Source organism: Argopecten irradians, chromosome 16 (assembly GCF_041381155.1).
Source record: "Argopecten irradians isolate NY chromosome 16, Ai_NY, whole genome shotgun sequence".
In the NCBI taxonomy this organism is placed as follows: Eukaryota; Metazoa; Mollusca; class Bivalvia; order Pectinida; family Pectinidae; genus Argopecten; species Argopecten irradians.
In genome coordinates this window covers 3,521,220-3,798,719 of record NC_091149.1, presented here as the reverse complement: position 1 = coordinate 3,798,719, position 277,500 = coordinate 3,521,220, and the positions used below count along the sequence as shown (strand labels likewise).

The 277,500-nt window shown below is 36.7% G+C and overlaps 14 protein-coding genes, 1 long non-coding RNA gene, 1 other non-coding gene and 2 pseudogenes across 25 annotated transcripts; 13 read left to right on the top strand and 5 right to left on the bottom strand.

The window, feature by feature from the left end:
• The first annotated feature begins 3,373 nt into the window (after positions 1–3,373).
• LOC138310412 (uncharacterized) lies at positions 3,374–7,500 on the top strand. 2 transcript variants are annotated; one of them, XR_011206422.1, is made up of 3 exons: positions 3,374–3,598; positions 5,374–5,483; positions 7,196–7,500. It is a non-coding gene; the product is annotated as an uncharacterized lncRNA (long non-coding RNA). The 2 variants fall into 2 exon arrangements; XR_011206423.1 differs by having other exon boundaries at positions 5,374–5,504.
• A 32,844-nt stretch (positions 7,501–40,344) lies between these two features.
• Positions 40,345–48,824, top strand: LOC138311132 (protein PALS2-like). Its single transcript, XM_069252592.1, has 4 exons — positions 40,345–40,574; positions 40,911–41,037; positions 46,969–47,001; positions 47,461–48,824. The coding sequence occupies exons 1-2, from the start codon at positions 40,386–40,388 to the stop codon at positions 41,031–41,033; spliced, it is 312 nt and encodes a 103-aa protein (XP_069108693.1). The 5' UTR covers positions 40,345–40,385; the 3' UTR covers positions 41,034–41,037; positions 46,969–47,001; positions 47,461–48,824.
• Positions 48,825–57,147: 8,323 nt separating this feature from the next.
• Positions 57,148–159,546, bottom strand: LOC138310411 (low-density lipoprotein receptor-related protein 8-like). 4 transcript variants are annotated; one of them, XR_011206419.1, is made up of 6 exons: positions 145,360–146,404; positions 142,559–142,684; positions 141,999–142,145; positions 61,608–62,691; positions 59,778–59,899; positions 57,148–58,622 (listed from the first exon to the last, which is right to left on the bottom strand). XR_011206419.1 is itself a non-coding variant. In XM_069251624.1 (6 exons), the coding sequence occupies exons 1-6, from the start codon at positions 159,516–159,518 to the stop codon at positions 62,486–62,488; spliced, it is 651 nt and encodes a 216-aa protein (XP_069107725.1). In that variant the 5' UTR covers positions 159,519–159,546; the 3' UTR covers positions 60,720–62,485. The 4 variants fall into 4 exon arrangements, 1 of the variants encoding a protein (XP_069107725.1); XM_069251624.1 differs by lacking the exons at positions 57,148–58,622; positions 59,778–59,899; positions 145,360–146,404 and adding exons at positions 151,568–151,633; positions 158,108–158,162; positions 159,468–159,546 and having other exon boundaries at positions 60,720–62,691; XR_011206421.1 differs by lacking the exons at positions 57,148–58,622; positions 59,778–59,899; positions 61,608–62,691 and having other exon boundaries at positions 142,005–142,242; positions 145,360–146,392.
• LOC138310408 (uncharacterized) lies at positions 63,164–65,669 on the top strand. Its single transcript, XM_069251617.1, has 2 exons — positions 63,164–63,428; positions 63,585–65,669. Exon 2 carries the CDS (start codon positions 63,615–63,617, stop codon positions 65,016–65,018), a length of 1,404 nt encoding a protein of 467 aa, XP_069107718.1. The 5' UTR covers positions 63,164–63,428; positions 63,585–63,614; the 3' UTR covers positions 65,019–65,669.
• Positions 72,243–141,591, bottom strand: LOC138310410 (low-density lipoprotein receptor-related protein 2-like). Of its 3 annotated transcripts, XM_069251621.1 has the most exons (11): positions 141,559–141,591; positions 139,581–139,714; positions 138,952–139,228; positions 138,430–138,558; positions 136,366–136,589; positions 135,656–135,835; positions 135,141–135,272; positions 133,150–133,253; positions 116,124–116,258; positions 77,240–77,470; positions 76,858–76,959 (listed from the first exon to the last, which is right to left on the bottom strand). In XM_069251621.1, exons 3-8 carry the CDS (start codon positions 139,128–139,130, stop codon positions 133,210–133,212), a joined length of 888 nt encoding a protein of 295 aa, XP_069107722.1. In that variant the 5' UTR covers positions 139,131–139,228; positions 139,581–139,714; positions 141,559–141,591; the 3' UTR covers positions 76,858–76,959; positions 77,240–77,470; positions 116,124–116,258; positions 133,150–133,209. The 3 variants fall into 3 exon arrangements, with proteins under 3 accessions (XP_069107724.1, XP_069107722.1, XP_069107723.1); XM_069251622.1 differs by lacking the exons at positions 76,858–76,959; positions 77,240–77,470; positions 116,124–116,258 and adding an exon at positions 118,858–118,991; XM_069251623.1 differs by lacking the exons at positions 76,858–76,959; positions 77,240–77,470; positions 116,124–116,258; positions 133,150–133,253; positions 135,141–135,272 and adding an exon at positions 72,243–72,721.
• Positions 79,199–79,271, top strand: Trnat-agu (transfer RNA threonine (anticodon AGU)). The gene has a single exon. It is a non-coding gene; the product is annotated as a tRNA-Thr (tRNA).
• On the top strand, positions 119,825–123,815 carry LOC138310403 (tripartite motif-containing protein 2-like). Its single transcript, XM_069251615.1, has 2 exons — positions 119,825–121,110; positions 121,368–123,815. The coding sequence occupies exon 2, from the start codon at positions 121,398–121,400 to the stop codon at positions 122,976–122,978; it is 1,581 nt and encodes a 526-aa protein (XP_069107716.1). The 5' UTR covers positions 119,825–121,110; positions 121,368–121,397; the 3' UTR covers positions 122,979–123,815.
• On the top strand, positions 152,262–154,408 carry LOC138310405 (tripartite motif-containing protein 2-like; annotated as a pseudogene).
• Positions 159,547–161,105: 1,559 nt separating the features above from the next.
• LOC138310575 (uncharacterized) lies at positions 161,106–162,264 on the top strand (annotated as a pseudogene).
• A 10,972-nt stretch (positions 162,265–173,236) lies between these two features.
• On the bottom strand, positions 173,237–193,006 carry LOC138310409 (trypsin beta-like). 2 transcript variants are annotated; one of them, XM_069251618.1, is made up of 7 exons: positions 192,891–193,006; positions 178,125–178,261; positions 177,526–177,686; positions 176,715–176,790; positions 175,197–175,380; positions 173,933–174,066; positions 173,237–173,472 (listed from the first exon to the last, which is right to left on the bottom strand). In XM_069251618.1, the coding sequence occupies exons 1-7, from the start codon at positions 192,994–192,996 to the stop codon at positions 173,311–173,313; spliced, it is 960 nt and encodes a 319-aa protein (XP_069107719.1). In that variant the 5' UTR covers positions 192,997–193,006; the 3' UTR covers positions 173,237–173,310. The 2 variants fall into 2 exon arrangements, with proteins under 2 accessions (XP_069107719.1, XP_069107720.1); XM_069251619.1 differs by lacking the exon at positions 192,891–193,006 and adding an exon at positions 179,305–179,488 and having other exon boundaries at positions 173,238–173,472.
• LOC138310404 (tripartite motif-containing protein 2-like) lies at positions 188,912–192,848 on the top strand. Of its 2 annotated transcripts, XR_011206418.1 has the most exons (3): positions 188,912–189,226; positions 189,400–191,355; positions 191,414–192,848. XR_011206418.1 is itself a non-coding variant. In XM_069251616.1 (2 exons), exon 2 carries the CDS (start codon positions 189,429–189,431, stop codon positions 191,004–191,006), a length of 1,578 nt encoding a protein of 525 aa, XP_069107717.1. In that variant the 5' UTR covers positions 188,912–189,226; positions 189,400–189,428; the 3' UTR covers positions 191,007–191,406. The 2 variants fall into 2 exon arrangements, 1 of the variants encoding a protein (XP_069107717.1); XM_069251616.1 differs by lacking the exon at positions 191,414–192,848 and having other exon boundaries at positions 189,400–191,406.
• Positions 193,007–200,249: 7,243 nt separating the features above from the next.
• On the bottom strand, positions 200,250–212,211 carry LOC138310844 (zinc finger protein 585A-like). The gene is made up of 2 exons (XM_069252168.1): positions 209,400–212,211; positions 200,250–202,089 (listed from the first exon to the last, which is right to left on the bottom strand). The coding sequence occupies exons 1-2, from the start codon at positions 211,262–211,264 to the stop codon at positions 200,325–200,327; spliced, it is 3,630 nt and encodes a 1,209-aa protein (XP_069108269.1). The 5' UTR covers positions 211,265–212,211; the 3' UTR covers positions 200,250–200,324.
• A 311-nt stretch (positions 212,212–212,522) lies between these two features.
• LOC138311191 (zinc finger protein 234-like) lies at positions 212,523–214,588 on the top strand. Its single transcript, XM_069252670.1, has one exon. It carries the CDS (start codon positions 212,752–212,754, stop codon positions 214,381–214,383), a length of 1,632 nt encoding a protein of 543 aa, XP_069108771.1. The 5' UTR covers positions 212,523–212,751; the 3' UTR covers positions 214,384–214,588.
• Positions 214,589–233,932: 19,344 nt separating this feature from the next.
• On the top strand, positions 233,933–239,145 carry LOC138310843 (monocarboxylate transporter 12-like). The gene is made up of 6 exons (XM_069252167.1): positions 233,933–234,170; positions 235,078–235,194; positions 236,661–236,804; positions 237,316–237,568; positions 238,028–238,671; positions 238,935–239,145. Exons 1-6 carry the CDS (start codon positions 233,933–233,935, stop codon positions 239,051–239,053), a joined length of 1,515 nt encoding a protein of 504 aa, XP_069108268.1. The 3' UTR covers positions 239,054–239,145.
• Positions 239,146–257,505: 18,360 nt separating this feature from the next.
• Positions 257,506–259,761, top strand: LOC138310625 (zinc finger protein 624-like). The gene has a single exon (XM_069251905.1). The coding sequence runs from the start codon at positions 257,539–257,541 to the stop codon at positions 259,759–259,761; it is 2,223 nt and encodes a 740-aa protein (XP_069108006.1). The 5' UTR covers positions 257,506–257,538.
• A 373-nt stretch (positions 259,762–260,134) lies between these two features.
• LOC138310842 (uncharacterized) lies at positions 260,135–261,503 on the top strand. The gene has a single exon (XM_069252166.1). It carries the CDS (start codon positions 260,136–260,138, stop codon positions 261,501–261,503), a length of 1,368 nt encoding a protein of 455 aa, XP_069108267.1. The 5' UTR covers position 260,135.
• Positions 261,269–267,032, top strand: LOC138311193 (zinc finger protein 665-like). The gene is made up of 2 exons (XM_069252673.1): positions 261,269–262,396; positions 262,504–267,032. The coding sequence occupies exons 1-2, from the start codon at positions 261,563–261,565 to the stop codon at positions 264,268–264,270; spliced, it is 2,601 nt and encodes an 866-aa protein (XP_069108774.1). The 5' UTR covers positions 261,269–261,562; the 3' UTR covers positions 264,271–267,032.
• A 737-nt stretch (positions 267,033–267,769) lies between these two features.
• LOC138311192 (zinc finger protein 234-like) lies at positions 267,770–274,399 on the bottom strand. 2 transcript variants are annotated; one of them, XM_069252672.1, is made up of 2 exons: positions 274,271–274,399; positions 267,770–271,424 (listed from the first exon to the last, which is right to left on the bottom strand). In XM_069252672.1, the coding sequence occupies exon 2, from the start codon at positions 270,974–270,976 to the stop codon at positions 269,408–269,410; it is 1,569 nt and encodes a 522-aa protein (XP_069108773.1). In that variant the 5' UTR covers positions 270,977–271,424; positions 274,271–274,399; the 3' UTR covers positions 267,770–269,407. The 2 variants fall into 2 exon arrangements, with proteins under 2 accessions (XP_069108773.1, XP_069108772.1); XM_069252671.1 differs by having other exon boundaries at positions 274,041–274,337.
• Positions 274,400–277,500: the final 3,101 nt, after the last annotated feature.

Sequence of the window (277,500 nt, the reverse complement as noted above, 5' to 3'; positions counted from 1 at the left end):
CCCCCCTGAATTTCCCCCCCCCCCCCCCCCCCCCCCCCCCCCCCAAATACAATGTTTTGATTGAATTTCCCCCCCCCCCCCATTCAATGAATACCCCCCCCCCCCCCCCCCCCCCCCCCCCCCCCCCCCCCCCCCCCCCCCCCCCCCCCCCCCCCCCCCCAGTTCCCCCCATATAAAAAAGATTTTAAAAATATCCCCCCCCAATGTTTTTTAAAGTACCCCCCCCCCCCCCCCCCCCCCACAGACACACACCCCCCCCCTGGGATTAAATCAAGTTGGTCCCCCCCCCAAATCTAAGATAATAGTCAATGTTGTTCCCCCCCCCTTTTCCCCCCCCCCCCCCACCCCCCCCATGAATTTACTTCCCCTTCCCCCCCCAGATCAGTCACCCCCCCCCAGTTTCTGATGAAAATATCCCCCCCCCCCCCAATCCCCCCCCCCCCCCACCCCCCCCCCCCCCCCCCCCCCCCCCCCCCCCCCCCCCCCACACAGAATAAGACCATCCTTGTCATTGGTTACTAATGTTAACAAATGTTTAGCGACCAAAATGTCTGTTCTATTTGAGCCTGGTGATATCTGATATTATTACTTCCTTGTCTGGTTTGGCAGACGCCACAGTTGTAAAGTAGACATAGAATTGTGTAAGTAGGTCAATTTGAGTCACGTTTGCAAACCCTGATATTTAGATACCCACAGTTTCACCTGGGGTGAAATTGTCTGTTGGGTATGTGTATTGGGTAATAAGTATTGTCTGTTATACCTGTACTGTACGTGGAAAAATACATGATATTTTGATTCTTTGTATATCTACGTATAAATGGAGTCTTTTAAAATCCATGTAGTGTAATATTTTTGTCTGGATACATGTAACATGTATTAAATGTTGTAAATATCAAAGACAAAAAAACATCCCCCCCCCCCCCCCCCAAATAATTCTGGTCCCCCCCCCCCCCCCCCCCCCCCCCCCCCCCCAGGTGTAGAGTTACCCCCCCCCCCCCCCCCCCCCCCCTAACCCCCCAAACCCCCCCCCCTTTTTGATTGAATATCCCCCCCCCCCCCCCCCCCCCCCCCCGTGACCCCCCCCCCCCCCTCCCCCCCAATCCCCTGTGAGTACCCCCAAGGTACCCCCCCCCCCTGACCCCCCCCCCCCCCCCCCCCCCCCCCCCCCCCCCCCCCCCCCCCCCCCCCCCCCCCCCCCCCCCCCCCCCCCCCCCAAATCCCCCCCCCCCCCCCCCCCCCCCCCTTGGCCCCCCCCTCCCCCGAATAAATGATGCCCCCCCCCATTCTGAGGATTTCATGAACACCCCCCCCCCCCCCCCCCCCCCCCCCCCCCCCCCCCCCCCCCCCCCCATATTTTTTTATATTTTTGAAGTTTTGATTTAATTTTTTTTTACTTACCCCCCCCCCAAAATCTAAATATTTATATGGACCCCCCCCCCCCCCCCCCCCCCCCCCGGGGGTCCCCCCCCCGCCCCCCCCCCCCCCCCCTCCCCCCCCCCCCCCCCCCCCCCCCCCCCCCCCCCATGTAAAAATGTTCGTTTATAATTTTTTGACCCCCCCCATATTTTGAATATAAAGTTACAGAATTACACCCCTAAAATCCCCCCCCCCCCCCCCCCCCCACCCCCCCCCCCCCCCCCCCCCCCCCCCCCCCCCCCCCCCCCCCCCCCCCCCCCCCCCCCCCCCCCCCCCCCCCCCCCCGGGTACGAATTGGTCCCTATGTATCCCCCCCCCCCCCCCCCCCGAAAAAAAATCACTCGGGCACCCCCCATACCCCCCCCCGATTATTTTATGCCCCCCCCCCCCCCCCCCCCCCCCCCCCCCCCCCCCCCCCCCCCCCCCCCCCCCCCCCCCCCCGTTCCTTCCTTCCACCCACCCCCTCCCCCTTTTCTTTTATTGCTAAGGATATCGAGATATAACCTGTCAATATTGGAAATAATGAATGACAATAAATTATATCTAATATATTGGGATTTTATCGGGTTTTTTTTTGGAAAAAGTAAATACTTGAAGGGATTTACATTGTACCTTTTAAGCGATGGAGATAAAACCTTAACTTACACGAAAATAAAATTATTCCATTGCGCCTGGATACAAGTATGTTCATGCATGTATGTACCACAAAGTCGAATACATTTAGATTTAAAATGATAACATCAAAAGGTAAAGGTAGGAAATGGAGCTTTCTGTCTAATTCTCACTCTTTATCTAATTCCTTATTTTTTTCTCTTTTCCTTTCTCCCTCTTTTTTTTCTTTCTTCCTTCTTTTCCTTCCTTCCCCTCTTTTTTTCTTTCTTCCTTCTTTTCCTTCCTTCCCCTCTTTCTTTTTCCCTTCTTTTTCCTTTTTCTTTTTTTTCTCTCCGATTTTAGGGGGGGCGTACGCCGGGTCCGCCCCCCCTTGGATCCGCGCCTGACCTTGGTATACTATCGGCAAATGTTATCGACCTTGTTGAATTTGCCAAGGACTGATCGAGTTGAGAGGCATACAATCACAATGTATCGATACTCTGATGTATTGTTACACCCCTATGGTGTTGGGATGAAATCATGGTGGGATCAGATGATTTTAGGGTAAAATCATGGTGGGATCGGATGATTTTAGGGTAAAATCATGGTGGAATCGGATGATTTTAGGGTGAAATCGGATGGTGTAAGGGTGAAATCATGGTGAGACCGGATGATGTTTGGGGTAAAATCGTGGTGGGATCAGATGGTGTTAATGTGAAATTGTGGTGGGATTGAAAGGAATTGGAATGAAATCATGGTGGGATCGGATGATGTTTGGGTGAAATTGTGGTGGGATCAGATGATGTTAGGGTGAAATCATGGTGGGATCGGATGGTGTTAGGGTGAAATCAGTGTGGGATCGGATGGTGTTTAGGGTGAAATTGTGGTGGGATCAGGTGATGTTAGGGTGAAATCATGGTGGGATCGGATGGTGTTTGGGTGAAATTGTGGTGGGATCAGGTGATGTTAGGGTGAAATCATGGTGGGATCGGATGGTGTTTGGGTGAAATTGAGGTGGGATCAGACGGTGTTAGGGTGAAATCAGTGTGGGATCGGATGGTGTTTAGGGTGAAATCGTGGTGAGATCGGATGATGATATGGTAAAATTGTGGTGGGATCAGATGGTGTTAGGATGAAATCATGGTGAGATCGGATGATGATATGGTAAAATCGTGGTGGCATTGAATGATGCTAAGGTGAAATCGTGGTGGTATATAGACGGTGTTTAGGGTTGGATCAATGGTGTTTGGGTAAAAAACCATGATGGGATCTTAGTGGAATCCTACACTTTTTCTCCCTTTTGTATATAAAATTTATTGTTTCTGTAATGCAGCCTTTGAATATCATTTTCTCTATTTTTATTTTTAAGGAAAATTGAAGAAGACTTGAAGGAGGAGGACACTAAAATAGAAGTCCTTGCCAAAAAGACCAAGCTCAACGAGAATGTTTGTATCCGATGCTGCCAGACGTTTGGACTCATCTTCAACCGGAAACAAACGTGTACTCAATGTCACCTAAACATCTGTAAATCGTGCTGCTCCCGTGACCTGGAGAAGGGAGGATTCGTCTGTAACGTGTGTGTTAAAGAACAGTAATTCTGAAACTTGATTTTTTCTTTTACGTCAAGTGCAAAATAAATGACCGGTTTATAACTTATACAAATCACTCTCGATGGAAAACATGAGGGGTCTAAGAGTCAGAGGAAGTCGGAGCACCCGGGGAAAAATTCTACCATGATCTGCCAAATGACCCTTGACCTTTACATGCTCATGCTAGAGATCAATACCCCGATGAAAAGAGAGTGGCTTAACCACGTCACATGACCATCAGTAAGTCTTCTAGCTGTTCTACAAGAACTCTCAGAGGGACCTTGAAGCCTTCCATATTGTCTGATCCATATCAGTCTTCATAAAAAGTCTTTTCTCTACTTATTCTTGCCTTCCTTCTGACTTGGAATATTTGATTAATTTTAGAAAAGTACAATTTTAGCTAGTCTGCATAGCAGAAACAAACTTTAAATGTCAAAATCACGTTTTACCAACTGTCAGCCATATTGTTTCCCAATTGATCCAGAAATACAATGTGCATGTACACAGACTGGGACCAAGGAAAACCTATAGATTTAGTTTAAAGAAGAACTCTCCAGTAGTTTCTGATAAGCAGTGATAACAAACTTGTTTAGGTCACCTGAGAAGAAGTCTCAAGTGACCTATTCTAATCGCCTTTTGTCCGTCGTGTGTCGTCCGTCGTTCGTCGTATGTCCGTAAACAATTTACATTTTCGACTTCTTCTCCAAAACTGCTGAAGCAATTTCAATGAAATTTTGTACAAACGTCCTAAGGCATAAGGACAATCAAACTTGTGATTTATATGGTCCCCAACCCCCAAATTTTCCATGACCGATCCCCAGGGGCCTTAGGGGCGGGGCTAAAACGGGTCAAATAGGCTAAAACTTCAAAAATCTTCTTCTGAAATTCTGGAACTGGTAGAATCAAATACTCTGCATAGATGGAAAGGTCTTAAAGTCCTTTACAAAAATTGTGAATAATATGACCCTGGGGTCTCATGTTTCCCCTTGGCCTGGGGAGGGGGTCAAGTTTACTTTAGTTTATATAGGAAAAACACATTTATGAGCATTATTTGCCTATTTTTCAACGGAAATTAGTCAAACTGGGTTAGAATTATTAGCCTGAGATAGCATTTTAACATCATATCCATATTGGTCATGGCCGACCCCCAGGGGCCAGGGGCCAAAGGGGTCAAAATGGTAATTTCAAAAATCTTCTTTTTGAATTCACAGATTTGATGGAACCAGATACACTTGATAGATTGGAAGGTCTTAAGGCCCTTTACAAAAATTTGTGAATTTCATGGCCCTGGGATCTCAGATTTTCCCCTGGGGAGCGGGTCAAATTTACTATAGTTTATATAGGAAAAACACATTTAGGAACATTATTTGCTTAGTTTTCATAGGAAATTAGTCAATCTGGGTTAGAATTATTAGCCTGAGATAGCATTTAACATCATATCCATATTGGTCCTGGCTGACCCCCAGGGGCCAGAGGGGTGGGGCCAAAAGGGGTCAAAATGGATAACATTTCAAAAATCTTTCTTCTGAATTCACAGATTTGATGGAACCAAATAATCTTCATAGATTAAAAAGTCAAATTTATAAAATCACTGACTGACTTCAAGGGCCTGATGGGCCAATATATATTTATAGTGTTTATATGCATGACTTTGTTTCATTCTGTGTCTGAACTCAGGTGACCGCTAAGGTCCATGGGCCTCTTGTTTAAAATCCAAGATGGCTGTCTGTCAGCCATGTTGTTTTCATTATTGTTAATTTGTTTGTTTCTGTTTCAGTGAGCTGAAGTTGAAGTCCTGTGACTGGTTCTATAACAATGTCAGCCGACGGTTCAAGCGTTTTGGGAGTGTCAAAGTGGTTCGGACGTTATACAAACAGCGAGGAGATTGTAAGTCACGACGATTTCACTGTAAGTCGATTTATAATTTCAGGTTCTGGCATGTGTCATGTGTATACTGCTGGCATCGTGTGTATAGCCATGACATCATGTATATAGCACTGACATGGTGTATATAGCCCTGGCATGGTGTATATAGCCCTGTCATCGTGTATATAGCCCTGGCATGGTGTATATAGCCCTGGCATGGTGTGTATAGCCCTGACATGGTGTATATAGCCCTGGCATCATGTGTCGTCCTGCATGGAAGATGACCTTGACCTTTAACCTTGGCCTATTGTAGTGTCCATTAAAGCTATCCATATATTGACTGTCAACCAATTTATTTTCATGGCCTTAACTTTTATTTTAGGTTTCATACCAATCGCCTAGCCAAACATAGCTGCGCCTTCTACCACTGCGCCACATCCACATCGTTTCATACCTGTCATCCTCTTTTCCATAGGAATTTTTAAATTTTGAAATTTTCATTTAGAAACATTCTACCAAAAATTACATAATTCTCATAATAATTATTGCATAAATACCCATATATAAAAAATATTTAATATTATATAACAAAAAGATCTGTAGAGACCACTTTTTATACCAAAATTTATAAAAAGAAACCTGTCTATAGAGACCACCTGTATATAACAAACATTTTTCTATAGTATAACAATCATTTGTCTATCCAGCTAAAGAGATATTCTGACTAGTATTAACCAGGGTTATACTTCAATAATTCAAATATAATAATTCACTTATTAATTTGAGATAATTCTTGTTGATAAAATAACTTTCACTTTCTTCTGTAAAATAATCTTATAAGTTATAAACCATAAAAAAACAACTTTTAAGTTATGATTTATGAAACCGACTCCCAAAGCGCCTACCACTTAAAGAAACAAGTTGGTGTATTTTATCACAGAAACATTATGGTTTAGATTTTTTAGAAAGCATATGTTAGTCCGTCAATATTTTTTTTATTTCAGCTTCAAATGAAAAGTAATAGTACAATGATTATGACAATTGTTCAGTTTTGCATTTTGCTAAATAAAGTGATGTTGGGGTTGTCTCCCTTTAGTTAAGTACTATTATTATTTTCTTGGTGTTGTATACTCATATTGTTTTATTTGTTTTATTGTTTACTAAGAAGTTTGTATACTCATGCATATCATGTAATGATCAAAACGCAGAATGTTTTAATACTGGTATTACATAAATTTGAATTAAAAAAAAAATTAATTAAATCACAGTGAAGCAATTATTGGCATATCCAAAAATCCTTTTAATGTGATTATGATACGGATAAAGTGGTGTTTTTGAAATTAATAAAAAGTACAAAGTGAATGAAAGTAAAAAGTAGAGCAATTGTGATCCACGTTGAAACTTAAATCTATTTTGATGACTTATTGATGAACATTTTATGAAATATCCATATTGTTGTTTGTAGTTCAGTGGAATTCTGTAAGACACTTGATAATTATAAATGTCCATTTTGTCGTTTAGCAGAAGATTCTAAATCATTATAAATGTCTATGTTGTTGTTTGTTGTTTAACAGAAAGAAGACTCTAAATTATTGTAAATGTCTATATTGTTGTTTGTTGTTTAACAGAAAGAAGACTCTAAATTATTGTAAATGTCTATATTGTTGTTTGTTGTTTAACAGAAAGAAGACTCTAAATTATTGTAAATGTCTATATCGTTGTTTATTATACAGCGGACAATGAGAGCGACAGTGGATATGATCCCTCCCTGTACTCGTCCTTTAAGAGTGCCTCTCTCCAATCTGTGGTCCGACAGCGTCCCGCCCTGGCCGGTCTGTTTCCTGACAAAACAAAAGAGAACAACAACGGTGAGTGTTTTTTTTTATTTCTGTATTTTTTCGCGAACGATACATTGAATCAGTGTCACCTCAAATGATAACGAGGAATCAGTGTCACTTGGATGTTTATTCTATCGCCATGGTTACACCTCATAATATAGTTATTTAATGAAAAGTAATGGAAGCAAGCTGAAAGCTACCCAGACAATAATAATAATTAAAAAAAGAAAACGAAAAAAAAATTAAAGTTTTTTTCCATCTATGATAATCAAAGTTGTCAGATATAAATTTTGACATTGGGGAATTTTTTTCCGAAAAGTACACATGTCTGGGGTAATCAATATAGATATAAGTGATCAACTCTTTGTTTGCTAATGGATATAGTACTATATTAATCAAATAAAATCAAACTCCATTGATATTACCATTACAAGATGTGTAATCCAGGGGAGATAACCCTTGTTTATATTTGTGAAATTTAAAACATAGTCTAGCTGTGTTGGTAATATCTGAAGTTAAATATGGCCAAGTTGATGAGAAAACTTAAATACAGAAATATTCTTGCATGTCACTTTTGCGAAAAATGGAATTAAAAGGTGAAGTATTATCTATATTTATTTTGAACTTTTCAGAAAGTTGATATCAATCTTTTAAACCTGATTTATGATTTTGTAAATTATAGAGGTACTAAAATACCTTGAATTTGAAGATTCATGTTAATTAAGATGTATGTTAATTAAGATGCATGTTAATTAAGATGCATGTTAATTAAGATGTATGTTAATTAAGATGCATGTTAATTAAGATGTATGTTAATTAAGATGCATGTTAATTAAGATGCATGTTAATTAAGATGCATGTTAATTAAGATGCATGTGTTAAATAGATTACTGAAGTGGTAGCTCTAATGACTATGGAATTGATTTAAACCTTGACAGGATAACATAACTTTACAGTGAAACCTGTCTATAAAGGCCACCCAAGGCACCAAGAAAAATGGTCTTTATAGCCAGGTGGTCTTTATTGACAGGGGGAATTATGTATTGAAATTGGTGACCCAAAGAAAGTGGTCTTATTAAGAAGGTGATCTTTATACAGAGGTGGTCACTAAGGCAGGTTTTACTGTATATATGTTATATTTTGATTTACTGTTAGTTGTTCATCTGTGATATATCTTGTATTGATACCTTTGTGTGTATCTGTAGTAAATTAATAGTATATATATATTCTCAATATGAAAATTTGCGGTTGAAAAAAAATCTATTTTTCCTAATTTGAATGGACAGAAAATTATACAAAATGCCTCGATAATGCACTAGCCTGGAGGCCCTACCCATAATTCCTAGCGGTGGGTTAGGGCCTGGTACACGTCCGATAATGGCGGCCCACATCACCGTAAACAACATGGCGGACAGCAGTAGACATGCAGGTATAGGGATACGATAAAGAAACGTGTTTTCCATGTGTTATATTGGTGACATAGGGAAACTGGCGTGCACATGTTTTCTCCATCATCTATTCTAACAGTACAATGTGTTATTTTAGCATGTCATGTGTGATAATGGTAATTTATGATGGATTTGTAACGCTCTGAAGCATGCTGTCGTTTTATACATTTGACAGTTACCAGTAGGCCAATGGCATGTTCGTAAAGTTAACTTATATGGACGACATAGTGAAACTGGTGGACATATATTTTCTTCATCACCTATTTCACCAGTGCAGTGCGTTAATTTAGCATGTCATGTCGGATACATATGTGCAATATATACATTATTTATATCGCTCTATGTGTTTTGTTTACTTTTGACAGTTACCAGTATGGCATGTTCGGAACGTTACCAATTATGACAGAGTCAAGAAAATAACAACCTTTATCTGTGTATATAAGCAAATCGTTTCCTATAAGTGTATAATGATACTATTAGAGGTTCTGGTGGTTCTATCCATGAGGGTACTTGGTTCAATTCCAAGGGAACCTAGCTGCTGTCATTATACACATTACAATTACATTAATGTATCACCCTTTCCCTTATGACTATATAGAATTCAGATCTATAATATGCCATGCTGGTAACCATTTCATTTTTGTGTCGCCTGCAACGCAAGGGCGACACTTAGGTATCACTATGTGGGCGTCGGTGTCGTCGGTGTCGGCGTCCGGGAAACGGTTTCCGTGCGATAACTGAAGTATTTATTGTCCGATTTCAACCAAAGTTGGTATATAGCTTTATGACAATGAGATCTGGGATGAGTTTGATAATGGTCAAAATCCGTCAATATTTGCAAGAGTTACGGGACTTTAAAATTGTCAAAACAGAAAAATCCATGGTTTCCGCTCGATAACTTAAATATTTATTGTCCAATTTCAACCAAATTTCATAAATTGTTTTATATCAATGAGATCTTGAATGAGTTCAATAATGGTCAAAATCCGTCAATATTTTCAAGAGTTACGGGACTTTAAAATCATCAAAACAGAAAAATCCATGGATTCCGCTCAATAACTTAAATATTTATTGTCCGATTCCAACCAGATTTGGTATGTTGGTTTATATTAATGAAATCTTAGATGGGTTCTTTACTAGTCAAAATCTGCCAATATTTGCAAGAGTTACGGGACCTTAAAATAGTCGAAACATGGCTTCCGCTTGGAAACTTTAGTATTTTTTGTCCAATTTCAACCAAATTTGGTATATTGCTTTTTATCAATGAGATCTTAGATGGGTTCGATACTTTTCAAAATCCATCAATATTTGCAAGAGATATGGAACTTGATTACTTCACCTAAATTATTAACAATATTTTCAACTGTAAATAACTATTTTTTGTGATGCTGTGGAGGCGACACATCCACTTCCGTGGAATTCTTGTCTTGTATGTACTACTGATTGTGTACGTAGTGCTCAAGCAAAAGACAACACATTGATTTTGGAAAAATGTCATAGGTAATTTATTATCAACATCTACTGGTACATGTATGTACGTACATGCAGGAGATCAACGCATACATGGTAGCTAAGTCAAATCCACAAGTTACCTATCAAAACATATTCTGGGCTTATTTATCTGATCTATTCTGTTACATCTGATACACATGAGTGAAGAGTATTAATCATAACATTTCTATTCTTTATCTTCAAAATAACAATACAATGATAATAAAATACTTTGTCAATTTTCCTTGCAGCTTGAAGATGCCTTGAATGTATATAACGATACTTTCAACACTGACATTAAAATGTTGAAAACTCTTCAAATAGAAACTATCCTAAATATTGAATCAAGAGACGTAATTGCGACTTTACCGACTGGTTATGGAAAATCTCTAACATATGAAATACTGCCTTTATTATGGAAGCATCAGTATCAGTATATGTTTTCTCATCCTCCTGAACAATGCAAACTTAAATAAATTATTGATAGAAAACAACCAAAGGAAAGTTATTGTTGTTGACGAGGTTCACTGCATGCTTGACTGGGGACACGATTTTAGACCTGATTTTAAACGTATTGTAAATTTAAGGTCTGTGCTTCCCTCTGCACATGTTTTGGCCCTGAGTGCTACATTATCAACGAAAGTTCAACAGGATGTGGCAAAGTTATTACTAATGAAGAGCTTACATATTGTGCAATGCTCTCCAGCAAGAGATAACATATCACTAATTGTATGTATTGGGTTGCAAGTTAGAATCCCATGTGGAGCAGTACTGACCATTGGTCGGTGTGTTTTCTCTGGGTACACCGGCTTTCCTCCACAATCTAAACCTGACATGTCCTTAAATGAACTTAGCAAGCCAAACAAAAATTGAGGTACCATTGTTACCAGTGCTTCTTTTCATAATTATTTCAGCTTTACATGTTTTTACGAAAGCAAAAATGAAGTATGATAATGTACATACCGTATTCATGTATTGTTTTATCTTTTTTTTCAGCATATGTACAACAGATTGGACGAGCAGAAAGGGATGGTGAACCTTCAGCAGCTATCTTGTATTACAATGGCAGTGATTTAGCACATGTCACTAACACTATGAAAGAATACTGCAAGGGTGAAGAGTGTCGACGAAAGACAATCATACAGTACTTCATGCCTAATTCCCAAGAGAGTCTGGTCTTCCCTCCATATACTGTGACAAATGTAATGATATTGGTTCTGCATATGTCTATACTGACCCTAGCCTAAAACAACAAAAATGCTGTTCATTGTGCACTAGAACAATACCGCAGTGTAGAGACCTGCACAGAAGTTCATCTGAAATTATCAGATGATGTGATTGACATATTATCTGAAAACTTTAAAAAAAATTCTTGAACTGTGATACCCTTGTGAATAATTTTCCATTTAGTACAGAACAAGCAATAATAATTTCTGGCATATTGAATTCAGTGTCTAGCATTAAAATATAAAATGTAATCAATGACTGTTTGAGCCATAGATTAACTTGATAAATAGTATCTGTTGCTATTTTCCCCAATAGTTATTCTTATAAGAAAAATTGCTGTACAAATCATTAATGGACATACATTTGTGATGTTATTAACATGTTGATTGGAAAATTGTCATTAATTACCTTTTAAACAACAGGACCCTGGAGTAACAATACACAATGAGTTTTGCATAATGCTGAAGTTTTATGTTCAACCTAATTCATGACTTGCTGTTTTTTATGACTTTCAATCCATGAAAAAAGATGTCCCATGTCAAGTTTGGTGATAGGACTTTTTGATACCTTCATACAAAACATACTCCTTCCAGGTTTTACATGAAATGGTTTCAAGTCCAGCAGGTCTTTGCAGATAAGATGTTCATCTTTGGCAGAACTTGGAACATTGTGTCTGTTATACCTGACAATGACATCCAGGGTGGAGGACAGGTATGTGAAATTTCCCTGCAATCCTGCAAATGCTGAACTTCTAACAGACATACTTTTTGTAAGACTTGTTAGCACACATAGCTCTCAGCTGATCTTTAGTATGGCGTACTTGGTACTCCATTTCCAGGTCTGCAGTTTGAGTCTATTTTGCCCTGTGTATTCACAAACAGACCACACAGACTTTAATGGGCTACTTTCTCAGAAAGTATTGCTGTTTGATGAAAAAAAATCTGAGAAATTCCAACGCATACTTAGACCTGTTATTGTGACCTTTGAAAACCAGCATTAAGTACTTTAAACAGGGCAACAATCTGTTCCGGCTTGGTACATGAATTATATCATGGAACTCTTTTATCAGCAATCCTAGTTCAAGAACATTTTTTGCATACAAGTTAACACTGTCAGGTTCTTCACTTGGTAGAACTTGTTGTGTAGGGGTAACTGGAACAGTTTAGAGTGTACAGAGTACCATCAGAAAGTAGAACAAAGATCTGTGTATAATGGGGTTGGTTCTGTGTACGCTGGATGTGTTCAATTGATTGTTTCCAAATTATTTCATCAACAACAAAGAATGAATCATCCATGTGTAAATTTCCTTTTTGGAAGCCTTAGTGTCGACAGGTGTTGTGTTCACTGTGGGTGAGCTCTGTGTGTCTTCAAAACCAAAATAGGAGCGAACACATTCAATGATATATGCATCTATTACAGATGATGCAAGTTCCTTGCAACTGTCATAATGGTTTTTTACATCTTTGCCATCTGCGTGTCGTCTGTTGAGTCTGATTTTCTGAGAGTGAAGAGATCCAATATCGGTGGAGTTTTCACTATATAGAACGTGGTAAAATAATGTTAACAGTGCCATTTCAGTGTGGAAAAGCTCAAAGGTGACTGGGTTGAGAATAGATCACTTTTCATCTTCTGTAAGAGATGCAGATCTTAAACGTTTAGCACCAGAAAAGCGTTCACGAGTTAGCTGATCCCCTCCAACATGTACGCTATTTGGAAACTCCACTCCTGCCTGTGTATAGATATCTTTAATAACAGACACATAGCTGTCTAGAATGTCCACTACATCTGTATACTTCTGCTCATTCTTTCGTAGGACAGGCAATGGAACAACACAATTCTTTTCCTTTAAGCCAGTGACATTTTCTTCCTTTATGTGTTTGGGTAAAACAGCTTTCAAGAATCCGAAGTGTGGAAAGACTGGCACAACGACCCTAGCTATTAAAATTGCAAAATCACTGCGTAACTGACATAGATCTTCTTGGTCAGGAATGAATGTGCTGCAAGGAAGTGATAAGTCTGTCTGTGGACTTTCATTTGAAAGGTGGTCAAAGTTTGTGTTTTGCACGATGGCAGCTGATCCAAACCAATGTTCCATGTGGCTGTTTGTGGTTGATTTTCTTTCATGGCTAGCATTGGTACGAAAATTGATGTTGTCTCCAACAAGTCTGAATCTCTTTCCTTCCACCACTGCTTCAATAAGTTTTGAATTGAAATGACCACCCACAATTTCCAGTACCTTTAGGGTTCCAGTATAGCTTAGGCATGTCCCTAATCTTTGAAGCAGGCCATAAATCGGTAAAAAAGAAAACAACTATTCATTTTTCTTTGCAACATGTAACTCATTAACATACTTTATTTAATGACAATTTTAAAGAGATCAACAGAATTTATTGAAACAAGGTTATACCATTAAGCTAGTAGGTAATGCTCTGTTTTTAATTGGAGAACTTATCATTAAATATGTATTTTGGGAGGGTAGATACATATGGAGGTTTTGTTATATTAAGACAAGAGCATGCTTGTGAACAACACACCATGTTTGATGACCTGCAGAGCTTATTAACTTGGAAGTACATTTATATCATCATTATTGGTCTCTAGAAATTCTCAAACTTCTGTGCCCCATCCCCCTCTCTTATTTGATGATTGTCAATATAGCTATCACCAATTATATGGTTCTGTATTTTAATATAGAAATCAATGATAGGTCACACTCTATAGTCTCGCCTCTATTTGAGAGGCGCGCTAATAAAGGTTTTTTTCATTAAAGACAAATTTTAATCAAAGTTACCTTTTGGTGCACTTTTTCTTCAGCAAGGAACAAAGATATCATTCTCTGCATGACTGATAACTTCATATTTCTGCATTGCAGCGCACAAGCATAAATGAAGGGTATACGTAGAGCAGCTTTATTCATTTCCTGTGAGTTGTTTAACTTGGTCTTTGGCACACACAATGCTAGCAGGATGGTGATCAGTTGTGAAAAATTTTCAATAAGTTCCTTAACCAGATTTTTAAAAGTTTTCATTTCGTTGAAAGATTCGTTAGACAAAACACTTCTGTTTTTTTAGAACTTCTGTTTTTTTTTATCCCCCGCCCAACGAAGTTGGCGGGGGATATACAAATGGGTTCCGTCTGTCCGTCTGTCTGTCCATCCGTCCGTCCGTCCGTACGAATGGTTTCCGGAGCATAACTCTAAAACCAGTAGAGATATTTCCACGAAACTTCATACACACATTGGTCTTATGGTCTAGTAGTGCCTTTTGCTATTTTTAGGTTTTCATTTTTTGCATTTGTTCCGTAACCATGGAAACATTGCTGAAAATATCATATTTTTGTACCAGGTTCGTTTCCGGTAATAACTCTAAAACCAGAAGAGATATTTCCATGAAACTTCATAGACACGTTGTTCTTATGGTCTAGTAGTGCCTTTTGCTATTTTTAGGTTTTCATTTTTTGCACTTTTTCCGTAACCATGGAAACATTGCTGAAAATATCATATTTTTGTACCAGGTTCGTTTCCGCAGCATAACTGGAAAACTGGTTGAGATATATGCACGGAACTCCATAGGCACATTAGTCTTATGGTCTAGTAGTGCCTTTTGCTATTTTAAGGTTTTCACTTTTTGTACTTTTTTCTGTAACCATGGAAACATTGCTGAAAATGGCAGATTTTTGTGTAAGAATCATTTCCGGAGCACAACTCTAAAACCAGCAGAGATATTTCCACGAAACTTCATAGACACATTCTTTTTATGGTCTAGTAGTACCTTTTGCTATTTTTAGGTTTTCATTTTTTGCACTTTTTCCGTTACCATGGAAACATTGCTGAAAATATCATGGTAAATGGTAAATGTTACTTTGCAAAACTCCACCCATCTTTGTGTATATAGTCTAATATAAATGTCAAGGCTGTATACCTGATTCAACAATTGCAGCCCCGCTCTACTTGAATTATACTCCATCTTTCTTTAGCTCAACTTCGTTTTTCCTGGTTTTTTCATACACATAAGTCTCCACAATCAAACTTACTTCAGCTTTGATATTTCCATTGGCGGGGGATCTTATGACTATGTCCTTGTTGTATTTTGGAATATAAATGTTGAAGCTCCATTTTCTGATCTGGCATACTTCTCAAAAAACACAGCATAGCTTTTGCGGGTTCAGACCATTGTTGTGGCTCCTCATTTGGAAGGAAACTGTCCAAGTTTACAGGTCTGTAAAATATTATGGATATTTTCTTTATCATTTTAATTACCATTTAATAACTATTGAAAAATGATTAACATCATTCATGATTCATATTCATTAATTGTGAACCTCCAATCATTAATTTGTAAATAATTTAAATGATACACTTGTATGCAAAGCATAGCTGGAGTCTTGTCTATAATTGTTTCACCAATGACCCCAAAATAACATCAGTAAACTTGTCTGTATTAATTAATTTAGAGTTGGTTGTAAAACAGTGTGTATGATACATTGAAGGCCAGCTTTGATACTGAGATAATTTAATCATAAATTTCTGATAACACAAATGGTAATATTATCCATAATTTGTGTTCCATAGAATAATTATCACATTTATAAGAATAATTTTTTATTTTATTTTCTGCTCAAAACTTAACACTTAAATGGTATAAGGTCGAGCTGGAGTTTTTATTACGTGTCGTAAAGCTACTGTTATGTGATATTTCAGTTGTGTATGACTATCAGATTATGTTTAATATTACATGGCATGACTGGATTAAAAATGTAATCACACATGTCTTTTGGAAATGAAATAGCTGTCTGTGTATAGACATTTGTGGTCCTTTCTTCCATAAGTATGTCCATCCCATCATCAGGTTCATCCTCTGTCACGTTTAGTTCAGACCTTATCCTGTTGTACATGAGCCTACATGATGCAGTTATGAGTTTTGTAAAGAAGACAAAAAAATCAATAATTTTGTATTACATAGTACAAGTTAAACAGTAACTACTTTCCGGATTAAAAATTAGAAAATAAAAACTCAATTTGCTTATAAATTTGTTTCTCTATGACTATGCCCTTGTCATTCTCAATATTCCAGGGTTACCATCACTGTTGTTATATACATGCACCTATGAACTATGATACAGCAAACCTGAAGACTCTGTGTGCAACAACAGATGTGAAAGTGGTCTTTTAATGTACAGTAAAACATGCTTTAGTGGATATATTTTTATAAAGGCCACCTGCTTAATAAAATAACTTTTCTGGGGTCCCCAAAGACCAATTTCAACACAATTCAACCTGTGTATAAAGACCATCTGCTAAATAAGACCACTTTTCTTGTCCTTTGTTGTGATCTTTATAGACAGGTTTAACCGTGCATCAAAAGAACTGAATAATAATACACTGTATGGTATCGAAGTTGAGTACCGTTCTGTGATTTTCAAATGAGGTATCTGTTAGCCTGTGATGAAGTGTCACCAGTTTTACTGACATGGGTTGATATTTTGACATTGATAGTAACTCCTAAAATATTGAGAATGATGTATATGTCACTAGTATAATATAACCTTTCGAGAACGTCATGACAAAATGGTAGTCTCCATTGGTCTATGATGATTTCATATGAGATTTTATGAAAAGGGTCTAAATAGTTTTACTTTTTGCTTGTCAATGCTCGGGAAAAGAAATCGATTTTTCTTTCATAAAAACTCGTATCAAATGTATATGTTTTACCCAAGACTAGTCTAACCTGATCTTATAAATCCAGGAATTTTTTTTATTTCAGGTGTTCCACACAAGCTTTCCAATCCATGTCACTTTCCTGCCTTCCATACTCCAGCAAAAGTTTTTTTCTTCTTCTGTCCATGTTGATTTTGTGTGCTGTATGAAGAATTAAAAAATCCAACTTTAGCTTAATTTGTAGTCTATCATGCCTTATGCTGAATCAAACTATTGGTTATATAACAGATCATGGAGAACTTAACTCCAAAATTGACTGTATGGAAATTCTATAGACTGACAGAGGAATAATATGAATACATATATTTTAAGGAGCAATACAAAACACCTGTGTAATGCACCTTTATTGCCTAACTACATTATACTGAACATGCCTAGCCTGGGGAATATGCTATACAGGCTACAGCATATCATGTTATAATTGAAAAAAAAATATGAATATTACACTCACTCTTTTTTCTTTTTTAAATTTGAAACACTATTTGGAAAAGAGTCTCTAAAACCTGTCTCTCAAAGTATCAATAAATCAATACCCTTAACACTTTTGAATTTGGTGTATATCCAGTGGGGCTCGTTATCGGCCTTGGACGCTGCTTCAGTTTCTTTGGAGTACATTTCTTTGCATTAACAGCATAGGTATGCAGTTCCAGATGTTGAAAACTTGCACATCTTTCAGTAGCTTTGCAATAGCTATGGTCAAATGCCTGCAACAAAAATATAGGTTCTATAATGTCATAATACTTTTTGGGTATGGAAGATTGTGTATAACTTGTCAAAACAGGCCACCATTCATAATTATATGGTATTGATTCACTTGAATAATCCTGGCTATTCCAGCTTTATACATTTGTATGCTGATCACAGTGACATTCGGTTTAGATAAATTACTCTGTATACTGTATGTGTAACTTCACTCATTATCATGGTCAGCTGACTCGTGATAACATTGTATGTCAACATGTATTTCAAAATAATCTTGAATTAAATGTAATTCACAACTTTCTAATAGTAAATCTTTAGCATAAATATGTAAAAGGAGAGGAGAAAATGTAGCGGCCACACCGGGATTCGAACCCGGGACCCTCCGAACACTAGCCAAGTAGGCCATGGGCTAGGAGGGTCCCACATGCACACACACACACCCCCAAACATCCGAACCAATATTTTTCTGAATCGTTATGACCCACTGATCACAAATCAAAACGTTAACATTGCATAAGTTTGGATGAACTTCCGGTTATGACGTATCAAGATGGCCGCCATCTAAAATTTCACTGAAAAATGAAAAAAATAGTCATAATATTGATATTTTTCAACCGAAGTAGACAAATGATGTATCAAAATGACCACAATAGAACACTAAAAACATATCAGGACCAAATAACCAAATATATGTAGTGAATTTTACACAGGAAGTGAAAAAATAGGATTTTAAGCTCAAAAATGGTAATTTTTTTAGTAAATTTTTCATATTTTGCTTGACGCAGCAAAAACGTTTTCCAACCGCAAACTATTATTTCTAATTAGTTTTTTGTCCACTTATAAATCAGTTTAAACAAAAACAAGGAAAAAAAACAATGTTAACATTGTATAAGTTCCGGTTATGACGTCATCAAAATGGCCGCCATCACGAATTTCACTAAAAATGAAAAATATTCATAACATTGACATTTTTCAACTGAAGTAGACAAATGAGGTATCAAAATGACCACAATAGAACAACAAGTACATATCAGGACCAAAACATCCAATATATGTAGCAATTTGTACGTAGGAAATGAAAAAATAAGATTTTAAACTCAAAAATGGTAATTTTTCAGCAAATTTTTCATATTTGTCTTCATGCAGCAAAAATGTTTCCCAACAACAAATCATTATTCGTAATCAGTTATTTGATCTCTTATCAATCAATAAATCAATGAAAACACCAACAAAAATTAAAATATTTAGAAATGCAAAAGATAATTATTGTTTTACCCTCATTAGGTTTACAAAACATCACCAGGTGCGTATAATGGGCATATGCTATTTTTCGAACTCGAAACCGCTGACGCTGACCAGCGTCTCAAAAATAATTATTACAGCACAACACCTACTGATAGAGTAACAAATGTAACCTAAGCCTGTGTTTCTGTTTATATCATTTTCCAGATCGTTTGTGGCTTTGAAAATGAGAACATTCATTGTTTATTTCCTATGCATAGCATACGCAAAATGTTAGATGGTTACAAAAGTGTCACATATTTCTTTCACTGGTTCTTAATGATAACCATTATCATTGTACGTGCTTTCTCGCCTCACTGCTCCATCCACTGAAGAGACTCGGCATGTCTGGTAGCTGGTAGTCCAAATTATCAGAATAATCGAGATATCAGTATCAAATTCGTCGAAAGCCATAGCGTTGTCTTCAATGTCGATGAGCAGATGTGACAGTACATTACCAGTGTTGTTCTAGCCTGTCATCTTTCATAACCCATCCTTGGCCAGAGTTCATATCAGGAACAATAGGTTCAGAGATGTGGGATCTCCCTCAGATTCTAACATATCGTATATACTGTTCCGGACTTCTTCGACATAATGGAAACTACACCAGATCCACATTATTCGAATGGTGGAATTGGTTCTCCTTAGCACATAGCTCCATAATTTGTATGAAGTACCATTCATCAATCTAGAGGACCCTCGTGCGCCCATAAATGGCACAGGTGATATCATCGAGGTCATTAATGAGGCCATTAATGTTAAATGTTTTTCATTAGATATAGATATAGATAATTTCCAGTACAGGAACTATTGTTCCTCTTCACCGGACTCGAAAATGTCATGTTTTAACATATACTGTTCATTTTCCGGTTATGGTAGCCCTGTAGTTGAAAATTACGTCTTCGTTTTTCCAATTAGTATCAAGTCTATTTTTGAAGCAGTTAATGTTTGGTGCTGAAACAACATCTTCTGGTAAACTGTTCCACATCTTTACTGTTCTGATGGTGAAGCTGTTACTCCGTAACAATGTTCTGGAATGCTGCGGGAATATTATTTTTGTGTTTCCTCTGCTGCTGTGCCGGGGTGCCACATCCTTCCATAGATTTAAAAATGAACTCGCCTCTTCATCGTAGATGTTATTTGTTAACTTGTAAAGTTCAATCATATCTCCTCTGATTCTTCGATATGATAGGGTTGGGAGATTTAGAATTTTCAGTCTTTCTGGATATGATAGGTTGTTCATTCCTGGAAGACTTTTAGTAGCTCTGCGCTGCACCGCTTCGAGTCTATCGATGTCCTTGATTTTGTATGGAGCCCACACCGCGCTTGCGTAGTCAAGTTGTGTCCTAACTAGACTTTTGTATAACAGCATGAATGATTTCTTGTCCATAAAATGGAAGGTTCTTCTCAAAAGACCGAATATCTGGTTCGCCTTCTTGATCTTTTCGCTTATGTGATATTCAAATGTTAGTTCTGGGTCGATTATTACTCCAATATCTTTCTCCTTATCCGTACGTGCAAGGTCGTTTTTAAGAAGTTTATATGTTGCTGGTGTTTCCACTGTACGCCTTTGTTGTTTTCCTATGTGCATATGTTTGCACTTTTCAGGGTGCATTCTTAATAGCCAAGTATCACTCCAGGTTCCCATCGTAATCAGATCTTTTTGTAGAATTTCTTCGTCCTCGCTATTTTTAATTACCTTGAAAATTTTGGTGTCATCTGCAAACAGGTACATGTCCGAATTAACTGTTTCAGGGAGATCATTCACAAAAATCACAAACAGTAGAGGGCCAAGAACTGAACCTTGTGGAATTCCTGACGATACGTTTGTCCATTCAGAGTTTATATTATTTATTGAGACGTGCTGTATTCTTCCTTCTAAAAAGTTTGTAATCCATTTTATTACTTGGTTGGAGAATTTATAGGCTCGTAGCTTGTTGGCTAAGCGCCTGTGTGGCACTGTGTCAAAAGCCTTCTGGTAATCCATGTACACACAGTCAACGCTGAATCCTTGATCTATAGCCTCAGTCCATTTATCCAAGACTTCCAAAAGTTGCAATGAGGTGGACCTTCTCGATATGAAGCCGTATTGTCGCGGTGAAAATTTATCATTGGTCTGACTTTTCCCACTCCCTTGAAGGTGCTGGTTGTGTCACATCTGGTGTATGCGTAAAGAGACCATTGAAGACTCTCCAGAAATAAAATTTTCTACAGTGCTTTTCAGACTTGGCAAATAGTGGAACTTCACTGCAGACCTCATTTATGACCTCAAAGAATCCACCTGTGCCATCTATGGTCACTGAAGGTTCACAAGAATGAGGAATTGTGCTTCATACGAAATAAGGAGAACCAGCTCAAACCTTCGCAGAATGTGGATCTGATAGTCTGGAACATCATATACGATATTTGAATCACTAGGTTGGAAACAGGAAGAGCTCCTACATCCCTGACACTGATGTTTCTTATGTTAACTCTGGCCATGGACGGTTGACAAGCTACAACCACGATGGCAACCCGGTAATGTAATGTCACATCAGCTCATCGCTATCGAAGACAAAGAACTAGTGAAAGAAATATGTGACACTGTTAAGTAACCATCTGACATTTCCTGACGTTATACACAGGAAATAACACTGGATGTGCTCATTCTAAAAGGCACAAAACGTTTCGGAAAGTGTCATGGTATTTACGGTATGACAGAATTACCTCAGTTTTAATTTGATACCATATAGCTATTAGTTGGCATTTTGCTGTAATAATTCAGTTTGAGACGCTACTAGTGTACAACATTTCGAACATGAAAGTGAATTATTTTGAAGTCCCACTTAGATATTCAGCCAACCTAAAATTCTTTGTTAAGATTTAAATTTTCAATAGCCACTATTATATTCAGGAAATTCTAAGACACCAGGAAACTGTAGTCTCGGCGGTTTGGGAAAAATACACTATCATATGACCTGTAAACCAAATGATGGTATAACAATAATTCTCTTTTGCATTTCTATATATTTTGTTGTTGTTTTTACTGATTGACAAGAGATCAAATAACTGATTACGATCAATAATAATTGTTGGGAAACATTTTTGCTGCATGAAGACAAATATGAAAAATTTGCTGAAAAATTACCATTTTTGAGCTTAAAATCTTATTTTTTCATTTCCTACGTACAAATCGCTACATATATTGGATGATTTGGTCCTGATATGTATTTGTTGTTCTATTGTGGTCATTTTGATACCTCATTTGTCTACTTCGGTTGAAAAATGTCAATGTTATGACTATTTTTTCATTTTTTAGTGAAATTTGAGATGGCGGCCATCTTGATGACGTCATAACCGGAAGTTCATCCCAACTTATGCAATGTTGTGCTGAATGCATAAGTTGTTCTTGTTTTATTGTTATTGTGTTATCTTTGTAATTTGCTATCGATCCTTGTTTGTGGATGTAAAAAATGCAAATAAATGAATTGAATTGAATTGTGATCAGTGGGTCATAAGGGTTGAGAAAAATATTGGTTCGGAGGTTTGGGGGTTGGGGGGGGGGGTTCCATGTGGGACCCTCCTAGCCCATGGCCTAAAGTGCTCTACGGACTGATCATGAGCTACTGATACATGTTTCTACATGTACGTACATACATATACCCGTAGATGTTGATAATAAATTACCTATGACATTTTTCCAAAATCAATGTGTTGTCTTTTGCTTGAGCACTACGACACGTACACAATCAGTAGTACATACAAGAAAATGAAATGGTTACCAGCATGGCATATTATAGATCTGAATTCTATATAGTCATAAGGGAAAGGGTGATACATTAATGTAATTGTAATGTGTATAATGACAGCAGCTAGGTTCCCTTGGAATTGAACCAAGTACCCTCATGGATAGAACCACCAGAACCTCTAATAGTATCATTATACACTTATAGGAAACGATTTGCTTATATACACAGATAAAGGTTGTTATTTTCTTGACTCTGTCATAATTGGTAACGTTCCGAACATGTCATACTGGTAACTGTCAAAAGTAAACAAAACACATAGAGCGATATTAATAATGTATATATTGCACATATGTATCCGACATGACATGCTAAATTAACGCACTGCACTGGTGAAATAGGTGATGAAGAAAATATATGTCCACCAGTTTCACTATGGGGGTGTTGAGGACCTTTGCCCCCCATTACACAGGGGCCTGGCACGATTTTTTTAAACTAACAGTATACATATATCTATATTATAGTATAATATATATATATATATATATACTATTAGTTAAAAATTTTCGTGCCAGGTCCCTGTGCCCCATTACGTTTGTTTCATCTTCCTACGCCACTGAAATACGAATTTATTCAATAACTTTTCTTTGAATCGGAAGGCAATTTCTGGAGTGTCCGGAAATCGATCCGCAAAGCTCTAGATCTTATCTGATCACAAAATGAGAAATGGAATTAAATGTTCAATATTGGTGCAATGGATGACACCCGACATGTATAACTCTATTATGGCTTGTCAGTACTAGGAAATCAGCTCATCTTTTGTCTGAGTCGTAAGTGTCATAGTACTAGTAAAACCAGTTTGGATAATTAACTTCAAAGGGTAGATGAGTTGTAAAGACAAAATGAATCAATTACAATAACCATATGTGATATGTAGAGTAATTAACTGAAACAGATGTGATTAGATACAAGTACAAAATGTAGCTTTAAATTATATCGTGTCACAAGACGAAAATAAAGTTACGAAAGTTTGTGGAAATCAAATTAAATAATTACTGAATTAAAATAGTAACCAATGTTCACAAAATACAAACATGCCAATACTCTTCCCAAATGTCCTGAAGTTTTTTAAAATCCTTAATCATTCCAATAGAGAATGTCCTTACAAAATTTTGTAAAAATCCCAAAATGTCTTAAAGATTTTGAAATCAGTCTGAAACACTGAGAGTATACATATATTGCACAAGGAGTTAAACCTTACTTTTGATTACAAAATATATTAACGTTACGATTTGTTAAGGAATTTATTTAATACCATCTATTTTTTATGGAGTTATGTAATAATTAATTATACCTATGGGTAGGTGTATGGCAAGGAGACCCCTTGTTTCTATACCTTTTGAACAGATTTTTTTTATTACTGTTAATGAACGAGGTTTCATTCCTTATCATAAATCCAATTATTGTAGTAAAGTTTTGGCAATTAAATCGACAAAGAATTGAAGTCCCAAGCACGAAAAAAAAATTGAACGGATAAAACGGAAACATGTTTTTGGACAATCTGATTAAAATACAGATCCTCATGCTCATTACGTTTCTAAGGATCTGTATTTCAATTAGACTGGTTTCTGGATTCAGTTAATTTAGTTTTGTGTTTGCACGAAGTATTTGGCATCTTAGCAATATAAGTGTGGACAGTTTTAAACCAGTTTAAAAACATACCATAGGTGTCACATTTTAGGAGATTATTTGAAAAAAAATCCGAGAAAACACTTTTTTTCAGAGGCTGAGATGTGGTCAATAGGATTTTTCGCAAAACCTCCGTAAGTGCCTATACAATTTCAATCATAGCTATGGGTATCTTGGAATCTTGTTAAAGGCCAACTACCTTTCCGAAACGGCTTTTAATTTTTAATATGGGAATGTAAAACGAAATAGCTGTCTGGTTCAGTGAAATTCAACTACCGGCGGTATTTAGGACGACGGCGGGAAACATAAGACGACCCGTGTTATGAAAATTAACATTTTATTTATTTTGATCAAATTGTTCAGAAGGTGATGATACGTGTAGTAATAACGGTAAGCTTGTAACTTTTGTGACTCTACAAAATTAACTATCTAGTTTTACATTCCCAGTTTCATAATTAAAAGCCGTTTCGGACAGGTAGTGGGCCTAACTACAATGTAACGTATTTTTGATAGTTGAATCATCTCGTTTATTTTACCATTTTGAGCGATCAATGTATATATTGGTGTGATATAACCTACCAGATGCCATACAAAATGTAATTTGCATTTGATGGTCAAACAAATATGTATCTTTAAAAAGTCAAATCCGAACCGCTCAGCATGCATGTATTTTAGGAAGACACGGCCCTATAGACAAGATTTTGAGGTTTTTTTTTCTATTTACTTATTTTTAATTCCCACCCGTCGGAATTATAATAATGTTCATTCTTGATGTTCAACGATTCGCAAATAACCCTTATAATCTACTAGACATACATGTATATATATACACAAGTAAAGATTATAAGATGAATATGGATAGCAGTGAAAACAAAGTTTAAAACACTTTCGCTAATAAAACTTTATGTAAACAAAGAATCAAAATGTTAAAAAGCATGTCAGCTAGAAAATGTATGACGGTCATTGCGCGCAGATCTCAGAGCGCAGCATTCATTTTCGCGCGCTCTTGTCACGCACAGGTATGCTAACCATGCTTCTGCAGCCCAGCTTTCTATTTTATTGCGCTGACATGCCTATATTAGAAGTCATTCATGCGTGGTGGCTGTTTCGTTATACACACATACAAGTGTATTGTAGCTGTACCCCGCTCGGGTGTCTGATACACATGAGCTATTGACTTTCATTTTTAGCCTCAGTCCAAATTTCGACTGTCCAGCATGATTGTGTTAAACTTGTTCCACGCTTGAGTGACAGTAATCATTTAATTACCGACTTTTGATGTGTTCGCCTCGATGTTGTGGAGTTTAAAAGTGCATCAACAGCTATTTGGAGAAAATGCCCGTGATCTGAGATTTTGTGTTTTGGGACTGTCGTCACTGCGAACCGGTATTCCTGTGGAAATTAGTTGTGGGTGTTTACAATCTTTGGATATATAACTTTTCTGAAGGTATGTACTTGTACAGCTTTTTCAAAACTTCATTGTCCTGATCATGAATAGAACGCTGTGCAGTGGGCCTATGAGGAATTGTTTACTATATTGGTTAATGTCAATGGCGCTCTAGAGCTCTACTTTTCGGGCCCTAATTTTCCTCTGTACAGTATAACAGCTGTATAATACACGTGTTGGATTTTGATTTGTATACTAAAGTCTTATGTTCTGATGTTCTTCTAATGTCTTCCCTATACATTGTACATTGCTATCTCTAGATCTCATCCGTGTTTTGTAAAGATATAGATAGCTACATGTACATGTCTCTGATATAACCTGTCTATAACGACCACCCAAGAGTCATTATAAAACCTGTCTATAACGACCACTCAGGAGTCGTGATAAAACCTATCTATAGAGACTACACAGGAGACATTATAAAACCTGTCTATAACGAACACACATGAGTCATTATAAAAACTGTCTATACGAACACACAGGAATCATTATAAAACCTGTCTATAAATACCACACAGGAGACATTCTAAAACCTGTCTATAACGAACACACAGGAGCCATAGAGAAACTGCAAATCAAGTTATCAATATGGACATTGGGAACTACAATTCAGGGGGGTTATTTTGAGCAGGTGCTCTTTATACAAAGATTGTCAATAAGGCAGGTTTAATTCTGTATTCCAAATCTTGAAGTACAACCTTTATTATGTTCAATGTCTTTCTACATGAAAAAAATTATGTATTGTGCCTATGCATTGTATCCCACTGTAATCTTATATTCTATTATTCTATACTTGTATATTCTGTATGCTATGCTTGTGCATTCTATCTTTTCTATACCCTGCCTTCTATGTATTTTATATCTGTGTATCTATGCATTCTATCATTTCTGTATTCTGTATCCTGTATTCAATGTTTTATAAGTCTGTATTTGCTTGCGTATCTTCTCTTTTCCTTTATGTATATTATTTCTGAATTCTGTTTTCGTTCCTGTATATTCTATATTTATTCATGTGAATAATTTATTGTATTTATGAATATCCTTCTGTATTCTTTGTTTTCTCCATCAAGAAACCTATCCTATATTTTATGTATCTGTTCTTAGTTATGTATATGTGTATATAATATATTCCATATATTTAGAAAGTGTTATATTTACTCTTTAGCTTCAAATTATATTGCACATTTTTTTAATTTTGTCACTTAAGATGTATATAGTTCTACTGTGTTTACCTGTATTTATAGGCCTATAAGCCTTTTAACATTTTAAACTCGTAGTAAATGTATATGATACTGATCTCGAGTTGTGTACGTTACATTCCGAATCGATGTATATATTACAGGATAAAACCTGTTACCTGTAAATGAAAACACAGATGGTGAAGTCATGTGACACTTTAGTGCCAAGTCATGTGACACATTATATATAATTAGGGCCGCTAATTGTCAGTGTTAAATCGAGATGTGCAACTAAACCTATTACGTTTGTTTGACGCAATGGTAAATCTTGACTAAATGAGATAAAAAAACCAGTGGATCTGGATAATTACCGTATTCGACCCAATAAGCGCCCAGAGCATTTAAAAATTAAAAAAAAAGAAAAAATGCTGATGGGACAAAATGGTTACAAATCTATACAGTTTTGTGTAGTTTTGGTCGTTATTTATGCCTTGGCAATTGAAATCAAGGCCTCAAAAAGGAGGAGGGGCACTTATAGGGACATGGGTGCTTACTGGGTCAAATACGGTAATATAAGAAACTAGAAATATTTTCAAGGTTCGTTTATGGATCTTGATTATAATGAGATGAAAAGCTAGACTGTTTAAATTTGTTTGAAACTTTGAATTAGCGATAGATCTCGATAATTGAGATAAGAAACTATATATATTAATTAGTTTTGTTTATGGATCTTGGCTATAATGAAATGAAAAGCTAGACAGTTTTTAATTTGTTTGAATTATTGAGATGAGAAACTGGACATATTAGGTTCGTTTATGGATCTTGGCTGTAATGAAATGAGAACTAGACAGTTTCAATTTGTTTGAATTATTGAGATGAGAAACTGGACATATTAGGTTCGTTTGTGGATCTTGACTAAAGTGAAATGAAAGCTAGACCGTTTTAATTTGTTTGAATTATTGAGATGAGAAACTGGACATATTAGGTTCGTTTGTGGATCTTGACTAAAGTGAAATGAAAGCTAGACCGTTTTAATTTGTTTGAATTATTGAGATGAGAAACTGGACATATAAGTTCGTTATGGATCTTGGCTAATGAAATGAAAGCTAGACCGTTTTAATTTGTTTGAATTATTGAGATGAAACTGGACATGGTTCGTTTGTGGATCTGGCTATAATGAAATATTTACAGTTTGCACTGTCATGGACTCAATAACCATGCTTTCTAGTATTATCATTATCAGTGTATAATGTTAGCACAACACGCGCGGCGATTCTATTGTTTCGTGAATAGTCAATGGTGTAGCAACATGGGGTCATGACCCCACTTTTGGCGGGAACAATATTATGAATGACTCGATTCCAATCAGCTGTTCAATCGAATTCGTTGACGATGACGGGAGAGAAAAAAATATTGGTATTTTAATAAAAAATATGCAACTGCCGCGGGAAAAATAATATTCATTTACTTGAAAAACTGTAAATATAAGGAATAGATGTTGAATTTTGTTGAGGTTATGAGGGTATATATATAATGATAATGGAGCCCGTGTAAATTTTATGTAACCCGGCTTGTTTGAATTATTGAGATGAGAAACTGGACATATTAGGTTCGTTTGTGGATCTTGGTTAAAATGAGATGAATTTGAGCTAGACTGTTTAAATTTATTTGTTTTAACTGTCGATCTCGATGATTGAGATTAGAAACTAGACTTAAACTACCTATTTTAGCAGTAATTTATTTTTGATCCAGCAATGCTGTTTTAAAACTGGAGATTCACATATTGTATGTTCTGTATACCGGGTATCTGTGAATTCATCATTGCGTATGCTAATTACCTGTTTAAGATCATGCTATCGCTTAAACTAGATAACACCAAAATTAGTAAAGTTTATAATATTGGTTCTGATGTGATGGTGGATCTCATTTCTGTGTTAGGGGCTATACATATATTATATAGTATACTAAATTATTATGTTTTTCAAAGTATATAGTATATACATGTATATATGACTGCTGGAATTTAATATACATGTTTATTGTCGATTTAAACATACCGCATGTTGACAGCTGATAAAATATTTGATATCAATACAACAACCTGGGGAGTCGGCCATAATTACCAAACAGGCAACCGTAGGATATATTTATCTGATTGCCGCTACTTTTTAGGTCGTCTGACCCGAAAGATCAAGATGACCTCTAGCCATCATAATTTGTCCATCGTCATGCGCTGTGTGTAAAAATAAATTTTCACTTTTCATGTGCCACTATATATAAGTGGGGTTGGGCTAAAACTTTTCTTGAATGGTCCTGAAATTGGCCAGACTTCATATTTTGCAGGCCATTCAAAATCCAATATGGCCACCTCAGCAACCATATTGAAAATCATTTTATATTATAGTTTCAATATCTCCAGTTCCACTGGTGTGATAGGTTAATATTTGTTAGGAATATTAGGAAGGGCAGCCAATAAATTGTTTTTGACCTTTACTTTTCTGGCCGCAAAAATGTTTCCTTCGCAGCACTGCATATCTGGTAACATGATTGTGCAGTCACAGTTTGGGACTGTATTTAAGGTTCCATCGGTGGGTTTGAGCTGATTCTTGCGTGGAATAATCTGAGTGTTATACATATATTTTTTGGGTCTGTCCAAAAATCAAGATGATTTTCACAGCTGCCTTCTTGAAAAATACACTTTAGAATTCTTGTCCAGTTCCACTGGTGAGATGGGTTGAACTGAGAATTGGTAGGGATGTAAAACAAATATAAATATTGCTCTGGGTTATCCAATATCCAAGATGGTCACCATATTAAAAAAAAAATCTTTTCCTATTCAACTGGTACCAATCCTTGAGCCCAGTTTGGTGATCCTTCCTGTGTACTGTTCCAGCCCCTTTGATTAATTCCTGAGCTTCGCTCTAGTCCTTTTGCCCCCTCAGTGGTACCGGTCCTTCCTGTATGCTTTGGCCCTGCTCTTCAATCCCAAATACCCTTTCTGTATGTCCTGATCCTACTTCCATAGACTGTTGTCATGGTAACTGATTACAATATAGCCCATTATGTTTTAAAGTGTGATAGATACTGTACTGTACAATATGGCTGAATTAGACTACTACTATAAAAGTTAATGTTAAAATGTTACCAGACAGACAGAGACGTGGTCCAGCAGGTTTAAAACAAGGGTTCAGTGTAAGATGGTTGGTAACTCATTTCACACAAAAAGACACATTTGAAATCTCCCAAAACTAAAGCTGGAACAGTTCATTATAAACTTTTGGGATGAATAAGTTAGTTCTGTACCACAAAAAATCCAAATGGGATCTCTGATTTGTTACAAAAACCTGTGATTACATCTTCTCTAAAAAGGCAAAAAGGTAAAGAATGAAACATTTCAGAATGGTATTAGCTAGCTGTTTTAGCAAAAAATTTTTTTATCTTGATTTGAGGATACATGCACAGTCAATTTCTTCTCTGAGTTTTATGTCCAGAGTATTAACAGCCAGGGTCATTTAATGATTTGTCAGGTTTGATTGTGGAGGGTAACCAGAGTACTTGAAGAAAAACCACCAACCAGCGGTCAGTATCTGGCTTAACTGCCATACTTGGAATTCAAACTTGTGACCCAGGGGTGAAGGGTTTGTGGTAATATGTCTGGACATCTTAACCACTCAGCCACCGCGGCCCCATGTACATTCAAATCTGTCTATAAAGACCACGTAAATGACAGAGAAAACCGGTCTTTATTGCCACACAATCTTTGTACATTGGTTGATTTAGCAGGTGTTGTCATTTGTGTTAACAAGTGGTCTCATTAAGCAGGTGGTCTTTATACAGAGGTGGTAACTTAGATATACTTTACTGTGGTTATTAAACTGTAATTGGCCAAATATTTCATGATGAGTTTGACCCTTACCTACATTTTACACGTCTGATCCGAAAGTGCGTAAAATTTATGTAAAACTTAAGTAAAATAAAAAACTTATGCAGGTTTTACGCAAATGTGGAAAAATCATTGCGTAAAATCTATGAAATAGTTAACGTCATCAAGAAATCAGACTTTTAAAAATGCTGGATCATGTATTTTAGAGCCATGCAATTAAGTGCACATGGTTGTTTTGTAACTTATATGACTATATATTGAAAGGAAAATTACTTAAAGTTAATTTTGTAATGCATAATAGTTAAAATTTATTTTGTATTCCTGTTTTTGTAACTTTAAGTAGGTAATCAGCTTTGTGATCGATTGTTTTTTCTTTTGATTACAACACTATGTGTGTCTAAATCCCTGATACACATTGTGTATTGTTAACTGTTCCTAATTCCATTGTATAATTCCGGATATATAATTGGATTACAAATGATCAGGACTTAAGGTGAAGGCTATAATGGGATAGTTCAGGGTAAAATAAAGCTTTACTTAGACTCTATCTAATATAGGGTATGGAGAGATAGTGTTGGTCTTTAACCAGCCTGCCAAGCAATGTCAGGACGACTTCTGCAAGAGAGAGAGACAATTAGAGGAACGGTCTCCCATTATCGAGAGAAGTCTGGTCCCCCAGAACTGTTCTTTGGATAATTTCAAGTTAATGAATTTCTTAAAATTATAAGAAATATTAATGAATCTGGGTCATTTAATGTCTATCAGGACAGGTTATATATATATATATAGAGAGAGAAGTTTGGCCCCTGGGAGACAGGTTATATATATAGAGAGAAAGAAATTTTGGCCCCTGGGAGACAGGTTATATATATAGAGAGAAATTTGGCCCCTGGGAGACAGGTTATACATATATAGAGAGAAGTTTGTTTGGGAGACAGGTTATAGTATATATATTTAGAGAGAGAAGTTTGGCCCCTGTGGGAGACAGGTTATATATATCGAGTAGAGAGAAGTTTGGAGAGACAGGTTACATTATACTTATAGAGAGAGAAGTTTGGTCCTGGGAGACAGGTTATAAAAAATTATATATATAGAAGAACATGTTTATAGATATTATAGAGAGAAGTTTTGTCAGGTTATAGATATTATATATAGAGAGAGAGAGAGAAGTTTGGCCCCAGTGGAGACAGGTTATATAGAGAGAATATGGTATATAGAGAGAAGTTTGGCCCCAGTGGGAGACAGGTTATATATATATATAGAGAGAAAGTTTGGCCCCAGTGGGAGACAGGTTATATATATATATAGAGAGAGAAGTTTGGTCCCTTGGAGACAGGTTATAGATATTATATATATAGAGAAGTTTGGCCCCAGGTGGGAGACAGAAGTATTAGATATATATTTGGCCCATTTTATTAATATATAGAGAAGTTTGCCTCCTGGGAGACAGGTTATAGATATATATAGAGAGAAGTTTGGTGGGAGACCCCAGTGGGAGACAGGTTATATATATATAGAGAGAGAAAGTTTGGTCCCAGTGGGATACAGGTTATATATATATATAGAGAGAAGTTTGGCCCCTGGGAGACAGGTTATATATATATAGAGAGAGAAGTTTGGCCCCATGGGAGACAGGTTATATATATATAGAGAGAAGTTTGGTCCATGGGAGACAGGTTATATATATATATATATAGAGAGAGAAGTTTGGTCCCCATGGGAGACAGGTTATATATATATATAGAGAGAAGTTTGGCCCAGTGGGAGACAGCTAGTTATATATATTAAAGAGAGAAGTTTGGTCACTGGGAGACAGGTTATATTATATATAGAGAGAAGTTTGGTCATGGGAGACAGGTTGTATTTATATAGAAAGAGAGAAGTTTGGTCCATGGGAGACAGGTTATTTATATAGAAAGAAGTTTGGTCTCCCGAAACAAATGTTGGGTAGAATTCGGGCTATAGTAATAACTGTTGAAAACAAACTGTTCATTGCCACCTCACGCTGATATCTTGCATTCCTTTGTAAAAAGAACATAATTACCCTGACAATTAAGGAAATTAACAGCATTCCATTGTACATTATAACAATAGGGATATATTATTGAGTTATTACCAGGCAAGCTTTGTTATGTGTAATAATAGAATGTCATTAACATGTAAATATATAACAAGCAGTGATTACTATACCAGCTTACAGAATTGTCACTTCCTAATAAACTGTTACTGGCTAGCTACATATAAAATAACAAGTCTTTTGTTAAGTGTGCTAAGTTTGTTTAAAAAAGTCGACTTTCTCTTTGTTAAATCAACTTTTGACGAGAGGAGGGGTACTTATTGAATCACTCTGATATTGTTGTAAGTGAGCTCAGTCACTGTGGGAATTGTTCTAGGTGTTAAGCTCGAGATTTGATGCAAATTGTGCAAATAACCTTAATTGTGTGCACAACTAGCTGACATTGATTTCTGAATTAGTAAAGGTTTATCTATATATATATAAGCATTGTGTGCTGTGCAAAGGGCAATAATTTCAAGGGAGGAAACTCTGGATATTTAGAATTTCAAGAGACCTAATATATGGGCCATTAAATGTACTACTCATGTGGATCACGTTTTGGTGCAAAAGCATTTATCCATAACGACTGACATTGATTATTAAATTATAGAATTAAAAGTGTTGTGTAATGTGTTGCATAGAGTCAATCATTTTAAGAATTAGGGCAAATCCCAGATTTTGTATTTTCAAGAGGCCCACAGTGTAATTAGCTGGCGATAAGGCATATCCTTATTGAGTTATCAATATCTTTAAATGTTTTAAATGCTTCAACCACTTTATTCATTTTTTAAACATCTTTAAAAGCTTTTAAAATCCAATGTAATACATGGGCAAGCTTCCTATAGAGTGAACCAGACTTTTTTGTTGCTTTCCTGTAAATTGTTGGACATATTCAATGACAGTCCTTTTTTAGTCGTGGTGATCACACCTGAGTCTCGTACCCTTTGCTAGGTCTATAACGAGCCTTTTTACCTTGTGGGAAACATTGTAGTGTCTATATATGTGTGGTATATATACAGATGTTGTGAATAGGAGTCCGAAAATGTGATAACCTTATTTATCAACAGCTTGATTCAAATTCAGTAGTCTTTTCTCAAATTGTACACCTAGTTTTTTCCTCACTTTCTACCTAAGTATGTGTTCACTAGATGGAAAGACACATCTTCTATTCAAGTTTTATTCATGATATTATACAAGTAGATGTTAATGTTATGATGGTGTTATTCCTCATTCACCCCTGAAGAATCATTTAAACCCTTCTAATTCAAAGACTGGCAGAGTTTCATTATGAATTTCCAGGGGTCAATAATTGATGTCAATTATCTATATGATAAAAGTTATGTGAATGTTCAATTACATTGAAATTTCTTCTTAAGAATTTTGAGTTGTTCTGATAATATATATAGGTGTTTTATTTCATATCTCCGATTAGAAAAGTGGATTAATAAAACCACTTGAATTAGCAATTGTATATCCCTTTCATAGGCAATCCAGATTATATAAAATAATTTTAACTTGAAATTTTCTGTACAATGTAGATTAGAAATATTGTTTTTGTCAGCTCATTTTCTATTTTGGGAAAAGGGACCATTAATAAAGCAAGAAAATGGTCTCTTTACAAAAAATTGGGAAAATAAGCATCAGCATCATTTTTCAATGAAATTTTCCTCACAATTTTAATTAAAATAACATCAAAGTGGGTTTAAATGTAAAATAACCAAGAAGGCTACTGTGACTGAGAAAATACTGACTGAATTGGGAAAATACAGTGCTATTTTTCAATTGGGAATGGATCTTTCTACCGGACCCTATAAAGGACCTGGCCTAAAACCCTGATAAAACAAAACAGGACTTAGGACAATGCCTTGAGGTACTCCACTGGTGTCACATTTATTAGACCAAGACTTTTCACTGTAAATGATATTTACCCTTTGTTTTAAATAAGAGAGTAAATCTTCACTCCATTTCAATACATATGATTAGCGAATTGGTATTGATCACTGATAGACCAGATAATTTACCTATTTTAATTAATGCAACAGGTGAGAATTTCTTTTTATTGATGTGTATATATACAATGTCAGGCATTTTGTTAATTCAAATTCAAGTGCGACATCTTTGATCTTGACATTACCATTGCATATCTATCAAAACATAAATGTGACATATGTCCACACATACACATGTGTACTTTCTATTTTGTGTGGTACACATGTACACCTGCATGCATATATAGTAGGTAAACAGTCTAAATTGATGGAGAATGTATTGAACTGAAACAATAGTTCATATTAAAGATTTATGACCAACTCCAGAATTTTAAGCACACAGATATTTTTTCTTATTACAGTTTATATTTATTCCCTTACCAATTTGCAGCATGCACAATAAAGAGACTGCATTTTCAGCATATGCTGAAACCATGCTGCTGTGTATGCTGGCATCATGCTGCAGGCTTTAAAGCATGAGTGCAGCATGTTGTCAATTACCCTGCTTCATTGATTTTTATTTATAAATTACCATACCGGGTAGGTGAAATGGAGGGAGACATTTTAGCATGTTTCTTCTCATTCTGGGTTTGATATTCCTGTTGTTGATTTTTCAGAGAAATGATATTGATATATTCTAGGATAAAATGATGAAAACTAATTATCTGAAGCTGTCACAGACTATAACAATCAAGACTGGTGGTTGAGTGGTTTTAAAAGATGTTCCCCAACATATTTCCGCAGGGACCTAGCTATAGCTGCATCTCTAGGTCATTATAGTGATTGAATCCTATGTAGGGGTAGTTACCAGGTACATGGTCTATGGTTTTCTTCTGGGGATCTCTGCCTTTCATCTCCTCCTGAACCTGGCAGATCCTTTAAATGACACTAAATCACATTTAACTTACCAAACCAGACTCCATAATATATGATAATTAAAAGTTTTATATGGTCATTGTTGAACCTGAAACATCATGATCATTGTCCAAGGCATTTGTAGTAGTTATGATAATTAAAAAATACACAGACAGAACAGGGTTCAAACCTGGGACCCTCAGAACACTAGCCAAACTCTCTGCTGCTTGAGCTAGCTATAATACGTGTTGTTTGTTAGTTAACATTGACCTGATCTAGAACTGTTACACACATTCGAAAGTATAAAGAATTACAGTTAGTGGATCTATGTTGTAAACGATGACTACCAGCTGTTACATGGACAGATACCACCATCACTAACACCAGTACAATGGCACGTAATTTTTATCACATTCATACACACACTCACGTACATCATCATCAGGTGTTGCCTACTTTCACTTTCTATAGAAAATTGAATTACACTTTCCAAACTATCTAGGTGGTCCATATGTCTCTATTTAACTTAAATTGGATAAAGATATTTTACTAAGTTTTTTCCTCATTTGTTTCAGAGAAGAACAAACAATTCATTTTTTAAAAATCTGTTATATGGGATATTGGTAGGAAGGAATTTTGGTTACTAGATACAGGAATTATCTCCCGTGGTGCTATAATTTCTGGTAATTAAGTCAATAATGCAGGGGACATAGAACACCAATGAGCGCTTAGGGATGCAGAAAATATTATTGGGGAAGGGCGGAAAATGGAAGGAGGTTGACTGAAAAATATAGGGCAATGATAGATAGTAAGATAAGTTGAATGGGTGGGAGCTAGGGAAATGAGGGGGTGAGAGGTTGGTAAAAAGGAGTGAATGGAGTGGTGAGAAATATGGTGAAAGGTTACGACGGGCATGGGAGGTGAGGGATCTTTTTCAAATTTCATATGTAGGTTCTCCGAGGACATATTGCATATTGGGGAACCAAATGGTCTACAAGATGGCCGATAGGCTGCCATCAAGGATTTTGGATAGTTGAAGTTTGTTAGCGCTATTTCTCAAAAAAATACTGAAGGGATCTGTCTCAAATTTTCTATGTAGGTTTCAGAGGAGATAAGGATGCAGGACTATCTCTCAGCAGATGAGAAACAGCTAGGGGAAGGTAAATAAAATGGCCTTCAATCGGCATGAACCAGAAAGCGTGAGAAAACGAGGCCTTAAGGGCATGAATCAGATTTAGTTTGGTACATAAGCTTAAAGCCTAAATCAAGACCAAAGTTTCATGAACATTCCTTAGAATTTAAGGAATCCCTTAACATAAAATTCTCCATAGGAAAGCAATACAGATTTTAAGGAAGGCTCCTTAACTTAAGATTTTTCCCTAACTTCTGTAGCGCCTTCTTATGGAGAATTTTTTAGTTAAGGAATTCCTTAAAGTTTAAAGGAATGATCATGAAGCTGGGCCCAGGAAGGATGAGAATATTAAGTACAGAGAGCCTGAATCAGGAATGGAAAATGAACAAAAGGTCCTGAAAAAAAAAAAAAAAATAATATTTGTGTGTATAAACAACAAAATTTGCATACAGTTTGGCATAATCAAGGGATTCCCTAATATACCAGTGAAGGATTTCCTCTTCTTCTACTGCCTTGTTAACTTTGTATAATGTATATCTACTAAACTTTGGTTAAGTATGCTTTCACGGCTATCGCATTTTACGCGATTTTCGTTTCCGAAAAACAACAATTTCCCCGCAGGCGGTTGAATAAGCTTTCCGATCGCAGTGTTTTACCTATATATCAAAAATATCAGCTAAAATTCAAAACGCAACATGAAAGAAAAGATTTGTTTAACGAAAGTTATAAAGAAATTTAATTTGATGAAAAACTATCTAATGTCATAAATTCTGATACTTGATACAATTCAAAATATTGAAAAAGTCGAAAAGCCTAACTAAGAGGCTTGTATGTACAATCGGAACCATCAGATGCATCCTTAATCAATTGGGCAAATGTTAAAATTCGCAAAACAATACCCTGTAATGACTTCTTCAAAAAATGGAAATTAAAATTAAATCCCAGAAAATGTTAGGAGTGGATAACCTTACAAAATTGTGCAAGCTGTTTTATTTTTATGCAAGTAGCCGTATGATAATGTGATCGCTATATTTATCTTTTTATTTCTTTTCTTTCAAGGGAGGGGGAGGAAAACAGGTTTGTTTTTGGTGAATATCGCTAAATAGAACTTATCCAACAACATTAAAAAAATGTAAACCTCAGCCTAAATCTATTATTTCGGATTGGATTACACCTATGAAATAATTTTGTGCATTAAGTCACAAGGTGTTAATATAAACCTGCACTTATGTAGTGTCCAGAGGAGGGAGGCTTTTTTCATATTACTTACATGTGCAGAAGCTAGAAATTCATATAAACTTCCCATAACCAGGAATCAGAATAAAGTTGACGGTCAAGTTTTCAAGGGGACGGCTTGGAAAAAAAGTCTGCCTGTCGTCTAGGTGTTTTTTTTCTGAGTCAACTAACATTTGTTGGCATTGAATGTTTCTACGAAATGTTATGTATTATTTTGGTAAGATAGGGATAGAAATGTTATCTTATATTTGTGTTGCTCCAATTTCATATGAAGTATTAATAAAAAGGCGACATGTCAAAGTGTTAAAAATCTGTTAGATCCGACCATGGCACGGATGAGGTGCAACACGAAAAAAAACCTATCATAGACTCATATCACATAAATCCCATAAGAAATGAACAATCATTTAAGATATAGTGTTACATTATCATCCAGCCCATATCATACAACTGTTGACATACGATATATTGTAAAAACATGTAATTTTTATAACACTAATTGTTGATGTCACAGGTATAATTATGACAACTATGAAGCAAACAATGATAACGAAATAGGAGAACGCAATTTGATATTCATATCTTGAGCTAGAATGACCAGATATAGTCATGAAGGAGTTATAAAATCAAATAGTCTGTTGATTGTCAACCTTCTGAAGACCACGAATACCCAACACTCTCTATTAAAAAGTATTCTCACAAAGCAGACTATCAGAAACTTGTACCCCCATCTGTCTATGATTAGAAACGCCGAGTTTTTAACTTTTTATTTTTTTTTTCCTCCGGTGCTTTACTTAGATTGCTAATGTGTATTAACAAACTTATTACCATGTACAACCCTAGATAATGGTGTCTCGAGCCGCTTAAAGAATTGAATCAAAAACATTGTTGCAAATAAAAAAATCAACCCCAAAACCCTGGTGTGACCTTGCCAATTTCAACAAACAATGGTTTCTACCTGCACAGTAAGCCAAAAAATTCAAATATAATCAAAAGCGAAAAAAATAGAAAAACCAACCACCATTCCTGTATATTTTCAGTTCTTCATTTAATTCAAAGTCATTAAAGTGATGAAGCCCAAAAACTGAAGCGGGGCCAAGGGGACCTCTATTTTATTGTAGGGAATGGTGGGGTTGGGTTTAGGTGGGTTTTTTTATTTTTTTTAGAAATAACTTGGTTTATTGAAAACAGAGTAAACAGTATATTATACTAAAAATTTAAATCCAATGCCAAGCAATAATCTCTGGATATTATTAGATCAAGCTGTGACATTTATTATTTCTTTCTCTTTATTTTACAACAACTGTCTCATTTATTATAATCATCTTCAGTTTTTTCAGAGTCATTCACAATGTAGCTATTATGTATATCAAAAAGTTATTTGATAGGCTGGAAAATAAAAGGTACGTGTCAAAGCAACACAATTTTACGGTATGATGTAATACAACTACGATCAATTTAGGAGTAAATGTGGTGTAATGATTTCTTATTAGTTTCTCTCTGCGTTTGACCAATCTGTGCACAGTGATATTTATTACATATTATTTTAGCTCCTTTAGAAATCAATATATTTGGAGTTATGTCCCTTCATTAATGTCTCAATCTTTTGTTCCATATTTGCTGGAATTATGTCCCCTGCTTCGTGGCCTACATGACCAATGTATATACTGATAAACATGCTAATGTTTATACTGATTGCAGGTAATTACACCTGCAATCTACCTTCATGACTTACCTGTAATTACATTTGATGCCTACCTATATTATTTACCTGTAATTACTTTGATGTCTACCTGTATTAATTTACCTGTAATTACATTACATGCCTACCTGTTTTATTTACCTGTAATTACTTTGATGTCTACCTGTATTAATTTACCTGTAATTACATTTGATGCCTACCTGTTTTATTTACCTGTAATTACTTTGATGTCTACCTGTATTAATTTACCTGTAATTACATTACATGCCTACCTGAATTATTTACCTGTAATTACACCTGATTATCTATCTACAGATACTTGTCGAGAAATGAGGGAAGGTGAGGTAAATGGTAAAGGGTATTTTTTTACGGATCGCGAGACGATGGAGGACGACATCAAAGCAGGCCTCTATCTGGAGTACGGAGAATATAACGGCAATCTGTATGGAACAAAAATAGACTCAATAAACCATGTGACAAATGCGGGGAAAATGTGTGTGCTTGATGTCAACCCCACGGTAAGATTTTAGACTCATTTGTTTCCACTCATGTTCTGTTTGTTGTGTTAGCTTTCTGAAAAGTATCATACAGTTTGAGATATTTGACAAACAGTTCTGTTTATAATGTTCAAATATATTTGAATTAAAAACGTATTTAATTTTGATATTTTTGTCTATATCAGATAAATTCTGTTAATAAAATTACATTTTTCATATTTTTTTTAATCAGCTAAATGAAGTTGTGTCATGTGATTCTCGATAATTTTACTTGGTCAATGTTTTTTCTCAGGTTAATAAAACCATATGTTGACCTTATCAAAATGCTACGATAATTGTATTATTATTTTACTACAGTCGCTGAAAATCCTGAAGACGGCCGAGTTTATGCCATTTTGTGTGTTCATAGCAGCGCCCAGTGCTGAAGCTCTGAAACGCATGTACGACCTGGGACGACAGAAAGGCCATTGTGGTCCGTAGAGGGGTTAGTAACATTAACGATATTTATACATCATTTCTCAACAAAAATGTGTCGGGGCCCAGTTTCATGAACATTCCTTAAATTTAAGGAATTCCTTAACTTAACATTTCCATAGGAAATCATTACAGATTTTAAGGAAGAGCTCCTTAAGATTTTTTCCCTTAACTTTTGTGATACTTTTCTATGGGGAAATTTAAGTTAAGGATCCCTCAAAGTTCGGGAATGTTCATGAAACTGGACCCTGTTTGGCCTCTTCATCTCTACCTGTGGTAATTAGCTAGGAGCTCGCTACAGACAAATCTAGTGTTTGGATTTTGTCATGAGCCCCAGAGATTTTAAACCTGATGTCATGCGACCAAATCAGTCTAGCATCCTAGTAGAGCAATAGTATCTGGTAGCATCCTCTGTTCTGGTTGAGTGATGGTCTGGACACTTAAGATGTAGATTGCTTTGTAATCCCGGTCTGAAATCAGCTTGGTAGTACCACATACAGTTTCACCTGTCTCTAGAGATAACCCATGTTGGTTTTAGCTGTGAGATATTTTTCTGTCAAACCTTTGAGGTATGACAGGTTGTTCATGTTTTTTTTTTTATAATTTTTTTATTTTTGAAATCATTTTCATTTTTACAGACAATACAGACAAAGACAATTAATTTAACATCATAAACACAAAAACAAAAGTATTTCATTTGTATCAATTTTACATGACATTCACATTTATACTTTTACACATACAAACACACACCCTCACACATATACCAAAGAGTTTACTTAAATTATTATATACATTCAAAGGTTTCCATACACCCACATTCGTTCAGACATACATGACATTTATAAGAGGTTAAGAAAGATAGGTTAGAGAGGAAAAAGTTGTATAGGAGGATAGAGTTGAGATGTGGAAATATGTATTTTTTATTTAATGGTATCATGTGAATGACTGAAACAATGGAACACCATGTGCAACACTGGTATGTCAGTTCTAATGTTCGTTTTTTAATGTAAATGTTTTCATTGTTACTCTCTATATATGTTCTAATCACGTCTGTCTATATTTTTTTTCATGATCTGTCATCTAGAATCTTTCTGTCTCTTTTTCTCTTCCTCAACTTCTTACCTTTACCCTTGAGATGTGGAATACATTTTCAGATTTTTGATAACGGATGAGTAATATCACTATATTATCTGTAAACTGTCAGGGCCTAGGTGACTTTACGAAAAGAAAAGACATATTTTCATACCTTAAAAGTAAAAATCACAATATCTTTTGTATCCAAGACACACATTTTACTGTAGATTTAGAAAATCAGATAAGGTCTGAATGGGGTTATGAATGTTTTTTCAATTCTTACAAATCCAATGCCAGAGGTGTCGCCCATTCTATTTTAACAACAATTTTGAATTTAAGTTTAAGAAAATTAAGAAGGATCATACTGGAAACTTTTTAGCGTTAGAGATAGAAATTGACTCTGTAAGTATGACTCTGATAACATTATATGGACCAAATAAAGATGAACCAAATTTCTATAACACTATATCAGAAACACTTGATGAATTTGGAAATATAATGTCTATTATTTGTGGAGATTTTAATCTGGTTCTCAATCCTCACCTTGATTACGATAAGACAAATAAAACTGTGAACAATCCACAAGCTCGAGATAAGGTATTAAATATAATTGATGAATACAATCTGATAGATATTTTCAGGGAATACCATCCAAACCAAAAAAGATATACATGGAGAAAATTAAACCCTCTGAAACAATCAAGATTAGATTTATTTTTTGGTAAGTGAAGGTTTGTTATCTTTTGTCACCTCCTCTTCTGTAGAACCTAGTTACAGATCAGATCACTCTATTGTAAAGTTAGTATTGAAATTAAATGAATTTAAAAGAGGAAGGGGTCTTTGGAAGTTCAATAACTCTCTTCTTTATGATACAGAATATGTTCAATTGATTAATAAGGTTATTACAGACACTAAAAAAGATTATTGTCTTCCTGTTTACAATCAAAATGCTATTGATGACATAGATGATTCAATTTTACAGTTTAATATAGATGAACAATTATTCTTGGAAACTCTGTTAATGAACATTAGAGGTAAAACTATCTCCTTCTCTTCCCATAAAAAAACCCAAAGAAATTTAAAAGAAAATAAACTGATACAGACCATACAAGATTTAGAAAACAGTGAAGATACTGATATTTTAGAAATAGAAGACAAAAAGAAAGAATTAGAAGCTATTCGGTCATATAAATTAAAAGGTAGTGTGATAAGATCTAAAGTTAAGTGGGAGGAAGAGGGAGAAAAACCTACCAGATACTTTTTAAACTTAGAAAATAGAAACTTTGTTTCTAAAATAATTCCCAAAATACAAAAAGAAGATGGAACAGTAATAGATAAACAAGTAGACATCTTGGAAAATACCAAACAGTTTTTATGAAAATCTCTATAAAGAGAACAAACATATAAATAATGTTGATCTGGATAATTACCTAAATTTCCCTGATCTACCAAAACTTACAGAGTCAGAGTCACAGTCTCTAGAAGGGGAGATCACTCTCACAGAAGCAAGCTATTTTTTAAAAAACATGAAGAATAACAAAAGTCCAGGATCAGATGGTTTCACAGTAGAGTTTTTTTAAATTTTTTTGGAACAAAATTGGTAAATTTGTAGTTCGATCTTTAAATTTTGGTTTTTCAAAGGAAGAATTATCAGTAACCCAGCGGCAAGGAATTATTACATGCATACCAAAAGGTGATAAACCAAGACATTTTTTGAAAAATTGGCGTCCAATCTCTTTGCTGAATATCACATATAAAATTGCCTCTGGGGTGATCTCTTACAGAATGAGAAGTGTTTTAGATAAACTTATAAGTCACGATCAAACTGGGTTTTTTATCAGGGAGATATATTGGTGAAAAATACACGTCTACTGTATGATATTATGAAATTCACTGAAGATAATGATATTCCTGGTATGATTCTAATGATCGATTTTGAAAAAGCATTCGACTCCGTGTCTTGGAATTACATTCGGAAAGTTCTAAGTTTTTTTGGCTTTGGTAGTGATATTTTAAGATGGTTTAATACTCTACATAACAATGTTACATCTGCAATTAATCAAGGTGGAAATCTTTCTCAATTTTTCGATATAAAACGATCTTGTCGTCAAGGTGACCCAATAGCTCCCTATATTTTTATTCTTTGCGCAGAAGTATTAGCAATTCGACTAAAAAAAAAAAATTGAATATAAATGGAATCATAACAGAGAACTTTGATATTCTCACATCACAATATGCTGATGATACCTTTCTCACATTAGATGGGTCTGAGAAATCACTTCGTGAGACTCTAACAGAACTAACTTCTTTCCAAAAAATATCTGGTCTAAAAATGAATGTAGACAAAACTGAAATAATTTGGATTGGTAGTATGAAATACAGTAACGAAAGGATGCTTCCGGAATTCAACTTTAATTGGGGAAAAAACTAAATTTACGCTACTTGGGATTGACTTTGATATAAATCTGGATAATATACCAAAACTAAATTTTGACAAAAAAATTGTTAAACTAAAAAGTCTGATCAGCTCCTGGAAAAAAAGGAAACTGACTCCTATTGGTAAAATTCATATCATAAAATCACTAATGATTTCTCAATTTAACCACTTATTCATATCTCTTCCCAACCCAAGTGAAAAGGTTATAAAAGAAATAAATACAATTTTATTTGAATTTTTATGGGATGGTAAAACAGACAAAGTTAAAAGAGCCAATATCGTTCAAGAATATTTTAATGGTGGCTTGAAAAATGGTAAATTTAAATGCTTTTATTAATTCCCTTAAATTAGGTTGGATCAGGAGATTATACACCTGCGAAGGGAAATGGAAATCTATTTTTAAAGGAACACATTGATTTTGATTTACTATTAAATGTTGGTGGTGAATATATTTTAAGATGTATTAACCTTTGTACAAATGAATTTTGGAAAGATACTTTTAAAGCCTGGTATAAAGTGAACAGTTCCAAAGAAGTTAAAGATTTACAAAATAAATCCTTTTTAACAGAAAGTATCTGGCATAACAAAAACATAACTGTTGGTGGTAAACCCGTTTTCTACAGGGCTTGGTATAGATTAGGAGTTCACACAATTGCTGATCTTCTGAAAGATCAAATAAACATAAATTTTTACTCTTTTGAAGAATTTTTACAAAAATATGATAATTTACACACCAACTTCCTTCAATTTCAAGGACTAATATCTGCTGTTCGTAAACGTCTGCCTAACCCTCAGCCACAAAATCTATTACCACTTATACGTCCATATGTTCCCCTAAATATACAGATTTTCTTTTCAAATATAAAAAAAATTCAAAATTTCTATATGCTATTCTTAATAAGTCAGAAACTGAACCTACAGGTAAGCAGAAATGGCAAGAAGAATTTTTATTAGATGAAGAAGAGTGGAAGCATATTTATAACATTCCTTTTAAAGTAACAAAAAACACTAAACTTCAATGGCTTCAGTTTCGTATTTCTCATTATATTCTGACCACCAATTCAAAATTATTTAAGTATAGTTATAGTAGCTAGCCCTATGTGTACTTTCTGTAATTCAGAGAGAGAAACAATAATTCATTTAATGTGGGAATGTCGAGAAGTACAAAATCTATTGCAAAACTTTGAAACTATTTTAGATGCTCTTTATATTCCTTTTTCAATTAACAAACAATCCTTTCTTCTTGGTCTTACAACTAACAACCTTAATGCACCAGTTGATAATGTTATACTTTTAATCATTAAACAATACATTTACAGAACAAGATGTTTTCATAAAACCTTAAATATAAACACATTGGCAAAAAATATAAAAGAATATTATAATATTCACAGACACATATCAAATGGTCAAAATGATTTTTTGAAAGCAAAATTTATAAAAAGTTGGAGTAAGTGGACACCGTTTTATACAATTTGATATATGAACTCTTTTTACGAAAATAAATTAAGAACCAAGGATAATTAATTTTAAATCCTCATTTTGTTGTTCATGTTAACGTTCAAGACAGCAAGTACAGGAAAAATACAACATTTTTCGATGCATTCAATACCGTTACATTCTGCGTCATGAATTAACGTCGTGTAATAGTGCCATGCATTGTTGATGACGTCATCAAAATTGACGTATTGTCATCAGACTAACGAGTTCATGCTGCAGTGAGAATGCCATTTTGATTCCCACCTCATCCTTTTCTGTAACAGTATTTCTCTCATACCTACGTGTCTAATACTGGCTGGTCCAGGGCAATACACTCACGTCTCCTGAGGCTGTATTGCATGGCTACCCATGCAATAAAGCCTCGTGACGTCACGGCGTCAACAAAATCTCTATTTCCCCGGTAAAATTTTGAACATTTTTTTTCACAAATATGACTGGTTTTACTATAAAGGATGCAGACAACAGAATTTGTTATGAAAATATCACATAATTTTTCATGTATGGAAAATTGACTTCCAGTCGTCGATTTCTTCGAATTTATTTCAAAATGACAGGATAATATAGATGTAAAATTGCAATAAAACATCAAGGTATGAAAGAAAAATACTTATTAAAAAATTATATTATTTGGGAGAAATATCAATTGCCATTCAGTCATGGACTTATAACAATGTGTGTCAAAAACAACAAAATTTCACCCTTGCGGGAATTCATGAATGTCCAACCTTTATCAAGAATTCATGAATTACCCCTCGCTTTGTGATCATGATCTTGTTGTCATACCCCCAAAGCAAGGAAATATTCTATTATTCAGCTCATAGAAAATTAAACAAGAGATATCTACATATGTTAGCCGAATTGAATGGTTCTCACCAAAACCATCCTGATATCTAAACATATTACTCATGATTTGTTTTCTTTTACCAGAAATCTGGAGCTGGAAAGGTGGACTTAAAAACAGTAAGTATCGATATATTACTGTGAAGAGTTCGGTCATTAATTAATGTGATGGACCATGTGGTTTATAGTTGTGAAAGTTCAGTTCAAAGTCATGGGGTTAAAATAAGGAGTCATTGAAATTTCACATAATGTAACCCAATTTATTTTGACGGCAACTTAATTTTGCATTTTTATAACTATGACTTTTTAATTACAATTTAATTTCGCGATCTAGATTTCCATTTCACCTGTATTTGATTTATATTTCAAATCAGTAAAATTTTATCACATGCGAAAAATAAGTTTTTGTATTTGATACATTTATATTTTCACTATTTTGGATCACTCACAAAATACCTGAAATTTAATTGGGCGAGAAAAATATGTTGGATTGCAGTTCTACGTCCAGTTTTGTCCTAGCAAAAACACAGAACACAAATGTATTTCTTTGTTTTTACTGAATGTATTGTTTTAATCTAGGATGACGACTATCGCAAGGCTGTGGAGGAGAGCGCCCAGATCGAACGAGTTTACAAAGGTCTGTTTGACATGACGATAGTCAATGACAGTTTCGAGGATGCTTACAAACAACTGAGAATGGCACTCAATGACCTCGGCACGGAGTCGCAGTGGGTTCCCATCAACTGGGTATACTGAAGGGTTAAAGGTCACAGAGGGTCAGGGAAAATTCTGCTTAAGCAATGCTTGGTGAACATTAAATGTGGATTGGAGCGAGCCATGCAGCAAGTTTGACCAGTATTCCCAGCAATATGTCGCCAGAAAAAGGTTTCCCTTGAATGACCTTGACCTATCCATGGTCACCACACGACACGAGCCAATTATCACATGTTTGCCTTATTCACCCAGGACAGAACGGCCAGATTTGTACTACATCTAATTCTGTTGAGAGAGAGAAAAAATCTTTTCATCAAATTATGCATTAAATTATTGTTTTAACTCTTTGACCCCTGAAACTTTATAAGGAAGTTCCTATGTGTCTTCAGGGGTCGCAGGAGTTGGTTTTATCTGATTGTATAACAGATTGGAAATTTTCATTTTTGGTTGTTCAATGACATTCAATTCTTAACTTAAATTTTACACTTTGGGAATCTTATTACTGTGTAAATTGTATGTATCGGCTTCCTGTTGAGGTATAACTACTTACGCCCCTGAATAACAGTCAACTGCTGTAAACAAATTTATTTCATATTGCAATCAAATTTGCGTCATTCATAGGCAATTACAATTAACAAATTTAAAGTATATCGCCATGAAGATGTTTCACCTACAAGAACTACCATTTAAACTGTAATTTAATAGTGATAATTAATTGGTAAGAAAATGAAAATTTGTTAGGCCGCCGTCACAATAAGTTGGTTTTCAGTTTTTTTAGAAATTGCTTATTTATTATAAAATTACAATCATGTAAAATTGAATGTGAAATGTTCAAAGTAAAAGTTGTGTATAGGAATTGTTAAGCAGTTTGTGATATTCTGTGTTTTCAGAGTTATCTGCCCTTGTAGGTTAGGTATTGATTATAATGTCATGCGTTTGAGCATAAAGTCATAGTATTAAGATAAAACGATGTGAGTTTCTCTCACAAAATAATGACATCATAATGAATACCTACCCACAAGGGAGCTAACTCTTAATATTCAAAGACAAAATACGGTTTTGATTGAACTCTTTCGCAGTAATAATTTTTGCGAAACCCCTTGCACCGTAAAATTAATTAGTATGCGCAAATAAGTTTGTTCACAGTATTTTTTCAATTAGTAGTTGTAAGATCATATAACCTTGTTGACATTCAATATTCTTAAATTAAAATTGAATGATTAATTGTGATAAAATTGAATGATTAATTGTGATAATTAATATGAGTATTGTTTTGAAATTAATTTCTGATAAAGGAAAAATCATTTGTGATGAATTGTAAATCTGCATGTTTGATTAACATGGCGCAAATTTAAAGTTCTAGTGCGCAGTATGGAAGATAGTTTAATGCTTAAAGTGAATAGTCGGGCAAAGAAAACCAGTCTAAATGCGTTCATTGGCCTTCCAAAAGTTCTCACATATTAATAGGATGGTCAAGTTCTGCTTAGTTTCGCAGTTCTGACCATTAAAGTAAAGAAAAGTTGAAAGCATTGAAATCGAGGCTGCATGGAAATGTAACCACAGACGTTAGTGAGCCGGGAGGACGTTTTAGAATTCCCATACTTTAAATTAATTTTTCGTACGCAGACAGATTTTGACGAGAGATTTTATTTTTCTATTTCATAAGAAATAATACTGGATACATTCACACCATTTCACCAACTTTAGCCATCCTTGCCCGACTGTTCACTTTAAATCACTCACTTTCAATTTATCTAGCAAAATATCTAATAATTATTTATTAAGAAAACTAAAACGAAGAAAATAATATAGATAGCTATGAATAATTAAGAAAAACAAGAAACAAGAAATTATATCTTTATTACATTGTATTTATTAAACTTCAATGAAGAAAAGACATAATCAAGAAACGATTCATAGTTGTATGAATGCATTAAAACAGATGCGATAGTCAGTTTTTCATCAACCATGGCAAATTTTGCATTCAATGTTGATAAAGAGCTTGGTACTATAACCCTATAAAATTGAAAAAAAATATAACTAAATATTAGCTAGTAGACGAGAAATGGATGAGAAGATCAAGGAAATATATGCACCATTATTTCATTGAATTCGGAGACTGTTTATTTGTAATTTATAAGTGTTTATATTTTAAAAAATCAAACTTTCATAAACATATAGAGTTAGAGGCAAGCATGTGGTTAGAAAATGTTTTGATTTTTGGGGTAAAAAATATACACCAAATATTAACTAGGACGTTCAGTATTCCGAACAAGAGGCCCATGGGCCTTAACGGTCACCTGAGTTAGAATACATAATGAAACAAATAATGAAACAAATTAAAGACATATAAACACTATATGCTGGGCCTTGAGGTTGGTCAGTGATTTATAAATTTGACCTTTTTAGACTATGAAGAGTATTTGCTTCCATCAAACCTGTGAACTTAGAGGTATTTTTTGAAATTTTAATCAATTTGACCCTGTTTGGTCCTGCCCCTCTGGTCCCCCAGGGGGTCATCAAGGACGGATATGGATGTTAAAATGCTATATCTTAGGCTAATAATTCTAATCAAGTTTGACTAATTTCCTACGAAAATTGGGCAAATAATGTTCACAAAAAGGTTTTTACTATATAAACTAAAGTAAACTTGACCCCTCCCCAGGGGGGTAACGTGAGACCCCAAGATCATATAATTCACAGTTTTTATAAAACACCTGAAGACCTTTCCATCTATAATTATTTGATTCTACTATATCCAGAATTTTAGAAGATTTTTGAAGTTTTAGCCTATTTGACCCTTTTTAGCCCCCCCCCCCTGCCCCCAAGGGGTCAGCCAGGACCAATGTGGATATGATATTAAAATGCTATCTCAGGCTAATAATTCTAACCAAGTTTGACTCATTTCCTATGAAAATTGAGCAAAAAATGCTCATTAATGTGTTTTTCCTATATAAACTATAGTAAACTTTACCCCCCTCCCCAAGAGGAAACAGGAGACCCCAGGGTCATATAATTTACAATTTTTATAAACAAACTTTAAGACCTTTTCATATCTATAAAGTGTATTTGACCATTTCCAGAATTTTAAAAGAATATTTTTGAAGTTTTTAGCCTATTTGACCTTTTTTTGGCCCCGCCCCTCTGTTCCCAGGGGGTCGGCCAGAACCAATGTGGAAATGATATTAAAATGCTATATCAGGCTAATAATTCTAACCAAGTTTGACTCCTTTCCAATGAAAATTGAGCAAAAAATGCTCATAAATGTGTTTTCCCTATATAAACTATAGTAAACTTGACCCCCTCCCCAGGGGGAAACGTGAGACCCCCAGGGTCATATAATTCACAATTTTTGTAAGGACCTTAAGACCTTTCTATTTATGAAAAGTATTTGATTCTACCATATCCAGAATTTCAGAAGAAGATTTTTGAAGTTTTAGCCTATTTGACCCCTTTTGACCCCCCCCTAAGGGCCCTGGGGGTCAGTTATAGAAAATTTGTTAATAGGATTAAATGGCCATCTCATACTGATAATTCTGACAACATTTGACTCATTTCCTATTACAAATGACCAAATAATGCGCAAAAATGTGTTTTCTCAATATAAAGTATTGTAAATTTAACCCCCTCCCCAGGGGGAAACTAGAGACCCCAGGGTCATATAATTCACAATTTTTGTAAAGGACCTTAAGACCTTTCTATCTATGAAAAGTATTTGATTCTACCACATCTGTGAGTAGAGAGAAGAAGATTTTTGAAATTTTACTCAATTTTACCCCTTTTGGCCCCTCCCACAGCCCCCTGGGGGGTGGGGACCATATAATTCACAATTTTGATTGGCCTTATGCCTTAGAAGGTTTGTGCGAAATTTCATTGAAATTGCTTCAGCAGTTTTGGAGAAGAAGTCGAAAATGTAAATTGTTTACGGACATACGACGGACGACGCACGACGGACGACGGACGACGGACGACGCACGACGCACGACGACGGACAAAAGGCGATTAGAATAGGTCACTTGAGACTTCGTCTCAGGTGACCTAATAAAGTTTAAACTGATAGTGAAGATTTGTCTGTGCTTTTGCTTTCTTAATTGTTTTTTTATTATAAAAAGTGCTTTGGTCTGATTGGAAGTTACATAGAAACTGTCTTAATGGGGTTTTATTTAAATCAGAGGACATTGTACCTGGTAGATATTTATACTCCAATTAACTCATTCACCCCTGAAAACACATTTAGACTCGTCTAAATCAAACGCTAGACCAGTCCATTATGAAATCTCAGGGTTGAATGAGTTAATCAATAACATTTTACTGCAGAAATTCATATTAAAAGGCAAGTGCTGACTGTCTGGTCATATTATAATATGGTCGACTCAATTAATTTATAGACTAGTGACCCAATTTTCATTCTTCTGGTTGACCTAATTTAATTTTGTTGACCTAATTTTATCAGGTTGTACTAATCTCATTCCATTGACGTTTTTTTCTGTCCTGTTGATTTGAATGTTATTTTGTTTTTCTGTTGAGATTCCGATGTTATGAAATAACCTTACACGATGATATACTGTACTGTCAGCCATTTTATTTTTGCGATTTACAAATTTTTGCGCAATTTCGTACGATCATAGAGCTTGAATGTTAATTCAAATGTTTCATGACTAATTGTACAGATGGTAGACATGATCGTCTGATAATCAGTAAGAGAACCAAGTCTGCTCATGAAGTTTTGCTTTTGCGATTTTGTTAAAAATGAAGAAGAAACTCTATTTTGTGTACACAAATATAAAAATGGTTTCCGGTATAGTTAAACGTTATATATACTTGTTAACTTGGGAAGAGTCCTCAGTCCTGTTCAATGCTTAATCCTATCCATACTTAGTATTTTACAACAAATAATGCCTTGGTCAGCGCTTAAATTGAAACCAATATGAAAGCTATTTCATATTGTTTGGAATTTTCTTTCAAAACATTCTGAACAGTTACCACTCAGGTTTATTTACATTCGTTTCCATTTCTTCATGGATATTTTTTCCTGATAATGAATTGTATATTTGGCATTTAATATAAGGATAATATATATAATAACTTACATAAATTGTCTATGGTTTTGTTGATATGTCCAGCTTTGCCAAATATCTTGTTGATATATTGTTAACCAGCTTCTTTTTGATGTGTCTTAATTTTGAGATTTTATGCGTAGTGACTCCTTCACGTCAATTTAATTCGTGATTTCTTGACTCACCTTAAAATGCATGAAACGTACATTTTCGTGACATTTATTTTCAAAATTTTCAAATTCCAGTGAATTACGCCAAATTTAATAGCACACAAAAATTAGTTGATTTAAAGTACGTAATTATCAAAATAATTTTGTGATAATTAGCATTGAAATCTCAATATCACAAGACACAAATATTAAGAAACAAAATATGCAACAATCTATGGGTGAAAATACTTTTTGCGAAACTATGATGAAAACACTAATTAATGAATTGTCAACATCTCACTTCTAAGCCATGCTAGTTAAATAATTTCTTGTATACACCAGCAAAATAATGTATGAGCTTTCTTGTTTGTCGAAAGTGTCAATGGTTGGATCGGATTTGTTTATGAAATATCAGACCATGTGGTTTTTTTGTTAAGAAATGCACATGACCATATATAACTACACTGTAAAGTGCTTTGAGTTTGCAGCATCAATATTTCGTGGTTTCACATTTCCGTCTTTGCATATTACAGAGTTACTTCCCTTGGTAGGTATTCATTCTTATTGTTTTGTGAGCGAAACTCGCTCGTTTTCTCTAATGTAATATGATATATGACTGGAGCCCAACTTTCAGTGTTTGTTTCAACATCTTCTGTCTAAAGATTTGTAGTTCGAATACTTCTTTTTCCCATCCAGGATCAGATTTCATCATCAATGTATTATTGGCCCCAAGACAAATCTGTGTTTGTCACGAGTTTCTGTTATATATTACCGTAAACCAACTTATATTCGTGCTGAATTTTCTGACATTTCTCAGGCAATATAAAATCTTGAAAATAAATGGCCTTGAATTTGCTCGCAACATATGCAAAATAAAAACGATATTTGACCGAATAATCGTGGCCGTGAAATTAAGTTGGTTCTTTCAATCTTTCCCGTCCAATCAGACATTCTATATGATAGGCTGAGTACAGAATAAATATATACATGAACTTTAACCTTTGTTTGGGGTCAAGGATTAGAGGTCACATTGTTTTGTTGGTATATAGAGTGTATATTTTATTAATAAACCTGTAGATTAAATATATATATTTTTGTGATCACTTTCACTTTCCATCATAGGATGGAATATTCATCATCATGGTGCATATATACTTAATGTATAACATGTATCACATTGTGGTTAGAAATTTACCTGTATACATGTATATATATACCTAATGTATAACACATATCACATTTTTGTTAGAAATTTACTTGCATACATGTATATAGTGGAGAAGACAATGCGCTGTAAATAAATAATTTTACTAGATTTTTTTCATTGTGTATTTTTATACCTTTATACCATCATCCGAGGGATCTTATGATGTCCACCATTGATAAATATTTATCAGTAAAATTAAAATAAGAAATGGAAGATGGTTATTTTCTCTGCTTCTCTCATCTTTTTATTAATAAAATTAAACTTAAATATGCAATATTTATGGGAATTATCCTTCATTTCTTTCTCAGTGGTAACAATTAAACATCAATTGTCAAAATCAAAGATGGCTGCAATTTGGCTATGTTTTCCTTATTCCTCCCAAAATACCATATAAACAACTAAGAAACAAGATATAAATCAGCGACCAGGTCTTGCCATACCGTGTCTTTATGGTTACCACATTACAGGTCTGCGACCCAGTCTCGCCATACCGTATCTTTATGGTTACCACATTACAGGTCTGCGACCCGGTCTGGCCATACCGTATCTTTATGGTTACCACATTACAGGTCAGCGACCTGGTCTCGCCATACCATATCTTTATGGTTACCATATTACAGGTCAGCGACCAGGTCTCTCCATACCATATCTTTATGGTTACCACATTACAGGTCAGCGACCCGGTCTCGCCATACCGTATCTTTATGGTTACCACATTACAGGTCAGCAACCGGTCTCTCCATACCGTGTCTTTATGGTTACCACATTACAGGTCAGCGACCTTAGCTCGCCATACCGTATCTTTATGGTTACCACATTACAGGTCAGAGACTAGGACTTGCCATACCGTGTCTTTATGGTTACCACTCTACAGGTCAGCGACCCGGTCTCGCCATACCGTATCTTTATGGTTACCACATTACAGGTCAGCGACCAGGTCTCACCATACCGTATATTTATGGTTACCACATTACAGGTCAGCAACCGGTCTCGCCATACCGTATCTTTATGGTTACCACATTACAGGTCAGAGACCAGGTCTCACCATACCATATCTTTTGATATGGTTACCACATTACAGGTCAGCGACCAGGACTCGCCATACCGTAATCTTTATGGTTACCACATTACAGGTCAGCGACCAGGACTCGCCATACCGTGTCTTTATGGTTACCACACAACTGACCAATTGCCAGGCAGTATGAAGCCACGCTTCTTGCTCGCATATGCTACAATGTTTCCATTCAATATCGGAGCAAACACCGTAGCATATCTGTACATACCACACAATAAATTCATCTTCTGATAGAGACACTGCCATGCCGATTTCTACAGAAAATTCAAGTGTGCTCATACAAGTAAGCAATGGCGACAATGAGTCCTCGGTGAGAACTGGTCACCTGCCAGTATATAGAATTTGAGAAGGCTCCATTTATGTAATTCTTTCAGAGGAATACAATGTAACAGTGACAAACCTTAACTATCAAAATCCAAGATGACTGCCTGTCAATCATCTTGTTGACGGATCAGTCCCATCATTTATTATGGATAATACTATAACCAAAGGGAAGTGTACATGTGATATTTCAGACATATCTCCTCTGTACTTTCTAAGAAAATAGTGGTAACAAGACTAATTCAAAGAAGAATAGCCAAATGGATGACAGATAATTTGAATAGATAAAAATACCATTGTATGAAGTTTCAACAAAATCTACCAATTTGTTCTGAAGTTATCATCAGTAAACCAACATCCAGACAGACAGATGGACAAACAGACAAATGGAGAGACAGATGGAGAGATATCCAGACAGATGGATAGATGTACAGACAGACAGATGGAGGGATAGACATACAGACAGATGTATAGACAGATGGAGAGATATCCAGACAGATGGACAGACAGAGGGACGGACAGATGGACAAAAGTACACAGACAGATGGATATATCATGACCATACAGTATGTACAGACAGACAGATGTACATATGTACAGACAAGCAGATGTACATATGTACAGACAGACAGTTAGATGTACACAGAATTACAGATGCACAGACATACAGATGGACTGACAGAGATGGACAGACAGATGTACACAGATCAACAGATGGACAGATATCCAAGCAGACAGATGTATACAGACAAATGTAAAGACAGATGGACAGACAAACAGACAGTTGGGTCAGAGAAAGTTTTAAATGACAGCTTCAGGGTCCCTTATCAATATTCTATCAATTTCAGACTAATTTACTTGGAGATTGAAAGTTGTGGTAGGGGGGTACTTTTATGCAGAATAAAAAGTACCCCCTATTGCCCTGGGATGGGAATGAGCTCGGTTGGGTCAAAGAAAGTTTTAAATGGACAGCTTTAGGGTCACTTATCAATATTCTATCAATTTCAGACTAATTTACTTGAAGATTGAACTTTTTTGATAGGGGGGGGGGGTACTTTTTATGCAGAAGAAAAAGTAACACCCCCCCCCCACCAGGACAGAACAGTGCTTGTGTTTTAGTGACCTCATAGTCATTGTATGTGTATATGATTGTCTCTGATCAAAATTTGTTGAAATAGACCAAACAAAAGTAAAAAAAAAAAAAAAAAAATCCCTGGGGGTGGGGATTTCTCAGTTTGGAATAACTGCCACCCTCAGTTCTGCTCTAACTAAATTCAAATATTTTGAGACAAAATATATTAAATATGAACAATTTCAGTAGGGGGTACATTTTATGCAAGAGGGGTATGTTTTGGTAGGGGTATAAAAAGTATCCGGATACTTTTTATGCAGGAGGTACATTTTTATGCATGACACCGGTAACAATTACTGATATATCTTATTTATTTGATTTAATTACATAAATTTCCAAAGGTGAATTGATGATAATTATATAAAGTTGTGTTTTTTTATTCAAAGTATCAGTTGATTCAATTATTAATGACGTGCCCGGAATCAAAAGAAATAAGCAAATTCGTAAAATTTCCATCCCCCGCTTTCAGGACATATTGTAGGTAAACATTATTGAGGTTAGGTTTAACCTTGGTTGAAACATAAAAAAATAAACTGAAGTCTTATTCGGAAGTAAGACATTTAACTTTGTTTACCAAGTTTGAAAAAAATCAGTAATATTTATTGCAGTTATTGTACAGAAGTGACAGAAAATGATTTTTTTTATCAAATCAAAGGGCCATAACTCTGCTAATTAAAATGACATTTGTAGTAAATTAAAGGGCCATAACTCTGGAAAATAACATCCACTGAAAGAGTTAAACGAACCTGGCCAGGCACTTAAGGCATTCAACCTTGTTACCAAGTTTGAAGAAAATTGGTTAATATTTATTACAGTTATATTACGGAAATGGCAGAAACTGACTTCTTTATAATTTAAGCAAAGGGCCATAACTCCGCTAAATAACGTCCGTTGAAAGTCGCGATTGAACTTGGCTGAGTCCTTGTTACTAAGTTTGAAGAAAATTGGTGTACATTTGTTACACTTATTGCACGGAAATGGCAGAAAATGAAATGTTTTGGAGATAGCGGGGGATAATAATTGAACATGTAACACATGCTTTTCGGATAGTAAATACATAGTAAAGGTGACCATATGTGACCACTTTTCATTTAGTTGATTAAACAAATTACGCAATGCATTATGGATACCAGGTAAGTAGATGGTGTCTAATGTTTGTTCATTTCCTTACATAATGATTGACTCGACATGCACAAGTGTCCCGATAACTTGAACACGCTTTTTCATTAGTGGGCAGTTTTATGAAGACTTATTAGAATCACGGCAAATGCGGCCCATGGTCCCAGGGGTTAGTAAGGGACAGTGAGAATAATACCTGGGACCGAAGATGGACGGACCCAGGACCAGACAGACAGACCCCTGAGGACCAGACAGACCCAAGAACAGACAGACCCTGGACCAGGACGAAAGGGACCCAGGACAAGATCTTCCCAAGACCAATTGAACCCAGGACCAGACAAACTCAGGTCCAGACGAACTCAGGACCAGACAGGCTACATGGACCAGACTGACCCAAGATCAGACTGACCATTGAGACAAGACCAGACAGACATAGAACCAGACAGACCCAGAATCAGAACTAAACACACCCAAGACAAGATCATCCCAAGACCTGACTAACCTGAGACCACAACCAGACTGACCAAGGAACAGATGTACCCAGGACTAGACAGACTCGGGACCAGAAAGATCCAGGACCAGATAGACCCAGAAACAGACGGACACAGGACCAGACTATACAAAACAAGACAAACCCAGGGCCAGATGGACCCAGGAACAGATGGATCCAGGATCAGACATATCCAGGACCAGACGGACCCAGGACCAGACAGATTCAGGACCAGATGTATTCAGGACCAGATGGACTCGGGACCAGATAGACCCAGAACAAGACAGACCCAGGACAAGACAGACCCATGACCAAGACTTAACGGACCCTTGACAAGATCTCCCAAGACCAAACATTTAAATATTTGAACATTTCTATGGTGTACTAACCTTTGGGTTTACGGTGTGTTCCTTTGCCCTTTCACATTCTTACACTGCTGTGCACAGTATGTTCCCCGTCGATCACACTCGTCAACGTCTGTGAAATAATTAAGATACACAATTATTACAAATCTTTGGGGACCAATATAATGAAATCACTTCATTATAAACATAGTTTGTTATATACATATTATAGGAATCCTGACACTCATCAACGTCTGTGAAATAACAACGGTTCATACATGTATTAAACTCTGCTTCAATATTTATAACCACTGTTACTCAACAGAAATTATTTATGTATATAAAGCAGATGGTGATCTTGTAGCATAGACAATTTAAGAAATATACGTTGGAGTATGGGGTATACTTTGATTACCAAAATCTCAGAATTTTCTGTCAAAACTCACTTTTACAAACTTTGCATCAATATTTCTAACTAATGTTCTGTAGTTTGATCAAAACAGGATTTGTGATCATTGACTATATATCTCACCTTCACAGGATTTGGTATCATTGAATATATAACTCACCTACACAGGATTTAGTATCATTGACTGTATAACTCACCTTCACAGGATTTAGTATCATTGACTGTATAACTCACCTTCACAGGATTTAGTATTATTGACTGTATAACTCAACTTCACAGGATTTGTGATCGTTGACTGTATAACTCACCTACACAGGATTTGTGATCGTTGACTGTATGACTCACCTTCACAGGATTTAGTATTGTTGACTGTATAACTCACCTACACAGGATTTGTGATCGTTGACTGTATAACTCACCTTCACAGGATTTAGTATTGTTGACTGTATAACTCACCTACACAGGATTTGTGATCGTTGACTGTATAACTCACCTACACAGGATTTGGTATCATGACTGTATAACTCACCTTCACAGGATTTGGTATCGTTGACTGTATAACTCACATTCAGAGGATTTGGTATTGTTGACTGTATAACTCACCTTCACAGGATTTGGTATCCTTGACTGTATAACTCACCTTCACAGGATTTGGTATCAATGACCATATGACTCACCTTCACAGGAATTGGGAAACGATGACTGTATAACTCACCTTCACAGGATTTGGTATCGTTGACCATGTACTCACCTTCACAGGATTTGGGATCGATGCAGGATTCGGTTTCATTGACTGTATAACTCACCTACACAGGATTCGGTTTCATTGACTGTATAACTCACCTACACAGGATTTGGTATCATTGACCATGCACTCACCTTCATAGCGATCTTGAACCCCTCCTGACAGGAACAGTAGTATCCACTGTCACTGAGATCTGTACAGGTCTGGGAACATCCGCCATTGTTTACTGAACAGTTCATATTTCCTGACAGTTTATCTACAACAAATGAATTTCAGAATACCACAGTTCACAAATACATTGAAATGTTTACACAATAGTTCACATTTACCATTCATCTTTAATTGACATATGTAAGCACCTTGCTAGAAATGCCTGTTTTATGCAACTGTACCCGCATCCATATGAAAATTTTGCCGACATCTTAACTAAAACAAATTAAACAGATGCATGCAGTTCAATCCTAAGACTGCCTCTCTCGTCAGACGCATCCTCACAGTCCATGATGGCGTTACACACTTTTGTAGCATCAGTAAATTGAGGATTGGCACATTGCTACTGATCTGTGGAGCACTTGGCTGGTCTAGGGGTACCTGTTTAGAGATGTCAAGGGGTCAGGCAAACCTGTCTATAAACACCAACTATATACAGAGGTCAGTCCAACCTGTTTATAGAGATCAACTGTATACAGAGGTCAGTCAAACCTGTCTTTAAATACTAACTGTTGTAGGTCAAAGGGTCAGTCCAACCTGTCTATAAAGACTAACTGTATACAGAGGTCAGTCAAACCTGTCATTAAAGACTAACTGTTACAGGTCAAGGGGTCAGTCCAACCGGTCTATAAAGACTAACTGTGAAGAGAGGTCAAGAGGTCAATTAAACCTGTATATAAAGACCAATTGTGTGGAGAGGTCAAGAGGTCAATTAAACATTTCTATAAAGATCAACTGTGTGGAGAGGTTAGTTAAACCTGTATGTAAAGACCATTGACTGTGTAGAGGTAAAGAGGTGAATTAAACCTGTCTATAAAGACCAACTGTGTTGAGGTCAAGTGGTCAGTTATACCTGTCTATAATACCATCTAAGAAACCACACAATAGCCAGTAAAACTTGATCCTCTGGTAAAATTGTGTTTAAATTAGACATTTGGGAACAAAAGTTTTATTTGTCCTGTTAATAAGTGGTCCATATGTCAGTTTTTACAGTGTAATTGCTTATTTCAGAGAAACCATCTTAATAAAAAACAAAAAAATGGTCAATCCAATATGTTTAGCAGTAAGAGTATGAATGCATCAAAATATCTGTACAAAGCTGTCATTTTTATTATAGAGAAGATTTGTAAACTGATAAATACTGTAAAACATTAACTCATCTTCATGTACGATTAAGTTTTGTGTATTATGGGAGCTTTTAAGGTCACTTACATATTTTCTATCAATTTCGGTCACTTGCATATTCTTTATCAATTTCAGACTAATTCACTTGAAGATTGAATAAAAAGTAACCCCTCCCCCTGCCTCTGGGGTAGGACAGTGATATATTACGTGATCTAATGGCCAGTGTATGTGTCAAATAATTTTAAAGTACATGTTATGTATGACACCGGTCCGATGATCAGTCTGTACTTTGGTCCAGAGATTACAGTGTTATTTCACAATCTTCACCACTACAGGTGATTTATCATCTTCCCCTAATTTTAAACAGTATACAAGTTCTTGTTTGTTTTGAATTACAATCTTCTATTGCATTTTTTCAAATATTAAAATAACAAATTCTATAATCTTAATTTTTACCAAACACCAAATAATTACAAAATACTTCCAAAAGTCATTGAAACAGTGCATGACCATGTATTGACACAACCCTGGCCCAGAAAAATAATCGGTCATGATAACTTCAATTATGTACCACACATGTTCGGGTTTTCGTCTTACCCATCTTTACAATCCTCGTCCAAGTCACACACCCAGCAATGAATGAGCTAGCGGCCATTCACACACACAAAGTTCTCGGTGCCACAGGTGTGGTTAAGTGGCACACACGACTTGCCGTCCTCTCCTAGCTGGTCGGGGTTTGATCCCCGGTATGGGCATGAAAAGGTCACAGGTCACCTGCCCGTCCACGTGGGTTTTCTCAAGGCAATCCGGTTTCCTCCCACTCTAAGACCCCTCGCACGCTTACATCCGGGCCATCGAAAGTGATTTGTATAAGTTGTTTCGCAATCAATGTAAAATAAATAAAGTTTATATTAAACCTGTCTTTAAAGACCATTGACTGTGTAGAGAGGTAAAGAGGTAAATTTAACCTGTCAATAAAGACCAACTGTGAAGAGAGGTCAAAGGGTTAGTCCAACCTGTATATAAAGACCAATTGTGTAGAGAGGTCAAGGGGTCAGTCCTACCTGTTTATAAAGACCAGCTGTGAAGAGAGGTCAAGAGATAAATAAAACCTGTCTATAAAGACCAACTGTGTAGAGAGGTCAAGAGGTCAATTAAACATGTCTATAAAGACCAACTGTGTGGAGAGGTCAGTTAAACCTGTATGTAAAGACCAATTGTATAGAGAGGTCAAGTGGTCAGTTAGACCTGTCTATAAGACCACCTAAGAAACCACACAATAGCCAGTAAAACTTGATACTCTGGTAAAATTGTGTTTAAATTAGACATTTGGGAACAAACGTTTTATTTGTCTTGTTAATAAGTGGTCCATATGTCAGTTTTTACAGTGTAATTGCTTATTTCAGAGAAACCATCTTAATAAAAAAAATGGTCAATCCAATATGTTTAGCAGTAAGAGTATGAATGCATCAAAATATCTGTACAAAGCTGTCAATCCTCGTCCGAGTCACACTACCAGCAATGACTGAGATAGCGGCAATTCACACACACAAAGTTCTCGGTGCCACAGGTGGTTGAGTGGCACACACGACTTGCCGTCCTCTCCTAACGTCAGACCGATGGCATTACACTGACACTCCGCCTTACCGTCGGGAGCTGGGTGACAGCTGTGGACACAGCCTCCATTGTAGATCTGACAGGGGCTGGCGGTACCTGAGGATCATCAAAATAATAAATAATTATATGAGATCACAGAGGGATCTTGATGTCCATCATGTATTGATAAATTGTTATCAGTCAAAGAGATGCAATATTAATGAGAAAGTTCCCTTCAGTATTTGTCGGGGAAACAAAGGTAGCTAACTTCAATTGTCAAAAGTGGCTGCCAATCGGCCATGCTTTCCCCTATTCCTCAAAAAGTACAATATGCACAACAAGTAACCAAGGAAAAACTGACATATGAAAGTTCTTTTTAAGAAATAGTGGTAAAAAACTTAAGTATCAACATCCAAGATGGATGAAGGCCAAATATCAGTTCCCTGGATCTTTTGGTAATCGAGAAGAAGTTGTTTAAATGAACATTTTATAAATGACAAACACAATTATTTTTAGTAATATAAATATCACGGCTTGCAAACATGATCAAAATTGACCTACTACACAATCTATGTTTGTTTTACAACTGTCGGACCAGATAAGGGAGTAACATCCGATATCATCTGGCCTCATTAGAGGCAGACATTTTATCTGGGTAGACGTGGACACAAGGATTGTGTTATTCTGTGTGGACACATATAATTAGGAGACAGTAGTAAATTTCAGATTGGCTGTGAATTTCAGAGGAAGAGAAATTTGAACAACATTGAATATCATTTAGACTCTGGGGAAGACCAACTTGATTTAATCCCAGGTAGCCTGTGTGTGTCATCCGTGAATGCAGTGATTATCAGGTAATTATTTTCTTGTACTTTAAAACTAACTTGCTTGAGGTCAATATTTTAGGACTTTTTTCACATGTAGAACTGAACAGGACATCAAATTAATGAAACTCCTATTTAATTGACTATGCAAAAAAATTGTATTGATTCAATATAATCAATTTTCAGAAATTCAACAAACATTCAATCTTCATCAGAATGGCAACAGCAAACATACCAGTTCGTACGGAAGGACAGACAACCTGTAACCATCACAAGGGGAGACAACTAGATATGTATTGTGAAAAATGTCAAGAACTAATTTGTTTGAAATGCATTTCCACCATTCATAAAACTCATCCTATTTGTGAGCTTAGTGAAGTCACTCCTCAGAAGAAACAAGACATCAGAAACTTTATTGAAAGAACCGAACAAAATGATCTGGTGCAGATCGGGAAACACATCACCTCTACTGATACACTCCTCAAAGACAACGACAGCATATTTGAGAAATTATCCCAACAATTAAAGATGCAAACAGAAAAATTAAAACAAGACCTTGACAAGCTTAGGGAAGAGACACTCTCACTTTATCAAAAACTTAAAGACGACAACATCAAACTCATACAAAAATACAAACAAGAACTAGAATCATTGAACAAACAACTTAAACACCAAATACAGAAATGTAAGAAAACACTTCAGCAAGGCTCACACATAGAAATATACGACACAAAATGCGAAATAGATTCCCGAATACATATCCCAGTCAAACCTACTTTAGATACAGTCAGCTTCAACCCAAACAATACTCCTAAAGGTCACCTGGTACAAGCCTTAGGAAAAGTCACCACCTCAGGCCAACGTCATACATCCACTGACCAGAAACGGTCAGTATCATTATCAGACGGTCAGCAACAACCCTCATCACAACAACAGTCAGAAGATAAAGGTAAGAAAGCAGTGGCCAGGAAAACACTACTGACAGAGACCAAGGTGGTGGAGGAGTGGAAGTCTCCATGTGACATTACTTCTATATGTCCTACCACTGATGACCAGGCCTGGACCAGTGTCTACTACAGTGACACATTAACTCTCCTGGACAGGAAGGGCACAGTGATACAGGAGGTCACACACAAGACTTGGGTCAATGACATCAGTCTATCACCAACAACACACAGATTGTGGGCCTGTGATGGTCAAAACAACATCCTGGAGCTGGTATCAGGACAGTTAACTCAACAATTCACAACTAAAACATATCCTTACAGCATATGTATTACAGCAAAGAACCATGTCATTGTGGGCATGTCAGGAAACGTCTCCAAATATACCACACAAGGTCAGATGGTGCTCACTACAAAGACTAGATGGAGATGGAAACCATTAGTGTGTACACCATACAGGATCACAGAGTGTCCTATCACTAACAATGTCGCAGTGATTGATCACTGTAATGAACGTGATGGTGGTGATGTGGAAACAGTCATGTTGTTGTCATGGATACTGACTTCCAGGAACTGTTTGTATACAGAGGTGACATCCCCAGTACATGTAAACAATCACCACAAACAGGACCCCCGGTGTATAGTGTATGAGATAGTCAGGGGAGCCTCATCATAGGGGAGAGACACAATAAAAATATTGTTCTACTGAGTAAAGATGGAAAAGGACTCAGGATCCTACACACAGACAGAGACTGGGTATGGGCTGTAGGTGTGGGTAGAGATGATTTACTGTGGGTAAAGATTGGGTATAATGTAAAGATGTTACAGTACTACAAAATGTGATTCAACTTTTAATTACAGTACAGCAGGGTGTGATAGCTGTGATAAAACTACTACAGTACAGCAGGGTGTGATAGCTGTGATAAAACTACTACAGTACAGCAGGGTGTGATAGCTGTGATAAAACTACTACAGTACAGCAGGGTGTGATAGCTGTGATAAAACTACTACAGTACAGCAGGGTGTGATAGCTGTAATAAAACTACTACAGTACAGCAGGGTGTGATAGCTGTAATAAAACTACTACAGTACAGCAGGGTGTGATAGCTGTAATAAAACTACTACAGTACAGCAGGGTGTGATAGCTGTGATAAAACTACTACAGTACAGCAGGGTGTGATAGCTGTGATAAAACTACTACAGTACAGCAGGGTGTGATAGCTGTAATAAAACTACTACAGTACAGCAGGGTGTGATAGCCGTGATAAAACTGGAACTACTACAGTACAGCAGGGTGTGATAGCTGTGATAAAACTACCATAGTACAGCAGGATGTGATAGCTGTGATAAAACTAAAACAGCAGGGTGATAGCTACAGTACAGCAGGGTGATAGCTGTGATAAAACTACTACAGTACAGCAGGGTGTGATAGCTGTGATAAAACTACTACAGTACAGCAGGGTGTGACAGCTGTGATAAAACTTCTACTGTAAAGTGATTTCTACATGTATATTTCCATCTAAACATACATAACACATAACAGCTAGATTTTACAGTGGATAAATTCAGTGGTGTAACTAATGTTTACAAAGCACGGTACATGTTTGTTTGTCTATTCAAATGATTTTCACAGCTTTATTCATGAAATCTGGTTTTCTATTACAGATTACTGAAGAAAAAAATAACATGCCATAAGTATCGCCCCATTTATAACTTGAATACATTGTTCATACAAAGGTATTAATGATTTTATTACCCTGGAATATGTGTTATGCATTCTGTAATACCAGTGAATCAAAACATTGAGATTTAAGGCTTTAGTAACTTGTGATTACTGTTTCTAAGATATAAAACACAGGGAGTACCAGTTCACTACCTTTTCCCATTATTTACCATAATTTATCCTATTTTACTTAGTAATCCACATTGTACATTTCTATGTAACCGAATTGAGCATCTCCCCCGCCATATTTTTTAGTTTACATTAGGATCTCTCGGATATTTAAGCATTAAACTATCTTTTTATGAAATCTATGGTCTATATAGTTGCCAGAGCTTTACAGGAATAATGCAAACAAGACAGTTTAATACTTACAGTGTATCTTTACATTATTTATTTATTTAGACAATGATTTAATCCATTGGATCACTATAATGTAAACAAACCTTATAACAAACCTTTATTTTGCAAATTTTAACAATTTGGGACAGCTTGTCAATTATCACCAACATTGTCCATGATACAGAGACAGGATTCTTTTTATATACAATGTAGATGTCTTTTTATATATATGTCTACTACCTTTGTGAAATTGTGTACTACATAATAAAAATTTTAATCAGAATATATATATTGACTGATCTTTGCTTTTCTTTTGAGTAATTACAAATTATGAAGCAAAGTATTCAAAAAGCAAGGACCAGACGGACCAAGAACCAGATAGACCCAGGATAAGACGTACCAAGGGCCAGACAGACCCTGGACCATGGATCGAGGACCAGACAGACCAAGGAACAGACAGACCAAGGAACAGATGGACCAAGGAACAGACGGACCCAGGATCAGACAGACCAAGGAAAATATGGACCAATGACCAGATAAACCAAGAAACAGACGGACCCAGGACCAGACGGACCCAGAAACAGATGGACCAAGGACCAGACAGACCCAGGACCAGACCGACCAAAGAATAGACGACCAAGGACCAGATGGTCCAAGGAACAGATGGACCAAGGACCAGATGGACCAAGGATCATATGGACCAAGGACCAGATGGACCCAGGACCGAACGGATCAAGGAACAGACGGACCAAGGAATAGACAAACCAAGGACCAGACGGACCATGGAACAGACGGACTAAGAAACAGATGGACCCATGACCAGATGGACCCAGGACCAGACAGACATTGGACAGGACTAGCCAAGGATCAGACACATCAGGACAAGATGGACCTAGGACCAGATAGACCTTGGACCAGACAGACACTGAACAAGACAAACATTGGATCAGATGCACTAGGACAAGATGGAACCAGGACCAGATATACCAGGACAACATCGAACCAGGACTACATGGATCCAGGACCACATATACCAGGACTACATGGACCAAAGACCAGACATACCAATACATACCACGACCAGATGGGCCCAGGACCAGACGACCCAGGACCTGAGATAACCCAAGGACCAGACGGACTAAGGAACCGACGGACTAAGAATCAGATGAACCCAGGACCAGACGGACCAAGGAATAGACGAACCTGCAAAGACCGGACACACCAAGGTATATACCGACCAAAGACCAGATGGACCAAGGACCATACAGACCAAGAAACAGACGGACCCATGACCAGATGGACCCAGGACCAGACGGATCAAGGAACAGACGGACCAAGAAACAGACGGACCCAAAACCAGACGGATTCAGGATCAGACGATTACACATCATTTACAGAGCACAGTGTAGAAAATCATTCCATTTGCCTACCTGAAGATGCAAGGAATCTGCCATCAGGTGAGAAACACAACACTTGTACAGCTCCCTGTCAACCAGAAAAATAACAATAAGTAGGTGTCATCATAATTCAATCATACACAACTTAATTCACTTTTAACTTACTGCTTTTACAACAATTTTAAACATTATTTATGCCAACCAAGTCTACATGTGCATCCATTTATTGCATTTTTCTGTTTGAAAAAGTGTCAGAAATTCTATCTTTGTTAATGAAATGAATTTGAAATGTGAACCTAATGAACAGACAGACAGTAGGATGAACACACAAGCCAGAAATGGACAGACAGGGCTCCAGTATCAGAGATGAACAGACAGACAGTAGGATGGACACACAAGCTAGAAATGGACAGACAGGGCTCCAGTATCAGAGATGAACAGACAGACAGTAGGATGGACACACAAGCTAGAAACGGACAGACAACTCAGGGCTCCAGTATCAGAGATAAAAAATTCATGGTCCTATTCCTTTCATAAACATATTACAAGAAAATGATAGGGAAAATAAAGCAAAACATACCTCACACTCAAACATAATGTAAATTAGTAAATTATATGATCTGGCTGTGATAGCATTACATAATTCATCTCTAAATCTAAATCATCTGACTGATAAATGAACGATTTACCAGAGATCTACAGACAGTGTAAGGGAGACAACTCGAACATCCATTTTGAAGCAGTATTAAACCATTGATTATTGAAACAAAGATGCACCAAAGAATAAAATATAGAGAAAACAGACAAATGAAACTCACCACTTAATGCTTGGGTCATTTATGAAGGGCAAACATGTCTGATATTTTCACGAAAGGAGTTAACTCCCCTTTGTGATGTCTTCATGTTGGAAACAATGCTGTAAAACTTGTTGGTCCAAAAGGTAATATATATAATTATGAAAGCCTGGCTGAAACACAACAAGTGAATGAATAAATAAATAAAGGACTAAAAATAGGAATAAAAGTAGCTGATTTAATGCACACAAGGACACAATCACTCACCTGCTATCTCAGGTAACCATTATTATTACATAATCTCACTGTGTCTGGTGAGCTAATACTAACAGGACACAGAGTCACTTCATGGTTACAGTTTTAGTGGAGGCAGTTACCAAGTAAATACTCATTACTATATGGGGCCTGTCTAAGTATTTGTACAATGTGGGGTCACACTATACAGATGATATCAGTCAAATTCGGTCAGATTTCAATGAGTAGTTATGGAGAAGTTCATTGTTGACCGATGAACAAACAGACTGATGGCAATAATTGGCAGGATATCGGGCTAAAAACTCAACTCAGGAATTGAATGATTTCAAAATTTTAATCCAATGTCTGTAAGATACTTCTGAACACAATGGTAAAATCTGAAATATGAGATACTGACACCAAATGATACAAAAGTGTGATTTATCAAACAGCGTTCATTGGCTGATGATTGACATTTTATTTGTATTAGACGCCTCAGTAACAGATAATAACACTAATCCATCAAAATGACATCTTCATACAGTATCATAGAGCCAAAACAGATCTTCTAAACTCTAAATTTCAGTCACAGAAAATACTGTCAGTCCTGATAAATAAGTCATTTTCCTCTTGTCAAACTTCTCTATCACCTCTGGACCAGTGCAGAGTAGCCATTTATATCTCGGAACAAATGACTGTCCAGCAAGTAAAATTTACAACAACCTTTGAAGAGTACCTAGCTGTTGAACTCAAGTTGAGTAATGGTGACAAGCTACTTATTGTGAATATCTACCGTAGCCCCAACAGCACAGCTGAGAATTTCAGCTACCTAACAAACTTAATGAGAGAAATGTCAACTAGAAACGCAAAACACATTCTGATCACTGGAGATTTCAACTTTCCTGAAATAAATTGGACTGACTGGACAACATGTACGTCAGAAAACCATATATCTACTCGTTTCTTGGAGTGTGTTCGAGACACTTTTTTATACCAACATATCCATAAGCCTACCAGATATAGGGAAGATCAAAATCCATCTATACTGGATCTAGTTTTTAGCAACGATGAACAGATTGTCAACGATGTTAACTATCTTCCAAGTATCGGAAGGAGTGACCATATTTTATTGTCTTTTAAACTGAGTGTATCACATAGTGATAATCATACTAAACAGGAGAGGAGGAATTATCACAAAGGGCATTACGACGCTATACGCGAAGAACTAACCTCTGTCAACTGGCTAAACATCATTCAAGTTGAGGACATGTCAACGACCCAAGCATGGAATGTTCTTGTTGAAACCATAACTAAACTAATTGAAGATAAAATACCCGTGAACAAGACATCCCCAGTTAGGAAGCGTTGGAAGCCCCATCTTGACAACGAAGCCAAGCAGTCCATCCGACAAAAAAGGCGGAAGTGGGTCCGATACCTTCATTGTAAAACAGAAAGTAACTTTAAAGTGTATCAGAGAGCCAGGAACACTGCAACACGACAGATCCGACGTTCACACTATCATTATGAAAAGAAACTAGTGCAAGACATCAAAGATAACAGCAAGCTCTTTTGGAAATATGTCGGAGAAAAAAACACGAACAGGAATGTCTATAACCAACGTGGTAAAAGCGGATGGTACACACACCACTAACCACTATGAAACCGCCAATGAGCTGAATAACTACTTTGGATCAGTCTTTAACCCACCAGAAAGTGAAGATCCACCACACTTCCAAATGAGACCATATCAAACAGAACTTCATGATATCGAATTCGACAGGAGTTTAATTGAAAAAACTATAAAGAAATTAAACCCTAATAAATCTCCAGGGCCTGACGTCTTTCATCCTAAACTTCTTGTTGAAACTTCAAATGAAATATCACAACCCTTGGAAATCATATTCAGGAAATCTTTAGACGAAGGGAAAATTCCAGACGAATGGCGAATTGCAAATGTGACTCCTTTATACAAGAGTGGAAACCACAACAAAGTGGAGAACTACCGTCCAATAAGTCTGACTTCAATCCCAGGCAAAATTCTCCAAAGAATCATAAGGGACAAACTCGTAATTCATATGGACGAGAACCATCTCTTCACAGAACATCAACATGGCTTTAGATCTGGTAAATCGTGTACTACCAACCTATTGGAGGTCCTTGAACATTGGGCAGAAGCCATAGATAAAGGGAGTAATGTCGACGCTATTTATATTGACTTCAGTAAAGCTTTTGATAAAGTCCCTCACAAACATCTACTTAAAAAACTAAAGGGTTACGGTATCACTGGAAAAGTACTGAAGTGGATAGAAGACTTCTTATCCAATCTACAGCAACGAGTTGTTATTTCATGGTGAAACTTCTGGACTAGTAGATGTGACCAGTGGTGTACCACAAGGTAGTGTCTTAGGTCCTGTTCTATTTCTGATATATATCAATGACCTGCCCGAAGTTGTCCAACATAGCACCATAAAATTATTTGCTGACGACTCTAAAATTTTTAGAAACAATAACAACCCCACCGAGTCTCAAGAACTTCAAGCAGACATAGACAGTGTAGTCATTTGGACTAGAGACTGGAAAATGGCCTTGAACACTAAAAAATGCAAACACCTCAATATAGGCAATCTAGAACAAGACACGCATTATTCCTTCCCACAAAGTGAACAAATAGAGAAGGTACAGTTTTGAGAAAGATTTAGGTGTACTTTTCGACAACAAACTTAAATTTAGTCAGCATGTTAGTCAAGCAGTTAATAAAGGAAATCGCATACTGGGTCTAATATTCAGGACATTTTGTCTATATAGATATAACTATGTTCTTAACCCTGTACAAAAGCCTAATTAGACCTAATTTAGAATATGCAACCCAGGTTTGGTCTCCACTGCTAAAAAAAGATCAGATCGCTCTCGAAAACGTCCAACGTAGAGCCACTAAAAGAGTTCACTCTATTGAAAATTTACCATACCATTCAAGACTTAAAAAGTTGGGACTTCCCACCTTAGAATATAGACGTAAAAGGAACGATGTGATCGAAGTCTATAAAATTCTGAATGGTATAGATAAACTAGATAAAGATAAGCTATTTACAATGTCTTCAGCTAATACTAGAGGTAATAGTTTAAAACTCTTTAAGAAACAGAGCAGGACTAAAGTCACACAAAATATATTTAGTCGGCGAGTGGTAGATTCATGGAACTCCCTTCCCAACTTCGTAGTAGAAGCCCCCTACTCTGAACTCGTTTAAAAACCGACTGAACACTCACTGGAATTCAGTACCATGCAAGTTTTACCCCAGTTTTTATATGGCACAACCGGGACAACTATTTAGTAAATGAACAAAACGCGCCACAACTAGCTGGAACCAGCTAACTACGGTGTCTAAGAAGAGGTAACAGGTAACAGGTAACAGCTTATTGTCAACATTAAACTTCATACCAGAGTAGTTTTACATCGGCCTTGACCTCTATACTAGTGCAGCCTGATGACAACCTTGACAGTTCTTTTCAGTTCTGAAATTGAACTTTGCACCACTACTGTCCTTGTACTCCATATCCATATAGTTTGAGGACGACCTTGACCTTTGGGATGTTTTTCACTTGACCTTGACCTTCATAGTGGTGTTGACTTTGACCTTTACACATGACAGACTTGTACGACCATTACACGAGGTCCGTCATAATTTGTAACAAAGTCTCGTGACTCAGACAGACTCGTAGTCTTCATCCTAGTGGTGACCTTGACCTTTGTATATAACGACCTTGAACTTCTTGGTTCTCTCAAGTCTGATGGGATCCGCTGGCCAGTAATAAATTCTTCCGAGTGAAATGTACCGCGAGGACTGGAGTGGACTTGGTAGGGAACGAGTCAAACAGCAGATTTGGGTTCTCATTCCTGAGGAGGAAAATCAATCTTTTTTAATACTTTACTTTTCATCAAAACTAACGAGTATTAATACAGTGTAACCTGTCAAAACCGACAGTCAGACATAATTGAAATGAAACAGGGAAGTAACTCTTATTCACTTGCACACTTCTTGCTCACACAAAAACACATACAGATACAATGTAAGTATCTTTACATAATTCCAATGAAATATTATAGTATACATGTATAAGTAATATACACCTATATACATTGTAATTGCTTTGTTAGTAAAGGGAAGTAACTCAAAACACACATATAGATAAAATGTAAGTATCTATACATACCTGTACATTGAAATGAAATTTTATGATATTGACATTGATTTTGTACAGTTGTAAATCTAGCCTTATAGTAATTTACCTGATAAATTGAGACGTTTTTGGTGTGCGTGATTCTGACACTAGAGGGCAGTAGGAGTCCTGTTTGTAGGGTGACGTTAACACCATATCCAAATTTATCCATATTCATCAGACGGCGCCCATCTGTTGGGAAGCCCAGTATAGTGAGTCTCCAAATACATCCAAACTGACGGGATTGTCTAGGCCTGAAGGATTTTAAAGAGATACTTATACTATAGTGGAGGGCATTTTAAAATGAAATTTTTTACAATCAAAAATAAGATTGATCAAAAGACATGGATATGGAATAAACCTGAGTAGTAAGGATCATAGAACATCTTGTTTAAGTTGAATATTTTTTTTTCTCAATTGAAAAATTGATATGAAATATTGTACTAGGACCTAAACATTAATCTATTTTATGGATTATGAATCACTATTTTTGCATTAGAAATTAGGAGTGCCTCTTATATGTGGACAAAAACTACAATCAGGTGATGTTTTGGAAAAAAAAAATGTGATCCACCTTGTGTGAAAATTGTATTTTTAAAAATTTTCTCAATATTACAATCAAATTAATATGACCCTGGGTCAGTAACTGAGAAAAGTGGATCAAAGTGATTGACCTTACCTCTGACCTTGACCTACTAGTTTACACAGGACCATACCAACAACAGAATGACCTTTGACCTCACCTTTCCCGACGACGATGACCCTGTCTGACCCGTCCAGCTTGATGGACTCAATCAGGTTTTCCTTGGAGTCGCACCAGTAAAGTCTGTCGTCCATGTGGTCATCAAGGGTCAGTCCTCAGTTGGCTGGCCGAGCCGTGTGAAGACCCATGACTGACCCTTCCTCATCGGTCATCCAAGCATATTCTATTTTTGGACTGGTGCTGCCCGTATCTGTCCAGTACAGTAATCTGTCGAGTAAACCAAATTCAAGATTTCACATATTTTGAATCTTTATTCTTATAAAATCTGACTATAAAACAATTATGAGTATAGAAAAAGGGGAGATAACTTTTTGTTGGTGGTATTAAGTAATAATAAAAGTTAATGTTTGGGTTTGGGTTTCATTATTAGTTTAATGTCCAATTAACAGCCAGCCCGTCATGTTAGGACATTCCAGGTTTGTTGGTGGAGGAAAGCTGGAGTACCCGGAAGTAAAACACCGACCAGCTGTCAGGTGCCTAGGAACCAGAGGTGGAGGGCTTGTGGTAATATGTTGAGACATCTTAACCACTGCGCCACCATGGCCTCAAGTTAATGCTGATAAGGTAGAGGATGTAAAAAGGGGAGATAACTCATTTGTGTTAAGTAATATTGAAGTTAAAGGAAAGCAGGTAAAGAACAAAAAGGGAGTTAAGAAGACATTGTGTACCTGTGGACAATAGATGTAAACAAACATGTAGACGAACACATTGTGTTAGTGTTATTTTGGACTGAAGAAGACCCTATAGTGGCTGAATATATATTCCATAGAAATGATTTTTTATTTTACTTTGAATCTATTTTGGCCTTTTATTTCAGATTATTAATATACTAACTTTATACCGTTTTTATCTCATTATGGGAGTTAAGTTATTTGTGTTAATTTAGTAATACTGACAAGACTACAAGGGGAGATAACTTCTTTCTGTAAAGTAATAATGTACTGAAGTTAAGGGTTGACAAGCAGAGTAGGTAAATACCAAAAGGGGAGATAACTTCTTTGTGTAAAGTAATAATGTACTGAAGTTAAGGGTTGACAAGCAGATCAGGTAAATACGAAAAGGGGAGATAACTTCTTTGTGTTAAGTAATATTGAAGTTAAAAGTTGACAAGGTAAGGGAGATAACTTCTTTGCATTAAATCTGTACTTACTAAAGTAAAGGTTTGACAAAGGTTAAGAGAGGAAAATGTACAAATAATATATGAAAGGGAGGTTACTCCTGAAACATTAACCCTAATTAACCCAATTTAGGGTTGACAATGAAGGTTAATAGAGGAAAATGTACAAATAATGTATGAAGGGGAGGTAACTCCTGAATGATCAATGCTAACTTACCCCAGTTTTGGGTTGACAATGAAGGTTAAGGGAGGAAATGTACAAATAATGTATGAAGGGAAGGTAACTCCTGAAGGATCAATCCTAACTTACCCCAGTTTAGGGTTGACAATGAAGGTTAAGGAGGAAATGAAGGAAGGGAGGTTAAGGATCAATCCTAACTTACCCCAGTTAGAAATGAGGTTAAGGAGGAAATGTACAAATAATGTATGAAGGGGAGGTAACTCCTGAAGGATCAATCCTAACTTACCCCAGTTTAGGGTTGACAATGAAGGTTAAGGGAGGAAATGTACAAATAATGTATGAAGGGGAGGTAACTCCTGAAGGATCAATCCTAACTTACCCCAGTTTAGGGTTGACAATGAAGGTTAAGGGAGGAAATGTACAAATAATGTATGAAGGGGAGGTAACTCCTGAAGGATCAATCCTAACTTACCCCAGTTTAGGGTTGACAATGAAGGTTAAGGGAGGAAATGTACAAATAATGTATGAAGGGGAGGTAACTCCTGAAGGATCAATCCTAACTTACCCCAGTTTAGGGTTGACAATGAAGGTTAAGGGAGGAAATGTACAAATAATGTATGAAGGGGAGGTAACTCCTGAAGGATCAATCCTAACTTACCCCAGTTTAGGGTTGACAATGAAGGTTAAGGGAGGAAATGTACAAATAATGTATGAAGGGGAGGTAACTCCTGAAGGATAAATCCTAACTTACCCCAGTTTAGGGTTGACAATTATAGCCAGAGGATGAACCAAGTCATCCCTTATCAAGGTCTTTGGTATCGACCGTCGTCTAGGGCAACAGAGATCGTCCGCCGACTCGAATCTGTCCAATAAATATTTCTGGAAGGAACATATCAAAACACTAATAATTTCAGACAGTCAAAAATTATATAAGATTAGAAAGAGTTCACTATCTGTCCTTTACATAACACACACATTACAAACCTTGATGGAACTAAAACTTGGAGTTTAGTATAAGTTCTTTGAGTTTCAGATATTTATGAATCGAGCAAAGCCAAAACACTTTAATAAATAGAAAGCATTAAACTGTTATTAGACAACTGTATTCATTATAACGCATTGAAAATATTTAATGTTTTGCTGATTTTTATTCCATGATAAAATGTTGATCAACAGAAAACATTTCAAAAACTCATCAATAGCTAATTCTTGTCTGTCATTCTGCATCTATTAATAAGTTTTTTCTTAATTTTAATTTGACTCTTGACCTACTTTGTTACCCAATCAATGGCGATCCCCTCCACCTGGGTCACATCTGCGTTTAAATCCTGGGGACGCGGCGGGCCACCATTCTTTATATCGTCAGGAATTCCAGCTCTTTCAATCTTCATCAATGATAGATCAGAAAAGTAAAGAAGGCGACGATCCACATCAACGTCTAGTGCCCCCATGTGGCGCCCCCAACTTAACGTTCCTGAGTACGCCTTTTTGTCGGGGATGACCTGTCGTACCTCGTGGCCACTGGTGAAGAAGATCAACAGTTGTACCTGAAATGATAATAGTATCAGAGTTTGTGCACATTCTGCCTAATTGTAATGAAATCTTGACTAAGAATCCAAATTCAGAATTAATTAAACAATCAAAAACGTTTCAGCAAAACTTTTGAATGTATATACAACTTAATCACAGGAGTGAGTTATGTTTATAAAAAAGTTTAAGTGCTATCATCAAATTTATATTGAAACATAAACTCACACATTGCCCTTATTGAATCTATTAAATCCTTCATGAGTTTTACACTTTCAGCATCCTCTTTGGTCAAATCTCTTTTAAGAGGAAACTTCCCATATTTTACTGAAAAAGACAACAATCTCAATATAGTCTTTAGGATGTTGTAATTAAATGGATGCAATATTCACATTGTACCATGTTTCTTTGTTTGGAAATCTAAACTACCACTTGTAATTCAGCTGATCTAATCTCCTCTCACAAAGGGTAATCTTACCCCTCTCTTTTGCCCATTTTGTGGTTTTATCAAGTAAAATACAGTATACATGTGACAATGTATTACGATCTGATGACTCTATAGATTGACAACATTATTTTTGATATACATCTGTATTACATGTATTACCTAATCTGTGCAGCAGTACAAAAGAAAGTCTTAAAGTGGAGTCCACATTCAGGCTTTGAGGGGCCAGTTTTGATAGTTCCACCAACACCTCGTCCTGTTCCTCAGTTGGACAACACTCGTCTAAGACTACACATGCTACCCTATGAGTCATGTCTCTGTCACTGCTCGGAGTTGATTTGGCTTCTTCCACCATACCTTCCCAGTCTTCCTCTGTGCTGCTTTTTACCATATCTTTAAAAAAAAAAAACAAAAATTTAAACCTGGTCTGGTCAATGATATGTTTTTATTCTACCCCATTCCTATTATTCAGTCTATCAATATCAACAGTTTGTTACAGTGTACTAGTTAGCCCATCATCATTGTCCGTCCACTGATAATTCTTGCTGTCAGAAAGTTCAGAGGGATTTTTTCTCAGATTTCATGTGAAGGTTTCCTAGTTGTACATATTGGGATTGATCAGGCAACCATCTTACATTTAGTAGAATTTTAGTACCGCTATTTCTCAGAAAGTTCTAAAAACAGGCCACCATTTAATCGGGATCCCTCTCTATTCCAACATAATTGTATGGTATTGATTCACTCGAATAATCCTGGCTATTCCAGCTTTATACATTTGTATGCTGATCACAGTGACATTCGGTTTAGATAAATTACTCTGTATACTGTATGTGTAACTTCACTCATTATCATGGTCAGCTGACTCGTGATAACATTGTATGTCAACATGTATTTAAAAATAATCCTGAATTAAATGTAATTCACAACTTTCTAATAGTAAATCTTTAGCATAAATTTGTAACAGGAGAGGAGAAAATGTAGCGGCCACACCGGGATTCGAACCCGGGACCCTCCGAACACTAGCCAAGTGCTCTACGGACTGATCATGAGCTACCTGGTCACTGATGATCGACTCAGTCCAATCCCGCTACAAATTATTAGCCTGTGCAATGTATCTCTTGACCGTTATGTTACACAAAAATGATCAAAATTACCAAGTAGTCTCATGGATAGAACCAAAATAACCCCTGGTGATACATGTTTCTACATGTACGTACATACATGTACCCGTAGATGTTGATAATAAATTACCTATGACATTTTTCCAAAATCAATGTGTTGTCTTTTGCTTGAGCACTACGTACACAATCAGTAGTACATACAAGAAAATGAAATGGTTACCAGCATGGCATATTATAGATCTGAATTCTATATAGTCATAAGGGAAAGGGTGATACATTAATGTAATTGTAATGTGTATATAAATGACAGCAGCTAGGTTCCCTTGGAATTGAACCAAGTACCCTCATGGATAGAACCACCAGAACCTCCAATAGTATCATTATACACTTATAGGAAACGATTTGCTTATATACACAGATAAAGGTTGTTATTTTCTTGACTCTGTCATAATCGGTAACGTTCCGAACATGCCATACTGGTAACTGTCAAAAGTAAACAAAACACATAGAGCGATATAAATAATGTATATATTGCACATATGTATCCGACATGACATGCTAAATTAACGCACTGCACTGGTGAAATAGGTGATGAAGAAAATATATGTCCACCAGTTTCACTATGTCGTCCATATAAGTTAACTTTACGAGACATGCCATTGGCCTACTGGTAACTGTCAAATGTATATAAAACAACAGCATGCATCAGAGCGTTACAAATCAATCATAAATTACCATTGTAGCGGGATTGGACTGGGTCGATCATCTGTGACCAGGTAGCTCATTCGGTAGAGCACTCGGCACTCGGCTAGTATTCTGAGGGTCCCGGGTTCGAATCCCGGTCTGGCCGCTACATTTTCTCCTCTCCTGTTACAAAATTGGCGCCCAACTAAATAACCCATGGTGGTGGTGTTTGGAAGGGTCTTGTGTGTCTTCGAGGGCGAAGACTTCGAGAAAGGAGTGAGGAGTGTATCGGGATTGGACTGGGTCGATCATCGGTGACCAGGTAGCTCAGTTGGTAGAGCACTCGGCTAGTATTCTGAGGGTCCCGGGTTCGAATCCCGGTCTGGCCACTACATTTTCTCCTCTCCTGTTACAACCCATTATCACACATGACATGCTAAAATAACACATTGTACTGTTAGAATAGTGGAAACATGATGGAGGTAAAAACATTGCACGCCAGTTTCCCTATATATGTCACCAATATAACACATGGAAAACACGTTTCTTTATCGTATCCCTATACCTGTCTACTGCCATCCGCCATGTTGTTAATTACGGTGATGTGGGCTGCCATTATCGGACGTGTACCAGGCCCTAACCCACCGCTAGGAATTATGGGTTAGGGCCTCCAGGCTTTGCAGTGTAACGTCATACTTTTCGGAGAAATGGCGTGAATAGCGCTCATAAAATAATGAGCAAGGGTAGCAACTCTGTAATATGGGGAATAGTGAGTGTTAAATGGTAAAGGGAGGTCCCTATCAACAAGGTATCTGTTCTAATATAGAGTATACCCACTGAAATTTATAATCACACTATACATGATACAAAATAGTCATCACATGATCAAATCCAATCAAGATAAAATGTTTTCCACAAACAAGATAATGATTTTAATTTGGTTTGAATTGATATAATTGTTTTATTGATTACAAATACCATATTTGACGCAATAAGTGTCATGTCTCTATACACTTCTATCACACCTCTATAAGTACCCACATATATATGTCCCCCTGCCTCAATAAGCCTATGCATCAATAAGTCTCTGCCTCTACAAGCCCTTGTCTCTATAACGCCCTCTCATCATCTATAAGTCTTTGTCTTTATAAGCCCCTTTCAAAGCTCTATAAGCCCCTCTCAAAACTCTATAAGCCCTTGGCCCTAAAAGTCCCTCCCCAAATCTATAAGCCCTTGACTCTATAAGCCCCTATCACACCTCTATAAGCCCTTGTCTCTATAAGCTCTTCTCAAACCTCTATAAGCCCTTGGCTATATAAGCCCCTCTCAAACCTCCATAAACCCTTGTCTCTATAACGCCCTCTCAAACCTCTATAAGTCTTTGTCTTGATAAGCCCCTCTCAAACCTCTATAAGCCCCTCTCAAACCTCCATAAACCCTTGGCTCTATAAGCCCCTATCACACCTCCATAAACCCTTGGCTCTATAAGCCCCTATCGCACCTCCATAAACCCTTGGCTCTATAAGCCCCTTTTAAACCTCATTAAGCCCTTGTCTCTGTAAGCCCCTCTCAAACCTCAATAAGCCCTTGGCTCTGTAAGCCCATTTCAAGCCTCTTTAAGCCCCTCTTAAACCTCTATAAGCCATTGGCTCTATGAGCCCCTCTCAAACCTCTATAAGCCCTTGACTGACTATAAGCCCCTATTAAACTTCTGTAAGCCCTTGGCCCTAAAGGTCCCTCCCCCACATCTATAAGCCCAACCTCTATATGTCCCCTGCCTTAATAAGCCCTTGCATATAAAAGTCCCTCTCCCAGCTCAAAAAGCATTAAAATCTATATGCCTCCTGTCTCATTAAACCATTCTATAAGCCCTTACATCTATAAGCTCCATTTGTCACCTGTATGTGCTCCCTCTACACCTTCCTTAAGTCCCCTGCAACCTTTATAAGCCCCCTCATATCGCTTTAAGTCCTTTACAACTGTGTAATCCCCCTATCCACTAGTAAGAGCCCCCAGCCTTAAGAGCTTACTCCTGTCTTTATAAGCTCCCTAATACACATCTATATGCCTCTCTGAGCCCCACCTTGTCCTTGTATTCCCCTCAGATTTGTGAGCCCCCCCCCCCCCCCCCCCCCCTTCCTTACTTTATAAGCTCCTTCATCCACACCTTTAAGCCCCCCTCCACCACCTTGTCCTGCCTCTTTATAATAAAAAGATCAACTCGATCCTGAACTGCTTAACAATTAGCAAGTCATGTGTAGCCTTCCCATTTAACTATTTTAACAAGTTCATCAATCTATAGTCTTGTCCAAAGGGCCCTGTCTAATCTGCCTGTCTATTCTGATATAGCCTTCCCATTTAGCTATTTTTAACAAGTTCATCATTCTATAGTAAACTTGTCCAAACGGGCCCTTGTCTAATCTGGATTCCTGTCTATTCTGATATAGCCTTCCCATTTAGCTATTTTTAACAAGTTCATCATTCTATAGTATAACTTGTCCAAACGGGCCCTTGTCTAATCTGGATTCCTGTCTATTCTGATATAGCCTTCCCATTTAACTATTTTTAACAAGTTCATCATTCTATAGTATAACTTGTCCAAACGGGCCCTTGTCTAATCTGGATTCCTGTCTATTCTGATATAGCCTTCCCATTTAGCTATTTTTAACAAGTTCATCATTCTATAGTATAACTTGTCCAAACGGGCCCTTGTCTAATCTGGATTCCTGTCTATTCTGATATAGCCTTCCCATTTAGCTATTTTTAACAAGTTCATCATTCTATAGTATAACTTGTCCAAACGGGCCCTTGTCTAATCTGGATTCCTGTCTATTCTGATATAGCCTTCCCATTTAACTATTTTTAACAAGTTCATCATTCTATAGTAACTTGTCCAAACGGGCCCTTGTCTAATCTGGATTCCTGTCTATTCTGATATAGCCTTCCCATTTAGATATTTTTAACAAGTTCATCATTCTATAGTAACTTGTCCAAACGGGCCCTTGTCTAATCTGGATTCCTGTCTATTCTGATATAGCCTTCCCATTTAGCTATTTTTAACAAGTTCATCATTCTATAGTATAACTTGTCCAAACGGGCCCTTGTCTAATCTGGATTCCTGTCTATTCTGATATAGCCTTCCCATTTAGCTATTTTTAACAAGTTCATCATTCTATAGTATAACTTGTCCAAACGGGCCCTTGTCTAATCTGGATTCCTGTCTATTCTGATATAGCCTTCCCATTTAACTATTTTTAACAAGTTCATCATTCTATAGTATAACTTGTCCAAACGGGCCCTTGTCTAATCTGGATTCCTGTCTATTCTGATATAGCCTTCCCATTTAACTATTTTTAACAAGTTCATCATTCTATAGTAACTTGTCCAAACGGGCCCTTGTCTAATCTGGATTCCTGTCTATTCTGATATAGCCTTCCCATTTAACTATTTTTAACAAGTTCATCATTCTATAGTAACTTGTCCAAACGGGCCCTTGTCTAATCTGGATTCCTGTCTATTCTGATATAGCCTTCCCATTTAACTATTTTTAACAAGTTCATCATTCTATAGTAACTTGTCCAAACGGGCCCTTGTCTAATCTGGATTCCTGTCTATTCTGATATAGCCTTCCCATTTAGCTATTTTTAACAAGTTCATCATTCTATAGTAACTTGTCCAAACGGGCCCTTGTCTAATCTGGATTCCTGTCTATTCTGATATAGCCTTCCCATTTAGCTATTTTTAACAAGTTCATCATTCTATAGTATAACTTGTCCAAACGGGCCCTTGTCTAATCTGGATTCCTGTCTATTCTGATATAGCCTTCCCATTTAGCTATTTTTAACAAGTTCATCATTCTATAGTATAACTTGTCCAAACGGGCCCTTGTCTAATCTGGATTCCTGTCTATTCTGATATAGCCTTCCCATTTAACTATTTTTAACAAGTTCATCATTCTATAGTATAACTTGTCCAAACGGGCCCTTGTCTAATCTGGATTCCTGTCTATTCTGATATAGCCTTCCCATTTAACTATTTTTAACAAGTTCATCATTCTATAGTATAACTTGTCCAAACGGGCCCTTGTCTAATCTGGATTCCTGTCTATTCTGATATAGCCTTCCCATTTAACTATTTTTAACAAGTTCATCATTCTATAGTATAACTTGTCCAAACGGGCCCTTGTCTAATCTGGATTCCTGTCTATTCTGATATAGCCTTCCCATTTAGCTATTTTTAACAAGTTCATCATTCTATAGTATAACTTGTCCAAACGGGCCCTTGTCTAATCTGGATTCCTGTCTATTCTGATATAGCCTTCCCATTTAACTATTTTTAACAAGTTCATCATTCTATAGTAACTTGTCCAAACGGGCCCTTGTCTAATCTGGATTCCTGTCTATTCTGATATAGCCTTCCCATTTAGCTATTTTTAACAAGTTCATCATTCTATAGTATAACTTGTCCAAACGGGCCCTTGTCTAATCTGGATTCCTGTCTATTCTGATATAGCCTTCCCATTTAACTATTTTTAACAAGTTCATCATTCTATAGTAACTTGTCCAAACGGGCCCTTGTCTAATCTGGATTCCTGTCTATTCTGATATAGCCTTCCCATTTAGCTATTTTTAACAAGTTCATCATTCTATAGTATAACTTGTCCAAACGGGCCCTTGTCTAATCTGGATTCCTGTCTATTCTGATATAGCCTTCCCATTTAACTATTTTTAACAAGTTCATCATTCTATAGTATAACTTGTCCAAACGGGCCCTTGTCTAATCTGGATTCCTGTCTATTCTGATATAGCCTTCCCATTTAGCTATTTTTAACAAGTTCATCATTCTATAGTATAACTTGTCCAAACGGGCCCTTGTCTAATCTGGATTCCTGTCTATTCTGATATAGCCTTCCCATTTAGCTATTTTTAACAAGTTCATCATTCTATAGTATAACTTGTCCAAACGGGCCCTTGTCTAATCTGGATTCCTGTCTATTCTGATATAGCCTTCCCATTTAACTATTTTTAACAAGTTCATCATTCTATAGTAAACTTGTCCAAACGGGCCCTTGTCTAATCTGGATTCCTGTCTATTCTGATATAGCCTTCCCATTTAACTATTTTTAACAAGTTCATCATTCTATAGTAACTTGTCCAAACGGGCCCTTGTCTAATCTGGATTCCTGTCTATTCTGATATAGCCTTCCCATTTAGCTATTTTTAACAAGTTCATCATTCTATAGTATAACTTGTCCAAACGGGCCCTTGTCTAATCTGGATTCCTGTCTATTCTGATATAGCCTTCCCATTTAACTATTTTTAACAAGTTCATCATTCTATAGTATAACTTGTCCAAATGGGCCCTTGTCTAATCTGGATTCCTGTCTATTCTGATATAGCCTTCCCATTTAGCTATTTTTAACAAGTTCATCATTCTATAGTATAACTTGTCCAAACGGGCCCTTGTCTAATCTGGATTCCTGTCTATTCTGATATAGCCTTCCCATTTAACTATTTTTAACAAGTTCATCATTCTATAGTAAACTTGTCCAAACGGGCCCTTGTCTAATCTGGATTCCTGTCTATTCTGATATAGCCTTCCCATTTAAAATCTATTTTTACAAGTTCATCAATTCTATAGTAAACTTGTCCAAACGGGCCCTTGTCTAATCTGGATTCCTGTCTATTCTGATATAGCCTTCCCATTTAACTATTTTTAACAAGTTCATCATTCTATAGTAAACTTGTCCAAACGGGCCCTTGTCTAATCTGGATTCCTGTCTATTCTGATATAGCCTTCCCATTTAACTATTTTTAACAAGTTCATCATTCTATAGTAAACTTGTCCAAACGGGCCCTTGTCTAATCTGGATTCCTGTCTATTCTGATATAGCCTTCCCATTTAACTATTTTTAACAAGTTCATCATTCTATAGTATAACTTGTCCAAACGGGCCCTTGTCTAATCTGGATTCCTGTCTATTCTGATATAGCCTTCCCATTTAACTATTTTTAACAAGTTCATCATTCTATAGTAACTTGTCCAAACGGGCCCTTGTCTAATCTGGATTCCTGTCTATTCTGATATAGCCTTCCCATTTAACTATTTTTAACAAGTTCATCATTCTATAGTATAACTTGTCCAAACGGGCCCTTGTCTAATCTGGATTCCTGTCTATTCTGATATACCTTCCCATTTAACTATTTTTAACAAGTTCATCATTCTATAGTATAACTTGTCCAAACGGGCCCTTGTCTAATCTGGATTCCTGTCTATTCTGATATAGCCTTCCCATTTAACTATTTTTAACAAGTTCATCATTCTATAGTATAACTTGTCCAAACGGGCCCTTGTCTAATCTGGATTCCTGTCTATTCTGATATAGCCTTCCCATTTAACTATTTTTAACAAGTTCATCATTCTATAGTATAACTTGTCCAAACGGGCCCTTGTCTAATCTGGATTCCTGTCTATTCTGATATAGCCTTCCCATTTAACTATTTTTAACAAGTTCATCATTCTATAGTATAACTTGTCCAAACGGGCCCTTGTCTAATCTGGATTCCTGTCTATTCTGATATAGCCTTCCCATTTAACTATTTTTAACAAGTTCATCATTCTATAGTATAACTTGTCCAAACGGGCCCTTGTCTAATCTGGATTCCTGTCTATTCTGATATAGCCTTCCCATTTAACTATTTTTAACAAGTTCATCATTCTATAGTATAACTTGTCCAAACGGGCCCTTGTCTAATCTGGATTCCTGTCTATTCTGATATAGCCTTCCCATTTAACTATTTTTAACAAGTTCATCATTCTATAGTAACTTGTCCAAACGGGCCCTTGTCTAATCTGGATTCCTGTCTATTCTGATATAGCCTTCCCATTTAACTATTTTTAACAAGTTCATCATTCTATAGTATAACTTGTCCAAACGGGCCCTTGTCTAATCTGGATTCCTGTCTATTCTGATATAGCCTTCCCATTTAACTATTTTCAACAAGTTCATCATTCTATAGTAAACTTGTCCAAACGGGCCCTTGTCTAATCTGGATTCCTGTCTATTCTGATATAGCCTTCCCATTTAACTATTTTTAACAAGTTCATCATTCTATAGTATAACTTGTCCAAACGGGCCCTTGTCTAATCTGGATTCCTGTCTATTCTGATATAGCCTTCCCATTTAACTATTTTTAACAAGTTCATCATTCTATAGTATAACTTGTCCAAACGGGCCCTTGTCTAATCTGGATTCCTGTCTATTCTGATATAGCCTTCCCATTTAGCTATTTTTAACAAGTTCATCATTCTATAGTATAACTTGTCCAAACGGGCCCTTGTCTAATCTGGATTCCTGTCTATTCTGATATAGCCTTCCCATTTAGCTATTTTTAACAAGTTCATCATTCTATAGTATAACTTGTCCAAACGGGCCCTTGTCTAATCTGGATTCCTGTCTATTCTGATATAGCCTTCCCATTTAACTATTTTTAACAAGTTCATCATTCTATAGTATAACTTGTCCAAACGGGCCCTTGTCTAATCTGGATTCCTGTCTATTCTGATATAGCCTTCCCATTTAACTATTTTTAACAAGTTCATCATTCTATAGTATAACTTGTCCAAACGGGCCCTTGTCTAATCTGGATTCCTGTCTATTCTGATATAGCCTTCCCATTTAACTATTTTTAACAAGTTCATCATTCTATAGTATAACTTGTCCAAACGGGCCCTTGTCTAATCTGGATTCCTGTCTATTCTGATATAGCCTTCCCATTTAACTATTTTTAACAAGTTCATCATTCTATAGTATAACTTGTCCAAACGGGCCCTTGTCTAATCTGGATTCCTGTCTATTCTGATATAGCCTTCCCATTTAACTATTTTTAACAAGTTCATCATTCTATAGTATAACTTGTCCAAACGGGCCCTTGTCTAATCTGGATTCCTGTCTATTCTGATATAGCCTTCCCATTTAACTATTTTCAACAAGTTCATCATTCTATAGTAAACTTGTCCAAATGGGCCCTTGTCTAATCTGGATTCCTGTCTATTCTGATATAGCCTTCCCATTTAGCTATTTTTAACAAGTTCATCATTCTATAGTATAACTTGTCCAAATGGGCCCTTGTCTAATCTGGATTCCTGTCTATTCTGATATAGCCTTCCCATTTAACTATTTTTAACAAGTTCATCATTCTATAGTATAACTTGTCCAAACGGGCCCTTGTCTAATCTGGATTCCTGTCTATTCTGATATAGCCTTCCCATTTAACTATTTTTAACAAGTTCATCATTCTATAGTAAACTTGTCCAAACGGGCCCTTGTCTAATCTGGATTCCTGTCTATTCTGATATAGCCTTCCCATTTAACTATTTTTAACAAGTTCATCATTCTATAGTAAACTTGTCCAAACGGGCCCTTGTCTAATCTGGATTCCTGTCTATTCTGATATAGCCTTCCCATTTAACTATTTTAACAAGTTCATCATTCTATAGTATAACTTGTCCAAACGGGCCCTTGTCTAATCTGGATTCCTGTCTATTCTGATATAGCCTTCCCATTTAGCTATTTTTAACAAGTTCATCATTCTATAGTATAACTTGTCCAAACGGGCCCTTGTCTAATCTGGATTCCTGTCTATTCTGATATAGCCTTCCCATTTAGCTATTTTTAACAAGTTCATCATTCTATAGTATAACTTGTCCAAACGGGCCCTTGTCTAATCTGGATTCCTGTCTATTCTGATATAGCCTTCCCATTTAGCTATTTTTAACAAGTTCATCATTCTATAGTATAACTTGTCCAAACGGGCCCTTGTCTAATCTGGATTCTGATATAGCCTTTAACTATTTTAACAAGTTCATCATTATAACTTCTTGTCTAATCTGGATTCCTGTCTATTCTGATATAGCCTTCCCATTTAAATATTTTTTAACAAGTTCATCATTCTATAGTATAACTTGTCCAAAACGGGGCCCTTGTCTAATCTGGATTCCTGTCTATTCTGATATAGCCTTCCCATTTAGCTATTTTTAACAAGTTCATCATTCTATAGTATAACTTGTCCAAACGGGCCCTTGTCTAATCTGGATTCCTGTCTATTCTGATATAGCCTTCCCATTTAACTATTTTTAAACATGATATATAGTAAGGTGTCCAAACTGGGCCCTTGTAAATCTGGATGTTATTTCTTAACTCAATATAGCCTTGTATCATTTAACTATATTTTAACAAGTTCTGCTATTTTAGACTTTTGTGTCTATGTAACATCTTGTCTGGGTATATTATAATCTGGAATTCCTGTAAACATCTATTCTGAATGTGTTTGGGGGAACAGCCCTTAACATTTAATCAAGTTGTATTATATATATATATTGTCCAAAGGCCCTTGTGTCTACATCTATATATCAATGGGTATATCTGATATATATGGAACAGCCCTGTATTTATCAATGTTATTAGGTGGGGAACAGCCCTGTTAACATCTATATATCAATGTGTACAGGTATATATATAATTGTCCAAACAGCCCTGTATACATCCATATCTAATGTGTACAGGTATATATTCTATATGGTGGGTAACAGCCCTATTCTATTTAGCAATTTACAGTTCCAGGGTATATACCATTATATATATTGTGGGGTAAAAAAGAACCCTTAACATCATTCAATGTGTACTGGTATCAAATAGGTGTACAGTGTATTACATATATATATTGTAGGTGGGGAAACGGGCCCTGTAACATCTATATATCAATGGATTACTGTATATATATATATATATACAGCCCTGTAACATCAGCTATATATATCAATGTGTACAGGTATATATATATATATATAGGTGGGGAACAGCCCTGTAAAATCTATATATCAATGTGTACATGTATATTATATTGTCCAAACGGCCCTGTAAACATATATTGTCTAATATCAATGTGTACAGGAACATCATATATCCTAATATATATCTGATATGGGGAACATCCCTGTTCTATAACAATTTGTAACCTTCTATATATAGTATTGTGTACTATAGTATCACATTATATATATATATATAGGTAGGGGGAACAGCCCTGATCTATACAGCCCTGTAATATACTAATATCAATGTAATACAGTGTATATATATATATATATAGGTGGGGAACAGCCCTTAAAACATCAATAAATAAACAGGTTATATAACTTGTACAGGTATATATTATTATAGGTTGGGGAACAGCCCTGTAAATCTATATATCTACAGGTATATATATATATATATAATGGGGAAACAGCCCTGTAACACCATGTACAGGTATATATATCTTCACCCTGTAACATCTATAACATTTTACAGGATAATATTAGAACAATTCTCCTGTCAGGTGCTAAAAACTATATATATAAAAAAGTTTATATAACAGCCCTGTACAGCCTGTAACTTTTCTATATACAATGTGTACAGGATATATCTCAACAACCAGCAAAATGTAAATTAAAAATATATAGGTTAACTTGTTCTATACAACAACCTAAACATAATATATCAATGGCTTATATAAAATACAGCATCCTTACAATGTATTGGGGAACAACATGTAGGTATTTCAATAAAAAAGCCTGTCTATACCATGTATAATTCAGGGATTTAGACCTTGGTGTACATATAATTCACCATAGGTTGGGGATCATCCTGTAACATCTATAAATCTGTGTACTATAAATATATTCTATAAGAATTACAGAACAGCCCTGTAACATCTATATTCAATTTACAGGTCATTTATAAATAATAGTAACCCTGTAACATCTATTCTACTGTATGGGAACAGCCCTGTAACATCTGATATAATCCAATACATGACATTTAAAACAGGAGCAATATGTGGCTATAGTCTAATAGTATTCAACAATATACAGGTTTAAAAATTTGAATTTGAAACATATATTTTGCACCATTCAGGGCTAATTTTTGCACAAATCCATTCACCTATCAACAACATATTTAATTCTTTACATTGATTTAATGCCAGGGCTAAGATATTGTCTGGTACTTGGCCAATGCCTGACCAAACTTTCATGCGAAAATGATCCTATATGTCTATATATGTACAACTTCTCTAGATACATTCATATAACGGACTTGTCTACAATCATGATATATATACAAAGTGGATGACACAACCATCTATTATAACAGGAAATATCAAATCAGGAATTTATAATCAATGTTCAAACAGCCCTAAAAATCCATATCTGATATAGAAATTTCCAGAATTTTTAATTGCTATCAGGGAACAGCCCTGTAACATTTATATACACAGGGATTCATGCATCAACACTATAGTTAACGTATTTTAACTTCAGTGTAACAATGACATCATGGATACAACGGGCCTTTCACAACCGAAATGGTAAGTCTTTCATGGATGTACAGCAATCTGACCAGGACATATCTGACACATATTTCAGGACCAATTCTGTTAAAGCAAAAAACATCACATTTAATCTACAAATAGTCTTATATAAGTCATTGACACAAATTCCAGGGCTTAATTAAAATGGTTATATAAATACTTTTTGGAAACAGCATCTCGGGTACCAAGCTCTAGGATACACAATTGCAGGACCTTTATATAATAATTCTTCTATAACAAACTTCAGTCTTTTAATCTGGTACAACATCATGCTATATATAAAAAAGTAAAACATTTACAGCAAATCTTGAAAATTCAAACTATACTTGGATATTAGCATTTTTACAATCCCATTTTAACATCAATATACAATTGAAAAAATTTAATGTCCAGGGCTATATCAACATTAGGTCTGTTAAAAAATGCAGTAGACATTATAATAATGTTAGAGAATATCATATTCAAATTGTTAAACCATAGAACAGACCTATATATACATTACAATGTGGATATTTATAATGTTCTGTATAAAACCAAATTCAATATAGACCATTTAATTATTGCCATTTATGCGATTTCAAAATCTATAACAACAGATAAACAAATTTATAAACAATAAGGGCTTGAGTACACATCAGGGTTATATATATACCCATATAAATTCAACACCATTTCAAATACATGCCAAGTTAACTAATTTTCAGACTTCTATTAAACACTTGTAACAATCTATAAGGATACATAATATTATGATACAGGGCTACCTTCCAGGGCTTAAACATTAATCAAATGACATTTACAATTTTAGACAATGATATTTTTTCTGTTCATTGAACATTCACTTATAGACAGGATTTAACCTATAATTTAAACAGCCCTTTTCTAATTTAGATCCATGATTTTCTATAAACCATATAGGGAGAATTACCCTTGCCCCATTTATTATTGCAAATTAAACAGACATTTATAGCACTGAATCCATCATAAATATTGCTGTCAACACACTGGATATAGACATTTATAACTAATTTATCAATGTCCAGGGATAACTGTTATCACTCCATCCAACTAATGTACTAAAACAATTTGATATATATAATCAGTGATCTTCTGAACTTCTGTTAAACCATTCAGGGTATATAGATCCATCATATAAAAATCGTATTATGGACTGTCCAACTATCACATTTATATAACAATTATGCAATATTCACCATCATTTTACAGATGATTCCTGTCCTGTTTGACAATCCAATAAAGATTGACTAATTATAATTTTCTTCTTTGTTAAACAACAAAAAAAAATATTTTTAAATATCAAGGAGTCTTTTTGCTTTAAACAACAAACATAGCCAATTCTATAATTTACACCATAATAGAGTCTTATTTCTGTTAAACAACAAATAATACAACTATTACAATATGTATATTCTTTTAGTATAAATTTCACCAACAATATTAATATAGACAACAAGACATATCCAAACATAGAGGCTTTTTTAAACAGACAGATAACAAATTAGGACATCCTATATATTTCAATTATATTACCTTTATGCTACTTTAAAATATAACAAAAATAATTTCAAATATTTATCATGATATGTTTGTCAGGGTGATAAACCCATCAAGAGCTATAGATCTTTTGGTATAATTCTAATTTAATTGCTTAATCAACATTAACATTTTAAAATTACTTTTTTTGTCAACCAAATCAACATTTTGGGAACGATAAAATATGAATTTTAATAATTACTCCTTTTTTTTATTTAAAAACAACAATTACATTATGACATAATAGCAATTCAGCAGATCTAAAAAACACTAAATTTTCAGGGTATAATAACCCATTTGGCATTAATCACTTTCATAATATAAACATTCATAAATATAGACATTTATAATAATTTAGAAAAACATTCTGTTAAACAACAAACATGATATAGACCTTACAATAATTTAGAAATCTTGTTAAAATTATCCATTTCAATAAACATTTAAAAATGACAATTTATGTTAAACAACAAATAACATTTATACATTTTCAATAATTTAGAGTCTTCTTTCTGTTAAACATGAATACAAATAACAATTATCCAAGACATTTACTATAATTTAGCCTATATCTTCTTTCTGTTAAACAACAAAAACAATATAGACTGGATATCATAACAATAATTTAGATCTCATTGATACACAAAACAACTTTACAAATTTGGTTTCATCTGTTAAACAATAAACAATTAATATACAATAATTTAGAGTCTTTCTTTTGTTACAACAAATAACATCATAAGACATTTACAATAATTTAGATCTTTCAGTTAAACAACAAACAATATAGACTTTAATTTTGCAGTCTTCTTGATTAAAACAAAAAACAATATCACATTTACTTATTATTAATCAGTTTTAATATAAGTTTAATACATTCAAGGGCATACACATTCATTTCATTAAATTTAAGTCAGGGTTAACCTCTATAAACCCATTAATCAGGGACTATATACAATTGACATTTATGTAATAATTTACCCCAGGGTTTCTTTTGTACATGTTTAACAAACCATTGACATTTACAGATAAAAATCATACAAATTTAAAAAGTTATTCAACAATATAGACATTTATATAACTTTATCTTTTAAATAAAAACATTTTTCACAATATAGACTTAATAATTTATAGAGAAATTCTTTGTCTTGTAACAACAAAGCATTTTAATCAATATAGACCATTTACAGCTAATATAAGAGTCTTTTTTCTGTTAAAACAACATCTTAGAATTTACAATAATTTAGCTTTCATCTTTAAAATTTATTAAAAAATATATACATAAAAAACTATAGTTAAACAATCATAAAAACAATAATTAATAGTACCATTTATTTAAAATGTCCAGGGACACTAAATACTGAAGTCTTCTTTTAACAACATATAGACATCTTACAATAATTTAATATCTTCTATAAACACAAATAAAAATATACACCTTTTAATACAATAATATCCTTTCTGTCAAATAACAATTTGGATTTACATATAATTAGAATCTATAGTTGGCACCACTTTAAACAACTAACAATATAGACATTTACAATAATTTAGAGTCTTCTTTCTGTTAAACAACAAAAATACAAAATAGACATTTACAATAATTTAGAGTCTTCATTTCTTGTTAAACAACAACATATATAGACATTTACAATAATTTAGTATCTTAGATTTCTTTACAACAAACATCAAATAAACATTAAGTCTCTTTCTGTTAAACAACTAACAATATAACATTTACAATGAATTAGAGAATCTTCTTTCTGTTAAACAACAAATAACACAATTCTATAATTTTTAACATTTACAATAATTTAGAGTCTTAATTTCTCATTAAACAACAAAAACAATATAGACATTTACAATAATTTAGAGTCTTCTTTCTGTTAAACAACAAATAACAATATAGACATTTACACAATAATTTCGAGGTTACTCTTTCTGTTAAACAACATTAACAATAATATACATTACACCATGTCTAATTTAGAATCCTCTCCAGATTTAGCTATTTTTTAACAATAATTTTTTATGCTATAGATATAACTTGTCCAAAATTAAGAAAATCTCCTGCTATATTAAATTAGCCAGGATATTACACAATATTGCCACTTTTACTAATTTTGCTATGATACAATCTCTTCTGATTAAACAAGTAAATAACAATATAGACATTTATCAATAATTTAGAGGTCTTCTTTCTGTTAAACAACAAATAACTAAAACATTTACAACTGGCACACAATTTGTATAGACTACCTTTCTGTTAAACCCTATAAGACCATTTAGGGCTAAATAATTTAGACAAATCTTCTGTTAAACCTCTCCAGTAAAAAAACATTTGAAGCCTCATTTTTTTCAGGCTATTTATAAACCATCTGCACATGTTTATAGGACTGATTAGACATTTGGCTATATAATTAAAAGTCTTCTTCAGGGCTTAAACACCAAATTAAAACATGGACCAGGGGCTAATACATCTTTCCATTCCTATTGCTTTCACCATTTAGGACATTTAACTGCAATAACCGATCATTCTAGTCACATTTACAAACAAATATAAAAATGGGACATTTATATAAAATGGATTTAGGTCTTCACTCTGTATTCTTACTTAACAATTAATATATTTATAAGTTTATCATTCAATTAAGTCACAAACTTTATTATAAAGACTTTCTGATATAATCACTATTTACACCGGCCAGGGCTTTACTTTCATCACTTTGTAAAATTTCACACGACTTTATCAGATATCATAATCACATTAAAAGGATTTTTGGATATGCCAATAATTGCTTCACTGTGATTAATTTTTTTTTTTTTTAAATTTAAATTTATGTAATACGAGTATTAAAACATTCTGCGTTTTGATCATTATATGATATGCATGAGTATACAAAATTCTTAGTAAACAATAAAATAATATGAGTATACAACACCAAGAAAATAATAATATTACTTAACTAAAGGGAGACAACCCCAACATTATTATATTTAACAAGATGCAAAACTATACAATTGTCATAATCATTGTATAATTACTTTTCATTTGAAGCTGAAATAAAAAATTATTGAGAGACTAACATATGCTTTCTAAAAAATCTAAACCATAATGTTTCTGTGACAAAATACACCAACTTGTTTCTTTAAGTGGTAGGCGCTTTGGGAGTCGGTTTCATAAATTATAACTTAAAAGTTGTTTTTTTATGGTTTATAACTTATAAGATTATTTTACAGAAGAAAGTGAATGTTATTTTATCAACAAGAATTATCTCAAATTAATAAGTGAATTATTATATTTGAATTATTGAAGTATAACCCTGGTTAATACTAGTCAGAATATCTCTTTAGCTGGATAGGCAAATGATTGTTATACTATAGAAAAATGTTTGTTATATACAGGTGGTCTCTATAGACAGGTTTCTTTTTATAAATTTTGGTATAAAAAGTGGTCTCTACAGATCTTTTTGTTATATAATATTAAATATTTTTTATATATGGGTATTTATGCAATAATTATTATGAGAATTATGTAATTTTTGGTAGAATGTTTCTAAATGAAAATTTCGAAATTTAAAAATTCCTGTGAAAAAGAGAATGACAATATGAAACGATGTGGATAGGCCAGTGGTAAACACCAGCTAGGTTACAGGCACCATTTGATTGGTATGAAAAAAAAAAGGGTTAAGGCCATTATGAAAATAAATTGGTTGACAGTCATATATGGATAGCTTAAATGGACACCACAATAGGCCAGGTTATAGGTCAAGGTCATCTTCCATGCAGGACGACACATGCCAGGGCTTATATACAACGATGTCAATGATGCCAGGGCTATATACACCATGTCAGGGCTATATACACCATGCCAGGGCTATATACACGATGTCAGGGGACTATTACACACAATGCCTGGGTCTATTACAACCCGTCAGGGCTATATACACTTGCCAGGGGCTAATATACACATGCAGGGGCTATATAACGGATGCCAGGGTTTATACCGATGCCAGCAGTATAACATGACACATGGCCAGTACCTGAAATTATAAATCGACTTTCAGTGAAATCTTCGTCAACGTTACAATATCCTCGACTGTTTGTATAATCGTCCGAACCGCTTTGGCAGCTCCAAAACGCTTCTCTCGGAACCGTCAGGCTGACATTGTTATAGAACGAGTCACAGGATTCAACTTGCTTCCCATTTAACTATTTTTAACAAAGTTATCATTCTATAGTAAACTTTGTCCATAACGGGCCATTGTCTATCTGGATTCCTGTATATTCTGATTTAGGCCTTCCCAATTAAGCTATTTCTAAAACACAAGTTCATCAATCTATAGTCTAACTTGTCCAAACGGGCCCTTGTCCCTATTATGGAATTCCTGTCTATTCAGATATAGCCTTCCCATTTTAGCTATTTTTAACAATTTCATCATGTATAGAGTATCACCTTGTCCACAACGGACCCTTGCCTTAATCTGAATTCCTGTCAATCACTGAAATAGCCTACCTATTTATTTTAATATTTAAACAATTATAAAACAAGTTTCATATTCTTATAGTAACTTGGTCCAAAACGGGACCTTGTCTAATCTTGGATACCTGTCTAAATTCTGATGATAGCCTTCCCATTCTAACTAATTTTAAAACAAGTCTTTCATCATTCTATAGGATAAACTTGTCCAAACAGCCGGCCCTTAGTCTAAATCTGGAATTGCCCTTCTATTCTGATTTAGCCTTCACAATTTAACCTAATTTTTTAATAAAGGTCATCATCTATTAGTAACATGTATTAACATTGTCCAACACGGGCCCCTTGACCTATCTGGATTACTGTCTAATTCTGATATAAGCCTTACCCCATTTAACTATTTTTAACAGAGTTCATCATTCTATAGTATAACTTGTCCAAACGTGGCCCTTGTCTAATCTGGATTCCTGTCTTTTCTGATATAGCCATCCCAATTTAACTATTTTTTATCAGGATCATCATTTCTATAGTATAGTTGTCCAAACGGGCCCTTGTCTAATCTGGGATTCCTGTCTATTTCTGATATAGCCTTTCCCCATTTTAGCTATTTTTTAACAAGTTCATCATTCTATAGTAGTAACTTGTCCAAACGGCCCTTGTCTAATCTGGATTCCTGTCTATTCTGATATAAGCCTTTCCCATTTAGCTATTTTTAACAAGTTCATCATTCTATAGTAATAACTTGTCGCAAACGGGCCCTTTGTCTAATCTGGATTCCTGTCTATTCTGATATAGCCTTTCATTTAACCATTTATTCTATTTTTGTCCAAACAAGTTCCTGTCAATTCATTCTATAGTATTTAAACTTGTTGTCCAAACCGGACGGGCCCTTGTCTAATCTGGATTCCTGTCTATTCTGATAACTTATTTTAACGCCAATTCCCATTGTCTAATCTATTTTTAACAAGTTCATTAACATTCTATGTAACTTGTCCAAACGGGCCCTTGTCTAATCTGGATTCCTGTCTATCTGATATAGAGCCTTCCCATTTAACTATTTTTAAACAAGTTCATCATTCTATAGTATAAACTTGTCCAAACGGCGGGCCCTTGTCTAATCTGGATTCCTGTCTATTCTGATATAGCCATCCCATTTAAACTATTTTTAATCAAGTTCATCATTCTATATTATAACTTGTCCCAAACGGGCCCCTTGTCTAATCTGGATTCCCTGTCTATTTCTGATATAGGCCTTCCCATTTAACTATTTTTACAAGTTTTAGTTTCATCATTCTATAGTAACTTGTCCAAACTTGTCCCAATCTGGACGGGCCTTCGATATGCCCTTGTCTAATCTGGATTCCTGTCTATTCTGATATAGCCTTCCCATTTAGCAATTTTAACAAGTTCATCATTCTATAGTAACTTGTCCAAACGGGCCCTTGTCTAATCTGGATTCCTGTCTATTCTGATTATAGCCTTCCCATTTAGCTATTTCTAACAAGTTCATCATTCTATAGTAAACTTGTCCAAACGGGCCCTTGTCTAATCTGGATTCCTGTCTATTCTGATATAGCCTTCCCATTTAGCTATTTTTAACAAGTTCATCATTCTATAGTAACTTGTCCAAACGGGCCCTTGTCTAATCTGGATTCCTGTCTATTCTGATATAGCCTTCCCATTTAACTATTTTTAACAAGTTCATCATTCTATAGTAACTTGTCCAAACGGGCCCTTGTCTAATCTGGATTCCTGTCTATTCTGATATAGCCTTCCCATTTAACTATTTTTAACAAGTTCATCATTCTATAGTATAACTTGTCCAAACAGGGCCCTTGTCTAATCTGGATTCCTGTCTATTCTGATATAGCCTTCCCATTTAACTATTTTTAACAAGTTCATCATTCTATAGTATAACTTGTCCAAACAGGCCCTTGTCTAATCTGGATTCCTGTCTATTCTGATATAGCCTTCCCATTTAACTATTTTTAACAAGTTCATCATTCTATAGTATAACTTGTCCAAACGGGCCCTTGTCTAATCTGGATTCCTGTCTATTCTGATATAGCCTTCCCATTTAACTATTTTTAACAAGTTCATCATTCTATAGTATAACTTGTCCAAACGGGCCCTTGTCTAATCTGGATTCCTGTCTATTCTGATATAGCTTTCCCATTTAACTATTTTTTAACAAGTTCATCATTCTATAGTATAACTTGTCCAAACGGGCCCTTGTCTAATCTGGATTCCTGTCTATTCTGATATAGCCTTCCCATTTAGCTATTTTTAACAAGTTCATCATTCTATAGTATAACTTGTCCAAACGGGCCCTTGTCTAATCTGGATTCCTGTCTATTCTGATATAGCCTTCCCATTTAACTATTTTTAACAAGTTCATCATTCTATAGTAACTTGTCCAAACGGGCCCTTGTCTAATCTGGATTCCTGTCTATTCTGATATAGCCTTCCCATTTAACTATTTTTAACAAGTTCATCATTCTATAGTAACTTGTCCAAACGGGCCCTTGTCTAATCTGGATTCCTGTCTATTCTGATATAGCCTTCCCATTTAGCTATTTTTAACAAGTTCATCATTCTATAGTATAACTTGTCCAAACGGGCCCTTGTCTAATCTGGATTCCTGTCTATTCTGATATAGCCTTCCCCATTTAACTATTTTTAACAAGTTCATCATTCTATAGTATAACTTGTCCAAACGGGCCCTTGTCTAATCTGGATTCCTGTCTATTCTGATATAGCCTTCCCATTTAGCTATTTTTAACAAGTTCATCATTCTATAGTATAACTTGTCCAAACGGGCCCTTGTCTAATCTGGATTCCTGTCTATTCTGATATAGCCTTCCCATTTAACTATTTTAAACAAGTTCATCATTCTATAGTATAACTTGTCCAAACGGGCCCTTGTCTAATCTGGATTCCTGTCTATTCTGATATAGCCTTCCCATTTAGCTATTTTTAAACAAGTTCATCATTCTATAGTATAACTTGTCCAAACGGGCCCTTGTCTAATCTGGATTCCTGTCTATTCTGATATAGCCTTCCCATTTAACTATTTTTAACAAGTTCATCATTCTATAGTATAACTTGTCCAAACGGGCCCTTGTCTAATCTGGATTCCTGTCTATTCTGATATAGCCTTCCCATTTAGCTATTTTAACAAGTTCATCATTCTATAGTAAACTTGTCCAAACGGGCCTTGTCTAATCTGGATTCCTGTCTATTCTGATATAGCCTTCCCATTTAACTATTTTTAACAAGTTCATCATTCTATAGTATAACTTGTCCAAACGGGCCCTTGTCTAATCTGGATTCCTGTCTATTCTGATATAGCCTTCCCATTTAACTATTTTTAACAAGTTCATCATTCTATAGTAACTTGTCCAAACGGGCCCTTGTCTAATCTGGATTCCTGTCTATTCTGATATAGCCTTCCCATTTAACTATTTTTAACAAGTTCATCATTCTATAGTATAACTTGTCCAAACGGGCCCTTGTCTAATCTGGATTCCTGTCTATTCTGATATAGCCTTCCCATTTAACTATTTTTAACAAGTTCATCATTCTATAGTATAACTTGTCCAAACGGGCCTTTGTCTAATCTGGATTCCTGTCTATTCTGATATAGCCTTCCCATTTAACTATTTTTAACAAGTTCATCATTCTATAGTATAACTTGTCCAAACGGGCCCTTGTCTAATCTGGATTCCTGTCTATTCTGATATAGCCTTCCCATTTAACTATTTTTAACAAGTTCATCATTCTATAGTATAACTTGTCCAAACGGGCCCTTGTCTAATCTGGATTCCTGTCTATTCTGATATAGCCTTCCCATTTAACTATTTTTAACAAGTTCATCATTCTATAGTATAACTTGTCCAAACGGGCCTTTGTCTAATCTGGATTCCTGTCTATTCTGATATAGCCTTCCCATTTAACTATTTTTAACAAGTTCATCATTCTATAGTAAAACTTGTCCAAACGGGCCCTTGTCTAATCTGGATTCCTGTCTATTCTGATATAGCCTTACCATTTAACTATTTTTGTCCAAAGCGCTAACAAGTTTATCTCATTCTATAGTAACTTGTCCAAACGGGCCTTTGTCTAATCTGGATTCCTGTCTATTCTGATATAGCCTTCCCATTTAACTATTTTTAACAAGTTCATCATTCTATAGTAACTTGTCCAAACGGGCCCTTGTCTAATCTGGATTCCTGTCTATTCTGATATAGCCTTCCCATTTAACTATTTTTAACAAGTTCATCATTCTATAGTAAACTTGTCCAAACGGGCCCTTGTCTAATCTGGATTCCTGTCTATTCTGATATAGCCTTCCCATTTAACTATTTTTAACAAGTTCATCATTCTATAGTATAACTTGTCCAAACGGGCCCTTGTCTAATCTGGATTCCTGTCTATTCTGATATAGCCTTCCCATTTAACTATTTTTAACAAGTTCATCATTCTATAGTATAACTTGTCCAAACGGGCCCTTGTCTAATCTGGATTCCTGTCTATTCTGATATAGCCTTCCCATTTAACTATTTTTAACAAGTTCATCATTCTATAGTATAACTTGTCCAAACGGGCCCTTGTCTAATCTGGATTCCTGTCTATTCTGATATAGCCTTCCCATTTAACTATTTTTAACAAGTTCATCATTCTATAGTATAACTTGTCCAAACGGGCCCTTGTCTAATCTGGATTCCTGTCTATTCTGATATAGCCTTCCCATTTAGCTATTTTAACAAGTTCATCATTCTATAGTATAACATTGCTAATTCTATATATAGTTCCATTTACTATTTAACAAGTAACTTGTCCAAACGGGCCCTTGTCTAATCTGGATTCCTGTCTATTCTGATATAGCCTTCCCATTTAGCTATTTTAACAAGTTCATCATTCTATAGTAACTTGTCCAAATGGGCCCTTGTCTAATCTGGATTCCTGTCTATTCTGATATAGCCTTCCCATTTAAACTATTTTTAACAAGTTCATCAATCTATAGTAACTTGTCCAAACGGGCCCTTGTCTAATCTGGATTCCTGTCTATTCTGATATAGCCTTCCCATTTAACTATTTTTAACAAGTTCATCATTCTATAGTATAACTTGTCCAAATGGGCCCTTGTCTAATCTGGATTCCTGTCTATTCTGATATAGCCTTCCCATTTAACTATTTTTAACAAGTTCATCATTCTATAGTATAACTTGTCCAAACGGGCCCTTGTCTAATCTGGATTCCTGTCTATTCTGATATAGCCTTCCCATTTAGCTATTTTTAACAAGTTCATCATTCTATAGTATAACTTGTCCAAACGGGCCCTTGTCTAATCTGGATTCCTGTCTATTCTGATATAGCCTTCCCATTTAACTATTTTTAACAAGTTCATCATTCTATAGTATAACTTGTCCAAACGGGCCCTTGTCTAATCTGGATTCCTGTCTATTCTGACTATATGGCATTTCTTTTATATATAGAGTAGTTAATACCTGTGTAATCTAGAAAAACCTGAGTATACTGACCAAATATCAATGTCACGGTGACATCTGTTACACTGTTTCAACAGCCAGTGTTATTTATGGACATTCCAGGTAAAGAAGGCAGAGAAAATCTAGAGTACCCAGAGAAAAACCACTGACCTATGGTCAGTTACAGCAACTATCCCATGTGGGTTTCAAACTAGCTACCATTTCATAGTGGGCTACAGTTATTAACATAGCTACAAAAAACACATAAATATAGGACATTTACACACCTACAGAGCTACGATGCGATATCCAAAAAGTTCTATAAATACACTTTTTATCTACCAGTTTTAGGTAGGACACAGATATAATATATCTATATATCCTTGAACGTGTATTGACAAATATACATTAATAAATGAACATACCTCTTTGTCAACACAAAAGCTGCAATAAATGATATTTAACTTGCTCTTCTCTCGAACTAATATTTCCTGTTCCACGACTTTGTGTCTATGTACATCTTCTCTGAGTAAGACGGGCTTCGGCCGAGGAAAACATGAATATTTTTGTAAAACATGTAGGAAAGTTGTACTTGTGTGTGCTATTTACCTGTCGATATAGGTGGGGAACAGCCCTGTAACATCTATATATCAATGTGTACAGGTATATATATATATATAGGTGGGGAACAGTCCTGTAACATCTATATATCAATGTGTACAGGTATATATATATATAGGTGGGGAACAGCCCTGTAACATCTATATATCAATGTGTACAGGTATATATATATATAGGTGGGGAACAGCCCTGTAACATCTATATATCAATGTGTACAGGTATATATATATATATATATAGGTGGGGAACAGCCCTGTAACATCTATATATCAATGTGTACAGGTATATATATATATATAGGTGGGGAAACAGCCCTGTAACATCTATATATCAATGTGTACAGGTATATATATATATTAGGTGGGGAACAGCCCTGTAACATCTATATATCAATGTGTACTGGTATATATATATATATAGGTGGGGAACAGCCCTGTAACATCTATATATCAATGTGTACAGGTATATATATATATATAGGTGGGGAACAGCCCTGTAACATCTATATATCAATGTGTACAGGTATATATATATATATAGGTGGGGAACAGCCCTGTAACATCTATATATCAATGTGTACAGGTATATATATATATATATAGGTGGGGAACAGCCCTGTAACATCTATATATCAATGTGTACAGGTATATATATATATATAGGTGGGGAACAGCCCTGTAACATCTATATATCAATGTGTACTGGTATATATATATATAGGTGGGGAACAGCCCTGTAACATCTATATATCAATGTGTACAGGTATATATATATATAGGTGGGGAACAGCCCTGTAACATCTATATATCAATGTGTACTGGTATATATATATATATAGGTGGGGAACAGCCCTGTAACATCTATATATCAATGTGTACAGGTATATATATATATAGGTGGGGAACAGCCCTGTAACATCTATATATCAATGTGTACAGGTATATATATATATATAGGTGGGGAACAGCCCTGTAACATCTATATATCAATGTGTACAGGTATATATATATATAGGTGGGGAACAGCCCTGTAACATCTATATATCAATGTGTACAGGTATATATATATATAGGTGGGGAACAGCCCTGTAACATCTATATATCAATGTGTACTGGTATATATATATATAGGTGGGGAACAGCCCTGTAACATCTATATATCAATGTGTACTGGTATATATATATATAGGTGGGGAACAGCCCTGTAACATCTATATATCAATGTGTACAGGTATATATATATATATAGGTGGGGAACAGCCCTGTAACATCTATATATCAATGTGTACTGGTATATATATATATATATAGGTGGGGAACAGCCCTGTAACATCTATATATCAATGTGTACAGGTATATATATATATATATATAGGTGGGGAACAGCCCTGTAACATCTATATATCAATGTGTACAGGTATATATATATATTATAGGTGGGGAACAGCCCTGTAACATCTATATATCAATGTGTACAGGTATATATATATATATATAGGTGGGGAACAGCCCTGTAACATCTATATATCAATGTGTACAGGTATATATATATATATAGGTGGGGAACAGCCCTGTAACATCTATATATCAATGTGTACAGGTATATATATATATATAGGTGGGGAACAGCCCTCTGTAACATCTATATATCAATGTGTACGGTATATATATATATAAGGTGGGGAACAGCCCTGTAACATCTATATATCAATGTGTACTGGTATATATATATATAGGGTGGGGAACAGCCCTGTAACATCTATATATCAATGTGTACTGGTATATATATATATATATAGGTGGGGAACAGCCCTGTAACATCTATATATCAATGTGTACAGGTATATATATATATATAGGTGGGGAACAGCCCTGTAACATCTATATATCAATGTGTACTGGTATATATTATATATATAGGTGGGGAACAGCCCTGTAACATCTATATATCAATGTGTACAGGTATATATATATATATATAGGTGGGGAACAGCCCTGTAACATCTATATATCAATGTGTACAGGTATATATATATATATATAGGTGGGGAACAGCCCTGTAACATCTATATATCAATGTGTACAGGTATATATATATATATATAGGTGGGGAACAGCCCTGTAACATCTATATATCAATGTGTACATATATATATAATAGTATGTAACATCTATATATCAATGTGTACAGGTATATATATATATATAGGGGGGAACAGCCCTGTAACTGTATATATATAATATAGGTGGGGAACAGCCCTGTAACATCTATATATCAATGTGTACAGGTATATATATATAGGTGGGGAACAGCCCTGTAACATCTATATATCAATGTGTACAGTATATATATATATAGGTGGGGAACAGCCCTGTAACATCTATATATCAATGTGTACTGGTATATACAGGTATATATATATATAGGTGGGGAACAGCCCTGTAACATTCTATATATCAATGTGTACAGGTATTATATATATATATATAGGTGGGGAACAGCCCTGTAACATCTATATATCACATGTGTACAGGTTTATATATATATAGGTGGGGAACAGCCCTGTAACATCTATATATCAATGTGTACAGGTATATATATATATAGGTGCGGGAACTTATATATAGGTGGGGAACAGCCCTGTAATGTGTACTGGTATATATATATTATCCTGTAACATCTATATATCAATGTGTACAGGTATATAGTATATATATAGGTGGGGAACAGCCCTGTAAATCTATATATCAATGTGTACAGGTATTATATATATATATTAGGTAGGGATCAAGCCCATGTAAATTATCTATAACATCAATGTGTACAGGTATATATATTTATAGGTGGGGAACAGCCCTGTAAACATCTATATTCAATCAATGTGTACTCGTATATATTATATATAGGTGGGGAACAGCCCTGTAACATCTATATATCAATGTGTACAGGTTTATATATATATATAGATATATTGTGGGGAACAGCCCTGTAAACATCTATATATCAATGTGTACAGGTATATATATATATATATAGGTGGGGAACAGCCCTGTAACATTATTTTCCATCTATATATCAATGTGTACAGGTATCTATATAACAATGTGTTATATATATATATATAGGTGGGGAACAGCCCTGTAAATCATCTATATATATCAATGTGTAAGGTATATATATTATATAGGTGGGGAACAGCCCTGTAACATCTATATTATATCAATGTGTACAGGTAGTTGTATATTATATATAGGGTGGGGAACAGCCCTGTAACATCTATATATCAATGTGTACAGGTATATATATATATAGGTGGGGAACAGCCCTGTAACATCTAATATATCCAATGTGTACTGGGTATATATATATATAGGTGAGGGAACAGCCCTGTAAACATTCTATATATCAATGTGTACAGGTATATATATATATAGGTGTGGGAACAGCCCTGTTAACATCTATATAACAATGGTGTACTGGTATTAGTATATATAGGTGGGGATCAAGCCCTGTAATCGCGTATTATATTTAAATTGTGTTACAGGTACTATATATCATTATTGGCGGGGGGTCCCCCTCCCCCCCCCCGTGGGAAAAGCAGCCCCCTGAACATATATATATTCAATCGTGACTGGTTATATATATTATATATATAGGTGGTGAAACAGGTAACAATCTATATTTCAATGTGTTCAGGTCTTATATATATTATATATAGGTGGGGAACAGCCCTGTAACATCTATATTTCAATGTTGTACAGGTAGCTATCTTATATATATACTATCATAGGTATAGGTGGAACAGCCCCTGTAACATCTATATATCAAATGTGTACAGGTTATATATATATATAGGTGGGGAACAGGCCCTTGTTAACATCTATATATACAATGTGTTACTAGGTATATATATATATAGGTGGGGAACAGCCTGTACATCTATATATCATAGTGTGTACAGGTATATATATATATAGGTGGGGAACAGCCCTGTAACATCTATATATCAATGTGTTCTGGTATATATATATATAGGTGGGGAAAACAGCCCCTGTAACTTCTTTATATCAATGTGTACAGGTATATAATATATATAGGTGGGGAACAGCCTGTAACATCTATATATCAATGTGTACAGGTATATATATATATATAGGTGGGGAACAGCCCATGTAACATCTATATATCAATGTGTCAGGGTGATATATATATATATATATGGTGTGGGAACAGCCCTGGTAACATCTATATATCAATGTGTACAGGTATATATATATATAGGTGGGGAACAGCCCTTTAACAATCTATATATCAATGTGTACAGGTATATTTATATTATAGGTGGGGAACAGCCCCTGTAACATCTATATATCAATGCTGTACTGGTATTTATATATTATAGGTGGGGAACAGCCTGTAACATCTATATATTCAATGTGTACAGGTATATTATAGTTATAGTTGGGGAACAGCCCACCAGGGCATGCACATGGGGCATTCATATATCAAGAGTGAGCAGGTATATGCATTATTATAGATCAGGGTTCTAGCCCAAGACCTTCATACACTATATAATTGGTGTTTCTGGTATTTATATCAAGAGTTCACCACCAGCCCATGCAGCATGGGCTATCATTTCCAATGTGTAGCAGAAACTATCACCGCCAGATCAGGTGGGTTCAAACCCGCAAGAATCTGTCTCTCATATCACTGTGTACAGGTATATAATATATATTAGGAGGGGTGGGGACACAGCCCATGCATACAGGGTATTTCATGTATTAAGTAAGAGAAGAGAGAAAAAAATGTACTTATAGGTGGGGAACCGCCAAGACTGTAAACATCAACACTAAGCCATTGGTACAGGCTATATATATATCATAGGTGGGGACACTAGGGCACTGTAATGGGCCTTTCTATATATCAATCGTGTAGCAGGGTATATATATATATAGGTGGGGAACAGCCCTGTAAAATCATCTAATATATCAATGTGTACAGGTATATATATATATAGGTGGGGAATACAGCCCTGTAACATCTATATATCAATTTTGTACAGGTATATATATATATATAGGTGATAGGGAAACAGCCCTGTAACATCTATATATCAATGTGTACTTTGGTATATATATATATATAGGTGGGGAACCAGCCCTGTAACATCTATATTTCAAATGTGTAATGGTATATATATATATATAGGTGGGCGAACAGCACCTGTAACATCTACTATATCAATGTGTACTGGTATATATATATATATAGGTGGGGAAACAGCCCTGTAACATCTATATATCAATGTGGACAGGTATATATATTTATATATGGAGGGAGAACAGCCCTGTATACATCTATATATCAAATGTGTACAGGTATATATATATATATAGGTGGGGAACAGCCCTGTAACATTTATATATCAATGTGTACTGGTAATATATATATATAGGTGGGGAACAGCCCTGTAACATCTATATATCAATGTGTACAGGTATATTATATATTATTATAGGTGGGGAACAGCCCTGTAACATCTATATATGATCAATGTGTACAGGTATTTATATATATATATAGGTGGGGAACAGCCCTGTAACATCTATATATCAATGTGTACAGGTATATATATATTTAGGTGGGGAACAGCCCTGTAACATCTATTATCAATGGTGTGTAACTGGTATATAATATATATAGGTGGGGAACAGCCCTGTAACATCTTTATATCAATGTGTACCCAGGTTTATATATAGGTGGGGTTAGACATATATATATATCAATGTGTACAGGATATATTATTATAGGTGGGGAACAGCAGAAAAATCCTTGTAACATCTATATTCAATGTGTAATGGTTTATATATATATATATAGCCATGGGGGGAAACAGCCCTGTAACATCTATATATCAAGTGTATGGTATATATATATAGGTGGGGAACAGCCCTGTAAATGTGTACAGGCATCTATCTATATATTGGTGGGGAACAATGTAGTTCTACAATGTGAGCATACAGGGTATTATCATATAGGTGGGGAAAACAGCCTGTTACACATCTATATATCAATGTGCTACTAGGTATATATATATTAGGTGGGGAAAGCCCTGTAACATCTATATATCAATGTGTTACTATATATACTATAGGTGTTAAACTAAACTCACAGGAGTTCACACCAGGGCATGCACACAGGCTTTTCATTATGTCATTATAAGACAGACATTGCATTTCATAACCCACAAGAGCGCTCGTCATCAATACGCACATTGGTGTTGTTAACATAAGAGGAGCACACCAGGCATGCACATGGGCTTTCATTTAAGAGGAGCAGAAAAGCACCGCCAGATCAGGGTTCAAACCCAAGACCTCTCTTAACACTAGCCATTGGTGTTAACTTAAACTCAGAGTTCACACCAGGGCATGCACACAGGCTTTCATTATAAGAGGAACAGAAAAATGTACTTCCAGGGTTCAAACCAAAGACCTCTCAACAATAGACAGATTCTCAATCGAATCATGCGACTTTAAATATCTTGCTAAAACAGCATTTGCTTAAGAATTTTTTTTACTAAACTCTGGTCAAGCACTGAACTCCATCATAAAAGTGGTGATTGCTGAAATGAGCTGTGGTTACTAGTCGCTAGTGATCAACAAGGTCCAGAACTCTTCCCTCCTCTTTCTGACTTTGCCTCAATTTAGTGCACAATCCAGTTAACAGGTATCCCCTTGTAGTCTTTATTTAAAACCAGGACCTCTGAGTACTGGCCAGGTGCCTGATCAAATGAGCGATGTGGTTGCTGGTGATTAACTTGATCAAGAACCATTAAACTTTCCCCTCTCTTTGTAAGTCTTGGCCTCAAGGTTTTAAACAGCCCAGCTTCAGCCTCAGGTAGCCACTTGCTGTCAGTATTCCCCTCTCTTGAAATAAGGTTTGGTCACAATGGCACCACATATAGCAGGGGCAGATAATTGTACAGCAAGACCAGGACTCGAACTCACGACTTCCAAACACAAGCCGGATGCTCTACAGATTGAGTTTCGATCATGAGAGGTTGTGTCGGTGATCAACCCAATCAAGAGCTGCTAGTCTTAGAATGGTTACATCTCTAATTCTAATTGCTGAACAGTGCTAGCACATCAAATGAAGATTTTTGTCAGCAAATCATCGAGATTGGGCACAAAAATGGGAATATTTCATGCGTAAAAATGTTTTATTTAAAACAATGCATTGATGATTATGATAATAGCAATTCAGCAGAAAAGTAACGAACAGGAGTAGTTCATGTACATAAAATAAATATTTGGCATTGAATCACTTTATAGTAAGAGACATTAAGGATAATGTTAAATTCAGAAACCACAGACATCGTTAACAGGAAAACTTGGTGATCCTTGAATAGGAAATCTATTCAAATTATCCAGAGTTCAATAAACCAAGGAGAAAGACAATGGATATGTTTGAACAGGGATTATAATTCATTTCAAATTAAGCAGTATTTCAATATAAACGATTTCAAATTAAGTGGGTTCCAATGAATATCTAAGCTATAGCTCATTGTACAAGGTACTGATTTCGTGTTGCTATGGAAATCCATGGGCCATGTATTGTTAAGCACTAGATACAATCGGAACACCTCGCCCACTTCTTCGAACATAGGCTCGGACCTAACTGTATGAATACACATGAAAATGATGTATTTTGTGATCCGCCGGACAATGACCAAATTACCACTACCTGTAGGACTATATCATAGAGGGTTACCTCCCTTGTGAAACATACAGCGTTATTTTTGTCTGCTTCAAAGCTCTATATGTACCACAAAGAAGAACTTAAAACAAACTCCCTGATTTATACTATCTATTTGTGTTTTACAAGACGTATGAGATATATTTATTGGAATGAACATGAATGCTCGAACAAGAAACTATGAAATGTTTTAGAAAATTTATCCAACGGTAACCTTTTATGAATGGAATATATGACTTAATACATTATACTTCTTTGAAGAATGTTCATAAATTGTACCTCAGTTCGTGCGTTATTTAAACCATTAAAACCGCCGTCCAATGGTATTTTTTTCTATAGTATAAAAAACAGGAGCGGACGAATCAAGTTTTTTTTCAGTTTCAAAAGTTACTTACTTTACACCATTACCGTCATTGAACATTTTGAGCTTCTTATTTTACTTCAAAATAAAAAATGTCAAAAATAATTAATTGCTTTCCAAAAAAGTCCATAGCACTATGTCCTATATGGAATAAAGTACTGATCACGCATGGACCATTTAGTAAAATATACTATTTTACATATTTTTGTGTTAGTAAGACATACATTTACATGAGTAAACACCATTTTTTTTTCAAATGATGAGTATTGCTTATTCTCTGTCGGCGATGGAGCATCTTAAAACACATTTGTACCGAAATATCCATTTATTTGTGTGGTGACTGTTCCAACTGGAAGACCAGATAAGATACATTTTTTTCATATGAAAGCGATATAGACAATAATCTAATTTGTTTACATGCTTCATCCGTGATTCCGGTCGCGTGGCATTATCAGTTCAATTAATATATCATTAAAAATTTAATTCTCTATAGTTAAAACTTTTATTCCTCGAATAAGAGATACAGAAAATGAGATATAAATACAATGTATATATATATATATATACACGTGAACATATATACAATCAAGGAAACATTATCGTAATTTAATTACAAACTCCTCTTCTGATTTTACTTATCAGCCATTATAATCATACATGTACAAACAAATTTACTTATACTGCAGCTATTAATATACCGCTAATTTCATTAGTTTGTAATCATGGTTTTAAAGAAGTTCATAGAATATTCAAAACCTTTTGAATGATATCCTTAATCATCATTTTAATAATACGTAAAGATAAAACAATTACATGTTTCAAGACATTCACTTTTAACAAAATTGGTGATGTCCATTAAAAAACACATTTTGAGTCCAATATCGCTGTTTGAAGTAGCCATATGTACCGCATTCCTAGCATAAAGACGCTAATTGATTACCACTTCGTGTTTGGTTTTAGCTTTGTGTGACTAAGTCATATTAAATCTAGAAATATACCTGTCTCTCATATCCCTACGACCCAATAGTCCAAAGGCCAGTTAGTCCTAAGGCCCGTTAGTCCGAAGGTCCGATAATCCGAGAACAGATAATGTTCAATTGGATAAACCATGTTAAACATTGTCTTTTTTCTATTGGTTTTGGTAATGTATGGAATCATCACTATCTGTATAACCATAAACATATATTATGTTTCATAAAGCAACGACTATTTGACCAAAGTCAGCAACATTTGAGAGGCTTATTGGATTCCTCATCAAAATGTATATTATATAAGCATATTGTGAATCATTTTACTATACAATACTATTTGACCAAATATATACCTCCGAAATACCGAATTGTTTTATCTAAATTTCGTCTATCTGCTCATAATTTGGCCATCGAAACAGGCAGATATACCGATGCTGCTAGAGAACAAAGATTGTGCCCTGGTTGCAATTTAGATGTGGAAGACGAATATCATTTTATTTTAATATGTATTAATTATCATGATTTAAGAAAGAAATATGTAAAACCTTTTTATTGGCATAAACCATCTATGTACAAGTTGATACAATTAATATGTTGCGAAAATATAAGTGATCTACGTAAATTAGCAAAATTTATATTTGAGGCCATGAAAATACGATCCCGCGTCCAATAATTACTTAATCTGTAAGTTATGTAGCCTTTATATAATACACATTTTGATTTCAATGTATAGTACATTTGTAACTTGTCTATGATATTGTACTAATTACTATGTGATTGTATATATATGTATATGTGCGTATTTTGCACAATTCCAATAAGTTGTAAACTTAAGGAAAATAAAGAATTGAATCTGGAATTTATGCGAACACGGTACTCAAAATAAGACAAAATACTTTGTAGTTAACTTGCTGAGATATGAAGACACACGGAAAATGATATTGAAAAACGAAATGTAGCGAATTTTAAAAATTGCGAAAAAGATCATAATCTTGAAATACATAAACGTTTATGATGTTAAAGAGTATATACATGTACATTGCAATCACGTTTAACATTTTCCGAGAAAGTAACATTATGGAACCATTTTCATCATTTAAATAAATCAAAGAAAGGGGGGAATGAGATGAAAATAAAAGTCGTTAGTCGTTAAATTGAACAATATAGCGACGTACAGTAACTTTCAAGAGCGGGACGCGTGGCAGAACGGACTTGTGTAAAAAAAAAAAAAAAAAAAAAACACACAAAAAGAAAACCCCAAACATACCGGCCCCTCCTTAAATCAAAAAGGTTATCTATATATGTTGCAATTGATGGTTCACAAGATCAATTGCACTTATGATTTAACTTTTTTTTTCTTATTTTACAATAACTCACCTTCGTTACCACAAGAAATTTGAAGACATTACAACTATCGGACACTATATTCAAAGTAGGGATACGTAATGGAAAAAACGTTTTATAGCATATTTCCTCTACCATTACTCCTAGGGTAGATTTTTTAAAGAGACTGTGCAAAAATTTGATTAATTTGTTCACAGGATCCCCTCCAATATGCTAAATTATCATACTACCGCTAGATAAAATTCAATTCTAGACATTTACATATGTAGATACATATTTACAGAAGTATATACTTTTAGATAGTATAAGTTTGAAATATTGAATATAAACGGTTGAAAAATGAATAAACAACAAAGTCGTAATATGTTTTTGAATTTTAATAGAAACAGTACCATTGTGTGTAATTAGTTTACATTGATGACTCTAAATAGCGGAACTGTTTTCACTGGGACTTTTGAATCAAGGCCTGCTGTTTGACCGTACACCGCCCAAAAGAGAGAGCGACTGAATCATTATCAAAAATGAGGCAATTAATCAAATTTCTAGTTGTAATTTATATACAAAATCAAAGATACCATCATCTATAACTCATGTACAGTAGATATAGATGCAGTCGAGGAATAAATACCTCTTATAGCCAACTGATTACGTTGAAGCGTGCTACCATGGGCGCCGCCATTTTTTACCGAAAGTAGTTCAAAATGGTTACTACTTAGGTCCGAGTCTAGTTTCGGAGAAAATGACGAGGTGATCCGATTGCACTAGATACTGATACAGATTCCAACTCATCCGTGATCTCATTGATATAAACAATATACCAAATTTGGTTGAAATCGGACAATAAATACTTAAGTTATCGCACGGAAACCTTTCTCCGGCTCAGACACCTACAAATAACACCAACACCGATACCTATGTGTCACCCTTGCGTTGCAGGCGACACAAAAAAAAAAAAACTACAATTATCACATTTGTATTACGAACTTAAGAATACTGCATGGATCCCAGGGTGTGACTAATATTAGGATCAGTCAGGCAGAAACATCATTGAATAGGACGATACCTTGATAAACATCTCGATACACTTCAGGGGGGGCTTTAATTTTAAATACAAGAACCCCATTGATTATAAAATTTATTCATTCCAAATTCAATTCAAATTTATCTATCTATATAGATACTATATATAATGTTAAACAGTTGTATTAATTTTAAATTTTATAAGTGTATTCCACTTGAAATGAAAAAAAAAATTACAAACATTTTCTTTGTCCTTGAGCATTATCGAGGCATTTGGTATAATTTTCTCGCCATTCAAATTAATAAAAATATACTTTTTTTCAACCGCAAATTTTCATACTGAGTATATATATATATTATGAATTTACTACAAATACATACATGTACAAAGGTGTCAATACAAGATATATCACAGATGAACAACTAACAGTAAATCAAAATATAACATATATACAGTAAAACCTGCCTTAGTGACCACCTCTGTATAAAGATCACCTTCTAATAAGACCACTTTCTTTGGGTCCCAAATCACCAATTTCAATACATAATTCCCGCTGTCAATAAAGACCACCTGGCTATAAAGACCATTTTTCTTGGTGCCTTGGGTGGCCTTTATAGACAAGTTTCACTGTAAAGATATGTGTTATCCTGTCAAGGTTTAAATCAAATCCATAGCCATTAGAGCTACCATTTCAGTAATCATTTAGCTTATGCATCTTAACTAACATGCATCTTCAAACTCAAGGTATTTAAGTACCTCTATAATTTACAAAATCATAAATCAGGTTTAAAAAGATTGATATCAACTTTCTGAAAAATTTAAAATAAATAAAGATAATACTTCACCTTCTAATTCCATTTTTCGCAAAAGTGGCATGCAAGAATATTTCCGTATTTAAGTTTTCTCATTAACTTGGCCATATTTAACTTCAGATATTACCAACACAGCTAGAACATGTTTTAAATTTCACAAATATAAACAAGGGTTATCTCCCCTGGATTACACATTATATTCTGTCTTCTTGTAATAAAGCAGTGATCTTGTAATGGTAATATCAATGGAGTTTGATTTAATATGATTAATATAGTACTATATCCATTAGCAAACAAAGAATTGATCACTTATATCTATATTAATAACCCTAGACAATTATATGACATGTGAGTACTTTTGGGGAAATTTCTAAATTGACAATTTTAAAATTTGATAACTTTGATTATTATAGATATTTAATGTAAAAATAACTTTGGTTTGTTTGTTTTATGATATGGACCTATTGCTATTTCGGCCTGCCTAATTATTTTCTTTTAGATAACTATCATAACCATGGCAATCGAATTAAGCATCTAAGTGACACTGATTCCACGTATCGTTTGAGGTGACACAGATTCCACGTATCGTTTGAGGTGACACAGATTCCACGTATCGTTTGAGGTGACACAGATTCCACGTATCGTTTGAGGTGACACAGATTCCATGTATCGTTTGAGGTGACACAGATTCCATGTATCATTTGAGGTGACACAGATTCCACGTATTGTTTGAGGTGACACAGATTCCACATATCGTTTGAGGTGACACAGATTCCACATATCGTTTGAGGTGACACAGATTCCACGTATCGTTTGAGGTGACACAGATTCCATGTATCGTTTGAGGTGACACAGATTCCACGTATCGTTTGAGGTGACACAGATTCCACGTATCGTTTGAGGTGACACAGATTCCACGTATCGTTTGAGGTGACACAGATTCCATGTATCGTTTGAGGTGACACAGATTCCATGTATCGTTTGAGGTGACACAGATTCCACTTATCATTTGAGGTGACACAGATTCCATGTATCGTTTGAGGTGACACATATTCCATGTATCATTTGAGGTGACACAGATTCCACGTATTGTTTGAGGTGACACAGATTCCGCGTATTGTTTGAGGTGACACAGATTCCGCATATCGTTTGAGGTGACACAGATTCCATGTATCGTTTGAGGTGACACAGATTCCATGTATCGTTTGAGGTGACACAGATTCCACGTATCATTTGAGGTGACACTGATTCCACGTATCGTTTGAGGTGACACAGATTCCACGTATCGTTTGAGGTGACACAGATTCCACGTATCGTTTGAGGTGACACAGATTCCACGTATCATTTGAGGTGACACTGATTCCACGTATCATTTGAGGTGACACAGATTCCACGTATCGTTTGATACAGAAACAAAAACACTCACCGTTGTTGTTCTCTTTCGTTTTGTCAGGAAACAGACCGGCCAGGGCGGGACGCTGTCGGACCACAGATTGGAGAGAGGCACTCTTAAAGGACAAGTACAGGGAGGGATCATATCCACTGTCGCTCTCATTGTCCGCTGTATGATAAACAACGATATAGACATTTACAATAATTTAGAGTCTTCTGTTAAACAACAAATAACAAGAGGCCCAAGAGGCCTTGACGGTCACCTGTGTGCTGCTACAAAAAAGCATTGCAAAGTTGGTTCAAATCTGTAAAAAGTATTTACGAATTAGAATAAACTTTAAAGTTGAACCTTTTAGAATTTTGATTTTTTTTTTTTTTTTCATTTTGATAGTGTATTATTTTATCAAACCTTATGCTTAAAATTCCAATTTGCTTTGGCAATGTTAAACAACAAAACCAAACAAGAAGTCAGTCATTAATGTCAGTGATTTTATAAATTTCACTTTTTAATCTATGAAGATTATTTGGTTCCATCAAATCTGTGAATTCACAATAAGAATTTTGAAGTTTTAGCCTATTTGACCCCTTTTGGCCCCACCCCTCTGGCCCCTGGGGGTCGGCCAGGCCAGGACAAATATGGATTTGGTGTTAAAATGCTATTTCAGGCTAATAATTCTAACCCAGTTTGACTAATTTCCTATGAAAACAAAGCAAATAATGTTCATAAATGTGCTTTTCCTATATACCCAAAAAATAAAAAAATAAACTATAGTAAACTTGACGCCCTACCCAGGGGAAAATCTGAGATCCCAGGGCCATGAAATTCACAATTTTTGTAAAGGGCCTTAGACCTTCCAATCTATGAAGAGTATCAGGTTCCATCAAATCTGTGAATTCAGAAGAAGATTTTTGAAGTTTTAGCCTATTTGACCCTTTTTGGCCCCGCCCCTAAGGTCCCTGGGGGTCGGCCAGGACCAATATGGATATGACGATAAAATGCTATCTCAGGCTAAACATTCTAACCCAGTTTGACTAACTTCCTATGAAAAATAAGCAAAAAATATTCATAAATGTGTTTTTCCTATATAAACCATAGTAAACTTGACGCCCTACCCAGGGGAAAATCTGAGATCCCAGGGCCATGAAATTCACAAATTTTGTAAAGGGCCTTAAGACCTTCCAATCTATGAAGAGTATCAGGTTTCATCAAATCTGTGAATTCAGAAGAAGATTTTTGAAGTTTTAGCCTATTTGACCCTTTTTTGGCCCCACCCCTAAGGCCCCTGGGGGTCAGCCAGGACCAATATGGATATGACGATAAAATGCTATCTCAGACTAAACATTCTAACCCAGTTTGACTAAATTCCTATGAAAAATAAGCAAAAAATATTCATATATGTGTTTTTCCTATATAAACTATAGTAAACTTGACCCCCTCCCCAGGCCTAGGGGGAAACATGAGACCCCAGGGTCATATTATTCACATTTTTTGTAAAGGACTTTAAGACCTTTCCATCTATGCAGAGTATTTGATTCTACCAGTTCCAGAATTTCAGAAGAAGATTTTTGAAGTTTTAGCCTATTTGACCTGTTTTGGCCCCGCCCCTAAGGCCCCTGGGGATCAGTCATGGAAAATTTGGTAATAAGATCCAATGGCCATAACATAGGGATAATTCTGACTACCATCGACTAATTTCCTATTATAATGACTAAACAATGCTCAAAAATGTGTTTTCCCTATATAAACTTTAGTAAACTTAACCCCTCCCCAGGGGGAAACCTGAGACCCCAGGGTCATATAATTCACAATTTTTGTAAAGGACCTTAGGACCTTTCTATCTATGAAGAGTATTTAATTCCATCACATCTGTGAGTGGAGAAGAAGATTTTTGAAATTTTAGTCAATTTTACTCCTTTTGGCCCCTCCCATAGCTCCCTGGGGGTTGGGGACCATATAATTCACAAGTTTGATTGTCCTTATGCCTTAGGAGGTTTGTACAAAATTTCATTGAAATTGCTTCAGCAGTTTTGGAGAAGAAGTCGAAAATGTAAATTGTTTACGGACATACGACGGACGACGGACGACGCACGACGGACAAAAGGCGATTAGAATAGGTCACTTGAGACTTCTTCTCAGGTGACCTAAACAAGTTTGTTATCACTACTTATCAGAAACTACTGGAGGGTTCTTCTTTAAACTAAATCTATAGGTTCTTCTTGGTCCCAGTCTGTGTACATGCACTTTGTATTTTCAGATCAATTGGGAAACAATATGGCTGACAGTTAGTAAAACGTGATTTTGACATTTAAAGTTTGTTTCTGCTATGCAGATTAGCTAAAATTGTATTTTTCTAAAAATTAATCAAATATTCCAAGTCAGAAGGAAGGCAAGAATAAGTAGAGAAAAGACTTTTTATGAAGACTGATATGGATCAGACAATATGGAAGACTTCAAGGTCCCTCTGAGAGTTCTTGTAGAACAGCTAGAAGACTTACTGATGGTCATGTGACATGGTTAAGCCACTCTCTTTTCATCGGGTATTTGATCTCTAGCATGAGCATGTAAAGGTCAAGGGTCATTTGCCAGGTCATGGTAGAATTTTTCCCCGGGTGCTCCGACTTCCTCTGACCCTTAGACCCCTCATGTTTTCCATTGAGAGTGATTTGTATAAGTTATAAACCGGTCATTTATTTTGCAATTGACGTAAAAGAAAAACTAAAGTTTCAGACTTACTGTTCTTTAACACACCACGTTACAGACAATTGAGTACACGTTTGTTTCCGGTTGAAGATGAGTCCAAACGTCTGGCAGCATCGGATACAAACATTCTCGTTGAGCTTGGTCTTTTTGGCAAGGACTTCTATTTTAGTGTCCTCCTCCTTCAAGTCTTCTTCAATTTTCCTAAGAAAATAAAAATAGGGGAAATGATATTCAAAGGCTGCATTACAGAAACAATAAATTATATATACAAAAGGGAGAAAAAGTGTAGGATTCCACTAATCTCCCATCATGTTTATTTTACCCAAACACCATTGATCCAACCCTAAACACCATCTAATACCACAACAATTTCACCTTAACTTCATTCAATGCCACCACAATTTTACCATAGCATCATCCGATCTCACCATGATTTCATCCTAACATCATCCGATCTCACCACAATTTCACCCTAACATCATCTGATCTCACCACAATTTCACCCTAACACCATCTGATCCCACCACAATTTCACCCTAACACCATCTGATCTCACCACAATTTCACCCTAACACCATCTGATCTCACCATGATTTCACCCTAACACCATCTGATCTCACCACAATTTCACCCTAACACCATCTGATCTCACCACAATTTCACCCTAACACCATCTGATCCCACCACAATTTCACCCTAACACCATCTGATCTCACCACAATTTCACCCAAACACCATCTGATCCCACCATGATTTCACTCTAACACCATCTGATCCCACCATGATTTCACCATAACACCATCTGATCCCACCACAATTTCACCCTAACACCATCCGATCCCACCACAATTCCACCGTAACACCATCTGATCCCACCACAATTTCACCCTAACACCATCCGATCCCACGACAATTCCACCGTAACACCATCTGATCCCACCACAGTTTCACCCTAACACCATCCGATCTCACCAGGATTTCACCCAAACACCATCTGACCCCACCATGATTTCACTCTAACACCATCTGATCTCATCATGATTTCACCCTAACACCATCTGATTCCATCACGATTTCACCCTAACACCATCCGATCTCACCACAATTGGGTGTAACAATACATTAGACTTTCGATATATTGCGATTGTATGCATCTCAATTTGATCAGTCCATGGCAAATTCAACAAGGTCGATAACATTCGCCGATAGTATACCAAGCTATCAATAGTTTCATTAGTCAGATATTTTTCTGTACCTTGGGTGTACTCACAGAGGATTGATAGAGTAACAGACTAACAGTCACAATAAAATATCACTTTTCCCATGATATTCGATCAAAAAGCGAACACAGACATTGTTCTCGATCATCATTGTCTTTGTGTTTGGGATGTTAGTGACACTTGCAGGTAAAGGGAAGTAACTCTACACCTGACACTGCACTACATTTACGAAATGACCTGCCAATTCATTGACCAGAATTTAATAGACTTCAGAATACTATTGCAATTGTAGTCTGTCAATAGAATTACACATCTATAGGGATTTCTCTAACATTTTGACCTGGTTCTAAAATGTTTTCACTATTTCTAAAATATTTGGTAAAAACTATTTTCGTTTAGTATAAATGTTTCCATCTTGAAAGAAAGACTTTTTTGTCTTTGATATTTACGACATCAATACATGTACATGTACCAGACAAAAATATTACACTACATGGATTTTAAAAGACTTCATTTATACATAGATATACAAAGAATCAAAATATCATGTATTTTTCCACGTACAGTACAGGTATAACAGACAATACTTATTACCCAATACACATACCCAACAGACAATTCACCCCAGGTGAACTGTGGGTATTTAAATATCAGGGTTTGCAAACGTGACTCAAATTGACCTACTACACAATCTATGTCTGCTTTACAACTGTGTGTGTGTCAAACCAGACAAGGAAGTAATAATATCAGATATCGCCAGGCCTCAATAGACAGACATTTTGGTCGCTAAACGTTTGTTTACATTAGTAACCAATGACAAGGATGGTCTTATTCTGTGTGGACACATATTATTTCATTTAATGTACAATTTTGTGTATAAACGGGATTGATTTTGATCTAAAATGGATAGTTTCATCAGAAACTGAGAATGAGACAGATCTGCCAGCATGAGAAGATGAAAGTAAATTTCTGGTTGGTTGTGAATTTCCGAGGAAGAGAAATTTGAACAACATTGAATATCATTTATATTCTGGGGATGAACCAATTGATTTAATCCCAGGTACCCTGTGTGTGTCATCAGTGAATGCAGTGATTATCAGGTAATTATTTTCTTGTACTTTAAAACTTTGTTTGAGGTCAATATTTAAAAACTTTATTCATACATAGACCTGAACAGGACATAGAGCAATTAACAACATCAAACGGAATTCTTATTCAATTGAATATGCAAAACATTGTATTGATTCAATATATTCAATTTTCAGAAATTCAATCAAAACATTGTATTGATTCAATATATTCAATTTTCAGAAATTCAATTAAAACATTGTATCAATTCAATATATTCAATTTTCAGAAATTCAACAAACATTCAATCTTCATCATAATGGCAACAGCAAGCATACCAGTTCGTACGGAAGGACAGACAACCTGTAACCATCACAAGGGGAGACAACTAGATATGTATTGTGAAAAGTGTCAAGAACTAATTTGTTTAAAATGCATTGCAACTATTCATAAAACGCATCCAATGTGTGAGCTTAGTGAAGTCACTTCTCAGAAGAAACAAGACATAAGAAATTTTATTGACAGAATCGAACAAAATGATCTGGTACAGATTGGGAAATACATCACATCTACAGATACACTCCTCAAAGACAACGACAGCATATTTGATAAATTAGCACATCAAGTGAAGATTCAAACAGATAAATTAAAACAAGACCTTGACCAGCTTGGAGAAGAGACACTCTCACTTTATCAAAAACTTAAAGACGACAACATCAAACTCATACAAAAATACAAACAAGAACTAGAATCATTGAACAAACAACTTAAACACCAAATACAGAAATGTAAGACAACACTTCAGCAGGGTTCTCACATACAAATATATGACACAAAATGCGAAATAGATTCCCGAATACATATCCCTGTCAAACCTACTTTAGATACAGTCAGCTTCAACCCAAACAATACTCCTAAAGGTCACCTGGTACAAGCCTTAGGAAAAGTCACCACCTCAGGCCAAGGTCATACATCCACTGACCAGAAACGGTCAGTATCATTAGCAGACGGTCAGCAACAACCCTCATCACAACAACAGTCAGAGGATAAAGGTAAGAAAGCAGTGGCCAGGAAAACACTACTGACAGAGACCAAGGTGGTGGAGGAGTGGAAGTCTCCATGTTACATTACTTCTATATGTCCTACCACTGATGACCAGGCCTGGACCAGTAACTACTACAGTGACACATTAACTCTCCTGGACAGGAAGGGCACAGTGATACAGAAGGTCACACACAAGGCTTACATCAGTGACATCAGTCTATCACCAACAACACACAGATTGTGGGCCTGTGATGAACAAAACAACATCCTGGAGCTGGTATCAGGACAGTTAACTCAACAATTCACAACTAAAACATGTCCTTACAGCATATGTATTACAGCAAAGAACCATGTCATTGTGGGCATGTCAGGAAACGTCTCCAAATATACCACACAAGGTCAGATGGTACTCACTACAATGGCAGCAGGGACTGGGAAACCATTAGTGTGTACACCATGGAGGATCACAGAGTGTCCTGTCACTAACAATGTCGCAGTGATTGATCACAGTGATAAACATGATGGTGGTGATGGAAACAGACATGTTGTTGTCATGGATACTGACTTCCAGCAACTGTTTGTATACAGAGGTGACATCCCCAGTACATGTAAACAATCACCACAAACAGGAGGTAGACCATTTTACCCCTGTGGTATAGTGTATGATAGTCAGGGGAGCCTCATCATAGGGGATTTAAACAATAAAAATGTTGTCCTATTGAGTAAAGATGGTAAAGGACTCAGGATCCTACACACAGACAGAGACTGGGTAGGGGCTGTAGGTGTGGGTAGAGATGATTTACTGTGGGTAAAGATTGGGGGTCGTGTAAAGATGTTACAGTACTACAAGATGTGATAAAACTACTACAGTACAGCAGGGTGTGATAGCTGTGATAAAACTACTACAGTACAACAGGGTGTGATAGCTGTGATAAAACTACTACAGTACAGCAGGGTGTGATAGCTGTGATAAAACTACTACAGTACAGCAGGGTGTGATAGCTGTGATAAAACTACTACAGTACAGCAGGGTGTGATAGCTGTGATAAAACTACTACAGTACAGCAGGGTGTGATAGCTGTGATAAAACTACTACAGTACAGCAGGGTGTGATAGCTGTGATAAAACTACTACAGTACAGCAGGGTGTGATAGCTGTGATAAAACTACTACAGTACAGCAGGGTGTGATAGCTGTGATAAAACTACTACAGTACAGCAGGGTGTGATAGCTGTGATAAAACTACTACAGTACAGCAGGGTGTGATAGCTGTGATAAAAACTACTACAGTACAGCAGGGTGTGATAGCTGTGATAAAACTACTACAGTACAGCAGGGTGTGATAGCTGTGATAAAACTACTACAGTACAGCAGGGTGTGATAGCTGTGATAAAACTACTACAGTACAGCAGGGTGTGATAGCTGTGATAAAACTACTACAGTACAGCAGGGTGTGATAGCTGTGATAAAACTACTACAGTACAGCAGGGTGTGATAGCTGTGATAAAACTGCTACAGTACAGAAGGGTGTGATAGCTGTGATAAAACTGCTACAGTACAGCAGGGTGTGATAGCTGTGATAAAACTACTACAGTACAGCAGGGTGTGATAGCTGTGATAAAACTACTACAGTACAGCAGGGTGTGATAGCTGTGATAAAACTACTACAGTACAGCAGGGTGTGATAGCTGTGTATAAAACTACTACAGTACAGCAGGGGTGTATAGCTGTGATAAAACTACTACAGTACAGCAGGGTGTGATAGCTGTGATAAAACTACTACAGTACAGCAGGGTGTGATAGCTGTGATAAAACTACTACAGTACAGCAGGGTGTGATAGCTGTGATAAAACTACTACAGTACAGCAGGGTGAACTGTGATAAACTACCAGTACAGCAGGGTGTGATAGCTGTGATAAAACTACTACAGTACAGCAGGGTGTGATAGCTGTGATAAAACTACTACAGTACAGCAGGGTGTGATAGCTGTGATAAAACTACTACAGTACAGCAGGGTGTGATAGCTGTGATAAAACTACTACAGTACAGCAGGGTGTGATAGCTGTGATAAAACTACTACAGTACAGCAGGGTGTGATAGCTGTGATAAAACTACTACAGTACAGCATGCGCAGGGTGTGATAGCTGTGATAAAACTACTACAGTACAGCAGGGTGTGATAATTGTGATAAAACTACTACAGTACAGCAGGGTGTGATAATTGTGATAAAACTACTACAGTACAGCAGGATGTGATAGCTGTGATAAAACTACTACAGTACAGCAGGGTGTGATAGCTGTGATAAAACTACTACAGTACAGCAGGGTGTGATAGCTGTGATAAAACTACTACAGTACAGCAGGGTGTGATAGCTGTGATAAAACTACTACAGTACAGCAGGGTGTGATAGCTGTGATAAAACTACTACAGTACAGCAGGGTGTGATAGCTGTGATAAAACTTCTACCATAAAGCGATTTCTACAGGTTTATTTCCATCTAAACATACATAAGACATAATAGCTAGATTTTACAGTGGATAAATTCAGTGGTGTAACTAAAGTTTACAAAGCATCATACATGTTTCTCTGTCAATTCAAATGATTTTCTCAGCTTAATTCATGAAATCTAGTTTTCTATAATAGATTACTGAAGAAAAAATTACATGTCAAAAGTGCCGTCCCATTTATAACTTCAATACATTGTTCATACAAAGGTATTAATGATTTTATTACCCTGGAATATGTGTTATTCATTCTGTAAAACCAGTGAATCAAAACATTGAGCTTTAAGGCTTTAGTAACTTGTGATTATTGCTTCCAAGATATAAACACAGGGAGTACCAGTTCACTACCTTTTCCCATTATTTACCATAATTTATCCTATTTTACTTAGTAATCCACATTGTACATTTCTATGTAACCAAATTGAGCATCTCCTCCGCCATATTTTTTAGTTTGCATTTGGATCTCTCGGATATTTAAGCGTTAAACTATTTTTTTTATGAAATCTATGGTCCATATAGATGCCAAAGTTTTACAGGAATAATGCACACAAGACAGTTTAATACTTACAGTGTATCTTTACATTATTTATTCATTTAGACAATGATCTAATCCATTGGATCACTATAATGTAAACAAACCTTCAGACATATTCGCAATTTTTATTTTCCAATTTTTTAGTGTTTACTTCTAAAATATCGGAATGAATTTTCAATTATAAATGTAAATAGTTGCCAATAGTAACAGTTCATGATACAAAGACAGGATACATTGTATATAAATGTCTATAGCTATTATCTTTGAGAAATTGTGTAATACATAATAAAAATTATAATCAGAATATAAATTCTGACTGATCTTTGGTTATCTTTTGATTACTTACAAATAATGAAGCAAAGTACCATATTCGACCCAATAAGCGCCAAGGGCGGTTAAAAAAATTCTGTATTTAAGACTGGACAATTGAAATTGAGGCCTGAAAAAGGATGAGGGGTGCTTATAGGGACATGGGCGCTTATTGGGTCCAATACGGTATTCCTAAAGACAGGACCAGATGGAACAAGGACCAGATGGAACCAGGACCAGATGGAACCAGGACCAGATGGATCCAGAATCAAACGACCAAGGACCAGGAAACCCAGGACCTGTTACCTGTTACCTGTTACCTCTTCTTAGACACCGTAGTTAGCTGGTTCCAGCTAGTTGTGGCGCGTTTTGTTCATTTACTAAATAGTTGTCCGGTTGTGCCATATAAAAACTGGGGTAAAACTTGCATGGTACTGAATTCCAGTGAGTGTTCAGTCGGTTTTTAAACGAGTTCAGAGTAGGGGCTTCTACTACGAAGTTGGGAAGGGAGTTCCATGAATCTACCACTCGCCGACTAAATATACTTTGTGTGACTTTAGTCCTGCTCTGTTTCTTAAAGAGTTTTAAACTATTACCTCTAGTATTAGCTGAAGACATTGTAAATAGCTTATCTTTATCTAGTTTATCTATACCATTCAGAATTTTATAGACTTCGATCACATCGTTCCTTTTACGTCTATATTCTAAGGTGGGAAGTCCCAACTTTTTAAGTCTTGAATGGTATGGTAAATTTTCAATAGAGTGAACTCTTTTAGTGGCTCTACGTTGGACGTTTTCGAGAGCGATCTGATCTTTTTTTAGCAGTGGAGACCAAACCTGGGTTGCATATTCTAAGTTAGGTCTAATTAGGCTTTTGTACAGGGTTAAGAACATAGTTATATCTATATAGACAAATGTCCTGAATATTAGACCCAGTATGCGATTTCCTTTATTAACTGCTTGACTAACATGCTGACTAAATTTAAGTTTGTTGTCGAAAAGTACACCTAAATCTTTCTCACACTGTACCTTCTCTATTTGTTCACTTTGTGGGAAGGAATAATGCGTGTCTTGTTCTAGATTGCCTATATTGAGGTGTTTGCATTTTTTAGTGTTCAAGGCCATTTTCCAGTCTCTAGTCCAAATGACTACACTGTCTATGTCTGCTTGAAGTTCTTGAGACTTGGTGGGGTTGTTATTGTTTCTAAAAATTTTAGAGTCGTCAGCAAATAATTTTATGGTGCTATGTTGGACAACTTCGGGCAGGTCATTGATATATATCAGAAATAGACAGGACCTAAGACACTACCTTGTGGTACACCACTGGTCACATCTACTAGTCCAGAAGTTTCACCATGAATAACAACTCGTTGCTGTAGATTGGATAGGAAGTCTTCTATCCACTTCAGTACTTTTCCAGTGATACCGTAACCCTTTAGTTTTTTAAGTAGATGTTTGTGAGGGACTTTATCAAAAGCTTTACTGAAGTCAATATAAATAGCGTCGACATTACTCCCTTTATCTATGGCTTCTGCCCAATGTTCAAGGACCTCCAATAGGTTGGTAGTACACGATTTACCAGATCTAAAGCCATGTTGATGTTCTGTGAAGAGATGGTTCTCGTCCATATGAATTACGAGTTTGTCCCTAATGATTCTTTGGAGAATTTTGCCTGGGATTGAAGTCAGACTTATTGGACGGTAGTTCTCCACTTTGTTGTGGTTTCCACTCTTGTATAAAGGAGTCACATTTGCAATTCGCCATTCGTCTGGAATTTTCCCTTCGTCTAAAGATTTCCTGAATATGATTTCCAAGGGTTGTGATATTTCATTTGAAGTTTCAACAAGAAGTTTAGGATGAAAGACGTCAGGCCCTGGAGATTTATTAGGGTTCAATTTCTTTATAGTTTTTTCAATTAAACTCCTGTCGAATTCGATATCATGAAGTTCTGTTTGATATGGTCTCATTTGGAAGTGTGGTGGATCTTCACTTTCTGGTGGGTTAAAGACTGATCCAAAGTAGTTATTCAGCTCATTGGCGGTTTCATAGTGGTTAGTGGTGTGTGTACCATCCGCTTTTACCACGTTGGTTATAGACATTCCTGTTCGTGTTTTTTCTCCGACATATTTCCAAAAGAGCTTGCTGTTATCTTTGATGTCTTGCACTAGTTTCTTTTCATAATGATAGTGTGAACGTCGGATCTGTCGTGTTGCAGTGTTCCTGGCTCTCTGATACACTTTAAAGTTACTTTCTGTTTTACAATGAAGGTATCGGACCCACTTCCGCCTTTTTTGTCGGATGGACTGCTTGGCTTCGTTGTCAAGATGGGGCTTCCAACGCTTCCTAACTGGGGATGTCTTGTTCACGGGTATTTTATCTTCAATTAGTTTAGTTATGGTTTCAACAAGAACATTCCATGCTTGGGTCGTTGACATGTCCTCAACTTGAATGATGTTTAGCCAGTTGACAGAGGTTAGTTCTTCGCGTATAGCGTCGTAATGCCCTTTGTGATAATTCCTCCTCTCCTGTTTAGTATGATTATCACTATGTGATACACTCAGTTTAAAAGACAATAAAATATGGTCACTCCTTCCGATACTTGGAAGATAGTTAACATCGTTGACAATCTGTTCATCGTTGCTAAAAACTAGATCCAGTATAGATGGATTTTGACCTTCCCTATATCTGGTAGGCTTATGGATATGTTGGTATAAAAAAGTGTCTCGAACACACTCCAAGAAACGAGTAGATATATGGTTTTCTGACGTACATGTTGTCCAGTCAGTCCAATTTATTTCAGGAAAGTTGAAATCTCCAGTGATCAGAATGTGTTTTGCGTTTCTAGTTGACATTTCTCTCATTAAGTTTGTTAGGTAGCTGAAATTCTCAGCTGTGCTGTTGGGGCTACGGTAGATATTCACAATAAGTAGCTTGTCACCATTACTCAACTTGAGTTCAACAGCTAGGTACTCTTCAAAGGTTGTTGTAAATTTTACTTGCTGGACAGTCATTTGTTCCGAGATATAAATGGCTACTCCACGTCCTTCACTGTTGTTGGTGAAGCATCTAAATCCAGGTATTTTATAAAAACTGTTGTCCAGAGGTAATATCTTATTTTTTTGGTGGATTTCAGTGAGTAGGATTATACTGGGTAATGATTTTTCTACAAGTTCCTGAAGTTCATCCATCTTGCTAGTAGATAAAATGTCTACATTTGAATAAAATATGAGAAGGTCGTTAAAAGAATCACTATGTACAGTGGTAAAACTATTCTCCTATTCTGCACTGCTAGGTTGCCCTGATGTAGCGAACAATTGCATGTTTGGAGCATTCCCAAGGATAGTCTGATCAGGGTCGATGTCATGACAGGTGTCAAGATTATAATAGTGAGACTCGGAATATAGATTGTTATCCTGAAGATGGTGATTTATCCCGATAGGACTGAAAATCGGGAGACTGTGCCTTGTTGAGGACAAGTCTGTTGTGCTTTCTGTGTCCAATTCTAAGTGGGTGTGATGAAGCACCTTTGGTATTGTTTGACTAGTGTTAGGAAGTGGAGTCTTCTTAGTCTTTTTTTCTTTGAATTCCTCTCGTTGTTGCCTAGTTTGGTCTCGTTTAATAGCAGCTTTTTTAAGGTGTGATGGACAGTTCTTAGAGATGTTCATAACGTTTTCTAGTATCTTTTTCCTCTGTTGCTTGTTCCCTAGAATTACTTTCAGTGGTCTGGTTTTAGTTTCATCATATTTACCGAGTCGAAAGTGTGTAATTAACTCTAAATCTGCTATACCTATTTTCGAAGTCAGAAGTCGGATGTCATCTTCATCTTCTTTTTTCTTCTGTTGACCATCTCCTCTGGTTTTCTCAGGGATGTTGAATATGATTATATTTGTATTCCTTCTCCTTCTGTCATCTAATTCTCTCACTCTGCCATCAATGACTTTTTTAATATCTGATGATATTTCATTAACAGCTGTTAGGCGTACCTGTTCTATATCCTTAGATAGCTGTGATATTTTGTCGTCATGCTCCATTTTTAGAGTGTGTACTTTGGTATTGAGCAAAGCGGTTTTGTTCTCTAAATTTGACAAGCGTCTGTTGTTTGTATCCTTGACTTCTGACAAAGTTCTGCTGATGTTGTTCAGAGTTGGTAGTGTGTTGGTGCATGCAAAGCATGACCATCTAAATCCTGGCATTTCTCCATCCGCGACTAAGTTCACAACGCTTTCTTTAACGTTAGCGCATATAGGACAGAAGTTCAAGTTGCAACCACTACAGACTATAAACATTCTGGTTAAAAGTTTCCCATCGCATCTTGCACACTCATCTCCTCCAGGAGAAGGGCAGGGTCTCTTCCTAGATTGGTCCATTGTTAGGTATAGAGTTAACAGTAGGTTGTATATGTGTTCACTCAACTAGCACGTTTCCATGCCGGTCAAGATAACGAACTTCTATAGACATACAACACAAACTGATGAATTAATGTTCCAGACTAAAAAGTATGTATTTTTAACTGGTTAGATGGCACGGATACCTTGGTGGTCCATGTGATGATGTAATGGTTGATAGTTTATACCACAGCACAGATTCGGTGAATATCAATCCGAGACCGGAAATCTTAAATCGACTAGCACGGTTCCATGCCGGTCAAATTGTAAGTAGTCGCGAAACAGTCCTATGCATGTAATTATCTGGACTATAGGTGTGACCAGTTGACTAAGACTAGCACGGATACCATGCCGGTCTGTATACCATAGATAGTAGATAGGTTTCACGTTAACTATGTATTATAGATGCAAGATTGATCTGATTCAACAAGTTAAAGTATGTTTCCCAACTAGCAAGATTCCGTGACTGTCAGTTAATGAGTAGTAACAAGTTATCATATATACAATATGAGCTGTTAGCTAGACTAGCACGGATATCATGTAGGCAGAATGTAATAACACAAGTCTACACCTTGACATATACATAGTAAATGTGATATCAAACAGATAGGTCTGTTGTCTATTTACATACTCGGTGAACAGAGCAGGACACAAGACATCATATTAAGTATTAAAATAGATTATGGGTAGCACAGTTACTATGCCGACCATTAAGCTTAAACCTAATAATATAAGTAAGGTCTTAATTAGACTACAAAATGTTCATACTCTAGTAACGGCTTTGTTTGCAATTTTGTGTATAATGAACACAGTTAATGTACCAATACAAAATACAAGATTAGCCAGGTGATATACCAGACGAATATATTAGTTAGATGTTCTCACTGTCATCATCTGTATCAAGTTGGAGAATATCCTGTTCTGGTACCTGACAGCTCTTGTTGATGTTTAGGCGAATAAGTTGTTTCCAGGATTCGGCTAACTTAGGGCCGGGGTGTACACCGTCTCTGTACAGAGAGAAATTGATCCTATAGAATGTTTTCTTTACACGTTTACCGCCTTTACTTTTCTTAGTAAGATTGTTGACTTTGACTGACGACTCTGCAAGTTTATCATTAAGTTCATTAATATGGTTATTCAGAAGGTCCACTTGTCGCCGAAGCTCAGCATCTTCTGTTTCATCGCTTTCTTTAGGTACTCCTTTACAGTCGTTCCATCTTTGGACGGAAATGTAAGGACAGTCGACGAATTTGATAAATGCCTTGGGTTGTTTATTAACAAAGTCTAAAGCGATATTGTACTGTCGCAAAATATCTTCTACTGTAGAATCATCTTTACTGCGTACAGATAGTTGTTTGCCGTACTTAGTTGTAAGGTCACATGTACCGCCCCAAAAATAGACTAACACACTGCCATCCTTCTCCACAGCTGGTCTCAGTTTCCTTTTTAGGATGTCTACTAATCTGGCAGAGTTCGCTCCCGCCTCACACCAATTTGTCAAGGGGAAATTGTTGACACCACAATTAGATAGACTATACCCTTTGCTATCCGTCAGAAGGATCGGAGCGCGCACTGTTCTAGGTGGTGGTGATTCCTCATCCTGGCGTGCCTTCTGAAGGAATTTGTCTAGTTTCTTATCGCTCATGTATGTCGATATATCACCAAGCTAGTCTATTGGTTTAAATCAATTTGTTTATTAATGAATTATTTCATGATATAGCCGTATGTTACTGAAGCATGATGATGTTTACTAATTACTAATATTCGGTAGGCCTATATCAAAAACTGTTTAACCCAAGCTATCTCAGACTAGCATGTTTACTAAATCTCCACATACACTAAATTTTATATTGTTCAACAATGGGGTCAAGTTACAGGTTACAGGCGAGTGGTGGGGCTCATACAGTACAGATATAACTCTTAGTTGACAGGCTCCACATAATTAATTACGTGGTATAAAACATGTATATCTATCCACTATATATGACTTGTAATATTGTATCACACGGCTTACTCAAACTAGCCTGTTTACTACATCTCCGTGTACACTAAACACTGTTTAACAATGGGGTCAAGTTACAACGGCGAGTGGTAGTCAGTACAAGGACAAGTATAAAATCTTAATTGACCGACTCAACATAGTTAGTTACACATTATACAACCTACATGTTTATCCACTATTTATGGCTTACGTATAATATTACAAGGTGAGGGAATTTACCACATGGCATTAGGCCGACTCGCAGCCGCAATGTAAACAATACGAAGTATCAAGATACAGAGTATGTGGTACTGGAGAAAGTCAATAAATCACCATTGGTACATTAGCCATGAGATGGGAATTAACGTATTTGTTGATTGATGAAGGGTATTAAATTGGTACTTATCTATTTCTGTGAAGGTCGAATCAACATGTTGGCTCGTTCAGTAGTACAGGCGTTACGATGACCGGCTATAGGAATCCATTATATTGAAACTGATAGCCAAAAATCCCGAGTAGTTGTGGTAAATTATACCATACACGTTATTCACGAGATAAATTATGATATTTAACTACATCATGATGACCAAAGTAGAGGAGGAAAGGTATTAACAACTACCTAATTTTACCAGCCGGACAAAGGAACCAAGATGGCGGCTTACGTAGTCACATTTTGTTTTACGGGAAGGCAAAAAATAATGGGTTTAGAAGCTAAAAATGAAAAAAATAAGATGATGAACTGTACAATCTAAACTTAATTCACATTTTGATGGGTTTTTGGAGGTTGGATGGGCAATACTTAGTTATTTATCGAATAGATTGACGAGAGCTCTCTGGAACACGTCTGATCTTCTAGATGGCACAACCGGAAGTCACTACAGATGGACCAAGGACCACACTGACTCAGAACTAGGACAAGGACCAGACAGACCCTGGACTGGACGTACCAAGGACCAGACGACCCAGGAACAGATGGACCAAGGATCAGACAACCTAGGACCAGATGGACCAGCATCAGATGGACCAGGACCAGCAACTCATGACCACATGGACCAGGATCAGATGGACCATGACCAGGCAGACCCAGGACTAAACAGATCAGGAGCAGGCGGACCCCATTACTAGGAAAAAAAGAGGGGAAAAACTTATCTGATACTCAAATGTTTATGCAGTTATATGATCTGGCTGCGATAGCATTACTTTATCTCTAAATCTAAATCATCTGACTGATAAATGAGCCCTTCACCAGAGACCTACAGACAGTGTAAGGGAGACAACTCAAATAAAATATAGAGAAAACCGACTTATACTCACCAATTAATACTCAGGTCATTTATGAAGAGGCAACTGTGTCGGATATTTTCATGAAAGGAGTTAACTCCCCTTTGTGGCCCAAAAAGTACAATTATGAAAGCCAGCTGAAACAGAACAAATGTATGAATCAATAAAAGACTAAAGACTAAATATATTAAGTAGCTGATAAGTGAATTTAAAAACAAAAAGAAGGAGTTATGTAATTAATTAGGTTTAAATAATCAAGGTCATTCAAGGACATGTCATGACAATTCTTCCTACATTATTGAACACAGACAGAACTCTAACTCGAAACTGTCTCCAGACTCTAATATAAATATATACATGTGTTACCTAGTGTAAACATATGGGTCCAGCCATATTGTGACGTCAGTCCGCGGCAAACTTCAAACAGCTAGCCTACTGTCTCCAGACTCTAATATAAATATATACATGTGTTACCTAGTGTAAACATATGGGTCCAGCCATATCGTGACGTCAGTCCGTGGCAAACTTAAAACAGCTAGCCTACTGTCTCCAGACTCTAATATAAATATATACATGTGTTACCTAGTGTAAACATATGGGTCCAGCCATATTGTGGCGTCAGTCTGCAGCAAACTTCAAACAGCTAGCCTACTGTCTCCAAACTCTAATATACAGTGTAATTTGTCTAAACCGGACCCTGTATAAAACGGAAACTTGTCTATACCGATTAATTTGTTTGGTCCCAGCAAATTTCTTCATAAACTATAGTACCCAAAACCTGCATAATCCGTAACCTATCTACTCTGAAAACCGGAGCTGTCTAGGTAATGTTACTATACCTTTCTTTGTAAAATTAACTTTAAAATTGACTGGCAGCAATGTTTTCACAACATGGGACTGATCATGAGGCGCCTAAGGGGATTTTACTGTACCAGTATACGAAGGGTTAGATAGTGAAACTTTTCACTTTTCATTCAAAGGTTTTGTTACATGTACATTGTATTTGTGAATACTTTTCACGGTCAATTCTAACAATAAAGATACACATAACTTCCGAGAGTTCATTCAGATGTATCACATCGAGTGAAATGGATCGTACATGTACACCTCAGAAACCAAGAAAATGTAGGATGGAATTCTGCGTTCTACCATGTACATAAGTGAGAATTAAAGTTTGTGCTGAAATAAAAAAAAATCTTCTGATGATTTCCATGTGAACATATTGTGATAAGGTTCTATCCTCTATAAACCGGACACCTGTATAAACCGAACAAATAGATTGGTCCCGTTCACATCCGGTTTAGACAAGTTATACTGTATACATGTGTTACCTAGTGTAAACATATGGGTCCAGTCATATTGTGATGTCAGTCCGCGACAAACTTCAAACAGCTAGCCAACGTACTGTCTCCAGACTCTAATATAAATATAAACACATGTTAATTTTCTTTACAGTTATACATAATTGAAATGATCGAAATGTAATCGATTTATTAAGTAAAGGGAACTCTTATTCACTTGCACACTTCTTAAGATACAATGTAAGTAATACTTTGAATGGAAATTTTATATGTGTATAGCAAATATACATATAATTTGTAAGTAAAGGGAAGTAACTCTTATACACTTGCACACTTCTTACACAAATTCAGACAGGAACATTTAGATGGGGACGGTTTGGATGATTCCCACGCTGTAAGATAAAAGTCTTAATATAAAATATTCAGACAGGAACATTTAGATGGGGACGGTTTGGATGATTCCCACGCTATAAGATAAATGTCTTAATATGGAATATCCAGCCTAACATTTAGATGGGGACGGTTTGGATGATTCCCACGCTGTAAGATAAATGTCTTAATATGGAATATTCAGACAGGAACATTTAGATGGGGACAGTTTGGATGATTCCCATGCTGTAAGATAAATGTCTTAATATGAAATATTCAGACAGGAACATTTAGATGGGGGACGGTTTGGATGATTCTCACGCTGTTAGATAAAAGTCTTAACATGTTTCTCACCTGCATCACATTGTGTCGTAGAGTCGTCAATAAACTGTGAGCGGTCAGGACAAGCACAAGCAGCTCCGTCAGGTTTCAGCAAACAAAGATGGCTACTCTTCTCACTGTCATCGTCAGAACATCGGTTTTTCACTGAGGCAAATTAAATATATCACAGTATATAGAATTGATTTTACGCTGAGGCAATCAAAACATATCACAGTTTATAGCTTGTTCTATCAGACTGGTTTTTATTGAGACACAACATAGCAAGCCTCAAATTACTTCTATGTACAAAATATCATTTACCTACATAAAGATATTTGTCAGATATATATATTTGGTTTGTAAAGAATTGAAGCATTTCATACAGAAATACTGGAATGGATAAACTAACTTAATGGGGCATTGCAAAGAACAAGTCTTACAATACACGTCAACCATTTTATTTGTTTCTCTTCACATTTTCATGAACCATTATCGTCCTCAATGCTTTTTGCATGTACAGTTGTAAATCTAGCCTAATAGTAATTTACCTGATAAATTGTGACGTTTCGGGTGCATTATTCTGACACTAGAGGGCAGCAGGAGTCCTGTTTGTAGTGTGACGTTGACACCGCGCCCATATTTATCCATCTTCATGACGGCCCCCATCTGTTGGGAAGCCCAGTATAATGAGTCTCCAAATACATCCAAACTGACGGGATTGTCTAGACCTGAAAGATATCAAAAGTACTTCTGATAGAGTTGGGCATTTTAAAATGAAAACTTTCGCAATCAAAAACAAAGTTTGATAAAAAGACCTTAAATAAACCTGAGCAGTAAGAAAATATTACTTCCTTTAGATGATTTTTTTCCTCTGTTGAAAATTAAGATGAATGAGTGCACTAGGATCTTTCCCTGGAGTGTGGCTTATATGAGGACAAAAACCGAGATCAGGCGATGTTTAAAAAAAAATTTGTGATCCGCATGTAAAAGTTGTAAATATTTCTCATTGGTTAGCATTATGAGTCTTACATCTTGAATTTGCAAATATCTAAGAAAAGCTAGTGAATCTATATCTAGTTATATAAGTAAAAAAGAACCATGTCCATGTGATAGTTTTCATATACATCAAAAGAAAACACAACTATAAAACTGTTTTATAGTTGTGTTTTCTAGTGGATCAAAGTAAATGACATCACCTCTGACCTTGACCCACTAGTTCACACAGCAGGACTACCAACAGAATGACCTTTGACCTCACCTTTCCCGACGACGATGACCCTGTCTGACCCATCCAGCTTGATGGACTTGATTAGGTTTTCCTTGGAGTCGCACCAGTAAAGTCTGTCGTCCATGTGGTTATCAAGGGTTAGTCCTGTTGGTCGGCCGAGCCGTGTGAAGACCAAGACTGACCGTTCCTCACCAGTCATCCAAGCCTGTTCTATTTTTGGACTGGTGCTGCCTGCGTCTGTCCAGTACAGCAATCTGTCGAGTAACCAAATTCAAGATTTTCACCCTTTTCAAATCTTTATACTATCAAATCTGACAAAAAAAAACAATATGAAAATAGAACAAAGGGGAGATAACTCCTTTGTTGGTGGTTTTGAGTACCGTAATAATTAAGTTTAATTTGATAAGGTAAAGGAGGTAAAGAGGGGAGATAACTCCTTGTTGGTGGTTTTGAGTACCGTAATAATTAAGTTTAATTTGATAAGGTAAAGGAGGTAAAGAGGGGAGATAACTCCTTTATTGGTGGTAATGAGTACTGTTATAATTAAGTTTAATTTGATAAGGTAAAGGAGGTAAAGAGGGGAGATAACTCCTTTGTTGGTGGTAATGAGTACCGTTATAATTAAGTTTAATTTGATAAGGTAAAGGAGGTAAAGAGGGGAGATAACTCCTTGGTTGGTGGTAATGAGTACCGTTATAATTAAGTTTAATTTGATAAGGTAAAGGAGGTAAAGAGGGGAGATAACTCCTTGGTTGGTGGTAATGAGTACTGTTATAATTAAGTTTAATTTGATAAGGTAAAGGAGGTAAAGAGGGGAGATAACTCCTTTGTTGGTGGTAATGAGTACCGTAATAATTAAGTTTAATTTGATAAGGTAAAGGAGGTAAAGAGGGGAGATAACTCCTTGGTTGGTGGTCTTGAGTACCAGTAATATAAAGTTTAAAGTTGATAAGTTAGAGGGGGTAAAGAGGGGAGATAACTCCTTTGTGTTAAGTAATACTGAAGTTAAAGGTTAACAAGTTAGCTAGAGCAAGTAAAGACTAAAAGGGGAGATAACTTCTCTTGTGGTTGTAGATCAAAAGGTTGTAAGTAAAGAATGGAAAGGGAGATAACTCCATAGTAAAAAAATTGTCTATTTATTCAAGTTCAGAGTTGAAAATGATAGTTAAGGGAAACAAGAGCTGTTGGCAAAGCTCGCCTATTCAGAAGAAGTTGATGTTCAAGTATTTACTATTTAAACATGGAAATATGACAAATTAACAGACTCAAAAACCCCCTAAAGGGCCCCAAATTGGTTGTATTATCACGTTCATCATCCATACACATTAGGAAAATAAAATCATAAACATTTATGATGGCTTAAGCTTAACAATAGACAAAATAGAAACTTGCTCAAAAACTATAACATGGAAATATGACAAATTAACAGACTCAAAAAACCCCTAAAGGGCCCCAAATTTAAATTGGTTGTATTATCACGTTCAGCAACCATACACATTAGGAAAATAAAATCATAAACATTTATGATGACTTGAGCTTAAACAATTGACGAAACAGAAACTTGCTCATAAACGTTAACGTGAAATGGGACGCCAACGCTGATGCCGACGCAGACGCCGGGATGACAACATTAGCTCCCCCTATTCTTTGAATAGGCGAGCTAAAAATGTACAAATAATGTATAACAGGGAGGTAACTCATGAAGGATCAATCCTAACTTACCCCAGTTTAGGGTTGACAATGAAGGTTAAGGGAGGAAATGTACAAATAATGTATGAAGGGGAGGTAACTCCTGAAGGATCAATCCTAACTTACCCCAGTTTAGGGTTGACAATGAAGGTTAAGGGAGGAAATGTACAAATAATGTATGAAGGGGAGGTAACTCCTGAAGGATCAATCCTAACTTACCCCAGTTTAGGGTTGACAATGAAGGTTAAGGGAGGAAATGTACAAATAATGTATGAAGGGGAGGTAACTCCTGAAGGATCAATCCTAACTTACCCCAGTTTAGGGTTGACAATGAAGGTTAAGGGAGGAAATGTACAAATAATGTATGAAGGGGAGGTAACTCCTGAAGGATCAATCCTAACTTACCCCAGTTTAGGGTTGACAATTATAGCCAGAGGATGAACCAAGTCATCCCTTATCAAGGTCTTCTGGTATCGACCGTCGTCTAGGGCAACAGAGATCGTCCGCCGACTCGAATCTGTCCAATAAATATTTCTGGAAGGAACATATCAAAACACTAATAATTTCAGACAGTCAAAAATTATATAAGATTAGAAAGAGTTCACTATCTGTCCTTTACATAACACACACATTACAAACCTTGATGGAACTAAAACTTGGAGTTTAGTATAAGTTCTTTGAGTTTCAGATATTTATGAATCGAGCAAAGCCAAAACACTTTAATAAATAGAAAGCATTAAACTGTTATTAGACAACTGTATTCATTATAACGCATTGAAAATATTTAATGTTTTGCATATTTTTATTCCATGATAAAATGTTGATCAACAGAAAACATTTCAAAAACTCATCAATAGCTAATTCTTGTCTGTCATTCTGCATCTATTAATAAGTTTTTTCTTAATTTTAATTTGACTCTTGACCTACTTTGTTACCCAATCAATGGCGATCCCCTCCACCTGGGTCACATCTGCGTTTAAATCCTGGGGACGCGGCGGGCCACCATTCTTTATATCGTCAGGAATTCCAGCTCTTTCAATCTTCATCAATGATAGATCAGAAAAGTAAAGAAGGCGACGATCCACATCAACGTCTAGTGCCCCCATGTGGCGCCCCCAACTTAACGTTCCGGAGTACGCCTTTTTGTCGGGGATGACCTGTCGTACCTCATGGCCACTGGTGAAGAAGATCAACAGTTGTCCACCTGAAATGATAATAGTATCAGAGTTTGTGCACAATCTGCCACATTGTAATGAAATCTTGACTGAGAATCCAAATTCAGAATTAATTAAACAATCAAAACGTTTCAGCAAAAACTTTTGAATGTATATATAACCTAATCAGGGAGTGAGACCTGCAGGGCCCAGTTTTGTTTATAAAATTCCTTATTTATAAGGGCATTTTTTCAATTTAATAGGCCAAATGTGGTTACAAACTATGCAGAACTCTATGACAAGAAGCAATTTTTATAAAACGATGAATGGGCGCTCGATGGACTATCCCACCAAATTGTTAATTTTTGGATTTAGATTTGATCATTTTTATCGTGTACTAACCTTTGGGTTTACAGTGCGTTCCTTTGCCCTTGACGTCGTGGAATCCGTCAGTACACAGACATTTGTATGATCCCTTCACATTCTTACACACTGCTGTGTACAGTATGTTCCCCACCGAGCACACTCGTCAACGTCTGTGAAATAACAACAGTTTATACTGTACAGTAACACACAGTTACAACAAAATTGATAACCACAGTTTGTTCATAACAAAGATTCATTATACAGTAAAACAAAGTTGTTTGTTTGTTTTTTGTTTGATTAATTAATATCGTATTAACAGCCAAAGTAAAACCTGTGGGGATCAACAAAATCACTTCATAATAAGTATTAGATTGTTACATATTTATTATATATTTATTGCACTCATCAACGTCTGTGAAATAACAACGCTTCATACATGTATCAAACTCTGCTTCAATATTTCTAACCAATGTTACTGAATAGATTTTTTTATTCATGTATATAAAGCAAATGATGATCTTGAACCATAGACACAAGTTAAAAAATATATGTTAGAATAAGGGGTATACTTTGATTACCAAATCTCAGAATTTTCAGTTGTAACTCACCTTTACAAATTTTGCATCATTATTTCTAACCAATGTTTTGTAATTTGACCAATAGAAATTATTGCTTTTTATCTATAAGTATATTATATGAAGTTTATTTTAAAAACACCGAAATTCTAGTCATCAACTAAAACTTGATCACCTACACAGGATTTTCAATCTCAACTTCACAGGATTTGGTATCGTTGACCATATAACTCACCTACACAGGATTTGGTATCGTTGACCATGAACTCACCTTCACAGGATTTGGTATCATTGACTGTATAACTCACCTACACAGGATTTAGTATCGTTGACCATGAACTCACCTTCACAGGATTTGGTATCGTTGACTGTATAACTCACCTTCACAGGATTTGTGATCATTGACTGTATAACTCACCTTCACAGGATTTGGTATCATTGACTGTATAACTCACCTTCACAGGATTTGGTATCATTGACTGTATAACTCACCTTCACAGGATTTGGTATCGTTGACTGTATAACTCACCTTCACAGGATTTGGTATCATTGACTGTATAACTCACCTTCACAGGATTTGGTATCATTGACTGTATAACTCACCTTCACAGGATTTGGTATCATTGACTGTATAACTCACCTTCACAGGATTTGGTATCGTTGACTGTATAACTCACCTATCATTGACTGTATAACTCACCTTCACAGGATTTGGTATCATTGACTGTATAACTCACCTTCACAGGATTTGGTATCATTGACTGTATAACTCACCTTCACAGGATTTAGTATCATTGACTGTATAACTCACCTTCACAGGATTTAGTATCATTGACTGTATAACTCACCTTCACAGGATTTGGTATCATTGACTGTATAACTCACCTTCACAGGATTTGGTATCATTGACTGTATAACTCACCTTCACAGGATTTGGTATCGTTGACTGTATAACTCACCTTCACAGGATTTGGTATCATTGACTGTATAACTCACCTTCACAGGATTTGGTATCATTGACTGTATAACTCACCTACACATGATTTGGTATCGTTGACTGTATAACTCACCTTCACAGGATTTGGTATCATTGACTGTATAACTCACCTTCACAGGATTTGGTATCATTGACTGTATAACTCACCTTCACAGGATTTGGTATCGTTGACTGTATAACTCACCTTCACAGGATTTGGTATCATTGACTGTATAACTCACCTTCACAGGATTTGGTATCATTGACTGTATAACTCACCTTCACAGGATTTGGTATCGTTGACTGTATAACTCACCTTCACAGGATTTGGTATCGTTGACTGTATAACTCACCTTCACAGGATTTGGTATCGTTGACCATGTACTCACCTTCACAGGATTTGGTATCATTGACTGTATAACTCACCTTCACAGGATTTGGTATCGTTGACTGTATAACTCACCATCACAGGATTTAGTATCATTGACCATGAACTCACCTTCACAGGATTTAGTATCATTGACCATGAACTCACCTTCACAGGATTTGGTATCATTGACTGTATAACTCACCTTCACAGGATTTGGTATCGTTGACTGTATAACTCACCTTCACAGGATTTGGTATCGTTGACTGTATAACTCACCACCACATGATTTAGTATCGTTGACCATGAACTCACTTTCACAGGATTTGGTATTGTTGACTGTATAACTCACCTTCACAGGATTTGGTATCGTTGACTGTATAACTCACCATCACAGGATTAAGTATCATTGACCATGAACTCACCTTCACAGGATTTGGTATCATTGACTGTATAACTCACCATCACAGGATTTAGTATTATTGACTGTATAACTCACCATCACAGGATTTAGTATCATTGACTGTATAACTCACCATCACAGGATTTAGTATCATTGACCATGAACTCCCCTTCACAGGACTTGCGATCGTTGACAGCAATCTTGTACCCTTCCTGACAGGAACAGTAGTATCCACTGTCACTGAGATCTGTACAGGTCTGGGAACACCTGCCATTGTTTACTGAACAGTTCACATTTCGTGATAGTTTATCTACAACAAATTAATACCAGGTACATTAAAATGTTTACTGAACAGTTCACATTTCCTGATAGTTTATCTACAACAAATTAATACCAGGTACAATAACATGTTTACTGAACAGTTCACATTTCCTGACAGTTTATCTACAACAAATGAATTTCAGAATACCACAAACAGTTTCACAAATACATTAAAATGTTTTCACAATAGTTCACATTTACCATTCATCTTTAATTGACATATCTCAGCAAAGGGAGATAATTCATTATATATTATATATCTCAGCATCTTGTTAGAAATACTTGTTATATGCAACTGTACCTACTTCATGAACATTTTGCCAACAACTTAACAAAAAACAAATTAAACAGATGTATGCCGTTTAAACTTACGACAGTCTCGCTCGTCAGACGCATCCTCACAGTCCATGATGGCATTACACACTTTTGTAGCATCAATACATTGACGATTGACACATCGGTACTGATCTGTGGAGCACTTGGCCGGTTTAGGGGTACCTGTGTAGAGAGGTCAATGGGTCAGGCAAACCTGTCTATAAAGACCAACCATGTACAGAGGTCAGTCCAACCTGTCTGTAAAGATCAACTGTATACAGAGGTCAAGAGGTCAGTCCAACTTGTCTATAAAGACCAGCTGTGTAGAGTTGTCAGTCCAACCTGTCTATCAAGACCAACCATGTTCAGAGGTCAAGAGGTCAGGCAAACTTCTCTATAAAGACCAACTGTGTAAGCGGTCAATCCAACCTGTCTCTATTGACTAACTGTGTAGACAGGTCAAGAGGTAAGTCCAACCTGTCTATAGATACCAAATGTGTAGACAGGTCAAGAGGTAAGTCCAACCTGTCTATAGATACCAAATGTGTAGACAGGTCAAGGGTCAATCCAACCTGTCTATAAAGACTAACTGTGTAGAGAGGTCAAGAGGTCAGACAAACATGTCTGAGGTAGTTGGGTGGTGTAGCGGTTAAGTAACTAGCCTTTCACCTAGCCGGCCGGACTTCAATCCTCGGTACAGTCGTGAAAAGGTCAGGGGTCACCTGCCCGTCCACATGATTTTCCCTATCCAGTTTCCTCCAACTCCAAGACTCATCGCACGCTTAAATACAGGCCATCGAAAGTGATTTGTATAAGTTGTATAATTTGTTTCGCAATCAATGTAAAATGAATTTAAATTTTAAATTACACCTGTCTATAAAGATCAACTGTGTAGAAAGGTCAAGATGTCAATTACACCTGCCTATAAAGACCAACTTTGTGGAGAGGTCAAGAGGTCAATTAAACCTGTTTATAAAGATAAACCGTGTGGAGTGGTCAAGAGGTCAATTACACCTGTCTATAAAGACAAACTGTATGGAGAGGTTAAGAGGTCAATTAAACCTGCCTATAAAGATCAACTGTATAGAGTGGTCAAGAGGTCAGTTAAACTTGTCTATAAAGATCAAAAGTGTTGAGAGGTCAAGAGGTCAGTTAAACCTGTCTATAAAGACCAACTGTGTAGAGAGGTCAAGGAGTCAATTAAACCTGTCTATAAAGATCAACTGTGTGGAGAGGTCAAGAGGTCAATTAAACCTGTCTATAAAGACCAACTGTGTAGAGAGGTCAAGAGGTCAATTAAACCTGTCTATAAAGATCAACTGTATAGTGAGGTCAAGAGGTCAATTAAACTTGTCTATAAAGATCACATGTTGAAGAAGTCAAGAGGTCAATTAAACATGTCTATAAAGATCAACTGTGTAGAGAGGCCAAGAGGTCAATTTAACCTGTCTATAAAGATCAACTGTGGCAAGAGGTCAAGAGGTCAATTAAACCTGTCTATAAATATCAACTGTGTAGAGAGGTCAAGAGGTCAATTAAACCTGTCTATAAAGACAAACTGTGTAGAGAGGTCAGTCCCACTTGTCTATAAAGCCCAACTGTGCAGAAAGGTCAAAAGGTCAGTTAAACCTGTCTGTAAAGACCAACTGTGTAGAGATGTCAGTCAAACCTGTCTATAAAGACCAACTGAATAGATAAGTCAGTCAAACCTGTATATAATGCCCAACTGTGTAGAGAGGTCAAGAGGTCAATTAAACCTGCCTATAGAGATCAAATGTGTAGATATGTCAGTTCAACCTGTCTATAAAGACCAACTGTGTAGAGAGGTCAGTCCAACCTGTCTATAAAGACCAACTGTGTAGAGAGGTCAGTCCAACCTGTCTATAAAGACCAACTGTGCAGAGAGGTCAAGAGGTCAGTCCAACCTGTCTATAAAGACCAACTGTGCAGAGAGGTCAAGAGGTCAGTTAAACCTGTCTATAAAGATAAACTGTGTAGTGAGGTCAAGCTAACCTATCTATAAAGACCAAGTGTGTAGAGAGGTCAAGAAGTCAGTTAAACCTGTCTATAAGACCACACAATAGCCAGTAGAACTTGATCCTCTGGTAAAAATGTGTTGAAATTAGGCATTTGGGAACAAAAGTTTTATTTGTCTTGTTAAAAAGTGGTCAATATGACAGTTTTTACAGTGTAATTTCTTATTTCAGAGTAGCCATCTTATTAAAAAAATCTTTACAACAGCTGTCATTTTTATTATACAGATTTGTAAACTGATAAATACTGTAAAACATTGACTCATCTTCATGTACGATTAAGTTTTGTGTATTATGGGAGCTTTTAAGGTCACTTACATATTTTCAATCAATTTCGGTCACTTGCATATTCTTTATCAATTTCAGACTAATTCACTTGAAGATTGAATAAAAAGTAACCCCCCCCTGCCTCTGGGGTAGGACAGTGATATATTACGTGATCTAATGGCCAGTGTATGTGTTAATAAATTTAAAGTACATGTTATGTATGACACCGGTCCGATGATCAGTCTGTACTTTGGTCCAGAGATTACAGTGTTATTTCACAATCTTCACCACTACAGGTGATTTATCATCTTCCCCTAATTTTAAACGGTATACAAGTTCTTGTTTGTTTTGAATTACAATCTATTATTGCATTTTTTCAAATATTAAAATAACAAATTCTATAATCTTAATTTTTACCAAACACCAAACAATTACAAAATACTTCCACAAGTCATTGAAACAGTGCATGACCCTGTATTGACACAACCCTGGCCCAGAAAAATAATCGGTCATGATAACTTCAATTACGTACCACACATGTTCAGATTTTCGTCTGACCCATCTTTACAATCCTTGTCCGAGTCACACACCCAGCAATGACTGAGATAGCGGCCATTCACACACACAAAGTGCTCGGTGCCACAGGTGTGGTTAAGTGGCACACACGACTTGCCGTCCTCTCCTAGCTGGTCGGGGTTTGATCCCCGGTATGGGCATGAAAAGGTCACAGGTCACCTGCCCGTCCACGTGGGTTTTCTCCAGGCAATCCGGTTTCCTCCCACTCTAAGACCCCTCGCACGATTACATCCGGGCCATCGAAAGTGATTTGTATAAGTTGTATAACTTGTTTCGCAATCAATGTCAAATAAATAAAGTTTATATTAAACCTGTCTTTAAAGACCATTGACTGTGTAGAGAGGTAAAGAGGTGAATTAAACCTGTCTATAAAGACCAACTGTGTAGAGGGGTGAAGAGGTCAATTAAACCTGTCAATAAAGACCAACTGTGTAGAGAGGTCAAGAGATCAATTATACCTGTTTTAAAGACCAAGTGTGTAAAGAGGTCAAAGGGTCAATTAAACCTGTCTATAAAGACCAACTCTGTAGAGAGGTCAAGGGGTCAGTCCTACCTGTTTATAAAGACAAGCTGTGAAGAGAGGTCAAGAGATAAACAAGAGGCCCATGGGCCTTAACGGTCATCTGACTATTAGTGCAATACAACATAGTCGTTTAAAGATTTTAGCCTATTTGACCTCTGTGACCTTGATTGAAGGTCAAGGTAATTCATTTGAACAAATTCGGTAGCCCTTCATCCCAGCATTCTACATGCTCAAAATCAGTACTCTGGGCCTTCTGGTTCTTGAGAAGAAGTCATTTAAAGATTTTAGTCTATTTGCCGCACGTGACCTTAAATGAAGATCAAGGTCATTCATTTGAATAAACATGATAGCCCTTCATCCAAGCATGCTACATGCCCAATATCAGTACCCTTGGCCTTCTGGTTCTTGAGAAGAAGTCATTTAAATATTTTAGCCTATTTGACCCCCGTGACCTTGAATGAAGGTCAAGGTCATTCATTTGAACAAACTTGGTAGCCCTCATCATCCCAGCATGCTACAGGCCCAATATCAGTACCATGTGCCTTCTGGGTCTTGAAAAGAAGTTGTTTAAAGATTTTAGCCTTTTTGACCCCCATGACCTTGAATGAAGATCAAGGTCATTCATTTGAACAAACTTGGTAGCCCTTCATCCCAGCATGCTGCCTGCCCAATATCAGTACCCTGGGCCTTCTGGTTCCTGAGAAGAAGTCATTTAAAGATTTTAGCCTATTTGACCCCTGTGACCTTGAATGAAGATCAAGGTCATTCTTTGGCACAAACTTGGTAGCCCTTCATCCTAGCATGCCACAGGCCTAATATCAGGTCTCTAAACCTCTTCATTATTCACAAGATGTTGTTTAAAAGGTTATAGCCTATTTGACCCCTGTGACCTTGAATGAAGGTTAAGGTCATTTATTTGAACAAATTTGGTAGCCTTTCATCCCAGCATGTCATAGGCCTAATATCAGGTCTCTAGGCCTCTTAGTTATTCACAAGAAGTTGTTTAAAAGGATTTCAGCGTTTTTGACCCCTGTGACCTTGAATGAAGGTCAAGGTCATTCATTTGAACAAACTTGGTAGCCCTTCATCCCAGTATGTCACAGGCCAAATATGAGTACCCTGGGCCTTCCGGTTATTGAGAAGAAGTCGTTTGAATGAAAGGTTTACGCACGGCGCACGGCGGACAACGCACGGCGCACGGCGGACGGCGCAAGACGACGGACGGTGCATGATGACAATAGGTCATCCTGACCCTTTGGGTCAGATGACCTAATTAAACCTGTCTATAAAGACCAACTGTGTAGAGAGGTCAAGAGGTCAATTAAACCTGTCTATAAAGACCAACTGTGTGGAGAGGTCAAGAGGTCAATTAAACACGTCTATAAAGACCAACTGTGAAGAGAGGTCAAAGGATTAGTTCAACCTGTCTAAAAAGGCCAACTGTGTAGAGAGGTCAAGGGGTCAGTCCTACCTGTTTATAAAGACCAGCTTTGAAGAGAGGTCAAGAGATAAATAAAACTTGTCTATAAAGACCAACTGTGTAGAGAGGTCAAAAGGTCAATTAAACCTGTCTATAAAGACCAACTGTGTAGAGAGGTCAAGAGGTCAATTAAACCTGTCTATAAAGACCAACTGTGTAGAGAGGTCAAGAGGTCAATTAAACATGTCTATAAAGACCAACTGTGTGGAGAGGTCAGTTAAACCTGTATGTAAAGACCAATTGTATAGAGAGGTCAAGTGGTCAGTTAGACCTGTCTATAAGACCACCTAAGAAACCACACAATAGCCAGTAAAACTTGATACTCTGGTAAAATTGTGTTTAAATTAGACAGCATTTGGGAACAAAAGTTTTATTTGTCCTGTTAAGAAGTGGTCCATATGTCAGTTTTTACAGTGTAATTGTTTATTTCAGAAAAACCATCTTAATAAAAAAAATGGTCAATCAAATATGTTTAGCAGTAAGAGTATGAATGCATCAAAAGATCTTTACAAAGCTGTCATTTTTATTATTAGAAAAGAGTTGTAAACCCCCTTGCCTCTGGGGTAGGACAGTGATATATTACGTGATCTAATGGCCAGTGTATGTGTCAAATAATTTTCTCTAATCCAAACTTGTTGAAATTGATAAAAGTAATAAACAAGAGGCCCATGGGCCTTAACGGTCATCTGACTAATAGTACAATACAACATAGTCGTTTAAAGATCTTAGCCTATTTGACCCCTATGACCTTGAATGAAGATCAAGGTCATTCATTTGAACAAAATTGGTAGCCCTTCATCCCAGCATGCGACAGGCCTAATATCAGGTCTCTAGGCCTCTTAGTTATTCACAAGAACTTGTTTAAAGGATTTTAGCCTATTTGACCCCTTTGACCTTGAATGAAGGTCAAGGTCATTCATTTGAACAAACTTGGTAGCCCTTCATCCCAGCATGTCACAGGCCCAATATCAGTACCCTGGGCCTTCTGGTTCTTGAGAAGAAGTCGTTTAAAGATTTTAGCCTTTTTGACCCCTTTGACCCTGAATGAACGTCAAGGTCATTTATTTGAACAAACTCGGTAGCCCTTCATCCATGCATCCTACAGGCCCAATATCAGTACCCTGGGCCTTCTGGTTCTTGAGAAGAAGTCGTTTAAAGATTTTAGCCTTTTTGACCCCTTTGACCTTGAATGAAGGTCAAGGTCATTCATTTGAACAAACTTGGTAGCCCTTCATCCCAGCATGTCACAGGCCAAATATCAGTACCCTGGGCCTTCTGGTTCTCGAGAAGAAGTCGTTTAAAGATTTTAGCCTATTTGACCCCTTTGACCTTGAATGAAGGTCAAGGTCATTCATTTGAACAAACTTGGTAGCCCTTCATCCCAGCATACCACAGGCCTAATATCAGGTCTCTAGGCCTCTTAGTTATTCACAAGAAGTTGTTTAAAGGATTTTAGCCTATTTGACCCCTTTGACCTTGAATGAAGGTCAAGGTCATTCATTTGAACAAACTTGGTAGCCCTTCATCCCAGCATGTCACAGGCCCAATATCAGTACCCTGGGCCTTGTGGTTCTTGAGAAGAAGTCGTTTAAAGATTTTAGCCTTTTTGACCCCTTTGACCCTGAATGAACGTCAAGGTCATTTATTTGAACAAACTCGGTAGCCCTTCATCCATGCATCCTACAGGCCCAATATCAGTACCCTGGGCCTTCTGGTTCTTGAGAAGAAGTCGTTTAAAGATTTTAGCCTTTTTGACCCCTTTGACCTTGAATGAAGGTCAAGGTCATTCATTTGAACAAACTTGGTAGCCCTTCATCCCAGCATGTCACAGGCCCAATATCAGTACCCTGGGCCTTCTGGTTCTCGAGAAGAAGTTGTTTAAAGATTTTAGCCTATTTGACCCCTTTGACCTTGAATGAAGGTCAAGGTCATTCATTTGAACAAACTTGGTAGCCCTTCATCCCAGCATGCCACAGGCCTAATATCAGGTCTCTAGGCCTCTTAGTTATTCACAAGAAGTTGTTTAAAGGATTTTAGCCTATTTGACCCCTGTGACCTTGAATGAAGGTCAAGGTCATTTATTTGAACAAACTTGGTAGCCCTTCATCCCAGCATCCTACAGACCCAATATCAGTACCCTAGGCCTTTTGGTTCTTGAGAAGAAATCGTTTAAAGATTTTAGCCTATTTGACCCCTATGACCTTGAAAGAAGGTCAAGGTTTTTCATTTGAACAAACTTGGTAGCCCTTCATCCCAGCATTCTACAGGCCCAATATCAGGTCTCTAGGCCTCTTAGTTATTCACAAGAAGTTGTTTAAAGGATTTTAGCCTATTTGACCCCTTTGACCTTGAATGAAGGTCAAGGTCATTCATTTGAACAAACTTGGTAGCCCTTCATCCCAGCATGTCACAGGCCCAATATCAGTACCCTGGGCCTTCTGGTTCTTGAGAAGAAGTCGTTTAAAGATTTTAGCCTATTTGACCCCTTTGACCCTGAATGAACGTCAAGGTCATTTATTTGAACAAACTTGGTAGCCCTTCATCCATGCATCCTACAGGCCCAATATCAGTACCCTGGGCCTTCTGGTTCTTGAGAAGAAGTCGTTTAAAGATTTTAGCCTTTTTGACCCCTTTGACCTTGAACTTGAATGAAGGTCAAGGTCATCCATTTGAACAAACTTGGTAGCCCTTCATCCCAGCATGTCACAGGCCCAATATCAGTACCCTGGGCCTTCTGGTTCTCGAGAAGAAGTCGTTTAAAGATTTTAGCCTATTTGACCCCTTTGACCTTGAATGAAGGTCAAGGTCATTCATTTGAACAAACTTGGTAGCCCTTCATTCCAGCATGCCACAGGCCTAATATCAGGTCTCTAGGCCTCTTAGTTATTCACAAGAAGTTGTTTAAAGGATTTTAGCCTATTTGACCCCTGTGACATTGAATGAAGGTCAAGGTCATTTATTTGAACAAACTTGGTAGCCCTTCATCCCAGCATCCTACAGGCCCAAAATCAGTACCCTAGGCCTTCTGGTTCTTGAGAAGAAGTTGTTTAAAGGATTTTAGCCTATTTGACCCTGTGACCTTAAATGAAGGTCAAGGTCATTTATTTGAACAAACTTGGTAGCCCTTCATCCCAGCATCCTACAGGCCAAATATCAGTACCCTGGGCCTTCTGGTTTTTGAGAAGAAGTCGTTTAAAGATTTTAGCCTATTTGACCCCTGTGACCTTGAATGAAGGTCAAGGTCATTCATTTGAACAAACTTGGTAGCCCTTCATCCCAGCAACCTACAGGCCAAATATGAGTACCCTGGGCCTTCCGGTTATTGAGAAGAAGTCGTTTGAATGAAAAGTTTACGGACGGCGGACGGCGGACGACGGACGGCGGACGGCGCACGACGACGGACGGTGCATGATGACAATAGGTCATCACTGAACCCTTTGGGTCAGATGACCTAAAAAAAGCCTCGGGGGGTGGGGATTTCTCTGTTTGGGTCACACAGACAACTAATAAACTACCACCCTCAGTTTGCTCTAACTACATTTAACCATTTTGAGACAAAATATATTGAATATTCCATCATAGGTGACATTTTCATTTGTAGGGCGAGGGGTTACATTTTATGCAAGGGGGGTATATGTTTATAGGGGTATAAAAAGTATCCGGATACTATTTATACAGAAGTACATTTTATGTATGACACCGGTCCGATGATCAGTCTGTACTTTGGTCCAGAGATTACAGTGTTATTTCACAACCTTCACCACTACAGGTGATTTATCATCTTCCCCTACTTTTAAACGGTATACAAGTTCTTGTTTGTTTTGACTTACAATCTTCCATTGCATTTTTTCAAGTATTAGAATAAAAAAAAAATACAATCTTGATTTTTACCAAACACAAAACAATTACAAAATACTTCCACAAGTCATTGAAACAGTGCATGACCATGTATTGACACAACCCTGGCCCAGAAAAATAATCGGTCAAGATAACTTCAATTACATATGTACCACACACATGTTCAGGTTTTCGTCTGACCCATTTTTACAATCCTCATCTGAGTCACACAACCAGTGATGACTGAGACAGCGGCCGTTCCCACACACAAAGTTCTCGGTGCCACAGGTGTGGTTGTGTGGCCTCTGCTAACATCAGACCGATGTCACTACACTGACACTCCGCCTTACCGTCGGGAGCTGGGTGACAGCTGTGGACACAGCCTCCATTGTAGATCTGACAGGGGCTGGCGGTACCTGAGGATCATCAAAATAATAAATAATTACATGAGATCACAGAGGGATCTTGATGTCCATCATGTACTGATAAATCTTTATCAGTCAAAGAGATGTAATATCAATGAGAAAGTTCCCTTCAGTATTTGCCGGGGAAACAAAGGTAGCAAACTTCAATTGTCAAAAATGACTGCCAATCGGCCATGTTTTCCCCCTATTTCTCACAAAATATAATATGCACAACAAGTAACCAAGGAAAAACTGACATATGAATTAAAAGCTCTTTCTGAGAAATAGTGGTAAAACACTTTAAGTATTAACAGCCAAGATGGATGAAGGCCAAATATATGTACCCTTGACCTTTCGGTTATCGAGAAGAAGTCGTTGAATGAAAAGTTTATAAAATGATGGACTTTATAGTAATATAAATATCACGGCTTGCAAACATGATCAAAATTGACCTACTACACAATCTATGTTTGTTTTACAACTGTAGGACCAGATAAGGGAGTAACATCCGATATCATCTGGCCTCATTAGAGACAGACATTTTATCTGGTAGACGTGGACACAAGGATTGTTTATTCTGTGTGACACATATAATTAGGAGGAGAAGTAAATTTCAGATTGGCTGTGAATTTCAGAGGAAGAGAAATTTGAACAACATTGCATGAATATCATTTAGATTCTGGGGAAGACAAACTTGATTTAATCCCAGGTACCCTGTGTGTGTCATCAGTGAATGCAGTGATTATCAGGTAGTTATTTTCTTGTACTTTGAAACATTGTTTGAGGTCAATATTTAAAATCTTTATTCATACATAGAACTGAACAGGACATAGAGCAATTAACAACATCAAACGGAAATCTTTCAATTATTAATTGAATATGCAAAACATTGCACTGATTCATGTATATAATTTTCAGAAATTCAATCAAAACATTATACTGTTTCAATATATTCAATTTTCAGAAATTCAACAGACATTCAATCTTAATCACAATGGCAACAGCAAACATACCAGTTCGTACGGAAGGACAGACAACCTGTAACCATCACAAGGGGAGACAACTAGATTTGTACTGTGAAAAATGTCAAGAACCAATTTGTCCTAAATGCATTTCCACCATTCACAAACTTCATCCAATGTGTGAGCTTAGTGAAGTCACTCCTCAGAAGAAACAAGACATCAGAAACTTTATTGACAGAACAGAACAAAATGATTTGGTACAGATTGGGAAAATACATCACATCTACTGATACACTCCTCAAAGACAACGACAGCATATTTGAAAATTTGTCGCATCAAGTGAAGATACAAACAGATAAATTAAAACAAGACCTTGACAACCTTAGAGAAGAGACACTCTCACTTTATCAAAACTTAAAAGACGACAACATCAAACTCATACAGAAATACAAACAAGAACTTGAAATGTTGAACAAACAACTTAAACACCAAATGCAGAAATGTAAGACAGTACTTCAGCAAGGCTCACACATAGAAATATATGACTACAAATGTGCAATAGATTCCCGAATACATATCCCTGTCAAACCTACTTTAGATACAGTCAGCTTCAACCCAAACAATACACCTAAAGGTCACCTGGTACAAGCCTTAGGAAAAGTCACCACCTCAGGCCTAGGTCATACATCCACTGACCAGAAACGGTCAGTATCATTATCAGACGGTCAGCAACAACCCTCATCACAACAACAGTCAGAGGATAAAGGTAAGAAAGCAGTGACCAGGAAAACACTACTGACAGAGACCAAGGTGGTGGAGGAGTGGGAGTCTCCATGTTACATTAGTTCTATATGTCCTACCACTGATGACCAGGCCTGGACCAGGCAACATACAGTAAAACATTAACTCTCCTGGACAGGAAGGGCACAGTGATACAGAAGGTCACACACAAGGCTTACATCAATGACATCAGTCTATCACCAACAACACACAGATTGTGGGCCTGTGATACACAAAACAACATCCTGGAGCTGGTATCAGGACAGTTAACTCAACAATTCACAACTAAAACACGTCCTAAATGTATATATATTACAGCAAAGAACCATGTCATTGTGGGCATGTCAGGAAACGTCTCCAAATATACCACACAAGGTCAGATGGTACTCACTACAATGGCAGCAGGGACTGGGAAACCATTAGTGTGTACACCATGGAGGATCACAGAGTGTCCTGTCACTAACAATGTCGCAGTGATTGATCACAGTGATAAACGTGATGGTGGTGATGGAAACAGACATGTTGTTGTCATGGATACTGACTTCCAACAACTGTTTGTATACAGAGGTGACATCCCCAGTACATGTAAACAATCACCACAAACAGGAGGTGAACCATTTGACCCCTGTGGTATAGTGTATGATAGTCAGGGGAGCCTCATCATAGGGGATGGTAACAATAAAAATGTCGTCCTAGTGAATAAAGATGGTAAAGGACTCAGGATCCTACACACAGACAGCGACTGGGTAGTGGCTGTAGGTGTGGGTAGAGATGATTTACTGTGGACATACAATTGGGGATCGTAATAAAGATGTTACAGTACTACAAGATGTGATAAAACTACTACAGTACAGCAGGGTGTGATAGCTGTGATAAAACTACTACAGTACAGCAGGGTGTGATAGCTGTGATAAAACTACTACAGTACAGCAGGGTGTGATAGCTGTGATAAAACTACTACAGTACAGCAGGGTGTGATAGCTGTGATAAAATTACTACAGTACAGCAGGGTGTGATAGCTGTGATAAAACTACACTACAGTACAGCAGGGTGTGATAGCTGTGATAAAAACTACTACAGTACAGCAGGGTGTGATAGCTGTGATAAAACTACTACAGTACAGCAGGGTGTGATAGCTGTGATAAAAACTACTACAGTACAGCAGGGATGTGATAGCTGTGATAAAACTACTACAGTACAGCAGGGTGTGATAGCTGTGATACAGCACAGTACAGCAGGGTGTGATAGCTGTGATAAAACTACTACAGTACAGCAGGGTGTGATAGCTGTGATAAAACTACTACAGTACAGCAGGGTGTGATAGCTGTGATAAAACTACTACAGTACAGCAGGGTGTGATAGCTGTGATAAAACTACTACAGTACAACAGGGTGTGATAGCTGCGATAAAACTACTACAGTAGAGCAGAGTGTGATAGTTGTGATAAAACTACTACAGTACAGCAGGGTGTGATAGCTGTGATAAAACTACTACAGTACAGCAGGGTGTGATAGCTGTGATAAAAACTACTACAGTAGAGCAGAGTGTGTGATAGTTGTGATAAAACTATTACAGTACAGCAGGGTGTGATAGCTGTGATAAAACTACTACAGTACAGCAGGGTGTGATAGCTGTGATAAAACTACTACAGTACAGCAGGGTGTGATAGCTGTGATAAACTACTACAGTACAGCAGGGTGTGATAGCTGTGATAAAACTTTTACCGTAAAGAGATTTCTACATGTATATTTCCATCTAAACATACATAAGACATAACAGCTAGATTTTACAGTGGATAAATTCAGTGGTGTAACTAATGTTAATGATTTTCATAGCTTTATCTATGAAATCTGGTTTTCTATTACAGATCACTGAAGTAAAAATAACATGCCATAAGTTTCGCCCCATTTATAACTTGAATACATTGTTCATACAAAGGTATTAATGATTTTATTACCCTGGAATATGTGTTATTCATTCTGTAATATCAGTGAATCAAAACATTGAGCCTAAATAAGGCTTTAGTAACTTGTGATTATTGTTTCCAAGATATAAGACACAGGGAGTACCAGTTCACTACCTTTTCCCATTATTTACCATAATTTATCCTATTTTACTAAGTAATCCACATTGTACATTTCTATGTAACCGAATTCAGCATTTCCTCACCATATTTTTTAGTTTATATTTTGGATCTCTCGGACATGAAGCGTTAAACTATCTTTTTTATGAAATCTATGGTCTATATAGATACCAAAGCTTTACAGGAATAATGCACACAAGACAGTTTAATACTTACAGTGTATCTTTACATTATTTATTTATTTAGACAATGATTTAATCCATTGGATCACTATAATGTAAACAAACCTTTACACATCATCACCGTTTTTGTTTTGCAAATTTTTAGCTTACTTTTGTTAAACTTATATTTCCTAATGAAATTCAATTATAAATTTAAATATGGTACTCATAGGCAGTAATTATATATACATGTAAATACATAGAAATTAATAATTTGGGACAGCTGATCAATTATCATCAACATTGTCCATGATATAGAGACAGGATTCTTTTTATATAGATGTTTACTGCCTTTGTGAAATTGTGTAATACCTAATAAAAATTATAATCAGAATATAAATTCTGACTGATCTTGGGTTATCTTTTGAGTAATTACAAATTATGAAGCAAAGTATTCAAAAAGCAAGGACCAGACGGACCAAGAACCAGATATAACCAGGATCAGACGGACCAAGGAACAGATGGACCAAGGGCCAGATAGACCCCAGACCAGACAGACCAAGACAACAGACCAAGGAACAGACAGACCAAGGAACAGACGGACCCAGGACCAGATAAAATACCAGACCAGAGGACCAGACAGACCAAGACAGACAGACCAAGGACAGACAGACCAAGACAACGACAGGACCATGACCAAATGGACCCAGGACCAAGGACCAAGGACAGACAGACCAAGGACCAGACAGACCAAGGAACAGAGGACCAAGGACCAGACAGACCAAGGAACAGACGGACCAAGGACCAGATAAACAGGACCAGACGGACCAAGGAACAGATGGACCAAGGCCAGATAGACCAAGACCAAGGACAGACCAAGGACCAGACAGACCAAGGAACAGACAGACCAAGGAACAGACGGACCAGGACCAGATAAAGGACCAGACACAGATGGGACCAAGGACCAGACAGACCAAGGACCAGACAGACCAAGGAACAGACAGACCAAGGACCAGACAGACCAAGGAACAGACGGACCAAGGACCAGACAGACCAAGGAACAGACGGACCAAGGACCAGACAGACCAAGGAACAGACGGACCAAGGAACAGATGGACCAAGGACCAGACAGAACAAGGAAGAGATGGACCCAGCACCAGACGGACCCAGGACCAGACGGACCAAGGAATACAGACGGGCACCAAGGTACAGACGGACCCAGAAACCAGATGGACCAAGGACCAGACGGACCAAAGAATACAGACGGACCAAAGAATACACGGACCAAGGACCAGATGGACCAAGGACAGAAACACGACCCAAGGACCAGATGGACCAAGGATCAGATGAACCCAGGACCAGACGGACCAAGGAATAGACGAACCTGCAAAGACGGGATGCACCAAAGTATATAAAGACAAAAGACCAGATGGACCCAGGACCATACAGACCAAAGAATAGACGGACCAAAGAATACACGGACCAAGGACCAGATGGACCAAGGATCAGATGGACCAAGGACCAGATGAACCCAGGACCGAACGGATCAAGGAACAGACGGACCAAGGAATAGACAAACCAAGGACCAGACGGACTAAGAAACAGATGGACCCATGACCAGATGGACCCAGGACCAGACAGTCATTGGACAGGACTAGTCAAGGATCAGACATATCAGGACAAGATGGACCTAGGACCAGATAGACCTTGGACCAGACAGACACTGAACAAGACAAACATTGGATCAGATGCACTAGGACCAGATGGAACCAGGACCAGATAGACACAGAACAAGACAAACATCAATGCACCAGGACAAGATGGAACCAGGACCACATATACCAGGACTACATAACATGGACTACATGGACCAGGACCACATATACCAGGACTACATGGACCAAAGACCAGACATACCAATACATACCACGACCAGATGGGCCCAGGACCAGACGACCCAGGACCTGAGATAACCCAAGGACCAGACGGACTAAGGAACCGACGGACTAAGAATCAGATGGACCCAGGACCAGACGGTCCAAGGAATAGACGAACCTGCAAAGACCGGACGCACCAAGGTATATACCGACCAAAGACCAGATGGACCCAGGAATAGACGAACCCATGACCAGATGGACCCAGAAACAGATGAACCAAGGACCAGACAGACCAAGGACCAGACAGACCAAAGTCCAGATGGACCAAGGAATAGACGAACCTGCAAAGACCGGACGCACCAAGGTATACACCGACTAAAGACCAGATGGACCAAGGAATAGACGAAGGACGTACCAAGGTATATACCGACCAAAGACCAGATGGACCCAGGACCAGACAGATCAAGGAACAGACGGACCCATGACCAGATGGACCCAGGACCAGATGGATCAAGGAACAGACGGACCAAGAAACAGACAGACCCAAAACCAGACGGATTCAGGATCAGACGATTACACATCATTTACAGAGCACAGTGTAGAAAATCATTCCATTTGCCTACCTGAAGATGCAAGGAATCTGCCATCAGGTGAGAAACACAACACTTGTACAGCTCCCTGTCAACCAGAAAAATAACAATAAGTATCATCATATTTCAATAATAGACAACTTGATTTAATTTTAACTTATGTTTTTACAACAATTTTTAAACAATTTAATGCCAACAAAGTCTACATGTGCATCAATTCATTGCATTTTTCTGTTTGAAAGAATTATCAGAAATTCTATTTTTGTTAATAATCAAAAGATTTGAAATGTGAACCTAATGAACAGACAGACAGTAGGATGAACACACAAGCTAGAAACGGACAGACAGGGCTCCAGTATCAGAGATGAACAGACCGACAGTAGGATGGACACACAAGCCAGAAATGGACAGACAGGGCTCCAGTATCAGAGATGAACAGACCGACAGTAGGATGAACACACAAGCTAGAAATGGACAGACAACTCAGGGCTCCAGTATCAGAGATGAACAGACCGACAGTAGGATGAACACACAAGCTAGAAATGGACAGACAACTCAGGGCTCCAGTATCAGAGATGAACAGACCGACAGTAGGAAGGACAGACAAGCTAGAAACGGACAGACAGGGCTCCAGTATCAGACAGGCAGTATAGAAACAGACAGACAGGCTCCAGTATCAGAGAGACAGCATAGGAAGACAAACAAGCTAGAAATGGACAGACAACTCAGGGCTCCAGTATCAGAGATGAACAGACCGACAGTAGGAAGGACAGACAAGCTAGAAACGGACAGACAGGGCTCCAGTATCAGAGATAAACAGACAGGCAGTAGGAAGGACAGACAAGCTAGAAACAGACAGACAGGGCTCCAGTATCAGAGATAAACAGACAGGCAGTAGGAAGGACAGACAAGCTAGAAACAGACAGACAGGGCTCCAGTATCAGAGATAAACAGACAGACAGTAGGAAGGACAGACAAGCTAGAAACGGACAGACAGGGCTCCAGTATCAGAGATAAACAGACAGACAGTAGGAAGGACAGACAAGCTAGAAACGGACAGACAGGGCTCCAGTATCAGAGATAAACAGACAGGCAGTAGGAAGGACAGACAAGCTAGAAACAATACGGACAGACAGGGCTCCAGTATCAGAGATAAACAGACAGGCAGTAGGAAGGACAGACAAGCTAGAAACAGACAGACAGGGCTCCAGTATCAGAGACGAACAGACAGACAGTAGGGAGGATAGACAAGCTACAAACGGACAGACAGGGCTCCAGTATCAGAGATAAACAGACAGGCAGTAGGAAGGACAGACAAGCTAGAAACAGACAGACAGGGCTCCTGGAAGAGTATCAGAGATAAAAAGTCCTGGTCACTGACAGGTCAATTTACCTTATGTCCTGTGAGAATTCGGACACAGTTGCCGGTCAAGTTGTCCCACATTCTGACAACTCGGTCACTCGAACCTGTGGTGATGCACACTGTCAAAGAAAGGAGATAAATATCGCACAGAGCATTGAGTGGGTTTTTGTAGGGTCAGAGGTCAAAGTTTATTATTTCTGTAAGTGTAGGTCAAGGTCATACTTTCATCGACATCTGTGAGATGTCCAGCAAATATCCGCAGTGGTTGGGAGTGATCTGGTGACCAGACTCGAGCCGTTTTATCGTGTCCACACGACACAAAATAGTGACCATGGAGACTGAAGTGGACAATGGTAAAATGTTATTCAACACATAGAAAATACAGTCCAACCCAAACTTGGATAGTACAATATCCTGTTTTATACAAATATACATGTAATTGACATTTCCAGCAAATTGCATTCAATATCCTAGTTTTTATAACCTTTTAGTACGAATCGCTCAATGTATGATTTATATATGTAACAATTTATTACTCAATTCTTTTTATTTTCTAGATGAATATCGTCAATAAAACACAGGGCTTTTTTCCTCTCTTTTTGTCTATGTCATTAAGTCTCATATTAAGTTAATTAAGAGAAAAATTATCTTATTGGAAAAATGTTGTGCAAAAACCCTTTATAGCAATGAGAGTGAAGTTGAAAATGTAAATTTGCATGATTTATTAAAAGATTATGATATTTGTAAAATAGATATACAAGACGCTGATAAATTAGAAGGTCCTATTACATTAGAAGAACAGGCAAAACTTTAAATAGCATGAAAAATAATGAAAGTCCTGGTATTAATGGCTTTTTTTAAATTTTTTAAATGCTTTTGGAAATTATTAGGAATTTTTGTGGTAAGATGTATTAATTTTGGCTTTGAAAAAGGTGAACTGTCAGTTTCTCAACGTCGTGGGATTGTAACTTGTATACCTAAGGGAGATAAACCAAAGCATTTCATAAAAAATTGGAGACCAATCACTCTTCTTACTGTTATATATAAAATTGCTTCAGGAACTATTACTCGGAGAATAAGAGCTGTCTTAGACAAAATTATTGATAGGGATCAAACAGGTTTTCTTGCAGGTCGTTATATCGGGGAAAATACACGTTTAATTTATGATTTAATGAAGTATACAGAAGAAAATGATATACCGGGTATGCTATTAATGATAGATTTTCAAAAAGCCTTTGATTCAGTTTCTTGGAATTTCATCGAAAATGTTTTAAAATTCTTTGGATTTGGATTTGATATTCGAAAATGGATAAGTGTGTTTCATAAAAATGCCAGTGCTGCAATCATTCAGGGTGGGAACCTATCATCATTCTTCAATGTAGAACGAGGCTGCCGTCAGGGCGACCCTATCGCCCCATATATTTTTATCCTCTGCGCTGAAATTTTGGCTATTAAACTGCGAAACAATAAAAATGTATTGGCAGAATTCATATTATCAAATCTCTTCTTATTTCACAATTCAATTATCTCTTCATTGCACTTCCGAATCCTGATGAACATTTTCTTTCAAAAGTAAATTATATTCTTTTTGAATTCCTTTGGAACAGTAAAACAGATAAAGTTAAAAGAGAAGTTATCATCCAAGACTATTTAAATGGTGGCTTAAAAATGATCAATTTAAAAGCATTTATAGACTCATTAAAGTTGTCATGGATTCGAAGGCTTCTTCAGACCACATCTAAATGGCAACTTATTTTGAAAAATTATGTGAATATTGATTTACTTGTTAATTGCGGCAATGATTATGTGCAGAAATGTCTTAAAAATTGTAGTAACCCTTTCTGGGTAGATGTTTTTAAAGCCTGGTTCCATTTGAATTCTTTAATTGAAAAGAATAGTCTTATTATTAATGTGTTGAAATCTCCACTGTGGTTCAACGAAAATATACTCATTGGTCACAAAACAGTCTTTCTAAAGAATTTTTTTTGATAAAAAAATCTTGATTATAAACGACTTAATACCAGACCATAATACTGGAAGTTTTTACAATTTCCAGGAAATCATTCGTATATATAAGGTAAAATCTAATTTCCTTCAGTATCACAGCATTGTGTCAGCAGTTAAAAAGTTCCTATCATCCAATGAAATCCCTAATATTAAACTACCTTATCCATACATACCGATAAACATTGAATTATTCTTGAGAAATCAAAAAGGTGCTAAAGATTTTTATGATATTTTCATCAAGAGTAATACCGAGCCAACTGGTAAAAAGAAGTGGAATGAACTTTTTGATTTAGATGACACAGCATGGGCTATGATATACAAAACTCCTTTCACTGTTACAAAAAATACCAAGCTGCAGTGGCTTCAATACAGAATTAATCATCATATCCTAACTACTAACACCTTTCTCTTCAAATCACATACAGTTATGTCGCCTTTATGTTCTCTGTGCAACTCTGAGAATGAAACTATTCCACATGTACTGTGGGAATGTGGTGAAGTACAAAATTTACTAGAAAGCCTTAAAATTTTATTAGACGCCCTTTTTATCCCATTCACTTTCAATAGGCAATCGTTTATTTTTGGTCTGATATCTGAAAACCTTGATAACTGTAAAGCTGAAAATGAAATTCTCCTCATAATAAAAGAATATATCTATAAAATGCGGTGCTTTCACAAGTCACTTAACATAAATGGGCTGATTTGTGCTTTGAAACAATTTTATGATTTGCAAAAATATATTGCAAATAGTAAAGGTGAATTGGAAAAGGAAAAATTTGAAAAAGAATGGGAAACATGGGGAAAACTTTCTAAACTATAGTAGGTATTCCTCTCTTCTATAACCTCTCTCCATTGCTTCCTCAGTGTTGCTGATCCATCTTTTATAAATAAGCAGATGTAGTATTCATATATCATTAAGTTAAAGGTGTATATATTATTATTGATAGTACCATCCCTCTTTCTTCCTTCCTACTCATCCCAGATTTACCCTTTAAGCTCCCCTTTCTCAATTTCCTATCTTTTTTTTCTCTCTTTCCTCTCTATACTCTAATTTTCACGAAAAGAAATGTAATTAAAGGAGTAAGAAATGATAATTTTACTTTATAAATTATACATAATTCTCACTACAAATTTAGTGTACAAACAAACATATTCAGTGCTTCTTGAAACAGGGTTCAAGCAGACAAGAAAAGGCAATTAAATTGAGGACATTTCATAATTATACAAACCCTTTAGTTAGTTCCAAATTAGTTCAAAAATTTACATTTGTGTTGGCTTAACTCTATCTCAGACCATCTGAAAACTTAACAGCTCACAATGCCTCAATTAAAAAAAGGCCTGTCATATTAAATATAGTATTATGACGTTTCAAGTCCTTCTTGTTTTTAATTATTTTTCCTCTGTGTGAACCCTGCAATATACAACAATGTGCCTTTTACATTTAAAATATGAAAGTATGAAAGTTGATATGACGAATGGATCCCCTCCTGTGTGAGGGCAACTTAATGTATCATTTCCCTCCGATATGAAATTAAAAAAAAATTTCCAAAGAAAAAAAAAATTATATAAAGGACATCTGTCTATAAAGGACAAACTATAATTATATAAAGGACTTTGTAACTGAAGAAAACACTTTATTTGTCTGCTCCTGTTTTTGATAGAGACAAAATACAATTTGTCAGCGGTGAAGCATCTTTAAAGATGCTCCACTGCTGACAAATGGTATTTTTTCACTATCAAAAACAGGAGTAGACGATTTAGTATTTTTATTCAGTTACATAAGTTACTTACTTTACACCATTACCACCATTGAAAAGTTTAAGCTTCTAATTTTACTTCAAGTTAAAAATATGAAAAATAATTAATTGCATCCCGAAAAAAATCCGTGGCACTATATCCTATATAGAATAGAGTAATGATTGCGCATGCACCAAAGGCGAAATAAATTATTTTATGTTATTTTTTGTGTTAATTAGGCATATATATACACGATTAAACACCAATTATTGTTCAAATGATGAATATCATTTATGCTCTGTCGGCGGTGGAGCATCTTTATACATTAGCATGTAAAGTATACTTATTTTTAAAATATTGGTAACATTTGGTGAGGAAAAACATGTAAGGCTTTCCATGATTCTCCATTATCAATATTAAGGCACATACAACTTCAACAATGTGTTCACTAATTTGTTTCCAGGTAAGGCGATAACCGAATGACTACGATGTCTTGTACCACAACTTACCACAAGCTGTCTATCTATACATGCAAGTTCGAATCCCATCTGGTGCAGTTGCCTGGTACTCACAACTGATCGGTGGTTTTATCCCGGTACTCTTGTTTTTCTCCGCCAACAAACCTGACTCTTCCTTAAATGACCTTGGCTCTTATATCGCGCTAAACTAATAAAACTAGCCCATTCAAAGCACACAGAGAGACTATTGTTTGTGTATCTGCCATAAATATTGAATTTTCTTTCTTGCTTGTAGAAATTATTTAAAATTTTCAATAATAGAATTTAGTTTGTCGATTGTATTTACCTTATACACGCATGTTCAATAATTTCAATTGTCCAAGAGAGAAAAATTAATACCGGAAATTGAAATTCTTTAATTACTCAAATCTTTCATCTTTGCGCTTTCGTAGCCGACACAGCAATTAAACTAAAGTAAACAACGATAGTAAATACAATTATATTTTTCTATTGATAAGTATCAAATATTAATTCTAATAAGCCGTTGATTAGCCAATAATTCTTATCCGTCGATACACTTTAATTAGCCTCTTCCTAAAATCATAGAAAGGTTTCCCATGTAAAATATACATTTACATATTTGGCCTGCACATCAACGGTGTGTACATATATAACTTATTTACAATCTTTTATTTTGCCGTCAATTTAAGAAGGAAACAATCTGATTAAAATAAGAAGAACAGATCCGGAGAAGGCACATATTCCAACGTCTCAGAGGGTACTGGTCTTTTGGTAGGTGACTATATTACATTTCAGATTTCATATTCGTCATTTCCCTTGTCATGTAAAGAATATCTTCTTCTTAAAGCTGACAATGCAAGTTAAAAATTATTAAAATGATTTTTTTTAAAACAAGTATACTCGTTGTCCAAGAATCGTTTATGAGACATTCCCCAGTTGAGGTCATCCATTTTTGTTTTACATTCCGACGACTCACCGACCCCTATATAAAGCGCGTGAATCGACACACGTGCGCTCATTCGTGTACCCATACGTCTAGCAGTCCACAGTATATATCACCTACAAATAGGTAAACAAATCCCTCACCTGTAAAACTATATGGGACTTTTGTTAGCAAGAAAACATGTCAACTCCTCTAAGCTGTCATTTAGATGTTTCTCAAAATAAAATTCCAACGCAAGTGAATAGAAATCCAAACAATAATCCGTCCACATATCTCCACGTATATCATTGTACTCGATGCACTCAACTGACCATGTACACGTGACTACGTACCTGACCCGAGCGAGCGACAACTATCAAGGACACACACGTGTCGACGTACATGTACGTGTAAAACTTGGTGTATATTGAAGTGTTTTATTAGTTCGTATTGGACATATGTTGGGATATAGCTGACAACACATTCATCTATTACATCAATGAAATATTGTCAGGTGAGTGCAGTGTTTATTTTCAATTTGACATTGTTATTTGCAATATCGGGGCATGTGTATCTGAGACAAGACATGTTTAGAATGACACACGTGTGTCAAGTGTCCCCGTGCTTTATATAGGGGGTTGGCCAGTGAAGGTTACTAAGAAGAGCAAAAGAAAAATGGCTGCCACTTCCTTAGATACCACACTGTCATAACTAGGGGATGTCTCAGAAACAATTTTTGAAAAAAATATTTCGCTAATATATTTTTTTTTTAATTTCAAATGCATGTTTTTAACCTGCATTGTCAGCTTTAAAATTGGACTTACAGTATTAACGATGTGGGTTTTTTTATTTTTTTTTTAATCATTTGTATTTCGACGTTAATTTTGGAAGGACACAGACTGAATGATATATCGAAGACCATAGAGGTTTGTGTTCTATACATGTATGTGTATTATGGACAAAAAACAACGAAAGTCACAGGCAGCCTTATTTTCCATACAATATGGTCGATCTCTTATAAAATACAGTACAATGTACGTAGTTTCTAATCCAGGCGAACGCAACACAGAAGATAGTAGCATTGGTCAATAAAAGACAATACAGCGTCAATGCCAAGGTCATAATACTGCGGTCGCCATTTTTGTGTACCCAATAGTCCTTTGCCTACTTTATTTAAATCGAACAGAATTGGTCTAGCTTTAATTTCGTTGTACCATGCTGGTAAATAAAATAAGGTTTTGTTTGAAAATATGTATGTAGAATAATCTTTTGTTGATAACAGGACCTTATAGATCTAGAAGTTGGAGTTATACTTTAAAGTCAAAATCTTCAATTGTTATGATATTGAATGTATTGTGAGCTATGTCAACCATGTATATTTTAGATAATTCAACTTTCAAACTTCGTGGTGTGGTGGTTTTCTTTATAATTCCGCTTTCAAACTTCGTGCTGTGGTGGTTTTCTTTATAATTCAACCTTCAAACTTCGTGCTGGTAGTTTTTTTTTATAATTCAGCTTTCAAACTTTGTGCTGTGGTGGTTTTCTTTATAATTCAACCTTCAAACTTCGTGCTGTGGTAGTTTTCTTTATAATTCAGCTTTCAAACTTTGTGTTATGGTGGTTTTCTTTATAATTCAGCTTTCAAACTTTGTGGTATGGTGGTTTTCTTTATAATTCAGCTTTCAAACTTTGTGTTATGGTGGTTTTCATTATAATTCAACCTTCAAACTTCGTGCTGTGGTAGTTTTCTTTATAATTCCGCTTTCAAACTTCGTGCTGTGGTGGTTTTCTTTATAATTCAGCTTTCAAACTTTGTGGTATGGTAGTTTTCTTTATAATTCAGCTTTCAAACTTTGTGGTATGGTGGTGTTCTTTATAATTCAACTTTCAAACTTTGTGCTATGGTAGTTTTCTTTATAATTCAACTTTCAAACTTTGTGCTATGGTAGTTTTCTTTATAATTCAACCTTCAAACTTCGTGCTTTGGTAGTTTTCTTTATACTTCAGCTTTCAAACTTTGTGGTATGGTAGTTTTCTTTATAATTCCGCTTACAAACTTTGTGGTATGGTAGTTTTCTTTATAATTCCGCTTTCAAACTTGGTGGTATGGTATTTTCTTTATAATTCCGCTTATAAACTTCGCGATGCGGGGGTTTTCGCGCTGTCCGTACTTTCGCTTATACAACTTTCAAACTGTACATGGGGTGATGGTTTCCGCGCTATGCATATTTTTTATAATTCCACTTTCAAACTTCGCGGTGTGATGGTTTTCGCGCTGTCCATATTTTTTATAATTCCAATTTCAAACTACGCGGTGTGACGATTATCGCGGTGTGCATATTTTTTATAATTCCAATTTCAAACTTCGCGGTGTGATGATTATCGCGGTGTGCATATTTTTTTATAATTCCACTTTCAGACTTCGCGGTGTGGTGGTTTTCGCGCTGTCCATATTTTCGCTAATTCAACTATTAAAATGTTCATGGTGTGATGTTTGTCGCAGTGTGTATCTATATTATTCTTAAGTTAGCAAAGAGATCTAATGGACAGAAATAAGGCGGGGAAAACAATTTTACAAAAATACTTAAAATCGCCGATCAGCAGGCTCACAATTAATTAAAAACTCTAATTCAAAGCTCGTGTAGTACCAATAGAATTGACATAGAATTTTGAAGATGTCAGTATGGGTATCAAGCTTGGATGTCCGGCTCTTACTTGAACAATTTGAAGAGAATAATTTTAGGAAAGCTGATTCTACAATCATGTTAAAATAGCAGGTATAAATCCTTTGCAGTGTTTTCAAAGCTGAAAAATAACACTGTTGGAGCCTCTCTTAATTAACACCTTACATTATTTCCCTCTTCACATTCCCATCATTGTTTTTTTTAAGTTAGTTTTTACATTGTAAAGATGGCAACTTTGCCGACTATGTTGGATATGTATTGATCTAAAATAATAATAATACCTGGCCACGAATATCAAATTGATCAAACTCACTAGCGGTATATCCAATTATTGAACTCGTTTAATAAATTTCTTATTCCATAACCACTCATGTGAGATCCTCTATAGGCCTAAACGTGATTTGTAACACAGGGGGCCAACTCACATTAATATGGATGTTGTCATACATTTTTTTGTATTTAGTGGATGGACTGATGAGTATATATGACAGTCATGTGATTTTTTTTTGAAATACGAGATTTGAAAAACTATTTTAAAAAATCGGGATCTGATTTACTATAAAACAGAGAAAGGGACGATAGTCGCATTATTGGAATTTTTACCCCCACCTTTATTACAGTTAATTTTTTTAACAATAGTATATTTTTTTCCTAGAATCATAGTCACGCATCAGTCCTCCGATAATCCATAATCACACACATACATATATACCATGCAAAAGCATATAAGCGATATGTCTATATAGTCGAACGCAATATTTTAATCCAAAATTACCGGCGCTGTCTGACTTGTGACATCGAAAGCAACGTCCTAGAGAAGAGCGATTAGAGTGACTTCCCCTACAGGATAATTCAATCGTTTTAGTCAAAGATATCCCGATACGTTTGTTTTCACGGAAAATTTGTATATTAAAACGTATCGGAATACCACTGACTAAACCCCTTGAATGACATTGCAGGGGAAGTCACTCTTGATCAAAGTCACAAAGTGCGTATTCATATTTAAAGATGCTCCACCGCTGACAAAAGGTATTTTTTTTAACTATCAAAAACAGGAGCAGACGATTAAGTATTTTTCTTCGGTTACAAAAGTTACTTTCTTTACATCATTACCACCATTGAAAAGTTTGAGCTTCTAATTTTACTTCAAGTTAAAAATATGAAAATTAATTAATTGCATCCTGTAAAATTTCCGTATCACTATGTCCTATATGGAATGAAGTACTGATTTAGCATGCACCAAAGGCAAAATAAATGATTTTATATTATTTTTGTGTTAATTAGACATATATATACACGATTAAACACCAATTATTATTCAAATGTTGAATAATAATTATGCTCTAATTTGTATGCTCTGTCGGCGGTGGAGCATCTTTAAAGCAACATTGGAAAGGTAGGCTCTGTAATCATTACTGCCGTTGAACCCTATCAGTACTATACTGGAATGAAGTGACGCAACAAGATAGTCGCGTCCCAGTCAGCCTAAGGTGGCGATGATTGGCTGAACTTGAAGTAGGCGGAGTTAAAAATGATTAAAGTTTCATTTGCTGAAGATCAAACGGCAGCTGAACTTTGTGGCTAAATTCATAACCCGCCTACCTTTAGCGAATATAAAAACACAGGTCTAGCACTTCCTCATAAAAACGGCTACTACCGCTGGAAAGAGCAATAATTTTCCTTTCAAAATCATCCTCCACATCTATACAACAAAGTCTCGTCACTAAGAATTACCAGCCCCATTTGCAAAAATACATTTCTCTAAATTTTTGACAATCACCTAATTAATATTTCATAGTGTCTAATATATAGTGATAATATATTTCATGTGTAATTCAGCTTATCTGCTCGTAGAATAGAGAGTACCTAAAACATATTTTTTAATCAATTTTGTAGCTCCTGACTTTCTTTGACAACACTTCTATTTGCTTTTAATAGTAATTAATCATATTTGTCAAGATCATACAGATTCGTTTAATTCACAAAATGATATGTCCCGAAACAAAATTCTCGGCAATATCTAAAAATCAAAAAGAATTATACGTATATAATCGAAATTTCATGACGAGTATAACGCGGGATATAGATTCATGTGGAATTTACCTAATTGTGTTTAACTCATTATATTTCTTGGTTCATTATTTTTTTGTATAATATTTGGAGATGATAACAGGCTGGCAATTTTTTTAAAAGTATCCATTTTTCAAGTAAATGCTCTCTGCTTATCCGACTTTAAATGCTATTTAATAAAGTTAATTATTTTCAAAACCTAACGATATCAAATACATATGGATTTAAAAATTGTGTTGTAATTTACATGATCGTTGAAATTACGTTCTTTACCGTAAAAGGTGTTTTATTACTTCAACTATATATTCGCTATCACTAAAATTCATTTAGCAAATATTGTATCGGTTTATAAGAGAAATCATTGTGGTTTTTCGTATACGTATTTGCCTTTCATTTTTAAAACTCCTTGTTTGTAATTGTAATTTGTACCATGTATTACAGAAATCCTAACGGTTTTTAATTTGTTATCGTAAATTTATATTCATGTCAAATTTAAGAGGTATTAAAATTTAAACAAACCCCGCGTCTTAACTTTCTTGGTGTCACAAACATTTACCTACAATTTAAAATTAGATGTTATAGGCCTATGCATGTGACAAAATTATAACCTTTCAGTATGATAGACAAAATATACCAAAAGCACCAGAGATGGAAGATGAAGATTTCTACATGTACGTACAGTACTACGAGGCGTACATTACATGTGTGTGTATCTCCAAACCTGAAGTGCATACATGGTAGATTTTATGTATAGATCATGAGTTTCCTGACCTTCCCGAATTCATATTGTCGATAATGAAAACTAAGCCGGGTACTAATTGATACAGAAAATAACACCAATGATAATTTTATCAATCTTAGAATATTATAATTGTTCATGTTGACATATCATCGGTCCTCGCTGATACATTTATACATATTATGGCCCGTCCATCTTCGGCACAAACACCAAATTGTAACATCCAAACTCACGTGCCATTCAAGTCATATATGGCCCCGCCCACCTTGTAAACGAACCATCCAATGAGAAACAGTTTTGATTCTCGACGCCGCGGAGTACCTGTCTTTGATCATGTACTATCGATACTTTTCGTAATGGTTTAACACTTTAGGCGTTCACAGTAAGGGTTAAACGGCAGTAAATACGTGAATTTGGCAATACAAAACATCACAGCGTCAGTGCCAAGGAAAATATATTGCGGCCGCCATTTTTTGTGTACACTTGTGCTTGTTATAAGCACCCATTAATCAATTGCCTACCTTTTTTTTTAAATCGAACAGAATTGTTCCAGCTTTAATTTCGTTGTACCATGCTGGTATATAAAACAATACAGTGTATTTTGAAAATATGTATGTTAGAATAATCTTTTGTTGTTAACAGGAACTTATAGATTTAGAATTTGGAGTTATATTTAAAAGATAGAATCTTCAATGGTTATGATATTGAATGTTTTGTGAGCTATGTCAACCATGCATATTTTCGATAATTCCGACTTCAAACTTCGTGGTATGGTGGTTTTCTTTATAATTCCGCTTTCAAACTTCGGGATGCGAGGGTTTTCGCGCTGTCCATATTTTCGCTAATTCAACTTTCAAACTGTTCATGGTGTGATGGTTTCCGCGCTATGCATATATTTTTTTTAATTCCGCTTTCAAACTTCGCGGTGTGGTGGTTTTTGCGCAGTGCATATTTAAAAAAAAAAATAATTTCGCCTTCAAACTTCGCGGTGCGGTGGTTTTTGCAAAGTGCACATTTTTAAAATTCAATTTTCTGAAATATTGGATTTGTCTATTTTTATATGATTCATTACTTCTTTCATGTGAACAACGTCATCAAATAAAACTTGCAATCTTGCAATACTCTAAGACTCTTTCATATGTGGATATGAAGGATAGGGATATTCTACCCGAGGGTCACAAAATGTAGTAAAACCCGAGGCTTGCCGAGGGTTTTGCAACATTTTGTGATCCCGAGGGTAGAATATCCCTATCCTTCATATCCACTTATGAAAGAGTATTTTTCTTTCATACCTCGACGTTTTATTGAAATTTTACAACTATAATATCCAGCCATTTTGAAATAGATTCGAAGAAATCCACGACTGGAAATCAATTTTCCATCCATGAAATTTTATGTGATATTTTCAACACAAATTTCATCGTGTGCATCTTTTATAGTAAAACCAGTCATATTTGTGAAAAAAAATGTTTAAATTTTACCGAGGAAATAGAGATTTTGTTGACGCCGTGACGTCACGAGGCTTTATTGCATGGGTAGTCATGCAATACAGCCGCAGGCGACATGAGTGTATTGCCCTGGACCAGCCAGTATTACACCTGTAGGTATGAAAGAAAACCTCTTCTAATTACTCATCTCAGAAAATCTGATATCCTCTTTAACAATTACATTACCATTTTGTTTAGTTGAACAGTGGTTTACATTTTTAGGACAATAATTATCTGTGGCTACCACAATGAAAACGCTTATCATTATTTTTTCCGATGTCCGCTATATAGAAATATAATACATAAAATGTTACCAAGTTGATACCATATAACCTTTATCTCTAAATTAAATTTTGTCTGGAAATGCTGGTTTGCCAATTATTGCAAATGAACATATTTTTGAAGTTGTTTAGACATTTATCCGTGCCAGTGAACCTTTCTAAATTCACTTCTGCGTGGACAGGTTAACTGAACCTCGTCGAAATATCTCCCTTATCTTTACTACTCCCTCTTGTTATGTATTTCTTGATTATTTTAGTTTTCTGGTTTAAAAGATTGTATTTTAGTTAAATTGAATTTAATTTTCTTGTATGGCACATATATATGATACCTATAATGAACTGGAGTGAACAATGGATGGATCTATGGAATGTGTTTTATGGACAATTGATCTGACGATGGAAAATGACTGCAGTTAGTACGTGCCATGCAATAGCTACAGTGGTTATATAATCAGTGTGTACTGTAACTTTATACTTCTACAAATTAGTTTGGTTATGTCTTAATCTTTTCTTTCTGTTTTCCTACTTCTTACTTTCGCTATATCTTTTGTTTTCTACCTCTCTCTATATATTTTTTGATTACAATATAATATTTCATGTGTATGTCGCTTTCACCAATTTTGTTATATAATAGTTGTGGAGAGGGCTTTTATGAGTGGTGCCCAATCCGTTTGTTATAAGCAATGAAATATGTTTAAATCAATTATCTATAAAACTTTAGCTACAATGATGGTTTTTCTGTGTTGATTTTTTAGCAGTTATATATCATTACACCGACAATCACACAGTTTCTCTTGATAATGATTATAAGAAAGGTTATTTAAATTATTTGAAACATTAGAGTTTGTAAATACGTGTATTGTTTCATGGCTACTGTATGTACTTCCCTAGTGATGTTGGCGTATACCAATCCAGATAGTGTATCACTTTCTTGGCTTTTTCTCCACGGTGAAATGCCTATGGTCGCTCCAACACAGTGTTTCCTTCGAGGACTATTTGGTGTTTGTTAGTGTGTCTAGATCTCGGTACTGGTGTGGAGTGTAACGGTATATCTCTTTTTCTTACAACTCGTTCAATACTGCTTGCTGTGGGTTTGAGAATGGCAATGGATTCATTTAAACATTTTAAGTGTCGATGTTCCTGCATTAGTGAGGTGAATATTACATCGTGGAACGCCGAGCCACAGTCCACAAAATTGCAGTCTTTACGTGCAGCTACTTCTTTAATTGCTTTATATAGAAAACAGTGTCCACATCTTTCCTGTAGCATTGGTCACACAGTGCTTTTTTCTGACAAAACATGTCTTGCTTTATTGACGAGTTCTTCATAATTTATTTGAAAATCAGAAATATTATTTCTAGCTACCGCACATCAGAAGTAAACTCAAAACAACTTTTTTTAATGATTTTATTTCATTGAATGACACATAGAAAGTCCAGGGACAGTTGGTCGGTATCAATATCTCGTTTAAGAACTCGCATTTGTGTTAATGAAATCATGAAAGTAGCTGACTTCAGTATACACTGAGGGATACGAGACACTGCAGCCACTCGCGCCCCATGACGTCACTCCAACAAGTTCCATCACACCGGCGTTATTTTCACATACCAACGGTCCACCGCTGTCACCCTGAACAAATTTCAGAACTAATTTAAATGTGTGATCCTCTTGCATTCTGTATATGCATATTGCAGAGTTATCTGCCCTTGTAGTTAGATATTAATTGTGACGTCATGTGTTTCGAGCGTAACGTCATACCTTTCTGAGAAAAGAACGTAAATTGCGCTCACAAAAAAATGACGTCAAAATAGATATCTAACCAAAAGGGAGCTAACTCTGTGACATGCAAATACAAAATACTGATAATAATTTAAATATTGACATAATAACATCATAAATTTTTCTAACATCATGCCAAAAACAGATAATGAAAAAATCCAAATATGAAATATTAATATGCTTCAGTTACGAAAAACACCATTGTCTTTATTATAACATTACAACAATGTAATCACCATTAAAAATTATTTTAAAAAGAAGAAAAAACAAACTCGACATTGACATTCAGCTATAATGAATAAATCCTTACGTTGCATGCGCCACTGTTATCCCCGCTGACACAAATGTGAACAGGACCATTCAAATTATTTCCCCAATCACTACCACAATTTGAATCAGTCAAAACATCTACATTAGTTCCTTGAAGAATTGTCGGAAGGCTGCCTATATCAAGAATGAAAATTATAATCATCAAAATAAATACAAGTGTCAATATGTGTAATGATATTATGGCTCAGTTTCGTCTACATAACTTAATTAAATTCTCTAAATTGTAATTTGACCATAGCTGTTAATAGGACGTAAATTAATCAAACAAACAAACAAAAATCAAATGGAAGCCATTATATTAGTCAGGGTGGCCTTAAATAAGAAACATTTTGTAACTTAATAATTTCGTATGGAGACTTTCAGTAAGGGATTTTCCTAAGGTTAAATATTATCGATGGCATTAGATTCCTATGATGATGCCTAAAATAGTCTACGATAATTCCTTGAGATTGGGATATGAAGCTTCGAATAATCGTAACGGCGACAAGTTCCGGATGATTTCATTTCAGAAATATTACAATACAAACATACATAAATACAGAGAATATATATACATCAAAAGAATAAGACAACAGACATATTGCCTATATTAGTCTTCTTCTGTTACTTGCGGATGATGACTCCATGCTTACTCTATAAAGTTAAGTACGAAGTTTCCATATAACATACTGCTAAAATTATTATTATTAAAATTATGTAACTTTGATTGAGCTCTATATTATTTAATAGTATATTTTGATTCTTTATTTAATCCATCATAAATTGTTATTATTTCTTGATGTAATTAACATTTTATCTCTCCAATTAAAATTCAACTTTGTATATCTATCTTTACTGGATAAGAGAAATATTTCCCCGAGAAAATAGATGTCATATGTACCACATATTCATTTTAGGAGGAAATATATCGGAGTAATCGTACTCATAATGCAAAAAAAAAAATACTAAAAAATATCTCATATGTGATCAACGCCATATTCTACTGCATAGTTCATAAATTTCGCGGGTGTAATATTTCGCGATTTATTGTTTTGAACTTATTCGCGGGGGTGTATTTTCGTGAATTATCTTTCTAGCCTTTTAAAGTCCCACTCTTATGACAGGCTATAATTCGTGAAACCATGAATTTGATCAATTTCGCGAGGTACTAATTTCGCGATTTCAGATGGACCCGCAAATTAAGCGAAATAAACAAACCGCGAATAATAGCAACTATACAGTAAATGGATGTCCGTGATAAATACTTGTGCCTGAAGTTCTTCCCCAACCAGTGATTCTACAGGAGGACGTATCCAAATCAGCCAACGCATTATTGCTCCTAGAATTTAGGGAAATGGCCGCGGCGTTACTGCTCAAAGTCATGTCCTCTACCATAAGTATAGCAATGTCGTTGGGAAATGCACCAAGGCCTTCACCATAATTCGCATTCTGTCAAATAAAAACAATGCAATTCAACTGAAATGTAAGACGGAATTCCAATGATTCATTCCCTTTATGTCAGATTAGGATTATATGTATTTCGTCTGAAGATTCAATACACAATTTTCTTTCATACCTACGGGTGTAATACTGGCTGGTCTAGGGCAATACACTCATGTCGCCTGAGGCTGTATTGCATCGCTACCCATGCAATAAAGCCTCGTGACTTCACGGCGTCAACAAAATCTCTATTTCATCGGTAAAATTAAAAAAAAAGATGAACAATTATGACTGGTTTTAATATAAAACATGCAAAAAACGGAATTTGTGTTGAAAATTTCACGTAATTTTTCATGAAAAATTTACTTCCAGTCGTGGATTTCTTCGAATTTATTTCAAAATGGCGGGATAATATAGTTGTAAAATTGTAATAAAACGTTGAGGTATGAAAGAAAAATACTCTTTCATGTGTGGATATGAATGATTGGGATATTCTACCCTCGGAATCACAAAATGTTACAAAACCCTCGGCAAGCCTCGAGTTTTACTACATTTTTCGACCCTCGGGTAGAATATCCCTATCCTTCATATCCACACATGAAAGAGTCTTATAATATATATCCAAAACGATACTTATACAGAGTACATACATTATTGAAATTATGTGGTATTTAATTGGTTGTCGGTCATTTAAATGGGTTAATATCCCTGTATACATCCACGATCAATCGTTCTGGTGCCTTGTTTTAAACTTGATTGCACATTGAGTCATTAAAGACTTGGCCCACTTTATAGATTAAGATAGAATATCACAGTATCACCAAATTCAGGACTTTTCTACTTAAATCTTTTCTTACATTACTCATCTTAAAGGAAGGATATACTGGGGTTAATGATGCACATTTGATAAAGCAGGGTTTTCCAACATGACTGTTGACATCAATGTTTTAACATGTCTGAAATATACAGCGTGATATTGATATCCCAATCTTAAAGTGAATAGTCGGACAATGAAAACCAGTCTAAATGTGTTCATTGACATTACAAGTCTTTAGATATCAAAACGACCGTCAAGTTCCGCTTACGTTGTCCAGTTTTAACCATTGAAACAATGGAAAGGCCCTTTGTAACTTTAGCACAGTTCTTTAAAATAAATTCTGAAAGCGAGGTTGCGCGGGAATGTCAACACGGACATAGCCAGCCGGGAGGACGTTTTAGGATTCCTATAGTATTGAATTATACTTGATATCTTAACACCATTTTTCCTTTGCCGGACTATTCAACTGATAGACGCATGGTTCATTTGTAGATATGACGAAATTATTTGAGAAAAAGATACTCACTAGCTTCATGCCCGTAGCGGCCGAGATACCTCCTCCTGAGAGGCGACTCCCTGAGCCATACCGTACTGAGTAAGACCTTAAATATAAATCACTTCATACAATTACTCCTGAAAACAGTGAAATACCATTTCATATAAAATCCAACATACACGCAAATTTTAAAATAAAATATTATAATTGTCCTACCTAAAGAGTGTAGCTTCATATACATCGAAAAGATCAAAACAAAATTTGAGGCTGTTTTGTGGAATTACGGAAGTGACATGATCATGCTTCTTTTTAAAAATTGCTAGATATAGATTAAAGATCAATCCGGTCATTTTTCAAGGTATCTTTTAAATAGAATTTTCGCCCGATTTCTAAGCAACTGATGTCAATAGTATGAATTCCTAAATAAAGCACATTCATATTTAAGATTGTTTGCAAACGTACATCAAAACTATAGCGTTCTAATTAATTTGTCTTTCCTACTAAATTTGACTTTATGGTTTGCCGATTCTTTTTTTGACATACCACTATGAAAAAAATCCGAGAATGGCGCGAAAATCCGACGTCATCGTGACGTCACAGTAGAAACATTGGCATTGCGTATTGATTTGCAAAAAAAAATAATCCCTTAAACAATCGTACGTGTAAATCCATTTTATTTTATCAAGTAGTCTGGAAAATTAATTATAAATATTGATGTTACTATTGTTTTGATTTCAACGTATTATGACATAAAATTTCTTTCGTACCCTGATGAAATTAAAAAAATAATAATATCGATGCTTAAATTAAAAACTAAATACATAAAAAAAGAACTCCTTACGTGTGGGTGCTGCTGCCAAGACAATGTGCAGCCGTCAGAATAACAGTAGCATTTAGGATGACCCCGCCACAAATATGATTGTTATTTGATCGGAGCGACACCTGCCAAGGGTTATCACGGATTGTGGCTTCTCCCCCTCCTACAATCCTACTGTTGGTCAGCTGTAAGCAAACGGAACTTTAACAATGTTTTTCTGAATTATTTCTATTTTAATCGTGATTACACATAACATTGACCAAAAAAAGTAACATGACGTCACATTCGAAACGACCATTTCAACTTTGGAACAACATATCAATCTTGAATATTATGGAGAAACTTACAACATCTCTCTCTCTCTCGATCTCCCTTCCTCTACCTCTGTCTTTCTCACACTGTCTCTCTCTCTCTCTGATATCTCGCTGCACAGTCGTACAAATAATAATTTAAATATCTAATCAATACGCATGTACTAACTCAAACCCTGTTTTTAATAAATGTATTACTATTTTAATATTTATTCATCGTTTTTCTCTGGTGCATTCTTTTTATATTCATATATCGCCTCATACACGTAAATTCTTCTAAATGAGCTATTGAAGTTTCTATGTGTTACTTACCTGTTCAGCCTCATCGATGAGGTCTTGCGAAGGATGTCTTGGTATCAGCGGTGACCGTGGAACTTCTGATGCCTGCCGTATGAGGTCTTCTGAAGGGTGTTTTGGTATCGGTGCCGACTTTGGCAGGGCCAAAGATTCTAAATGATATTAATTGAATTAAGTGAACATGAGTCATGATCCTGAAAGTTAAATGCGACGTAATTTTCATACTCACAAATCAAGGAACGGTTTTAATAATTTTATTCACCATCATAAATAACAGACATTTTGAGAATTATAATACTAAGAATACATGTTTTTTTAATTTTACAAGTACAAATTAAAGTTGAAAATGATTTTGGCAGTACCAAAGACTCTATTATAACAAATGAAAAAATGACATTAAAGAGAGAAGACTAATCTAAATGTATCAAGCTTAAGTAATTTTATCGATATATAAGATATGCTAATGTCTTCAGAAAGAAGTCTTCACCTCATTATTGGTAATATACTACATCCAACTACTGTGTAAAGAGGTATCTATTTTATATATTAATGAACGAACAAAGCACCATATTAGCTTCAAATTAAATTGATCTGATCAAAATAATATTTTGATATTATAAACTCACCAAAGCTGAATGTCAATGTGAATATCAATCATGGACCTTTGTTGAGGTCCACATGGTGTTATATCACCCGAGTAGAATGAATTATGACTCAGGGCGTAGCCCGATGTCATTATTTTTTTAAATTCTACAAGGGCGATATAATACTATATGGACCGAAACAAAGGTTTTTGATTTTTATATAAGATATGTCGTTTCTTTAAGAAATGTAAAACAAAAATAATTCTGATGTACATATCAATTATAAGAAAAGCATTGATCAAAGAATGACAACCTGAAGAATGCAACGTTTGGGTAATTAAGTTAACAAAGAAATATTAATCGTCACGTGAACACGTATTAGCCAATGGAAATATTGGAAAATCAGAGCATTACTAATATAAAATTATTAATGTCATCTATTTCAATTTAAGTTTACAATATCTCCTATATAACTTACGATGTTTAGGAAATTTAAGTTTCTTTAAATCACAATTAAATAGAATTAATTTCTAATTATCTTTAGGAAACAAAGTGACCATTTAAGTGTAGTTTTGTATTACCTAATTAACTTAATTCATCTAGAGACTTACCGACAACCAGCAAAGCACAAGCGAGGACGAGTCCGTTCATCATGATCGTGTGACAACCAATGTTGTATACATCAGCTCTGTGAGGCATCCTTTTTATGCTGCTCGGATCGTGACACGACCAGTATCATCTGTACCATCCCACATACTCGACGTCCACACCTGCTAATTTCTGGAGGACTCAGCAGGTTAAAACACAAAAGCTCGAACAATCGTGATGTTAATTTATTTATTGGCGTACTTAGAATGAGTTTTCACCTGTTTTATAATGTTTTATGATGCGGTAATATTTCTGTTGAAAAGAAAATACAACACGTCACCATGTTACAATTACATATGTATTTATATAAGCTGGTGACTGGGTAGTTCTATATATTTGACCTGCGTATATGCACTTGATTAAAGCATTGTATTGATTTAAAGATGTTTTTAATTTCAATGTTCCGAAAAAAACGATTATGTAAGAATGGTTAATTACGCAATTATTTCACCTTTATATCGCAATAAAAGTATATATCGTTACTAGTTCAAACATGCACACGTTATTGTTCATCATAGTCAAAAGTTATACCTAAATACGTTTCACTGTCTTACTGTCACCATTACATACAAATATACCGTATAGCTGGTTATTTTCGTGGGCCAAAATTTTCGAGATTTGATTTAAAAACGAGAAAATCATATGTTAGTGATTTTATATTTTCGCGATAGGGATTTTAAAGGTAAATATCATTCAACTATTTCTCATTATATCGCGGATCAATTTTTTTGGCGATCATAGCAATGTGCCGCGAAATCGCGAACAAACTTACTTTAGGTGAATTATAACACGTGTATTACACACAACGTTCAGCATACAGGGAGTGGGACGACTGGTTCGCCCGTTGTCAGTATAATGTGACCGGGTGGGGTGTGTTGCTTGGTGTCTTCGGCGGCATGCTTCAGTGATATAGCACTATAAAAAGGGCAACAGTTCCACTATACAAGATCTCCCAAAACACGCACCTCGCACAACATACACGCAACACACCGCATACATGGGAAGCCGTCCTTACATGACCATAGCTGTTAATAGGACGTTAATTGATAAAAAAACAAACAAACATACACTTAAATCTTATTACTGATATTCCGTCTCACTGACAAAATGAAATCCTAAATGTTTGTGTTTATAACGTTGCTTAGGATGTTGTTTGTCATCATATTTACCAACATTTGATTTATGTATGGTCTTTTGTGATAGTGAAGTTAATAGTTGATATGGTATTTTTTCAGTTACTAACGTTACTTATTTCTCACCATTACTACCATTGAAAAAATTAAGCTTCTAATTTACTCCAAATTAAAAATATTAAAAATACATGTAATTAATTGCGTCCCAAAAAAATCCACGGAATTATTTCCTATATGAAATGAAGTATTGATTGCATATGCACCAAAAGTAAAATACATTTTATATCATTGTTTGTGTTAATTAGACGTATATACACGATATCCCACTAATCGTTGTCCAAAGTATGAGTATCGTACGTACATGCTCTGTCGGCGGTGGAGCATCTTTAAAGTCAAAATTGTGTCTCCTAGATAGGACTGTAACGAGTATCCGAGTACTCGAGTATTCACGAATTATTGAGAAAGATCGGATACGAATATTCGTTACTCCTGATATTTGTGGATCGCGATCTTTCAAAAGCAAAAAAAATAGTACCTTCTTTAATGCTGTCATAGCTCAAAAATGTGAAGGAATGTACACTAAAGTCTGAATATCATCGATGTTTTCACTTTGAAGTAGACCGGAAGTACACATGAGCTGCGTGAAGTAAAGCTAGCAACATGTTATTTTCGTACCCACGCTTCGATGCAATGTTGTGAATTCTTCATAAAATAATAATGATAAAACATAATTATTGACTTCTAGAGATGTAAAAGATTATTATCGATTTCGTTTTCATTACGGGTCGGAAATATGTAAAAATACGAATATATTATATTAGGCAACTGAGTACTGTAGATGTGAACCCCATGTCAAAAACGAAAGGTAGGCTAATTATGAGTCAAAATCATAAATCACCTGATTAGAAATAAAAACTATAGGCCTAGAACCAAAGTAAATTGTAACTACTCTTATAGATTTTAATTTTTTTTTTCTTAATTTCAATGTTTTTCTGTATTTGACCAAAATAAAAGTAACAATGAAATGTTTTGATATGGTGATTTATGACTTACCATGATAATGTATATACAGTGTACCTGTTCACAGATGGTTTGACTTTGATTCATGCCGTAATTGATGTGCAGTAGTATTTTTGAGATGACGTTATTTCAAAATTCAAATGATTTGATTTTTTTACAGTTACAGTGACTGAATCCTACTGTACTTCACCTGTAACTCTATTGCTTAATGATAAGGAATGTAAAACTGCTAAAATTGGTTTTATTATCAATCAAACATTTATCAATATATAAGACCATTATTGATTTATCAATAAAAACAGTTTTACTGCAGTTGAATCTTTTGCTTGTATCTAACTGGTGATTCGTGGTCCGATCTGTGAATCGTCAACCCTGAATCGTGGATCGGATCGGATCGCCAGATGTTAGACAATCCACAGCCCTACTCCTAGACGAATTGGTGGCATGCCATCGTTGCGACAAAGTATTCATATATAAAATTGTTTTTATAACATTATATGTACACTTTCATTGAAAATATAGTGTTGCATCGTTCTGAACATTATTTATTTTCACAAAATTTTGAAATGAAAAACAAAGTTACAAAAGGCAGTTTCCTTCATGTAGTTAATGCTATCAATTGGAATATGATGTTCATAAAATATAGATATTTGTAGCATAATGTATTTTCTTTTCAATTGAAATATTATCATGTAATAAAGACATTTTAAAACAGCTGATAGTTTTCTGTACGTCAATAAATACATCAACATCACGATTATTCTAGCTTTTTGTGCTTTTACCTGTTAAGTACTCCAGAAATTTGACAGGTGTGGACGTCGAGGACGTGGGATGGTACAGATGCTGCAGGTCGTGTCACGATTTATTTAGTATGATCAAAGGTCAACGGCATATAAATGAGTATGTCAAAGGTTAACGGCATTTAAATGAGTATGTCAAAGGTCAACTGCATTTAAATGAGTATGTCAAAGGTTATCGGCATTTAAATGAGTATGTCAAAGGTTAACGGCATTTAAATGACTGAGTTGAAAGGTTACTGGAAGCAATGGCTACAACGTGAAACCGTAGTATGACATCACGTTAAAAAGGACAGTGTCACAGATAGAAGTACACATCAGTTAAAAGAACCAGTCTTCATTTGTACTTATCTTGTGGCCGGTAAGTCTTATACATATATATAAATTAAACTCAGGCTAATTCTTTTACATAACCAAAAAGCAAATTATGGCATAAATGTATTGTTCTATATTTCTTATGAAACATATAACATAAAATATTGACAAATTCCACGTCATTGATTAGCATTTTAATTGATACCGTTGTAATTACAAATCGTTGATCAATACGATTAAGCAGTTACGTATACAATATGTACGCTGTACCCATATCCTAGGCATAGTCACGCACGTTAAACAAATGAACTACATAACCACTGAGGAGGTGATAAATGATTTTGTGGTAAGACAATTTACCTAATAAGGTAAAGACACTGCTGTCAGAGCGATTTGAGCAGTTCTAGACAAAAGTTTCATTACTTTACGAGCAAGGGACAGGGTTCGGCATACAAGATGTTCGACCACAATGTGTAATGGCGGACAGCGAGCGGGTTTGAACATTTCACACGCATTTCACCACCATGGGCTTTTCTGGCATATCAGAGTAAAACCGACTGATCTACTTTCTATTAGAACTGGGTTTTTCCGATATGTGTACAAATTTTAATGTTCTCTTAGACTGAATTGTCCCTTTAATGTTAATGTCAATATATTCGAATAAAAAATATGATATGAACTTAGGTCCAGCAAGTAATAATACTGAGTTAAAATAAATTGTCTTTGGTTAGTTTACAAAGCATTACAGAAGCTCATTAACCAATATTTTTGAGATTATGGTTTGCTTACCCGCTGAATAATTTAGGACTGTATTTAGAATTCACTGGAATTGCTAATTTTAAGTTTTGCTTTTATATTACATTTCATTTTCTATTAATTTTAAACGTAGTTTGATCTATAGGATTAGCACAAAATTGTATATATTGTAGATTCAAGAGGGTTGCAGTGAGAGTATCGAACTGAATACCCTTGGCTAGCAAGTTGGGTCTTTGGATATCTGATGAATAAGGTGATAGCATTTATCCTGGAATTAAAATTTGTACAATGATAATGTGTTCGTTTTAGATTGAGTGTTTTTCATAATGTTTGTCGTCGGCGATGGAGCATCTTTAAATAATTTGTGAAATATTCTTGTAGAGTCCTAATTTTAGCCTACTTTATAATCTTAAATTACCAGTACTTTCTAAACGATCCGAAAATAATTCAATTTTACTTGTTACGAGCATTTTCATTGGCTTAAAAGTTTACTCTCTCAGCCTATAAAGGAAAAATGGCGTCGCCGTTTGTAACGTTGCTTCTGATTCGCTGAGAAGACGGCGTAATGATTTTATAGACAAAAGAGTCCGGAAATGAATTTTGAATATGGAAGAGATTATCTTTAGTAAATTGAATTATAAGGATTAATTTGAATATATTTTTATGTTATGGAGATATAACACAAAAATCTGAGTGTACTCTCATCATAAACCGCTTCGGATCGCCTTATCTGTACTGGTATGTCAATATAACAGCACAGTAGCTGATTATCATTTGGTCTTTTGTAACATAGTTTCAGACAGGGATTCAAGCTAAGCGAACTTTATAACGTCGACCTTATCAATGACAAGTAAAGGATTTGTATTGTTTAAATGCTTATTCTTGAAAAATCATGCATCGATTTTCTTGAAAAGCAACTTTTATTATATAACTTTGATGAAGTCATAAGAACTTCGTCCAGCTGTTCTATATTTACACCAATTGTGAAGTGAAACTAGTACATACGGTCAAACGATAAAGCTAAATTGTGGTCTACAATATTTCACCTTTTTAGTGTTATTAGAAATTGTAAAGTGCATTTTCCCGTGTATATTTCCCCCTTAGCATGCATACGGCATAAAAACAACATTTTTACAGCGCATTTTTTTTGGTATTGTAACTAACTTTTAAAAGGTATCTGAAGTATTTTGAATGATTTTCACAACTTTATTCATCAAACCTTATGGTATTCAATGACGAAAAAATTACATGTCAAAATGTCTGCCCATTTACGGCACAAATAACTGTTTATCAAATTCCCTATGATATATATTAATATGTATGTAGACAACATGGAAAACCATTACAGAGGACGGAGATCACGCTACAATCCCCTATACATATTTTTATTTGTAGACTCCCTTACGAATACCCTTCGATGTACCAAGATTTTGACGGACAGTACATTTTGTACGTACAAGAACACGTGGAGAAATAAGATATATAACTTGTGTCACATCAGTCGTGAAGCAGAAGATGGGGCCAGTATAACGACATAAGTGCAATAGGACATTTCATCAATAATATAAAAATTGTAACCCCCAAAAAATGAAAATTCAAAAGAAAAAAATTACAAATACATAGAATGTATAAGGTAATAGTTTGGCTTATTTGATATTTAAAATTTAACACATCAAATTTGGCTACGTATTTATTTGTTATTGTATATAATACTTCTACATGCTATCCATTACGTATGTGAACATATACTCTCGGAAAAATTACTCAATCACGTTACATAAACATACATTTATCGCCAAAATATCCCGATTTACGGTATGCAATAGACAACATGCAGACTTTTCATTTTGGACTTAATATACGACAGCCATAGCCAGAATTTGATGGATCTATACGTCAGCTGACTACTTTCAACATTAAAGGCTAAATATACAATGTACGTAAATTTTCAGACATTTTTTGTAATCACAAACATTTACAAGATAATTACCATGTTGTCTCTGCATAGAATATTGACTAAAACCAGGTAATTAACTGTTAAGTTTCAAAATAAAAAGAAGAGAAAATCATCAATGTTGCCCCAATAAAAACAAACCGAAACGATACGTAGAAGTTCACAGAAAGTCTCGATTTTAGAAAAAATATCACGTGACCCGATCCACTCCGCAAGGGAAAAACAGAAGCAAAAATTCTATCGTTCGAAGAAAATGCGTTGGTCTATGGTTTTGCAATGGCATATTGTTTCCATATGAAAGGTATGTTTAGTAGACGAGTTTTGACCGTTCGATATCACATGTTTATCTGCACGGAATACTGACATAATTCACGTCTTTCATCTGTATTCTAGGTCATTGGTATAATGTTCGATAATTGTACATGTTTGTGATTACAAAACATAACTGAAATGTTACGTATATTGGGCCTTTAACAATTTAGATAAAGATTATCTTGACATGAGAAGGTTTTGCTACGCGTACTCGACATAGAAACATGATACACTGTAATATACATAGAGATTGGAAACTCCTTTTTTGTCCTTGTTGACGACAGAAGGAATTCCGGTTTGTAGTCATATTCTCTTATTAACTACTTTAAGTGTATTCTTTTAAACGTGATATTTTTGCATTTATACAAAGTTTGAACATTATATCATGGTTTGACAAGGTCCATTTGATATATTCGCCATATATTGTACGGAGACTAATGTAATGAAGTTACATCTTACAGCATTTTAGTGTGGAAGACACTTTTATTTTTAAATGTTTTTTTCTCAGCTAATGTATAAACCTATGTGTATAAGTTAAAACTGCATTTTGATATTCAGACATAAAAGGCTTATAGCACACTGGCTAATAAATTGCCTAGAAGTAAATCATATTCAAATGCTGCTTTGTTTTTTGTACATTGTAAATAGCGGATCTTACATGGGTGGCTATGTAGTAATTTGATATCGTACGAACCTTTGGGCGAGTGGCGTATCAAATCATTAAGCCAGTTTAATAAATCTCATATTATAGAGCCACGAGTGTAAGATAATATTTTTCACATTGCCACCAAGACATCATGTGTTGACCATGATTATCTGTAAATTACACATGTGTCTTACGATATTTATAACATGGCCCTCCACTTCCAGCGGTCAGTTGGGTCAGTTTGGTGGTCAGCAATGGCATGAGGAAGCACGGGCAAAAATAATCTTCTACATAATTAAAACCATTTCATGAATATTTTGGACATCTAAAATATATGAGGTGTAGTTTTCAACCTGCAGTTAAAATATTTGAAGTGTTAGTAAATCTCTGAAAAATGAATAAATGTATAATGCAAGGCAAGTCATTAAAAAAACCTGCAATGTTTGTCTTAGAGGTATGGTCTTATTTTAGTACGTATGGTAATTAAGAACTTTTATAATCATATTTGGAAATGTGTTAGCAGTTTAATAGCTACATATGTACATGTATGTAGTTATATATGGTATTCATGAATAACAAATATAGAAATAATTTTATGAAAATAACTCTTTTACACTTGCAAAATTCTTACACACGCAAACATAATAATTCATGATTTCATTTACACTTATATCTACAGAGATTGGTAGTCGGTCCCATGTCAGGTTCATTTCATGCAAGTTTAATTAGCTTAATCCCACTGGTAGAACTTGAGAGTTCAAGATGTGAAAAAGTTTAAGCACGGCGCACGGGGAACAGCGGACGAAGCATGATGCCTTCGGTTCAGATGATCTAAAATTGACATGACTTCAAAAGACTTTGTTAAAAATTATGACGGACCTTATGTTTTGCTCGTAAAGGTCAGCCAGTACGACTTCAAAACGAATGTTGTGTATTCTCTACTGTCGTCAATTAGTATTTTTTTTATAACTTACCAAAATTTCTAAATACAGGTACCAACACATATATAGATAGAGGGTACTCCTTGTGTCAGGAGTGCGAAGCACGAGTGAAAAATATCAAAGTATCAAAATATCAAAAAAAATATCAAAACATATTACAATTTACTTGTATTCATCAAGAAACAAGGAATATTCTACATATATTTAAAATTTTTATTACATTTTCAATTTACAGAAGATCATAACTACTAGTTCCGCCATTGTATTTTACACAATTTTTTTGCTCTTGTGATTATAACTTCGTATTTTTGTGAGCATAATGTCATATTTCTATACAAAAATATGACGTCATTTTTATGCACAAACTTAATACCCAATACACATACCCAACAGACAATACACCCCAGGTGTATCTACCTATACATGTACAGTACAGGTGTGACTTATTACCCAATACACATACCCAACAGACAATACACCCCAGGTGTATCTACCTATACATGTACAGTACAGGTGTGACTTATTACCCAATACACATACCCAACAGACAGGTGTATCTACCTATACAGGTACAGTACAGGTATGACTTAATACCCAATACACATACCCAACAGACAATACACCACAGGTGAATACACCCCAGATGTACAGTACAGGTGTGACTTATAACACAATACACATACCCCCAGGTGTATCTACCTATACATGTACAGTACAGCTGTGACTTATTACCCAATACACATACCCAACAGACAATACACCCCAGGTGTATCTACCTATACATGTACAGTACAGGTGTGACTTATTACCCAATACACATACCCAACAGACAATACACCCCAGATGTATCTACCTATACATGTACATTACAGGTGTGACTTATTACCCAATACACATACCCAACAGACAATACACCCCAGGTGTATCTACCTATACATGTACACTACAGGTGTGACTTATTACCCAATACACAAACCCAACAGACAATACACCCCAGGTGTATCTACCTATACATGTACACTACAGGTGTGGCTTATTACCCAATACACATACCCAACAGACAATACACCCCAGGTGTATCTACCTATACATGTACACTACAGGTGTGACTTATTACCCAATACACATACCCAACAGACAATACACCCCAGGTGTATCTACCTATACATGTACAGTACAGGTGTGACTTATTACCCAATACACATACCCAACAGACAATACACCCCAGGTGTATCTACCTATACATGTACAGTACAGGTGTGACTTATTACCCAATACACATACCCAACAGACAATACACCCCAGGTGTATCTACCTATACATGTACAGTACAGGTGTGACTTATTACCCAATACACATACCCAACAGACAATACACCCCAGGTGTATCTACCTATACATGTACAGTACAGGTGTGACTTATTACCCAACACACATACCAAACAGAAAATACATCCCAGGTGTATCTACCTATACATGTACAGTACAGGTGTGACTTAATACCCAATACACCTGCCCAACAGACAATACACCACAGGTGAATACACCCCAGGTGAGCTGTGGGTATTTAAATATCACGGTTTGATCTACTACACAATCTATGTCTGCTTTACATGTCTGTTTAACAACTGTACATGTATCGAACCAGACAATAGATCATGATATCGTCAGGCCACAAGAGACAAGCATTTTGGTTGGTTGACATTTGTTGTTAGTAACCAATGACAAGAATGGTCTTATTCTGTGTGGACACATATAAATTTCATTTAATGTACATTTTTGTGTATCCTACCAAGATTACATTTTATTTGAAATGGATATTTTCATCAGAAACTGAGAAAGTGACAGATCTGCTAGCATGAGAAGATCGAAGTAAATTTCATGGTTAGCTGTGAATTTCGGAGGAAGAATAATTTCAACAACATTGAATATCATTTAGATTCTGGGGAAGACCAACTTCATTTAATCCCAGGTACCCTGTGTGTGTCATCAGTGAATGCAGTGATTATCAGGTAGTTATTTTCTTGTGTTTCAAAAACATTGAGGTCAATCAATATTTAAAAACTGTATGTACACACATAGAACTGAATAGAACAAAGAGCAATTAATAACATCAAATAAAACTCTTATTCAATTGGTTATGTTAAACATTGTATTAATCCAGTATATATATTCAATTTTTCAGAAATTCAACAAATATTCATCTTCATCAAAATGGCAACAGCAAACATACCAGTTCGTACGGAAGGACAGACAACCTGTAACCATCACAAGGGGAGACAACTAGATTTGTATTGTGAAAAATGTCAAGAACCAATTTGCCCTAAATGCATTTCCACCATTCATAAAACTCATCCAATGTGTGAACTTAGTGAAGTCACTCCTCAGAAGAAACAAGACATCAGAAACTTTATTGACAGAACCGAACAAAATGATTTGGTACAGATCGGGAAATACATCACCTCTACTGATACACTCCTCAAAGACAACGACAACATATTTGATAAATTAGCACATGAATTTAAAATGCAAACGCAAAAATTAAAACAAGACCTTGACACGCTTAGAGACGAAACACTCACAATATATCAAAACATGAAAGATGACAACATCAAACTCATCCAGAAATACAAACAAGAACTTGAAAATTTGAACAGACAAATTAAACACCAAATACAGAAATGTAAGACAACACTTCAGCAAGGCTCTCACATAGAAATATACGACACAAAATGCGAAATAGATTCCCAAATACATATCCCTGTCAAACCTACTTTAGATACAGTCAGCTTCAACCCAAACAATACTCCTAAAGGTCACCTGGTACAAGCCTTAGGAAAAGTCACCACCTCAGGCCAAGGTCATACATCCACTGACCATAAATGGTCAGTATCATTAGCAGACGGTCAGCAACAACCCTCATCACAACAACAGTCAGAGGATAAAGGTAAGAAAGCAGTGGCCAGGAAAACACTACTGACAGAGACCAAGGTGGTGGAGGAGTGGAAGTCTCCATGTGGCATTTGGTCTATATGTCCTACCACTGATGATCAGGCCTGGACCAAAAGCGGCAACATATTAACTCTCCTGGACAGGAAGGGCACAGTGATACAGACGGTCACACACGAGGCTTACATCAATGACATCAGTCTATCACCAAAAACACACAGATTGTGGGCCTGTGATAATCAAAACAACATCCTGGAGCTGGTATCAGGACAGTTAACTCAACAATTCACAACTAAAACAGATCCTTACAGCATATGTATTACAGCAAAGAACCATGTCATTGTGGTCATGTCAGGAAATGTCTCCAAATACACCACACAAGGTCAGATGGTACTTACTACAATGGCAGCAGGGACTGGGAAACCGTTAGTGTGTACACCATACATGATCACAGAGTGTCCTGTCACTAACAATGTCGCATTGATTGATCACAGTGATGAAGATGATGGTGGTGATGGAAACCAACATGTTGTTGTCATGGATACTGACTTCCAGGAACTGTTTGTATACAGAGGTGACATCCCCAGTCCATGTAAACAATCACCACAAACAGGAGGTGAACCATTTAACCCCAATGGTATAGTGTATGATAGTCAGGGGAGCCTCATCATAGGGGACTTTACCAATAAAAATGTTCTCATACTGAGTAAAGATGGTAAAGGATTCAGGATCCTACACACAGACAGTGACTGGGTAGGGGCTGTAGGTGTGGGTAGAGATGATTTACTGTGGACATGCCTTGGGGGTAATGTAATAAAGATGTTACAGTACTACAAGATGTGATAAAACTACTACAGTACAGCAGGGTGTGATATTTATAGACAGGTTTGATCCTTGGGTAGTCTTTATAGACAGGTTTGATCCTCAGGTGGTCTTAATAGACAGGTTTGATCCTTGGTTGGTCTTTATAGACAGGTTTGATCCTTGGGTAGTCTTTATAGACAGGTTTGATCCTCAGGTGGTCTTAATAGACAGGTTTGATCATCATGTAGTCTTTATAGACAGGTTTGACCCTTGGGTGGTCTTTATAGACAGGTTTGATCCTTGGGTAGTCTATATAGACAGGTTTGACCCTTGGGTGACCTTTAGTCTTTATAGACAGGTTTGACCCCTAGGTGGTCTTTATAGACAGGTTGTAAATATTGGTTTCTAATACTTTACTGTAAATACTGTACAAAGTGATTTTACAGGTTGTAAATATTGGTTTCTAACACTTTACTGTAAATACTGTACAAAGTGATTTGTACTGTAAACCTACTTTCATTCGTGTGTGAATTACTTTCACAACTTTAGTAAAAAGTTTCATCTCCGTGAATTAGTATCAACAATTCAACATCATCTATATTGATAGGAATTATCATTCAATTTCTAAATATGTGAATAATTATCTTCGCAAACTTGTTTTGAAATGGAAATCGTGAAATTTAATCTCCACAAAAGAAAGTTGGTTTACAGTAGTTAGGTAGAGACTTGATGGAGACTTTGTGTCGGTATTTATAAAATGTGAATACACCTGGAGATACAGGTAAACAATTTGTATGATGTAGATTTATACTGTACTAAATATTAAAGTTATATGTGCCGTAACTGGGCAAAAATTTTGGCATGTTGATTTTCTTCGTTAATCTATTGAAAATCATAAGGTTTGATTTATTAAGCCGTGAAAATCATTAAAATGGCTTCAGATGCCAAGTAAATGTTAGTTACAACACAGAAATTATGTACTGGATATTTAGATGGAAACTTTCCTGCAGAAATCACTTTACAATTACATGTACTAATAACATTGTAAAAATGTGAAATGAAATTGTAGACCACAATTTGGCTTCATGGTCTGACCGTAGGTACTCATTTCGCTTTACTATAGATGTAACTATAATGATTTTTGGCAGTACTGCTAAAATTAATTTTCTGCTCTTATTTATAGTTGTGAAATTAAAACCAATGCATTGAAAGTACTGTAATTTTCAAAATGTTAATAACTTTTGGTGATGAATAACATATTAAAAGCTTGGATTCACTGTAGATTAATAAATGTGTGAACTTCATTTATCCCAATCATGTGTCATAGTAGTTTATCATAACTTCTTCCCATCAAAATAAATATTAACTTAGCAAACCATTGTACAGAAAAATATAAACAAGAGGCCCATGGGGCTTAACGCTCTTCTGGTTTATTAGTTTATATAATTAACATCTTATTAACTGCTAGGATCATGTAAGGACGAGCCAGGTTTGTTGGTGGAGGAAAGCTGGAGTACCCTGATAAAAACCACCGACCAGCAGTCAGTACCTGGCAACTGCTCCACATGACATTCAAACTAGCAACCCAGAGGTGGAGAGCTTGTGGCAATATGTCAAGTCTTCTTAACCACTCGGCCACCGCGGCCCCTGACTATTGGCACAAAACAACATAGTCACAGTATACAGTTATGGCTAACAATTAAGGCAATACAACAGACTCCTTATTAGAAGCTAAAGGTTTTCAAAATATTTCATGACTTTGACCTTAAAAGTACATAAAGGTCATTCACTTGATCAAACATGGTAGCTCTTCCTCCTAATTACATGTATGCTACAGACCCAAAATCAGTACACTAGGCCAAAAATTTTATGATATTGACATTGCTTTTGTACAGTTGTAAATCTAGCCTAATAGTAATTTACCTGATAAATTGTGACGTTTCGGGTGCATGATTCTGACACTAGAGGGCAGTAGGAGTCCTGTTTGTAGTGTGACGTTGACACCGCACCCAAATTTATCCATCTTCATGACGGCATCCATCTGTTACATCAAATACATCAAATATCAGAGATACTGAAAATAGAGAATGGCATTTTAAAATGAAAATTTCTACAATAAAAAGTAAAGATTGATCAAAAGACATGGATATGAAATGAACCCGAGTAGTAAGGATATAATTATCATACAATTTTACTTGACTTTGTTTAAGTTGAATTTTTTTCTCTCAATGGAAAATTGATATGAAATGTTGTACTAGGGCCTAAATAAATATTAACATATTTTATGGATTATGAATCACTGTTTTTTCATTAGAAATTGGGAGTGCCTCTTATATGCGGACAAAAACTACAATCAGGTGATGTTTTGGAAAAAAAAAATGTGATTCAATTGTGAAAATTGTATTTTCAAAATTTCTCAATATTACAATCGAATTGATATGACCCTGGGTCAGTAACTGAGAAAAGTGGATCAAAGTGATTGAGCTTACCTCTGACCTTGACCTACCAGTTTATACAGGACCATACCAACAACAGAATGACCTTTGACCTCACCTGTCACACCAGTGTAGTCGCCGTCATCCATGTGGTCATCAAGGGTCAGTCCTCAGTTGGCTGGCCAAGCCGTGTGAAGACCAAGACTGACCCTTCCTCATCGGTCATCCTAGCCTATTCTATTTTTGGACTGGTGCTGCTCGCATCTGTTCAGTACAGTAATCTGTCAGTAAACCAAATTCAGGTTTTCACAGATTTTGAATCTTTATTCTTATAAAATCTGACTATAAAAAAATTATGAGTATAGAAAAAGGGGAGATAACTTTTTGTTGGCGGTATTAAGTAATAATAAAAGTTAATGTTTGGGTTTGGGTTTCATTATTAGTTTAATGTCCTATTAACAGCCAGCCCGTCATGTAAGGACATTCCAGGTTTGTTGGTGGAGGAAAGCCAGAGTACCCGGAGTAAAACACCGCCCAGCTGTCAGGTGCCTAGGAACCAGAGGTGGAGGGCTTGTGGTAATGTGTCGAGACATCTTAACCACTGCGCCACCATGGCCTCAAGTTAATGCTGATAAGGTAGAGGACGTAAAAAGGGGAGATAACTCATTTGTGTTAAGTAATATTGAAGTTAAAGGAAAGAAGGTAAAGAACAAAAGGGGAGATAACTCATTTGTGTTAAGTTATATTGAAGTTAAAGGAAAGAAGGTAAAGAACAAAAGAGGAGTTAAGAAGACATTGTGTACCTGTGGACAATAGATGTAAACAAACATGTAGACGAACACATTGTATTAGTGTTATTTTGGACTGAAGAAGGCCCTATAGTGGCTGAAAATATATTCCATAGAAATGATTTTTTATTTTACTTTGAATCTATTTTGGCCTTTTATTTTGGATTATTAATATACTAACTTTATACCAATTTTATCTCATTATGGGAGTTAAGTAATTTATGTTAATTAAGTAATACTGAAAAGACTAAAAGGGGAGACAACTTCTTTGAGTTAATAAGTAATATTGAAGTTAAAGGTTGACAAGCAGAGAAGGTAAAGACCAAAAGGGGAGACAACTTCTTTGTGTTAAGTAATACTGAAGTTTAAAGGGTTGACAAGCAGAGCAGGTAAAGACCAAAAGGGGAGATAACTTCTTTGTGTTAAGTAATACTGAAGTAAAGGGTTGACAAACAGAGCAGGTAAAGACCAAAAGGGGAGATAACTTGTTTGTGTTAAGCAATACTGAATTAAAGGTTGAAAATGTAAGGGAGATAACTTCTTAGTAATATTGGAGTTAAAGGTGAAAGTAGGGACCAAAGACCAAAAACGCTTCTCCAGTGGTTTTAAAGCTGTAGAGGTAAAACAGTAAGTAAAGGATGGAAAGGGAGATAACTTCTCTAGTGGTTGTAGTTGTAACAGTAGAGTTGTAGAGGTATATTAGTCAGAAAGGGAGAGAACTTACCTAACTTACACCAGTTTAGGGTTGACAATGATGGTTAAGGGAGGAAATGTACAAATAATGTATGAAGGGGAGGTAACTCCTGAAGGATCAATCCTAACTTACCCCAGTTTAGGGTTGACAATGAAGGTTAAGGGAGGAAATGTCCAAATAATGTATGAAGGGGAGGTAACTCCAGAAGGAACAATCCCAACATACCCCAGTTAAGGGTTGACAATGACGGTTAAGGGAGGAAATGTACAAATAATGCATGGAGGGGAGGTAACTCCTGAAGGATCAATCCTAACTTACCCCAGTTTAGGGTTGACAATGAAGGTTAAAGGAGGAAATGTACAAATAATGTATGAAGGGGAGGTAACTCCTGAAGGATCAATCCTAACTTACCCCAGTTTAGGGTTGACAATGAAGGTTAAGGGAGGAAATGTACAAATAATGTATGAAGGGGAGGTAACTCCTGAAGGATCAATCCTAACTTACCCCAGTTTAGGGTTGACAATGAAGGTTAAGGGAGGAAATGTACAAATAATGTATGAAGGGGAGGTAACTCCTGAAGGATCAATCCTAACTTACCCCAGTTTAGGGTTGACAATGAAGGTTAAGGGAGGAAATGTACAAATAATGTATGAAGGGGAGGTAACTCCTGAAGGATCAATCCTAACTTACCCCAGTTTAGGGTTGACAATGAAGGTTAAGGGAGGAAATGTACAAATAATGTATGAAGGGGAGGTAACTCCTGAAGGATCAATCCTAACTTACCCCGTTTAGGGTTGACAATGAAGGTTAAGGGAGGAAATGTCCAAATAATGTATGAAGGGGAGGTAACTCCGCAAGGAACAATCCCAACATACCCCAGTTAAGGGTTGACAATGAAGGTTAAGGGAGGAAATGTACAAATAATGTATGAAGGGGAGGTAACTCCTGAAGGATCAATCCTAACTTACCCCAGTTTAGGGTTGACAATGAAGGTTAAGGGAGGAAATGTACAAATAATGTATGAAGGGGAGGTAACTTCTGAAGGATCAATCCTAACTTACCCCAGTTTATCTACTGTAATTACGACTCGGACAATAGAGGAGCTGATTATATAATTATCTCACATGTCCGAATACTGACCAGTCATAATAGAGTTATACATGTAGGGTGTCATCCTTTGTATCAATTGAACATTTAATTCCTTGTCTCATATTTTGTAATCAGTTAGCTCTGCGGATCGATTTTCGGACACTCCAGAAATTGCCTTCCGACTAGAAAAGTTATTGAATAAATTCGTATTTGGACAACTATTCAACGTCTTTGGATTTTATACCGGTGCAAGAAAAATATTACGGATTGGGGTGCAGGTTAAGTTAATCCTCTAAACCTGCCTATATTATTAGCCTTTTTTTTTTTTTTTTTTTGAATTGTCTTTTTTTTTTTGCCGAATATGTGTTATGCCAAAAAGCAAAAAAACAAAAACGGAATAATATAGGCAGGTTTAGCGGACTACAGGTAGACCCTATTTACCTCACGGACTAAAAAAAACAGTAAACTTACAGGATTATAAAGAAAAAAACAATTCCATCTTGTTTGTTTATATATGGCTTTAATGCTTCAAAGAGACAGTATCAAGTTACACGTAAAGCTTGAGACCAAAGAAAGCTACAAAACTCGCAACAATCTATCCTGCAGAGTGTTTAATCTATTTAAAACACAGATCCTTAAAACCACTCCGTTCAATTGAGGATCTGACAACATCCCATAAAGGGTCATGTTCGGATGACCTTTATACCACCTGTGATTCAGTTTAAATGTTTTCTCTCCATGAACCAGAGATGTAGAGTATACTATCTATGTTCTGCATCAGCTAGTACTGAAAACAATATTTGTCCGAGCATGCATATATACATCTAGTTATTTATATGTTGTGTTCTTTAAGAAGATGACTACAAATACAAAGATGATTCTGTCAGCTCTTGCAAACTATTTTGTCCTCATAAAAAAATTTGGAAGTAGTAATTTAATTAGTCAATCCAAAAGGATGTTATCAGATCGTCTAGGACACGAATTGAGTATAGGGATCTTTATCATAATGACTTTGTCAGCTTATCGACTCAGAATTAAAACAGCCTATTATAGTGTACAATAGCACTGAAGTATTATAATTAATGCAGACACAATGTACATTCTGATCTATCACAGTTACTTCCCTTTGTTTCACTAGTTACTTCCCTTTGTTTCACTCTTCCCTTTGTTTCACTCTGATAGTAGATGGCTTCATACCATAACGTTGTTGTAGACAAATGTAGTCAATTTTGAATTTTTAGGAATCAATGTTACAAAAAAATATTTGTTTCTGGCTTAGTTATTGCAGCTATGTGTACACTTATATAATTTTAGTATAATATCTGTACTATCAGGAGAATTTAGTTTAATCAATTTTTGTAGGTTAATTGTATAATGGCATTGTCAGCTTTTCGAATCAGAATTAAAACAGCCTATTATAGTGTACAATAGCACTGAAGTATTATAATTAATGCAGACACAATGTACATTCTGATCTATCACAGTTACTTCCCTTTGTTTCACTAGTTACTTCCCTTTGTTTCACTCTGATAGTAGATGGCTTCAGGCCACAATGTTGTTGTAGACAAATGTTGCACATTTTTAATTTGTAGGAATGTTACAAAAAGTATTTTTTCTGGCTTAGTTATTGCAGCTATGAGTGTACTTTTTGCATATAATTTTAGTATAATATCTGTACTATCGGGAAAATTTTGTTTTAACCCATTTTTGTAGGTTTATTGTGCAGTAGGACACACCGTGTTATAAGGCTCAAGTTTTTGTCATTTTCTGAATTTCCCAATAACATTTTATGTTTGTGACATGTAGGTTAAAATATCTTTCTAACTCGACTGCGGCTTCAGCATGAATATCTAAATTCAATTTTAGTTTAATCAATTTTTTTGCAAAATTTTAAAATATGTCATTTTCCTTTTTCTTTGGTATAACATATAGTGAAAGTAATTATGGTCCGAGGCCTGACTACTACTAACAGAGTAAAACTATAGGAAGGCACTCTGATAGATTCGAATGTGAAAACAATGCTGAACATTATTCTTACATTGCAGACCAGAAACATATATGTACTGTATATATGTTTCTGTGAAGACTGAGTCGTACAATACACAGAGTTATTGTATTTTATATAGTTTTTTTTATTTTTCTTTATAGAAATTGTAATAATTTCATTAAAGATGCTCAACAGCCGACAGAGCATAAATGATATTCACCATTTGAACAATAATTGGTGTTTAATCGTGTATATATATGTCTAATTAACACAAAAATAATATAAAATAATTTATTTTGCCTTTGGTGCATGCGCAATCAGTACTTCATTCCATATAGGATATAGTGCTATGGAATTTTTTCGGGATGCAATTAATTATTTTTTATATTTTTAACTTGAAGTAAAATTAGAAGCTCAAACTTTTCAATGGTGGTAAAGGTGTAAAGTAAGTAACTTTTGTAACTGAAGAAAAATACTAAATCGTCTGCTCCTGTTTTTGATAGTGAAAAAACACCATTTGTCAGCGGTGGAGCATCTTTAAGTTAAGATGTCAATTACAATTAGCATGCCTATCATTCAGAGTTACTTCCCCTTTCCACATAGAAATGTAAGAGGTCAATTACAACATACCTATAATTTGGAGTTATGTCCCCTTGTCATGATCAAGCACTAATTTGATACAAAAAGCGAAGTTTTATTATAAAATAGCAATCACAGTTGCCAAGAAACATGTGTAATATTTTAGTAAAATATTAGAAATTTCATCATCTTGTTTTCATGGTGTAATACATGTATAACAGGAACAGCCGTAAGCAAAAGTAACAAAACAATCAAATTAAAACATTTGATAAAAACTTAATGTAAGTATAATTTCACAATTTTGGAAATTCAATACATCAAAACCTAATAGATATTCAATATCTTATCTTGCCTATAATATTTACTTCTATACATCCATGTCATTCTCAGATATTATGTATTTGCATATTACAGAGTTATCTGCCCTTGCAGGAAGGTATTGATTGTGACGTTGTGTGTTTGCAAGCGTAATGTCATAATTTTCAGTGAAATTGATGTGAATTGTGCACACAAAATATTGCTGTAACAATGGATACCTACCCACAAGGGAGCTAACTCTGTAATGTGCAAAGACAGAACAGTATAATCAAAGTATATATATGTTCAGATAAAAAATCTGTAATAACAACATCACAACATGTCATAGGACATCCTGGATACTCCAGGGGTTACTATCACTGTCGTTATATCCACCCTTGGACTATGTCATATCAAAACTGAAGGCTCACATCACAACATGTCATAGGACATCCTGGATACTCCAGGGGTTACTATCACTGTCGTTATATCCACCCTTGGACTATGTCATAACAAAACTGAAGGCTCACATCACAACATGTCATAGGACATCCTGGATACTCCAGGGGTTACTATCACTGTCGTTATATCCACCCTTGGACTATATGTTAACAAAACTGAAGGCTCACATCACAACATGTCATAGAACATTCTTAATACTCAATGGGTTACTAGCACTGTCGTTATATCCACCCTTGGACTATGTCATAACAAAACTGAAGGCTCACATCACGACATGTCATAGGACATCCTGGATACTCCAGGGTTACTATCACTGTCGTCATATCCACCCTTGGACTATATGTCGTAACAAAACTGAAGGCTCTGTTTGGTCCTATGATGAACCTTGAAAGGAATTGCTTGTTTGATTGAATAGGGATACACTGTATTAGCTTTGAAGTAGGGCATCAATCCTCTCATGGTCGGAACTCATGAGCCATCGCTTTATCGTTTGTGATGATTAAGCTGTGGCTTGTTGGATTCCGACAATCTGATACTCTGTCCTTGCCAAAAGAAGTCTCTGTATGTACGTAGGTCTGTGATTTTTCTCCTGAACTGCCTTCAGTTTTACTATGACATGTAGTTGATGGGTGGATAATAACTGATTGTAAATCCTGGAATATTCAAGTATCGCTCGATAAACAAGCTAGATCATGGGATCGCTACCGGACATCACTGTTTAACAACTAATGCAATTCCATAAAGATTTGGTAAAAATAATCAACTTGTTTTATGTATAACAATAAATTTCAATAATTAATTGATACAACTGTTACTTATAACATTCTTCTTGCAAGATATCTGACCGTTTGATCTATATACAAATGTAACTATTTTATAAGTCAACTACCTGCAGTTAACTTTAATTAGTCCAGGGGTGTAAAAACCGTAAATGATCGGAACCCCTAGCCCACCATCTGATGATGGTGGGCTAAAAAGTTATAATGTGTATGTTAATCTTTGAATTTCATTTCCTTCGCTGTTTTCCTACGACTTTGCTTCCTCCGTCACAAGATCTGTCTGCAAGCTCGATGATGATATATCAAGTCCTGTGAACTCGTCGTAAGTTTCCACCGGATCCTCAATGTGTGTTTTTGAGTGTTTACGCAGAGCTGACGATGAGCAGAAACTTTTATCACAGCTGGTACATTTGTATGGTCGCTCCCCCGTGTGTGTCCTCATGTGGATCTTAAGGTCGTTTACCTGTCTCAGTTCCCTGCCACAGACGTCGCACTTGTACGGTTTCTCTCCGGTGTGTGTGCGGATATGATTACTCAGGTGGCCTGATTCACTGAATGCCTTTCCACAATAATGACATTTGTGACGCTTCTCTCCTGTATGCGTCCTCATGTGTCTATGCAGACTCGACGAGAAACTGAAAGTTTTGCCACAGAAAGTACACTTACATGGTTTTTCTCCCGTATGTGTGCGGAGATGCATTTTGACATCATTAGTTTGTGTGAATTCTTTCCCACAGATTTCACATTCGTATGGCTTCTCTCCAGTATGTATCATCAGATGCGAGTGTAAGTTCGCTGACTGGCCGAAAGCTCGGCCACAAATATCGCATTTGTATGGTCTCTCACCAGTGTGTATACGAATGTGCTTCTGTAAGTTTGAAGTGCGGCTGAAATGTTTACCACAGATCGTACATCCATGAGGTTTCTCGCCTGTGTGGGTTCTCATATGAGCCTGTAAGGCTGATGCCTGACTAAACTGCTTCCCACAAACTTCGCATTTGTACGGCTTCTCCCCCGTATGGGTTCGCAAGTGTCGCTTTACATCCGAGGTTCGACTGAATCCCCTACCACAAATCTCGCATGCAAATGGCGTTTCTCCTGTATGTGTGCGCATGTGCTTGTTTCGAGTTGATACACACGTAAATACTTTACCACAAACTTCACACCCATACGGCCTTTCCTTAGCATGGGTTTTCATGTGTGAAAGGAAAGAAGTGTTCTCAGTAAATTCTGTTCCACAGACATTACATTTAAATGGCTTTGTTTTACTAAGTTCTTTGACCAGCGAAGTACCCACTGGACGTTGTTCAGCGGCTTCATACAAATATGTATATGGTGCCACGGTTGTATGTGTCCTAATATGAATCTCCAGGTCAGCTGAATCATTAAAACCTTTCTCACAAACACCACACGTATACATGTTCTGATCTCCCTCGGTCATACTGTCATGTACATCAGTTTCGTAGTTTGAATCATTTAACTCCTCTGTGTTTTCCTGCAATTCTTCCTCCATCTCTGAAGGTTCTTCGACAAATTCTGACTTGATCTTGTCTGGATTCAGTAATGTTTGATTTTCCATGGGTACAGGAGAGTAGCTATGAGAATTTGTATCGTAATTCACCGTGTTTGGTTCCTGTTCTGTTTGGATTTGTCCAGCATCCCAGGGTCCAGATTCATCACTCAAATTCTCTGGTGATATTGAATCTCTCCTTGAATTCCACGGATCAATTTCCTTATTTGTTTGTTCTATCAGAACTTCTTCTGCTCCTTCATTTGTCCATACCAGAGAGGACTCCCCTACATCCACATCTGTCTGATCACTTTCAGCGGAGTCATTTTCCCCGGAGTGACTTTCCCATTCTGGGTCCTTGTCAATGTGGGGGGAGTGACTTTCCACTTGTGTTTCAGTGCCGATTTGGTCACCCTGATGAGGAGAGTCATTGTTCACCTTTTCTTCTTCCATTTTGAACATTAACCAAAAGCCCTGTTTTAGATATACTTTGTAGTCTTGTTATAGAGTGTCATCCTTCTTATTGAAGACAGCGTCAACTGACGATCTGAAACAACAATGTTTGATAAAAGTATTGTCACTCTCAAATTATTAAATTGAATTACGCAGTAATATTTAATGATATTAATTCATATTTACAATACTGCACAGTTTATGATTTTCTTTTTTACGAAAAAATGTGAAACTTGTAAAAATATCAAAATGAATAAGAAGTTATGAGGAATTTCTGTAGTTAAACTTTTTACCTGTAATTTATAATTTGAATTTTCTGGTTTTGTTATTTAAATAAATATATATATACATGTATTGTAATTCAGTACATCCTCGATATTCCGGGGGTTATATTTACTATTGTTACATCCACCCTTGACTATATATTTGACATCATCCTCGATACTCCAGGAGTTCTGATCCTTTACGATCTCTACACCCCTGGACTATCTCATAGTGAAATTTGAGGCAGCTCAGCCGAAAACATTTGACCAATCACAGGCCTGGAAAGATTTCCTTTGAAGACTACAGAGAGAGCGACGCCTAACATCAAAGCCAAACAGCCAACCACAGTGTACCGTTATACGGCTCTTTTGATGTACATCAAACGACTAGATTATCTGCTCTGTTCCCTTGCCTTCAGTTTTACTATGAGATAGTCCAGGGGTGTAGAGATCGTAAGTGATCGGAAACCCTGGACTATTGAGGATGATTTGTCATAGGCTCATAGCAAAACTGAAGGCTCTGTAATTTGATAATAACAAATGAGACATGTTGTTTGGTCCTTTCACGTACATCAAAAGATTTGAAACACTGGTTGACCATGCTGCTTTGATATTGGTCATCACTTTTCCGGTCATCTTCAATTGAATTCTTTCATTTGCAGGCCTGTGATTGCCTGATTGGTCAGTTTTTCTCTTCTGAACGGCCTTCAGTTTACTATGAGATAGTCCAGGGGTGGATATAATGACAGTGACAGTAACCCCTCGAGCATTGAGGATGAATTTAGTTAGGCATTAATTATGTGCATTACACTTTTGTCTTGTCTTTGTCATATCAAACGACATCCCCTCAAAATCAAACCTCTGGAAAATGATGGAGTGGAACACTTTCCATCTATAATGACATTTTTGCTTCCTGCTTCATTTTGTAGCAACAAATTATAAATGTGAAAAAAATGAAGTCTTCAAACCTTGTAACAATGTACATGTATCCATAGATACTGTTACTAGGCCTTTATTTTGGACTCTTTTTTTTTTTTTTTTTTTTTTTTACATTTATTTTTCCTGACCTGTCACCCGTCAGTGAACTTAAACTACCCCAGATTATTGGTATGGAATACCGGTTGGATATAATGACATTGACAGTAACCCCTAGAGCATTGAGGATGAATTTAGTTAGGCATTAATTATGTGCATTACAGTTTTGTCTTGTCTTTGTCATATCACATGACATCCCCTCAAAATCAAACCTCTGGAAAATGATGGAGTGGAGCACTTTCCATCAACTGACATTTTTGCTTCCTGCTTTATTTTGTAACAACGAATTATAAATGTGAAAAATAAAGTTGTCAAACCTACAATGTAGATGTACCCATAGATACTAGGGATGTCACGGTTCATGTTTTTTCAGCTCGGTTCGGTTTCAACTTTTTTTTATCGGTTTTCGGTTTTTTCGGTTCGGTTCAGGCAAATCTCAATTACACTTATAATTTTCTATCAAAAGCAAGTTCTGCTTTAGATTTAAAGATGGTATATCACTTAAACAAATGGGTTTTTTTTCTTTATCAAGATTTCACTTCTAATTAAAAACATATAATTTATTGCGCCCTGAAAAATAATCCACAGCACTATATCCTATATACATTGAAGTTCTAAAAGTGCATGCAGCAAAGAAATTCATTAATTATTCTATATCATTTTGTGTCTTAATTAGACATATAACACGATTAAATACCAATTTTTGTTCAAATATTGAGTATCATTTATGATCTCTCAGCAGTGGAACATCTTTAAAAAACATAATTGAACATTTTCTTATCTTTTTAACTCTTTCAGTACTATTGACACATTAATCAGTCACAGAGAGATATATGTCCTCGTATCCTTTATGATACATTATTTCGTCACTAAAACTTTTCTCGTATCCTTCATGACGCATTATTATGTGATGATTGACATGTGAAAATCGTAAGTTTTACCGCAAATCAATACATCGGTATTATCCCAGAAAAAGTGTTTTTAAAAAGTATTATGCATTTGAATTATAATAGAGATAAACATTATTACGTACCAGGTGCATGTTCAATCGTAAAATGGTTTAATTCACGGAATATTGGCCGACGGAAACGCGATTGTTTACAATCGGCAACACAATGGCGGCTTGATTTAGCTGCCAATATTCTGCGGGATTAATGTTATCGGAAAAATACATAATAAAAAATTATCAATTATAAAATTTCAAACATTTAGTGAAATATATCATTTAGATATTATGTATGTGAAAAATCATGTCCGCAGACAGCAAAAAACGATCTTCTGAATGACTGAACTTGCACACGTGTTACACATATATGTCGGTCAACAGGTGTATTTCTCGGGATTCTGACAAACAACTTCGCCGTATTTTCAATGAAATAATCTGCAATACAGTTTATACACGTAAATTACAGGTATTATAGGACAGTTATTTTTTTAATGAACCGAACCGAAACTTAGAATTATCGTACCGAACCGAACTGTACGGTTGAATTTTTCGGTTAACCGTATTTTCAGTTAACCGTGACACTCCTAATAGATACTGTTACTAGGCCTTTAGCTTGGATCCGTTTTCTTTCCTATTTTTTTTAAACATTTATTTTTCCTTATCTGTCACTCTTTAGTGAACTTAAACTATTCCAAATAAATGGTAAGGAATACCTTTCAGGTTCTTTAACATGATACATCAGCACATGACACATACTATCATAAATGACCAAAGATCGTAGCAAACAACTGCACACATGGCAGCATGGGACAGGGTTTCTGAGGATGTTTTGTTATGGCATATACGTCCGTAATAGACAGGTGTTTCGGGTCTACTAAGTTCTAAATCGGTCACATTGAAGCTTTGAAGAGATAAATTCATATAAAACCAAGGCAGTCTCGGTTTTATATAGACATTAAACTTACATGTTGCGCTTCAAACAAGATCTCAAATTATTGCAGTTCTTTTGTTGTCGACAGCTTCTGTGGAAATTATTCCTAATCTGTATCACTTGAGCGCTTGAGTAAGATGCGGCGCTTACTAAAATTCGGCTAATGCACGGATTGACATGAACTGTTAATCAAAACCCAAATATTTCTGTAACGTACACAGACGGTGAAATTAACCACAATGAAATCAAGTTGTAACTATTTCAGAGGAAACACAATTGCCTACTTTGGCAAAATATTGAACAAAAATTTTCACTATGATGCAGTTGTGTCAGCAAACCTCTGTAATCGGTCAATTTAACCAGATTTGTCAGCTTTGACTTGTCTGGTCAGTTCTAACTTGTCTGGTCAGTTCTAACTTGTATGGTCAGTTCTAACTTGTATGGTCTGTTAAAACTTGTATGGTCAGTTTAAACGTGTGTGGTCAGCTGTAACTTGTATGGTCAGTTCTAACTTGTATGGTCATCTTTTACTTGTATTGTCATCTTTTACTTGTATGGTCAGCTGTAACTTGTATGGTCAGCTGTAACTTGTATGGTCATCTTTTACTTGTATGGTCATCTTTTACTTGTATGGTCATCTTTTACTTGTGTGGTCATCTTTACTTGTGTGGTCATCTTTTACTTGTGTGGTCATCTTTTACTTGTGTGGTCATCTTTAACTTGTGTGGTCATCTTTTACTTGTGTGGTCGACTTTTACTTGTATGGTCATCTTTTACTTGTGGTCATCTTTACTTGTGTGGTCATCTTTTACTTGTGTGGTCATCTTTTACTTGTGTGGTCATCTTTTACTTGTGTGGTCATCTTTTACTTGTGTGGTCATCTTTTACTTGTGTGGTCATCTTTTACTTGTGTGGTCATCTTTTACTTGTGTGGTCATCTTTTACTTGTGTGGTCATCTTTAACTTGTGTGGTCATCTTTTACTTGTGTGGTCAACTTTTACCTGTATGGTCATCTTTTACTTGTGTGGTCATCTTTTACTTGTGTGGTCATCTTTTACTTGTGTGGTCATCTTTTACTTGTGTGGTCATCTTTACTTGTGTGGTCATCTTTACTTGTGTGGTCATCTTTAACTTGTGTGGTCATCTTTTACTTGTGTGGTCATCTTTTACTTGTGTGGTCATCTTTTACTTGTGTGGTCATCTTTACTTGTGTGGTCATCTTTAACTTGTGTGGTCATCTTTTACTTGTGTGGTCAACTTTTACCTGTATGGTCATCTTTTACTTGTGTGGTCATCTTTTACTAGTATTGTCATCTTTTACTTGTGTGGTCATCTTTTACTTGTGTGGTCATCTTTTACTTGTGTGGTCATCTTTAACTTGTGTGGTCATCTTTTACTTGTGTGGTCAACTTTTACCTGTATGGTCATCTTTTACTTGTGTGGTCATCTTTTACTTGTGTGGTCATCTTTTACTTGTGTGGTCATCTTTAACTTGTGTGGTCATCTTTATTTTACTTGTGTGGTCATCTTTAACTTGTGTGGTCATCTTTTACTTGTATGGTCATCTTTTACTTGTGTGGTCATTTTTTACTTGTGTGGTCATCTTTTACTTGTGTGGTCATCTTTAACTTGTGTGGTCATCTTTTACTTGTGTGGTCATCTTTTACTTGTGTGGTCATCTTTTACTTGTGTGGTCATCTTTTACTTGTGTGGTCATCTTTTACTTGTGTGGTCATCTTTAACTTGTGTGGTCATCTTTACTTGTGTGGTCATCTTTTACTTGTGTGGTCATCTTTTACTTGTATGGTCATCTTTTACTTGTGTGGTCATTTTTTACTTGTGTGGTCATCTTTTACTTGTGTGGTCAGCTGTAACTTGTATGGTCATCTTTTACTTGTGTGGTCATCTTTTACTTGTGTGTTCATCTTTTACTTGTATGGTCATCTTTTACTTGTGTGGTCAGCTTTAACTTGTGTGGTCATCTTTTACTTGTGTGGTCAACTTTTACTTGTATGGTCATCTTTTACTTGTGTGGTCATCTTTTTCTTGTGTAGTCATCTTTTACTTGTGTGGTCATCTTTTACTTGTGTGGTCAGCTGTAACTTGTATGGTCATCTTTTACTTGTGTGGTCAGCTGTAACTTGTATGGTCATCTTTTACTTGTGTGGTCATCTTTCATTTGTGGTCATCTTTTACTTGTGTGGTCAGCTGTAACTTGTATGGTCATCTTTTACTTGTGTGGTCATCTTTTACTTGTGTGGTAAATGTAACTTGTATGGTCATCTTTTACTTGTGTGGTGATCTTTTACTTGTGTGTTCATCTTTTACTTGTGTGTTCATCTTTTACTTGTGTGGTCATCTTTTATTTGTGGTCATTTTTTACTTGTGTGGTCAGCTGTAACTTGTATGGTCATCTTTTACTTGTGTGTTCATCTTTTACTTGTGTGGTAAATGTAACTTGTATGGTCATCTTTTACTTGTATGGTCATCTTTTAGTTGTGTGGTCAGCTGTGAGTTGTATGGTCATCTTTTACTTGTGTGGTCAGCTGTAATTTGTATGGTCAACTTTTATTTATATAGTCAACTTTAAGTTGTAGTGTTTTCTATTTGTATCTTTTTCATCACTATGATTTAATTTGATATGTTACACTCATTTTCATTGGTTAGTTAGTTTGAGGATATTTTTGTATAGCCTGAAAGAATTTTACGTCATCTATGAAGAATATCCTTCAGTTTTGTGTCTATGACTTCATAAACCCAAAAGATATTGGGAATAATGCTTAATTAAACAAATTACAAAGGTAATACCCAAATAGTTTACAAATGTTTTATTTATTGAGATATTTGTACTTTTGATTTTGTTCAACAAGAAATTAAATACCAAAAGTATTATATACAGTCTGAAGTTTTAATAAAACTATATATGGAATCAGTAGAAAATAGCAGAACAATGTATAATATGTATTCAATAATATTGCACTGTTAGTACATTGTACCTTTCATTTATTCACTTTTTCACATTGAATACATTTGCCTCACGATTACCAAAATAAACCTTAATTGTTTCAAGGAACTTGACTAGAATCCAGTTGTTCAAAAGACGATTAGGCTTATATAATTATAACAGTTTAACAAGTCAATTTTCAAACTAAGATAAAAATAATTGCCAAAACTTAATGAACTTCTTAGATATTCCATTCTTTACCTACCTGCTCAGTTTAGAGATGATACAATTTCAAATTGTGCAACAAATGAAAATTGAAAATTTCACTAACGATTAATGTAAGCTAATTAATATAATCACCTTTTGAACAACTGGGTCCTGTAATTCAATTGTTATAAAGCCTTTGCAGCTCAGGCCATATATACATTTTACATTTATAAGGAGTAATGATTTCTTTCATTCCCTAATTAGGCCCAAAATAATAATATGTCTGTTTAGGGTTACCCGACCGACCCTAATTTTTTTACCCCTGACCCTAATTTTTTTCCACTTTTCTACGAAAAAAAAATTGAAAGTCAGGATTTCAATCTCAGACTCTGGTTCCGGCAATTATTTTAGAGTGAAAGACAAGTAAAAAAAAAAAAATCCTCTCAACCTACGGACCCTATTTTTTTTGCCAATGTAACCCTAAACAGACATGTTCTTTTGTTTGGCCTCATGTTGTGAATGAATGTTTCTATAGTTTGACCCTAAATGACCTTGGCTGTCAATTAATGGGCCATAAAACTCAAACTCGCAAATAATCATGTCTGTATGTTTTGGGAGGCTGCAGTATTATGAGTTTTGCTTCTTACTTTTTATGGGACAAACACTTTTCATTTGTTTATATATATGTTCTCTATTTGCATATTACAGAGTTATCTGCCCTTGTTGGTACGGAGGTATTGATTGTGACGTCATGTGTTTGTGGGCATTACGTCATTCTTTTTGGAAAAACAGCTTGAATTGCACCCACAGGATAATGACGTCACAATGGATACCTACTCGCAAGGGAGTTAACTCTGTAATATGCACAGTCATGATCAGAATATGAGATAATAACTTAATTCTCCCCTTTATATATAGGAGACAATGATTTCTCCCTTGTATATGTATAGGATAATGGTTTCTCCCCTATGTAAGTAGGAAACAAGGATTTCTCCCCTGTATATGTAGGCGACAATGATTTCTCCCCTGTACAAGGATTTCTCCCCCGTATATGTATGAGACAATGATTTCTCCCCTGTACATGTAGGCGACAACGATTTCTCCCTTGTAAACGTATGCGACAATGGTTGTTCTTTTGTCCGTTTTAACGGAACTTTTCCTTTATGTTTGTAAGAAGATTTTCCTAGATGTTCTATCTGTGTTAGTACGTCATTTTGACCTTTGACCTGTTTTGTCGGGTCAGAATGAATCCTCCCATGAGTCAGCAGATTACTCTTCTGAGCAAACGCTTTACCGCAAATATCACACGCATATGGTTTTTCTCCGGTATGTGTCTTAAAATGTGTACGAAGGTAATCTTTCCTACCAAATCTCTTCCCACATAGTTCACAGACATGTGGTTTTTCTTCTGTGTGTTTCTTCATATGACCTTGAAGAAAGCGTTCCTGAAAATATCCCTTACCACAAACATCACACTTATAAGGCATACGCTCTGTATGTGTCAGTACGTGTTGATTAAGCTGTTTTTCACTTATAAACACCTTATCACATATATCACAGTCATATAGGTTTTGGTTTTTGTTCGACAACTGTTCCTTTCGTAAATCTAACTCTGCGCTATCAATTGAACCTGTCTCAGAGCTAATAGGCTGTGGGTCGTGTTTATGCGTCCCAAGGTGTACACGTAAATGTGTGGTATGGTTAAATCCCTTACCACAAAACTCGCATTTAAATTTCTTTTCTCCGGTGTGCACAGTTAAATGTCGACCGAGTTGGGGCCGGGTTACAAATCCTTTCCCACATACACCACATTCAAACGGCCTCTCCTCTTTGTGTATGAGTTGGTGAGTACGCAGACTCGATGATGACATATACGCCTTGCCACATGTGTCACATACCCATGGCTTTTCGCCCGTATGTGTGTGTAGGTGACCTTGTAGAAGGTGGCTCTGACTAAATCCCTTACCACATACACCACACTCATACGGACGCTCTCCCGTGTGTGTTCTTACGTGCCGATCCAATTTAGATGGACAGTCAAACCTCTTACCACAGATGTCGCACTTTGCTGTCTTTATATCGGACGCAGCATTGGCCGTGAGGTGCGTCCTGGAGTGACGTTGTAACTGATGTCTTAGCTTGAACTCTTTACCACAAATATCACATTTATAAGGCTTCGTTAAGGTATGTATCTTAAGGTGGGTGAAAAGATTACATTTCTTGCTAAATTCTTTGCTACACACTTTACACTCAAACGATGTGCGTTCATTTATTGAAGTTTCAAGTGCATCACTGCCATCTCCAGCATATTCAGTGTCCATAAGGAATGGCTGGGTCACTTCGTGTAACTTTAGATGAATCTGAAGTTCTATAACTTCTTCAAACTCCTCATGGCATGTTTTACACTTAAAGTATGTGTACCTCATCCAGTCATCACCATTTGACTTGTCAAACTCACTCATTCCATCTTCATGAATATTTGAGTCATCAAGTTTGCTTATTCCATCTTTATGAACATTTGAGTTGTCAAGTTCACTCATTCCATCTTCATGAACATTTGAGTTGTCAAGCTCACTCATTCCATCATCAACTTTTGAATTGTCAAGTTCATTCATTCCATTCTCAGCATTTGAGTTGTCAAGTTCGCTTGTTCCATCTTCAACAGTTGAGTTGTCAAGCTCACTCATCCCATCTGCATGAACATCTGAGTTATCAAGTTCACTAATTTCATCCACATTATTTGAGTTGTCAAGTTCACTTGTTCCATCCACATTATTTGAGTTGTCAAGTTCACTTGTTCCATCCTGGATATTTGAGTTATGATCAGTGAATCCATTTTGATCACATCCCTGTTCAGTGACACTAGTTACAAACATTTCTTGTTTCCCACATTCCATTTTCTTTGTCCTTTTAAGTACTATTATGTTGAACCTCTGGGAGCATCCTACAGGTTGTTAGTGTAATTCTGGATTTTAACTTCAAAGATTCCATGATCATGCAGATCCCCTGCAAAAATTTGATAAAAAAGAGTATTATTGATAGGTCAGGTTGCTGGATTTGACGAATTCTTTGTTCTCCATGGGTTCTGTTCACTTCCAATCTCTAGAGATGGTAAGTGATCGGAACCCCTGGAGTATCAAGGATGGTTTCGGCCATGTCTCACTGTCGCCATGTGATAATACGCCAATATTAAGCGAACTGCCCAATCACCCATGTGACAATTAATATTAGCAAAGAGCAACAATATACAACATCGTTGCATGGACTGGTGCATTGTTTGCATGCAACATAGCTAAAATCAGCCACCATACATTAAGGCTAGCATTCAGATCCATCAGGGTTAACGTTACTTCCCTTTGTTTCACTCCATCGTACCGACAAAAGGACAAGTTACTGTCTACTATATACACAAGTAAAGTCATTGTTTCTCAATTTAGAGTATCAGCAGGTTTGAAACTTATATCCCATTTGAAATGTGATAGAAATAAAAGCTAATGTTTCGCCCCAATAATGGCAATATTTTTAGGAGCTCAACTCGATTTGCGCTGACGCTCTTCTAATAAGAGAAGTCTTCTCAGAAGATCTTCCAACCTATAGACGGAAGAGCTTTCAGAAGCAAAAGACCTACAATCGAGTGAACGGAAGTTATATTCTAGAAGTAGAAGAATTGAAGAAGGCAAATCGAGTTAGGCGAGGGCGAAACGACCCGTCATCGTGTAAGAACATCAAATGATAACATGCAGCTGACAACTATAAAAGGGAGGGAAACCTTATATGTTATCTACAGTTTCTTATCTACAGTGCTGTATAATAGCTGCAGTTGATTGCATTCCTAACAACAACGGGCATCGGTAGCTAAACAGTTAGGCCTATTGTTAAACTCACTGTTGAATGTCCCGTTAGTTGAAAGAAGTGGTAAATATTGAAGCGTTAATGTGATGAAGATTTTTTCGTTTACGGAAAGGGGTAAATCTCGAAACGGGTAGGATCAGACCGGATAACACCAAACAGATTACCCTGGAAGACCTATACGTCCTATTCTACAATTAATTGTCTGAATTTGAAGACGGAAAATACACAAATTTAGTCAATAAATACTTCTATACGTGTAGCAAGTGTACAAATCCGACCAAAAACATTGAACAAGCGCTAAAATGATAGTGAATATTTAGGAATAAAGCGCTTTAATGACAATGATTAATACAATCTGACAGCTGAGAGCACGAAACTTTGACAGGCGAGGTCCTGACCCAAACATGCATCGGCACAAGCAGATTGTTTGCATGTCATGATCAGGTGCTGTCAGATATTTTTCAGAAGAACATTGATAAAAAACAACCAAATTTAATGCTTCAAACAGCAAAAATGTCTTAGATTGACAGTTATGTCACACCCCGGGATGGATATCCTACAGAAGTTTGGACCAACCACAGACAAGCCGTGTAAGTGTGAGATTTGTGGTAAAGAATTTAGATATCCATCTAAGCTTCAAAGACATCACAGGACACACACAGGTGAAACCCCACACACATGTGGGATTTGTGGGAAGAAGTTTAAGGAGTCATCCCACCTACGGAGCCACACAAGGACACACACCGGGGAAAAACCACTCCAGTGTAACATATGTTGGAAACTATTTAAGGAGACATCTGCCCTGAAGAAACACACGAGAACTCACCGTGATCAGACGCCGTATGCTTGTGATTTCTGTGGAAAGGAATTCAAGGAGGTATGCCAGTTAAGGGAGCACATACTGACGCATACTGAGGAAGGGTGTCATACGTGTGATGTCTGTGGTATGGTGTTTACTCAGGCTATTAACTTAGAAACACACATAACAAAACACACAAGTGAAAAGCCATTCAAGTGTAACGTCTGTGGTAAGACGTTCAGTGATGCATCCAGTCTACAGGTACACACACTAATACATACCGGTGAGAGACCTTATATTTGTGATATCTGCAGTAAAACTTTCCCTACTGCGTCTGGTCTACAGAGACATACGCGGACACACACGGGAGAACGGCCGTACAAATGTGACGTATGTGGGAAACAATATAAGGATAGCTCCCATCTGAAGAAACATGAAAGAAGTCACCTGGACCAGAAACCATATTCTTGTGATTTCTGTGGAAAGGAATTCAAGGAGGCATGTCAGGTCAAGGAGCACATACTAACGCATACTGGGGAAGCTCGCCATAAGTGTAATGTCTGTGGTAAAAAATTTATTAGAGTAAGAGGTCTGCAGATACACAATAGAACACATACAGGTGAGAAACCATTTAAGTGTGACTTCTGTGGTAAAGGGTTTGCTCAGGCTAATAGCTTACAAGCGCATGTAAGAATACATACAGGTGAAAAGCCATTCATGTGTGACGTCTGTGGTAAGGCGTTCAGTGAAGCATTCGGTCTACAGGCACACATACGGATACATACAGGTGAGAGACCTTATATATGTGATGTCTGCAGTAAAACATTCACTGTAGCTTCAGGTCTACAGATGCATATGAGAACACACACGGGAGAACGTCCGTACACATGTGATGTTTGTGGGAAGGGATTCACTTCCACATCAAACCTACGCGTACACAGCAGAACACATACTAATGAAAAGCCATACACGTGCTCGGTGTGTGGTAAGTCGTTTTGTAAAGCATCATACTTACGAACCCACATCAGTATACACGCGGGAGAAAACCCATTCGAGTGTGAAGTCTGTGGTAAGGGTTTTACGCAGGCTACTAACTTACGAAAGCATATAAGAATTCATACCAGGGGAAATGAGGCACAGTTTATGGTAAATAATGAAAATTCTGCGCTTTCCATTTCGGAGGCAACATACGTTGAAAATCCCACGCTCCCCATTTCGGAGGTTGAAAATCCCACACTTTCCATTTCGGAGATTGAAAATCCTGCACTCTCCATTTCACATGTTGAAAATCCAGTACTATTTATTTTGAGCGATGAAAATCCTGCGCTATCAATTTTGGCAGATGGAAATCCCTTTCCAACTTAAAGGGTCGCTACCTTTCTGAAAGAAAAATTTGAGTTTCATAAACACATCAGTAACAGAAAAATATATATTGATGGCCTAATATGAGGTTACAATACCAAATATATTCCCTTCATAATCTATGTTAACAATGACGATTCGTTTCGCTGTTTGGCTGTCCGTCGCAGTGAATATAACATTAATATTTAATCTATTTTAATTAAATTGTTCATAATTTTTTTATTTTTCAAGTTTTCATTAGACATATATCATGACAAAACATATATAACACCGCACACATATATACCCTCACTAAAGAGACTCACTCTCAAATCCACACACACATAGCATAGTCATTATATTTATATTTGTATACACATCCAACAGCCATTTACACTCGCACATTCTTACTCACACGCATGTACACAGAATAGAAATATATATCAAAAATGTATATATCTATATTACACATCAGCAGATGACCACATCTACACACAATTACATGCACAAAAAAACGTACACTCACACACATACATGTATTTCATACATAGGATTTCACATAGAAATATACATTCACATTGTTCTATTTTTATACACCAATATGTAACTATCTCACATACACACACACACTCACATTCACACACAGACATATACAATTAGAAACATGATTACAATAAAACATACTATGTCCAATAAATGCTACGAAGTTTAAACTTCACACACAAATAGTTATAGACCACTTAGAATATCTAATATACAAAGCATAATTATTTTAATATATTGAAAATAAGTGATGTAGATTTATGATTTTTTTGTACTTTTTGGGATATATAAATCATTGCATTATTGGACATAGTATACCATTGATGAAAGAAAAAAAAACCAAAAAACAAAAAGAAAAAAAAATAAAACAAAAATCAGGACATGATTAAAGTCATTGTGTAGGAGAAAGAAATAGAAAGAAAAGAGAAGATTGGAATAAAAGAAAAATGAAGGGGAGGGGGGGTTAAAAGAAGTAGAGGGAGGGGGGGGGTGTTGGATGCACTGTGTATTATAATTTGGTTTAATGAAGGAACAGCATATTATTATAGATTATTGCAAAAAAATCAGGGCTGACATTGTAACATAATATAAAGACATGGTATGCATTTGACACACCGTAGGGCGGCCAGTATACATATCGCTAGACAAACAAACTGTTTACTATATACATAATATGTAATCTTTATGAGGGGCACCAATCAATCAAAAAATTTATTAAAGATCCAGTAAAGGTTTCCATTTTCTCCATTCCATCTCAAACATTTTTATCTTATTTTCACTCTGATAAGATATATTATACTTTTGAACATTATAATTATCCTTAATATTATTAATTAAGGCATTTATACTCAATGATTTATAAAGACATCTTGTTTTGTACATATATTGTTTAATAATTATCAATATTTCATTATCAACCTTACTACATTTTTGTTCAACAATTCCAAAGAGGAAAGTTTCTTTATTATAAGCAAATGGAATAAAAAGTACATCCAGCAAAGATTCAAATTGTTGTAATAATGTTTGAATCTCATTACACTCCCATAAACTGTGTATCATTGATTCATTCTCCAAATTACAAAAAGTACACAATGAACTAGGTATCAAATTGATCTTAAATAGAAATGTGTTTTGTCACCAAAAATATGGTGATTAATTCTTGCCTGAAACCATATAAGCTTTGAGTTATTAGTAACTGAAAAGGGCAATTTATGAATTTTTTTTCCATTTATCATCGTCAAAGTCAAACTCTCTATTCCATTTTGTAGTGCCAGTAGGCCTCGGTGGTGTTACTACTAACATACAATTATAAAAGTCTTTACACCCTCTTTTACTTTTAATGACCAACTCTAAATTTAATGGTATATTAGGAAGCGGTAATTTTTCTGTATCTTTAACAATATTTCTTAGATATTGTTTAATTGCCATTATCATTCCATGATATTGTAAGAAATTACAATTAACATTAAACTTTTGTGAAAAATCCTCAAATGATAGGAAATTTAAGTTGTTAAAATCAGTATCCTTTATAAGATCATTTATCATATATAAATGCCTTTTAGGTACCAGCTCTGGAAGAAGACAAATTTCCTATTTATTTCAATTTCATTGTTGTACCAAAGTGGAGATTTAAGAAAATTTTCCTTTTTGTGCTGTTTCATATTTTCAGAATTATTTAGCAATTTCCAGGCTTTGAAAACATCTGTCCAAAATTTATTTTTACAGTTTAAAATACATGAATTCACATATTCTCTAAAATACATGAATTCACATATTCTTCTCCACATTGATAAAATTTATTGAAATCAATATCTAGCTTCAATATGGATGTCCATTTACCAGATGCACTAGTTAATCTCCTTATCCACCCTAGCTTAAGGGAGTTGATAAAACATAACAAATCAATCATTTTAAAACCCCCATTTATATATTTCTGTACAACAACATCCTTCTTAATTTGATGTCTATTACCATTCCATAAAAAGTTATATATGATAGAATTTAACTGGGAAATGTATTTTTCCGAAGGATTCGGAAGGGTAATAAATAAATAGTTTAGTTGCGAAATCAAGAGTGATTTTATAATATGAATTTTTCCTATTGGAGTCAGATTTCTTCTTTTCCATGAGGTTATTATTGCCTTAAAGCTTCACAATTTTCTTGTCAAAGTTCATTTTTGGGATCATATCTAAATCAACAGAGAAATCTATACCCAAGAAAGAGAAATTGTTCTTCCCCCATTGTAAATTTTAGGTCCGGACGATATTCTATGTTGCTATATTTTGTAACTCCCTAACCAGATCACTTGTGTTTTTATTAGGTCATCTGACCCGAAGGGTCAGGATGACCTATAGTCGTCATGTTTCGTCCGTCGTCGTCGTCCGCCGTCCGCCGTCCGCCGTGCGCCGTGCGCCGTGCGCCGTGCGCCGTGCGCCGTGCGTTAACATTTCACATTTTGAACTTCTTCTCAAGTTCTACCGGTGCGATTTAGCTGAAACTTGCATGAAATGATCGTGACATGGTCCCGACAAAGTGTTGTTATTTTTCGGGTCGATCTGAAATCCAAGATGGCCGCCACAGCCGCCATCTTGAAAACACATTTTGAACTTCTTCTCAAGTTCTACCGGTGCGATTATTGGCTGAAACTTGCATGAAATGATCCTGACATGGTCCCGACAAAGTGTTGTTATTTTTCGGGTCGATCTGAAATCCAAGATGGCCGCCACAGCCGCCATCTTGAAAACACATTTTGAACTTCTTCTCAAGTTCTACCAGTGCAATTTGGCTGAAACTTGCATGAAATGATCCTGACATGGTCCCGACAAAGTGTTGTTATTTTTCGGGTCGATCCAAAATCCAAGATGGCCGCCACAGCCGCCATCTTGAAAACACATTTTGAACTTCTTCTCAAGTTCTACCGGTGCAATTTGGCTGAAACTTGCATGAAATGATCCTGACATGGTCCCGACAAAGTGTTGTTATTTTTCGGGTCGATCTGAAATCCAAGATGGCCGCCACAGCCGCCATCTTGAAAACACATTTTGAACTTCTTCTCAAGTTCTACCAGTGCGATTTGGCTGAAACTTGCATTAAATGATCCTGACATGGTTCCGACAAAGTGTTGTTATTTTTCGGGTCGATCTGAAATCCAAGATGGCCGCCACAGCCGCCATCTTGAAAACACATTTTGAACTTCTTCTCAAGTTCTACCAGTGCGATTTGGCTGAAACTTGCATGAAATGATCCTGACATGGTCCCGACAAAGTGTTGTTATTTTTCGGGTCGATCCAAAATCCAAGATGGCCGCCACAGCCGCCATCTTGAAAACACATTTTGAACTTCTTCTCAAGTTCTATTAGTGCGATTTGGCTGAAACTTGCATGAAATGATCCTGACATGGTCCCGACAAAGTGTTGTTATTTTTCGGGTCGATCCAAAATCCAACATGGCCGCCACAGCCGCCATCTTGAAAACACATTTTGAACTTCTTCTCAAGTTCTACCTGTGCGATTTGGCTGAAACTTGCATGAAATGATCCTGACATGGTCCCGACAAAGTGTTGTTATTTTTCGGGTCGATCTGAAATCCAAGATGGCCGCCACAGCCGCCATCTTGAAAACACATTTTGAACTTCTTCTCAAGTTCTACCGGTGCGATTTGGCTGAAACTTGCATGAAATGATCCTGACATGGTCCCGACAAAGTGTTGTTATTTTTTCGGGTCGATCTGAAATCCAAGATGGCCGCCACAGCCGCCATCTTGAAAACACATTTTGAACTTCTTCTCAAGTTCTACCTGTGCGATTTGGCTGAAACTTGCATGAAATGATCCTGACATGGTCCCGACAAAGTGTTGTTATTTTTCGGGTCGATCTGAAATCCAAGATGGCCGCCACAGCCGCCATCTTGAAAACACATTTTGAACTTCTTCTCAAGTTCTACCAGTGCGATTTGGCTGAAACTTGCATGAAATGATCCTGACATGGTCCTGACAAAGTGACCCCATATGTAATTAATTTTACTATTGCCAAGGTAGTCAGATGACCGTTGTGGCCCTTTGGGCCTCTTGTTAGTATTGATATTAAGACCAGAAATTTTGGCATAGTAACTTAATTCAGAGACTGACTCGCTTAGTGATGTCTCTGAACCGTCTAATATAAGGCCAGTGTCATCTGCATATTGAACATTCAAAATAGGTATGTTATCAACTGGTAAATTTATGCCTGTAATTTTATCATTTGTTCTTATTCTTGCAGCGAGGACTTCGGCACAAAGTATAAAGATATATGGCGAGATTGGATCACCTTGACGGCATCCTCTTTTGATGTCAATTTTCTTAGAGGTATTGCCGCCTTGATTAATTGAAGCATATGTATTACAAAGAAAAACTTTTATCCATTTTTGAATATCCTTTCCAAAATTAAAATATTTTAAGACTTTATCAATAAAATCCCAAGAAACTGAATCGAAAGCTTTTTCAAAATCAATTAACATTTACATGCCAGGGATATCAGCATCATCTAAATATTTCATTATGTCATAGACTGTTCTAATATTTTCTCCTATATACCTTCCTGACAAAAAACCAGTCTGGTCTTCGCTTGTTAACCTATCCAAAACTCTTTTTATTCTATTGGCTATAACACCAGATGCAATTTTATATATAATATTCAATAAAGTAATTGGTCTCCAATTTTTTAAAAAACTGGCGCGGCTTATCTCCCTTTGGTATACATACAATAACACCATGTCTTTGTGTAACAGATAACTGACCAGAAGAAAATCCATAGTTTAAAGAGCGAACAATAAAGTTTCCAAGATTTTTCCAAAAAAAATTAAAAAAAATTCTGTAGTAAAACCATCCGACCCCGGACTCTTATTATTTTTCATACTATAGAGTGTTTTTCCTGCTTCTGTGTTATTAATATTTCCCTCTAACTTATGAGCCTCGGAGTTAGTTAGTTTTGGTACATTACAGTTATGTAGGTGTGTTTCTAAATCAACATTATCTACAACCCTATCTCTATACAAATTTTCATAAAAGTCACTAACCTCATTTAATATTTCAACCTGATCAGTGATAAATTCGCCATTTTCCTTCTGGATGTTAGGAATTATTTTAGAAGTAAAGTTTCTGTTTTCTAGGTTAAGAAAATAAGAAGTTGGTTTTTCTCCCTCATGAACCCATTTTGCTTTAGATCTAATGAGACTTCCTCTTATCCTTTTTGCTCTACTATCCTCTAACTCTTTCTTCAGACGAGTTAATTTTACAAGATCAATATTAGTTTCTGCTTCTAGTATCAAAATTTCCTTCTTTAACTTTTCTTCTTGTTGACTTCTTTGTTTTTTCTTGAACGATGCATAAGAGATAGATTTTCCTCTAATTTCCATTAGTAATGTTTCTAAGAATAATTGATCATTTATCATAAACTGTAAGTCATCCTCAGGAATGTTTTCAATTGTGTCAATATTATAAACAGGTAAACAATATTGTCGTTTTGTATCTTTGATGCAAGTTTTTACTATTTCAATATAAGATGTATCATTGAGTAGGGAATTATTTAATTTCCATAGTCCTTTTCCTTTCCTAAATTCATTTACTGACAGGGATATTATAGGGGTAGAATGATCAGATTTGTAGTCCTGGTTCAATTTTTGATTTATTTACACTTGATAGCAAAGATTCAGAAACAAGAAAAAAGTCCAATCTGGCTTGTTTTACAGGATTAACCCTACGCCAAGTATATCGTCTAATATCAGGGTGGTGTTCTCTAAAAATATCAATAAGATTATTGTTTTCTATTATTTCAAGAACCTTATTCCTCGCTGCAGGATTATTTACATGTTTATAGTTACTATCATAGTCTACCGACGGGTTCAAAACAAGATTAAAATCACCACAAATTATAATATGGTCATTGTTAAAATCATGTATGGTTTCTTGTATTACATCATAAAAATCTGGAGTATCTTGATTCGGGCCATAGAGTGATATTTAATCTATTTTAATTAAATTGTTCATAAGCCAATGATAAGTACACGTGTATAGTGTTAATGGTAAGCTAATAATGTATGCGACTTTACAAAATGATCAATCTCGTTTTACATTTCCATTTCAAAAATTAAAAGCTGTTTGGAAAAGGTAGTGGGCCTTTAAGAGGATCAAACAAAAATATCTAATTACATTATGAGTTCTGATTGATGCTTAAGTTTTTTACTTTGAAGGATATTAACAGTTCTGTTCACCAGGCTTTATAAGTCTGATAAAAACAAGAGGCCCATAGGGCTTGACAGTCACCTGAGTTCAGATATACAGACCAGAAACATATATACATAGAGATTGGCAACTCCGCCATTTTTACGATCGGCAGATGTAATTCTGTATATGCTTAGGTGTTTTTTAGATAAACTCTTTAACCGTTAAATACTACAAAATAAATAAATACTACAAAATAAATTTGATATGCTATAAAAATTCAGTAATTTTCAGATGGTTTGAGTACGATTTTGGATAGAAAAAATATTATTTTAACTTATATTTTAATAAAACGAAATGCATTTCCGGTTTTGAATGTCTGATTTTCGAAATACTAGGTAAAATTGCTGATTTTCATCCTTCCAAAAATCATATTAATACCATGGCTCGGGAAATCTGGTCTCATCAAACCATGATATAATGTATAAACTTTGAGTTGATGCAAAAATATCATGTTTAAAAGAATACACTTAAAAGTAGTTAGCCAAGGGGAAATGCCTATAAACCAGATTTCCTACTGCCTGTCAACATAGACAAAGAAGGAGTTTCCAATCTCTATGTATATATGTTTCTGTACAGACTGACACAAAGATGTATAAATACTATATTCATTTATAATATACACTGTGTATGTACCATATTTGACCCAATAAGCATGCACCCAGGGCGTTTAAAAAAAATTGAGAAAAAAAAAGTGCTTAATAAGACTTAATTATTCCAGAGCAAAGCTACAGTATACTGTTTTGGTCTTAATTTATGCCTGTGCAATAGAAATTGAGGCTTCAAAAGGGGGGAGTGGCGCTTATAGGGAGCACGGATGATTTTTAGGCTGAATATGGTATATTGGAATTTGGCCTATCTGACTCTTGAAGTCAGTTACTGATTATATCGTTTTGACCTTTTAATCTATGAAGAGTATTTGATTCCATTACATCTGTTACATTTCCTATGAAAATTGAGCAAATAATGATTATAAATGTATGGTTTCCCTTTATAAATTATAATAAATTTGGCTCCCTCCCCAGGGATAATTAAATCTTAAACCCCAGGGCCATGAAATTCACAAATTTTATAGAGGGCCTTTTAATCTATGTTTCAGAAGAGTATTTGGTTGCATCAAATTGGTGAATTCAGAAGAAGAATTTTGAAATTTTAACCATTATCCCTTTTTGCCCCATCCCTCTAGCCCCTGGGAGTCAGCCAGGGACCTATATGGATATTATGTTAGAACGCTATCTCAGGCTAATAATTCTAACCAAGTTCGACATATTTCTTATGAAAATTGAGCAAATAATGTTCATGAATGTGTTACATGTATATAAACTAAAGTAAATTTGACACCCTCCCCAGGGGGAAATCTGAGACCCCAGGCCCCATTTGGCCCCTCCCAGTCCCACATCCCTCCATCCCCCTGGGGATGGGAGCCATATAAATTTTAATTGGCCTTATGCTTTAGAAGGTTTGTGCAAAATTTCATTGAGTTTGCTTCAGCAGTTTTGGTGAAGGCGAAAATATAAATCGTTTACGGACAGAAGACGCATGACATACGACGCACAATGTAGGACATAAAGCTGTTAGAAAAGGTTACCGGAGACGTGGCCTAATAAAATTCTTGTGATAAACTAAACTTGAGGGAGGAGTCCAGGAGGGTTAAAATCATTTGTTTAAGTCTTTATCTTTATATCTTTATTTATGAAACAGAATTAAAAGAAAAATGTTGAAAGTTGTATCATCTGTTGTTTTCAATCAAAATTTTTCTCATCCTCGATACTCCAGGGGCTACTATCACTGTCATAACATCCACCCCTGGACTATTTCATAGTAAGAATGAAGGCAGTTCAGGAGAAAAAAACTGACCAATCACAGGCCTGCAGAGACTTTGATGTACATCAAAAGGAATTGCAAAATGATACATTGTGTTGCTTTGAAGTTGGGTGTTTTTGTTGCCTACTACATGTATCAGATAGTCCAGGTTTGGATATGTCAGTAATAGTAACCCCTGGAGTATCGAGGATGTATTGCACTATAATTTATCAGATGAAACAAAACCTTTTGTGTTCCAGCTGCTTTGTCATAAAGCTTTATAAAGAAACATAGTTTACATATAATCAGTAGAAATCTTTACTGCATATCATATATATGCGACAAGGAAGGAATTCCAACCGTGTGGACAAAACCGTGTGGACAAAACAAAATTGTCAAATTTTCGAGGCGATCTGCCCCGTTATGAAGACATACAAAACGAACACGATTACATAATATAGACAGGCTTACAGTAAATTTGATAACCTCCCCAGGGGAAAATCTGAGACCCCAGGGCCCCTTTTGGCCCCTCCCAGTCCCACATCAAATTTGACAGACTTACGTTTGATTGGATCCCATGTCATCTGGGAAATCCTGTTGATATTACTTCTTTGACCCCTGTATATATATAAAGCAATGCTGCTGCAATATTTCATCTTACAGAGTTAGCTCCCTTGTGGGTCTGTATCCATTGTGACGTCATTATTTTGTAAATGAAACTCGCTTCGTTTTCTCTCAATAGCATGATGTTACGCTTGCAAACACATGACATCAAAATCAATACCAACCCGCAAGCACATGGACCTGGCACGAAAATTTTTAGCCAACAGTATACATATATGTACTATGATGTTAGTTAAAAAAATTCGTGCCAGGTCCCTGTGCCTGCAATGGCAGATAACTATATGCAAATATGAAATAACAACTACATTGCAACACACTGATCTGTGTGCAGCAAGACGATATTGCTGCGACGGAGTAGATTGGTGCTGTGACGGAGTAGATTGGTGCTGTGACAGAGTGGATTGGTGCTGTGACGGAGTAGATTGGTGCTGTGACGGAGTAGATTGGTGCTGTGACGGAGTGGATTGGTGCTGTGACGGAGTTGATTGGTGCTGTGACGGAGTAGATTGGTGCTGTGACGGAGTAGATTGGTGCTGTGACGGAGTAGATTGGTGCTGTGACGGAGTAGATTGGTGCTGCTACATGTATTAGCACCATTTAGCTCTATTACTGCACTAATTGTTTTAGAATGAATATACGTACCCGGCCTAGCTACTATACCTTTCGGCCGATACTATTTTCAGTGTAGTCAATTGTTTGCGGCAGCTTTCTACTAGCTGCACCGACCAGAAACTGTTCTTTCAATACTTTTTGCCCTTTTGGGTGGATATTCTTTTTGGCACCATGTACTCTAAAGCTTACATGTAACATATTCATAACTAACTCCAAAAGACAGATAATTGTGAAACTGTATTTGACCCAAGAAACGCACAGGGCACTTAAAAATTGAAAACACCAAAAGGCGTGCAATAAAACCGAATATTGGGTGACATTTCACAAAATTATTGCACAGAGGAAAATATTCACCAAGATTTCAAGATTTCAAGATTTATTTATTCACTCAGACACAGTAACTGTGTGACAAGAGGTCCAATTTATAATACAGTTTTAGTGCATGACAGGCACGTGTATATAGAGATATAAACATACAAAATGTAGTACATGAGAGATACACATATACAATATAGAACATGGCATTTGTTGGCAATTATTATACATGTTTTGTATTAGAGACAAAAATGAACAATGTAACATGCGTTTTTATAAGAGTAAAGACAGTTTTTGAATAAATGAACTGATATTAATTAATAGCTTCTTATTGAAAATTCTGAACATTCCTTCCATTTTAACTTTGCTTGGATTTGTGTGTGATAATAGGATGGAATAAACTTTAATCTTAATTGTTTAACATTAATATGATTACATAAAAACAAATAATGAAATTCATCTCCTATACCCATATTACACAATGTACATATTCTATCATTCCTTTGCAACCCTCTCCATCTTCCGGTTTCTACCGGTAGTTTCATATTGGAAGTTCTAAATTTACATAACATTTTTGAATCTTTGTTTTTCAACCGTATCAAGTAGTCTTCTAAACCAAAATTGTGTTTAAAAGTAGTATAAACATCACCAGTTTGCAAAAGAAATAAAACAGAAAAACCTACACCGTTTTCATAGTTTCAGTCTGTGTTTAAGAGATACCCGAAGTTGAGGGACTCAAAAAAAAGTGAGGGCCGCTTAAAGAAAGGGGGCGCCTCAACCGGATCGCCCGATCCGGGAGGGGAGTTGCATTAATATCGGGGCGTTTATCCCGAGATACTCTAACCCTTACATCATTAAGTCAGTTGTCAAATATGGTTAAATACGTACATATTTATCCATGTTTGACGAAATACGGCTGAGTTTTGTAGCGGCAGGTGTACATGTACCCAAGGACGTATTCTCACTTATAAATCCTTGATGTACCTCTTCCAAGAAAATCTTTGGTTTCCTACTCCTTAATATTATGAAATTATGGCCCTGTTCTCCTACAGTGTTGTCTGGGGGAGGGGGTATAGTCCCCGAGTCGAAGACGATGGGACTATACATGTATCTCGCCAGACAACACTATAGGAGAACTGTTCCCGAAGGAAATGGCCATAATAGATTTAGTACGTCACATGACATTCATAATGACGTCATATATTTGATCGCGTGTTCATTCTCGAGGGACTATACTTTGGTATAGCTCCCGTAGTCAGGTATAGTCTCCTGTAGTCAAGAAGGAAACTCTCGTTACAAGCCTCTTTGGTGTAGTAATTAACTATCGTCACAATCCCCTGTGGTGTAATACGTAACTGTCGTTACTTAAGGATTGATTGTCAATTTTGTTGCTTACATTGACTGATGAAGAAAGTTAATCTCGTGCAAATGAAGTGAACTGCGAAGCAGTTCATGTAACATTTGCACGAGATTAACTTTCTTCATCAGTCAATGCAAGCAACAAAATTAATAATCAATCCTTATATTTACATTAACCAATTTAAAAATTCCGCTGTTAAAAAAAGTCAAATTATATGTGTTCGGTATAAGATTATTATACAATTTTGCAACATTGTACCAGTTATCGTACATGTATGTACAGCTACGGAACAGCCGCCAGTCAGTTCTTCTCGTCACCAAGGCAACACAAAATGTAGTTCCGAAAATAACTTCATTCTTTGTGCGTTGTTACGATAAAAAAACGGCGATTTTGAAATATTGTTTTTATATTCACGAATTAATGGCTTAAATTTTATCATAAAACATTATTATGTAGCTTCAAATACAAAAATTGCTGCGCAGTACTAGCAGTGCAGTCAATGTGTAATCCGGTCGCTCGATTGAGCAGGGGTCCGGTTTCGAAGAAAATGACGATTGTGGTGAAAATGCTGAATAGTTGGTTTCTAAACATAATCAAACCTTTTAAAACTCAATTATAATTGTTATGGAATTAACTGAATGTTGTATTTTCCGTCCCATAATTATTTGTAGCTGACATTTAAATATGTATTAACTAAACCTGTTGTGAAATCCAACCCCTGTGTCTGTAGTATGTGATGCAGTCCAATAATCATGCTTCCGGGGCTCAATAAAACGTGTTAAAATGCGGGACTTAGTCGCAGATCACTGGAAGACTTCTGTGTTATTCTTGAAATGTGATAACTTCTCTGTCTACTGGAGTTTGGGGGATTAAAATTCGGTATAAAGTAAGTAGAGAAACATCGATTTGAAATGTTGGCGGTTTCCAACGACCCTCCAATGCCGTGGATTTTGACACTCACAGAATCGTTTCGTTAGGCTTAATGTCACTGAAATTAGCCTGTTTGCTATTTGAGCGTATTTTCATGGAATCTATCGTTTCTAAGCTTACATGTATGACACCGTTTTACATATATTGTACACATTAAACTATTTGCGTTCGATTATGCCTACTAGGCTATGCGATGAGTGGTGAACCTCACTGCGTTCGGTCCTAACGTGACGCTACCCAAATTACACTTTTTGAAGATAATTGTTAAAATTTACTTACGTGTGCTTGAATTAAGATATTTCTCTAAACATTAAACAAATAAATGCTTTTAGTTTTAATTTCATGCTTTGTTTACTTGTCAGCAGTGCATATATTCAGTGGCGTAGCGCCCGTGCATGCTTGCATGCTCAAGCATGCAAAAAATAATCTGACTTACATTTTTGTACAGTCAGAAAAAACACAACATTTGAATACACGTAACGCTGCAGAATATAAATTACGTATAAATACACATGATATGTCCAACTGTATGCCTAACATAATTTTGTGCACATTTGAAAGATTTGAACATTGGTTATTCTGTAAATTTATTAGAATAGTCTATATATATTCCGGTAACCAGGTTGTTAAATTTGATTATGTTTGAATCCTGTCAAAGACAATATTATAGACTTCTACACCAAAATCCCTCAAGCAAATGTGGATTTTGAATCAGGAAACACTTACGATTACCAAAATAAACAACATCGCATGAAAAGTTAGAAATAGTCTAAAAACATATAGTTATATTGAAATGATAGCAAAACAACTAAAATAGCAATTGCAACATGTTCTTGGCCTTAGTAACGAAAAAGTGAATTTTTCAATTTTGGTTCTGACTTTCTGCCCCGTTAAAACGCGAGTTAATCCATGATTTCTGGTGTCTACTCACGAAACAGTTGACTTTTATTTATGTCGAATATGAACAGATTGCTAACTTAGAAAAAAATAATTTTTGTTGTTGTTATTGTTAGAAATAGAACATAATAGGTAGAAAAATAGGTCATAAATACAATGTTTAATTTTTTTATTGAGGTGGTCGAGAACTGGTCCCTTCTTACGCCATTTTGACAGAGGTCTTTGACTCGCTGTCGTAAACAAACCAACAAGTAAACTTAATTTTAATTCTGTTTAGAATATTCGCCATAAGTTTGTCATCAGTTAAAATAACACAAAATTCTCCCATTCCTTACTATTTTAATTTTTACAACCAAAATCCGTTTTTTTTTTTGTTCGAGCACTTGTCAGGGGAGTCTAATATATAGTACGATTACATGTATATAAAATCACCACCGTTCTAATTTTGTGTATAGTTTTGCATGGTTATCACCGAAATATCGTGACCTCCATTTAACCATTGGTATATATGTTAAAAGTTACCAAAGAAGTAAAATAGTTATAACAATTTCCCGTCAGCTTCTGGGGGGCTTCGCCACCACCCCCCCCCCCATACCCCCTATCGGGGCTTCGCCCCTGGACCCTGAGCAGGGGGCGCCGGGCATGCAGGCCTATCCAGTCCTAGCTACGCCGCTGTATTTATAGGCCTAAATAGAGAGCTTTGAAGCATCCCCGGTTCAGGCTATGCTCAGCATTTTTTTTACCTGGGCTTGAGCCTAATTCAGTGTTTCATCAAAATACGTGTAAAATATCTCTAGGCGACTATAATATTATATTACTGACAATTTCTAATATCACTTTATCAAGCATTCCTGTCTGTGTTTCTAAATGTACAACGATAGGCCTAGGCCACATCGCAGAAAGTTCGTTCAAAACTGAAGCGGCGTAAAACTACAATGTAGGTCAAAATGTATTCTCACGCCGGTCAGAGGTCAGCGCGTGACCAAGCATCTTCATTGGGAAATGAAGTGATCGGAGTTTACTAGTTTCATTGAGGCGGAGCGAAGTGAAAATGTAAATATAAGCTCATGTGGTGAAGTACGTAACTATCGTCACAATCACCTGTGGTGTAATATGTAACTGTCGTTACAAGCCCCTGTGGTGAAGTACGTAACTGTGGCGTTTTTAGTGTATAAAGGTAGTTTTATGTAGTTTTAATTGTTAGTCTCTATGATAGGTAGATTAGATCACTATGATAATTAATTTGGTGTAATAATTAGCATGTCCAATTAGTTTGTAGTTATTGGGTCAGCAGACCAGTAGGGGTTAAATAGAGCTGGCGGTTATGGCCAACGCCAGCTGTAAACCGAGCCATTTGTAGACTAGAAAGGGCTGTGGTCAGTCTGAGAGCGTTAATGAGGTTTAGCGGACTAGTAGTAATGGTGGTGAGAACATTAGGGCACTGTAGTTCAGATGATATGTAAATAGAGCCTAACTAATGAGCTGTCTGTAGTAAGGGTCGGTCATTAGGCTAAGAATGGATAGGGGATTTCCTTTTCTTAGTTTGGAGTTATTTATATACTTCTGCTCTCTGGTGATTCCGACCGCCTATCTTTATCAGCAGATAGAGATGTGGTGCATGGGACAGTCTTTAATTTGCATATCCAGTGTTGTTCTATCTTTAGTTATGGTATGTGCTAGGTCTAATTTTGGCCAGGGTCACAAAGAGTTCTATTTTAGGTATGTAAATATATATCCTTAGTTTAGATTGTTTAGTTAAGAATAGCATTTTATAAATAAGTATCCTTAGAATAGAGTATCTAGCTAATAATAGTAGTCTAAGAATTAGAGATGCAAATTAGAGTCGGTAAAAGGGAAGGGTACACTTGGAGTGGGGCAGTTAGTTGGGAGTTAGCCGAGAGGTATAGGAGATTTCAGAAAAGATGGCGTGACGTCACAGAAAGTATACATCCGGGTCCTCAAAGGTACAAACACAATATAGCGACTAATAAAAACAATAACAATACGTACAGACCTGCTACACAATCGATACTGTGGCAAAAGTATACACTTTCATACTTGCAAATTCTGATTTTAAAATGGTTTCTTATTGATTAAGAGGTTACAGACATTTATATTTTTATATTTACAATTGTTTATTGCTAAATATATTTCTGTAGATTTAGTGTTGAAGCCAGCTTGCGAAGCGGTGCCGGGTCGTCAGACCACACGTACCCGTTTTTTGTTCACACGTAGAAATCCATGTTGTGAAAAAATTATGAATAGATAACTGATTTTATTGTGTCATATTTCTGTTGTACATGAAAAAGCTGCTCACAACACTATTTAACATAACGAAAGGTGGACCATATCTGGCCAGACCACGGCCGCTCGTGCATGGCTTCGTCGCTGGTAGATCATCGCAGGCCACATCATTGTTTGGGAAATAAATCATATTAATATTTACCAACACTTTTATCTCAATAAGGACTTGTTTAAGATATACATTTTGGTATTTAATATGTACATGTTGTTTTAATGGAATGCTCTTGTATCGTAACAAAATGACGAATAGTAATTAAAACTACTGTGTTACACGTACACGTATGGCTGCCGATCTCGAAAAATAAAATGGTGAAATCGTTCAGTTTTAATGGTGCAGATTTCATTTTTAATATTTCATTTTCAGCCGCTTTTATCCCATAGACTGCTATGTTAAGTCTCGAATTGAAGTGATATTACTTTTAGATAATTTGGATACATATTAGGTAGACTTCATTTAAATTGATATAAATCACAGATCGTACTACCAGAAACATATATACATGTATATATGTTTCTGGTACTACTGTATATGCCGACCAGAATACATGTACATTGCGCACGGCTTCGAGAATCCTAAATACTCAAGTTTTGTTTTAAATATGATAAAATGAACCTACAAACTGACTCATTTGTATGTTATAAACTAAATCCCAAAATTGATGCCCAAAAAAATAACCAGAATACGTAATTTTATGACACTGAAAATGGACGAAATTCGGGTTCTCGGCTGTACGTAATGGCTGCCTTGGGCTTGGGGTAATCAAGGATTTATAAGTGAGACATATACGTCCTTGGGGTAATCTATGAAAGCAAATGTTTAATTTTGCACTAATCATACGTCGCAAGGCATTTTATCAATTAACACTTCGAAAACAGTAATTGCTTATAATTATATTTTGGGGGACTTTGAATTTAATTTGTAATTTCAAGTTGATATTTGCAATATATCTGTCAATGTTTATACGTAAATGGTCACCGTGTTTTCTCGTAGCGGTCGAAAATTGAGTATAAACAGAGTGAAATATATGAATACCATATGTTTAAATTTGTATATTATTGTAAAATATTTTTATTTACACTTTTTGAAGTTAAAATAACGCAATAGTTCTCGGTTTGCCGTACTATTTATTACTATAAAATGTAAACAAACATCGCAAACGGCTGTGTTCCCACTATGTTTTATGTGTAGATATACAGAGTTGTACCTTTGAGCGCCCGGATGTACCTTTGTGTGACGTCATCGCCATCTTTTCTGAAATCTCCTTATAGCTGTAGTTCTTTGGAGTTTTGCCGAGCAGTTGGGCAGTTCGTGGAAAGTGAGTCGAGAGGTACAGCTGGAGTCATTGGACAGTTAGATGATGGTAGTTAGTGATTAGTTTGTAGTGAGTTTAGATAAGTCGGACAGTTAGATGATGGTAGTTAGTGATTAGTTTGTATTGAGTTTAGATAAGTCGGACAGTTGATTAAAAGAATTTGCTTACGTTTATAGTTGTTGCTGTTGAGTGAAAACCCTGAACTTTTGCTTGATTTGATACAACTTGAAAAAATGGAAACATATCTCATATACGGACTTTGTTTAATATTCTTCGTCGGCGCCTGACAACCTGAACTTAAACTTTATTTATATTTTGGTTACACGAAGAGAGAAACTTAACAACTGGTGTCCGAAGTGGGATACTTCATCTGAATAAAGCAAAGAGCGCAAAAGCTTCACAAGTGGTGTCAGAAGTGGGATACTTCTTCAGGATAAAGCACAGACGGAAAACGTAACAATTGGTGTCAGAAGTGGGATACTTCTTCAAAACAAAACAAAAAGAGAAAACGTAACAACTGGTGTCAGAAATTGGATACTTCATCTGAATAAAGCAGAGCGCAAAAACTTAACATAACTCTCGTTTCAAGCCCATATGTTGTAGTACGTAACTCTCGTTACAAGCCCCTGTGGTGAAGTGCGTAACTGTTGTTACAAGCCCCTGTGTTGAAGTACGTAAATCTCGTTACAATCCCCTGTGGTTAAGTGCGTAACTCTCGTTACAAGCCCCTGTGGTGTTCGTTACAAGCCCCTGTGTTGTAGTACGTAACTCTCGTTACAAGCCCCTGTGTTGCAGTACGTTACTCTCGTTACAAGCCCCTGTGTTGTGGTACGTAACTCTCGTTACAAACCCCTGTGGTTCTCTACGTAACTCTCGTTACATTCCCTTGTGGTTCTCTACGTAACTCTCGTTACAAGCCTCTGTGTTGTAGTACGCAACTCTCATTACAAGCCCATGTGGTGTAGTACGTAACTCTCGTTACAAGCCCCTGTGGTGAAGTGCGTAACTGTCGTTACAAGCCGCTGTGTTGAAGTACGTAACTCTCGTTACAAGCCCCTGTGGTGCTGTACGTAACTCTCGTTACAAGCCCCTGTGTTGTAGTAGGTAACTCTCGTAACACGCCCCTGTGTTGTGGTACATGTACGTAACTCTCGTTACAAGCCTCTGTGTTGTGGTACGTAACTCTCGTTACAAGCCCCTGTGGTGCTGTACGTAACTCTCGTCACAAGCCCCTTTGGTGCTGTACGTTACTCTCGTTACAAGCCCCTGTGTTGTATTACATAAGTCTCGTTACAAGCCCCTGTGAGTTAGTAGGTAACTCTCGTTACAAGCCCCTGTGTTGTAGTACGTAAGTCTCGTTACAAGCCCCTGTGAGTTAGTAGGTAACTCTCGTTACAAGCCCCTGTGTTGTATTACGTAAGTCTCGTTACAAGCCCCTGTGAGTTAGTAGGTAACTCTCGTTACAAGCCCCTGTGTTGTAGTACGTAAGTCTCGTTACAAGCCCCTGTGAGTTAGTAGGTAACTCTCGTTACAAGCCCTTGTGTTGTATTACGTAACTCTCGTTACAAGCCCCTGTGAGTTAGTAGGTAACTCTCGTTACAAGCCCCTGTGAGTTAGTAGGTAACTCTCGTTACAAGCCCCTGTGAGTTAGTAGGTAACTCTCGTTACAAGCCCATGTGAGTTAGTAGATATAGGTAACTGTCGTTACCAGCCCCTATGATGTACATATGTAGTTCGTTAGAAACGTAACTCGCGATACTTTGACCTATCCATACATAACCATGCACCTTTTGATAAAGGGCAACGTTTATTTACCAACCGTAGAGATGTCCTACATATAAGTCCCTAGGTTATAGTATATTAAGTGACGGTCAAAGATTTGACGACAACTTAACTTTGAAAAAATCCGATCTTATGTAAGATTATATAATGAAATACCAGCGTTGTCTATTTGGAGGGTACGTTATGTAAAATTCAGATATAAACACCGTGTATAATACACGTGGACTGGACAGCATGTAACGAGACGGACATTTACTGTAAGGACCACCGAACAAAGTAAGTATGATGGGCAATTAACAGAATTGAGGTAATTACTATATATCCTATCTAATTTTGTTGACACACAATTATGTATCAAAATACACGCATGAAGTGTATTCTACAGTTATCATTATACACACAGGCACTCTATATGGTGTATACACATGTAGCACACACCTGTACGCACTGCACACACGAACAAAGTGATCTAAATATAAACCTTAAACCATATTCAGTTAAGGAATTACATATATGTAATTCTTCAGTAAAATATTAATATCCAAAATGTATTTATATACAAAACTGTACATGTATAGCCTTTAGAATGGTGGTTAGATTAATAAATTGTTACACACCGTATATTAAACACCTTCTTTTTTAAATCCGGCCGTGATTCATGAATTTATCAATTTAAAGCAAAGAGGAAATGATGCATTTAAAAGTTGCAGTAATAGTAAGTATGTATAAGAATAAGAATTTAAATAAATGCAAATCACATTTTACCGCAAATTTTGCAAAATTTATACAAGGGTTTAAAATCTGCCTTTTTTTCTGTCTCGTCCTTTTCAGCAAGATGACAAGTGATTCACAAAATGGACTTCCACGTGACAGAGAGGACACTGTGGTTGGGGAAACGTTTGATATACACAGTGACAAGGGAGGTCACTCACAGGATAGCAAGGGAGATAACTCTCCTGTTGCGAATGGCAGGGGAGATAACTCACATGAAGAGGAGGAAGATGATTTTCCCACGGAAGGATGCTGGGGATGGGTGATAGTGTTTGGAAGTCTGATGATACACATCATACTATGTAAGTGTTCGTTCATCCCAGAGACTGTCACTGTCTTCATATCCACCTCGATACTTTAGGGGTTACTATCACTGTCTTCATATCCACCTCGATACTTTAGGGGTTACTATCACTGCTTTAATATCCACCTTGATACTCTAGGGGTTTTCTATCACTGTCGTTATATCCACCTCGATACTCTAGGGTTACTATCACTGCCGTAATATCCACCTCGATACTTTAGGGGGTACTATCACTGCCGTAATATCCACCTCGATAACTCTAGGGGTTACTATCACTGCCGTAATATCCACCTCGATACTCTAGGGGTTACTATCACTACCGTAATATCCACCTCGATACTCTAGGGGTTACTATCACTGCCGTAATATCCACCTCGATACTCTAGGGGTTACTATCACTACCGTAATATCCACCTCAATACTCTAGGGGTTACTATCACTGCCGTAATATCCACCTCGATTCTCTAGGGGTTACTATCACTATCATTGTCGTTATATTCACCCCAGGACTATTTCATAGCAGAACTGAAAGGGTCTATCTACGGCAACGAATGAAAAGCTAATTTGATCTTTTGATGTACTTCAAAAGAATCCAATAAGAGTAATTCTCTAATTCTGTGATTGGTCAATTGTTTTCTCCTGAATTGTATTCATGATTACTATGAGATAGATCAGCAGTCGATATAAGACAGTAACCCCTGGAGTATCGAAAATGGTGTGCTTCACTTCACTTGTAAACGGGGTCTATAGTGATAACTTGTAATGTCGAGTTTAAACACAATTAGACTTGTTTATAAAGGCTAGTTTTCTTTGCCTTATGTGTGGTCTGTATTGAGAAGTTTGACTGTAAATGAAATTGTGATCGGAATACTTAATTTTTGTATATTTTCTCTCTGTTTTAACAGTTGGAATTGAAAAATCATCTGGGATATTTTTTCTAAAGTTTGATGAGAAATTCCAGCAGCCAGCGAGTGTAACGGCCTGGGTGACCACAGTACCCGGGGGCCTACGCTCTATTCTGGGTAAGTGTAACGGCCTGGGTGACCACGGTCCCCGGGGGCCTACGCTCTATTCTTGGTAAGTTTAACGGCATGGGTGAACACGGTACCCGAGGGCCTACGCTCTATTCTGGGTAAGTGTAACGGCCTGGGTGACCACGGTCCCCGGGGGCCTACGCTTTATTCTTGGTAAGTTTAACGGCCTGGGTGACCACGGTACCCGTGGGCCTACGCTCTATTCTGGGTAAGTGTAACGGCCTGGGTGACCACGGTCCCCGAAGGCCTACGCTCTATTCTTGGTAAGTTTAACGGCCTGGGTGACCACGGTACCCGGGGCCTACGCTCTATTCTTGGTAAGTTTAACGGCCTGGGTGACCACGGTACCCGGGGGCCTACGCTCTATTCTGGGTAAGTGTAACGGCCTGGGTGAATACGGTCCCCGAAGGCCTACGCTCTATTCTTGGTAAGTTTAACGGCCTGGGTGACCACGGTACCCGGGGGCCTACGCTCTATTCTGGGTAAGTGTAACGGCCTAGGTGACCACGATCCCCGGCGGCCTAAGCTCTATTCTGGGTAAGTGTAACGGCATGGGTGACCACTGTCCCCGTGGGCCTACGCTCTATTCTTGGTAAGTTTAACGGCCTGGGTTACCACGGTCCCCGAGGGCCTACGCTCTATTCTTGGTAAGTGTAACGGCATGGGTGACCACGGTCCCCGGGGGCCTACGCTCTATTCTGGGTAAGTGTAACGGCCTGGGTGACCACGGTCCCCGGGGGCCTACGCTCTATTCTGGGTAAGTGTAACGGCCTGGGTGACCACGGTCCCCGGGGGCCTACGCTCTATTCTTGGTAAGTTTAACGGCCTGGGTGACCACGGTACCCGAGGGCCTACGCTCTATTCTGGGTAAGTGTAACGGCCTGGGTGACCACGGTCCCCGGGGCCTACGCTCTATTCTTGGTAAGTTTAACGGCCTGGGTGAACACGGTACCCGAGGGCCTACGCTCTATTCTTGGTACATGTAATAAGTGTAACGGCATGGGTGACCACGGTCCCCGGGGGCCTACGCTCTATTCTGGGTAAGTATAACGGCCTGGGTGACCACGGTCCCCGTGGGCCTACGCTCTATTCTTGGTAAGTGTAACGGCCTGGGTGACCACGGTACCCGAGGGCCTACGCTCTATTCTGGGTAAGTGTATAACGGCCTGGGTGAACACGGTCCCCGAAGGCCTACGCTCTATTCTTGGTAAGTTTAACGTCCTGGGTTACCACGGTCCCCGAGGGCCTACGCTCTATTCTTGGTAAGTGTAACGGCCTGGGTGACCACGATCTCAGGGGGCATGCGCTCCATCCTAGGTAAGAGTTGCCTTATATTGCCAAACGTAGCGGAAGATTTTAAGGTATTCTTTGTTTCCCTTTTGACCTATATGTCCTATGTTTATTTTGTAGGACCATACAATTGTGTAGTCTTTTGTCCTATGTTAATTTTGTAGGACCAGTCTGTAGTCTTCTGACCAACAGATTCTCGTTCCGCCCGGTTGTACTGGTAGGAGCTATCCTGATGTGTATTGGTATGCTGATCACGGCCTTCGCCACTAACATGGCCGTGGTCTTCTTCAGCTTCGCAATCATTGAAGGTAATTTGAAGTTTGAACTTATTTTTCATGACGTATTTACTGGATATTGTGATAAGCTCTTATACTGGCGGAGTGAAACAAAAGGAAGTAACTCTAAAACTGACGTAGTGAAGCAAAGGGAAGTAACTCTAATACTGACGAACTGAAACAAAGGGAAGTAACTCTAATACTGACGAACTGAAACAAAGGGAAGTAACTCTAATACTGAAGGAATGCAGTCGGAACTCCTCGGATGTAAAACATGTCAATTCACAGACTGGATTGCCTGCCTTAGTACCAATTCTCTCCGCTTGGTTGCGCTTATAAATACTACTTTCGCAGCAAAGCCTAGCGCAGAGTAAAAAAAACAACGGCAGGCAATCCAGTCCAGTCAATGTACGACAAATACATTCGAAGAGTTCCGATTGGACGGACTGAATGAAAGGGAAGTAACTTTGATAGTTCAGAATGCTTTATGCTAATCCAAGGATTTATATATACGTCCATGGCTAATCCTTTTAATCTTTTTCAGGGGTTGGGATGTGCTTGGTGTATTGTCCTGCAGTCGTAATAGTCGGTAAATACTTCAGCAGACGACGGGGCATGGCGGTCGGCATCGCCACATCAAGCTTTGGGTCCTTCCTCTTTCCCACCTTGATCGAATTCTGTTTTGAGTTTTACGGATTTCTGGGCGCCTTTCTACTGCTGTCGGGGATATCCCTGAACATCATGGTGTTCGGCAGCTTATTCACACGTCCTCCTGAACGGAAACCAATAACCTTAAGGTAATACATTGTACATGTCATAATATTATAGGGAATGCGTCTAAAAACAATCGCAAATCAAACATTTCCAAAGGTTGCCGGAAATTTCTCCTAAACATTTTCGAACATTGCCAGAAATTTCTCCTAAACGTTTCCGAAGTTTGTCGGAAATGTCTCTGAGCTGAGCGATTGGGAATAAGAGGTCAACTGAAATATAACGAAAATAATACCATTTAGATGATGGAATGTATACAGTAAAACTTGTATAATATAATTATATTCGTTACACAAGTATTTCCTTATATGGATAAATTCGTAGAAATAAATATTATCTTAATTTCGCAATATAGGTAAGGTAATTTTGTTTTTAAACAGTGATTGTGTGTGAAAAAAAAATCAATCAGTTCAGTTGCACATATAACTTAAATGATATATCGGTAAATGACAAGAGTTTTAAAATGGAACATGATTTTTTTCCAGTAATAAGCAGAAAATGTTTCCGGAGGAAAAGGAGGCTGCCGAACATTTGTTACAACGTCCGAATCAGGAAGGACAGTTAGACGAAGAGGAGGAATATTCAGATAGGCCATGTCATAAGTCTTGTTTCCGGACTCGTTCGATACGGAGATCATGCGTGACGAAATGTAAACAAAATACCACAGCGATCATGAGAGATCCGAGGTTCGCAGCTTTTTGTATAGCGATGTTCCTCTTCTCAATCGCAGCTAATTCTGCGTACGCCTTCATACCTTTGTACGCAAAACAGATCGCCATTACTGACTCGCAGACGACATATGTCGTGGCCATTACGATACTGGCAGACGGTCTAGGAAAGGTCTGTGTAGGCGCTCTACTGGACTTAGGACCTATAAAGCCGTACAGAGTACTAGGCTACAACCTCACTCTTCTACTAGTCGGCGTAGCCTACCTGACTCTACCATCAACTTCTACCTTTGTACAGCTCTGTAGTGTGGCGTCCATATTTGGTCTACTATTTGGAGGAATTATGTCTCAAAAGTCGGTTGTGTTGGCCGACATTCTAGGTGTAAACAAACTAGCAGACGCCTTTGGAATATTGATGTTATTTCAAGGTGCAGGTTCTTTTGTTGGACCCCCTGTTTCAGGTAAGTAATATTATGTATAACAAATTCTCGTCTGCTTGTAAATCATATTTCATCTCTTTCAGATCTCAAGTGATTATTCCCGACCCCTTTAGGCGCCCTGCAGCCGTTCTGGGTTTCCATACTCCTTCAAAACTATAACAGACATTGTCCAAAACATATAAACCAATTTGCAATGGAATCATTTGATTGCATTTAATTCAATCGGTAACCGAACATTATCAAAATGTACTAGGATTACTTATAATAATAATCTTTGTTTGCAGGTCTACTGAAAGACTTAACAGGCAATAGTAACGATGGATTTTATTTCGGAGGAGTGACTACAATCGTCGGAGCTCTGCTATTTGTTGTCGCAAACATTCTTCAGCATCGTAAAACGTGACAATGTGGTCAAACATTCTACAGCATTGCAAATCGTGATTAAGTGGTCAAAATTCTACAGCACCGCAAATCGTGATAAAGTGGTCAAACATTCTACAGCACTACAAAACGTGACAGCGTGGTCAAACATTCTACAACATCACAAAACGTGACAGCGTGGTCAAACATTCTACAACATCACAAAACGTGACAGCGTGGTCAAACATTCTACAGCACTACAAAACGTGACAGCGTGGTCAAACATTCTACAGCACTACAAAACGTGACAGCGTGGTCAAACATTCTACAGCACTACAAAACGTGACAGCGTGGTCAAACATTCTACAACATCACAAAACGTGACAGCGTGGTCAAACATTCTACAACATCACAAAACGTGACAGCGTGGTCAAACATTCTACAACATCACAAAACGTGACAGCGTGGTCAAACATTCTACAACATCACAAAACGTGACAGCGTGGTCAAACATTCTACAACATCACAAAACGTGACAGCGTGGTCAAACATTCTACAACACACAAAAACGTGACAGCGTGGTCAAACATTCTACAACATCACAAAACGTGACAGCGTGGTCAAACATTCTACAACATCACAAAACGTGACAGCGTGGTCAAACATTCTACAGCACTACAAAACGTGACAGCGTGGTCAAACATTCTACAACATCACAAAACGTGACAGCGTGGTCAAACATTCTACAACATCACAAAACGTGACAGCGTGGTCAAACATTCTACAGCACTACAAAACGTGACAGCGTGGTCAAACATTCTACAACACACAAAACGTGACAGCGTGGTCAAACATTCTACAGCACACAAAAACGTGACAGCGTGGTCAAACATTCTACAACATCACAAAACGTGACAGCGTGGTCAAACATTCTACAACATCACAAAACGTGACAGCGTGGTCAAACATTCTACAACATCACAAAACGTGACAGCGTGGTCAAACATTCTACAACATCACAAAACGTGACAGCGTGGTCAAACATTCTACAACATCACAAAACGTGACAGCGTGGTCAAACATTCTACAACATCACAAAACGTGACAGCGTGGTCAAACATCTACAAACATCACAAAAACGTGACAGCGTGGTCAAACATTCTACAGTCACAAAACGTGACAGCGTGGTCAAACATTCTACAACATCACAAAACGTGACAGCGTGGTCAAACATTCTACAACATCACAAAACGTGACAGCGTGGTCAAACATTCTACAACATCACAAAACGTGACAGCGTGGTCAAACATTCTACAACATCACAAAACGTGACAGCGTGGTCAAACATTCTACAACATCACAAAAACGTGACAGCGTGGTCAAACATTCTACAACATCACAAAACGTGACAGCGTGGTCAAACATTCTACAACATCACAAAACGTGACAGCGTGGTCAAACATTCTACAACATCACAAAACGTGACAGCGTGGTCAAACATTCTACAACATCACAAAACGTGACAGCGTGGTCAAACATTCTACATACAACATCACAAAACGTGACAGCGTGGTCAAACATTCTACAACATCACAAAACGTGACAGCGTGGTCAAACATTCTACAACATCACAAAACGTGACAGCGTGGTCAAACATTCTACAACATCACAAAACGTGACAGCGTGGTCAAACATTCTACAACATCACAAAACGTGACAGCGTGGTCAAACATTCTACAACATCACAAAACGTGACAGCGTGGTCAAACATTCTACAACATCACAAAACGTGACAGCGTGGTCAAACATTCTACAACATCACAAAACGTGACAGCGTGGTCAAACATTCTACAACATCACAAAACGTGACAGCGTGGTCAAACATTCTACAACATCACAAAACGTGACAGCGTGGTCAAACATTCTACAACATCACAAAACGTGACAGCGTGGTCAAACATTCTACAACATCACAAAACGTGACAGCGTGGTCAAACATTCTAACAACATCACAAAACGTGACAGCGTGGTCAAACATTCTACAACATCACAAAACGTGACAGCGTGGTCAAACATTCTACAACATCACAAAACGTGACAGCGTGGTCAAACATTCTACAACATCACAAAACGTGACAGCGTGGTCAAACATTCTACAACATCACAAAACGTGACAGCGTGGTCAAACATTCTACAACATCACAAAACGTGACAGCGTGGTCAAACATTCTACAACATCACAAAACGTGACAGCGTGGTCAAACATTCTACAACATCACAAAACGTGACAGCGTGGTCAAACATTCTACAACATCACAAAACGTGACAGCGTGGTCAAACATTCTACAACATCACAAAACGTGACAGCGTGGTCAAACATTCTACAACATCACAAAACGTGACAGCGTGGTCAAACATTCTACAACATCACAAAACGTGACAGCGTGGTCAAACATTCTACAACATCACAAAACGTGACAGCGTGGTCAAACATTCTACAGCACTACAAAACGTGACAGCGTGGTCAAACATTCTACAACATCACAAAACGTGACAGCGTGGTCAAACATTCTACAGCACAAAACGTGACAGCGTGGTCAAACATTCTACAACATCACAAAACGTGACAGCGTGGTCAAACATTCTACAACATCACAAAACGTGACAGCGTGGTCAAACATTCTACAACATCACAAAACGTGACAGCGTGGTCAAACATTCTACAGCATCACAAAACGTGACAGCGTGGTCAAACATTCTACAACATCACAAAACGTGACAGCGTGGTCAAACATTCTACAACATCACAAAACGTGACAGCGTGGTCAAACATTCTACAACATCACAAAACGTGACAGCGTGGTCAAACATTCTACAACATCACAAAACGTGACAGCGTGGTCAAACATTCTAAAACATCACAAAACGTGACAGCGTGGTCAAACATTCTACAACATCACAAAACGTGACAGCGTGGTCAAACATTCTACAACATCACAAAACGTGACAGCGTGGTCAAACATTCTACAGCACTACAAAACGTGACAGCGTGGTCAAACATTCTACAACATCACAAAACGTGACAGCGTGGTCAAACATTCTACAACATCACAAAACGTGACAGCGTGGTCAAACATTCTACAACATCACAAAACGTGACAGCGTGGTCAAACATTCTAAAACATCACAAAACGTGACAGCGTGGTCAAACATTCTACAACATCACAAAACGTGACAGCGTGGTCAAACATTCTACAACATCACAAAACGTGACAGCGTGGTCAAACATTCTACAACATCACAAAACGTGACAGCGTGGTCAAACATTCTACAACATCACAAAACGTGACAGCGTGGTCAAACATTCTACAACATCACAAAACGTGACAGCGTGGTCAAACATTCTACAACATCACAAAACGTGACAGCGTGGTCAAACATTCTACAACATCACAAAACGTGACAGCGTGGTCAAACATTCTACAACACTCACAAAACGTGACAGCGTGGTCAAACATTCTACAACATCACAAAACGTGACAGCGTGGTCAAACATTCTACAACATCACAAAACGTGACAGCGTGGTCAAACATTCTACAACATCACACAAAACGTGACAGCGTGGTCAAACATTCTACAACATCACAAAACGTGACAGCGTGGTCAAACATTCTACAACATCACAAAACGTGACAGCGTGGTCAAACATTCTACAACATCACAAAACGTGACAGCGTGGTCAAACATTCTACAGTGACACGTGGTCAAACAAAACGTGACAGCGTGGTCAAACATTCTACAACATCACAAAACGTGACAGCGTGGTCAAACATTCTACAACATCACAAAACGTGACAGCGTGGTCAAACATTCTACAACATCACAAAACGTGACAGCGTGGTCAAACATTCTACAACATCACAAAACGTGACAGCGTGGTCAAACATTCTACAACATCACAAAACGTGACAGCGTGGTCAAACATTCTACAACATCACAAAACGTGACAGCGTGGTCAAACATTCTACAACATCACAAAACGTGACAGCGTGGTCAAACATTCTACAACATCACAAAACGTGACAGCGTGGTCAAACATTCTAAAACATCACAAAACGTGACAGCGTGGTCAAACATTCTACAGCACTACAAAACGTGACAGCGTGGTCAAACATTCTACAACATCACAAAACGTGACAGCGTGGTCAAACATTCTACAACATCACAAAACGTGACAGCGTGGTCAAACATTCTACAACACATCACAAAACGTGACAGCGTGGTCAAACATTCTACAACATCACAAAACGTGACAGCGTGGTCAAACATTCTACAACATCACAAAACGTGACAGCGTGGTCAAACATTCTACAACATCACAAAACGTGACAGCGTGGTCAAACATTCTACAACATCACAAAACGTGACAGCGTGGTCAAACATTCTACAACACACTCACAAAACGTGACAGCGTGGTCAAACATTCTACAACATCACAAAACGTGACAGCGTGGTCAAACATTCTACAACATCAAAGTGACAGCGTGGTAACACAAACAATGACAGCGTGGTCAAACATTCTACAACATCACAAAACGTGACAGCGTGGTCAAACATTCTACAACATCACAAAACGTGACAGCGTGGTCAAACATTCTACAACATCACAAAACGTGACAGCGTGGTCAAACATTCTACAACATCACAAAACGTGACAGCGTGGTCAAACATTCTACAACATCACAAAACGTGACAGCGTGGTCAAACATTCTACAACATCACAAAACGTGACAGCGTGGTCAAACATTCTACAACATCACAAAACGTGACAGCGTGGTCAAACATTCTACAGCACTACAAAACGTGACAGCGTGGTCAAACATTCTACAACATCACAAAACGTGACAGCGTGGTCAAACATTCTAAAACATCACAAAACGTGACAGCGTGGTCAAACATTCTACAACATCACAAAACGTGACAGCGTGGTCAAACATTCTACAACATCACAAAACGTGACAGCGTGGTCAAACATTCTACAACATCACAAAACGTGACAGCGTGGTCAAACATTCTACATCACAAAACGTGACAGCGTGGTCAAACATTCTACAGCATCACAAAACGTGACAGCGTGGTCAAACATTCTAAAACATCACAAAACGTGACAGCGTGGTCAAACATTCTACAACATCACAAAACGTGACAGCGTGGTCAAACATTCTAAAACATCACAAAACGTGACAGCGTGGTCAAACAGTGGTCAAACATTCTACAACATCACAAAACGTGACAGCGTGGTCAAACATTCTACAACATCACAAAACGTGACAGCGTGGTCAAACATTCTACAACATCACAAAACGTGACAGCGTGGTCAAACATTCTACAACATCACAAAACGTGACAGCGTGGTCAAACATTCTACAGCACCACAAAACGTGACAGCGTGGTCAAACATTCTACAACATCACAAAACGTGACAGCGTGGTCAAACATTCTACAACATCACAAAACGTGACAGCGTGGTCAAACATTCTACAACATCACAAAACGTGACAGCGTGGTCAAACATTCTACAACACACAAAACGTGACAGCGTGGTCAAACATTCTACAACATCACAAAACGTGACAGCGTGGTCAAACATTCTACAACATCACAAAACGTGACAGCGTGGTCAAACATTCTACAACACTCACAAAAACGTGACAGCGTGGTCAAACATTCTACAACATCACAAAACGTGACAGCGTGGTCAAACATTCTACAACATCACAAAAACGTGACAGCGTGGTCAAACATTCTACAACATCACAAAACGTGACAGCGTGGTCAAACATTCTACAACATCACAAAACGTGACAGCGTGGTCAAACATTCTACAACATCACAAAACGTGACAGCGTGGTCAAACATTCTACAGCACTACAAAACGTGACAGCGTGGTCAAACATTCTACAACATCACAAAACGTGACAGCGTGGTCAAACATTCTACAACATCACAAAACGTGACAGCGTGGTCAAACATTCTACAACATCACAAAACGTGACAGCGTGGTCAAACATTCTACAACACTCACAAAACGTGACAGCGTGGTCAAACATTCTACAGCATCACAAAACGTGACAGCGTGGTCAAACATTCTACAACATCACAAAACGTGACAGCGTGGTCAAACATTCTACAACATCACAAAACGTGACAGCGTGGTCAAACATTCTACAACACACAAAAACGTGACAGCGTGGTCAAACATTCTACAGCACTCACAAAACGTGACAGCGTGGTCAAACATTCTACAGCACTACAAAACGTGACAGCGTGGTCAAACATTCTACAGCACTACAAAACGTGACAGCGTGGTCAAACATTCTACAACATCACAAAACGTGACAGCGTGGTCAAACATTCTACAACATCACAAAACGTGACAGCGTGGTCAAACATTCTACAACATCACAAAACGTGACAGCGTGGTCAAACATTCTACAACATCACAAAACGTGACAGCGTGGTCAAACATTCTACAACATCACAAAACGTGACAGCGTGGTCAAACATTCTACAACATCACAAAACGTGACAGCGTGGTCAAACATTCTAAAACATCACAAAACGTGACAGCGTGGTCAAACATTCTACAACATCACAAAACGTGACAGCGTGGTCAAACATTCTACAACATCACAAAACGTGACAGCGTGGTCAAACATTCTACAACATCACAAAACGTGACAGCGTGGTCAAACATTCTAAAACATCACAAAACGTGACAGCGTGGTCAAACATTCTACAACATCACAAAACGTGACAGCGTGGTCAAACATTCTACAACATCACAAAACGTGACAGCGTGGTCAAACATTCTACAGCACAAAAACGTGACAGCGTGGTCAAACATTCTACAACATCACAAAACGTGACAGCGTGGTCAAACATTCTACAACATCACAAAACGTGACAGCGTGGTCAAACATTCTACAACATCACAAAACGTGACAGCGTGGTCAAACATTCTACAACATCACAAAACGTGACAGCGTGGTCAAACATTCTACAATCACAAAAACGTGACAGCGTGGTCAAACATTCTACAACATCACAAAACGTGACAGCGTGGTCAAACATTCTACAACATCACAAAACGTGACAGCGTGGTCAAACATTCTACACATCACAAACGTGACAGCGTGGTCAAACATTCTACAACATCACAAAACGTGACAGCGTGGTCAAACATTCTACAACATCACAAAACGTGACAGCGTGGTCAAACATTCTACAACATCACAAAACGTGACAGCGTGGTCAAACATTCTACAGCACTACAAAACGTGACAGCGTGGTCAAACATTCTAAAACATCACAAAACGTGACAGCGTGGTCAAACATTCTACAACATCACAAAACGTGACAGCGTGGTCAAACATTCTACAACATCACAAAACGTGACAGCGTGGTCAAACATTCTACAACATCACAAAACGTGACAGCGTGGTCAAACATTCTACAACATCACAAAACGTGACAGCGTGGTCAAACATTCTACAACATCACAAAACGTGACAGCGTGGTCAAACATTCTACAGCACTACAAAACGTGACAGCGTGGTCAAACATTCTACAACATCACAAAACGTGACAGCGTGGTCAAACATTCTACAGCACTACAAAACGTGACAGCGTGGTCAAACATTCTACAACATCACAAAACGTGACAGCGTGGTCAAACATTCTACAACATCACAAAACGTGACAGCGTGGTCAAACATTCTAACAGCACACAAAAACGTGACAGCGTGGTCAAACATTCTACAACATCACAAAACGTGACAGCGTGGTCAAACATTCTACAACATCACAAAACGTGACAGCGTGGTCAAACATTCTACAACATCACAAAACGTGACAGCGTGGTCAAACATTCTACAACATCACAAAACGTGACAGCGTGGTCAAACATTCTACAACATACAAAACGTGACAGCGTGGTCAAACATTCTAAACGTGACAGCGTGGTCAAACATTCTACAACATCACAAAACGTGACAGCGTGGTCAAACATTCTACAACATCACAAAACGTGACAGCGTGGTCAAACATTCTACACATCACAAAACGTGACAGCGTGGTCAAACATTCTACAACATCACAAAACGTGACAGCGTGGTCAAACATTCTACAACATCACAAAACGTGACAGCGTGGTCAAACATTCTACAACATCACAAAACGTGACAGCGTGGTCAAACATTCTACAACATCACAAAACGTGACAGCGTGGTCAAACATTCTACAACATCACAAAACGTGACAGCGTGGTCAAACATTCTACAACATCACAAAACGTGACAGCGTGGTCAAACATTCTACAACATCACAAAACGTGACAGCGTGGTCAAACATTCTACAACATCACAAAACGTGACAGCGTGGTCAAACATTCTACAACATCACAAAACGTGACAGCGTGGTCAAACATTCTACAACATCACAAAACGTGACAGCGTGGTCAAACATTCTACAGCACTACAAAACGTGACAGCGTGGTCAAACATTCTACAACATCACAAAACGTGACAGCGTGGTCAAACATTCTACAACATCACAAAACGTGACAGCGTGGTCAAACATTCTACAACATCACAAAACGTGACAGCGTGGTCAAACATTCTACAACATCACAAAACGTGACAGCGTGGTCAAACATTCTACAACATCACAAAACGTGACAGCGTGGTCAAACATTCTAAAACATCACAAAACGTGACAGCGTGGTCAAACATTCTACAACATCACAAAACGTGACAGCGTGGTCAAACATTCTACAACATCACAAAACGTGACAGCGTGGTCAAACATTCTACAACATCACAAAACGTGACAGCGTGGTCAAACATTCTACAACATCACAAAACGTGACAGCGTGGTCAAACATTCTACAACATCACAAAACGTGACAGCGTGGTCAAACATTCTACAACATCACAAAAACGTGACAGCGTGGTCAAACATTCTACAACATCACAAAAACGTGACAGCGTGGTCAAACATTCTACAACATCACAAAACGTGACAGCGTGGTCAAACATTCTACAACATCACAAAACGTGACAGCGTGGTCAAACATTCTACAGCATCACAAAACGTGACAGCGTGGTCAAACATTCTACAACATCACAAAACGTGACAGCGTGGTCAAACATTCTACAACATCACAAAACGTGACAGCGTGGTCAAACATTCTACAACATCACAAAACGTGACAGCGTGGTCAAACATTCTACAACATCACAAAACGTGACAGCGTGGTCAAACATTCTACAACATCACAAAACGTGACAGCGTGGTCAAACATTCTACAACATCACAAAACGTGACAGCGTGGTCAAACATTCTACAACATCACAAAACGTGACAGCGTGGTCAAACATTCTACAACATCACAAAACGTGACAGCGTGGTCAAACATTCTACAGCACATCACAAAACGTGACAGCGTGGTCAAACATTCTACAACATCACAAAACGTGACAGCGTGGTCAAACATTCTACAGCACTACACATCAAAAACGTGACAGCGTGGTCAAACATTCTACAACATCACAAAACGTGACAGCGTGGTCAAACATTCTACAAACATCACAAAACGTGACAGCGTGGTCAAACATTCTACAACATCACAAAACGTGACAGCGTGGTCAAACATTCTACAACATCACAAAACGTGACAGCGTGGTCAAACATTCTACAACATCACAAAACGTGACAGCGTGGTCAAACATTCTACAGCACACAAAACGTGACAGCGTGGTCAAACATTCTACAACATCACAAAACGTGACAGCGTGGTCAAACATTCTACAACATCACAAAACGTGACAGCGTGGTCAAACATTCTACAACATCACAAAACGTGACAGCGTGGTCAAACATTCTACAACATCACAAAACGTGACAGCGTGGTCAAACATTCTACAACATCACAAAACGTGACAGCGTGGTCAAACATTCTACAACATCACAAAACGTGACAGCGTGGTCAAACATTCTACAACATCACAAAACGTGACAGCGTGGTCAAACATTCTACAACATCACAAAACGTGACAGCGTGGTCAAACATTCTACAACATCACAAAACGTGACAGCGTGGTCAAACATTCTACAACACCAAAACGTGACAGCGTGGTCAAACATTCTACAACACTACAAAACGTGACAGCGTGGTCAAACATTCTACAGCACTACAAAACGTGACAGCGTGGTCAAACATTCTACAACATCACAAAACGTGACAGCGTGGTCAAACATTCTACAACATCACAAAACGTGACAGCGTGGTCAAACATTCTACAACATCACAAAACGTGACAGCGTGGTCAAACATTCTACAACATCACAAAACGTGACAGCGTGCACTACAAAACGTGACAGCGTGGTCAAACATTCTACAACATCACAAAACGTGACAGCGTGGTCAAACATTCTACAACATCACAAAACGTGACAGCGTGGTCAAACATTCTACAGCACAAAACGTGACAGCGTGGTCAAACATTCTACAGCACTAAAAACGTGACAGCGTGGTCAAACATTCTACAACATCACAAAACGTGACAGCGTGGTCAAACATTCTACAACATCACAAAACGTGACAGCGTGGTCAAACATTCTACAGCACATCACAAAACGTGACAGCGTGGTCAAACATTCTACAACATCACAAAACGTGACAGCGTGGTCAAACATTCTACAGCACTACAAAACGTGACAGCGTGGTCAAACATTCTACAACATCACAAAACGTGACAGCGTGGTCAAACATTCTACAACATCACAAAACGTGACAGCGTGGTCAAACATTCTACAACATCACAAAACGTGACAGCGTGGTCAAACATTCTACAACATCACAAAACGTGACAGCGTGGTCAAACATTCTACAACATCACAAAACGTGACAGCGTGGTCAAACATTCTACAACACACACAAAACGTGACAGCGTGGTCAAACATTCTACAACATCACAAAACGTGACAGCGTGGTCAAACATTCTACAACATCACAAAACGTGACAGCGTGGTCAAACATTCTACAACATCACAAAACGTGACAGCGTGGTCAAACATTCTACAACATCACAAAACGTGACAGCGTGGTCAAACATTCTACAACATCACAAAACGTGACAGCGTGGTCAAACATTCTACAACATCACAAAACGTGACAGCGTGGTCAAACATTCTACAACATCACAAACGTGACAGCGTGGTCAAACATTCTACAACACTACAAAACGTGACAGCGTGGTCAAACATTCTACAACATCACAAAACGTGACAGCGTGGTCAAACATTCTACAACATCACAAAACGTGACAGCGTGGTCAAACATTCTACAACATCACAAAACGTGACAGCGTGGTCAAACATTCTACAGCACTACAAAACGTGACAGCGTGGTCAAACATTCTACAACATCACAAAACGTGACAGCGTGGTCAAACATTCTAAAACATCACAAAACGTGACAGCGTGGTCAAACATTCTACAGCACTACAAAACGTGACAGCGTGGTCAAACATTCTACAACATCACAAAACGTGACAGCGTGGTCAAACATTCTACAACATCACAAAACGTGACAGCGTGGTCAAACATTCTACAACATCACAAAACGTGACAGCGTGGTCAAACATTCTACAACAACATCACAAAAACGTGACAGCGTGGTCAAATTCTACATTCTCACAAACACGTGCAAAACGTGACAGCGTGGTCAAACATTCTACAACATCACAAAACGTGACAGCGTGGTCAAACATTCTACAACATCACAAAACGTGACAGCGTGGTCAAACATTCTACAGCACTACAAAACGTGACAGCGTGGTCAAACATTCTACAACATCACAAAAACGTGACAGCGTGGTCAAACATTCTACAGCACACAAAACGTGACAGCGTGGTCAAACATTCTACAACACACAAAACGTGACAGCGTGGTCAAACATTCTACAACATCACAAACGTGACAGCGTGGTCAAACATTCTACAGCATCACAAAACGTGACAGCGTGGTCAAACATTCTACAACATCGACAAAACGTGACAGCGTGGTCAAACATTCTACAGCATCACAAAACGTGACAGCGTGGTCAAACATTCTACAACATCACAAAACGTGACAGCGTGGTCAAACATTCTACAACATCACAAAACGTGACAGCGTGGTCAAACATTCTACAACATCACAAAACGTGACAGCGTGGTCAAACATTCTACAACATCACAAAACGTGACAGCGTGGTCAAACATTCTAAAACATCACAAAACGTGACAGCGTGGTCAAACATTCTATACAAAAAACGTGACAGCGTGGTCAAACATTCTACAGTGACAGCGTGGTCAACATTCTACAACATAAAAACGTGGTCAAACATTCCAAAGGTCCAACAAAAACGTAGACAGCGTGGTCAAACATAAAAAACACAAAACGTCCAAAGACATTCCAACAATAAGTAGTCCAAAGGTCCAACAATAAGTAGTCCAAAGGACCAACAATAAGTAGTCCAAAGGTCCAACAATAAGTAGTCCAAAGTCCAACAATAAGTAGTCCAAAAGTCCAACAATAAGTAGTCCAAAGGTCCAACAATAAGTAGTCCAAAGGTCCAACAATAAGTAGTCCAAAGGTCCAACAATAAGTAGTCCAAAGGTCCAACAATAAGTATAAAGTCCAAAAAGTCCAACATAAGTAGTCCAAAGGTCAATAAGTAGTCCAAAGGTCCAACACAATAAGTAGTCCAAAGGTCCAACAATAAGTAGTCCAAAGGTCCAACAATAAGTAGTCCAAAGGTCCAACAATAAGTAGTCCCAAAGGATCCAACAATAAGTAGTCCAAAGGTCCAACAATAAGTAGTCCAAAGGTCCAACAATAAGTAGTCCAAAGGTCCAACAATAAGTAGTCCAAAGTCCAACAATAAGTAGTCCAAAGGTCCAACAATAAGTAGTCCAAAGTCCAACAATAAGTAGTCCAAAGGTCCAACAATAAGTAGTCCAAAGGTCCAACAATAAGTAGTCCAAAGGTCCAACAATAAGTAGTCCAAAGGTCCAACAATAAGTAGTCCAAAGGTCCACAACAATAAGTAGTCCAAAGGTCCAACAATAAGTAGTCCAAAGGTCCAACAATAAGTAGTCCAAAGGTCCAACAATAAGTAGTCCAAAGGTCCAACAATAAGTAGTCCCAAAAAGTCCAACAATAAGTAGTCCAAAGGTCCAACAATAAGTAGTCCAAAGGTCCAACAATAAGTAGTCCAAAGGTCCAACAATAATAAGTAAAATAGTCAAAAAGGTCCAAGGCCACAATAAGTAGTCCAAAGGTCCAACAATAAGTAGTCCAAAGGTCCAACAATAAGTAGTCCAAAGGTCCAACAATAAGTAGTCCAAAAGTCCAACAATAAGTAGTCCAAAGGTCCAACAATAAGTAGTCCAAAGGTCCAACAATAAGTAGTCCAAAGGTCCAACAATAAGTAGTCCAAAGGTCCAACAATAAGTAGTCCAAAGGACCAACAATAAGTAGTCCAAAGGTCCAACAATAAGTAGTCCAAAGGTCCAACAATAAGTAGCCAAGGTCCAAAAGCCAACAATAAGTAGTCCAAAGGTCCAACAATAAGTAGTCCAAAGGTCCAACAATAAGTAGTCCAAAGGTCCAACAATAATAGTCCAAAGGTCCAACAATAAGTAGTCCAAAGGTCCAACAATAAGTAGTCCAAAGGTCCAACAATAAGTAGTCCAAAGGTCCAACAATAAGTAGTCCAAAGGTCCAACAATAAGTAGTCCAAAAGTCCAACAATAAGTAGTCCAAAGGTCCAACAATAAGTAGTCCAAAGGTCCAACAATAAGTAGTCCAAAGGTCCAACAATAAGTAGTCCAAAGGTCCAACAATAAGTAGTCCAAAGGTCCAACAATAAGTAGTCCAAAGGTCCAACAATAAGTAGTCCAAAGGTCCAACAATAAGTAGTCCAAAGGTCCAACAATAAGTAGTCCAAAGGTCCAACAATAAGTAGTCCAAATCACATAAGTAGTCCAAAGGTCCAACAATAAGTAGTCCAAAGGTCCAACAATAAGTAGTCCAAAGTCCAACAATAAGTAGTCCAAAGGACCAACAATAAGTAGTCCAAAGGTCCAACAATAAGTAGTCCAAAAGTCCAACAATAAGTAGTCCAAAGGACCAACAATAAGTAGTCCAAAGGTCAACAATAAGTAGTCCAAAGTCCAACAATAAGTAGTCCAATAGGCCAACAATAAGTAGTCCAAAGGTCCAACAATAAGTAGTCCAAAGGTCCAACAATAAGTAGTCCAAAGGTCCAACAATAAGTAGTCCAAAGTCCAACAATAAGTAGTCCAAAGGTCCAACAATAAGTAGTCCAAAGGTCCAACAATAAGTAGTCCAAAGGTCCAACAATAAGTAGTCCAAAGGTCCAAACAATAAGTAGTCCAAAGGTCCAACAATAAGTAGTCCAAAGGTCCAACAATAAGTAGTCCAAAGGTCCAACAATAAGTAGTCCAAAGGTCCAACAATAAGTCAACAATAAGTAGTCCAAAGGTCCAACAATAAGTAGTCCAAAAGGTCCAACAATAAGTAGTCCAAAAGGTCCAACAATAAGTAGTCCAAAGGACCAACAATAAGTAGTCCAAAGGTCCAACAATAAGTAGTCCAAAGGTCCAACAATAAGTAGTCCAAAGGTCCAACAATAAGTAGTCCAAAGGTCCAACAATAAGTAGTCCAAAGGTCCAACAATAAGTAGTCCAAAGGTCCAACAATAAGTAGTCCAAAGGTCCAACAATAAGTAGTCCAAAGGTCCAACAATAAGTAGTCCAAAGGTCCAACAATAAGTAGTCCAAAGGTCCAACAATAAGTAGTCCAAAGTCCAACAATAAGTCCAAAGGTCCAACAATAAGTAGTCCAAAGGTCCAACAATAAGTAGTCCAAAGGTCCAACAATAAGTAGTCCAAAGGTCCAACAATAAGTAGTCCAAAGGTCCAACAATAAGTAGTCCAAAGGTCCAACAATAAGTAGTCCAAAGGTCCAACAATAAGTAGTCCAAAGGTCCAACAATAAGTAGTCCAAAGGTCCAACAATAAGTAGTCCAAAGGTCCAACAATAAGTAGTCCAAAGGTCCAACAATAAGTAGTCCAAAGGTCGCCAACAATAAGTAGTCCAAAGGTCCAACAATAAGTAGTCCAAAGGTCCAACAATAAGTAGTCCAAAGGTCCAACAATAAGTAGTCCAAAGGTCCAACAATAAGTAGTCCTAAGGACCAACAATAAGTAGTCCAAAGGTCCAACAATAAGTAGTCCAAAGGTCCAACAATAAGTAGTCCAAAGGTCCAACAATAAGTAGTCCTAAGGACCAACAATAAGTAGTCCTACAATAAGTAGTCCAAAGGTCCAACAATAAGTAGTCCAAAGGTCCAACAATAAGTAGTCCAAAGGTCCAACAATAAGTAGTCCAAAGGTCCAACAATAAGTAGTCCAAAGGTCCAACAATAAGTAGTCCAAAGGTCCAACAATAAGTAGTCCAAAGGACCAACAATAAGTAGTCCAAAGGTCCAACAATAAGTAGTCCTAAGGTCCAACAATAAGTAGTCCTAAGGTCCAACAATAAGTAGTCCAAAGGTCCAACAATAAGTAGTCCAAAGGTCCAACAATAAGTAGTCCAAAGGTCCAACAATAAGTAGTCCAAAGGTCCAACAATAAGTAGTCCAAAGGTCCAACAATAAGTAGTCCAAAGGTCCAACAATAAGTAGTCCAAAGGTCCAACAATAAGTAGTCCAAAGGTCCAACAATAAGTAGTCCAAAGGTCCAACAATAAGTAGTCCAAAAGTCCAACAATAAGTAGTCCAAAGGTCCAACAATAAGTAGTCCAAAGGTCCAACAATAAGTAGTCCAAAGGTCCAACAATAAGTAGTCCAAAGGTCCAACAATAAGTAGTCCAAAGGTCCAACAATAAGTAGTCCAAAGGTCCAACAATAAGTAGTCCAAAGGTCCAACAATAAGTAGTCCAAAGGTCCAACAATAAGTAGTCCAAAGGTCCAACAATAAGTAGTCCAAAGGTCCAACAATAAGTAGTCCAAAGGTCCAACAATAAGTAGTCCAAAGGTCCAACAATAAGTAGTCCAAAGGTCCAACAATAAGTAGTCCAAAGGTCCAACAATAAGTAGTCCAAAGATCCAACAATAAGTAGTCCAAAGGTCCAACAATAAGTAGTCCAAAGGTCCAACAATAAGTAGTCCAAAGGTCCAACAATAAGTAGTCCAAAGGTCCAACAATAAGTAGTCCAAAGGTCCAACAATAAGTAGTCCAAAGGTCCAACAATAAGTAGTCCAAAGGTCCAACAATAAGTAGTCCAAAGGTCCAACAATAATAGTCCAAAGTCCAACAATAAGTAGTCCAAAGGTCCAACAATAAGTAGTCCAAAGGTCCAACAATAAGTAGTCCAAAGGTCCAACAATAAGTAGTCCAAGGCCAACAATAAGTAGTCCAAAGGTCCAACAATAAGTAGTCCAAAGGTCCAACAATAAGTAGTCCAAAGGTCCAACAATAAGTAGTCCAAAGGACCAACAATAAGTAGTCCTAAGGTCCAACAATAAGTAGTCCAAAGGACCAACAATAAGTAGTCCAAAGGTCCAACAATAAGTAGTCCAAAGGTCCAACAATAAGTAGTCCAAAGGTCCAACAATAAGTAGTCCAAAGGTCCAACAATAAGTAGTCCAAAGGTCCAACAATAAGTAGACCAAAGGACCAACAATAAGTAGTCCAAAGGTCCAACAATAAGTAGTCCAAAGGTCCAACAATAAGTAGTCCAAGCCAACAATAAGTGTACACCAACAATAAGTAGTCCAAAGGTCCAACAATAAGTAGTCCAAAGGTCCAACAATAAGTAGTCCAAAGGCCAACAATAAGTAGTCCAAAGGTCCAACAATAAGTAGTCCAAAGGTCCAACAATAAGTAGTCCAAAGTCCAACAATAAGTAGTCCAAAGGTCCAACAATAAGTAGTCCAAAGGTCCAACAATAAGTAGTCCAAAGGTCCAACAATAAGTAGTCCAAAGGTCCAACAATAAGTAGTCCAAAGGTCCAACAATAAGTAGTCCAAAGGTCCAACAATAAGTAGTCCAAAGGTCCAACAATAAGTAGTCCAAAGGTCCAACAATAAGTAGTCCAAAGGTCCAACAATAAGTAGCCAAAGGTCCAACAATAAGTAGTCCAAAGGTCCAACAATAAGTAGTCCAAAAAGTCCAACAATAAGTAGTCCAAAGGTCCAACAATAAGTAGTCCAAAGGTCCAACAATAAGTAGTCCAAAGGTCCAACAATAAGTAGTCCAAAGGTCCAACAATAAGTAGTCCAAAGGTCCAACAATAAGTAGTCCAAAGGTCCAACAATAAGTAGTCCAAAGGTCCAACAATAAGTAGTCCAAAGGTCCAACAATAAGTAGTCCAAAAGTCCAACAATAAGTAGTCCAAAGGTCCAACAATAAGTAGTCCAAAGGTCCAACAATAAGTAGTCCAAAGGTCCAACAATAAGTAGTCCAAAGGTCCAACAATAAGTAGTCCAAAGGTCCAACAATAAGTAGTCCAAAGGTCCAACAATAAGTAGTCCAAAGGTCCAACAATAAGTAGTCCAAAGGTCCAACAATAAGTAGTCCAAAGGTCCAACAATAAGTAGTCCAAAGGTCCAACAATAAGTAGTCCAAAGGTCCAACAATAAGTAGTCCAAAGGTCCAACAATAAGTAGTCCAAAGGTCCAACAATAAGTAGTCCAAAGGTCCAACAATAAGTAGTCCAAAGTCCAACAATAATATCCAACCAACAATAAGTAGTCCAAAGTCCAACAATAAGTAGTCCAAAGGTCCAACAATAAGTAGTCCAAAGGTCCAACAATAAGTAGTCCAAAGGTCCAACTATAAGAAGTCCAAAGGTCCAACAATTCCGTCATTGCATATTACAGAGTTAGCTCCATTGTGGGTAGGTATCAATTGTTACGTCATTATTTTTTGAGCGCAATTCATGTCATTTTCTCCAAGATGTATGACATTACGCTTGCAAACACATGACGTCACAATCAATACCTAGCCGCAAGTGTAGTTAACTCTGTAATATGCAAATTCAGAATAAGTAGACCAAAGGCTTGTTGCTATATAATATTATACCAGATAGGTCTATTATGGTTGTAAAAACCTGACATGTCAAAAATACCCTCTTAATCAATTCCTAATGATTTTAAGGAATGCCTGAACTTGAAATTCTCTCAGAAAAAAATGTCATAACTTTTTTTTCATAACTTCTGTAATACCTAAGGAGATTTTAACTTTTAAGAATTTCGTAAAGTTATAGAATGGTGATGAAACTATGCCCTGTTGCAATGAAAGGAAATTTGAACCCTTTGGGTAACAATTCTAATTTTATTTTGTTTATTTTTCAGATGTAACGCTGATTTGGATTCCAATTGAGGCTAAACATGTACAAGTGTGGCGTGTGCCAACTTTACTTTATCAATTTATCTGACCTGACTGGACACGGTTGTGTGAACGACAAGCAAGAAAGTCGACCACATAGCCACAATGAGTGTGACCACACATACTCCCAGCAGACGGAAGAAACAAAAACCCACACATGTCAGAAGCAGAGAGGGGAGGTTTCCGTAGTGGACACAGGTGAGATCCCAGTTGACACACACAACACACTACATAATAAAGGCCACAAATGTAATGTTTGTGATAAGATGTGTGGGGTCTCCTATCGTATAGACATACGCACCAGTGTACCAAAAGACACAGGGAAAGACGATTACAAGTGTGACGTATGTGACGATATGTTTGCCGACTACTCGAAGTTCAAAGAACACAGAAAGACACATGTGGACAAGAATGGTCTGAAGATCTCAAACAAAGGTTCTAATGACGTAATTCTGGTACTCACCCGGACACACACAAATCGAAATGTTCCGGATAAGGTAAACAACATAGGATCTAGTGAACCAACTGAAGGACTTGCTCGGACACGGAGTGAGAAGAATGTTCCAGGAAGCATAAACAATCTAGGATCCGCTGACTTGACTTATGAGCTCTCCAAGACACATGTAGACCATAGCGTGAATGTTTCGTGTGATACAAACAAAGGTTTTAGTGGCTCAACACATGAATTCACTCAGACACAGGCAGAGAGGAATGTAAACGTTCCGGATATAACAAACAAAGGACATTGTGGGGAGACTCAGCTTAAGTACAAACACATTCCTGGGGAAGATCCAGAAGCTGATTGTAAGAGTGGTATAACTGATGATGATGTTGGTGTGTCCTCTGTACACAGTGAGACAGAGGAGGACGTGGATGTAGACGTACATGATGTCCTGGAGGTACGTACCGTACGTCACAAAGACGACGTTATCGTGGCCGATATGAAGAAGCTCTCTTCAGGTAACAAAGAAAAGCTTCAGAACCCGGCAGCCAACTCGCAAGGTGGTACAGAAACAACACAGAAGATGTACAGGTGTGGGCTATGTAGTAAGGAGTTCCAGGAAGTAAACCAGATCAGGGAGCACCAGCGTATACACTGGGAGATAAAAAAGCCTCAGGTGTACTTCTGTAAGAGCTGTGGGAAGGAGTACAAGTCAGCCAAAACTCTGAAAATCCATCATCGCATCATACACAAGGGTTGGAGACCCCGACCCCTCCGCGAGAAACCAGACAAACATCTATGCCAGTACTGTGGTGACAAATTTCAACTCGTATCCACGTTCAGAAAGCACATCAAGATGCACTTGGATGATGAGAAACCACATAAGTGTGAAATTTGTGGTAAACAATTTCGAAGCATTAATGGATTGCGCTTTCATAGAAAGATACATACCGGAGGAAAAACTCCCAACAATTCGCTTCGTAAGAGTCGTAATCGAAAGTGCAAAACAGCAGTAAATCACAGTAAGCCGCAGGACAAAGCCTACTTCAGTTGTGACGTGTGTAAGCAGGAATTTTCGACAGAATTTCGTCTCAAGGTACACGCAAAGATACATGGATCTCAAAAGCCATACAAATGTGATGTCTGCGGTTATCAATGTAAGTTAGCTAGAAGTCTGAAGAATCATATGAAAAAACATGCAGAAGATACCCAAGGAAAACCTTACAAGTGTAAAATCTGTGATTATCAATGTAGGAGCGCGAGTTCTATGAGCGTGCATACCAAAACACACGAACAACCAAAGTCGGAGACTGATGGTGAAAGAGACGCTGCAAACAATCCATCTCCAAAAACCAAAACGAACAAACAACCAAATTTGCAGACTGATGATGAAGGAGACGCTGCAAACAGTCTATCTCCAGAAACCAAAACGAACAGACAACCAAATTCGCAGATTGATAATAAAGAAGAGTTCATCCGTGCAAAGAATCTATGCCCAAAAACTAAAACACATGAACAACTAAAGTCGCAGACTGATACTGAAGGAGACGCTGCAAACAGTCTATCTCAAAAAACCAAAACGGACAGACAACCGAAGTCACAAAACGATAATAAAGAAGACGGTGCAAACAACACTTGTCCAAAAACCAAAACACACAAAAAACAAAGAAAGTCACGGAAAGATAGTAAGCCAAAGTCTGATCATGCAAACGATTTAGGCCAAAAAGCCAAAACACACAAACAACACAAAAAGTCGCAGAATCTGATCATGCAAACGATTTAGGCCAAAAAGCCAAAACACACAAACAACACAAAAAGTCGCAGAATAGTAGCAAAGAAAAATCTGTACATGCAAACGATTTAGGCCAAAAAGCCAAAACACACAAACAACACAATAAGTCGCAGAATGATAGCAAAGAAAAATCTGTTCATGCAAATAATTTGGGTCAAAAAACTAAAACACACAAAAAGCACAAAAAGTCACAGACTGTTAGTGAAAAAAAGTCTATTCATGTGAACAATGTATGGCAAAGAATTGAAGAGCCTTTAGAAAGTTTTAGATGTGAAATTTGTAACAAGGCCTTTTCCAGAAAAGACAACCTTATCCAACACAGTAAAACCTGTCAGAAAAGCAAAGACAAAAAACAGACGGAAGACATGAGGTTCAATTGCAGTGTTTGTGGTAAAGGATTCCAATATCGTTGCAACCTAAATCTTCACATGAGGGTACACTCGGGAGAGAAACCTTACAAGTGTGTGGTTTGTGACTTTCGCTGTAACTTTGAAACAAGTCTGCGTCATCACATGAAAAAGCATACAGGTGATAGACAGTACAGATGTGACGTCTGCGATCAACGGTTTCTGAATAAGAGGGCGCTACAGGTACATAACAGAATACACATATACAAGAACCCCAAAATATATGGGTGTGGAATCTGTGGGAAGGAGTTTACTATCAACAGTAGCCTTAAACGTCATCTTCGAGATATCCATCAGATGATTCAACAGCCGTGTGAACTACCACAGACAACGAGCAACTCGAATCAACAGCCAAACAATGTCAACTTAGATATTCTTGTTAGAGTCCTAAAGGAATCCATCGAACTGGAGGAAGGCCCCAAAGATTCTGAGAACCATTCTGATGAATTGCAAAGCATGGAATTGACCAACTCCTCTACTGGTAATGAATTTCAGCCGGAAGATTTATCAAAGCAACCGACTGTTATACGAAAGTCTGCTAGAAAACGTACGACGGCTCACAGAAAACGTTCCAGTGATCATGAAGAAGAATCAGACAATTACGGTGTACTTGATAAACGAGTTGTGTCAAGGAGTGTTAAGTCACATGAAAAATCTCGTTCAAAAACCAAAAAGTTGATACGTGATTTCAGTGACGAAGAGTTTTCATCTGAAAAGCGCCTTCAAATACACTGTACTAAACCACACCAGGAAAAAACAGATATGTCTACGCAAACAGCTTATGATGAACCTTCGTGTAGGAATTTGAATGGATCAGGGTTGCTTGTTAATTTGAAAACTGAGCCTCAGGAGCCAGAATTAGAGTCGAGTAGTTCTGGTTTGGAGGTTAGAATAGAGTCTAATAGTCATGAGTGTGGAACATATACCTCCGGAGTTATGCATGGATCGGAATCTAATAGTTCTGGAGTTGTACCTGGATTGGAATCTAATAGTTCTGGAGTTGTGCATGGATCGGAATCTAATAGTTCTGGAGTTGTGCATGGATCGGAATCTAATAGTTTGTACTGGAGTAATAGTTCTGTTGCACCTGGATTGGAATCTAATAGTTCTGGAGTTGTGCATGGATCGGAATCTAATAGTTCTGGAGTTGTACCTGGATTGGAATCTAATAGTTCTGGAGTTGTGCATGGATCGGAATCTAATAGTTCTGGAGTTGTACCTGGATTGGAATCTAATGTTCTGGAGGTTTGCCTGAGTTGGAATCTGATAGTTTTGGAGTTGTACCAGGATTGGAATCTAGAAGTCCTCGAGTTAAGCCAGAATTAGAGTCAGACACTATAGCTACATCTGAGTCAAATAGTTTCAGTCTTGAACACGAAGAAGAGATGATCAGTTCAGGTCCAATGCCTGAAGGAGAGTCAACACTGAGTCAATTTGTAGTGGCAGCTGTCCAACCGGATACCTCAGGTTTGGGATGTATCATTCAGGTGGTCGGCGACCCCTACCAGCTCATGACCCCGGGATTACAGGGCTCGGGCCAGGAACACGGAGAAAAGGCAAATGGCTCTGGATCAGGGCCTGTATTAGATTTGAAGTGTTCAGTTCAGGGACAAGGATCAAAGATGAATAGTTCAGGATCTGAACTGGGATTAGTGTTGAATAATTCAAGTCAGAGAAACATTATTATAGTGTCCAATGACTCGGGGCATGGTAGTCAATCAGGCAGCGTACAGAATAACATCGGCAGTAACACAAAAGAATTTACAAACATCTCCGTGCTTTGGAATGAATCACTACCGGCTGTTGTGCTACAGGACGAGGCTTGTGGGCAAGTCACGGACATTATCTACAGATGTGATGTTTGCGGAGCGGATTTCAGTCATGCAGACCAAATACGAGAACACCAGAAAGTTCACTGGGGAGAGCAGATTTTGGAGCAGCAACATAAACAGCAGAAACAACAACAACAACAACAGCAGCAGCAACAACAACAACAAGTTACAGTAAAAGAAGAGACACCCAAGCCATTTACTTGTGAAATTTGTGGTAAAGGATTCACCTTAACTAAATCTCTAGCGACACATATGAGAACTCATAGTGGGATTCTACCACACGAATGTGAGTATTGTGGTCAAAAGTTTGTCAAGGCATTTTATTTAAAGGAGCACCGCACGTTACATACTGGGGAGAAACCATACAAATGTGAGTTTTGTGGAAAGGCATTTAGAACGAACACAACCCTTAAAAGCCACAGGAAGACTCATAACCGGGGAAAAACCATACAAATGTAAGATTTGTACCATACAAATGTAAGATTTGTGGGAAGTCATTTCGTGAGAAGCATCACTTAGGGCCGCATATTGAAACGCATTCCAAAGAGAAACGCTACAAGTGTGACGTCTGTGGAAAGGGATTTCGTGTAGAAACGTACTTAAAATTACACCGCAGGGTTCACACCAAGGAAATGCCGTACCAGTGCGAGCTGTGTGGTTACCGTTGTAACACGATCAAGGCTCTGAAGGTACACAGTAGGAAACATACCGGAGAAAAGCCGCACAGCTGTGATGTGTGTGGTAAGAGGTTCCCACTCATGAAAGATCTGCGGGTCCATCAGACGACACATACAACAGGAGCTAAAACCTTCGAATGCGAAATATGTGAAAATGAATTTTCTACCAAGTTAGGCCTTCAACGACATTCCAGAATGCATATAAAGGAGCAGCAAAAGGAATCCAAAGATAGTAATATGAAAAAAGAAAATGACTCATGTTTAGAAAATGACTCTCGTACAAAAAGTAATGCACATACAGAAAATGACTTGCATACAGAAAATGTGCTACTAACAGAAAATCCATCTCATACAGGAAATGATGCAGAAACTCAAAATCTGTCTCATACAGGAAATGATGTCAGCAAAGATCAAAGACTTGATAACTCTTCATTGGATATACTCGTTCATGTGTTAGATGAATCTGTCACACCAGATTACGACGACAACCAATCAAATGATAATGATGGTTCCGACGACCCAGAATACTTCCCACCTACTGACTCACCTGAAACAGAGGTTAGGGAGAAATACGCAAGAAAAAGATCTTACAAGTGTAAATTGTGTGATAAGACATTCACTAAGAAAAAATATCTTAAGACACACAGGAAAATTCACGCAAGAGCAAAGAGTTTCAAATGTGATAAATGTGATGGCAAGGAATTTACATCGCAAAAGGGTTTTTACAATCACTTGAGAATCCATAAGAAGAAGGAACGTAAACCTAAACCGACAGTCGATGGGCAAGCTTCGCGTCAGGAATCAGACGGTGTGAAAACTCGTTCTGAGTTTGACTTGAATGGTCCATTTAACATTATACAACAGGTCAACATCGTACATGAACAGGCTGGCGTGCAGGTGTTGGAGAATATCTACAAATGTGATGTTTGCGGAGCGATGTTCAGTGAAGCAGAACAAATACGTGAACACCAGAAAGTTCACTGGGGAGATCAGACATTAGGCGGAGAAGAAATCGTGGAGTCGGAAATCACACAACATCAGAAAAAGGTGAAACAAATGACAACAAAGCCATTTATTTGTGAAATTTGTGGTACAGGGTTTTCCTTAACTAAAACTCTACGAACACACATGAGGGTTCACTACGGGGATCTACCGCATGCCTGTGAGTATTGTGGGAAGAGATTTGTCAAGGCGTCTTATCTCAAAACACACATGAGGCTACACACGGGAGAGAAACCTTACTCATGTGAGTTCTGTGGCAAGACATTCCGACTGTTAGCTACGGCCAAAAACCACCGACGAATTCACACTGGAGAAAAACCATATGACTGTACTATTTGTGGCCGGTCGTTTCGTTTGCCTAATCACCTACAAGTACACATGGATACTCACTCTAAGGAGAAGCCGTACAAATGTTCGGTTTGTAGTAGGGCATTTAAGACGGAATCTTCGCTGAATTGTCATGTCCTAACACACTCTGGACAGAAGCCTTTCCAATGTGAAGTCTGTGGTTACCAGTGTTATACTAAAGGTTACCTGAACACTCATGCCAAAACACATGCAACAGAAAAGGCGCAAACTTGAGATATTTCGGGAGACCAACATGTTCAACAACATGGAGACAAAAACTTTTAGTGATTGATCAATACGAATTTCCACTGATAGAAAAAATCCAGGCCAAAATTTAAAAAATGTTTGTTTCTCCTCCTCTATGTTCATTTCAAAATACCGTATGTCTTCAGTCATGTTTCTGAGGAAGTTTTTTTCTTCTGTATGAAGAAACTAAACAAAGTGAAGTAAAATCTACATGATTCAAAACTAACCTGCATTCCACTGGCTTTACCTAAATAGTATACAGTAGTCTATCATCATGTTGAGAATTTAGATTTGTTAAAATTTCTTTTCTTTCAAAAAAGAAAAGGAGGAAAGAAAATTGCCCACCTACCTACCCAATTTTGACAAGATTGGGAAAGGAGAAACAAATATCTTTCTAAGATTGGCCTAATCAGTAGAATTGAATACAGTTAAACAAATATCTTTCTAAGATTGGCCTCATCTTTAGGATTAAATACAGTTAAACAAATATCTTTATAAGATTGGCCTCATCTGTAGGATTGAATACAGTTAAACAAATATCTTTCTAAGATTGGCCTAGCTCATCTGTAGGATTGAATACAGCTAATATTTGAAAGATATACTTGTAGAAGTTGTCAATACAACTTTATTACCGTATTCTCCGTAACTGGTGCCCAGGGCTTTTACAAAATTGTAACAAATATGACAATATTAGTATACTAAAATGTAAGTTGTGGAAGAAAAAAGGTCATCCATAATTTAACTCTTCCTGTATCTACATTAATCATTTACAGTAAACATTCATATCATTTAAGACACATGATATTGTGATTCATATATATATATATATATATATATATAAAAGACTCACAAGTTCATGTAATACAAAGTTGATTTTAGAAGGCACCACTTGTTGTAAATCAATGTTAAATCAATGGCAAGGGGGCGTTCTCCAGAAAGGGAAAGGGTACTTATAGGGGAGGAGTGCTAATTACAGCGAAAACGGTATATCGGTTTTAGTTATTTACTGGTTTATCACCTAAAATATACGTAATTGATAATTTCATTGTTATGAAATGAGGAGAAATTCAGTGAAATACTATAACTTTGTTGGATTGAAAAACTTCTGTTTTAATTACAAACCTGTCTATAAAGGACACCAAAGGAGCATAGCAGAAATGTCCTTTATAGACAGGTGTCCTGGTATAGAGGTCATTTGTAATGAAATTGTATAAAAAATTGTACCAAGTGGTTTTACTGTATAAGACGATAGTTTCAGCATTTCTATATTCTTCTTATGAAAGAAAAATGTCATTGTAGCTGTATGTGGAATTATAGATTACAGATGGAAAGGTTTTTTAGCTCATGATCACCTGCCAAAAGGGCAAGTGAGCTTATATTATGCCGTGCTATGGCATCCGTTGTGGATCAACTTTACCATATATACACAATTTCTTTTTCTCCAAAACTAGAGACCTGATATATATATATATATATAGCATACTGGGTTGAAGTGCTACCAATTGTTTGTTTAAGATAATAATTACCTCGACCTTCATTCAAGGTCACATGGATCAAATAGGCTAATATCTTAAAACAACTTCTTTTCAATAACTAAGAGGCCTAGATATTTGATATTGGACCACTGTGATGCTAGTATGAAGAGCTAACAAGTTTGTTCAAATGAAAGACCTTGACCTACATTCAAATTAACATGGGGCCCTGATATCTCAAAACTTAAGTAAAAAACGAACTTCATGCAGTCACAGAGTTTAACATAAGGAGAATATCTTAAGTTTTGACTAAAGTCTACACTTTTGTTTTAAGAAATCGGGGCCAGATAGGTTAAAATCTTAAAACTATTTTAACTTCTTTTCAATACTTAAGAGGTCTATATACCTGATATTTGACCAGTGTGATCTTAGTATGAAGAGCTACAAAGTTTGTGCAAATGAATGACCTTGGCCTTCATTCAAGGTCACATGAGTCTAATAGTCTAGAATCGTTAAACTACTTCTTGTCAATAACCAAGAGGCCTAGAAACCCGGCATTATGCCTGTAACATGTTGGGATGAATGGCTATCAGGTTTGTACAATTGAATGACCTTGATGTTAATTCAAAGGGTTTTAAGAAGCTAAAATATTCACATGATGTCTTAGCTTTAACTAAGAAGCCTAGATATTTCAATTTATGACTGTACATAGCATGCTGGGATGAAAGGCAACAAAATTTGTTGAAATGAATTACCTTGACCTTCATTCATGGTCACAGAGGTAAAATAATCTTTATTCATTCAATAATGACCTTCATAGTATTTAGAGACATAAGGTGAGTGATTTGAGCTCATTTTGTTTTATTCAACATTAATTTATATACATGTACTAATTACCTTAGTTGGTATAAATGTTCAATTTATAGAAGAAAAAAAGTGTTTTAATACAAAAAGAGTTTTGTACCTCTTTTAATGCATCTAGACTGGTCATCAATTCCTAAATAATATTAATAAATTTGATGTTTTAAACATTTCAATCACAATAAAGATATTTATTGTATTTGTACAATATTTGTAATTTGTATGATTTAATATTAATTTTTGAATTGGTAAGATATTTAATCAATTATTGATATTCAAACTTGCGGGAGATTCACTTCCCAGACTTAAGGCTGTATGCCAGTATAAACATACTTGTGTACTTGTACTGTATTTTTTTGTAAATTTTTATGTTTCTGGGTTTGATTTTTCAATTTTCATTAAAATAGTCATAATGTGCACCTGTATTTGCTCGTTATGTTTTGGTAACCATGAGTGAATGTTTTGATCCACAATCAACAATCGCAAACGACGTTATTTTATTGGCTCAGCCAAAACTAAGTCTAATACTGTTTGATGATGATTCTGGAGCCTGAACTATACCATGCATCAGGGCTGATGGCCCGGCATGATGTACAAGAACTATATCCTCGCTGTAAGTCTTGTGTACAAGATGAAACATGGTCATTTGTTCCTTTCGCCTTCATGAAAATAAATTGGTTGATTTACTACCTGTACACTACGTACTGTATTACATGTACATTGTATTGAATTTGGTTGGTTGCAGTCCCACTATAATAAATCTTGTTGCAAGCTACAGAGTTAGCAGTCATATGGAAATGTATACAGGATGGCTATAAGCACAGGGACCTGGCATGAATTTCTAACCAACAGTATTGATATATGTATATTATAGTATCAAGGGTATGAACGACGACATTTAGAGCGGACAGGGAAATTTCTACCTAGTCTAGTTTTGGTATATTTCTCTGTTCATCAGGCCAAATCTTGGTTAATACTTGGCCAATTTTGTTTTTGTTCATCAATCACTCAAATGAAAGATGAACTATAAGATAAGATATGTGTTACTGTTATATAGAGCCTGTGTATTAAAGAAATTATGGATTAAAAACAATATGTCAGTTTTTCTCTACCATAGAGTTCATACCTTTGATACTATAATATGTATTATATAAATACTGTTGGTAAGAAATTTGTGCCATGTCCCTGTGGCATCAAGTAAAGATAGAGAATTAATTGCTATATAATTTAATTTATTCTACAAATCTAACAATTAACATCAAGTTACAACAATATTAAATATTACACCGGTTTTTCACAATGCTCTGATACTTCACAAAACACACAAAACAATACCAACAGATTAATATCTGAATCCAACTGAAGAAGTTATATAAATGATGTTTAGGTTTTTGATAATAGTATGAATAGAGACTCGAAACAACTCCCACCTATGGCTAGAATAATGACAAGTAAGGAAGGGACCTGCTAAATGACTTATCCGGGATATCAGACTCCAGGTTTTGACAACTGACTCAATGGTGGTTTTTCTCCGGGTACTCCAGCTTTCCACCAAACCTGGCACATCCTTATATGAACTTGAGCCTGACTGTTAATTAGATGTAACATGGGCCTTAACGGCCACCTGATATTTGATACAAATTAGCTATGTCATTTACTTGCCAACTTTTGTTCCTTTAGACAAAAAATTTACGAAATAGGAAACAATTTTTTTGTGAACATTAAGGAATACCACAATACAAATTAATCCTGGAAGTAATTTTTTAATTCAATGAATTAATCATTATTATTGCAAAGGGCAATAACTCCATCACCCGCAACCGAATCAAGCCAACTTTCAAACTGGCCCATGATCTTTTGTATTTTAGTCTACATAAAAAAAATAATTGGTGTTTAACTCTATATATATATGTCTATTTAACACAAAAACTATAATAAAATAATTTATTTTGCCTTTGATGCATGCACAATCAGTATTTCATTCCATATAGGGTATAGTGACACAGAATTTTTTCTGGATGCAACAAATTAATTATTTCTTTATATTTTTAACTTAAAGTAAAATTAGAAGCTCAAACTATTCAATGGTGGTAATAGTGTAAAGTAAGTAACTTTTGTAACTGAAGAAAAATACTACATCCTTTGCTCAATACAAGTTTTTGATAGTGAAAAAATACCATTTGTCAGCGGTGGAGCATCTTTATGTTTGGTGAATATTTACTCTTGAGTTAACGAGGTCCAAAAATAATTACTAGTGCAAAGAGATCTTTACACTGTTTGTCAACATACAAAGTTTAATTAAGCTGAGTGCATATATCTATTATCGTGTACATGTTCACAATTAAGGTCCATTCCAATAATAAGTATTATTGCAAAGGGCAATAACTCTGTCAGTTACAGTTGAATCAAGCAGATTTTCTAACTCAAACGAGATCTTTCCAATGTTAGTCTAAATACAAGGTTTCTTTAATCACGGTAGATATTTACTTAAGTTATCGTGTTCATAAGGTCCAATTAATAACTATTAATGCAAAGGGCAATAACTCTAAGTTACAGTCACATCAAGCTGATTTTCGAACTTGTCCGAGATCTTAGGGGTCTTTCCAATTTTAATCTACATACAAAGTTTCCTTAATTAAGCTCTGTTCATTAAATTTTACTCAAGTTATCGTAAAAATATAAATGTTAACGCACGACGGCAATAGGTCACCATGACGTACATGTATGGTCAGGTGTTGACCTAAAGAAACCAAGTGTACCTTTTGACTAGACAATAAATATCAATGTGTAGTTTACGTGCCTTCCTCCTTCACCATGGAAAGCTCCTGTGGAATGTTATGTGTGTTAATATGAATTTTTAGCGTTGATTGCTGACTTGAATTTTTATCACAGATATGCTGTTGTTTACTCTCTAGCTCTTGAAACGTTTCTTCACAAAATTCACACGGGTATGACTTCTCATGTGAATTCATGTGCCTTTGCTTACCATCAAAGCCTCGAAATGTTTCTTCACAGACGTCACATTTGTACGGCTTCTCTCCTGTATGAATCCTTGTATGTAACTTAACACTTGTGTCATGTCGGAAGCCTTTCCCACAAAACTCACATTTGTATGGTTTTTCACCTGTATGTATCCTCATATGATTTTTTAGGTTATTCGCACGACTAAAATCTGTACCACAAACCTCGCACTTAAACAGTTTCTCCCCGGTGTGTGTTTTGATATGAACCTGTACATGTGAAGCCTGTGCAAATCCTTTACCACAGACATCACATTTGTATGGTTTTTCCCCTGTATGAATTCTTGAGTGTCGAGACAGGTATGAAGACACATGAAAGCTCTTTCCACAGATGTCGCATTTGTACGGTTTCTCTCCTGTATGTGTCCTTGTGTGGGCTTTCAGATGTTCTGCCCTGTTAAACCCCTTGCCACAAAAGTCACACTTAAACATCATTTCCTGCGTGTGTATTCTAGCGTGGACACTGAGGTTGGAGCTGGCATTGAAACCTTTTCCGCAGACCTCACATTTGTACGGTCGTTCTCCGGTATGCGTCCTGATGTGTCTCTGTAGACTGACCAGCCAGTTGAATTCCTTCAGACAGACCCCACACTGGAAGGGTTGTCCGTCTCCATGTGTCATCATGTGTCTCTGCCGACTGATGATGTCACGGAACATCTTCCCGCATTCTTCACACTTATACGGCTTTTCCCCTGTATGAGATCTGAGATGTGTCTGCCGACTTGACGCTTCACTAAATCCTTTACCACAGACATCACATTTAAATGGTTTCTCCCCGGTATGTGTTCGGGTGTGTGCCTGCAAGTTCCCAGCCTTACTAAAGCCCTTACCACAGACATCACATTTGAACGGTTTTTCCCCTGAGTGCGTCCTTCCATGGGTTTTCAAGTTAGCTGCCTGACTAAACCCCTTACCACAGATGTCACATTTAAACGGCCTCTCGCCTGTATGTACGCGGAAGTGAGTTAACATGCGATCTTTCCTTATGAATTTTTTATCACAGAGTTCACACTGAAACGGTTTTTCACCTGTATGTGTTCTTGTATGAATCTGCATGTTAGATGCCTGGCTGAACGCTTTTCCGCAGAATTCACATTTATACGGCTTTTCCCCTGTATGGACCTTCTGATGTGTTTTGAGGGCGATAGAGTGACTGAATTCCTTGCTACATACCTCACATTGGAATGGCTTTTCTCCCGTATGTATCCGGGTGTGACTAAGTAAGTTATTGGCCTGACTAAAGCCTTTACCACACACATCACACTTGTAAGCTTTCTCTTCTGTTTGAAGTTCAATCTCTGCTTCCTCACTAAACCCCTCATCAGTGGTGTCTTCAGACATGTTTAGAATCCCTTGTATCTACATGTATGTGGCATTGCTGGAATCTTTTATTTAGTAATCCCATGTAGTTTCAAACATCATGGCTGATCCGTCATCAGTTTGTTCTGATTGTGAACGACGTCATGGCTGATCCGTCATCAGTTTGTTCTGATTGTGAACGACGTCATGGCTGATCCGTCATCAGTTTGTTCTGATTGTGAACGACGTCATGGCTGATCCGTCATCAGTTTGTTCTGATTTGAACGACGTCATGGCTGATCCGTCATCAGTTTAATTTCTGATTGCGAACGACATCATGGTTGATCCGACAACAGTTTAATTTCTGATTGTGAACGACGTCATGGCTGATCCGACAACAGTTTAATTTCTGATTGTGAACGACGTCATGGCTGATCTGGCATTAGTCTGAACAGTGAACAGGTTGCAATGATCTCTTTCATCTTCGCATCTGGAACACACACAAAGTAAAACTATGATTATTCTGAGATTTATATATAATTAACTAACAAACACACACAAAATTGAATTATAAATATACATATAGTTCTGATGTACAAACATACATCTGCTTATAATGTTTGGAGGGTGCCAGTTGATCCCAGGACTGGCCGCTAATTAATATAAATTTTCTTCTGTCCTGTTACAAATTTGGTGAGCTTGCCACCCCATCTTTCAATCATTAGGAGATGTGGCTTAATTAGCAGGGGATTTGCAAATTAAATTTGAGAGCTAGCTGTTGTCTCTTTGAAGGAGCAGACTTGGATAAAGCAGGGAGAGGTTTATGTAGCAGGTGTGGACCAATCATCAGCGAGCAGTTACATAAAGATTAAAGATGCTCCACCGCCGACAGACCATAAATGATACTCATCATTTGAACAACAATTGGTGTTTAATCGTGTATATATATGTCTAATTAACACAAAAAATTATACAAAACAATTTATTTTGCTTTTGGTGCATGCGCAGTCAAAACTTCATTCTATATATAACATAGTAACAAGGAATTTTTTCGGGATGCAATTAATTATTTATAATATTTTTACCTTGAAGTGAAATTAGAAGCTCAAACTTTTCAATGGTGGGAAGTAAGTAACTTTTGTAACTGAAGAAAAATACCAAATCATCTGATCCTGTTTTTGATAGTGAAAAATTACCATTTGTCAGCGGTGGAGCATCTTTAATCGATAGAGCATCTGATTTTATCCAGCTTTTTAAACATATCATATGCTTTAATAGCTGGGATTTGTCAGTAAGCGTTATTTCCTGTGGCTGCTGTATAGAAGCCAGCCCGCATGGCCAGCTGTTAGTGGGTCATCCTCGATACTCCAGGGGTCCCAATCACTGACAATTTCTACACCCCTGGACTATCTCATAGTAAAACTAAAGGCAGCATCAAAGGACTAACTTACCTGTTCTGTTGCCTCCAGTTTTACTATGAGATAGCCCAGGGGTGTAGAGACCGTAAATGATCAGAACCCCTGGAGTATCGAGGATGCTAGTGGGTTGGGGGGAAGGGGTTATATGTAACAGGAGAGGAGAAAATGTTGCGGTCAGATCGGGGCTGATAGGTTCAAACCTGGGACCTCCGGTCCATACATGCTTTATCTGTTTATTGATAGAGCTACATTGAACATTTACCTGCATAAATCACAGTATATATGTTACTGACTACAGGCAGACAAATATATCTGTGTGCGTGCAGGTTCTATACATATTTTCTTTTCTTCAGTTTTGATAAATTTTAATTTTTAAAATCATTATCTTGTCAGAGGAAGCACAACAATGGTAATGATCCACTAATAAGGTATCATATACATGTGTATAGTTATTACGTAGTATTGCAAATGACAGAATATTGTGTTGATGTTTTGATTGGGATGAAAGATATGTGTGATGTGTGACAGCCCCTCTGTGGGGGGACATTATTTATATATGAAGGCTGACCCCAAGGCCCTTGGTAGCCTTCAACTTATAGAGATATGTCTGGGGAATGAAGAATGTGGGGGTTTTTTTTGAAAAAAAAAAAAAAAAAAAAAAAATATTGTGTACCTTTAGGTTCATACATGTATGGCCTACATGTAGTCAGGGTAAATCAACTTTATTATCAAGTGATATTAAGAATTTGAATGGTTTATAAGTAAAATAATGTATATTTTTATTGGTCAATATTTTTCCTCCAAAATTCCTTCTTTTGTTTGTCTTTGTACTTGTTTGTGAGGCAGTTCATAGAAAGAGCATCCTCCAGGTGTTACTATCACTGTGTTATAACCACCACTGGACTATATCTCATAGTAAAACTGGAGGCAGCTCAGAGGAAAACATCTGAACCAATCACAGGCCAGCAAAAATTTCCTTTGAAGACTACAGAGAGAGTACGTGACGCCCAACTTCAAAGCCACACAGTCAACCACAGTGTACCATTATACGGCTCTTTTGTTGTGCATCAAAGGACTTAATAACCTGTTCTGTTGCCTCCAGTTCAGAGATACACTGTAGTCCAGGGGAGTAGAGATCGTAAGTGATTGGAACCCCTGAAGTATCGAAGATGGTGGGTTGGGGGAATATGTATATGTAACAGGAGAGGAGAAAATCTAAACCAAATAAAAAACGAGATACTCTGGCCCTAGGCCTGACACCAGATTTAGACATTATGACAGATAGATGTCTGGTGTACAGTATAGGGCCAGAGCGCACTAGTACATGAAAAGGTGGAACTGGCCGACACTGTTTGGAATCAGGACAGGTCATCTCCTATTCAGACAGCTTACAAAATATCACCTCTAATCTCAATGTGTTGCTATATTTGGGTAGATAAATTATTCATTTGTTGAAAAGACCATGGTAAGTGACACTTCTCGGTGGTCAGTCTGAATCGGAGATGACCTGGGCCGGCCCAATGCCAAACGGTGAGTTCCACCTTTTCATGTACGCGTACTAGTGTGCGTGCGCTCTGGCTCTACACCAGACATCTATCTTTCAGTTTCATATTGTCTTTAATAAGTCTGGTGTAGATAACTAAGTAGATTACTTAATTGATTACCCTGCCACACCAATACATGATTACCGTGCACGTGGTCCAGTTGAACAAAAAGAAGCTTGATCGCTGTCTCAGTATGCATCGCAACTGTAAATACATGTAGGCCTAGTCTACATTATATATTTTACGTAGCTAATTATATAATGTTAGGCTACATGACTCTGCTCACTGCAGATAGACTGATAACACACAAATAAGGAGCTGATTGTATCCCCATCAAAAGAATAATGCAAGCTTTTCGCTATCTCAAACTTTACCAAAACTGCTTTCTGATAAATGATGCCGCATGGTAGCTTTTGGTAATTAGCTAATTCTGTAGGTACAGTACATGGTTATGATGATGTGGTTTCTTATCCTTTTCCAGCTCGATGGAGTATACATGTAGGACATAAATCCAGCTCGATGGAGTATACATGTAGGACATAAATACTATCTAGTTCAAAACATTTTTATCGACTATATTTTCCTGAATACACATGGGCCGTTTTCGTTCATTGGGAACAACCGGTTCGACCGTTTGTTAAAGGCATTATTTCAAGTATAAATCCTGACGGACCTGCAGTTTTTAATACAGGCCTGTGAGGGCTTTGTCAAAGCTCGTCTGAAAACAATGTAAAATCGCCAGGTCCGTATTTAATTCATAAACGAACAATAATCGAAAAAGGCGTATACGTGTAGAAGAACAGGGAAAATACACATTCCTGTCGAGTGCCCCGACCAGGAATCGAACCCGGGTCTCCGGCGTGGAAATCTACGGCTCTACCGACTGAGCCAAAGAAGCATGCTCCGTCAGCTGAGTGACAGAGACCGTATTTAACACTATTTACAAGTCACACCGACCCGCTCCTTTTTTTACATACGTACATGTACATCCTCGATATACTTCAGGGTACTGTTGCATACACGCATACCAGAAACACAGGGACATGGCACGAATTTTTTAACCACCAGTATATGAACTCGGCGGTAGAGAAAAAAAACCTATTTTCACATTTATAGAGCCCGTTTATTAAAAAAATCAAGGTTTTAAAAAAGTAGGTCCGTTTTTCTCGACCGCCGAGTTCATACCCTTGATACTATAATATATATGTATTCTGTTGGTTAAAAAAAACGTACCAGGTCCCTGTGACCAGACCCATAAGTACTGAATTTTGATGTTCTTGATAATAAGACTACAATGCACGCAGCTGTATATAAAATACATGTATATCAATATATTAATTCATTTTTCAAATCCATATAGCATAGCTTTATCCATTGCTTTATAAATTTTATTTTTGCTTAGATTTTAGCAAAATCAAATCAAAATGCGATTAAAAAAAAAATAAAAATAAAATTGGACTTTATCCTGTGGTGGCCACTTCTACAGTTCAGCTTAAAGGAAATTACTATCAATGAAGCAGTGAAGTTGCGTAAATACTGTATATATATACGAGGAACAAAAGAGAACCCAGTATTGAACCCTGTAGAATCACCTTAGATCAAAAGAAAATTTGAACAAAAGAAATTCAACAGAAGTCAATTCTTGAATTCATCCCGTACAAACAAGCTACATCGGCCACAAGCGAGATTAATTTCTTAATTTCTGTACCACCTACAGAAGAAGAAAAACAAGACATTAATAATTCAAATAAATGTACAGAAGCAATGGTTTGAATTCCATTATATTAGCAAAGGATTTAGTTGGAATTGTAAAAATATGACTGCTTCTCATATGAACCAATTTCTCTGATTTATTATTATTATTATTTTAATACTTATTGTATCATTTTTGTCAAAGATTTAAATAGTACAATGTACTGCATTAAAGTATTCATCGGTCATGTACCATATTGACTTGTGCAAGTCTACATGTACTGTATGTGTTACACTAGTTCAGGTTAATATAACCGATAAATTATTGCGGAAACTAGCCAGTGCAAATCCTGCAATCGCCTTTAGGCGGATGATATTCCGTTTGTAACCAACCTCTTTTCTGCGCTTGTATCGACAGGAAAGACAGTGTACAGGATCGGACCGAATTGGGCAGACTCTGACAGGAACGTGTCTTAGACAGGATCGGACAGAAACGTAAGAAACATGATAGAAAATGGGGGTCGCATTGGACAGGATAAGACATAATCTGACAAAGTTGAGAAAAAATGTTGAGTGGAAATAAGTCAATTTCAAATAAATATGTTTTTCATAAAGATATCTTTAATAAATTAGACGTGACAATACTTGAACAAGACTCTTTTGACCTAACAGAAATGAACATTCGATTCAAGGACACACTTCAATATGTGAATCTAGTAAAAACTAGTACTGGGATGTTAGATGAAGTAGACAAAAGAAGGCGTGTTGACTTTAAAGTGACAATTCACTCAGGCTAATAGTTTTACATAGCCAAGAAGCAAAATATGGCATAAATGTATTGTTCTACATTTCTTATGAAACATATAACATAAGATATTGACAAATTTCACGTCATTGTTTAGTATTTTAATTGATACCGTAGTAATTACAAATCGTTGATCAACACGATTAAACAGGTACAACATACATGTACATATGTATGCTGTACCCATATCCGAGCTAAAGTCACGCATGTTAAACAAATGAACTACATAACCATTGTGGAGATGATAAAATGATTTTTTAGGCAAGGCAATTAACCTAATAAGGTAAACAGACTACTGTCAGGGCGATTTGAGCAGTTCTAGACAAAGGTAGCATTACTCTACGAGCAAGGGACAGGTTTCGGCATACAAGATGTTCGACCACAATGTGTAATGGCCGACAGCGAGCGAGTTTGTTGAACATTTCACAAGCGAAAATCTTGCCTTTTTATAGTGCTATATCATTGAAGCATGCAGCCGAAGACAACAAGCAACACACCCCACCCGGTCACATTGTACTGACAATGGTGGAGCCAGTCGTCCCACTCTCTTAATGCTGAACGATCGATACTACCACTTTTATAGATTGCGGTGTGTCTCGGCCAGGGGACAGAACCCACAGTCTAGCTCACAGCGGCGAGCAACTGAAGGCCAAAAAATTAGGTGCTAGGAGACCTAAGGAAGAAGAATGGTAATTACATGTAGGAAGAAGAGAAAATTTAATATCCTAATTTTAGTCGCCTTTTATGATCATGCAATAGGGACATAGGCACATACAATTCTAACGCCCTACCTGCGGGATTTAATTGGAAGCTTTTGAGGTATATATATATATCATATATGCTATCATCATCCATCGGTTGGTCTAACAGGTGCGCATGGCAATCGGATCCCCTCGGAGAAATTTCCGGTAATCGTCGGAAATGTGATATATTTCTGAAGATTCACGGAAATTACTCAGAGATGTCGCGATTGGTGCGCATGGTTAATGCAAGGGTTATCTCTCTTTGTTCTGCTACGTTGTATTATTCGATGGAGTTTGCAATGGGGTATCACAAAAAAATACAGTTTTAGGTATAGACTTTAGTGTTGATTTACATAGAATCCCT

What these genes read in the sequence shown, in the direction of transcription:
- LOC138310625 (XM_069251905.1), top strand. Translation starts at nt 257,539, where the DNA reads ATGTACAAGTGTGGCGTGTGCCAACTTTACTTTATCAATTTATCTGAC.
- LOC138310410 (XM_069251621.1), bottom strand. Translation starts at nt 139,130, where the DNA reads ATGGGGGCACTAGACGTTGATGTGGATCGTCGCCTTCTTTACTTTTCT. An exon ending in ATTGTCAACCCTAAACTGGG is followed by an intron (nt 136,590 to 138,429) that starts GTAAGTTAGGAT and finishes GTTACTCGACAG; the next exon opens with ATTGCTGTACTGGACAGACG. An exon ending in GAAACGTCACAATTTATCAG is followed by an intron (nt 135,273 to 135,655) that starts GTAAATTACTAT and finishes AATTTGCCTCAG; the next exon opens with TGAAAAACCGATGTTCTGAC.
- LOC138310842 (XM_069252166.1), top strand. Translation starts at nt 260,136, where the DNA reads ATGAGGTTCAATTGCAGTGTTTGTGGTAAAGGATTCCAATATCGTTGC.
- LOC138311191 (XM_069252670.1), top strand. Translation starts at nt 212,752, where the DNA reads ATGTCACACCCCGGGATGGATATCCTACAGAAGTTTGGACCAACCACA.
- LOC138310843 (XM_069252167.1), top strand. Translation starts at nt 233,933, where the DNA reads ATGACAAGTGATTCACAAAATGGACTTCCACGTGACAGAGAGGACACT. An exon ending in GATGATACACATCATACTAT is followed by an intron (nt 234,171 to 235,077) that starts GTAAGTGTTCGT and finishes CTGTTTTAACAG; the next exon opens with TTGGAATTGAAAAATCATCT. An exon ending in CGGAAACCAATAACCTTAAG is followed by an intron (nt 237,569 to 238,027) that starts GTAATACATTGT and finishes ATTTTTTTCCAG; the next exon opens with TAATAAGCAGAAAATGTTTC.
- LOC138310408 (XM_069251617.1), top strand. Translation starts at nt 63,615, where the DNA reads ATGGCAACAGCAAACATACCAGTTCGTACGGAAGGACAGACAACCTGT.
- LOC138310403 (XM_069251615.1), top strand. Translation starts at nt 121,398, where the DNA reads ATGGCAACAGCAAGCATACCAGTTCGTACGGAAGGACAGACAACCTGT.
- LOC138310411 (XM_069251624.1), bottom strand. Translation starts at nt 159,518, where the DNA reads ATGTGGGACAACTTGACCGGCAACTGTGTCCGAATTCTCACAGGACAT. An exon ending in CAGATTCCTTGCATCTTCAG is followed by an intron (nt 151,634 to 158,107) that starts GTAGGCAAATGG and finishes GATGATCCTCAG; the next exon opens with GTACCGCCAGCCCCTGTCAG. An exon ending in TGATACTAAATCCTGTGATG is followed by an intron (nt 62,692 to 141,998) that starts GTGAGTTATACA and finishes GATGATCCTCAG; the next exon opens with GTACCGCCAGCCCCTGTCAG.
- LOC138310409 (XM_069251618.1), bottom strand. Translation starts at nt 192,996, where the DNA reads ATGAAGATGGATAAATTTGGGTGCGGTGTCAACGTCACACTACAAACA. An exon ending in TCATCGATGAGGCTGAACAG is followed by an intron (nt 177,687 to 178,124) that starts GTAAGTAACACA and finishes GTTTGCTTACAG; the next exon opens with CTGACCAACAGTAGGATTGT. An exon ending in CCGCTACGGGCATGAAGCTA is followed by an intron (nt 175,381 to 176,714) that starts GTGAGTATCTTT and finishes TTTATTTGACAG; the next exon opens with AATGCGAATTATGGTGAAGG.
- LOC138311132 (XM_069252592.1), top strand. Translation starts at nt 40,386, where the DNA reads ATGAGGGAAGGTGAGGTAAATGGTAAAGGGTATTTTTTTACGGATCGC. An exon ending in TGCTTGATGTCAACCCCACG is followed by an intron (nt 40,575 to 40,910) that starts GTAAGATTTTAG and finishes ATTTTACTACAG; the next exon opens with TCGCTGAAAATCCTGAAGAC.
- LOC138311193 (XM_069252673.1), top strand. Translation starts at nt 261,563, where the DNA reads ATGATCAGTTCAGGTCCAATGCCTGAAGGAGAGTCAACACTGAGTCAA. An exon ending in AATGTGAGTTTTGTGGAAAG is followed by an intron (nt 262,397 to 262,503) that starts GCATTTAGAACG and finishes ATTTGTGGGAAG; the next exon opens with TCATTTCGTGAGAAGCATCA.
- LOC138310844 (XM_069252168.1), bottom strand. Translation starts at nt 211,264, where the DNA reads ATGGAATGTGGGAAACAAGAAATGTTTGTAACTAGTGTCACTGAACAG. An exon ending in TATACGGGGGAGAAATCCTT is followed by an intron (nt 202,090 to 209,399) that starts GTACAGGGGAGA and finishes TGACACTCTATA; the next exon opens with ACAAGACTACAAAGTATATC.
- LOC138310404 (XM_069251616.1), top strand. Translation starts at nt 189,429, where the DNA reads ATGGCAACAGCAAACATACCAGTTCGTACGGAAGGACAGACAACCTGT.
- LOC138311192 (XM_069252672.1), bottom strand. Translation starts at nt 270,976, where the DNA reads ATGTCTGAAGACACCACTGATGAGGGGTTTAGTGAGGAAGCAGAGATT.